Source organism: Drosophila subobscura, chromosome A (genome assembly GCF_008121235.1).
Source record: "Drosophila subobscura isolate 14011-0131.10 chromosome A, UCBerk_Dsub_1.0, whole genome shotgun sequence".
Classification (NCBI taxonomy): domain Eukaryota; kingdom Metazoa; phylum Arthropoda; class Insecta; order Diptera; family Drosophilidae; genus Drosophila; species Drosophila subobscura.
The window spans coordinates 9,202,228-9,449,051 of NC_048530.1; the positions used below are offsets into that span (position 1 = coordinate 9,202,228).

The 246,824-nt window shown below is 43.7% G+C and overlaps 15 protein-coding genes across 29 annotated transcripts; 8 read left to right on the plus strand and 7 right to left on the minus strand.

The window, feature by feature from the left end:
• Positions 1-768: 768 nt before the first annotated feature.
• Positions 769-13,579, plus strand: LOC117893616. 4 transcript variants are annotated; one of them, XM_034800322.1, is made up of 9 exons: positions 769-4,218; positions 6,515-6,884; positions 7,471-7,647; positions 9,291-9,592; positions 9,668-10,068; positions 10,139-10,508; positions 10,581-11,415; positions 11,497-12,104; positions 12,176-13,576. In XM_034800322.1, the coding sequence occupies exons 1-9, from the start codon at positions 949-951 to the stop codon at positions 12,653-12,655; spliced, it is 6,813 nt and encodes a 2,270-aa protein (XP_034656213.1). In that variant the 5' UTR covers positions 769-948; the 3' UTR covers positions 12,656-13,576. The 4 variants fall into 4 exon arrangements, with proteins under 4 accessions (XP_034656213.1, XP_034656196.1, XP_034656187.1 ...); XM_034800305.1 differs by having other exon boundaries at positions 9,141-9,592; positions 9,671-10,068; positions 10,581-11,503; positions 12,569-13,579; XM_034800296.1 differs by having other exon boundaries at positions 9,141-9,592; positions 10,581-11,503; positions 12,569-13,578.
• Positions 13,580-17,860: 4,281 nt separating this feature from the next.
• Positions 17,861-19,960, plus strand: LOC117901615 (tryptophan 2,3-dioxygenase). 2 transcript variants are annotated; one of them, XM_034812448.1, is made up of 7 exons: positions 17,861-17,965; positions 18,028-18,188; positions 18,272-18,405; positions 18,885-19,494; positions 19,565-19,658; positions 19,727-19,842; positions 19,874-19,960. In XM_034812448.1, coding segments are annotated over exons 1-7 (1,143 nt in total). In that variant the 5' UTR covers positions 17,861-17,939; the 3' UTR covers positions 19,876-19,960. The 2 variants fall into 2 exon arrangements, with proteins under 2 accessions (XP_034668339.1, XP_034668330.1); XM_034812439.1 differs by having other exon boundaries at positions 19,727-19,960.
• Positions 19,961-21,092: 1,132 nt separating this feature from the next.
• LOC117903701 (unconventional myosin-XV) lies at positions 21,093-60,190 on the plus strand. 4 transcript variants are annotated; one of them, XM_034816040.1, is made up of 7 exons: positions 21,093-21,127; positions 36,185-36,334; positions 39,321-46,238; positions 56,241-56,782; positions 56,850-57,087; positions 58,273-59,415; positions 59,477-60,190. In XM_034816040.1, the coding sequence occupies exons 2-7, from the start codon at positions 36,209-36,211 to the stop codon at positions 59,642-59,644; spliced, it is 9,135 nt and encodes a 3,044-aa protein (XP_034671931.1). In that variant the 5' UTR covers positions 21,093-21,127; positions 36,185-36,208; the 3' UTR covers positions 59,645-60,190. The 4 variants fall into 4 exon arrangements, with proteins under 4 accessions (XP_034671931.1, XP_034671930.1, XP_034671932.1 ...); XM_034816039.1 differs by lacking the exon at positions 21,093-21,127 and having other exon boundaries at positions 35,965-36,334; XM_034816041.1 differs by lacking the exon at positions 21,093-21,127 and having other exon boundaries at positions 35,965-36,334; positions 39,321-43,526; positions 56,517-56,782; positions 59,477-60,189.
• On the plus strand, positions 22,812-47,407 carry LOC117903702 (poly(U)-specific endoribonuclease homolog). Of its 4 annotated transcripts, none has more exons than XM_034816045.1 (5): positions 22,812-22,969; positions 23,077-24,211; positions 24,269-24,698; positions 24,784-25,018; positions 47,369-47,407. In XM_034816045.1, exons 1-4 carry the CDS (start codon positions 22,903-22,905, stop codon positions 25,015-25,017), a joined length of 1,866 nt encoding a protein of 621 aa, XP_034671936.1. In that variant the 5' UTR covers positions 22,812-22,902; the 3' UTR covers position 25,018; positions 47,369-47,407. The 4 variants fall into 4 exon arrangements, with proteins under 4 accessions (XP_034671936.1, XP_034671938.1, XP_034671935.1 ...); XM_034816047.1 differs by lacking the exon at positions 47,369-47,407 and having other exon boundaries at positions 23,077-23,784; positions 23,821-24,211; positions 24,784-25,110; XM_034816044.1 differs by lacking the exon at positions 47,369-47,407 and having other exon boundaries at positions 24,784-25,110.
• Positions 60,191-60,352: 162 nt separating the features above from the next.
• LOC117903703 (teneurin-1) lies at positions 60,353-62,970 on the minus strand. Its single transcript, XM_034816048.1, has 8 exons — positions 62,895-62,970; positions 62,369-62,517; positions 62,156-62,294; positions 61,933-62,091; positions 61,661-61,852; positions 61,529-61,589; positions 61,326-61,456; positions 60,353-61,259 (listed from the first exon to the last, which is right to left on the minus strand). The coding sequence occupies exons 2-8, from the start codon at positions 62,513-62,515 to the stop codon at positions 60,370-60,372; spliced, it is 1,719 nt and encodes a 572-aa protein (XP_034671939.1). The 5' UTR covers positions 62,516-62,517; positions 62,895-62,970; the 3' UTR covers positions 60,353-60,369.
• Positions 62,971-63,379: 409 nt separating this feature from the next.
• On the minus strand, positions 63,380-144,155 carry LOC117903508. 2 transcript variants are annotated; one of them, XM_034815592.1, is made up of 6 exons: positions 144,077-144,155; positions 140,314-140,622; positions 77,640-77,834; positions 70,640-70,751; positions 64,962-65,038; positions 63,380-64,904 (listed from the first exon to the last, which is right to left on the minus strand). In XM_034815592.1, exons 2-6 carry the CDS (start codon positions 140,564-140,566, stop codon positions 64,384-64,386), a joined length of 1,158 nt encoding a protein of 385 aa, XP_034671483.1. In that variant the 5' UTR covers positions 140,567-140,622; positions 144,077-144,155; the 3' UTR covers positions 63,380-64,383. The 2 variants fall into 2 exon arrangements, with proteins under 2 accessions (XP_034671483.1, XP_034671482.1); XM_034815591.1 differs by lacking the exon at positions 144,077-144,155 and having other exon boundaries at positions 140,314-140,876.
• On the minus strand, positions 114,604-115,376 carry LOC117903509. The gene is made up of 2 exons (XM_034815593.1): positions 115,156-115,376; positions 114,604-115,096 (listed from the first exon to the last, which is right to left on the minus strand). The coding sequence occupies exons 1-2, from the start codon at positions 115,307-115,309 to the stop codon at positions 114,714-114,716; spliced, it is 537 nt and encodes a 178-aa protein (XP_034671484.1). The 5' UTR covers positions 115,310-115,376; the 3' UTR covers positions 114,604-114,713.
• Positions 144,156-148,619: 4,464 nt separating the features above from the next.
• On the plus strand, positions 148,620-153,940 carry LOC117900879 (SET domain-containing protein SmydA-8). Of its 2 annotated transcripts, none has more exons than XM_034811410.1 (5): positions 148,620-148,979; positions 152,124-153,187; positions 153,249-153,371; positions 153,432-153,625; positions 153,682-153,940. In XM_034811410.1, the coding sequence occupies exons 1-5, from the start codon at positions 148,962-148,964 to the stop codon at positions 153,897-153,899; spliced, it is 1,617 nt and encodes a 538-aa protein (XP_034667301.1). In that variant the 5' UTR covers positions 148,620-148,961; the 3' UTR covers positions 153,900-153,940. The 2 variants fall into 2 exon arrangements, with proteins under 2 accessions (XP_034667301.1, XP_034667309.1); XM_034811418.1 differs by having other exon boundaries at positions 152,127-153,187.
• A 1,677-nt stretch (positions 153,941-155,617) lies between these two features.
• LOC117894919 (polycystic kidney disease 2-like 2 protein) lies at positions 155,618-158,778 on the plus strand. Its single transcript, XM_034802222.1, has 8 exons — positions 155,618-156,026; positions 156,475-157,270; positions 157,336-157,567; positions 157,626-157,853; positions 157,916-158,158; positions 158,210-158,442; positions 158,509-158,562; positions 158,638-158,778. The coding sequence occupies exons 1-8, from the start codon at positions 155,618-155,620 to the stop codon at positions 158,768-158,770; spliced, it is 2,328 nt and encodes a 775-aa protein (XP_034658113.1). The 3' UTR covers positions 158,771-158,778.
• Positions 158,779-160,399: 1,621 nt separating this feature from the next.
• Positions 160,400-161,366, minus strand: LOC117890902 (uncharacterized protein CG1552). 2 transcript variants are annotated; one of them, XM_034796001.1, is made up of 3 exons: positions 161,148-161,366; positions 160,890-161,043; positions 160,400-160,719 (listed from the first exon to the last, which is right to left on the minus strand). In XM_034796001.1, exons 1-3 carry the CDS (start codon positions 161,293-161,295, stop codon positions 160,476-160,478), a joined length of 546 nt encoding a protein of 181 aa, XP_034651892.1. In that variant the 5' UTR covers positions 161,296-161,366; the 3' UTR covers positions 160,400-160,475. The 2 variants fall into 2 exon arrangements, with proteins under 2 accessions (XP_034651892.1, XP_034651901.1); XM_034796010.1 differs by having other exon boundaries at positions 160,929-161,043; positions 161,148-161,362.
• A 3,296-nt stretch (positions 161,367-164,662) lies between these two features.
• LOC117890395 lies at positions 164,663-166,628 on the minus strand. Its single transcript, XM_034795203.1, has 3 exons — positions 166,287-166,628; positions 165,599-165,719; positions 164,663-164,886 (listed from the first exon to the last, which is right to left on the minus strand). Exons 1-3 carry the CDS (start codon positions 166,474-166,476, stop codon positions 164,754-164,756), a joined length of 444 nt encoding a protein of 147 aa, XP_034651094.1. The 5' UTR covers positions 166,477-166,628; the 3' UTR covers positions 164,663-164,753.
• Positions 166,629-171,734: 5,106 nt separating this feature from the next.
• Positions 171,735-173,468, minus strand: LOC117900259. 2 transcript variants are annotated; one of them, XM_034810577.1, is made up of 5 exons: positions 173,328-173,468; positions 172,852-173,220; positions 172,371-172,788; positions 172,171-172,303; positions 171,735-172,097 (listed from the first exon to the last, which is right to left on the minus strand). In XM_034810577.1, the coding sequence occupies exons 3-5, from the start codon at positions 172,528-172,530 to the stop codon at positions 171,989-171,991; spliced, it is 402 nt and encodes a 133-aa protein (XP_034666468.1). In that variant the 5' UTR covers positions 172,531-172,788; positions 172,852-173,220; positions 173,328-173,468; the 3' UTR covers positions 171,735-171,988. The 2 variants fall into 2 exon arrangements, with proteins under 2 accessions (XP_034666468.1, XP_034666459.1); XM_034810568.1 differs by lacking the exon at positions 173,328-173,468 and having other exon boundaries at positions 172,371-172,769; positions 172,852-173,257.
• Positions 173,469-180,513: 7,045 nt separating this feature from the next.
• Positions 180,514-183,223, plus strand: LOC117903078. Its single transcript, XM_034814875.1, has 3 exons — positions 180,514-180,670; positions 180,748-180,862; positions 182,983-183,223. Exons 1-3 carry the CDS (start codon positions 180,565-180,567, stop codon positions 183,143-183,145), a joined length of 384 nt encoding a protein of 127 aa, XP_034670766.1. The 5' UTR covers positions 180,514-180,564; the 3' UTR covers positions 183,146-183,223.
• Positions 183,224-183,727: 504 nt separating this feature from the next.
• Positions 183,728-185,305, minus strand: LOC117895785 (sphingomyelin synthase-related 1-like). Its single transcript, XM_034803689.1, has one exon. The coding sequence runs from the start codon at positions 185,279-185,281 to the stop codon at positions 183,938-183,940; it is 1,344 nt and encodes a 447-aa protein (XP_034659580.1). The 5' UTR covers positions 185,282-185,305; the 3' UTR covers positions 183,728-183,937.
• Positions 185,306-191,202: 5,897 nt separating this feature from the next.
• LOC117902576 lies at positions 191,203-246,119 on the plus strand. Its single transcript, XM_034814047.1, has 8 exons — positions 191,203-191,612; positions 193,907-194,390; positions 224,834-225,031; positions 225,475-225,595; positions 228,017-228,164; positions 231,947-232,350; positions 232,432-232,671; positions 243,925-246,119. The coding sequence occupies exons 2-8, from the start codon at positions 194,011-194,013 to the stop codon at positions 244,987-244,989; spliced, it is 2,556 nt and encodes an 851-aa protein (XP_034669938.1). The 5' UTR covers positions 191,203-191,612; positions 193,907-194,010; the 3' UTR covers positions 244,990-246,119.
• The last annotated feature ends 705 nt before the right edge of the window (positions 246,120-246,824 follow it).

Genomic DNA, 246,824 nt, shown 5'->3' on the forward strand with positions numbered 1-246,824 from the left:
ATGCAGAACCTCTTCACCCGCACTTATTATTAGCATAGATAGTTGACTACCTTGTATAATTCCATCATACCCCGGTCTCTGCCCCATGCGAGTACTACCGAACATGCGAGCTGGCCCCCTGTGTCATTGAAACGTCTCTTTGCCTCTGCTGTTGCGCATGCGGCCACGGCAGAGACCGTGGAAGAGCACGAACACGAGATCGCGACGAAGACCGAGCAGAAGACGGTTGCGCTGTGGCGGCCCAACTTCGATTCGCGGCTGCGTCTACTTTCGCTCAGTCGACTTCCGTCACGAAAAGCGCTCGGACGTGCGCAGTGGTAACAGCAGAGAACGAAACACCGCTAGATTAAGAAGTTGAGAAAGAGGAAGCCAGCACATACATAGCTCGAACATTTTTATGTTTCAAAATTTTTTTGTTTTTGTTTTGTGTCCCTTCATTCGGTGGTGTGTCGTTTGCTCTTTTAGTGTACGCAGTGGCGCGTAACGGTTAGCCCCGAGCAGAGTGGCGGCAGCGCTTGTCCTGTACCTCTTCCCAGGATGCGCTTCACTGCCCTGTCGCACCTGTTTCCTCCACTCTCCACTCAAGACCGGTCTTGCAGCAAGTGACAACAACGATAAGTGATACCAGCAACGAATATTCCCTCCAAAGGGTGGGTACGTGCTTGTGTGAGCTGTGAACCCTGGAAACGGAAAATGTTTTAATTTATGCAAAATTAAGTGAAGAAAATCTCATTATATAAAAAAACAACGCAACTGGTGTAGATAACCTGTTGTGGGAACTGCCAATAAGGAAAATTCACACACGCCAGAGGCCAGCGACTCCAAGTCGATCCCATCAGTGGTGTTAGCCACTGATTAGCCCGGCTCCTGGCTTGGGCCTCTTCTCTCTCCCCAATGTTTGCACTTTGATTGAATGGCCCACATTGTGATGGTTCGGCAGTACTCAGCATGCTGATTGTGGACATGCTGACGCTGGCACTGGCGACTGGCTTGGAGCGGGACAGAGAGCGGGAGGTGGATAATGGCATTGCCTCAATTTGTGGCAAAATGACACTTAATGTGGCCAAAAAAGCGTCCAGTCAGAGCAAGCAGCACACTGAAAGTGAATATTGTAAGAGGGGCAACAATAACAGTAGAAGTGGCACTGGAAATGATAGCAGCTGTGGCAGGGAAACAGGAGCAGTCGTGCCGCCCAACATGGCTACTGGTGGACTAGGCCCGAGCGAGGGTCATTTAGTAGGCAAGGCACGCAGCGTCCGAGACAATGCCGCTGACGGCGAACCATGCGAGGCGCTTCAGCGGCCATGGATACAGCTGAGCGGCCAGTTGGTGGGGCAGGGACTGGGACTGGAGCAGCGGCTGGGGGCGTGCCAGTCAGCGACAGTGGGAGCGGATGACGTACTGAGTGACATATTGACGCACGCGCGTGCGCGTGCTGTGTACAGTTGCAACAACAACAACAACAACAACAACAAAAACAACACAACAGCAACAGAAACAGCAGCGGAAGTGGCCACGAAATGTGAGTACGCGCAAGTCGAGCGTGAGAGCCACATCCAGAGTTACAACCAGAGCCAGAGAGTGAGCGCAGACGCTGGCCAACAACCACCCAGCAGTGGCAGTGCCAGAAGCAAAAGCAGTGGCAGTGACAGAATCACAAAGAGTGGCAACGGGTGCAGCGCCTGCTCAATACCTACAATTGGCAGTGAGCTTTCCAGAGCCAACCTTGTAGTAGCAACCCCAGGGGCAGTCGTCGCAGCTGAGCATCAGAAGCAGCACCAGCAGCAGCAGCCCCAGAAGCGTTTTATCACATCCTCAAATTTGTGCAAACTGTCCGATTCTGGTGAAAATTGTGTGGAAATCAATCAGGTTACTCCGCGTGCTGGACCCTGCTCTGGACAGACGGAAACGGAAAAGCACCATTGCTCTGCTCACGACGTGGAACCCGACCCAGACCACGAGCCCGACCTCGACACCAGCTCCGACTCCAACTCCAAATGCGACGACGGCGCGCGACGTACACACAAATTTGTGGAAAAAGTCGGGCAAAACGCATGGTCTGCCTGCCTGGTAGGTGATTTTTTTTCTATTTGTGAAAATGTGCAAAGTGCCAGAGAAGAAGAAGCTGGAGCAGCAGTAGGAGCAGCATTCGTGAGCTGCCACAGCGACCACAAGTCGAAGAAGAACCAGGAGCAGCAGAAGAAGCAGCCAGAGGAGGGGCAGGCGCCATTGTCATTGCCACATTCGAAGCCAGACCCCCCCAATTTATCCTTGGCTGGCAGTGTCGATAATGTTGCTGGTGTTGCCGTTTTCCGCCCACCACAAAGTGTCCCCTTTGTTTTTGCTTGTAGTTACGTGGATTACGTGAAAAGCGTTACAAACAACAAGGCCGCCCCAGACCAGCCACCGAAGCAGCCCCCCGCAGCAGCAGTAGCTGACAGAAGGAGCCAAACCCGCGAAGACTCACAGGAAAGCGGCGCGACAGAGCAGAAAGAATCGCTGGAATTGGAATTGAAATCGGAGCTCGGGGATTCGTCTACAGTTGCAGCAGTTGACAAAAATGAGAAGCTCGTAGACTGTGAATCATTGGAGCCGCTTGTGTCTGCCATATATTTTGGACTTGGCTCGAGGGAGAACTGCATCAGAGGTAAAGCAACAGAATCCGCAACTACAACAGCAACAGCAACAGCAACAAGCTGCAGCGAGCACGACGATCTCATTGATTTTGAGAACGATTTGGGCGAGGATTTTGTAGCCAGTCAGCGGCTGAAACGTTTGCAATACATTTTTCAGGGACGCGTGAGCAGCAACAGCAACATTGATTGTGTAAAGGCATCCTTGAGGCCCGAACAACAACTACAGCAACAGCAGACAACAACAGGCATAACAAAGAAACTACCCTCAGAGACAGGAGTAGATCCCAACCCCAACAACAGCCCCAGCCCCAGCCCCAGCCCCAGCCAGAGTCCGACAGCCACGACACGCCAGTGCCCCCCGAAATATCAGCCCGCTGAAGACAATAAAATAGTTAAGGAAACTGCCGCCGATGAAGTTGCAACCGTGGCAAACTCAATTGCATTTCAATTAAATCCAAACTGTATTCGAGTCGAGCCACCGTCAAGCCAGAGCGAGAAAACCTCAGTGCTTGGACAAACAGCTGAACGGCTGAAGCAACATTCGCTGAATCCGCGTCCCGAGTCGCCACTGCGTCGGCGCGGAGAGAGTCAGAGTGCGGGCCAGTTTGAGGAGCTCACATTGGCAGCTGCCAGCGACCAAGTGGTGATTGAAATCGAAACGGATACGGACACGGACAGCGACGAGCAGACGGTGACGGACATAGCCACTAGGAGCGCATTTGTGCCGACCCAAGCCTGTGACGGCGGCCGCTTTGGTTTTAGCCAGGAAAAGTCCGCCACTGGCCTCACCTTTGCTACACCACTCAGCGAGTTCGATGTGCAGCGGTTCAGCGAGTACCTAACGGCAGCCCGTCAACTGCAGTTGGTCGATATTGCCATTATACAGCAACAGGACGAAAACCAGAACCAGAACCAGAACCAGAACCAGAGCCTGAATCAGAATCAGAATCGGATTCCGAGTCTGAATAACACACCTATCCATCATCGGAGGCAGACTTCCCAGGTGCATAGTCAGGTTGAAAAGAAGGCTGGAAACTTTCAGTGCTACGACGAATTGCTGGCAGAGTTCGTGAGCGAGCAACAGGAGTACGACATCGAAATCGATAGCGATAACGATAGCGATAACGAAAACGACAAAGACAGCACATGCCAGTGCCATGAGTGCCTAGCCAGCTTGGAGGACAGCCAGCAGAAGACGGCCAGAGGGATATCACAGAGCAATATCACCACTTCCACAATAACAACCAGGAACGCATCCAGTCCGTCCGTCTTTGTTTCGGAAGCAGCATCCGAAGACGGCCTGAATATGCGCGAGGTCAACGGTCAGCTGCGTGGCCTTCTGAAGAAACCAAATCGACCACCGCCGGCCCGCAAGAACCGTGTGGTATTCGATGAGACGCGCAACGAGTTTTTCGAGGCGGACTACATTATTTTGATCCGTGAGGACTGTGCCTACGATGAGGAAGACGAGGAGCCCTGCACCTGCGGCGAGCACGAGCTGGTTCGGCTCTGTTGCGAGGAGGGATGCCAGTGCAACTACGCGGTCAATGCCGCCGAAGCTGGCGATGGACGATCTCCACAGGTGAGTGCATGAGTGCACGATGCACTAGGGCATATAGCTTAAGCGGGGGGAGAACGGGAACAGATTGGATTTCCCACTCGAACAGCAAAAGAAAAAGCAACAGCAACTATAAGCGCATTAGTCGTTACTCGGGGTCTCGCTCCAGCTTGCCACCAGAGCCACAGGGCCCAAACCACGTACACACTGCTGCAATAGCCAACAAAGTTATTTACGCCGCTCCCTGCTGGCTCGTCCGGCTTTTGTATTTTCTGCACAAGATGTCGACGTACTCCTTTTTATGAAGAGAATATTTCCATGACTAGTCGCAGGCAGTGCGAACATCATTCGTTTTTATTTATTACATAATTACCATTAATTAGGACTCAATTAGGGTTTTACAGATGCTCGGTCCAGCTTCTGATTGTAGTTTTTGTAGCCTGACCAACACTGATTCAGTCGAAAGGAAGCTTTTCACACTTCACTTTTCTTGTTTATGAGGTGTTTCCCCATATTGAATGGTCTGGAAAACTCGGAATACCTTGAACTAGACTTATTAATATGTATGTACGTGCAATAGCCTTTCGGGATCAAGTTCACATGATTTTTGCACAAGTTCGCATACATTGTTTGCTTGTCCTCCTTTTCCTTTCATTGATAGACACCAGAAGAAAATATTTGAACATAACCGTGTAACTGGGACCAATTCTGAAAGGCTTTTGTTCCTTCCAGTAGCAGCTGTAACACTGTGACACATTTCATGTCGATTACTAATGTGTGAAAAATTGTGCCCCATTTTCGGAACTGTCCTGCTTTCTTCTATTCCAAGCTCCGCTTCAGAGCGGAAGTCAAGCCGCAAGACTCGCAATGCAACCCATCCCCCTTGTGCATGTGCATATGTGCATCTGTATAAGTTCTTCCCTTCTCCTCCGTGCGAGGCAAGTGTGCATAAATCACTTAAAAACTTTTGTTCAAAATGCATTCTTGTGGCAGTAAGTGTAACTCAAAACTGCAGCGGCAATATCATTGTTGCCGTTGTCGAACTCTATCTTTCTCTCTCTCGCTGCACATCTATCCATGTAAGTACATACACATGTACATATGTATGTACATATGAGTGCATTGTTTTGTGAATTAGTCCGTGAGTGTGTGTGTGCGTGCTTTCATGATGGGCGCATTTATGTTTTAAGGACATTGGGAAAGCAAAGTTGAAGTCGGAGATTTTGCTACTCTCTTGATTCGGAGATTCCTATCTTGTTCCTTCGTTAATTTCATCCTCTCCCAACTACACGCATGCACACACACACACCTACATGAACACTTTCAAATATACAGACACACACACATGCGTATGTGCATATGTACATATGTACATATGTACGAATGTATCGATCCTGAGCGCCCCTTGAGTTGCGTTTAATTTTCAATTTGCTGCCACATAAGCGACACTTAAGTGCACCGCTTTTTTGCTTATCATCGCTGTCGGGGTCGGGTCGGGTCGAACCGGTGGGGCCTACCTTGTCTGCCTCGCCTAACTCTTCTATCTGAGAGTGAGAGGACGAGCCGCAATTTCAGTCGCCCAAGGCTCTTCACTTGGGGCTTCTCAAGCATGTTCTCCCTCATTTATCCGGCCAAGTCTGGCCATGTTCGTCCTGCACCGTCCTGCCCTGGCCTTTTTCCCATCTCTGAGTTTGTTCTCTCTGAAGAGTTTAATATGCATTTAGTGGATTTAAAAAGTTTACAGAAGGCGTTGCATAACACTCAGCTACCCCAGAAAAAAACGAGGAGGAATGTGTGAGACGCTTCTTACGCGTCACAACTTTTATACCCGGTACTCAGGTATCTGATTTCTACGGAATTGCCCTTTTAATTTTCTCTCATCTTTAAAATTGTGCATATAGGAGATTTTCTAAGTTTGTGGGGACGGAAGAGGAGAAGGACGGACAAAAAGACATAGCCATGTATATCGACTCGGCTTTTGATACTGATCAAGAATATACATATATACTTTAAAGGGTCAGAAACGTTTCACTCTGCCTGATCCATTTTTTGGCCACAAATGCTATAAACCCGGTGGGATTCAATATTCGAGTAGCGGGTATAAATATCATTGCACATAACCTTGTCCCTCCGCTATGTATGGTTGTATGGCTCTTTAATGGCCATATTTACTTTTCGGTAGACTTTGGTGAATCCGAATGGGACTGGCGATTGATGGATTGATGTATCAAATAATCACACAAAATCACTTGAAGTATGCGCAAACTAACATGAGTTCCTCCTTTTCCTTCTTTTTGTTCTTCACCTTTATTTCACACAGAGTCCCAAATATCAGCCGCCAATTGAGTTTGTGGACGACGCTGCGCTGAGCCCGCCCGACGGCTACAAGGACAGCAGTCTGAAGAACACACTCGGCGGCGCGCTGAGTGGCCACATCTTCGGAGCACAGCATCTGCAACAGCTGCAAGTGATCCAGCGCCTGCAGCAGCAGCGCGCAGCGATGCTGGCCGCTCGTAACAGTACCAGTCAGATACCGCCGCCACCGCCGCCCGTGGGCAGTGCCCAGCAGCAACCACAGCAGCCGCAGCAGCCACAGCAACCGAAGCCACAGTCGGAGGAGGAGCTGCAGGGCGTCTGCACGGAGTGTGCCGAGTGCGCTGAGTGCGCCGCCAAGCAACTACAGGAAGCAGGTAAGCAGCCAGGGAGGGATATCGGAGGCATCTCATTCACGTGAGTTATGGTGAGGGCAGATACAAGTCCAGCCAGACGCACTGCCGATCCACCTCAATTCATTTTGTGGCAAGCGAATATTGCGATGGAATCGGGCAATTCTCAAGGAAATGTATGGGTTGATGTAATGTCAAGTCTTGGCTTAACCCCTAGAAGGATACTTTTCGAGGGAGAATTTGGGTGCTCATTTGCATTAATGTCGCTTGTTGCGCTTCATTGACTGTCAACCAGAAAATTAATGGTTCGGATCTCTGCGAACGCGAACGCGGAGGAAAGCGGGACAGTCAGTCAGTCAGTCCGTTGGCTTGTCTGAGCAGAGTTTGTCATTAATTGTTGCGCCTAACGAACCGCGAATGCAACAAGCCCAAACACATACATTTGTATGTATCTACCCATAGCTATATACCGATCCTTCAAGCGCACTTCCGCTGCACACAGCACCGGAAAGGGGTCCATACGAGTATACAAATCTTTGCATTCGATCCATAATTTGATAAGTTGTTTTAATCAACTTCGGCTGTGCGGCTTCGCCTCAACTTTTTCCAGAATGCAGCTCCCCGCAGTGCCAAGAGGAGATGACACCACTGGGGGTGCCGGCAGTGGCCCTGCTGCCCCTGCACACCAGTTCACCGGAGCGTCGCATCACCCAGAAGGAGATCATTGCCGGCGAAGAGCGGCCCAAGTATGTGCTGCAGTCCCAGCACAAGGCATCGCCCACTGCAGGTACAGTACCGCCAATGCACCCCACAGCCCACCCTCCCCCAGTACCCCTATCCCACAATCTCAATCCGGATGGGATCCATTCCCTTTCTTCATTAGCTCTATCGCCCATATGCACAGTCAGCCAGCTCCATCGCCACGCCACCATCCGCTCCTTGCATCTGTTATGCACGTTGCAGGTTTTTCCTTTGAGCGACCCCATCCATGCAATCACGGTGATCCAGAGTGGCACAGTCTCGGGCGTTGTGGCATTGAGAAAATCACATCCAGTCGAGGTCAGCGACAGCGTCAGAACGTTCAATGGGTGCCCTTGTCGAAATTTCGCATCTGAGCATTGGATATAGATTTTTTCTTATTTTGCTGCCACAAAATGGAAAGCAGACCCCAAATGTAGTTCTAAAGTACGAGTATCTAATACGAGGAATGTCACTGCTTTGTCTTTCGCAGTCCCTGAGTCTTATGCTGAGTTTGAGTAGTTTTATATATGTACATACATATGTAGTATGTATGTACTATGTATTATTGTACATATTAATGCACACACGGATTTGTGGTACATATGTATCTTGTATATGTACATACATATGTACATGGAGTCCTTGTCAGCTTTTAAAGTCGCCAAACACTTGTTACATAACAATATAAATAAATACATGGTATGTACATATGTACATAGTATGTACATTCATATGCACAACAGGCTAAGCCAGAACAGGACCAACATTTCTATTTTTTTAAATTGTTAATTTTTAATGGTTAAACAGAATGAAATTTGTTTTCAAACTTTGTGGATTGCTACCACAGAAAGAAAATTCAATTCTTCCATATATGTATGTACATATGTAAATGTGCATAAAAACAAGTAATTGTCCGTTTTTATTCAAACATGGTATTATTTGTAGTTTTTAATTTTGTTAACTGTTAATGAAGCAATGAAGTAGAACCTGGACGTCCAGTTAAGGTGAATATTTTCAGTTAATGTCCAAAGTTGAAGATAGCTATCATACATAAATATGTATGTATGTATGTATGTATTTAAGGAAATATGTATGTACAAATGTATGTATGTATGTATTTATGTACATTATATCAATTTTATCCGTGGCAGATGTTCATACATATTTACATATGTACATACATATGTATGAATGTGTTCATATTGTTTTATAGCCAGACTTGCAGCCTTATTGAACATTGGTTATCGCATTGTTATGGATTTGAATTCTACGTTGTCATCGGGTTCGTCTGCACGATTGTTTGTGCGATGCATTACATGTACATAAATACATACATACATAAAAGCATGCATAAATAAGTACATAACGACCTCGCATTGCCGACATCGATCCAACATCCACGAGCGCCCCTCAATCCCGCCCTCTGCCACTTTCTCTCACCTACTCAATGCCAATGCAACGGTCTCTTTTGCCCCGCGAATGCCGCTCGTCGCCGGTTTCTTGTTGTGTGCGTGTCCATGTGGTGTGTCCTTTAAGCAGGGAAAGCTAGAAAGGATTCGGGCGTTGGCAAGTCCAGCTCCCCCGCGGGCCAAAGCTATGGCTCATCACCACCGGCACCAGTCCCGGGAGTCAGTAGCTTGTCCAAGAGTAAACGATTTGTTGTTGAAACTATTACCACTATGACCACAGTGACCGAGCGGCGCATCATTCGGGAGGCACACGAGGATGTGGCAAGTGTGGCTCCCTCTGCCATTCCCGCGGCTGCTGCCCCAGGTGCGGACTTGCAGCCACCCGCTTTGCCAGCCAAGACGAATGTCACGATAGCAGCGGCAGCCAGTGCTGCCGCTGTCACCGCAGCATCTACCGCACCAGAGCAACAGCCATTCGAGGAGGAGATGCCACCGCCCATTCCGCCTAAGGAGATGTCGCCCACCCAGATTAGCGGCATACTGAAGGGGGGCAAGCTCTGGAAGCAGGATTCGATCTCCCAGGTGAATAGTCCACTGTCCAGCACAATCAATCTGTCCAATCAAATCTATTAACCGCCGAATACTTTGGTCGAGCAGCAGTCGGATGACCAGAACAACACTTCGGAGGAGGAGAGCGGCGCCATGAAGCGCTCGGTGCGCTTTGTGACGGAGGACCAGGCGAATGCCGGTGCCGACAGCGACGCCCAGTCGCTAGCTGAGGACTTTGATGACAGCGAAAACCAGATCAACGAGCTAATCCCAATCAAGAAGCACTCGACACTTTTCAACAACGCTCTGCGCCCCAACTCGGCGGTGCGCCAGCTGTTCCCCAGCGTGTCCGCTCACCAGGCCCCCGTCCTCACTTCGGAGGCCCTGCGAGCCTTCGACGAGTCGAAGCGGGCCGGTTGCCTCGTGACCCACTTGCCCGGCAGCTGCGGTGACTCGGACACCCTGCGCCGCAGCATGGAGCGCAACATCCTTCGCCGCTCGCTGATCAAGTGAGTAGTCAGCCCCCCACTCGCCAGTTTCGCCGATAAAACTAGCCATATCATGCCATCCCACGTGCAGAAAAAAGGCAGTCAAGTCGGACATATCGCTGGAGGACCGCATCAAGCAGCTCACCTGCGGTATCGATGAGGACCTGGCCGAAGAGCTGTCCCGGGACGTCGATGAGGACCCAGACCCCAGCGAGCGCGGCTCGGACGATCTGACCCAGCGCGACAGTCCCGCAGGCGAGGAGAATCCCAACCCGGCGCCCAGCAGCACCGCGGGACAGAAGTTCATGAACGGGGAGAAGAGTTTCTCGCCCAGCAGCTCGGTGTCCAGCTCCTCGAGTGGATCGTCGGCCTACAAAAAGATCGCGGACATATTTAACCGCGACAAGAAGCAGGAGAAGATCATGGAGCTGGAGGAGAACCCCATTGTCATCATACCACAGGTGGGTGGCGTATTTCCCTCCCATGTTCCAGCTGATCGCAAACCGAATCTCTCTGCTTGCTCCATTCCACAGGAGTGTCGCTGTCCGGCTGCGCCCGACCTGGGCATGGGCATCCAGGTGCCCGTGGTCCACACCCAGATCCACCGCACCCCGCCCCGCCAGACCGAGCCAAAGCGCCAGTTCCTCTCCTCCACCCTAGCTCCGCTTACCGCCTGCGTGGCTGGTAACAAGGACGACCTGTCCTCCTACTACACCCTGGCCGCCGGCGCCCACGCCCACAACCACGGCCATAGCCACGCCCATGCCGCCACCTACGCAGTCGCCGCCACTGCCGACTTCAACATGGGCCAGCTCCTGGGCGCGGCCACAGCCGCAGCAGTCTCCGGGGACCCGGTGGCGCAGCACGCCGCGGCCATGGCAGCACAAAGTCTGGGCAGCATGGCTGCCGGGGCTATATCAGGTGCGGTTGGCCCTGGGGCTGGGGCTGGGGCTGGGGCTGGTGGAGGTGCAGGCTCAGGCGAAGCTTCAGAGGAGGTGCGGAAGGTGGCGCCGGATGTCATCGCCGGTACACCCGGCCAGGAGGCCGTCAGCAGGCCCGAGCAGGACGAACTGGTCGTCTTCGCCCAAGCGGAGGCCAAGCGCACCGAACAGCTGAAGAAGCGCTACACGGGAGGGGCGGACCAATCGCAAGGCAGCAGCGACGACGACGAGCAGAACGACTACGGCTTCAACAAGCGTCCCTCGGTGCGCGGCATCAAGCCGAAGTTCAGCTCCACCAACGAGATCCTCGCCCAGATGCAGGAGCAGCTGAGCGCCTCCATCCCCACAGTGGTCAACAGCCAGCCGGTGCCGCAGGCGGTAAAGGGCTACGCTATGCCCAACACTGCCAAGCAAAATCCCTCGTCCCATCAGCAGCAGCAGCAGCAGCATCAGCAGCAGCATCAGCAGCAGCAGCATCAGCAGCAGCAGCATCAGCAGCAGCAGCAACAACAGCAGCAGCAACAACAGCAACAGCAGCAACAGCAGCAACAGCAACAGCAGCAACAGCAACAGGCACAACAGCAACATCAACATCAACATCAGCATCAGCAGCTGCAACAGCAGATGGCAGCGGCGATACAGGCGAACACGATTGCCCAGCAAAAGACAGAACAGCGCACTTGGAGCTTCTACAGCGAGACCGGGGAGCAGCAGCGCTTTCCCATCGACGCTTCCGCCGTTCATCAGACCTATTACCAGACGCTGCCCGCCGGCACGATGTTCCGCCAGACGATGATCCAGCAGGGAGCGGCCGGCGATGACGCCTCGCTCCTCTATGCAGCGGCTTCCGCCCAGAACTGTCAGAGCGTCACGGCCACGGCGACGGCCACTGCCACTGCCACGGCCATCGAGCAGAGCAAGCACAGCAGCTACAGTAGCCACTTCGCACGCAGCCCCACCCGGCGGCCGGAGTCACCGCCGCCGCTGAGAAACTACCACCAAACCATGGTGCTGATACCGTACAACGCGGAGACATACTCGCAGTTTGCCACCAGCAGTAGCGGGGACCCCAAGCTAGCCCACATTCAGCGCCAGAACATCCTGGAGTACCAGCAGGTGAGTGCAAGCGAGTGCTCCAACCTATTTCCATCAACTTTCTGTCCCTCGTCGTCTCTGTCCGCTCCCAGGTCACTCAGCAAACAATACGGGTGCCCATCGGGTATGCCCTTCCAGGTATGCAGCTGCATGTGGTTAGTGGTCGCGGCCATGCCGCACACTACGGCCAGCATCAGCAGCAGCAGCATCAGCAGCAGCAACAGCAGCAGCAACAACACCAGCAACAGCAGCAACAGCAGCTTCAGCATCAGCAGCAGCAGCAACAGCAGCATCAGCATCAGCAGCAGCAACAGCAACAGCGACTGATGTCACAGCACTATCAGTTCGGGACGGAGGGTAGCATTCCGGGCTTCAGCGAACGTGGTGTACCCGAGGGAGCCGCCACTGTTTCCCACAGTGACTGCGGTACCATGGTCTCCCCAACAGCAGCGGCACAGCAACAACAGCAACAGCAGCAGCAACAGCAGCAACAGCAGCAGGTGGGAATCGGAGTAGGGGGTCAGGCCCAGCCACATGCACAGGGATCAGTGTACTACGCGATGAACGTATGACCCGCGCTCGAATAGTCGCTGCCAGCGGCGATCATCGTCGAGCGCCGCCAGTGTCAACGCGTCGAGTTGTCAGCGACTTCAGTGCATTTGGGTACCGGCGGAAGCGTCGGCGGCAGCGTCAGCGGCAGATGAGCGCCTGCCCGCCACCACCTGGCGAGTCCCAGTTAGTCCCAATCGCTGATTTAAGTTGCCCTTGAGTTGATCCCAGCGAGCGTCATTTAGTCATTTATTCCTCTGTTGTGCAGCCTGAACAATGCTTTGTAACCGTATTCTCTCACCAGTTTCTGCGTGAGTCTTCATGTCTGAATGTATCTACCATACAAAAATATGTCTGTATATGTGTGACTGTGTCTGGGTCTGTGTCTGTGTCGATGGCTGTGTGTGTGTGTGTGTGTACTTGTGCGTTTGAGTAAGTCTGTCCATGCCCCTTAGCATTTTGTTTGCATAGAACTACACTGGGGATTCTTTGGCAAGACTAAAAACTAACCTTTTTAGGAATACTCGTATTAAAATCAGGTATACATATGTATGTATATACCTATGTATGTATACATAATAAATAAATACACGGGAAATTAATTAAGCTAATAATATATTTGAAAATACATCCCAAAAATGAACTTTAAGCTATTGTTCTAGAGTATAGACTCTAGAGTGACAAATGGAGGAGGTACTTACATATGTACATATGTATGTACATAAGTACGTGTAGAACAAAAAAGGCGGGGAAAATGTAAACCAAAACACAACCAAATCATATGAATTTATTTCGAGCATGTACATGCTGGGTGCTAGTAATGCAACAACAACCACAAGAACAAAAACAAAGAACATTTATTTATTATTATTAACTATAAGCTATTCAAATTACATTTAGCAAAGTAAAACGTAAAAAGGATTAACCATATATACATATATATATATATACATACATAAACATATATACATATTTACATACATAAATACATATACATATGTACATACATAAATATACATAGATATGTATGTATGTACATACATTAATGCATCAACATACCTCACACATTTTTTTTACCATTTTTTTGTTTTGTTTTGACTAATATACGAATTTTGCTCAAGGAAAAGTGAATTTGGTTATAACTAAATCTACCCAAACTTAACTTTATGTATGTACATATGTATGTATGTTTATACATATGTACATATGTATGTATGTCTGCATGTAGGTACATGTGTACGTATGTACAAACTATGTATGAATGTACATTTGATAATAAATTGGCATATATGTATGTATTTATGTATGTACATATGTATGTACATACATATTACATGATATTCAATGTAGTGCAATATTTTGATACAAAATCATAATTGTATTTAATTCTTATGCATCATTATTATTTATACGATAGATTAAAATACTTTTATTTAAGAATGCTTTTTTTTATTATTATAATAAAATGCAATGTGGCCCATACACAGTAATATGTACATACATATGTATGTATGTACGTGCATGTACTGTATGTGCATATGTACATTTGTATGTTAAGTGTGCACTCCGTGTGCTTTAGTTGGTTTGTTCTTAATTTGTAGATCTGCCATCACGACGTGCACCCATCATCAACACCATTCCCACCCATTGCATCTCCTCCACTGAGAGTAACAGTGCCAAAAACTTGCCAGCTGTCCAGAATGGCCCAGAAGATACATCCTCATCCTCATAGATACATATGTAAGAAACATAAATATGTGCTTATGTATACATACATATGTACATACGTTGTAACCACATGCACATTATTCATAAGCAACTGTTAGAGGACACTCCACACAAAAAAGAGCAAACTGTCAATAAAAAAATGTACAGACATGTAAATATGTTTGAATGTATGTACATATGTATGTATACATATGCAGCATGTACGTAAACATATGTATGTAAATACAACTATGTATACATAAAAATGGACATACCGTACATATTCTTTATCGTATGTATGTAAGTATGTGCGAGTATTGTACACAAATATGGAAAATATTATATTTAGTTATTGTGTTAACGTCTATATATAGTGCATACATAGGTACATATATATAAGTATATCTATATACATACATATACATACCTACATACCTAGGACAGAACAAACAATTTATTGAAATTATTGGAAGCAAACACAAACGATAATCGATAACAATAACACTAGTGCAACAAATTGATGGGAATTACCGATGATGTACTTAGCCGGAAACGGAAACGAAAACGAAAACGAACTGTAACACGAACAAAGACAACGCAATGAAGTGAGATGTAGTCGTTGGCATATGTAGATATGTATGTATATATGTATACATATGTATATGTACATACATATATGCACGTACAAACATACGGCTACAACGATAGAAACACACAAACCATATATAAGGAACGATTAGCTTCTAACGATAAATGATAGATGTTAACTAAAGTGCATTTTGGGCAGTCCAACTTTTGTTATTTGTTTATCCACGGAGGATCCCATTACGAGAATTGACTAGGAAGAGCATCGCGATTTCCATACATGTTTGTACATGTGTATGTATGTATGTACATATAAATATGTATTTATACATACTTACATATATTAATATGAATTAACACATTATTAATAGAGCGAAACGAAAACGGAAAAGGAATTAGAGCGTAGTACATATACATATGTATGTATGTACATACGTATGTACACACTTATGTAAGCTTATGGACATGAGCATGTATGGAAATATAAAAAAATACATAAATGCATATGTACATGGATGCAAAGAAAGTCTAAGAGAATTTCCCTAATCCCAAGTCCTCGAAATCCAATCGAAATTGCGTTAATATGTACGTATGTATGTATATATGTCTACAAATGTATGTACATTGTACATCTGGCACATGCCACCCCTCCTCAAGACGACTATATTGTGTTTCAATGTACGCAAAATACCCTAGTCTACCTAAATTTTTTTACGCAAGTGTAGTGGAATTCACATGCATGCATATGTATGTATAAATGCAAAAGAATACAAAAACTATATAAGCTCGATTTCGAGTACTACGAAACATACAACATTACAATGTTGTTACAACTACGAAAATTATTTTAAGCATGCAAAAATAAAAAATTGAACATACAATTGGACACACAAAGAGCAAAGAAAGAAAAGCTGTAAGGGGAATATTGTTATAGTTAAGATATAAGGTATGTATGTATGTATATACATATGTACATAAGTATGTGCATGCATGCATATACATATGTATGTAGGTACATATGTATGTATACAGAATGTATAATGAATACATGTATGTATGTTACATGTGTAGGTTGCATGGAAAATATTGTAAGAACACGAGCGGGAAACGAGAACGGCATGGAGCTGGAACATCGATACATGGTAAAAAATGGATGCGAGTGACCCTAGCATGAGTACATACATACATAAATATATAAAGCAAATTTCAACCAATAGATGACTGGGTCAATGACTCAAAATACATTTTAAACACAAAACAAAACCAGAAATATATGAAAAATACAGAAATGGTAAACAAATAAGCGTCTCACTTTGGTTTATTATTTATTGGAGTCCTTCTATGGATATCTTGTTATCCCGTAAATTGGTTGGAGTCATTTATTACATTTATTAAGTTCACCGATCGATTTGTATGACACCAATTAACCTGGCAACAACTGCTCCATCTTAGGGTATAAGTCGGTAAGGTATATACCCGAAGAGTAAATAAAAATTTGTGCACAAAGTGGATGTTTTTTAACGCACAGAAGGAAACGTTTCCGACCCCATAAAGTATATATATTCTTGATCAGCATCAATAGCAGAGTCTATATAGCCATGTCTGTCTGTCCGTCTGTCCTTCCTATTGAGCGCCTAGTACTCGAGACCATAAGAGCTAGAGCCACCAAATTTTGCCTCAAGACTGCTGTATGCTCACCCTGAAATCAGTGTATTTAAAAATTAAGCGCGGCCCCATTCCGCCACCACAAGGGCGAAAATCTCCCACAGCCACAATTTTGCAGATAAAAGAAAACTAAAAACGCCATTCTGTAGGGAAAAACTTTATCTATCAGATCATCAATTGGGATCCGATTGGATCATTCATATAGCCAGAATGAAGAAGTTAATTTGCAGTGGCTAAACCCACCCCGTCCAGCAGTTTTTTTTAATATTTTGCACATTCTCTCTCTTTCTGCTTCCTGTAGTGTGCGGCTCTGTAGATCAAACTACAGTGCTAGATCCATATTCACTAAAAATACTAAATCTAAGGAACTGTTTCAACACAGAAGTGATTTTGTGCAGTTGGTGTACAAAACTGCCACAGAGGCAGCTGACCACGTTTCGCCTGCTAACTCCCGCGTAGTTAGCGTTAAAAGCAATTTAACAGTAGCTGATGTTAGGGAATTTTAATAGTTCAATAGAGATTTTTGTCCAAACACTTTTATCAAGAATCATTTTTCACACAGGAGATAATACTAGAGGAAAGCATGATCCCAAAAAGAGTGAACATTTGAGAATATTAATATGTTTTCGCATCAAAGGTAATGAAATTATTTGTCAATTGTTTAATTCGCCTGTCTTCCAAAAGTACATACATATGTACATACATACATATGTACCCATGTATGTTTCCATATATGTATGTATGTACATATGTAAACCGTTTTTACTGACTTTTTTGTCATGGGACTTTGTAAGGTTTGTACGTAATTACGGGAAAGATTTTTAAATCTTTTTTTGGTTTGTTTTTTAGGCTTCGAACTTATGTTCTAAACATAAATACTTACATACATATGTACATATGTATGTATGTATGAATTCATGTAGAACATGTACTTTTTATGTTTTTAAACAACTTGTTGTGTCGTTTGTAGTAAATCAATAGATCGGAACAAGAATTGAAGCAACAAGCTACGGGCATCAAAATATTTTTGTGAACCAAAGTGATGGCCGCACTTTCACCTCCAGCACCTGATAATCAACTCAATTGCCGGACGGGTCTGTACTCTTGGCAAAGCGCTGATCTGCTATTCAACTGGTCGACAGATCAGCGACTGTGCAATCAGATGGAACTAGGCGACAGCTTCCGCTGCCGCTGCCGCTGCTGCTGCTGCTGGTACTGCTGCTGCCGTGGCTGCTGCTCTTTTCTTGCTCTTGTTATCGCCCCGCCTGGGTTCGGGTCTGGGACTGGGCTTGGTTTAGTCTGTCAGCGTACGTCACTCGACTTGCTACAAACTGCGGTACTGTAATTACAATGAGCTGTCCCTATGCAGGAAACGGGTAGGCTATTCCATCTCCATGGCTCGAGACCACGTGCAGACTTTTCGCTGACTTTCTTACAGAAACGACCATGACGATGCTGCGGTGCCGCTGTCCACGGAGGTGGGCAAGATATACGGGGAGTACTTGATGCTTGACAAGCTGCTGGATGCCCAGTGCATGCTCTCCACGGAGGACAAGCGACCGGTCCACGACGAGCATCTGTTTATCATCACGCACCAGGGTAAATCATCACCTTAAATCCAATTCAAACCATTCAGATTCTCTAACCACGCTTACAATTATTTCTCTCTTTCTGTTGGTCAGCATACGAACTGTGGTTCAAGCAGATTATCTTCGAGTTCGACTCCATTCGCGACATGCTCGACGCGGAGGTCATCGACGAGACCAAAACTCTGGAGATCGTCAAGCGACTGAATCGGGTTGTCCTCATCCTGAAAGTAAGAAACTGGCGCAGGAGCCATACATGGTAGATGGAATAGGGTCTACATATACATATTATGTAAATGCTACAAGATATTTTAGTTGATTGTTAAGACACATCATTTATTCAGTCTTCTCCACAAGGTCTCTTTAAAGCAGGGCTCGGCACCCATACAATGAACGAACCGTTTTTGCGTTTGTGTGTGAAGACTCACGCAAAACGGAACATTTCAATGTGTTGGTATTGGTGCGAACCACTGTAATACGCGTGTACGTGAGCGGCAGCGCCTTGTCCTATGCACAATAGATAGAGCTGTGCAGAGTCCTGCTTTAAAGTATTTGCCATGAACATACCTACTTATGACTTGAAAGTAGCCTTTCTGTGCAGTTTTTCATGTATTAGCTTCAAAGTGATACCCTTTAAGCTGCTATAGAGAGGCTACAGCTCATCCCAGGTGTTAATCATTACTAACATTATCGAATTTATATTGAGAAGCTGCTGGTGGACCAGGTGCCCATATTGGAGACCATGACGCCACTGGACTTTATGGACTTTCGAAAGTACCTGGCGCCGGCCTCGGGCTTTCAGTCGCTGCAGTTTCGGCTGATCGAGAACAAGTTGGGCGTACTGACCGAGCAGCGTGTGAGGTACAACCAGAAGTACTCGGACGTCTTCGGGACCGACGAGCAGGCTCTGAACGCCATCAGGAGCTCCGAGCACCAGCCCTCGCTGCTAGAACTTGTGCAGCGATGGCTGGAGCGGACGCCCGGCCTGGAGGAGAGCGGTTTCGATTTCTGGAAGAAATTCCAGCAGAGCGTCGACCAGTTCCTGGCCGCCCAGGTGCAGAGCGCCATGGAGGAGCCGGTGGAGCGGGCCAAGAACTACCGCCTGATGGACATTGAGAAGAGGCGCGAGGTCTACCACTCCATCTTCGACCCGGCCGTGCACGAGGCTCTCGTGAAGCGCGGCGATCGCCGCTTCAGCCACCGCGCCCTCCAGGGAGCCATCATGATCACCTTTTACCGTGACGAGCCGCGCTTCAGTCAGCCCCACCAGCTGCTCACCCTGCTCATGGACATCGATTCGCTGATCACCAAGTGGCGCTGTACGTTTTTTCGCTGTTGCATCGATATCGATAACTTCTGCTACTATGCTGTTTTTCCCACTCTCTGCAGACAACCACGTAATAATGGTTCAACGCATGATTGGATCCCAGCAGCTGGGCACCGGCGGCTCATCCGGGTATCAATATCTTCGCTCCACTCTCAGGTAATGCCCCTATCGGCGCTAACAACGCCCACTGAACTCCATTGATATGTTTGTGTGCGCGCTTCTAGTGATCGGTACAAAGTATTCCTGGATCTGTTCAACCTGTCGACGTTCCTGATACCTCGCGATGCGATTCCCCCTCTGGATGAGTCCATACGCAGCAAGCTCGTCCACAAGAGTGTCTAACGAGGGAAACCGTTCCAATGCAGACCCTAAAACAAATTAAGCTTTAGGCGCAGTTCTATGCCATATCTGACTTCTATGAGTGTTTTTACAAAATAAATGTTTCTTATCGATCGTTATGCTATTGATCTTGAATGGTTTTGACTGCCTGAAAGTATGTTATCCATGTCTTTGCGCTTAGCGATCAGTTGGTGACTGAGGTTGCGCTTAAAGTGAAACAAAATGCTCAGTAGGGCTTCATCGAAACTATACTTTTCATCATGTTACGAGATACAATCGGAGTACAACTTGCTCTTGGAATTTCCTGCAACAGATGCCTTACATCTGTATGAACATACGGTGTGCCTTGATGTTATGTTATGTTATCTTGATCTCCAAATTATTTGATAGGTCGCTTTAACATTAGGAATGTCTTGCTCAGAGAGTGTCAAATTACTAGTCTTATGTTGCTCACATTAGAAGTACACATGTATGTATGTACAGGGGGTACATGTATTTTTGTATGTACATACATACATATGTACATATGTATGTACACACAGGCATGAAGAAACTATAAAGGAGGACTCGTCGGCTTTTTAGAGGGAAACGTAACAGTGCTGTCACTAAGTGCGAGTGAAAGGGAGAGCCACTTTACAATAATAAGAGCACAAGCTGCTCATACTTGCGTCCCACCACAGTCATGGCACTGAGCTGTAAGTGCGACTGAAACGACCATGGACAAACAAATTTGTACGCGCACAAGCGGACAAGCACTGAGCCTAGGGGGAAATTAACCGAAGAACGCTGCCCACGACGAGTCCTCCTTTCTAGTTGCTTCATGCACACAGGCAGATCTGTTTACCCACATCCCTGATTTGGGGCTCATCTGGAGGCGCATACAAATCTGACCTTTGACGGTGGCCTTTCTAAGGCAGATAAGCAGGCTGCTGCTTCTTGTCTCTACTCACGGTGCTCAAAGAGTACGAGTGTAGAAGTATTTTAGATCCCTGCATTTGGATGGTACTTTGATGGTTTGAAGAAAAAAACTAAGGCTGTACATACATATGCACATGTGTATGTACTCGCACATGTACACACACACATACATTTATTTGAAGTGTTGCGGCACTGGTTCCGACTCGAGTTTTCAGTTTCATTCGCATTTATTAGAGGGGGTCGAGGAGAGACCGGGCTGGGCGAGTGCAATTAATTATTTTTGTGTTTGTATAAGTAGTGGATTCGGGTAGACTTGCGATAAGGCGGTAAATAGAGAGAGAGAGAGAGAGAGAGAGAGAGAGAGAGAGAGAGAGAGAGAGAGAGAGAGAGAGAAAGAATCAAAGTTCCCAGCCATTATGTAAGCGATATTTAATTGGAACGCCTTTGTGCGCCAGATTTTTGCAAATCAAATTAAATTTCCTCTACCATCCCACCATCCCTCCGCCATACCTTTCGGTGATAGTTAATTTTTGACTATTTATGGCTTATTTATGGAGGCTGCCTGATAATTAAATTGTTCCCTACATTGTCCCCTACTCCCACCACAGATCACCCGCAGCCCACGGCCCACAGCCCGAGGCCACAGCTCAACTGCAGTCACGGGCAGTCCGGTAGCACCGCAATCCGATTGAGCTACGATTCGTAAAATCACAACGTGAAATAAAAAAGCAGCAATGTAGTACGTACATACATACATACATATGTAATGAACTTGGTCATTCTTTAAAGCTTATGAATGTATCTATAAAGTGTACCCAAACTTACCGTTTAAAAAATATTCATCTTTGAAATGCAACACTGTTGATTTTTGTGAGGTATTTTTTGCGACATTTTGACTTTAAAAACTCGGGAAAAGTCGAAAAAAAATATAAGGCATCCAATCTTTGGATTCGAGGGAAGTTTCCACAGATTTGAACAAAACTTTAAAATACACGGATCTTAATTGAGCTTAAATATTTCGTTCAAAATTAAGTAACGGGAAACGTATGTACAAACGGGTTATAAACGGATAAAAGTGACTTTTCCTTCAACTTCACGGTATTCCCGCTTCCGATATGACCCATTCGAGGCAGGTAGAGTGCTTTGCGCTAAATTGTGCCGGGGCAGACTGTCGACCATGAAGCGATTATATAAGGAGGTCTCGTCGGCTGCCTTCGTTCGTCTTGCTCCCCTTAGAGTTCAGTGCGTGTTTGCTTGTCGACGCTGAAGGTTCCCCCTTCCCTACGCACAATATGATATTTCATTTTTTACAGCAAGAAAGTTGCAATTTATTATAGAATTAAGAGCTTAAGAAACGAAATATGCGTATATTAATAAACAAAAAAACCGACTACTGTCAAGTAGTAAATAATTAAAAATCAAAATATAAAAGAAAACTTCTACTCCTTTTCCTTAAACACCATGCCATCAAAGGGTTAATCAGCATACATCCGCGCAGAGCCCTTCCACTCGCACTTATTGACAGCATTGTTAGGGGAGCAATTCTGCCGACGAGATCTCCTTATATAATTTCTTCATGGTCGCGGCAATCGCGACTTTTGCTCATTAATTAAACCAACAACAACGAAAACGTTCGTAAATATGAAGCCGTAGCCGTAGCCGTATCCGATACCGAGCCAATAACCATGAAGCAACTATAAAGGAGGACTCGTCGTGGGCAGCGTTCCTCGGTTAATTTCCCCCTAGGCTCAGTGCTTGTCCGCTTGTGCGCGAACAAATTTGTTTGTCCATGGTCGTTTCAGTCGCACTTACAGCTCAGTGCCATGACTGTGGTGGGACGCAAGTGTGAGCAGCTTGTGCTCTTATTATTGTAAAGTTGCTCTCTCTCTCTGCACGCCCTTTCACTCGCACTGATTGACAGCATTGTTACGTTTCCCTCTAAAAAGCCGACGAGACCTCCTTTATAGTTGCTTCATGCCAATAACGTGGCCGATTTCGAGTGCGAGTCCGAGTCTGTGTGTCGCTGAGTCTCAGTTGCGCACTGAATTCGTCACTGGTCGGTCGCGTTGTGTCTGTGTCCGGTTCTAAAATTCCAACCGAAGAAGTTCCAAGGCGAACTGTTAATACTCAAATCAGGTGCGAAATGCGTTACTTGACGTTGAGTACACTCATCGTGTTCCTGGCCCTTGCCGGGCACTGCCAAATCGCAGGTAAGACAAACACTGACTGACATATATTTACAAATGTATAGCCTTTATGTACATAAATATATACATGTATGTATGTATATATGTACATACATATATATGTATATCAGCAGGCTACAAGAGCGAGATCGAGATCACGCCAGACCCGCTGGATGTGATTGAGGCTACGACAAAGAAGTCCAGCTGGTTCGGCGGCTTCAAGAAGTTCTTTGGCAGCAGCGGCGATCCAACCAGCACGGAGGCAACTACCACCTCGAAATCGACCTCGACATTGACCTCGCAATCGACAACCACAGCCAGGCCGAGTTCCGCATCAGGAACTCCCTCCCAGGCCGCCCAGAAGCCTCCGCCACTGGTGATCTCCCATGCTCCTTTGATGCCGTTGGGCCCACGGCCCGATACGCCCAACTCCTCCCCTTTTGGAGCTTCTGGCGGTCCCCAGTGGCCTACTGACGGAGTGGGTGTCAGTCATTTCACTACCAGCACGAAGTCGCCACTCCAGCCGCCCCCTCACCGGCCACAGGAAGCTGGCGGAGCACCCAATTTGCCACCAGGATTCGCCCCCTACCGCCCCCAGAAGCCCCAACCGAACAGCTTCGAGTTAAGCTACGGCGGTGGCGGTGCGGGACGTCCGGGAGTGGATCCGCTGGACAACAGCAGGGGCACAACTACCACCCAGCGACCCAAGACGCCCAATGTTCAGCCTGGATCAATTGATGTCCGATTCGGAACATCAACAACAACCGCCAAGCCGCAACCACATCCACCGAAGGAGGAATTCCCGGCTCTGCCTGCTCCCCGTCGCCCATCCGTAAAAGAAGACTACCCGCCTTTGCCCACGGTCCGATCCCCATCGGCACCTTCCTCTCCCACTGCTCTTCCCACTCCCACTCCCACTCCGTCTCCAACTCCTTCTGCCTCCTCTGCCTGGGCATCGCCTCTGCCCACGCCCGTGCACCCAGCAGCCCCCGTTCACCCGGCGCAGCCCCCAACCACTCCGAGGACTGCCAATGGAGTGTCCTTTCTGCCGCACACGGGGGGGACGGGAGGACACAGCGAAGCTGCCACAACTACAGTTCGGCCTGGCTTCCAGTCGTCTGGCAGTTCGGTGGCCAGCGACGATGAGATCCGCCAGCTGACGGAGCAGCTATACACCAAGGAGAGCAACAGCCAGATCAGCCTCGTGCAGGTGAACCTGCAGGGGCGAACGCGCTCCATCGACAGCTCCGACGAGGCCCCCAACCCGTAAGTTCGTCCGAGTTCCTCAGGCAGGTAATAATAGCAGAGATATTCCATTTGCAGACTCCTCCAGGTAGACCCAAAGGCCTTCGAGGCACCGACCATTGCCAAGATGAAGCTGCTCTTCAATAACTACGAGCATGACACGCTGGTCAACGAGCACGTGACGGCCAACGAGCGGAAGGAGGAGAACGAGTTCCTGGACGCGGTGATGGCCACGCCGGTGATGCGGCATGCTATGCAGTTCCTGCAGCAGAAGGGCCTGGTCACGCCCGATCCCAAGACGCACCGTGACCTGGTCAAGGAGCTGTGGTTCACCCAGTACTCGCGCGGGCAGGGCAAGATCGGAAGCTCCGGCTTCGAGCACGTGTTCGTTTACGAGGTAAAGAACGGAACCATCATTGGATTCCACAACTGGGTGCACATCAGCGAGGAGGAGCAGGCGGGCCGCTTCGACTACAAGGGCTATATGAAGGAGCAGGACATTGGCACGGTAAGAAACACTACTAACCAGGCTCTGTCTTAGGCTCTTATCCATAGCATTCCAAAAATATGTATGTATGTATGTACACTTTCAGAAAGGGAAGGTGCTGAAGATCCGCTTCACGCACCAGGGACAGAACAAGCCCGTGAACACGCTCTTCGTGGGCACCTCGCCGGAGCTGGAGCTGGCCCTGTACACGGTCTGCTTCCAGCTGCGCCCGGACCGCACCTGCCCCGTCTCCCTGGGCAGCAGCAATATCGGCATCGTCACCTACTCTTGGCGCTACCGAGGGAAGAACCTGATTGGCAGTGCTTACCCAGAGATTTGAAAACTTTCCTATTCCTGTAGCAGTCCTTAATACTCGTAGACTAATTTTTCTTTTGTTTTCTGACGCTCTAATAAATAGTGAATGAAAAGTGAAGAAAGCAGCAAATACATATGTGAATTATTAAGTTTCTCTAAGGTAAGTACCGTGGCTTGCTTAATCAGCATTCTTACAAAGTAAGAACATTGCCGATACCCTGCCGTTGGTGAGGAGTGTTAACTTGTACATATGTATGTATGTACCCATGTATGTATGTACATACATATGTACATGCATGTATGTATATAATGTAATAATCCGATTTGTATCAATATTTCAACAAGGTATTCAATGATCATTGATGTCCCACAACATTTTTGCATTCCGATTTGTATTGCTTCGCAGCTATTTACATAGCTGTAATTATACAATATATAATAATATATAGTAATATAGCAACATATTACTTCATGGATCAAACCAAACTCTCAACCAAACTTTCCTCTTGGTGCGTAACATAATTTGGGTTTGCCGACGGCGTCAACGACGTACATACATATGTACATATGTATGTATTTACATACTTACATACATATGTACATATGTAATGACAATTGTGCAGTAAAGAGCGAGTCGCTGTTTTTGGGTAAAATATTCATGAACATACGTACATACATAATAATTTATCAGGTAAGTTCAGTGTTTCATTTAAATAATTGTATCAAATTGTATCTGAATTATTTACGTTTTACACTCAATTTCAATTTGCAAACGGTCCATCAACAAAACCCGTAAAAACAACCCTAAAGTCGAGAAGGTACATTTTTTGACGGGTTTTTTGTCTTTTTTTTTTGTATTACTAGATCAACAAATTATGGAATATTTTGGAGACGGGAACATCCTGGAAGGACTTTAGAAGTAAGTTTCAACAAAAAAGCAACAAAAAAAACGAGAAGGGACGTGTGAGACGCATCTTTTATACCCGGCACTCAGTCAGTGTAGGGTTTTTATGCAGGGCTTTTATGGTATCTGAGATCCAGGCGCTCAGCAAGACGGACGGACAGACAGACAGACATGGCTCAATCGACGCGGCTATTGATGCTGATCAAGAATATATACACTTTATGGGGTCGGAAACGTGTCCTTCTGTGCGTTACATACAACCGTTATTCGCACAAATACAATATACCCTATTAACTCTTCGAGTACCGGATATAAATATATACATATGTATGTACATATGTACATACATATGTACATACATTAATTAACTCATTTCATTTCAGAGGTGATTCAGGTAAAGAGCACGCAAAAAAACTATTCGGCCTTACCGAAATACTAACAGCACATTAACTAAAAGGTTCTGTGAAAAAACACAGATCGAAACTGAATGTAAACCTCAAATTAAATTAATAAATGAATACAACATTTTTATACTCAATTTGGTTAGACAGGTCTGGTAGAGTGAAGAATAAGAGAGCGATAGAGATTTAGTGCGGTCGGACAGTGCAGCATGAATACATATAGAATATTTGTCTTTAAGTTGAATACAGTTAGAGGGAGTGCGAGAATTAACATTCGATCATTCCCAAGCTGTGTCTTTTCTCTTGAAAAGTTCAAGAAAAATATATGGAGATGCGCGGTCTGCGTTGTACATGTCCTTCCCAATAACCGACAAATCAATCTCCAAAAAGAGGGAGAGAGAGAGCATACGGCACTCATCAGATCCGATACCACGAATGTATAAAATATATTCTATGAGATGACTGCCTTGGCAATGACAGCAAAGTTAGGTCAAATTTTTCCAGTTGTGACTGCAATATATCTTACCGAGTCGATAAACAGATTTCATTTTGGTTTCTTCGTGATCGTGTTTCGAGGTTAGCAGTTCAAATAAGCGGTTGCGCGCACTTTCAACACATTTTTGGCCAACCTATCGATAGCTGTTCAGCGATACTTTCGGCCATTGGAAAATAAACCCGCCCTGTTTCAATTTGTGAGCTGGTAAACCTGTTTCAGCTCCGCTCTCAGCGACGTCGCAGCAGCCTCTCTTTGGATCGGATCAACAGGTGAGACGATCGACGAGTGTAAAGCCGCTGTTTCAGTTTTCAGTTGCTGCCTGACTGCCGGAGGAGTTTGTAGTGATTTTTTTTTTGGTTCGCGGCGTGCCACGACTTACCACTACGAGCACAAGAGATACACACACTCTCATACACAGCCACCAGTCACAACAAGATCTGTTTTTTGTTTTGCTACTCGATCCGCAAGTTCCGTTCAGTTATAATTTTTTAATGTACAACAACGTCAACTCGACAATCTTCAATAATAAAAAGAAAAAAAAAGAGCCACAGTCACAGCCCCAGCTACGACTGCAGAGAGCGGAATCGGAAAGAAGCAAAATCAGACTCAGTAATGAAATTTAGCAGAGCTCGTTCATCATCTTTTGTGCATACATACATATATTCACATACACACTATGTTATGTTCTGTGGGGTGACGAAGTGACGTTAAAAGCAACCAAGAAGCGGCAGTCAAGAAGGAGAGAAGAGAAAAAATCGACGAAACGAGCACACAACATATTAAAAACACAAACACAAACGCACACCAGCAAACGCAAAACGAACACCAACAACAGCAGCAGCAGAAGAAGAACGGTTAACTGAAACGCAGAGCAACAACAAAGCAAGTGAGTAATGGAAAGAGATAGTGATAGAGAGACGAACACACATATGCAAAACTAATGTATATGTAACCATTTGCCATACCCAACACTGCGCGCTCTCTTGTAACTCAAATCCGAATTCCACAAATAGGCGTGTTAAAGAGATTTGAGTAATATAAAGAGATCGAATCAGAACGAATTAAACTTTTTGATATGGTGTCTCATGGCTGTAGGGTGAAAGACGTGGAATGCCTAGTCGAAGTATCCACAAATAAATGTTATGCCGTTGCCAAAAAACAGAGCTTTCTTATCACACCCAAACAGAACCCTAGCCGCTTCAAATCATACATACATACATACATACAACATGCATACATATGTGCATATTTGCAGTTCTGGATGTGATGCAATCAATGGAATGGATATTCTGCCCCATTATGTTGTGTTCACATGTGCTTGAGTCTTCGGTGGAACTACCAACATACATATTTATGTATGTATGTATAAATGCACATATGTATGTATGTAAGTACATATGCAAGTATGTATGTACATATGGACATATGTACATAGGTACGAATGCGATATTTTTTGTTTTTTTTTTTTACTTGTTATTGGAAGGGATTGTTCCAATCAAATTCCAGGCGTGTTCGTCTTGAATCGGCTTGGCTGCGATTCGATTGTCTCCGCAAATGGACAGCGACGGCTACGGCGACGATTTGGCAAGAATACTAAGAATGATTGCAACGGTAAAGCACGGAAAACAGTTAGACGCGCAAAGAGGAAAAAAATCGACGAAAACCAGGCGAAAACCTATGTACATACAATAACAAATTGGTAGTGGAAACATAAGAAAACTGGTTCCGGCCATAGGGGAATGCCACAACGGCCCCTTGCTTGAACATTTCTCCGTTTCTGTGTGTACGTGTGTGTGTGTGAATTTGTGTCTGCGATAGTGTGTGCGGACCACTTCCGTACATCAACGACCCAGTGCTTCTTCTTGCTTGCACTGGCTCTTCGTCCCACCACCTCTCTCGCTCATGGCTTCCAGTTTTCATCCGTCTGTGTTCCTGATTCGTGTTCTTTGCCTAAGTCTTTTGTTTTCCTCATTCTTTCCCTTCCCATCGTTGGCCCACCGAATCGCTCATTAGCCTTATCGCCTTTTCGGTTTGAAACTAGCACTGCAAGAACTTGTGACTCTTCAATGTAAAAAAATCAGTTAAAATAATGACATGTGTAAATATGGATGTCCATATGTACAGATGTATGCTCGATGTCTGCATGAATGGCAAAAAACCGGCATTCGAATAAAATAGAATTGAGTGAATTGTAATGAAGCTGATAGAATTTGAGTTAATGCATTCGCTTGCGATAGACTCATTAGAGGTTATTTTCGAATTAATTTGTGTATCAGTTTATGTACAAGTGAAGTATATACATACTACTACATCTTTCAATTGTTTTTGTTTTCAGGCTTTAAGCCTTAATAGCTTCATATGTACATACATAAAATGTACATACATATGTACATACATACATCATTAGTTCACATTCGTATGTACACATATACATATGTACATATGTATATTTTTAGCCATAATAAACCTAGAGCCAACAATAATGCAATGTTCATTCAATATCTACTTAATGTATCTACTAAAATCTGTCGCGGAGTTAAGGTTTAGTCCGCTTTAATTGTCTCTCCTGGATAAACACTTAATATTTCGAGTGATTGACTTCGTCCCCTTTTGAACCCCCTATCGAGGACAGCCCAACTTAATCTGCTCCAACGTTGCTGCATGAACATATTATGTACTTTGCTTTGGACCCGAAGTAATTCGTCCCACAGTCTTACGCCCCAAGACTCAGGTGTTTTCGTTTCACGTATTGTGGGCGCTGATGTCTGCGGGTGCGGCAACGCATAAAATTATTGCAAAAACCTAATCAAGTGACACACCTCCGGATTTGAATTTTAGAATATTTTATGCATTTGCTCCGGGTGACATCAAGGTAAATTCAGAAACAGCAGAGGGGAAAAAAAACGTTTGAAAATTTCCCTTTTCTGTTTTTGCACGCGCATACTCGTAAAGCTATCTGGCAGAGTATTTACATATGTGTGTACATATGTATGTATGTACTTATGTACATATATATGTGCAGCGGACTTCACTGTATCTGTGATCACACTTTGTGTCTTTTACTGGCAACATGGCGCGCTTTTTTTATATTTATTTCTGCAAAGGTTTATTGGCCTTTTGACTTACTCTGGCCATTTCTCTACATGAGTGTTTATCGCCATTTTACCTCGGACTTGGCTTATAGTATTTGCCTCTGGCTCTGGGTCTGTCTATGGCCCTTCATGATGTCTCTAAATTTCCAACTCGAAAAAGAAAAAAACTTGGTCCAGCCCAAGAGCAGCGGCAGGTAAGCCGCTTAGTGCAACAACACCAACAGCAGCAGCAATGCATGACTAGTCACTACCTAGACAAGCCCAGAAAACCCCAGGCAAACCCAGACAAGCCTAGACAAGGCAGACAAGACCACGCGATTGCCTCTTGACTCTGTTGACTGTTTTTGGCCCAAAGCTTTTAGCCAATGAGTCAAACTGTCAGTCAGAAACACACACACAGTACACCGTTGACGTTGCCGTTGAGCCTAATTGAAAAAGAGTAATTAAGGGAAAAATTTGACTGCACAAGCAAGTACTGCACATTACGCCTGGTCGAAAGCGGAGCTTAAGAAACGAAGATCTGATTGTTTAACTTGTACATAGATTTATTCAGATCTGATGCAGCATGATAGGATGCGCACCTCCAAGTTATCCTACGTTTCATATAATTGCCAAAGTATTGTTGGTTTATTGATGGTAGACACATATGTACATTTGTATGTACATACATATGTATGAATGTATGTATACATGCGTACAGTGCACTGTATTCTAGTTTTGGTTTTAATTGTGAAAAGTGTTTGAAAATATTGTTTAAAAATTAATGAAGTTGGTTGTGTTGAAGAGTTAGACGGTTCAGAAGTTATACGACTTTTAAGTTTGAACAATGGTTTGGTTCATTTAAGGTGAGAGCCATGTATCTGACATTCAGAACTTTCAGCTGATAGGCTGAACTGGTCCTTGATTGGCTTTAGATTCAAGTGCACTTGCACTTGCACCGGTGCAGTGCTTTTGTTGTCTTGGGAGTTTTTAGAGAAGATTTCGGCTTCGCTCGCCGCTGTGGTGTGCATTGGTGTCCATCTCTGCGCACGCATTCGAGATGAAAGCCAGATCACATATCGAATAATCATGTGTGCTAGCTCGAGGCTGGCAGAGGCTCGATAATGCAGAAAAAACGCAAGCTGAAAGTAAATCGAAGCGATCCGAAATTAATTGTTGCTCGAATTGCAAATGCAGCTCGTCAAACCGACTTGATTGGAAATCGCAGTACGAGTATGTACCGACGCCATGCTATACTCGTACTCGTAGAGTGTGCAAGATAAAAAGAGATCGAAACCGAAAAGCGAAAACCAAAAACTAAAAACCAAAATTAGGAAAAAGCCAGCTAATTAAAGATAGCATTTGGGCGTGCGTGTGGAAGCAGGTGGATGACTGGGGTTTTGGGATCGAGTTTTGGCTAGATACGAAATACTTTGTATCTATCGAGTTTCACTTCGTGGCAGTCGCCTCACACCGCCGCGCCCTTCATGCTGCGCCCTGTCCCCTTGTCATTGCTATCTAGACTCTCAGCAATGCCAAGAATGTGTCAAGACAGTCAACACACGAACCTGGCTAGCAAGAGCCATTCAACCAACAAGCCAGACACACACACAAACACACACGAAACTCTCGCTTATGCATAGCTTAACATTTAAGCATTTTAAGCACCTAACAGGTGCGGTGCGGTTCGCGTCACCCCGTCTCGGTCTGAGTTTGTGTGTATCTGTGTGTTGATACTGTAATCACTTTAGAAATCGAACAAAGGGCACCTATTTCATTCAGTCTTGGGAACATGGAACTAGAATTTACATACAAAAAAAAACATTTTCCATTTCTGCTGCAGTCTCTAAGGAGAGTCAGTCGATTCATTTCTCATGAATATTGTTTGGCGCTCTGAATAAAGACTCTTATACGAAGTTGACGATGACTTAGGCAACAAACGTCTACAATCATGTTCTTTCTTCTGTTAAACTACCCGACACGGTTTTTCGTTAAGGAACGAAATCCACTTCTTATGAAAGCTACAGGTCTTAGAAATGGTCTTTTTTTTCTATGGCGGAACTTTTTTTTTTATCTGCAGTTTTTGTAAGCTAAATAGCTAAGCTAAATAAATAGAGAACCCAATATATAATATTTTTTTCGACTTCTCCCGAGTTTTTTAAGTCAAAATGTCGTAAAAAATAACGCACAAAAATCAACATTTTTGCATTTTAAAGATTAATATTTCCCAGGCGATAAGCTAAAACCACAAAGTGTTTGGGTTCACTTTTTAGCTGCATCAATCAGCTTTTCAGATAAGCAAAGTTCTTTACAACCAGATGTTAAACGCAGTAGCGTTTGTAACTTTTTTCTTTTTAAAAACTCTATTCGTCTGATTGGGAGTGTATATATATACATATGTATATGTACATATATGTGTATGTACATGTACCTATCACATACATATGTACATACATGACATATTTCCAATACGTTAATATACACTTTGCTATATCAACTTAAATGAAAATAAAGGTGTCTAAACATGTCCCCTAGGATTGCACTGCAAAAAGAGAATCTGAGAGAACTTGGGAGTATCGCATCTCTGTACACATTCTGGCGGACTGGTACAATGACTTCTGGGAAGGCAGAACTGACTGTTATCGTTCGATTCAGAGTGGCAGAAGTAGTTTTTCAATGCAATTGCAAAAAATGTAAATAGATACTGAGAAATTATCCGCAACCGCATTTCCGATCCATGGCACAAATCAGTTCGAGCCACAGAAATGTTTTTTTACTTTACCAATGATCTAACAATTAAAAGCAAATGTAATTCTTTTGATTGCCATTCCACATCATCGGATATTTGCTCATTGATCGTACTGTTGTGGCTGTTGCTGTTGCTGTTGCTGTTGCTGTGGTTGTGGCTGTGGCTGTGGCTGCAGGCAGCGACGCGTCGCGACGTCTTAGCATTGGAATGCGGTCGAACTCGTAGCTGAGCCAAGATTTTTGTGAGCCAATGTTGGTGTAGCCCAAAAAGCAGCTCGGCAGAGAGAGCGTTAGAAGGAAAGAGAAAGAGTGGTGGAGACGGAGATACATGGCGAGAACGAGAGGGCGAATGCGTGTGTGTGAATGATGAAGCGGCAAGGCAGCAGCAGCAGCGGCCTCAGCAGCCGTAGCGCTACCTGAAGTGCTCTTGCCACGCCGCTCCTCGGAAACGGGTTCCCCCATGGACGCAGCCAATTCGTAAGCACTTGTCAGTCCAATTGGCAACAAGCCTCGTTACTGTGCCAGGCACAGCGCCGATTCCGTTTTTGATTCCGATTCAAGCTCGAAATCTACTTAGTTACAGCCACAAATCCAAATCCGATACAGCCACCTGCGCCAAAACGCTTGAAAACTTTGGTGGTGAAAATCTGTGTAATTCACAATCTTGCAGAAATATTTCAAAAATAAAAATCAAAGGAAACGAGGAAGAGCGTTTTCAGACTATTCGTACTCGTCACAACTTTTATCCCTGTACTCCTCAGTTTATATGTATGTACATACATACATATTTATGTACAGACAAAGTAAAGACAAAGATAAAGTAGACATACTGTAGCGCTAGGAATAATTTGATCAAATAAATACTAATCTACAACTGCATCAGTTCTCACACCAGCACGCCCGTTTAGCTCGCCAACCTCCCCCAGAGCCGCACAATGCGATCGAGATAGAATGAGAAACTAATATACAGAGCCGTTGGAAGGGTTGGGGGGTAGGCACTGGAAATCAATTTCTTCATTCTGGTTATAATAATTATCTGATCTGATCCGAATTCGGGGATCAATCTGATAGATATGGCCATTCCCTTCTCCTCTTTCCAAAATTGTGGATGTAGAAGATTTTCGCAGACAGGGCTATATCGACTCTGCTATTGATACTGATCAAGAATATATATTTACTTTCTAGGATCGGAAACGTTTCCATCTTTCTGTTACATTTTTTGACCACAAATACAATATACCCCTTAACTGTTCAGACTGCTTCAGATCGTTTCTTATTATAGATAAAGAAATCAATATTCCTCTATCAATCTCTCTTATGCTCTCTCTTCCTTGTACAAGTTTCTGTGCAGATATAACGGCTGAGGTTGGTATGAGGAGCGTATGTATGCGCCTGTCGCGCCTCACAACGCAACCGGTGTCTTGTTTTCCAGTAGTTTTGGACATAAAGATTTATGCTAAAGGTATTTGCCCTAAAACAGGTGAAAGTTTCGCCCGAGAAGAGGCCACACAGCAAAGAGAAACAACAACAAACAGAGTTTTTTTGGCCTCGGCTCTTTTCTGTCTTTCAGCATCTGCTTAATATTCTTTTGGACAACCTAAAATAATTATAACGAGGGGGGACGTGTGAGACGCTTCTTACGCGTCACAACTTTTATACCCGGTACTCAGTAGGAGTAGGAATCTGTACTTTAGTGGTTTTTTAACCTTTAAATTTTAAATTTTTTCTACATATGTATGTCCTCTACATCACTTCTCACGCCAACAAGCTCTTTCAGCTCGCCCCCTTCCCCTAAAGCCACACACTGCACGAAGCGGAATGAGAGAATGTGAAAAAAAGCTTCTGGGGGTAGCCACTGAAAATTAATTTCTTCATTTGGCTATAATAATAATCCAATCTAATTCCAATTCGTTGATCTGTTAGACTTGGTCATTCTCTACGGAATCGCTTTTTTAGATTCCTCCTATCTTCAATATTTCTAACAGCTAGTTTTCAGCTAACACAGCTCATTTTCGCCCTATGTGGGGCTTTTTCTAGTACTGAAGCCAAAAACACAGTTGGGCGTACTTTTTTTGAATTATTTCACTTATTAATTTTTTTACGGTTGGCTAACTAATTTTAGCTCACGCGTCTGTCTGGACGTTGTCTGTTCGTTGATATGCAATGACTGCACCATCAAGTGGCCCATGCGACACCAAGCCAAAGCCTGTTACGCGCGTCTCTTCATAGATTTTGATGAGCAATACCTTAAACGACGCCCAATGAACGCGCCTATACACAAAACACTTTTTCAATTCCTGAGTTTTTAAAGTCGCCACATTGTTCAAAACTCCTCACAAAAATACACATTTTTGAATTTTTAAGCTTAATTTTTGAAACACACTTGTAACAGTGTGAGCATACAGAAGTCTGGATGCAAAATTTGGTGGCTCTAGCTCTTATAGAGAATTTTATACAGCATTTTTTACATAACTGTACATAACTTCATATATATATGTATGAACATACATACAGTATGTTGGTCTCGGCGGACCTTGGCATGGAAAAGGTGTGTTGTCCGGTGTGTTCTGGGCTCTACAGATCAAACATATACATATGTATGTGCACAGATCTCAGTGAGAGGGAAGAACCACTGTGCTAGGGATACTCATATTTCCATACACTTTTCATATAACATAAAGCTCGTGCACTGTATAGGATGATCGCGCATTCCTCTTTTGCAATAATGCGAGCAACTACCAGACGTTGCACGGTAGACACGCTGTTGTCATTGTTTCTTTTGGTCGTTCGCCTCCGTTGTTGCATTTCATTGCACTTCGTTGTCGGTACGAGTCCCAGTCACATTCCCGAAGAGACAAAAAATAGATATATACATGTGTATGCACGAGTATGTAAAGATACATGTGTATATATGTATATGTACGTGTACATGTATGCAAAAAATAAATCAAAATGTCTGCACCTTCATTCGTTGAGTGACCTTCGCGTCAGTGGCCCCGAGCCATCACTGCGAAGCGTTCACAATTGCAACGATCACGACGATCACACAATACCAACTGGCAAAGGTAAAGGAAAAGTGGAGGGTTGGTGAGGTTTTAGGAGTGGAGAGGAGGAGAGGAGAGGAGACCTGTGCCTGATAAGCCGCACGCTGCATGGTGCATTGGTAGACATTTTTCAATGTTGAAAATGTTTGAGGCGCTTCATAGAAAGGCGACTCATAACTACGTGAATTTTTTCTGGAATACTTGAATGCATTATTTAAAATACTTAAATGTTGCTTGGGTTTTTTCCCTTGAGATAATTGATATTCACTAAGCAAATGATTTACTGTGTCTTTTTCTTTCTCTTGTAGGAATGTATCAAGCTGCCTGAGGACCAGCCCAAATACAATACAATCCAATCCAATCTACAGATTTTGAGATATAGACATTGTCATTGTCATCCCACGGGAGGAAAGGCCAAGGAGATCCAAATTGGAGAGCTCTGACCTGAGGGAAGGACCGGAGTTGAAACCAGAACCAGAACCACATCGGACGATAGAGAGATTGTGTGTGAGAGAGAGAGAGAGGTGCAGAGGAGCAGAGACCAGTTGAGCCATGGACTGGGGCGAAGGGGATCTGGTCTGGTTTGACCCGGGCATGGGCCATCCCATACCCGGCGAGATCCAGGAGGTGCATCGAGCTGCTCAAGTGATCGTTGTCCAGGCGCTGATAAAAGGAAAGGTGTGTACACATTGTAGACAGTCACTGTATACACTATGATAACTTTACTTATGGTACACATTGTACTCACTATGCTGGGGGTGACTACCAGCACCCGTAAGACTTCGCACCTTCGTGGTGCGTGGCCCCACTGTTTGCATTTCAAATTGGGATTCGGTTTCGGTTTCGCCATTGCTAGCCATGAAAGATTTTCACTATTTTCACTCAGAGTCAACAGCGAGCGGCAGGCTTGATAACAAGCTTCAATTTATACATACATATATACTCGTATTTCGGTTTTTATGCGCCTCCCTTCTCTGCCCTGCCCCGCCTTGTTTGTTGAGGGCTCGTGGAATTTGTGGAATGCCATTGGCTCTCGGCTCTTGGCTCTTGACTGTTGTCAAATTTGGCGTTTGAACGAATGCTTCCAGCACAATAGAACCAAAATATTAACTGGGGAGGCCACCGGTTGATAAGATTTCTTTTTTATACCCGGTACTCGAAGAGTAAATGGGGTTTATTGTATTTGTGGGGAAAAATGGATGTACATATGTATGTAACCCAGAGAAGGAAACGTTTCCGACCACACAAAGTATATATATTTTTGATTAGCATCAATAGCCGAGTCGATTGAGCCATGTCCGTCCGTCCATCTTGTTGAGCGCCTGGATCTCAGAGACTATAAATGCTAGAGCCACCTCTGCCTCTGCCGCGAGTCTGCAGTGTGTGGTTCTAGGTAAGGGGGGCGAGCTAAAGGAGCGTGTTGTGAGAAGCGCTGTAGATGTAGGTGACAGATGAAGAAAAAATGTAAAATTTGACAAAACACCGCAAAGGTGCAGATGTAGTACTGAGTAATAACAGATGCATAACAAATGGCAAGCTAATGGCTCTGAAAAGGTCAACGTTGAGGCTCGCTCTGAGGTTTCTTTGGGATGATTGCTGGATGACAGTCCAGAGTTGCACCAGGCAGAGGCCTAAGGTACAATGCGTACGAAGAGTGTCACGGAAACGATCATAAACTGGTTGGAGGCGTCTCGCGGGAAGACGCGCGGGAAGACTCGATTGGAGAAAGTCCCACACACTCACACGGACACTCACACGGACACTCACTCTCGCACTCTCTGCTGCAGAAGTGGCAGAGGCGGCAGTTAATTGAATGGAAAAGTCGGAGGGAGATCAGAGCGATTGACGAGCAATCCCATCCCATATTTTGGATCAGGTTTACCGCTGCATTCTCTAACGCTTCTCTTTCGATTTGGAGAGTGCGTTCTGGTGGACACCCGGTTCAATGCCGTCTTAGTGTAAGGGGTACAAGGAGAAGGAGGTGTGTGTGTGTGTGTGTGTGTGTGTGTATGTGTAGTGTCATCTGGCCGAGTCCGGTATGGTTGAATCTGGTCCGTCCACGCCTTCCGCCTCGCCGACGTTCTTTGCTTTGGGAGAACGTGTTTTGGATCGAGCAAAGACCGTTTTAGAAACGTTTGGGAAATTGTGGCATAGCAGACTCTGGATCTGGCACTGGCACTGGCACTGGTGATGGTGCTGGTGCCGACGCTGACGCTGCGGTTCTGCGAGACTCCTTTCAGTAGCAATCGACGTGACGGCGACCACAGACGGCGGGTCTCTGCCAGATTAAGTCGCTTTTCGGAATCGTTTTTTTGCGGTTACGGGGTTACGATTTGTTCCGTTAGATGCGCATTGTACGGTTCCACCTGGAGCCATGGCAGCGTGGCAGCAGCGGGTTGTGTGGTGGGGGTGGCTCGGTGACGCCCAGCCCCGCCCAGTCGCCTTCGCTGGCGCTGCTATCGCCGCACGTACTGCGGCGGCAGCGGCCGGCCAGCCTGGAGGAGTCGGAGGACCTGCCCCTGCTGCCCCAACACCAGCAGAGTCGCCACCGGCGCCGCAAGTGCCGCTACCCGCAGGTGGTCAAGCGGCTCTCGACCCTCTGCAGCGATGTGATAGCTCGCCATGTGAGACTCCATCCATTCATCCATCTATCCCACCAGATATCCCAACTGAGGACAATCTGCACTCTACCCGCTGGCACTCACAAAAGATGCTCCTTGGCAGTCCTTGACACTCCATGGCACTCCTTTTGGGCGCCGTCCATCAATGGCACAGAGATCTGATCAAATCTGATTAGGTTTGATCAGATATGGGAATTACAATTTAATAATTGGTTGAGTTTTTTTTATACCCGGTACTCGAAGAGTAAATAGGGTATATTGTATTTGTGCACATAACGGTTGTATGTAACGCACAGAAGGAAACGTTTCCGACCCCATAAAGTATATATATTCTTGATCAGCATCAATAGCCGAGTCTCTGTCTGTCTGTCTGTCTGTCCGTCTGTCCGTCTGTCCGTCCTGATGAGCGCCTAGTACTCAGAGACTATAAGAGCTAGAGCCACAAAATTTTGCATCCAGACTTCTGTATGCTCACACTGTTACAAGTGTATTTCAAAAATGAGCCACGCCCCCTTCCGCCTCCGCAAAAGGGCGAAAACCTCCCAAATCTACAATTTTGAAGATAGCAGAAAACTAAAAACGCCATTCCGTAGGGAATGACCATATCTATCAGATCACCAAATTGGGATACGATTGGATCATTATTATAGCCACAATGAAGAAATTAATTTGCAGTAGCCAAACCCACCCCGTCCCGCAGCATTCACACTCTGCTTCGCGCTGTTTATGGCCTGGCCCCTGACACGTCACTGCCTCTGCCGCTGCCGCTGCCTCTGCCGCTTCCTCTGCCGCTGACTCTGCCGCGACTCTGCAGTGTGTGTCTATAGGGGAGGGTGGCGAGCTAAAGGAGCGTGTTGACGTGAGTAGTGTTGTTGATGTAGATGACAGATGAAGAAAAAATGTAAAATTGGACAAATAACCGCTAAAGTGCAGATGTAGTACTGAGTGCCGGGTATAAAAGTTGTGACGCGTAAGAAGCGTCTCACACGTCCCTTCTCGTTTGTTTTGGTTTTGATAATTTTGTTTTTTGTTTCTTCTCACAGCCTCAAACGTTCGCGCTGCAGCCGGGCGAGGGCAGCTTGCGGGCTCGCCAGGATTTGGGCAGCAGTGGCATGGACGACATGACCATGCTGGACGACCTGCACGAGGCTTCGCTGCTGTGGAACCTGCGACTGCGCTACGACAAGGGCCTCATTTACACGTTCGCCGGCAGCATTCTGATCGCCGTCAACCCCTACAAGATGTTCCCGGACGCCTACGGGCTGGAGGTGGCCAAGCAGTACGCGGGCAGACCGCTGGGAGTCCTGCCGCCGCATCTGTTCGCCATTGGGGCGGCGGCGCACGCGGCCCTGCCTTCGCCACAGGTGGTGGTCATTTCGGGCGAGTCCGGGTCCGGGAAAACGGAGTCCACCAAGCTGGTGATGCAGTATCTGGCCGCCGTGGTGCCCGGCGGGGGCTCCGCCTCGGCGGTCATCACCGAGCAGATCCTGGAGGCCGCCCCGCTCCTGGAGGCGTTCGGCAACGCTCGCACGGCGCGCAACGACAACAGCTCCCGTTTCGGCAAGTACCTGGAGGTGTACTTCAAGAGCGGCGCCATCGTGGGCGCCAAGATCACCCAGTATCTGCTGGAGAAGTCGAGGATCGTGACGCAGGCGCCGGGGGAGCGTAACTACCACGTCTTCTACGAGATGCTCGGCGGGCTGAGCGAGGCGGAGCGGAGCAAGTACGGACTCCTGGAGGCGGACAAGTACTTCTACCTGAACCAGGGCGCCACCGACTGCGCCAGCGGGCGCGTGGACTGGGCCTCACTGCAGAGCGCCATGCAGGTGCTGGGCGTGTCCGAGGGCGAGCGGGAGGGCATCGTGAGGGTGCTGGCCGCCGTGCTGCACCTGGGCAACGTGTACTTCCATCGGCGCCAGCTGCGACACGGCCAGGAAGGGGTCGAGGTCGGCTCCGACGCGGAGATCAAGTGGGCCGCCCACCTGCTGCACATCAGCGACGAGGGGCTGCACCGGGCCGTCACCAGCCGCACCACGGAGGCTCGGGCTGAGCGCCTGCACACGCCGCTGGGCATCGACCAGGCCCTGGACGCTAGAGACGCCTTCGCCAAGGCCCTCTACGCGGGCCTCTTCAACTGGCTGGTGTCGCGCATCAACTCGATCGTGCAGAAGGGCGGCACCCACGACGCCCACCGCATCAGCATTCTAGACATATTCGGCTTCGAAGATCTGGCCGAGAACAGCTTCGAGCAGCTGTGCATCAACTACGCCAACGAGAACCTGCAGCTCTACTTCAACAAGCACGTCTTCAAGCTGGAGCAGGCGGAGTACGCTCGCGAGCGGCTCGAGTGGACGCCGCTGGCGTGGGACGACAACCTGCCCGTGATCCACCTGCTGGCCAAAAAGCCTGTGGGCATTTGCCACCTGCTCGACGACGAGTCAAACTTCCCCCGGGCCACGGACCTTAGCTTCCTCGAGAAGTGCCACTACAACCACGCCCTCAGCGAACTGTACGCCAGGCCACGCATCGGGGCCCAGGAGTTTGGGGTCACCCACTACGCCGGCCAGGTGTGGTACTGCGTGGATGGGTTCCTCGACAAGAACCGCGACGCGCTGCGCGGGGACGTGCTCGAGCTGCTCGCCTCAAGCCGCCTCACCCTAGTCACCGAGCTGACCAAGCAGCTGCGGGCCCAGCGGGACGCCGGCAAGACCCTGCCAAAGGGCAGCAACGGGCGCTTCGTCACCATGAAGCCCCGCACCCCGACGGTGGCCGCGCGCTTCGCGGACTCCCTCCAGCAGCTGCTGCAGTCCATGGGCCGCTGCCATCCTTGGTTCGTGCGCTGCATCAAGCCCAACCAGGAGAAGCACGCTCTGCGCATGGACATGCCCTGCGTGCTTCAGCAGCTGCGCTACCTCGGCATGCTGGACACGATCCAGATCAGGCAGCGCGGTTACCCGGTGCGCCTCCGCTTCCAGCACTTTGTGGAGCGCTACCGCCACCTGCTGACCGCGCCGCTGGCCCGCGGCACGCCCTACCGCGAGCTCTGCCGCGCCCTGCTTGAGGCCATGCCGCGCACCGGCGTCGAGGGACCAGACTACCAGTTGGGCGCCACCCGCGTCTTCCTCCGTGAGGCTCTTCATCGCGCCCTCGAGAGCGGCCGCACCGAACGCCTGCGCCACGCCGCCGTCAGCATCCAACGCCATGTTCGCGGCATGCTTGTGAGGCGCCATCTGACCCGGCGCAAGGCGGCCGCGACACGACTCCAGGCCCGGTGGCGTGGCCAGCGACAGCAGCAGTACTTTGAGCGCATGCGACGCGCCGCACTCACCGCCCAGCGGCTGTGGAGGGGCCAGCAGGCCAGGCGGCGCGTCCAGCAGATGCGCTCCGACCACCGGCGTCGACAGGAGGCCCGGGAGGCGGCACAGCGGTCGCGCGAGGCCCGTGAGGCCAAGCAGGCGGTGCTGGAGAGGAGCCAGCTGAGCTACCTGGACATCCCGGCCGAGCTAGCCTTCATCTACTCCAAGCTGCAGGGTTGGTCGCCGCCGCACAGCGACAGGCACCTCGTGAAGGTGCTGGGCACGGTGCCCGGCCCCCCCGCCGCTTCCGTCCAGCTGCCCGAGGATCTGGCCCAGTTCTCGTTTGGAAAGTTCAGCAGCGTCTACTGCAACGGCCTGCGCCTGCAGCCGCGCCGCGAGCCCATCTCCGCCCCGCTCCTCACGCGAGCGGCGTCGCGGGACCAGGACTTCCAGGACGCCCTGGCCGTGTTCAAGCTGATTCTGCGATGGAGCAACGACAAGGCCCTGGAGGGCCCCAAGGAGAAGCTCCTCTCCGACTACATTGTGCACAAGGCGCTCAGCTCGCGCGGCCTGCGGGATGAGATCGTGGTGCAGATCTGCAACCAGGTGCACGGCCTGGGCTCCGCCTCGGGCGAGGCTACACGCCTGTGGCAGCTGCTCGGCCAATGCCTGTGCTGCTTCCAGCCCAGTCCCGCCTTCAGCAAGTATCTGATGAAGTTCGTCGACGACGAGGCGCCCGCGCCCATGCGCAACCTCCTACTGCACCAGCTGCTGCGCCAGCAGAGCAGTGGATCGGGCGGAGTGGCGTGCCGCAGCTTCGTGCCCGCCTGGCTGGAGTGGCGCTCGTGGGCGCGCAGCTGCGACATGGCCCTGCCGCTCACGTTACCCGACGACGCCAGTCAAACGGTGGCCATCGACTCGTGGACTTCCTGCGAGGAGGCAGCGGCTCTGGCGGTCTCCACGCTGGGCGTGGCCAGTCGCGGATGGACCATAGTGCTCGACGATGGTCAGCAGCTGACGGACAGCTGTGGCCTGGACTACGTCATGGATTTGATTGCCGAGAAGGAGCTGTGCCCTGCCTTCCCCGCTCCCAGGAGCGACCTTCTCCGCTCCGGTGCCAAGTTCACTCGCACCTCCCTACCTGAGGCCGTGAAGCGGCCAGGTGTCCCTCCCCCTGCGCCACCTACCCCCACCGCAAAGGCAGATCCGCCCCAGCAGCAACAGCAGAAGCGAAGAAGCAGCCGAGATCTGCTGTCCCGTAGCTCAGCCCTGAACGAACGGTACTTCGAGCGCGAACCGAGCTCGCCCAGTCCGAGCCCGGGACAGGCCAAGTCGCGCTCGAAGTCGCTGGACGATCTGCTGGCCGGCGACATAGCGCCGGGTCAGTCGCTGCCATTACCCGACTGCGAGTCCCAGGAGCCACTGCACACGCTGGGCCTCTCCGAAAGCCGCCTCAACGACCGCTACCATTCGGCAGAGCGCCTGGCGCCCATGGGCAAGGAGACGACGCCCCGCTACCAGAAGTCGCAGAACGCCGCTCGGCGCTCCCACGTCGCCCCGCACGGCTCCCACTCCAGCAAGTACGTGGACAAGTCGGAGTATGCCACCCGCTCCTCGGCCATGTCCGACACCAGTGAGGCCCCCTCTCTGGCCTCGCACGTGCGCCGTGTGCGTGTACCCTCGCAGGCCTCCGACGTCGACCAGTTCCTGGACGACTTGTTCAGCCCGGTGCTCGATGGCTCCCTGGACGAGCTCTCCGACGCCAGGTCCCTAGCAGCAAGCATCAGAGGAGGAGGCCAAAGGCAAACCACAGAAGACTCGCTGGATGCGGAGTTGCAGTGGGAAGAGCTGGAGCTGGACAGCCTGGATGACTACATCAACACGCTGTTCGACACCATCGACATAGCAGACGAACTGGACAAGCTGGCGGGGAAGCAGCAGCAGCAGCAGCAGTCGCTGGTGGACTGCATTAAGGGGGGTGGCAGCACGGACCACGTGTCTACGGCCGCGGGGGGCAGCAACGGAGGCGATCCGCTGAGGCATCAGATGATCCAGATGCCGGGGGAGACAGACTCGGGCCCGGCCCTCTACCAGCAGCAGGTGCAGCGCGCCTTCCTCCAGTCGGCGATGGCCCAAAACCTGCAGATCCAGCAGCAGCTGCTGGCCCAGAACCAAGCGCTCCAGACGTTGCTCAGCCAACAGGCAGCGGCAGCAGCGGCCGCCACCTCCGCCTCCCCACCACCGGCGCCACTTGCAATGGGCAGCCGCAGCCTATCCAGCATGTCTCCACCGCCACCGCAGTCGCCGCTGCGGATAAAGGCGACGCGCAGCAGCATGGTGCTGATGGATGCTGCGAATCCGCCGGCGCCACCACCTCCGCCGCCGATGCCGCCGCCGCTGGAGTGCAAGGATCCTTCCGAGACGCGGCACTTCCTGGACCCGTACGGCCGCGCCAAGACCGTCAGGATCGGCAAGTGGCGCTGGCCGCCGCCGCAGGGCGAGCCCCAGTTCCAGACCGAGGAGGACTTTTTCGCTTTCAAGATGCGGCAGCAACAGCGGAAAACGACGCCGCAGGCGCAGCACCAGCTGTCCGCCAACGGAGGAGCTGCCACGGCCATCGAGTGGGAAGAGTTCGAAATCGAGAGCCAGACGCCGCCGGCGCCGTCGCAAACGCCGGTTATGATGATGGGCAGCAGCCTGACCACTCAGCTTATGCGGAGCAGCATCCGCATGGAGACCACCACCACGACCACATCCGCGACTACGACCGCTTCCAGAGATGTGCAGGATGCAGCACAGGGACAGGCACAGGGACAGGCACAGGGACAGGCGCAGGCACAACAGACCATGGTGACCAGCACCAAGCTGGCGAAAAAGAGCTTCGAGATCGGGGCCGACCGCCCACCCCCCGGCAGCGTGGGAAAGCTGAAGCTCAGTTCCGAGATGCGCCAGAGGCTGGAGCAGGTCACTGCCGGCCACTCGGTTCGCTCCACGGTGTCCAACAAGTCCGAGCAACGTGCCCCGTCTAAGCTGGAGGACACCCGCAAGCTGATGCTCCAGCAGCAGCTGGGCGGACTCTTTGCCAGTGTCAGCGGTGGCGGTGCAGGCCACGGCCACGGACACGGCGACTCTCTGGCCACGGTGCGGACGCAGATAGAGCGAATGGAGGGCAAGCTGTCTCCGCCGCCGACCCCACCTACAAGCGCCTGGCCGGGAGTGCTTCTGCCGCCGGCACCCAGCGTGCCCGCACCACCGCCGCCCATTCGGCCGCCGAACATGGCGCCGCCAGCTCCACCCCCGGCTCCACAAACGGCCAACGAGCGGATCCACACAACCGAGCCGGAGCCGGACTACCGCAAAGAGAACGTGCCCGCGTTCATCCAGCGCCAGGAGCGGGACACCTTTGGCGCCGTGCGCCAGAGCGTCCACCAGCATCACCAACACCAGCCGCTGCTCCAGCACCAGCACCAGAACCAGCTGCAGCACCACCACGTGAGCGATGAGCACTCGGCGTCCTCCGTCGCCGCCTGGGAGCAGGCTGAGCGGGAAAGGTCGCGCAGCCGGAGCAGATCGCGGGACCGCGAGGACTACTCCGAGTCCGTGTGGGACCGGGCCGAAGTGGAGGGCCCGGCCTCCGGCAGCGGCAGCGAGAAGGAGCGCGAGAAGCGGGAGCGCGAGCGTCTCTACGAGCTCCGCCAGGTGGAGCGCGAGAAGGAGAGCCACAAGGTGTACCAGCCGGCGCCGCCACGCGTCATCCAGGCCAGCCTGGACACCATGTCCATGCCCATGGGCAAGTCAGGCACTCCGGCCACTTTTCGCACCCACATGGCCCAGAAGTATGAGCACGAGCGGAAGCGAAAGAGCTCCGCCAGCTCCGGGATGCGCGACGAGCTGGAGCCGATTGCCACGCCCCCGCCAGTCCTGGTTCCGGCCCCCGTGCCCCCACCACCAGCATCGGCCTCATCCTCGTCCAGCGGAATGAGTCCCGGGCTGGCAGTGGCCGGTACAGCCACTGGATCCGGATCGGGACTAGGAGGCACGGCTGTGCCAGAGACCGCGACCGGGTCCGTGGCAATGTCTGGCCTTGGGGCCAGCTCCTGCCTGACATACAACCGTGTGCCATGGAAGCTGCGGGTGCGCAAGGAGGTGTTCCAGCCAAACGAGCCTATTGGGCCGCCAGTGGCCCTCGACCTGCTCTTCGCCCAGGTGCTGAGCGACGTGTTCGGGGTGACGCCATGCCTGCGCATCACGCCGCAGGAGAAGAGCTCCGCGCTGAACATGCTCCACGGGCACGGGGTCAGCGTGGACACACTGTCTGCCAGGGGCCAGCAGGTGCGTGCGCTCGTGAAGCGCCACCTGGTGGACATGGCCCGCGACTGGCCGCTCTACTTCGCTCGCCTGTTCGCAGTGCAGGGCGCCCCACTCTACCCGGACGTCAGCGTCATGGGCGTCTCGCACAGCGGCCTCTACCTGGCCCGCCGCGACACCGAATACCTGATCGTGGTGCAGGCCATTGCGTTCGCGGAGATCCAGAACGCCGTCACCCTGCCGCGGCCCGCCGCCCTCCAGCTGAACATGCGCAACGGGAAGCACCTGGCTCTGCATGCCTCCAGGGCCGCAGCCATCCAGTCGATGATCACCACCTTCGTGCAGGAGTTCCGGAAGGTTAGTCTGCGTTCATTTAAATTACCCAATACTCAACATCTAATCCAAATCTCTCATAAACTGAGATTTTAACCCGTTTATGGCTTTGCCGACTCCGAGCTTTTGTTTAGTGTGCTTTCGGCGAGCTTTCGCATAAAGCGCTGCTTTTAGCTATATGTCTATGAATGTACATTGTATTCGAAATCTGCAATGGTACAATGGTACGAATTGGGTTTACTGCATTTCATTGTGCCAACCGAAGCACAGACGTTGGCGCACATTTTGGACGTCCACTTGTAGTGGCAGATAGGAGATTAAAATGACAAGACATTCTAGAAGGCAGAGACAACCCCATGGCTCAGGATGTTTCAATTTTGAAGGAACAACTTGGAGGGAGTCTATGGTGTTGTTCCACCACAATACGGACGATTAAGATGGATTAACCACAACACTTCAGAGATAAAAAATGCAATTATTCGATCAATTTAATGAGAATTTGAAAAAGAAACGCCAGTTGGACAGTTGAAATGTATTTTGGTATCTTATAAGTAGTATGACGATATTACAACTGCCGATGCCGCCTCTCAAAGTGGCAAAGTACTTACATACATATGTACAAACATGTGTGGATTGATTGCTAAAAGTGGAACCAAGTTGATTGAATGATAAAAACCGAGACCGTAGAATACAAGTTATGGGCATGATTTGGCAAACAAATGCTAAACTTTTAAACAGGAATTTGTGATTTTGAGCAGCTGATACAAAGAGTCGTTAGTCATCACCCTTTTTAGTCCCAGAGAGGAGTAATCGATAAACTAGCCACATCATGGGCCACGTTTCTCGACTCTACTGGCTTTGAATGACCCAAGTGGCGTTCCGTCGGTTTTTGCCCCACTGTACATGTGTATGTATGTCACTCCGCTTGGATGATACTGAAATAAACAAATGTACAGTACTCGTATTTAGTTTGGCAAACTCGTCTCACTTTTCTTTTCTCTTTTTTCACATCCACTCTGTGTGTATGGGAGGGGGGTGGTTGTGGTTGTGGTTGTGGTTGGGGAATATCAGCACTTGAGGGATCACAGATCCCTCCCTAAGTTGGACTCAACCTGTGAAATAATCTTTTTTCGTCTTTTCTTTCGTCAAGTGTCCCATTCCCCATTCCCCATTCCCTATTCCTCTTATTTTGTTTAAGTTTTTAAATTAATTTTATGATTGAATGAATGTGCGGGGAGGGGGAGAATGGAGCCCAGACCTCGTACGAAACAGTTATGCCCCACACGGTCGCGCTGCTCAGAGGGGAATGGGAACGGGAATTGGAATTGGAATGGAGAAAGACTTTCCAGCTCTGTCTCTATCTCTTCTTCGTTCGCTCTTTGTCTCTGGTTTTACGCTCGGCTTGTCCAAAGCAGTTTGGTGTGCACTCACTCGGTGTGTTTTCACTCAATCTGCTCTGAAGCAAACTCCGCCAAACCCCTCTCCAGTCCGCTCCGCTCCACTCTACTACTAGCCCGCTAAAACCCGCTTAGCACAAAACCCGCTCTCGGCAGGCTGTTCTGCTCCACTGGGAGCGAAATGGTCAGTCAAATCGCTTCTGTTCGTCTTGACCAGTCTTCCCTGTTTTCAGTTGTTACAAATGTGCGGTAACGGCATCACGCAGAGCACCAGCTCCAGCTCCAGCTCCAGCGCCAGCTCCGCCTTTGACTCTGAATTCGTGTAACTTGCTGTATTGCATTCGTCGTAGTCGTAGTCATAGTCGTTGTCGTTGTCGCATTCGCAATAGCAGCCGCCTTCGTCTTACACTTCTTAATGCTGACCAAGTTTTTTTTTCCGTGCTTTCGTGCTTCTGTGCTCCGGTATGCCGAGCTCCGCAGTGCTGTGCTGTGAATGAAATGTTTTTCTTTGGCTAACTTCAAACAAAGCCAAGTGTGCCCAATAAAGGCTAATGCCAAGAGCGGGGATCGATTGACCCACAAAATGTAAAAAATATGTGACAAATCGAACCGATTGCCGCAAAACGGACTGGAGTGGGGAGTTTCTGTCATAGCAGTTCAATCTTAAATAGTTTGGGGGAAAATCACTTTCTATATGTTCCTAAATCAAAGTAAATAACGGGCATTCCGTATATCCATTTCAAGGCAGACAAATATCACAGCTCATAAATGAAAGATTATGTCACAGTTTATTAGCCTGAATATATTAGATTCCCATTAGGTGTGCCTATTTGTTCGATCAGTGTGGGTGCCATCTCATAACTCAACATTGATTTGAATCGAATTATATGGCCATATTTCGAACTGCTTCCTGCGAAGACAGAGTGAGACGGAACGTGACGGAGGCCACCACGTTTGCGACCGTCCATCGAGTGGAAAGACAAACTGCACACAGAAATGGCAAATTAAAATAAATTGAAGCAAAAAGCGTAAAAAACATGCACACAAATAAATGGCTCTGAAAACGCGGCGTGATAGGCAATAAGACAGCGAAACATACAAACATATGCAGCACGCATTTAACTGCATTGCCAATTTCCACACATCGACAGCCAGCCAGCGAAAACCCACAGAAAGTCACACACACAGAACGTGGCACATGCCCGCCCGTACCCGTACCCGTACTTGTACCCGGACGGGTATGAATCCACTCCAATCCATTCGACTCCACTCCACTCCCGTCCAGTCTGTTGTTGCTCGCTTTTCGCTTTTTGGTTTTTGCTTTTTTTCTTTCGGTTTTTCATTTTTCATTTATCGTTTTGCGTTTTTCGTTTCGTTTCGTTTCGTTTTTCCTCGAATTGTTGGCTTCGACGGTATGTTCAAACAATATTTAAACATTCATTATGGTCGTGTAGTTTGGTCAGTTTGCTTGGACTGCTGCCACTGCCGCTGCCGCTGAAACTGAAGCTGCAACTGAAGCTGCAACTGAAGCTGCCACTGAAGCCGCAACCAAGGCAAAAGCTAAAGCTGAGGCAGTTCATTAAAATGCAATAACAACTTTCACTGGCACGCGCTCCGAAGGAACTTGGGCCGGGCATGGATTAAGCGACTGGGTGACTTCCACCCAGACCCAGATCTAGACCCACATCGAGACATAGCCATCGGTATAACGGTTACGGCAGTCCAGAGAGTGCGGCATGTCGCAGAGCGGGAGCAGCACCAGAAAGTCCTGTGGGGACAAAGCGACGGTCCAGCTGCCGTCCGGTGGCAGTGTTCCGCACAAGTTCAGCAGCATCGTTAACAAAGTGGAGTCACTGATCAGCAAGATGCACCACGACAAGGTGAATAGCTTCAAACTGCTGCAGCAAGGATGCCAGGATGCCACGAAGGAGACGGTGCAGGGACAGGAACAGAGAAAGAGACAAAATCAGGAGAAGGATTTGGAAATGGATGTGGATTTGCATCAGAAACAAAATCAGAACCAAGATCAGGAACAGAAATGCAAATGCGCCTCCCTCGACTCGCTAAACAACCTCACGGACGGGGAGAGCTGCGAGGAGCACGAAATACTCTACACCGACTCAGACGATGCGGAAATAGCCCACATAACGGGCATCACCTCCGCCCAGGTGCACCACCAGCTTCAGCATCAGAATCCACAGCAGCAGTTGCAACGCCGCAGCGATCTTGGCCAGCTGACAAACGAGAGCATCCGACATTTGAACGAGCAGTGCTGCGCCTCAATGCGCCTCGATATGTGCGGCAACGGATCCGGCTCCGAGCTGGGCATGGATAACGACAACGCCTGGAGCGTCGAGGAGGACATCGTGTACAAATGCTGCGCAAGCGCCACCTCCGCAGCAACTGCCACCGCCACTGCCACCCTAACCTCCAGCTCCACCTGCGCCTCTGTCTCGAATGCCGCCGCCGCTGGCCTGTGCGAGCAGTGCTGCTTCGAAGAGCAGCTCAGCTATAAGCTGCAGCCTCACCAAAGAGACGACAACAACAACGAGGAGCAGGACATGCAGATGCAGATGCAGATGGGGTTGGGGTTGGGGCTGGGAGGAAATGCGAATGTGGATGACATGTGCCTGCCCATGGCTCTTGCACTGGGAAACTCTTCCAATAGCTCCACTGGTGTTGCTCTCGGTGGTCCCGCTTCCCAGCCAGCTTGTGGCGCGGCTCCAGGAACGTCCTCGAGCTCGTCCGTGATAGGCAGCAAAACGAGGCGGGTGAGCAATGCGAGCAATGGATCGGTGAGCCGCATGGAAACCATTCTCGAGGAGCCCTCGGAATCAAAGATATCCGTCAAGGAGATCCTTGCCCGGTTCGAGACGATGAACTCCAATGAGGTAAACAACCATCTATGACGACTTCACACTCTCTTTCTCATTCCCATCAGGAGATAATTATTTCTAGGAACTCCATTCGATTGCTCTTCTCTGTTTAGGGATTACACTCAAGCTTCAGTTTCTTAGATCCTTTTCTCGCAACACGTACAGAAGATGACAAAGAGCTCGCAGAGAGAGCACGGTGCCAAATGGCGTTGAGTCGACACATAATTACATTACAAACGAGGATTTTACATTTTACATTTTTTCTAATCAACATCTACATCACTTCTCACGCCAATACACTCTTTTAATTCGACCCCCTAGCGAATTTTTTGAATTTCAGTATTTTTTTCAGTATTTTGCGAGTGCTGAAATCAGAAATATTCTGGCAGTTGGTTAACCTATTTTAGCTCAGGCGTCTCTCCATAGATTAATGAGGTTATTAATTTAAGGTATTAAACGACACCGAATGAATGCAGCTATACATAAAAAATAGAGAACACAATACACAATTTTTATAAGACTTTTCCCGAGTTTTTAAAGCCCACATTTTGTTAGAAATACGTACGTCACAAAAATCAACATATTTGCATTTGGAAATATTTCCCAGACGGTACGCTAAAACCACAAAGTGTGTGGGTTGACTTTTTAGCTGCATCAATCAGCTTTTCAGATAAACAAAGTTCTTTACAACCACATGTAAGATACTGAAGTTATGTGAAAAAACAAACCGCGACCTCTGAATAATACCAGACTTTAAAAACTCTTCAAAACAAGTTCTGCCATAGGAAAAAACCACAATTCATTAAATAAAAAGTTGAGTGCCCGATATCTAACAGGAAAATTCGGTTTGGTTCCTTGAGGAAGCAAAAACTTCGATTTTGTCGAGCATTATTTTTACAACAAAAACAAATGAAGAAAATGGGTGGCACAGCACACAGAAACAGTTTTTAAAGTACAAATTTCGAAAAAACTACCTCACAAAAATCCAAACTTTTGCATTTGAAAGCTTAATATTTTTCAAACGGTAAGCTAATACCACAAAGTTCTTGGGTTCTCGGGATTTAACCATACATTGTCTGCATTTTCTGAGTCTCTTAATGCACCGTTTTCCCCATTATTTGCCCAAAATATAATTTAGATTTAGCGCAAAAGAGATTTCTTTTTATATTTATTATATTTATTCATTAAATGGTTGAGGGACGACTGGTGTGCTCTAGTCAATTACACTGGGGACAATACAATAATAGTTTAAGCTGAATTCTTTGGTGAACTCTCCCATTCGATAGGAGAAGATGGCATCGCATGGTGGGTTCGATGACCGACCGACCACCTGGCAATTGTGTTCGCTCCACTGCATTGGCCTGGCTCTGCGATCTACGATCTACGATCTTCAATCTGCGTTTCTCGGACAAAATCTATAAAAAAACGAGAAGGGACGTATGAGACGCTTCTTACGCGTCACAACTTTTATACCCGGCACTCAGTAATACATCTGCACCTTAGCGGTGTTTTGTCAAATTTTACATTTTTTCTTCATCTGTCATCTACATCTACAGCGCTTCTCACACCAACACGCTCCTTTAGCTCGCCCCCCTTCCCTAGAACCCGCGGACCCGCGGCAGAGGCAGAGGCCGAAGCAGAGTGTGAATGACAGAATGAGAAAAAAAACAACAAAAGCTGCGGGACAGGGTGGGTTTAGCCACTGCAAATAAATTTCTTCGTTGTGGCTATAATAATGATCCAATCGGATCCCAATTTGGTAATCTGATAGATATGGTCATTCCCTACGGAATGGCGTTTTAGTTTTTTTTTATCTTCAAAATTGTAGATTTGGGAGGTTTTCGCCTTTTTGCGGGAGCGAAAGGGGGCGGGGCTCATTTTTGAAATACACATGTAACAGTGTGAGCATACAGAAGTATGGATGCAAAATTTGGTGGCTCTAGCTCTAATAGTCTCTGAGTACTAGGCGCACATCAGGACGGACAGACGGACAGACAGACATGGCTCTATCGACTCGGCTATGGATGCTGATCAAGAATATATATACTTTATGGGGTCGGAAACGTTTCCTTCTGTGCGTTACATACAACCGTTATTCGCACAAATACAATATACCCTATTTACTCTTCGAGTACCGGGTATAAAGAGCGAACATGGATCGTCCAAAGACGAAAGACGATAAGTTCTGATGGCTGCTGATATAATTGGAAATGGGGATGGTGGGGATGGGGATGTTAACCCACAAAGATGCAAACAAGAGAGAACACTGAGAACTTCGTCGAGAGATGAGCTCTAAAAGTGTAACTGTAATTTGATTTCAATAATTTAATTACACAACTTGCGAGTGTGCTTTTGCTTGTTGCTTGGTGTTTGTGTTTTGAGTTAGTATTTTTCTTTTTTTTTGCCGGCCTCTGCTTTGGCCTCTTGGCCCATGATAAATTACTTTAATTTCTTTTGGCTCTCACTGCGGCCGTGGCTGCATTGGTGTCTAACAGTCCAACAGATGGCCATGGCCAGTGAGCTGCATGGATGGATGGTTGGATGGTTGGATGGTTGGATGTATGGATGGATGGATGGATGGATGGATGGATGGATGGATGGATGGATGGATGGTGGCCATGTTAGCCAGAGCGCATTTATTTCGAATTTTAATTAGCTCGAGAGAAAAATTCATACGAAATAACACAAAGCCGAAAAGAAAGTTTTAGCGGTCACTTAGAAATGATACTCCAAATTCAACTCTTGATGCTATCATGTATGTACGTATGTATGTACAGACATGTATGTAAATGTGTGTATGAATTTACGTTGTCTATATTCGTGATCAATGCTCATTGCCCAAGTACTAACTCCAGCTGAAACTGGATCGTCTGGACTCTCGAGTCTTGAGTCTAAAGTCCGATGGAGGCCATCTGACCTAGTTGCGTCCCCCCGGTTCGAAAAGCCATGCCCCATATAGCATTTTTGTACTAGCCATCAGATTTGGCTCACGACAACTCGCTCGGACTTGCGCTAGTTTGTTGTACTGGACTGTGCTGTGTGCCTGTGGCTGCCTATTGCTGTGCCTGAGCCCACCCGCCAGTTGGCATATCTAATCTGAAACCGCCATGCCCTGGGATACTTGTCTGAGGCACTCACATTCAATTGTTTAGAATGGTTGTTGGAATATTGACCATGACTATCATTATCCGTTTGCCATTTTTCCATTTGGTTGTGCCTAAAATTGTCTAACTAGAATGAAAACCGAATACTTCTAATTGCGGTGACTGGTTCGTTCAGTCCGTTTTGTGACAGCGAAGTTAAGACGCTGATTCGAGCCTGACCCACCGAATCGGCGAGGGAGTCATTTCTCTACTGATTCATTGAACTTTGCATTGGAAACTGCACATGTCTGCACCCTTGAACTGACCTGGTGGAAAATAGCTGGCCTGATACTCGGAATTGATTGTTTTACCCTTTTGAAATTAGTCATTTGCATAATTCCGCCTATCCTAAAAGAGGCACTCCGCTGTTTTCCTTGATCTGGTGCCTCTGGCTTATCTCTGATGTGTGGTGGTTGCTCAACTTTTATTGTGGATGAGCAACACCGTTCACTCGCAACAGCCATCTTGCGGAAATCTTATTCATACCCAAGTAATAATTCACAATTGAAACAACTTTACAATGTGGTGGCTGCCAATGTCTCCTTCCTGCTATCAATGACTGTAAAACACAGGGACCGTAAATAATTATTATTATTCTTTTTTTTTTTTTTTTGAAAAAATCATCCTTTTAAAGTAGCCGCACAGAAGAATTAAATGGAGCAATAGACTGCTCTAAGGATAAACTATGATTATGCTAAAACTTAAACCAAATTATCATTGAATGATTTTTAAAATATAGCTTATAATGATTACGGTCCCTGGCAAAACATAAACAAAATGCCGGAGCTTCTTCAAATTTGGACGAAAATCCGCCAATAAATGTTTTTTGACAGCAGCACTATTACCCTATCAATTCAGAGGCTGGAAATTCAAAATGTCACGGACGTATTGAACAGCCCTCGTTCATCCTATTGGCAAATATTTCAATTTAGATACATGTCAATCAGGACCGGCTAATACTGTTTGCTATTATTTGAGTAGAAACAATGATTGAATAGTGACTGAAGAGTGGCAGCAGCAGCTGCAGACAGTGGGCACTTCTCTTTTATTTATTTTTGCTACTGCCACGAGTGCGACTTTAGTCATTACACGTTCACACAATACAAATAATAATAATATTAGTTGAACAATAAATATACGACTATGTGCATGTGCGTATACTTATGAGATATTTCTTCACTGCACTATGGGTAAAACGCCCGTTTTTTTGGCATTAATACAAAAAAAAAAGCTAGAGCTCTACAAATTGGCACGAATGTTTTTTAGACTAAAGTAGAATTTCGGAAAAAAATGTAGTCATTTGGAACCCGCCTACCTCTCGTCGCCATTCGAACTGGACCCATTTACGTCGTATTAATTATAAAAAAGGTATTCAAAAGATTAATTATGATAAAAGATCCTTTGAAACATTTAAGAACTTTAAAAAAATATATTTGATTGACTAATTGAATGATTGTTTGGTTAAAAGTTATTTGATTGGAATCTCTCCAACGTACAATTGCATTTCGCTTAGTACTTGTTTAACTAAGCAAAAAATTTGATAATTTTCGTTTGAATTTTAATAGTTTCATCTTTAGTTAGTCTGTTTTTGTCAATACTCTTTAAATTTCAACATATTATTGCGTCTGACTTTGTGACCCGCACTTTCTCACAAGTGAACGCATCTCAAAATCAGCCGACTTTGAAAGCTCGCAGAAAATGTATGGTACTCCGTAAAAATCTTCTAAGCCCAGTTTTATTCTATCTTGATATTCAGGAATCAGAAAATTTAAGTCGCACTCAAATATTTTACCAATAACAAATTACATTAATGCCAAAAATTCGGGCTTTTTACCCATAGTGCACTGTGGGATTTTGTGCATATGAAACTTAAGAAACAGGATAGGTGGCAGGTGGAAGCTGACAGTTACAGCATTAATGTACGTGTACATGTACATGTACTTACATACATACATATGTGCATACTTTTCATTAAAACTGTGTGTTTGCTGTGCTGTGGTCTGACTTCAGCTCGAGTGCCCGAAGGGGGTGGCCCCCGCCGGATCCTGATTGACTTCGCACGATCACCGCCGGAGCTGAAACCAGCCTGACAATGGCATATGGCTCTCTCGCATGTGCCAGGCTGTGGGTGCAAATATTGAAGACGTGCAAGAAAAGAAAGCAATTGCAGCAAATAAATAAAATCAAGAAACGGTGAAAAAGCGCAAAAACTTTCGTTGCCCAAAACTCGGTGTCGAAACGTTGGTGGTGCCAGAGACAGAGCCAGCGGCAGCGCCAGCGCCAAAACTCCGCCCTCGGCAGTTGTTGGTCTGGTATCTGCAACATATGGGAGCATAAATCATCGGGCACGTCTCCCCGTCAACTCCCCACTCTCCACTGTTCGGTGGCCAATGGCAACCGGTCTGGCGGGGCGACTGGTTGCGCGGAGCTGCCCAAAAAGTGGCCAACAACTTTCACATGGCATTGACATGGCTGGCGCTGCATTCGCATTCGCTGCAAGTCAATTAGTGAATTGCGAACGATGCGCTCTCTCGACTTCTTGGGGCATTTGGAGGGTAGGTCTGTTTGGACAGAAACTAACCGTAGCTATCCGCTCTGCTCTACTTGCAGTCACAGTCTAAGGCATCGACGCTTTCGTCGGGAGCTCGAGCCGCCGCCCAGATCCTCAATGTTCCGCTGGAGCGCATGGAAACTCGCCAGGCGCATGCACAGCGCAACGAGCACGGCAACTTGAATGGGAACGAGGGGGAGAAGCAGCAGCAGCACCAGCAGCACCAGCAACACCAGCAATCGGAGCTGCAGCACCACCTGCAGCAGCAGCATTTGGAGGATGCCTTCGAGGAGCAGCAACTGGCGGCTGAGCAGCATCATCAAGGACAGCAACAACAGCAGCAGCAGCGGTTTATGAAGCAGCAAAGCTACCTGCACTCGACCCGCAAGCCGAATGCAGGCCAACAGTCCTCCTCCCTCACCAATGGCCAGTCCCACCAGTCACCCGATCAGCTTCTACAGCAGCAGCAGCAGCAGCAGCAGTCGATGACACACCACGACCTGGAAGCCAACTACTTGACGGAGGATACCAACGGCGGCACCCCGCTCTCGGTCACAAAATACTCGCTGCTCCAATTCGCCATGCAGCACTTCCGCAACGAGTAAGCTCGAGGGCTGCACAGTTCCAGGTTCCATGTAATTTTATAATGCCTATTTTTCTTTTTCCAGCCAACTGCGGGATGCCGATCGACACCTGGAACGACACCAGTCCCAGGCGGCAGCCAACCGCTCGTATGCTGAGCTGGTCAAGTGGCAGGGCCATGCCATCCGCCTGCCGCTCCTCCGACTGCCCAACGACCTGGCCCCCCTCGCCCTGGAATGCTTCGACTGCGTCCTCCGCTACTGCGGCGACATTCCACTAGATCCCGAGCTCACCGAGGTCAAGTGTGTCTACACGGTGCTAATGGTAAGCTCATCAAATGTTTCCTGTTATTGTTATATTTGATTAACCCTCGAACTTAGCATTTCATCAATTTCCAAAAAAGTATTCATTATTTATGCGTATGCTGAGACCATTTTGAAGGGCCATCAATGCACGTGCATGTCAAAATCAGTTAGTCACAAGTTTGGGATTGAAGCTGGAGACTTGAACTTGGCCACAGTTGATTATGATCATTTCCAAACATATCTATGTACATACATATGTAAATATGTACAGGCCCGCTCGCTAATATTTACGAAATTAGATGTGTAACAGTTTATTGTATCTTTGTAACTCTAGAGGTAAAGTTAAGGGCCCATTTTTGTTGCATCCAGACCTCTGTGATGTCCCACTAATACAAGTGTTTTACTACATTTTACCCCGCCCCCTTCCGCTTCAACAAATGGCGAAAATCTCTCAAATCCACAATTTTGAAGAAAAGAGAAAACTAAAAACGCCATTCTGTAGGGAATGACCACATCTATCAGATCACCAAATTGTTCAGTGAAACGTTACTAATGTTCAGCACAACACTTCACCAAGGTTCAAGTTACAAATTATCTACCAATCAATATACCAATAACAATCGCGACGCAGACACAATAATATGTTGTACTTTGTAAAGGATTGCACTATTGAAATTTTAAATAAAATATCCAATTTATTGCTTAGGTAAACAAGTACTAAATGCAATCGCACGTTGGAGCGTTGGATTACAACCAATCAATCAATCAATTAAATTTATTAAACTAGTTCGCATGGCGGGCGTCAGGAAGGCGTGGTCTAAAAGACTTAATTTTACTTCTACTTCAGTCTAACAAGCATTCGTGCGAATTTGTAGAAGTTTAGTTTTGTGTTTAGGATTAATGACAATTTGGGCTTTTTGGGCTCTTGGGCTGTGGATTTAAGCAAAAAGGTATACAAAGATGTATTGAGATGAGGACTCGGCACCCGAATGGAGCATTTCAATGTAATAGTATGGGTAGGAACCAGTCAAGTCGTAGATAAATGGGGAATATATAGGAAAGGATATATATTCCGCATGATACCTTCTTCAGGTTATTTGAGTCCTATTTACCCCATGTACTAACCAAGTCTAACTGTCTTTCCGGCTTTTTATTGCATTTAAAATGAAATTTTTCATTGAGTCTCCCTGCCTTTCCCTTGCAGCATTGTCACAAATACCTGGCCCTGAGAGACGAGGTGTACTGTCAGTTGATGAAGCAGACCACGGCCAACCGATCACCTTGCCCGGACAGCTCGCAGCGCGCTTGGCGCCTGCTGAGCATTCTGGCCGCCTACTTTGGCTGCTCAGATGCCTTGCGGCCGTACCTGATGGAGCACCTGACGTCGGCCGCCTCGGACCGCCGTCGTTCCTGCCACGGCACGGCGGCCGTCTGCCTCACCAACCTGCGGAAGACGGCGCGCTGCGGCGGCCGCAAGAACGTGCCAAGCGTGGAGGAGGTGACGGCCGTGTCTGCCGGGCGCTCGGCCAGGCGACAGATCTACAGGTTGCCGGGGGGCGCTGAGCGGGTGGTGAACACGCGCTGCTCCACGGTGGTAGCTGATGTCATAGCCGAGCTGTGCTCCCTGCTGGGCGTCGAGTCGGAGGCCGAGCAGCAGGAGTTCTCGTTGTACTGCATCGTGCAGGGCGACGCGTTCACCATGCCCTTGGCCGCCGACGAGTACATACTGGACGTGACGACGGAGCTGCTCAAGTCCGGTCAGCCCTTCTACCTAATCTTCTGCCGCTCCGTGTGGCACTTTGCCCTCAAGCGCGAGCCGGCGCCCATGCCGCTGTATGTGGAGGTTCTCTTCAACCAGGTGGCCCCCGACTACTTGGAGGGCCTGCTGCTGGAGCTGCCCGGCAACGGGGTGCCCATGCCAGAGATGGTGCGTGACATGGCCAGGATCGCGGCGCTGCTGCACCGCGCCGCCGACCTCAGTCATGTGCCGGCCATGAAGGAGATCAAGTTTCTCCTGCCCAAGCCGGCGCTTGGCATACGCGAGATACGGCCCGCGCAGTGGGTCGGCCTGGTGCAGTCCGCCTGGCCGCAGGTGGCCGGCCTGAGTCCGAGCCAGGTGAAGGCCCAGTTCCTCAATGTGCTGGCCGCCTGGCCGCTCTTCGGCAGCAGCTTCTTTGCGGTGAAGCGCATCTGGGCCGAGGAAGGGCCGCACGTGGAAGACAACCACAGCCCCATGTGGCGCGACCTAATCCTCGCCCTCAATCGGCGTGGAGTGCTCTTCCTCGACCCCAACACGCACGAGACTCTGCAGCACTGGAGCTTCATGGAGGTGATATCCACGCGCAAGGTGAGCCCCACCCCGCACTTCTAAAAACGCAGTTGATTATCAATTCTCTACTTTCGACCAGGTGCGCTCGGAGGATGGAGCCCTCTTCTTGGACATGAAGGTCGGCAATCTCATGCAGCAGCGCGTGATTCGCGTCCAGACGGAGCAGGCGCATGAGATATCGCGCCTGGTGCGCCAGTACATCACCATGGCCCAGATCAGTCAGCGGGACAAACGGGAGCTCAATTAGGGAGGGCCAATCGAGAAGCGAGAACTATTGTTTAACAATTTTTCTACCATTTTGGATACAGAATTTTTACAGAATTAATCGCCTCTCTATTGGATGTTTTCCGCATAAATTACAATATTTTTTTTTTCGTTTTGTAAGTTTTATAAAATATATTTATATGCATACACAAGCCCATATACAAGATATGTACATACATACATGCAAGATACATATGTATATACATATGTACATACTTGCATATATACATAAACGCATTTAAATTTGTTCACGTGCGAGTGTGTATATGCTTATGTATTGCTGGTCCTTTAGTTTTCTTTGCTTTCCAACTCCCCACAACTTGGTGGCTCTTGAATGGCCATATACATATGTATGTAACCATCACCACCCCCACCCCCACAACCTTTTCCCCCATCCCAGGCTTTAGGCAAGCCAAGTGCAATGCGTGGGCAGCATTCGAATGCTCTGACACACAGATTTGTATATTTTTCAAATTTGCAAAATAATAATTTTATATTTTATTTTTTTTAATTGGCTAGGGCGAAAGCTTAAGTAAATTAAATTATCAAAAGTAAAAATATGTTCGTAAGTCTACCATATACATACATACGTATCTATGTACATATGTGTGTGTACATAAACATACATACGTAAAAGTTATCTTCCACACCAACAATCATAAATAAATAAATAGGAAAAAGGAGGAATTAATTATTATTGGAAATGAATTAGATTATATTTGGTAGGAATTGATCGCTGTCGTCCTCTTCGTCTTCGTCTTCGTCTTTCTCGTCCTCGTTTTCCTCATCATCATCCTCCTCGTACTCGGCATCCTCCTCGTCATCGTCATCATCATCGTCGTCATCCTCGCCGGGCGCTGGCCCATCCTTGCTGCTAATAGAGGTGGTGGTCACGCCTTTTGGTGTCGCTGGTACAGCTGGCGCCGGCGTTTTCTTTTTCTGCTCATGGCCAGCGAAGTCTGTGGGAGATTCTGTGGGGCCAGGCACAAGAGAGGGAACTGCCCCACTTGTTGCATTACTCTTCGCTCCAGCCATTGCTTTTGCTGCTGTCGCTGTTGTTGTCGTGGCGGCATGCCCCATTGCTGTTGCCCCATCAGGGAGCGAAGCAGCAACGCTTAATGCTTCATAAGTCGTATTGTGATTGCCAGGGACAGAGCCAGCACCAGCTTCAGCAAACGTGGCCATCGTTGACGTTGTGGCCGTCGTGGACGTCGTGAGTGTCGTCTCCGTCGTCCTTGTCGTGGCGATGCTCGGCGGTGCGGTGCCTGGTGTCAGCGTTGTTGGTGCGGGCACAGCCTTTAGCAACTTTTTCACCTGCACACCTTCATCAGGCACTCCTGCGTCCACGCAGTCCACGCCCACGTCCACGTCAGTATCCACACAGCGCACATCGTCCAGCTCCAGCCCAAGCTCTAGGGGCGGTGGTGTAATGAGCTGTGGCGCCAAAGAGGTTAGCAAAAAGTCATCGCGTGTCTCGCAGTTCCTTCCGGAGTACCCCTGCCGACACAGACACCGAAAGCCGCCGTCCTCGCGGCTCACCGACACGCATTTGCCCTCGTTCTCGCACGTCCCCGGGTTCTCCGTGCAGTAGCTCAGCTCTGTGGGGAATGGAACGTTTGGTTATTACTGTAGGACCAGCCTCGCCTCGGGTTGCAGGCACTCACTTTCATCGCACAGCATGCCGCCCCAGCCGGGGTGGCAGTTGCACTCCCAGGGCGCCTCGCAGTCCCCGTTCGCGCACCCTGGGTAGGGGAAGCACTTGTCGCACTGGCTGCCCGTCCAGCCCACCTTGCAGCTGAATGAAGAGTGATGAATGTGAATGTGAATGTGTATGCAGAGGGACAGGCTGCCTCGAGCTCTTACTTACCGACACTCGCCAGGCTTGCGGCAGTAGCCGTGCTGCGTGCTGCAGTCAGAGGCGCACAGAGCTGCAGAGAGGGGATACGGGAGAGGAGAGTCAACAGGTATCGCAGGGCACGGACGCGCTCGAGGAACTTACGCGTCTGGCAGAGCAGGCCCGTATAGCCGGGCAGGCAGAGGCATTCCAGCGGCTTGTTGCAGGTCCCGTGCTGACAGCCTGGCATGGTGGCGCACTCGGTGCAAGTGCGTCCCGCGTACCCGATGCGGCAGCGGCACTCTCCGGGTGCCTCGCAATACCCGCGGGTGCTGTGACACCCACTCCGACAGCTGGCTGCAGGACGCAGAAGGAATGTGAGAGAGCGAGAGATAACTTCTGATTCCGAGAGCTCTCAGAGATGCGATTCTACTTACGTTCTGTGCAGAAGAGTCCAGCCCATCCGGGCTTGCAGATGCACTCGAAGGGCTTGGTGCAGTCACCGTGCTGGCACCCGGGCAGCGGAATGCACGTTTCGCACATCTCCCCACTGTATCCGATGCGGCACCGGCACTCGCCTGGCCGTTGGCAGTACCCTGCAATGGTGGGATCCATATGTATGTACGTATACATATTGGTATGTTGGTAATAGTTTCTTACCATTCATTGGATCACAGCCCCGCCGGCACATGGGCACCTGGCAGAGGTCGCCCTGCCATCCGGGCAGACACGTGAAGTCTCCTTCCTCGTCGCACACGTAGTGGGCGTTGGCTTTAAGCTTATGAGGCTTCTCGCACGCCTGCCGCAAGAATCAATTGCTGCGGATTAGTCGCTTCACTCCCGAATAGTGAGTGGGGGGACAATTACACTTACGCGTTGTTTCCATAGCGGAATTTTGGAGCCGCTGCTCTGGCGAACCTCGAAGTTTCGCCGGAGTGCCCCTCCGTCTTCTATGCTGAGTGTGGCTATTATTGTTGTCAGCAGAAGCGTCGCCTGCCCCCCTAAATTGCATGGCAACATGCCTGGTCGGTGGAAAATAACTTTTAGCTCATCATTTACATATGACACTAATGTGTTGTATTTTTTTTTTTATCGGAGACAGACTTTTTAGTCGAATAATGCTCATCTCTTTCAATTTTCTTTGCACTTTTCAGGTGAGAACACACAACGGTTGTGGGGGAAATATAGAGAGAGTAAGAGCTGGTTATGTTACAATGTTCCAATACGCCAAATAGAGAGAGAGAGAGAGAGCGAGAGAGAGAGAGAGACAGAGAGAGGGGTCATCAGCCCAAGACGCTTCAAAAAGTGATGGGTTGATGACGGAGCAGAGCACATAATATTGTTAACTGAGCAAATCTTCTGTAAGATCAATCGAGAAATAATGTAGAATTGTCTTTACTTTGGAACTGCGGAACGGTTGAGCTGGATCTACTCAGACAGGTGCGTGCTTGTACTTGCACTCGGTCAAACTTGGTCTGCGCTTGCTTAGAGACTAATCAACGACTGCGCTGTGTTCCCTCTTCTGGCCTTCACCGAGAACTCGAGGCCGTCTCTGAGTATTTCAAATGGAGAAATTTAAAAACCGGCCTGCGACGTCACTCACGCCTGTCTCATACTCGTAGATAATTGGGTCAAGCGGTAATACCGAATCAGCTGGTCCGCCCAGTTCCGTCCCGTCCCGTCCCGTCCCGTCGCGTACCGTCGCGAATGCGCACTGCGTCAGTAAAGGTAAACAGCCGCCAAACAAGTTGTGCCAAGTTGGGAACTTTCTTGCCCAATACCAGCAGAAAGAGAGAGAGAGAGAGAAAGACAATGAGATATATGTACATGTGGATATGGAAAGAGACAAAAGAGCGATGAGTTCTGTTAAAATTAATTATACTCGTTCTTTATTAAATGATTTCAGTATTAATTTAATTATAAGTAATTCTATGAAATATTTTCGACATCCGTATGCACCTAAAATCCATTTTACCGCTAAGGTCCAAAGTTTAATTCCGACTTCAGAATGTTTTCAAAGGGTAGTGGGCGGGGGAGGCACCCTCACCGCCTCTCTTGGCCATTATACATATTTATGTATGTCTGTGTCAGTGTCAGTGTCTGTGCCCGTTGTTGTGTGTACGAATGTATTGCATGATGCACGTGTGTACTTGATATGGATCGAATGCGGGTGCCACTATTCGCGTATGTCTGTTGGTATGTATGTATGTACATATGTATGTACGACTATGTATGCTCGTAGAAGATTGAATCAAAGTTCTAGACACTTCTAGCATTCCATTCCAAAGATCATTTCGTTTCTCCCATTTTACTTGTTATATAGTTTGTGATGAATTACGTCTACTATCTACCAATTTCCCAGCCAATACAAGATAGAGCATCGTGTCGTATCTCTACAAACTACTACAATATGAATGTATATTTCCACAATTCGAGTACGCTGATTCGGTCCTTTAAAATGATCAACTGAGAGCTGATACAATGCCGTTAAAATAACGCGTGATTTGACTTTCCACGATCTCAACTTGGTGTGGGCACAAAAAAAAAAGATTCTACTCGCTACTAATACCTCGCTACATGTATATTCCTCTTAATGAACTGACTTAGGGTTTAAAGTTAAAAGTTGTACATACATGAAAATGCTGTGATAGTGAGAGTGGTGAAATTAATTGGGATCGGCTAAGGCATCTAGACGTTTGCGACTGGTGGGGACTGTGGACTGGGGACTGTGTGTCCCTTGGCGCCTGTTTAGCGGCAGGTTTTGCCTTTGCTTTTGCTTTTTCTTTTGGGTTTCCTTTTCCGAAGCACCGTAACACACCATAACCTACATACACGTTCTCCATATTGACGTTGTGATTGAGACTACAATTTATATTAGAGGGGAGCGATTAGACGAAGATGAACTGCGCGTGGCTGCACTTCTTGGGGGGTCCGACGGTGAGGCGGAGCCACTTTCCGCGACACGACGGCGCCGGCAATGCGCTCCAGCGCATCGTGCGGCCAGCGAGACCCTCGCCGCGGCAGTGAAAGCTCGGCGTGGGCGCCGGTGGCAGCGTGGCCGGTCTGGCGCTCTTTTTTGGACTGCCCCACGCACGGTCGCGGTACGATAGGATATTTGCCTGGCGGGGGTGCCCCCTCTCGTAGTTCTCATTGCTACCTGGATCGATCAAATTCTGGGCATTTTCCACCTCCATTTCCCCCTCCTCGTGGTTGTTTTTGTCGTCGTCGTAATTACTGTTGCTGCTGTTATCCTCGCTCTCCCCCCCACTGGAGCCGTCCTCCTCATTGTAGGGCCCAGTGGTCGTGGATGCAGCAGTGGGGATCGCAGACCTGGCTGCAGTAGTGCTGGAGCCGCCTGCGCCATCCTGGATGAGGGCCTCGAGATCGCAGTGCACAGTTATTCGCTCACCTGGAGGATTGATAGAACTTCTGAGTTTTTGCTTCCCCCAAATGGTCACCCACTTACCCTCCAGCATCAGGTTGTAGGGCGGCAACTTGTGGCAAGCCTTCGACGCCTTGATAACCTCGAACTCCACGCAGTACCTGGAAGTGAACAGATTAAGATACATATGTATTTTTGGGCATGCCATCAATAGGAAGTTGTGGCCATCGATCTTGGCTGGAGCTAAGTACAAGTAGATGTACTTCAGTCACCCTTCTTGAAGACAAGGAGGATATTTGTATGCCAATGTAAGCTTATTCTAGCGACTATCCGATAGTAGAAGGCAACTAGTTCCACGATGTCGCACCGCAAATATGAAGCGCCGAGCTAATTCAGCAGAACGAGGTTAAAGAACTTGGGCACGCCCTTTATTACTGATATTTCAGAAATATCTACAATCTATCCCAGAAAGATATCAGGCTTCATATACGCAACATGAGGGATAACTGTTGACTTCATGTCTCACATTGTGGGAAGGGAAGATTCTTCTGCGGTATCACAACGGGCCGAAGCCGCCCTACGTGTGTCAGACTCATGTTGAGCGTGACGGCCGCTGTAATCTAACTTAAGTACATGTAATGTACCTTTCCATCCCTTTCTCTGGATGCACAATTCCCATTTCTGTGCATTCATCGCTCATTCCCCGCTCCACGTCCGCTTAATTATGCATGCCCTTCGGGTCCTTCGACTCATTAGAGGAAATCTTTGGTCTGCATTGAGATGCAAAATATTTTAATTACTGCATTTGTGCTTTCCGAACGACAGAGCTTGGGCGGTTGGCTTCGGACTTCAAGGGAACGAGTACTGTCAGTGGGCGGGAAAAGCGGATTGTCTGTTGAGCCTAACAAGTTTCGTTTCCGCTGCGCAGAGACCAGAAAAAAGTGTACAACCAAAAAAAACGTGGATGAACTTTGTGAGGAGCGCTGGAAGGCGACACTACTCATACACCCGGTACTCAGTCAGAATGTTTTCATTAATTTTACAGTTATATGTAAAAATGGATGTAGATGACATTGTAATTTTTTCGAGTTTTACAATTGTCATTTAACATTTTTTCTGCATATGTCATCTATATCTACATCATTTTGGTCAATCTAAATCTTCAGACAAGAATATGATCATACCCTAAACGTTTCCTTCTGTGTGCTACATTTTTCGACCACAAATGCAATATACCCCTTTAACTCGTCGTGTACCGGCTATAAAAATCCAGCAGAAACTGAAGTCTGCCCATTCATACACAAGTGCCAAGCTGCGTGACTTTACTTTTGTGTGTGTGGTTATGGTACGTGCATGTGTACGTGTACGTGCACGTGTGTGCTTTTGACAGCTGTCTAGGTGTTGATAACGGAAATTGCGTCGGAAATTTCAAAAGTGCCTGACATTTTTGATTTTAGCCTTCCTCTGCGTCCATCCTTACCGGAAAACCCTGACCACTTAGCCAGACAGAAAGTGATCCTGAGTGGGGAGTGACTCTAAGCTGAGGGTTCCCCTCTACGGCCTCTAAGGCCGGGCGTGATTGAATCAAATTAGCCAGACGACTGCCGAATGCACGGAAAATGAGAGTCGGCGTCGAACTCAAACCACAGGCTGCCAGGCATTTTCTCTCTTTCAGCGACGAATTACCATCCGGATATTACTCACACATTGAATTAATTATACCCGATACTCGAAGAGTAAATAGGGTATATTGTATTTGTCCACAAAATGAATATGTGTAACGCACAGAAGGAAGAGTTTCCGACACATCAATAGCCGAGTCGATTGAGCCATGTCTGTCTGTCCGTCCGTCCGTCTGTCCGTCTGTCCGTCTGTCCGTCTTGTTTGTCGGCTAGTTCTCAGAGACTATAAGAGCTAGAGCCACCAAATTTTGGCTCCAGACTGCTGTATGCTCACACTGAAACCAGTGTATTTCAAAAATGAGCCACGCCCCCTTTCCGCCTCCGCAAAAGGTCGGAAACCTCCCAAATCGACAATTTTGAAGATAAAAGAAAACTGAAAACGCCATTCCGTAGGGAATGACCATATCTATCAGATCACAATTGGGATCCGATTGGACCATTATTATAGCCAGAATGATTAATTTGCAGTAGCTAAACCCAGCAGCGCATCTTCTTCATCACCCCCCTTTTTACTGACAATTCCAGAGACCGATAATCAAAGTGCTAGACACAATAAATGTACATCCGATTTGCAAGTAGGAGAGCGAGTCATAATCCACCAACACCAAGAATCCAATTGTCTTTCCTATTCACTCATATAAGGAAAGAAGAACGAGAGAGCTCAGTCTTGTGTTGTTTTACAGTTACTTTGCTATCTCACTCTCACACGAAAACCAGAGAAAAGCAAAAAAGAAGAAACGGCGCATTATGATGGTTTCTGTATAACAAATCTTAAATGTAACTCCCTTTACAATTTCCGAGTCAAAAGTAGGAGAGCGAGCCAAAAGCCACCAACACCAAGAATCCAATTGTCTTTCCTATTCACTCATACAAGGCAAGAAGAACGCCAGAGTTCAGTCTCGCATTGTTTCGCCGTTACTATGCTCTCTCGCTCTCACACGAAAACCAGAAATAACCAAAAAGAAGAAACGGCGCATTATGATGGCTTCTGTATAACAAATCTTAAATGTAACTCTATTCACAATTTCCACATTTTTCTAAGCATTTTCCGAACGAGATCACGTGAAAGAAATCTTTTCCGGGACGATTTATTTCATTTTGATTCAAGCCTGCACTCCAGCAGCGCATCTTCTTCTTCTCTCCCCTTTTTACTGACAATTAGTCAAAAGCAAAGAGAGTTTCGGCTTGCACCAAATTCCAGAAACGGAAGGTCAAACTGCTCTATACAATAAATGTGCATTCGATTTGCAAGTAGGAGAGCCAGTCAAAAGCCACCAACAACAAGAATCCAATTGTCTTTCCCATTCACACACACAAAAAAAGAAGAACGAGAGAGCCCAGTCTTGTGTTGTTTTTACAGTTACTTTGCTATCTCACTCTCACACGAAAACCAGAGAAAACCAAAAAGAAGAAACGGCGCATTATGATGGTTTCTGTATAACAAATCTTAAATGTAACTCCCTTTACAATTTTCGAGTCAAAAGTAGGAGAGCGAGCCAAAAGCCACCAACACCAAGAATCCAATTGTCTTTCCTATTCACTCATACAAAGCAAAAAGAACGACAGAGCTCAGTCTCGCAATCTTTCGCCGTTACTTTGCTCTCTCGCTCTCAATGTTTTCTTATTCTTTCTCCTCTTCACTTCCTCATTAGTTAAATGTAAAGAGAGCGCAAATCCCATGCAAAAACGTAGATTCACCCTACACTGATCTGGTCTGGTCGGCTAGCTCAAAATCCCAGAGAGCAGTAGGCCCAAGTGCACGTCACAGTGTATGTGCATTAGATTTCAGAGTAGGGGAGCGCGGCCCAAGCCACCAACACCTACGCAGTTTACTTCTTTTGCAGCTTCCTCATCCCCACTCAGTAGTTAAAAATTTGTCAGCGCGTTCGGTCCGGTACGGATTCGGTCCGCGAAAAATCGAAAAAATCGGGCAAAATCGGGAAAATAAGGGAAAATTCGGGAAACTAAACGGGAAAAAGTATCGTGCAGTATGTGCAGTGTACAACAACAAGTGTGTGTTAGTGAAATCAATAAAAAATCAAGATCATTTGCGGAGGAGCACAGCAGCGAGGCTAGAAGCAGATCGTCGATGGAAATATGCGGCAATATGTGAAAGTGAAGTGTGTGTTAGTGAAGTGAAATAAAATGTGGTGCAATGGTTGAACACTTTGTGGACAAAAAATGCGAGATCATATGCGAAATATACGACAATATGTGAAAGTGAAGTGTGTGTTAGTGAAGTGCAGTGAAATATGGTGAAATGGTTGAACATTTTGTTGACAAAAAATGCGAGATCAATTGTGAAATATGTGAAAGTGAGTGTGTGTTAGTGAAATATGGTGAAATGGTTGAGCGTTTAATGGGCAAAAAATGCGAGATCAATTGCGGAGGAGCACAACAAGGCTAAAAGCAGATCGGCGTTGGAAATATGCGGCAATATGTGAAAGTGAAGTGTTAAATGTGTTTTTTTTTCGTACAAATGTATGTACATATGTACGTACATAGAGCTAAAATGTTCTAAATTTGCACCAAGGGCTTGCAATGTGTGTGTGTGAAAATGTGCCAAAAAAGGCGTGAAGTTGTCCCCTCCCTTTACCGTGCAGTCATATAAAAGCGCAAGAAAAAAGAAGAGGCGCAAAAAGCAAAGAGAAGAGCGAGTGTCAGCGCTCTCATTTCAAGTGTCCCCTAATAGGGTGAGGCAACCCAATTCGTGCAAGTCTGACTCTCTCTCGTTGAGTGTGTGCGTACGAACTTTCGTCCCAATGCCTCACCTTAAATTCATGTGCCCATCTGTGCTCTTATTAGAATCTCTCGCTCGATCCCGTTACATTTATTTCGTTTCGTTCGTTTCGTCGTATCGTCGCGCGGGTTACGTATGCATGTGTGTAAAGAGGACAATAAGTGCTTCACGGCACATGCGAAAAGAAGAAGCGCAATGAGGAAAAGAAGAATGTAAAAGGCATGTGAAAATTGATGTTTTATGTTTGCTTTACAGTTTATACTTTGTTTTCGCAAATGCTCGTATATTTTTCTCAGTGACGATCATTTTTTTCCTTTAGTTATTTTTGTTTTGTTTATTGCCGTACAATTCTCCTTACACTTGCACCTCTCGATAAGTGAGTGTGGGTGCACGCAAAGGCAGTTTTTCTCTCCTTGCATAATTTGTATACCCGGTACTCGAAGAGTGAATAGGGTACTTTGTATTTGTGCACAAAGTGGATAATACATATGTAACGAAGGACACGTTTCCGATCCCATAAAGTATATATATTCTTGATCAGCATCAATAGCCGCGTCGATTGAACCATGTCTGTCTGTCCGTCCGTCCGTATTGTTGAGCGCCTTGATCTCAGAGACCATAAAAGCTAGAGCCACTAAATGTTGCATCCAGCCTTCTGTATGCTCACACTGTTATAAGTGTATTTCAAAAATGAGCCCCGCCTCCTTAACAAAAAAAGCCATTCCGTAGGGAATGACCATATCTATCAGATCACCAAAATGGGATCCGATTGGATCATTATTATAGCCACAATGGAGAAATTAATTTTCAGTGGCCAAACCCACCCCGTCCCGCAGCATTCACACTCTGCTTCGCGCTGTTTATGGCCTCTGCCCCTGACACATCTCTGCCGCTGCCTCTGCCTCTGCCGCTGCCTCTGCCTCTGCCGCTGCCTCTGCCGCAACTCTGCAGTGTGTGTCTATAGGGGAGGGTGGCGAGCTAAAGGAGCGTGTTGGCGTGAGTAGTGTTGTTGATGTAGATGACAGATGAAGAAAAAATGTAAAATTTGACAAATAACCGCTAAAGTGCAGATGTAGTACTGAGTGCCGGGTATAAAAGTTGTGACGCGTAAGAAGCGTCTCACACGTCCCTTCTCGTTGGGTTTAGTTTTTAGCTGCATCAATGAGCTTTTCAGAATAGCAATATTCTTTACAACCAGATCTGAGATACTTAAGTTTTGTGAAAAAACAAACCGTTACCTCTGGAAAAGCATTTAACAAAACAAAACCGTTTTTAAAAATTCTTATCTTGGTAAATCGTGCAACGAGTGTCATTATATTGCGTTAGATATGGATACTCACTCATGGTCCCAATTCTGACGGTAGGTGCCCCGGTAGCCTGTTCGCAGATTGCGCCGGATGGAGCTGCTGTTGACATTGTGCGAGAGAGCATCGGGCAGGAGCAAGGCCATTTCTGGAAAGAGGCAGGAAAGAACTCTGCGTGAGTGAATGGAGCTGAATGCAGAGTGCAGGCTATTACTTAAACGACATTTCCCCATAGTAATCCAGTAGAAATCATTTTGCTTGCAGCCATACAAATGTATTTCCCCTACCCACACGAAGTATGCTCACACTCGCACACAAAGATTGAAACACAGCTAGTGGCTCGGGGGTATGGGAGACGTTCCAACTTAGTTTTCCTGTTTGTTTTGTTGGCTATCTTCCTCCTGGTTCCTTCGAGCCAAAACATACCATTAGCAAACGAATGTATATACAACGAAAAGCTTCCGACGCGTCACAACTTTAAACCCGGTACTCAGTCAGTATATCTGTACCTTATTGTTATACCCGGTACTCGAAGAGTAAATAGGGTATATTGTATTTGTGGGGAATAACGGTTGTATGTAACGCACAAAAGGAAACGTTTCCGACCCTATAAAATATATATATTCTTGATTAGCATCAATAGCCGAGTCGATTGAGCCATGTCTGTCTGTCCGTCCTTATGAGCGCCTGGATCTCCAACTCCAACAAGCTCTTTTAGCTCGCATGGCTCCCCTAGAGCCGCACATTGCACGAAGCAGTGTGTGGAATGAGAGAATGTGCAAAAACAAACAAAACGAGAAGGGACGTGTGAGACGCGTCTAACGCGTCACAACTTTTATACCCGGCACTCAGTACTACATCTGCACCTTAGCGGTTATTTGTCAAATTTTACATTTTTTCTTCATCTGTCATCTACATCAACAACACCACTCACGCCAATACGCTCCTTTAGCTCGCCACCCTCCCCTAAAGCAACACACTGCAGAGTCACGGCAGAGACGCGGCAGAGGCAGAGGCAGAGACGTGTCAGAGGCAGAGACCGTTATTCGCACAAATACAATATACCATATTTACTCTTCGAGTACAGGGTATAAAAAGCTGGACGGGGTGGGCGTAGCCACTGCAAATTAATTCCTTCATTCGGGCTATAATACAGAACCAATATAATCTCAACTCGGAGATCTGATAGATATGGCCCTTCCTTACGGAATGACGTTTTTAGTTTTCTTTTATCTACAGAATTGTGCTGTGGGAGAAACACTTGTAACAGTTTGAGCATACAGCCATCAGAAGGCAAAATTTGGTGGATCTAGCTTTTATGCTTGGGTTTATAAAGAGGTGGTCAAAGGAATTTGATGACCCCTATATAACGAAGACTCTCTATATTTCGCTTGTTCGTCCGATTTTAGAATACGGCTCATGTGTATGGTGCCCTCAGTACAAAATACATCAAGACCGTATTGAATCAGTGCAGAAAAACTTTTTGCCCTGCGTGGCCTCAACTGGGATGCAACTGTGAGACTGCCATCCTACCGTGGTAGACTCCTTCTAATAAGCCTTCTATCCTTAGTTAATCGTAGAAAAATGCTTGGTGTAATTTTTATGTAGACAGCCCTGACTTGCTGAACCGCATAAACTTTACGATTCCCATTAAACCCACTAGAAACTTTATTCCTTTGTTCCTTCCACTATGTAGATCGAATTATGCCTCACACGAACCCTTTAGGGTTTTATGCTCGGATTATAATTCCCTATACCACATTATATCCTCAACTAACTCCCTTCCTCTTCTTAAATCTCTTATACTAACCTACCTCTCCCGTAGTTAGTTTCATTTTAGCTTTGTCTTGTTTCTGACTTTGGTAATTTTGCTTGCTTAGCTACAGTTGCTCTAGTTTAGTTGTGTTTAGCTCTAATTTTCCTCGAATATTAGCCTAACATCTATCTTTCCTGCATGCTCGCGACCGGTTCGGTTAATCGCGCCGCGCTTCATGCGGCAGCGCCCCTTCTTCTGTGTTCCGCGCGTAACAGGCTTTGGCTTGGTGTCGCATTGGCCACTGTCATTTCAACGTCCAGACAAAAGGAGCGTAAGAAGCGTCTCACTCGTCCCTTCTTTTTATACCCGGTACTCGAAGATGTAAATAGGGAATATTGTATTTGTGCACAAAGTGATTGTATGTAACGCACAGAAGGAGACGTTTCCGACCCCATCAAGTATACAGTTGCGAAAAAAATAATAGCACCACTACAACACATTTTGTTCTTGGACAAAAAAAAAGCAATTACTGTTGCGATTTTTTTAAATTTTTAGTTTTTTCATATAGTTAAGTATTCACCATTAACAAACAAAGTGTTGCCTTTCTTCAAAATTCTGTCTTTATATTTTTTTTTTGAACTTTACGAAAAAATACCACGAATATGGCGAAAAAAATAATAGCACCGTTGGCACTATTTTAAGTGAATATCCGTAATTTCGCAGAATTGACTTTGTATAAACCACGTATTTATTAGTTTTAACTAATATTTCATTGTTTCTATCATAAAAGCTAATAATAATCATTACAATAATACGTGGAAAGCTCTGAAATGCGAAAAAGCGCGACCCTTGCAAAAAATTTATGTTTGACGTAAAAACTTGCAGAGAATTTGGTCAATTGGTAGGCAGTTTCAATAAAATGATTAAAAACGCCTTAAACTATGAAGAAAAGTGTAAAACACGTGGATGAAAACGATCTATGACCCCTTTTAGGGTCAAAAGGCTGATTCGCGAGAGCAAGAAGGTTCCCTTCAAGACTGCCATCGAGCTTAAAAAAAAAGCTTAAAATAAAAGCGACGGGCTAGAAAGTTTGGAAATATCTTAGACAACATAGCCTAAAAGCCTGATGCCCAAAAAAAATCGCACTTTTAAACGCCAGACAAATTACTAAGCTCATGATGTTTGCAAGGGAGCATGCAAATTGGACACCCCTATAATGGAGCATAAATTTTAATGTCAGATGAGTAAAAAGTGTTTTATTTACTGAAAAGGGATCTCGATCATACTTAAGACGTTCAAGGAACACCAGTACACCAAAGAAAACCATTAAAAATAAAAGGTTGAATTTCATGGTATGGGCCTGCTTCTCTTACCATGAGGTAGGGCCAATACATTGACTATAAACCATCATGGATCAGCACGTGTCCTTGAATTTCATGGAGACAGTAATGCTACCCTTTGCAGAATACGAAATTCCACTCGTATGGGTCTTTCAAACGGAAAATAGCCCCAGCATGAAAGCAAAGGAATGGTTCGGGGCCAACACTGAACGTGTTAAAGTGGCCTGCACAGTCGCCTGACATAAAACCGATCGAAAATCTGTGGTCCGACGTCCAGAAGGCAGTTGCTGATTCCAAACCAACCACTGTCGGATCACTTTGAGAACAAATTTAAGAGTCCTGGTCCAAAGCTCCCCAAAAGCTATGCCTGGACTTAGTGGATTTAATAGCAAGACGCTGCGCAGCTGACGTTGCCAAAATAGGACACTGAACTAAATCTTGAATGATAAATATTGATTTAGAATTAATAGTTCAAAAGTGTTAACTAAGAAATTCATTACTTGTTGGTCATTTTTTAAATTTTAAATCCATTTTTCAAAAGTGGTGCTATTATTTTTTTCGCCTAATTTTACGAGTTTCTCTAAAGTTCCTTAAATAACTTAAAAGCCTTACAAAAAAGGTGATTTTTTTTTGTTGTTCCCAGATTTGTAAGAGTCTCCCCTTTCTAAAAAGGTGCTTAAAGTTTCCTTAAAGTTAAAAATGTGAGTTGGGCAACTATTTGAAAATTGCTTGTGGTGGTGGTGCTATTATTTTTTTCACAGCTGTACATATTCTTGATCAGCATCAATAGCCGAGTCGATAGAGCCATATCTGTCCGTCCGTCTGTCCGACATACATAGTATGTATAGTCAGTATGTCTGTATATACATACATATGTACATATGTACTTATGGTGTACTTACCATAACTGAAAAACAATATCTAGAAATTTTAAAGATTATTGTGTAGCATACTGAAAACAGTATGTACATATGTACATACATATATGGTACAACAGGTGCACTATTTAATAAATTCATGAAATCTGCTTCGGTTATTATGAGAAATGTCTTAACTTAATTTAAAAAAAATATCTAACATAAAATCTGTAAGCAAATTGTTGATTTGAAAATTTAGAAATATAAAATAAGTGCAAATAACGAAAAGTGAAAAATTGCTATTTAAAAGCTACACATTTATATTTGCTGGTATTGTCTATTTGTTAAGTATAAACTAATTGATATCTACAAGAAAATTGGTTAAGTTTGCATTATGCGTTTTAAAGTTATGGGCGACGAAAGTCAGTTATTGTGAACATGTACTCATCATTGCTCCCCACTGTACATGTGAATAAGCATCTTTGTTGGCACCTGGTGGTAAGACTGACAGGAGCAGCTCAGGCAGTTAATCTTGGACAATTAGCAACTTAGCCAAGCAGGCGAGATGTCATTTAAACGATGCACCATGGGTAACTGGCACTATTTTTTGGCATTAATCCAAAATATAAAGACCTTGACCTCTAGAAATTAGCACGAATGTTCCTAAGAAGGATTCACCAAAGAAGAATTTCGGAAAAAAAATTAAACTAAAAAAAAATCGAGCAAATATTAAAGCTGCAAGTTGTTCAATGTTTCCAGCACTTTTTCACAAGTCAAAGAACCTCTGAATCAGCTGACTTTGAAAGCTCTCAAAAACATTATGATTCTCCGTAAAAATCTTCTAAAGCAAGTTTTATTCTATCTAGGAATCAGAAAATTTAAGTCGGATTTAATTATTTTTACACAAATAAAAATTACATTAATGCCAAAAATACCCGCTTTTTACCCATAGTGCACTGGAACACATGCATATGTACATATGTATATATGTATGTACGTATGAGTGCCCCACACTTGTAAGTACGTTAATTGGAATTTAGCACATGGAAGCCCCATGTGTGTGTTGGTGCGGGGGTGCGCGGAAAGCAATTTTTTTTTTAACGTTAATGAGCACAAGGCTTTATTGCGGCTGAGGCAGTTGCGGAAAGGAGAGTCTGTGCCAGATGTGTGCGCACGAGTTGGAAATGTCGCAAGCCGAAGCGCCGCAAATTGTGTGAAAATATACCAAATTCCACGGAGCTTAAACCGCACATCTGAAATTTTTATATGGAACTTATCACCGAGCAGTCTATGGGGCCCGCCGGTAATCAAAAATGAATGGGTTTCTCCTGCCATACTTGCTCTTTAACCTTTGTTTTTGTCTCAGAGACACCGCTTTTTCCTCCGCATACCTCCTTCGCTGCCACTCCACGGCTGGGGCTTAATTAATTATTTTTCGTGTAATTATGACACTATGTTCGTTTTAATGGTATAAGCTCAGATTTTAGAGAAATGGTTTTCAAATTATACCATACCAAATTATGCCATTGAGGTTTTAGGGCAGGTGGTACTATCTATCGGGAACAAAATGCAAGAACATTGATTTGCTTAGACCCTACTGATGAGGAGGAGAATTTGAGAGGAGGAGATTTTACGCTTTATAACACTGAAGCACTAGGCAGGTGCTTTAAGATTAGAGCATAAAGCAGACAGAAGACAAGGATTGAATTGCGAGGGACCACTGCTGGTGCTGGAGAAGAAACTCATTGCGTGAGGCAGTTGACGCACGACGATGTCTATGGCAAATCACATAAAGAACAAATTTCGACAATGTGTTCGTGAAGAGTGCATGGGAAAATAAATAAAGAAGGTAAGATATGTACAAGTGTGTTTACTTTATTGTAGTACCAAAACAAGCGCCTATACATTTAAGCCATGTCTGTCACCAAATTTTGCATCCAGATGCCTGTATGCTCTCACTGCTACAAGCGTATTTCAAAATTTCGCCCCGCCCTCTTACGCCCCCTCAAATCGCACAGTTTTGAAGACAAAAGAAATCTTAAACTCCGTAGGGAATGACCATATCTGTCAGATCACCAAATTGGGATTCGATTGGATCATTATTGCAGTGGCTAAACCCACCCCGTCCCGCAGCTTATATTTGTTTTTTGCACATTCTCTCATTTACACTCTGCTCTGCGCAGTGTGCGGCTTCTGCCCCTGCCGTTCCTCTGCCTCTGCCTCAGCCACTGCTAAACCCACCCCGTCCCGCAGCTTATATTTGTTTTTTTCACATTCTCTCATTCACACTCTGCTTCTGCAGTTTGCGGCTCTAGGGAAGGAGGTCGAGCTAAAGGAGCGTGTTGGCGTGAGGAGTTATGTAGATGTAGAATACAGGTGTAGCAAAAATGTCAAATGTAAAATTCGAAAAAAAAAAAAAAACAATACGGTACAGGTACACTGACTGAGTACCGGGTATAAAAGTTGTGACGCGTAAGATGCGTATCTAATTTGATAAACGCAATGAGTTTGAAAATGAATATATTTGTGTACATATGTATGTACATACATATGTTCTTTTTGAGTTCTTTAAGAAAGCTCTTTTAAGCATTCCAAGGATGTGCTATGGAATGAATCCATTGAACAGTTCCGGAACGGTTCTTAATAGGTTCCTGTGGCACGATATTATATGCATACATTCCCATGGAACGCATCTAGATGCACGCCAAAGATGTGTTCTGTAATGCCTCTTACGGAAACTACACTGGAAGGGAAACCCGAGCGATTCACGAAGTTGAAATTACAACAGCCACCACTTCTACATGCCTTCCAAAAGTCGCGTTCCTACACAGAACAAAAAGGTCTGATTTCCGCGTGTTTCATCGCCTGTAATTTTGAAGCGAAAACGTCCCGCATAATGTACTCTTGCTTAGTGGAAAAGGGAGCGATACAGAATTACTGTTTGGAAGCGACTAAGTCCGACTGGGTATATGAAAATATCATTGAACTGAAATTTCAGGTCACAGACCTTACAATTATGTAGTTATGAGTTTAGTTCAGTATCCCGTGTATTGACATGGAGAAGGAATATAAAAGATACTCACCACGTAGTATCTTCTTCTCGCGGTGTCCGTGACAGCGGAAGCCCTGGCATGAGCGCGTCTGGAAAAGCGTTGGGCAGTGCTTTCCCCCGTTTTGGGCCACTTGCAGAACCTGGCGGCTGCGGGTCATCAGTCCGCTGCCGCAGCTCTTGTTGCACTCGCTCCAGGAGCTCCAATCACTGGCTTGGCAGTCCAAAACTTGAATATACATAGGATAGGATACATAGGATGTATTAAATAAGATGCAATTTCAACAGCAGTCAGAGTATAGTCCCAGATCAACGTGGCTTAAGTCTAACCAAAAAGTGGAGAAAAACCTCCACCACCACCGCCACCCTTGGTAGATGCACCAAGTGCATCTTTAACGCAGCTCTAAATGGGTGAGATGGCCACAATGGCTCAAGTTTTTATACCCGGTACTCGAAGAGTAAATAGGGTATATTGTATTTGTGCGAATTACGGTTGTATGTAACGCACAGAAGGAAACGTTTCCGACCCCATAAAGTATATATATTCTTGATCAGCATCAATAGCCGAGTCTATGTCTGTCTGTCTGTCTGTCCGTCCGTCTTGTTGAGCGCCTGGATCTCAGAGACTATAGAAGCTAGAGCCACCAAAATTTGCATCCAGACTTCTGTATGCTCACACTGTTACAAGTGTATTTCAAAAATGAGCCCCGCCCCCTTCCGCCGCCGAAAAAGGGCGAAAACCTCAGAAAGCTACAATTTTTAAGATAAAAGAAAACTAAAAACGCCATTCCGTAGGGAAGAACCATATCTATCAGATCATAAAATTGGGATTCGATTGGACTATTATTATAGCCAGAATGAATACATTAATTTGCAGTAGCTAAAACCCACCCCGTCCCGCAGCCTATATTTGTTTTTGCACATTCTCTCATTTACACTCTGCTTCGCTCAGTGTGCGTCTTCTGCTTCTGCCGTGAGTCTGCAATGTGTGGGTCTAGGGAAGGGGGGCGAGCTAAAGGAGCGTGTTGGTGTGAGAAGTGTTGTAGATGTAGATGACAGATGAAGAAAAAATGTAAAATTTGACAAAAAACCGCTAAGGTAGCGATGTAGTACTGAGTGCCGGGTATAAAAGTTGTGACGCGTTAGAAGCGTCTCAAACGTCCCTTCTCGTTGAATTAAAAATTCTGCAGCATGGAATGGAAATTAATTAAATGATTGTATTTCGCTGTACCGACACAGAGCTTTGCTGTGGGCTTTGCGTGCTGCATCTGCCGCTACTTCCGCCCGGTCGCCTGAGGCATCTCCTGCTTTGACCCGTGTTTGTCTAGTGTTTATCAAACCCAATCCAGGTTCAGTCCGCGACCGACCGCCTCGTCACTGCGGCGCTAATGAAGCCCCCCAAATGCACTCCACAGCGATTGAAAATTCGCGACGTCTGCCTCTCATTTGGCGACAAGTTTCTTCTTTTTGGGCGATGATCTAAACGGATTATACTCTTATTAGTCATGGGGCAAGGTTAAAAGTTTCAACAGGATGATCAGATGAATATGCCCGGATATATCCAGTTCCAGTTTAGGGTACCTGTCTGCCATACAAATAATTTAAAAATTTTCATTTTCACATTGCCTGCGCTACAAGATGTAGCCCCCTCCATGCCACTAGCTTTTTATTGTGGTCGCGCGATATTAACAAAAAGCTGGAGGAGCGCAGACCAAGGATAGAAGCGCGAACAAAAGCCAACAAGAAGCGGCGCCAAACGGGTGCGGAGCGGAAATAATAGAAATATAATATTATTGCACTGGCAGCAGATACAGCTCCTGCTCCTGCTGCTGGCCCAGGCACAGAGCATATTGTGCAGAGGCCATGAATGCGAATTCGCTGTATCTTTGGACTAGGATCGACTGGGCCAGATTGCCAGATGGCTCGCTGGTTATTCTGGGTGTAACTGGAGGAGGAAAGTTTACAAGGAAATTAATGACTTTTGGCTGTAAACTTCTGCAAGAAAAATTTGAAAAAAACAAAAAGCATCCTAAACTGGAGCAATAAATGAACTGAAGAAGGCACCCGTACCCGTATGATTCGATTTTCGTTTGCATCTATTTAAATATTTCTAGTTTTAGCGCTCATCTCAGTATTTAGTTGCTGAAAGGTCGAACTTAAAATTAGGTTAGATGACCAAACACAAAGGGCTTATAAAAGGCTTGCATAGGAAGGAACGAAAAGAGGAGGGAGTGAGGCAAAAGCAATTAACTTTTTTTCCTAATTAAAAAACGAGAAGGGACGTGTGAGACGCTTCTTACGCGTCACAACTTTTATACCCGGCACTCAGTAAGTACTACATCTGCACTTCAGCGGTTATTTGTCAAATTTTACATTTTTTCTTCATCTGTCATCTACATCAACAACACTGCTCACGCCAACACGCTCCTTTAGCTCGCCACCCTCCCCTATAGACACACACTGCAGAGTCGCGGCAGAGGCAGAGGCATGGGCAGAGACGTGTCAGGGGCAGCGGCCATTAACAGCGCGAAGCAGAGTGTGAATGCTGCGGGAAGGTTTGGCCACTGCAAATTAATTTCTTCATTGTGGCTATAATAAAGATCCAATCGTATTCCAATTTGGTGATCTGATAGATATGGTCATTCCCTACGGAATGGCGTTTTTATGGCGGGGCTCATTTTTTAAATACACTTGTAACAGTGTGAGCATGGATGCAAAATTTGGTGGCTCTAGCTCTTATAGTCTCTGAGTACTAGGCGCTCATCAGGACGGACATACGGACGGACGGACAGACGGACAGACAGACATGGCTCTATCGACTCGGCTATTGATGCTGATCAAGAATATATATACTTTATGGGGTCGGAAACGTTTCCGTATTCCCCACAAATACAACCCTATGTACTCTATTTACTCTTCGAGTACCAGGTATAAAAATACTCTTTAAGATCATCCATGAGCCCAGACCAGCCCGCATTTAGTTGTAGCAACGATGACAACGGATTAGCCTGCCAGAAGGCTGCCATTCCCGAGGCTTAAACGCAGCTGCTTCTGCATCCTTCTGGCACGCATGTTTGTTGCGGTGGGCGCAGTGGGCCTGTCGCCGGGTCGCCCCTCGCCGTCACGATGGACTGGTTAGAGGCCTTCTGCAAGAGGATATTATAACTTTGTCGTGCCGGAAGCCAAAGTAAAATACTATAGCAATGAAATGTCCAGAAAACAAAGTTGTGCCACAGCGGCTGGGGGCCGTGGGGTGCGGACTATATCAAAGAGTTTTATTTGAGTTGCTTGCCATATATTTAATTAAGTGCCACTTTGCCACAACTATTAAGTGTGAGTGGAATTCAGGGAAAAAATATGTGAAATTTCATTTCATAAGGCTAAAGAACTTGAGGCTTTATCCTTATGCATGACATTTTTGTTGTTAACGACAGCCAAAACACATTTTTCAAAAGTCCAGAACAATAATAACACTACTCGACAACATTTCATTTTTTATTTACGCTTCGAACCAAAACGACCTTTTCTGATAGATTTGGAGCATTCAAATTTTGTTAATGAATTAGGACTTTTTTTCAATGAAAGAACTTATTTTAAAAAATTTGTAAAATCTGTTTGCTTTTTACGTTTTTTAGAGGTAGCGCTAAGTTAAGTATCTTACATCTGGTTGTACTGAACTTAGCCAATCCACTATGGGTAAAAAGCCCAGGCATTAATCCAAAAAATAGAGCTAGAGCTCTACAAATTGCCATGAATGTTCGTTAGACGAAAGTTGCATTTCGGAAGAAAAAAAATGAAGTCATTTGGACCCCGCCTACCTGCCGCCCCCCTACGAACTGGAACCCATTTACGTCGTATTTATTATAAAACAATGTGTTCAAAAGATTAATTATGATAAAAGATACTTTAACACATTTTAGAACTTTAAGAAAATATATTTTATTGAATGATTGTTTGGTTAAAATAATTTGATTGGAATCGCTCCAACGTGCGATTGCATTTCGCTTAGTACTTGTTAACTAAGCAATAAGTTGGTTAATTATACGCGGTACTCGAAGAGTAAATAGGGTATATTGTATTTGTGCGAATAACGGTTGTATGTAACGCACAGAAGGAAACGTTTCCGACCCCATAAAGTATATATGTACATATATTCTTGATCAGCATCAAAATCCGAGTCGATTGAGCCATGTCTGTCTGTCCGTCCTGAGCCACCAAATTTTGCATCCAGACTTCTGTATGCTCACACTGTTACATGTGTATTTCAAAAATGAGCCCCGCCCCCTTCCGCCCACGCAAAAGGGTGAAAACCTCCCAAATCTACAATTTTGAAGATAAAAAAAAATTAAAAACGCCATTCTGTGGGGAATGACCATATTCATATAAAACACCAAATTGGGATCCAATTGGATCATTATTATAGCCGCAATGAAGAAATTAATTTGCAGTGGTAAACCCACCCCGCCCCGCAGCTTATATTTGTTCTTTTCACATTCTCTCATTCACACTCTGCTTCGCGCAGTGTTTGCGGCCGCTGCCTCTGACACGTCTCTGCCTCTGTCTCTGCCGCGTCTCTGCCCTGACTCTGCAGTGTGTTGCTCTAGCGGAGGGTGGCGAGCTAAAGGAGCGTGTTGGCGTGAGCAGTGTTGTTGATGTAGATGACAGATGAAAAAAAAATGTTAAATTTGACAATTAACCGCTAAAGTGCAGATGTAGTACTGAGTGCCGGGTATAAAAGTTGTGACGCGTAAGAAGCGTCTCACACGTCACACGTTGGTCAGTTTTCGTCACAACTTTTTAAAGTACAGCATTTTATTGCATCTGCTTCACGATTGTTGTTGGTCCGGACCTCCAGCAGCGCTGCATGAGTAAACTCATAGGCACCTTCAAAATTAAGAATTTTACGAAAAGGGGCAAAAACGGGCAAAAGCATTAACACCACATGATTCTATAATAATTGGTTAATAACATGTAACTTGAACGTCTGTGCAGGAGCGTGCTGTGCAAAAGTAATATTCCACAGAACTCACATGCAGTTGTTAGTACCAAGCTTACAAAACATTGGACAATTAAAAAACTACACACAACTATAAAAACACATGTATTGGCAATTAATTGAAATACCTCGACCTATTATTTCCATATTTTCACTTTCATTCGCATTTCGTTCTTTCTCTTTTGTAGTGACCAGACGTGTTTTTGTTTTGCGCTCCGTACTTTCTTTTCTATTTTGGATAAACGACCGGTGTTTATTTCAAAATTAATTTCTAAATTTGCATACTGAATGCCCTATAACTTTAACCTGTCCTGATACGCGAGTGCATGCCTGTTATTTGTGTAAAAATATAGAGTTAATCTCTTTATTTTGTGCGTCGTTTAGTCGTGTGTTTGTGCTTTTTCTTTTTGTAAGTATGCCCTCACTATTAGCAGCTCTCTCTTGTAGTTGCGTAGTTCTCGCTCGAGTTAACTGTTCTTCCTCTCTCGCTCTCTAAAGTTTCTGTGCAGTAGCGCACGCTCTCTGCTTAGCTGTCGCTGCCCATGTCACGACATGATTTTATTGACGGCTTATTAGACCTGTCCCTGTCTCAAGTCAACCATTTAAAAAACTCCTTGGGTCAATTGCTTGATCTGTGCTTTGTCTCGGATCCGAACGTAGCGTTGTTAACACGAGCACTTCCGCTCACTCTACCTGAAGACTGCAATCATCCTACTTTCGAAGTGTCGGTAGATATTGGACCTACTGTATCGGATCGTGCAGGTAGGCTTTCTGAACGCGTCCGTTGCTTTCATAAATCCGAGTTTACGAAGCTCAATAACTTAATTAGGGATTTTGATTGGTCCGCTCTGTGCTCGTGCGCTGACGTTACTGAAGGCACAAACATTTTCTACAATGTACTTGACACAATTGTTGACTCGTGTGTCCCACTCTCATGTCCGACTAGATCTGCGAAGCCTCCTTGGTTCACCAAAGAGTTATCCAGTCTAAAAAATCAAGACCTCCTTCGAGGTACCCCAAACAGTTTTACAGATTTGTAAACAGTTAGCGTAGAACGTCCGCACATCCATCCTCGCTATCATTTTTGAATATTCCGGCAAACAATGATCAGGCAATCGCCGATCTTTTTGCAACATTTTTTCAAACAACCTATTCCCAGGAAAGCTACCCAGGTCATGTGTTTCCATATAGTTTACCAAGGTCGAATGGCATTTTCTGCCCTTTGTTGAATGGACGCTCCTTACTTCATGAACTCCAACTAGTTAAGCCGGTATTTTCACCGGGCCCTGACGGAGTTCCCGGCTGTGTACTCAGGTACTGTGCCGAGTCTCTGTGCGGACCTTTGCTTAAATTATTCAATCTATCCATCCATTCTTCTAGCTTTCCCCCCATCTGGAAGGAATCCTTTATAATTCCTCTCCATAAGAAAGGTAGCAAGTCTGACGCTAAAAACTACAAAGGTATATCCAAGTTATCCGCTATTCCTAAAATGTTCGAAAAAATTTTAAACTCTGCACTTGCAACATCTCTGCAAATCACTTATATCTCCAGCTCAGCACGGATTTATACGGCGACGATCAATAACCACTAATCTTTTGGAGTTCACCTCCTTTGTCATTAAACTTTGTAACTTGCAGACGTATGTTATTTACTCTGAGTTCAGCATTCGATTCTGTAAACCATTCTCTTCTTGCAAAAAAGCTTGACCTTCTAGGGTTTACGCCCAATCTTTTGAGATGGATTTCTAGCTACCTGTGTTCTAGGTCTCAAAGAGTCCTCTTCAAAAACTCCACAGGATAGCCATTTAGGCCCCTTACTTTTCACACGCTTTATTAATGACCTGACTTCTGTATTGACAAATTCTCGAGTACTTATGTATGCGGATGATGTTAAGCTCTGCGTCCAGTGTAAGGACATTTCATCTCACTCTCGCTTGCAATCAGATCTCAATAGCTTTCAGTCATGGTGTGGTGCAAATATGTTACACCTTAATGCCTCGAAGTGCAATGTAATGACTTTTTATCGCTCCAGCTCCTTCCTGGCTCCTTACACCCTCTGCGGTAGTTCTCTTGAGAGAATTACATTGGTTGATGATCTAAGTGTTAAACTAGACCCCAAGTTAAAGTTTTCTGAACACATTTCTACCATGGTGAATAAAGCCATGGGTGTGCTCGGGTTTATAAAGAGGAATTTGATGACCCCTATATAACGAAGACTCTCTATATTTCGCTTGTTCGTCCGATTTTAGAATACGGCTCATGTGTATGGTGCCCTCAGTACAACATACATCAGGACCGTATTGAATCAGTGCAGAAAAACTTTTAATTTTTTGCCCTGCGTGGCCTCAACTGGGATGCAACTGTGAGACTGCCATCCTACCGTAGTAGACTCCTTTTAATAAACCTTCCATTCTTAGTTAATCGTAGAAAAATGCTTGGTTATGCTTAATAAAAGCTGTGTGGAGCATGGCAACTCTTTGACCTTCCTTAATACGGTGAGCTTTTAGCGGAGATCTGACCACATTTTGATTAACTGGCTGACTTTCATTGTCGACAAAAGAAGGAGTTATGCCACCTCCAACACACCTCACTTCACCACACTTAAACCAAACGTAACCGAGAACGTTATAGAATGTCAAACACTCCGGCCAGGGAGCTCATTTCCGCATTCGAAATGTAACCTTACTCCGCCGCCATCGGGCGACGAGTGCAGTTCACTGTACAATCCTAAGAGGAGCTTCCATAAAAATGTTTAATTTGTTGCAGACGATTGACTTTTATGCGTATTGGTCGAGGCGTTGGGTGCTGTTGATGCGGCTGCGACAGCTGATATCTGGTGGCCCTACCACTGGCGCTGGTCATCAAATAGAGCAGTAAAATCGACAAAAGCTGAAAGGGTTTTGCAAATTATTATAGCTACGAGTATCATTACTTATATTAAAAGATGGTTGGTCCAGTCCTCCACAGTTTCTACTCCTCCTGCTCGACTCCATCTAGTTCTATGTCTGGCAATGAAAATCCTTCTCTATAAATCACTTTGTAGCAGATTACACACTCTCAGCCCATGCATAAATTTCTAATACTTTTATCTTTTTAGTTGTTTGATGGCGCGGGCCCTTTCGTTGCAGGCATATGTACATATGTACATGTACCCAATAGTATCTACATATGTATGCACATCTGTACATATGTACATATGTACATACATACATATGCTCCTATTGGCTATTAAACCAAATATTTTCGCTCAGCGGCGACAAGAAAAAACGCGAAATATTGACCGTTATACCTTAGTACATATGTACATACATATGTACATATGTGCGAGTAAAGTGGCTCGATAGTATGCAAATGAATTTTTTCTGATTTCCATCGTCCGGTTTATGCAGCAGCATGCGCCGTTCTTGGATTCCCATTCCACCAGACGCTTCATATTTTCCATTCCCGGCAAGCAGAAAATGTTCTTAAATTTCCCCTGTACTGGGCACACTTTATTTGCCTTGGTACGGTTACGGAAAATTGATTTTTATGCGCAATACATTAAGCTTTTCCCAGCCAGCAAGCACCATTGGCTGCAGAATCCGGACAGTTTTAGAACACTCCTTGTGCCAGTCGAAAGGAATCATATCCAGAATACTTATTCTGAATCAATTGACTGTAAAATGATTCAAAAATAATGAGAAGGGGCACAGTTGGAATTTCCTAGGGAATAAGATACTGCCAGAAAAGTCTAAAGGGCACAGTCAAGAGTCCACGGATCTGCAGGAATCAATCTGCTATTGATACACAGGAAAAATATCGTATGGCCTATTTATTTATTAACTGGAGGTTTATTTTCCACCCAGGACGGGGTGGGTTGTGCCACTGCAAATTAATTTCTTCATTCTGGCTTTAATAATGATCCAATCGGATCCCAATTTGGTGATCTGATAGATATGATCATTCCCTACAGAATGGCGTTTTTAGTACGAACGGTACGAACCGTTTTGCAGAAACTCCTACTCGTTTTCCTTTAAAGTCTTAACACTAACACACTGACTACTCCGATACGACTATTCATACATATGCCCTGAAAAGCCCGTTGATCTAGCATTGCTTGAAAGGCCGTAGAAAAAGCCAATTGATCCATTGGGTTATGGCCATGAAGACATTCCCACCGAGATGGAAATGTGGCGGTGCAGTTGACCGCACAAACGGCTCCTCGTAGTATTCGCCCGATCCAGTCCATCCCGGTCCGGCAGGTGTCGGCAGGGGCGGCACCTTGTTGATGGGCGTCGATGCATGCATAAATAAAAATGGGGCATGTTGGGCCAGAAATAGATTGCCGTTCTTCTGGGCGCCGGGTCGAGCAAAATGACAGCAGATACAGTGGTCCGCAAGCACTCAGTGAGCGAAAGGGGAAAAAAATCACGAGGAAGTGTGGAAATTTGAGCGAATGCTAATAACCGGATCTCTGTGCAAAAATTCAATGGAGCGGGGTCATTCATGTTAGCTAATCGAATCATGATTAAATGACGCCAGATTGGCCTTTTTCCCCACTGTGCAGCGGCGGCATAGAATGAAAATGTTCCGCAAAGGTTTGGCCAGGCCCGCAGGTTGTCAAGGGGAGAGCAGGGTTCGGGGCTATGCCTGGGGGTAGCTGTAAGCCCAGTGAGCTATAAAAATCAATAAAGTAATCTCTGTCACACTTATCCCGCTTTTTGGTCACCTCACTAAATCAACAATGGCCAGGTGCGTCTCACTGTCTCGTTATGCCCCTTTCAAATAAGAAAATTTAAGTTGGACAAAAATGTCCAGCCAACAAGCTACAAATTTGCCGCTTCAATCCAGACCAACTTTTTATGAAAGATTTGGGGCTTATAAATGGTTTTATGATAATTTTTATACCCGGTACTCGACCGAGTAAATGGGGTATACTGTATTTTTGCGAATAACGTATGTAACGCACTTTTTGTATTATTCTGCATTGTCCCTTCCAGTTAAAATAATAAATTCATAAGCGGTGGTGGGAGAAGGGATTGCGAGAAGGTAAGGGGAAGTGGCATGACGTGGGTGGGGATGTAGGGTGTGGGGTGTGTTGCGGTGGCAAGCATTTTACTACATTTTTCTCGTACTACGAGTACTGCTGGGTAGTGGCATTTTTGGCCATTACAATCGTAAATTATTTTATTTGCTGCTAATTGCAGTCCACTAATGGTAACAGGACAGCAGCCAGCTAACCCACGGAAGCGGCAGTCCAACGACAGCAGCAGGATGGGTTGAACAGCAGCTGTGGCTTTAATTGTAGCTCATAAAGCGATTATTACAAAAGCGCAGCCTCCTCACGCAGCAGAGGGGCAGTACAGGCTACAGCCAGACAGCTGCTGAAATACATACAGGAACTAACCAACGAAACAAATATTATTTGCGACATACACGCATGTATAGTCGTGGTTGGAGACTTTGAGTGGATTAGCGGCCATGTACGAGTATTGCCACCAATCCCCTGCTCTCTGACGGATGTGCGTGAGTGCAGGGACCATCAGCCCTGGCCATGGAACTAAAACGAGAATAATCCAATGGAAACCAGTAAGCAGGACTTGCTCCAAATATGTCAACATATTTCGCCTAGAGTCCTTGAGTTTGACCTCAAAATCGTAAGTTACATACATATACACTCCCAATCAGACGAATAGACTCACGAGTTTTCGAAGTGAAAAAAGGTTTCTAAAAATCCAACCGCGAATGATAGTGGAGCAAATTTATTTTTTCATTAATCAAGATTCTTTTCCTTGTTTGAAACATAAAGAATTCGACTTCTAAGTGAAAAGAGTTTTTTTTTATGAATTATTTTGTGTAAACACCCCAAAAAAAAGGCCCGTTTTAGCGATCACCGAATAGACTCAATAATGAATATTAGGCAAAATCTTTCAAAAGCTTTGTAATAAATATTTTTTTTATGATGTTTGGAACTTAACTAATAATGTTTGTGGAAAACTTTTTTGGAATTGCTTTGTAATGTCCTTCAGGACATTAAAATTAAGGGGATTTCAAAGGGTTCAATTAAAGCTCGCTGCAGGCCTGTCTGATGCAATTATGTAATGGTTTAACTTCTTAAAATTGTTGACAGGACTCATATCCTTTACGTAAAAGCTATCCCCATGCGATTCCTGCAAAATTCTGATCAGGAGAGAAAAAAAACTTCCAAATTAGGTGAAAATTTGAGTCTTTCATCCACTTCTTTATCAATTTACCGTTATATTTCGTGCGAGTATCCTGGTGAAACTAGCCTTTCTATGTGACAAAAATGTTGCAGAATCTCACCAAAGGACTTTAAGAGTAGCTTTCCTACTGATTCACTCAACATCCACGAAACAAATCGGGTGTCAAGTGCGCCATAAAAACAAATGGAACCCAACACCAGTATGGTCCTCTAAGGACTATTGTAACGAGTCCAAAAATTTTCTTTTTTTCTTAGATCATGAAAGAATAATTAAATCGACCTATTCTTTTCAAATTAAAACTTTTTTATAAAAAAAAAAAACGGATACAAAAAATTCGGTTTCCGGTGTCATGACACGCGCGACAACAATGCAAGAATCCTTGCGAGACGCAGTAAGAGGATAACTTTTGTCTAATTTCAATAATACCACAATGCTAATAACATTTTTGTCACACGGTCGTGCTACTTTCACCAGGATACTCGCACGAAATATAACGGTAAATTGATAAAGAAGTGGATGAAAGACTCAAATTTTCACCTAATTTGGAAGTTTTTTTTCTCTCCTGATCAGAATTTTGCAGGAATCGCATGGGGATAGCTTTTACGTAAAGGATATGAGTCCTGTCAACAATTTTAAGAAGTTAAACCATTACATAATTGCATCAGACAGGCCTGCAGCGAGCTTTAATTGAACCCTTTGAAATCCCCTTAATTTTAATGTCCTGAAGGACATTACAAAGCAATTCCAAAAAAGTTTTCCACAAACATTATTAGTTAAGTTCCAAACATCATAAAAAAAATATTTATTACAAAGCTTTTGAAAGATTTTGCCTAATATTCATTATTGAGTCTATTCGGTGATCGCTAAAACGGGCCTTTTTTTTGGGGTGTTTACACAAAATAATTCATAAAAAAAAACTCTTTTCACTTAGAAGTCGAATTCTTTATGTTTCAAACAAGGAAAAGAATCTTGATTAATGAAAAAATAAATTTGCTCCACTATCATTCGCGGTTGGATTTTTAGAAACCTTTTTTCACTTCGAAAACTCGTGAGTCTATTCGTCTGATTGGGAGTGTATATATTTCATTACTTTATTAGACATTCTCCAGCTAAAATCGGCTTTTAATGAGCTTGACATTTCAACAATAAGTAAAACATTCAAGCGTATATTTATGTACATATACATATTTACATATATGTGTATACAAATTTTCAGATGTTTTAATCTGAATGTTATTTTCATATGAATGAATATGTATATATGTATGTAGGTATGTATATACATACATCTGTATGTACATCAGGGCTCGGCACCCATACAGTGAAGTGCGCTTGTGTGTTTAGCTAAAACTTTGAAGCAACTGAAGTCAATTTTCGTTCTGTATTTGTCATGAAAGCGAGACAACAACAGCCGAAGTCGCAGTGCCGAAGCCACACAAAGTTGTGCTGCTTTTTTATACTGTCGGTGTACCGGCAGTGCAGCAGCAGCGCCTTGTTCTGTCCATGGGATAGGGACGTGCCTGATGTACATATGTACATATGTACGAATTTCTCGCTTTCAATGTTCATTATATTCATTAGCGCTGCAGAGAGACCCTATTAAGGTTCCAATTCGAATTTCGAACAATGACTGAAATCACTTTCATTTCCATTTATGTTTTAATTGCTTTTGAAATTGAGTTTTCGGCCAATTTTCGTATCGTTTTCCGGCAGCTACAATTTTTGAGGCTATTATTTTATTGGCTTTTGCAGCGGTTTTGCGGGTTCATTATAGATACCCATTACTCGCGCTTAGGAATATCTTTTGTATTGATTAACGTTTCGAATGAACCGTTTCCAAAACAGAGAAGTGTAGATGAATTTGGAACAGTTTCAATACCCGAATTATAGCTACGTGGGCGGTTCGATAAGTTTCTGGCCTGACAACGAAGAGGACCTTCTACGTTATCCAAACTTTGCAATTGTGATAAAGCCCAGTACTCAGACATGCAAAATATTCTTGCGACATAATCAGGGATGATTTTCCTATACAACCCTGTTTTTTGTTCGACAGAAAATTTTGTCTCAAGAATTTTGCAGTCGAGTACTCAGATCAGCAGAAAGTATACCAGAAAACCAGCCGATTAAAGTCTAGAAAACCCGTAGCAAAAGAAAGAATAAATCTATCTTATGTCGACAGAATCAAGAAACGAGGAAACAATCAAAACAAGCGCAAGATGGCTAGAAAATAGCATTAAATGAAGACGATTTAAAACCTTTCAATGCAGTCGAACGAAAACGTATTATATGGATTTTATAAATTGCTAATCTTATTCTCTGTACTCATTTTATCAATTCATAAAGAGTTAAAACACATGTTTATAGCATTTCTGACCCGCAGGGACGCACTTATCCAATAATGCGGTGCTCTTTTCTTGCATTGTCGTCCTCCAAGCTCCATTTCGACTCTGAAATAACATACTCCTCCTGATTTCATACAAAATTTGAATTCTTGACGGGTTTCATTTTGTAAACAAACACAAAACAGTGTACCCAGAGAGCATGCACTTTGGTCTACTTTGCTCATACTGGGCACAGAGCGAAATATATAGCAATATCTGTCGCAAGAATATTTTGCGTGTCTGAGGGGGCTTAAGGCCTTTTTTAATATGTTCTAACATATGTTTAGCCACCTTCATACGATACTTATTGAATAACAATCGTTCAGCTGAGTCAATGGGGTCAAAGAGATATAGGGCTTAGAAATTGTTTGATGATCATTTTTTTTTTCTTTGGCAAAACATTTTTTTTAAGAATTTTTAAAGTTTGGTATATGTTTGTAACGGTTTCTTTTAGTGGTAGCGCTTCTTTTTTCACATAGCTTAAGTATCAAAAACTGATCTTAGTGAATTAAGCCATTATATAAAGCTGATAATGCATATAATGAGAAATATGAAGCTTTGAAATGCAAATAAGTATGTTAATTATTTGTTATAAAAATGTTATTATGTTATAAAAACGAGAACTGACGTGTGAGACGCTTCTTACGCTTCTCAACTTGTATACCCGGTACTTAGTCCATACATACATCGCTTCTCACACCAACACGCCCTTTTAGCTCGCAGGCGCTCATCAAGACGGATGGACGAAGACATGGCCATATCGACTCGGCTATTGATGCTGATCAAGAATATACATATACACTTTAGATAGATATGCCCGAAGCTTCGATGCCAATAGCGAGATAAGCTATCGCGATAGTATGTTAAAATAGGCGTTTAATAGAATTCGAAAACATGATTGATGCAATCGCTGATCGCTTATTAAGTTGTCCTGCTTTTCGCCGAAGTTTCATATTTTTCGAGTTTTTCCCAAAGGACACATTTTGATACACATGTGATATATGTATATACACATGTACATACATATGTACGTTCCTCTGTGTCCATTCCCAACTGGCCCAAGCTGGTGACAAATACTTCCAGCTTACACTTGGACCCGCAAGCACGTTCTATCAATGGAAATACCAATTTTTAGACAGAAATCAACCCTAAATAACGCTTCAGAACTCTGCATCCTTGCAATCGCCCGCATTTGGGCAGCGTTTCGCTCAATATTTATTTTCATCTAATTAGCGGTTTTATCCTAATTTGCGGCTCCTGCCACTGCCACTCCATACCATAGGCCCATAGCCAGGAGGGGGTTCACAGTACACTATACACGAGTGTGTAAGCATTTTTGCTGCAGAGAGAAGCTTTTCATGGCTTATCAACGTATCAAAAGACACACTTGCACACCCATGCGTGCCGTTTCCAGGTGAGGCATGTTGCTAATTAGTTACGAATTTGTGCGACAAACTCATAAAATAATGCACCACACCACCCCCCTCTCACACTCACAAATGGCTTTACCCAGCCCAGTGGACCACAAGACGATAGTAAAGCCGACCTTAAACAGTCTTAGAAATTATAAAAAAAAGAAATGATATCTTAGTGATAAAATATATACAAATAAATCAAACAAATTAGCTCTTCCCCTGCAAAGGGCGAAAATCTCCCACAGCCACAATTTTGAAGACAAAAGAAAACTAAAAACGCCATTCCGTAGGGAAGGACCATATCTATCAAATCACCGTATTGAGATCTGATTGGATCATTATTATAGCCAGAATAAAGAAAACTCTGCTTGGTGTAGTGTGCTGCTCTAGGCGAGGGGAGCGAGCTAAAAGAGCTTGTTGGCGTGAGCAGTTATGTAGATGTAGATGTTGATGAAAGATGTTGATCAAATGTTAAAACCATTAATGTACAGATGTTCTCCTGAGCACCGGGTATAAAAATTGTGACGCGCATGCAGCGTCTCACACGTCCCTTCTCGTTAGTTTTATTTTAGCTTCAAAATTGTAAACGCAGCAGATTTTCGCACTTTGCGGAGGCGGAACGAAATTTTGAAATACACTTGTAAAAGTGTGTGCATACAGCCATCTGGATGCAAAATTTTTATAGACTTTTATTTTATACTCTCTGAGCTCATCAAATAAATTTAACAGACGGACGCACAGACGAACGGACAGACAGACATGGCTATATCAACTCGACTATTGATGCTGATCAAGAATATATATGTATACTTTGTGGCGTCGGAAACGCTTCCTTCTATGTGTCACACATTTTTCGCACAAATACAAAATACTCTATTTACTCTTCGAGTACCGGGTGCAAAATGCCATTCCGAAGGGAATCAAGAAATTAATTTTCTGTGGCTACCCCCACTCCGACCAGCAGCTTTGCTGATGCTTTTTAACTTCTTTCTCCCTCGCCCACCCTGCCTCATGCAGTGAGCGTCACTGGTGGAGGGTGGAGAGCAAAAAGAGCATGTTGGAGGGATAAGTTGTGTATATCTACAAAATATCTACAACTCAAAGACAAGAAGCTGGTTGCAGTATACAAGGAAGTCTATGTAAAAATACTACTATCTTTTAGATTTCCATTTTAAAAAAATCCAGGCATGCGTGTTTTGTATATTGTAGCATTGCATTCCATTGGAAACGTTTCCCTCTGTGCTGGCCTGGTAGGCCACCTTGGATAGCCTGGGAGTAACTAAGCGGTACTAACGACAACGTAGTTATTCTACTCTGCCGATCGGTCTGCTATATATACCTACCTCCGCATCAATCTTCTCCACGGAGTGTGCTTAACCTTCATATCTTTTCCTTGGAGCGTGGCCACCACCTCCGCTCCGCTCAGAGCGGACCCGGACCACCGCATCCACGGAGCAGCCGTCCACGGCAAACCCAGCTCCCAGCCACGTGCGGCCGAGCATCCGACCGAAGGAAGACATCCGCCCGGCCCCACATCCAAAACTTTGTAAATTTAAGACCAATAAAGAACGATTCTTCTTTCACCGCCTCTCTTTCAGCTACCACATCCAGAAACCTACAAATTTCTGTGAACCCGGTTGGCGAGCACCCGGACGAACCGACGTCACAATACATACATCCACTTTTGTGCACATATACAATATACCCTATTTAGTCTTCTAGTACCGGGTTTGAAAAAATAATTGTGGTTTTACACTGAAGAAAATCCGTTGCCACGCCCATTTTTTCAAAATTATAAATTTTTTGTTTACAAAAAGTCAAACTCCCCATAGTGAAGTGTGCGCGTCAGCCCCACCCATGGCTACTCCCCCTGTGATGGTCGCATAATACTGGAAAACTTCCCTCCAGGACCTATTTGCTTTCAATCACATGAGTTATAATGCGAAATTAAAAAATAATCAAATTCCATATCCACAAAATGACAAAAGGTCTACATTGTGGTTTTTGTTGTTGACCCCACTGGTTACCGTTGCTGTTACCGCTACCGGTCCTTTGTCAATAATTTTGTTTTAATAGGATGTCTATAGGCAGGATATGCACGAGAGTAAGTTTGATCCCGAAATTCTCCACTCTCCTCTAAAAATACAGCGATTTAATGTGTGGGCGGGTCCGCTGTACGCATGATGGATGTCTTAATCCACTTAATCTTCAGCATCATTCTCGGACCTCAGGAAGTGCACTCAACTGTGGCATAAAGTAATTGGCCCTCGACAGGAGAACACTGCAAATGTACATAGATGGAATCTGTGCTAATATTGATTACGAGAGTCAATCGTTGCAGTCGTTGCATATCAACGTCCAGACAAGAAAAAACAATAATATTCGAGATACAAGAAAAGCCAAAAGAATCGTAGGCAATGATAATATTTCCCAGATTGCAGAATGGTAGATCGGATCAGTTCGGATCAGAGCAGATCATTATTATAGCCAGAATATAGAAGCACCTGTGCAGTGTCATCCCTCAACCCCTCCAGAACGACATCACTGACTCGAGCCGTGTTCGCCCTAGTTTTGAATGACAGATAATGCAAGACCTGTAAGCAGATCAAATGTTTAAAATTCGACAAAAATCAAAAGGTCACATTTGTACATACATACATATGTACATACATACATACATACATACATATGTACATACAGACATACATATGTACATACGAATATGTGTGTATGGATGTAAATACTGACTGAGTACCCGCTATAAAAGTAGTTTTTTAGTTGCTTTCCACAAAGCATATATGAAACTATAGACATAATAGAAAGTATAATGAAAAAGTATTCCTTGCTTACAGACGGTACCTGTTTTGTACAATAAAAACTTCAAGTATGCGTTACCTGAAAAATGTGCGCGCTCCCAATCAAATCATCTTGAGTAAATAAGTTGAAAGTCCTCAACGAGAAGAACTCATATGCTGGACACTCAGAGACATTCTGCGCTGCTAATTTGTTGCCCACTCTTAATCACGAGAATCTCGATGGATTAAGACATCTCAACAGAACATTTACACACCCATAGACACCACTGCTTTTGTAATTAACTAAGCTTTATGATGAAATGTATGCCATTTGCTAGAGTCGTCAGACAGTTGTACAGACAGGACCAGTGCGGCAGGAGCTGAGACTGGTATGGGTAGCGGTCAGTTTCAGCTGAGATGAGACAGGTGGCCGACAGCTTGGCGCAAGGGCATACACTTAAGGGATACTTCATGCTTGTTGGCCCCTTTTCTAGCCGACGCTTCTGCCCACAAGAATTTAAATGTATATTTCCTCTGTCTGTGACTGGCCAAGTGCTGCCACCAAGTTTTTAGCGAGCGGATTTATGAAACTATTTGCTATTTCACTAAGTTAGCGCTTCACCCTTTACCATTCCCCTCATATTGCAATACAGTGTGTCTTCCCGGTTTCATTTTAACAAAGTGCAAAAAACTTGCGAGGTGCCTCTGAGTGTAGATTAAATATGCGGGCCGCACTTCTCAGCTCCTTTACGATTATAATCGCAGCTACGCCGAAGACTCCGCCCACGATGTCAAGTACTACGAGGACTCTCCGCACCCGATAAAGACGACTATGATGGGCTTCCACTGACGGAGTCCTTCCCTCCCGGTGCACAACACAACATTTGCGATGGGAGAAGCTGTTTTGAGCTGGGGGCCTAACTTTTCAGCAGCTAAAACTAGATAGTGCTTTTTATTAAATTAATCAACTTCCTGGCTGTGTGGCTGCCAACTTTTTGCAGAACTTGCCAGCATTCTCTTTGTCCCCAACTTTGCCAGTTTTGTGGGATCCCAGTAATGTTCTTACCTGCAATCGAGGTAGAAAGAGATAAATCAAATGGATTAATTACACTACTCGACAAAATCGAACTTTTTTTTCGCTTTATTATCTACTTATTATTATGGTTTTTTTTTCTATGGCAGATCTTATTATTGAAGAATTTTTAAAGTCTGGTTATTTTTGTAACGACTTTTTAGAGGTAGCGCTTCTTTTTTTCACAAAACTTAAATATCTTGCATCTGGTCGTACTGAACTGAGCTATTCTATAAAGCTGACAAATGCATCTATAATGTATACCCAAGAACTTTGTGGTTACCGTTTAACAAATATTATATTGAAATATTTTGAATTTAAAAACTTCTTGTTCTCGAGATATTGATCTCGAGACCTCTGTTGGGAAGCTTAACGCTTATCTTCTTAAGCTTTCGGCTTCGGCTGATATTTCGTCTTCGGAATTGAGTGATGATGGCTTCGGCTGAAAGAGACGAAGCTTCTGTTGCGAGAGGCGTTGCTTTGGTGAGAGCGGCTGATAAGCGATGCGTTGGCCTATGTGTGGGAGGCTTGGGAGATGCGTTTGGCTTGGATGAAACCGGCAGCCGCAGCTGGTGACTGGTGTCAGCTTTCATCTGGAGAACTCACTTGTTTACAAGAGTTCTCCCTTCTATTGGAGTGTGGGACTGATTCTGAATTAGTCATAGTGTGGAGTGTGGGAACGAGCTGATAACGTATTGGTCAGAGACGTTCTATTGCATTCCAGAGTTTTGGGTTGCATGGGACTTCCTGTTGATTTCGGTATGGACGAACCATGCGTTGTTTATTCAGGTGTTGGGGTATCTTCTTATATGTTTTATAGATGCGTGGGTGGTACACATGGGTGTAAGGGTGAGTGCTGGGCATATGCATAACGTGTATAGGTGTGGGTGTGGTTATGAATATGTCGAGTGCTTAACGTATACTTAATGCGTATGTGGGTGTAGGGCATTATGGATATGTTACTATACATATGTATGTCATGTGCAAATATGTATGTGTGCACATACGTATGTATGTACATAGTACGTACGTTCGCATTTGAAAACCGAAACCACTTTCTGAGCTCTTATAATGAAGACGTCGCGATCTGTTGCACTTTGCCAAATGAATCTCTGCCTGTTTTGTGGGAGGTTGAATCTGACACTGGTCCTCGCACAGAGGCAGTGTGACTCGTAAAGTTACTTTTTGAGCAGGTAATGCAGGCACAGCAAGGTCTTTCACTGAGCCATCACCGTGCCATCACCGCCATCTCCACTGTTCTTAATATCCTCGTAGACGACGAGCTGCGGTTTGCTTGGTTTGATGAGTTTTTGTGGTTTACTTGTTGCACGCTGAAAGCGTTGGCACTGCGACCCTGTCGCCATCGACTCTGACTCAGATTCTGATAAGTGGGCATGGGTATGGGGATGTGGATGGGGCACCGTTTCGATTTCCATGCCAGAATGCGGCTTCCTTTGTCAATACTGGATTGCTTTTGGAGTGCTGGCATTGCTCTGGGGGCTTCCTGTGACAAAATGTCAGCGTGTCTGACAATGATGGATGCAAAAATCAATCTGGCAAACATAAAAATGTCACAGCAGGGATACAATACATATAAAATGCCATTTCACATCAAATGCAGAAAATCAACTGCCAGTCAGGATCTCACATAGGCAACCAGCCAGTCTTACACCAGCAAAAAGTGCCAACTTTATTTGCAGACCTCGGACTGTCAGTTGGAAGTCGCGCGTATCTAGGCAGGCAAATCAATGCCTAGGTCAAACATGTGCAGATCGCCCTAATCAACTTTTTTCTTTTATTCCCTTAAATTGCCGTTACTCATTATTAATTTAAAATGTACATACAGACAGCGTAGTACCACTAAGCAAGCAACACATACGCAGAGGCGTTATATCGACTAAAAACTGGCTGCATAAAGTCTAGGGGATTGGAACCCGGGTCTTTCGGCTCTTCTTTCCGATGCTTTCGGCTAAGAGAGTTTGGCGTTTGGCTCTCTTAAGCATTGAAAGGAGTTTCGATGTGTGTGAAACTCGTTTCCCTGTCAGCTGTGGCTAAAACAAATTTTTGTTTTTTCTTTTCATTTTCATGTTTGCAGTGACACATATGTACATACATACATACATACATATGTACATACATACATACATATGTACATACATACAAACATATTTAAATACATGATATAAATGTTTAGCCGAGTCAATAGCTGAGTCGATATAGCCATGTCTGTCTGTGCGTCCGTCTGTCCGTCCGTCCGTCTGTGCGTCCGTCTGTCCGTCCGTCCGTCTGTCCGTCCGTCCGTCTGTCCATCCGTCCGTCCGTCTTGTTGAGCGCCTGGATCTCAGAGACTAATACAAATTATGGGAGCCACCAAATTTTGCATTTATTTCTGTATGCTCAAAAAATGTTTTGAAGTGTATTTCAAAAATGAGCCCCATTAGCTTCCGACCCCAAAAAGGGCTGAAACCTCCCTTTTATTAAGAACTTCTTGATTAGGTCAGTTGTTACTATTATTATCTGGTTTAACAATATTTATAGCTGGATTAGGGGCTAATTTTGAATTTGATTTAAAGAAAATTATTGCTTTATCAACTTTGAGACAATTAGGGTTAATAATAAGAATTTTATCCATAGGATTTTATAAGTTAGCTATATTTCATTTGTTAACTCATGCTTTATTTAAGGCTTTATTATTTATATGTGCTGGAGCAATTATTCATAATATAAATAATTCTCAAGATATTCGTTTAATGGGTGGTTTAAGAATTCATATGCCTTTGACTTCTGCTTGTTTTAATGTCTCTAATTTAGCTTTATGTGGTATACCTTTTTTAGCTGGATTTTATTCAAAAGATATAATTTTAGAAATTGTTATAATTAGAAATATTAATTTTTTTTCTTTCTTTTTATATTTTTTTTCTACTGGTTTGACAGTTAGATATTCTTTTCGATTAGTTTATTATTCAATAACTGGAGATTTAAATTGTGGAAGTTTAAATATACTAAATGATGAAAGATGAATTATACTTCGTGGTATATTAGGTTTATTATTTATAAGAATTATTGGGGGTAGAATATTAAATTGATTAATTTTTCCTTACCCATATATAATTTGTTTACCTTTGTATATAAAATTATTAACTTTATTTGTTTGTATTTTTGGGGGTTTATTTGGTTATTTGATTTCTGTAACAAAATTATATAATTTAAATAAATCCTTTTTATATTATAATTTATCAACTTTTTTAGGTTCTATATGATTTATGCCTTATATTAGAACTTATGGGATAATTTTTTATCCTTTAAGTTATGGACAAGTTGTTGTAAAAAGATTTGACCAAGGATGATCAGAATATTTTGGTGGTCAACATTTGTACCAAAAATTGGTTAATTATTCACAAACTTTATTTTTAATACATAATAATAGTTTAAAAATTTATTTAATATTATTTGTATTTTGAATTTTAATTTTGTTAAATTTTTTATTATTTATTTATTCAAATAGCTTATAGTTAGAGTATGACATTGAAGATGTTATGGAGATTAAATAATCTTTGAATATAGTGATGCAATGCAAAAATCTTCATATTCTTAAGGTAGATTGAATATTCAATACTTTTTGAATGCAAATCAAATGTTATAATTAACTACGACCCTAATTAATTTGATCAGTTTAATATACCTTGATTTCATTCATGATATAAACCAATTAATAAAATTAAAATAAAAATAATTGAAGTAGTTGTTCAAATTATAATATTTGAAAATTTTATAATAATAATTATTGGTAAAATTAAAGCAATTTCTACATCAAAAATTAAAAAAATAATAGTAATTAAAAAAAATCGTAAAGAAAATGGTAGTCGTGAGGATGATTTTGGGTCAAATCCACATTCAAATGGTGATCTTTTTTCTCGGTCAATTAAAGCTTTTTTTGATAAAATTGAAGCTAAAAATATTACAATAGTTACAATTGTTAAAATTAAAGAAGCAATTAAAATAATTGATAAAATTATCTATACTGTTATTAACAGACTTTATGATTGGAAGTTTTATACGCTTTATAACCATATAGATATTAACATTCAAATATAAAAATAATTGATTAACCTCCTCATCAATAAATTGTAATATACAAAAATAATCAAACTACATCAACAAAGTGTCAGTATCAAGCTGCAGCTTCAAAACCAAAATGATGATTTTTTGAAAAGTGATTATTTAAATGACGTAATAAACATACTAATAAAAAAGTTGTTCCAATTAATACATGAACTCCATGAAATCCTGTTGCTATATAAAATGTTGAACCATAAACTGAATCTGCAATTGTAAAAGGAGCTTCAATATATTCATATGCTTGTAAAATAGTAAAATAAACACCTAATAAAACAGTAAAAAATAATCCTTGGGTAGTTTGTGAATGGTTTCTTTCTATTAGTCTGTGATGGGCTCAAGTTACTGTAATTCCTGAAGCTAATAAAATTGCTGTATTTAATAAAGGAATTTGAAACGGATTAAATGAAATAATTCCTATAGGAGGTCATGAAGCTCCAATTTCAAATGCTCAAAAAAATAAGAAATGCAGTTGGATAAACTAAACTATGAAAAAAAAGCTCAAAAAAGTTTCTTCAATAATACTTCTGATAAAATAAATAAAATTATTCCTCATCGTAATCCAATAGTTACTGCGTAAGTATGAAGTCCTTGATAAGTTCCTTCACGTGAAACATCTCGTCATCACTGGTATACAGTTAAAATAGTAATTACATTTCCTAAAAAAAATAATGAAATATCATATTGATGAAATCATTTTACTATCCCTGAAACAGTTGTTATTGCACCAATTGCTCCTGTTAGGGGTCATGGACTATAATCAACTAAATGAAATGGGTGATTTGAATGTGTAGACATTAATTAATTAATTTACTTCACTAGAGTATAATGTTCTTAAAACAGCAAATACATAAGATTGAATTATAGCTACAGCTGATTCAAGAACTAATAAAGCAATTTGAGCTACTAATAAAAATGTTACTAATATATTTAAGATATAATTTCCTGTACATTACCTGAAATAATGTAAATAAAATGTTCTGGGCAATAAATGTTGATAAATGTTTCGAAGCAATTATATTAGCAGTTAATCGTACAGCTAATGTTCCTGGTCGAATAATATTTCTAATAGTTTCAATACATACTATAAATGGTATTAAAACAGCTGGAGTTCCTTGTGGTACTAAATGAGCAAATATATGTTGTGTATGATTAATTCATCCAAATAATATAAAACATAATCATAAGGGTAAAGACTAAAGAAAGTGTTAATGTTAAATGACTTGTTCTAGTAAAAATATATGGAAATAATCCTATAAAATTATTAAATAAAATCAAAGAAAATAATGAAATAAAAATAAATGTAGATCCATTATGACCTGAAGGACCTAATAAAGTTTTAAATTCTTTATGTAAAGTTAATAAGATTGAATTTCAAAAAATATTAAATCGAGAGGGCATTAATCAATAAATTGATGGAATTATTAAAAGTCCTAAAAATGTTCTTAATCAATTTAATGAAAGTCCGAAAATTGCAGATGGGTCAAATACAGAAAATAAATTAGTTATCATTTTCAATTTATTGAATTTAAATTAATATTTTTTAATTCATTAGATTTAGGTGAAGTTGGTATATAAGAGTAATAATTAATTGAACAAAATAAAATAAATGTGATAGAAAATACAATAAATAAAAGTAATCATCTAATAGGGGCTATTTGTGGAATCAAAAAATATTAAAATTTTAATAATTTTAGTTTGACATACTAATGTTATATATTTAACTAATTTTTTCATTAGAAGTAATTGCTAATTTACTATAGAGTGGTTTAAGAGACCAATACTTGCTTTCAGTCATCTAATGAAGAATTTACTTTATCAGAAATTCATTTAATAAAATAATTTACCGGAACACTTTCAATTACAATAGGTATAAAACTATGATTTGCCCCACAAATTTCTGAACATTGTCCATAAAATAAACCAGGTCGGTTAATAAAAAAATTAGTTTGATTTAATCGCTGCCCGCTGACAAATTCACTGAACAACTTGCCATGCCCTTGATGTTTGTCGGTTAATAAAAAAATTAGTTTGATTTAATCGACCAGGAGTACCATCGACTTTTACACCTAAAGCAGGAATTGTTCATGAATGAATAACATCTGCTGCTGTTACTAAAATTCGAATTTGAGAATTTATTGGTAAAACAATACGGTTATCAACGTCTAGTAAACGGAATCCATCATTTGATAATTCATTTGTTGGAATTATATATGAATCAAATTCAATATCATTAAAATCTGAATATTCATAACTTCAGTATCATTGATGACCAATTCTTTTCAGTGTAATTGATGGTTCATTAATTTCATCTAATAAATATAAAAGTCGTAAAGAAGGTATAGCAATAAATAAAAGAATAATAGCTGGTAAAATTGTTCAAATTATTTCAATTAATTGACCGTGCAATAGAAATCGATTTATTCTATTAATGAAAAAATTTTAAACTTCGAATATCTTTCTTTTAAACATCTAATTATTTTAAGAAAAGATTAATGCATTTATCGTGGAAAAAATTAATTGTTCTTTCAAAAATAACGATGCTAAAAAAAATCAATAAACCTAAGTTAGCTCATGTAGACATTAATTTTCTAATGAAAGTAAAATACTTTATATATGGAGCTTAAATCCATTGCACTAATCTGCCACATTAGAAATTAATTAGTTAAAAGAGGTAATTCAGAATAACTATGTTCAGAAGGTGGTGTATTTTGGTATCATTCAATAGATGAACATAATTGAATTGGGTAAATTACTGTTGTCGTTGTGAAACTAAACTTTCTCAAATAATATAAAAAAAGAATAAAATTCCTAAAAGGGAGATAGAAGATCCAATTGTTGAAACTACATTTCATGTAGTATAAGCATCTGGGTAATCTGAATAACGTCGAGGTATACCTGCTAATCCTAGAAAATGTTGAGGGAAAAAAAATGTTAAATTTATCCTGTAAAATAATAACAAATTGTTTTTTTAATAATTTACGATTTATTGTTAATTTTGTGTGAAAACTCATGGAAATCACATGAATTTTGTTTCAAATTGTAAATAAACAGCAATGCATATCCTGCCCCCTCCGCCCATAAAATGAAAACAGATGAATTAGCTAAAACTACACCTGTTAATCCTCCAACTGTAAATAAAAATACAAATCCTAAAGCTCATAAAATAGCAGGTGAATAAGATAGTTGAGGCCCAAAAAGGGATGTAATAAACTGAAATTTTTAATTCCAATTTAACATGAAAATGAATAGTAGCTGAAAAAACCTCGTAATCCTCATCTATACCTACTGTAAATATATGATGAGCTCATACAATGAATCCAAGTAAACCAATAGCTAATATAGCATAAATTATTCCTAAAGACCCAAATTTTCAACTTAAACCTTTTAATTCTTGACTAAAATTATAGAATATTGTATTTGTGCAACCAGTGTATGTACATTTAAACGCACTGGAAACGTTACCGACCCCATAAAATGAATATAAGTGTATTCCAATAGCATCAATAGCCGATCCCCACCTCCATGTCTGTCTCAAAAATGAAGACCCAAAATTTTTGTGGTTTAATAATTCCGGCTTGGGTAAAATTAAAATAATACTGGTGAAATGCAAAAATACTGATTTTTTGAGAGGTTTTATTTATCAAATTAAAAAATAAAAATGATTTATTGTAAAATAATACCAGAAGATCGTATATTAATTACTGTAATGAAATTTACAGCCAGTTAATTGAATGTTTGTAACGCTAAATGGAAATGATAATCCGAAATAGCTAAAGCTATAATTATTCTTCCATGAGCAATTCCAGAAGATAATGGAGGGTAAACTGTCCATCCGTACCAGCTCCATTTTCAACTTTGTCTTGAAATTCTCAGAGAAAAAATTGAAGAAATTCCTGCTAAATTTTATTTATTCGAAGAAAAGCTAAATCTACTGGCAACTCCATGTGTATTTCAAAAGATAACTAGTCAATTTCCAAATCCTCCAATTATAATAGGTATAACTATAAAAAAAAATAAAAAATGCCATTCCGTAGGGAAATTACGTTATAAATTTGATCATCTCCAAATTAAAAAGCGATTCTGGGGACCATTATTAAAATTTCCAAATTCTCAATGATTAATTTCCAGTAGCTCAACCCAGCAGCGCATCTTCTTCATCAAATATAATGTTCCAATATCTTTATGATTTGTAGAAAATAATCATTGTCGCGATTAAGTTGTAAGTTTAGGCGATAGATTGTAAATTTATTTATAAGAGTTATTCTTCTTAATCAAGTCTTATAGTCAATAATGACATCAAACTGCAATTTTGAAGGAGTAAAAAATTACTAAGGCTTAAAGGAATTTCTTTATTTACAGCTTTGAAGGCTATTAGTTTATTTAACTTAAAGCCTTAAAGTATAAAAAAAAATAAAGAAATTATAAATAGTCCAAAAATTGAAAAAAATGTTAAAATTAAATATAATCTTATATTATAATTTCTAAATTTTATACCAATTATTCAATTATTTTCATAATAATTTAGTATAAATGCTGAGTAACAAATTCGTAAATAAAAAAATAAAGTAATCAATGTTGATATTATTATAATTGTTAAAGTAAAATATTGATTACAAAAATTGCCAAAAGTTCAAAATTAATATAATCATTTTTATAATTTCTAAATTTTATAAAAAATGGTTTTCATAATCCACCTAAAGATTCGTAAAAAAAAATTAAGAAACGGCGCATTATGATGGCTTCTAAAGTATAACAAATCTTAAATGTAACTCTATTCAAAATTTCCAAATTTTTCTAAAAATTTTTAAACGAGAATCACGTTTAAAATGAAAAATAACTGATTTAAATGAAATAATTTAAAAATATTAAATATAAAAGTTAAAATAAATGATAAAAAAGAATAAAATAAAAAGTAAATTAATCAAATTGATTCACTAATTATTAAACTTATTAACATTCATCCTAAATGATTAATTGAAGAAAATGCTATTAATTTTCGTAAAGAAGTTTGATTTAAACCTCCAATTGCACCAATAATAACTGATAAAATTACTCTAATTAACAATAAATTTTTTACATTTAAATAAGAAATTAATATTAATGGGGCAATTTTTTGTCAAGTTATTAATATTAATGCGTTTATTCAAGTTAATCCTTCTATTATATTAGGAAATCAAAAAGAAAAACGGCGCATTAATGATGGTTTCTAGTAAATAACAAATATTCATTAAATGTAACTCCCTTTACAATTTTCGAGTCAAAAAATGTAATTAGAGCGAAAGCCAAAAGCCAAAAACACCAAAAGAAATGATCAATTGTTTTATATTCATGTTATTATTATCTCTTAACAAAGGAAAAAGAAAAGAAAGTTAATTTCAAAGTCCTATTAAAAAAAGCCTTTAAAGAAGAATTTGAGTTATTGTAATTAATGTTTTCCTAATTATAAAAGTTAACAAAAAATTTTTCAAGAAAATTATTAAAATGTAAAAAGAAAGGATTATGATGTTACTGTAATTAGATTCCAATAGATATAATCGATCTGGTCTGGTTTGCTATTATCAAAAAATTTTTTGATTAAAAATATTTAAGTCTATTAGATAAATGTGTATGTTAACCCAGTTTTAATGATTAGGGGAAACTTTTTTATTTTGGTGTATGATGCACAAAAACGCAGTTTACTTCTTTTTATAGTTTAATCCCCTATTAGATAAAAAGTTGTTTTTTTCGGTCCGGTAAAAAAAAAAATCAAAAAAATTAAAATCGGGAAAATAAGGGAAAATTCATTCGGGAACTAAAAATTTTTTTTTGTAAGTAATCCTTTTTATCAGGCAATTCATTAATAATGAGATTCTCTCTATTTTTTTTTTTTTTTTTTTTTTTTTTTTTTATTATTTTTTTTTAAAATTGTTAACATTTTAAAAATAATTAATTTCGTTAATGGAAATATATCAATTTATAAATTTTTTATTTTATAAATTATTTTATTAATTAAATAATTTTATTTTTCTATATATATATATATGTTATATAAATTATCAACTATATATAAATATATAAATATATAATAATTTAATAAATATTTATATATTTATATAAATGAATAGATGTTATATAAATTATTAACTAATAACTTATTTATATATTATGTCACCATTTTTGGATTGCGAAATTTTTTATTTAAATTGTTAACTATATAAAGATATATTAAACATTTATATATATATATATTATCTATTAATCTAGAACTAGTATATAAAAAAAAAAAAAAAAAATAATTTTTTAATATATATTAAATTATAAGTTTATTAAATTTTTTTTTTTTTTTTTATGTATAAATTTTATATATATATAAATATAAATTATTATTTTGATATTATTATTAATATTATTTTTAATTAATTTTAATAATAAATAAATATATATATATTTGTTAAAATTAATTACTAAATTTTATTATTTATTAAAAAATTATTATTTATTAAAAATTATTATTTTTAAAAAATTATAAGTTATAAATAATAAAAAAGTTTTTTAAAATCTTTTTCTTTATAATAAAATAAAGAATTTTTATAAATAAAAATTTATATTCAGGGGGATTATAAATATTTATTTATAAAATTAATAATTTATAATTTATTTATTATTTAATTTTTATCAGATTTAGTAATTAAATAAAATTATTATTTTGTATATTTAATTATAAATTTTTAAAATTAATTTTTAATTATTTTATTATAATATATTTATTTTATATTAATATATTGTGTAAAGATTACAATAAATTTTCATTTTTTTTAAAAGAAGAAGCGCAATGAGGAAAAGAAGAATTAAAAGGCAAATTAAAAAATTGATTTTTTATGTTTGATTTATAGTTTATAAATTGTTTTCGTGAATTTATATTTTTTTAGTAACGATAAAATTTTTATGTAATTTATTTAATCGCAGTAATTAATTTTATTAATTAAAGAAATTTAGAAATAGCAATATTAAAAAGTATTGACCAAATTGGTGCCAGCAGTCGCGGTTATACTAATAATACAAATAAATTTTTTTAGTATTAGTTAAATTTTTATATTAAAATAAAATTAAATTTATTAAGTGAAATTTTATATTTAAAATATTTTTATTAAGAATAATTGAAACTAAAAAATTTTTGTAAAAAACTAGGATTAGATACCCTATTATTTAAATTGTAATTAATTGTACTAAAGTAGTAATAGTTATGTTCTTGAAACTTAAAAAATTTGGCGGTATTTTAGTCTATCCAGAGGAACCTGTTTTGTAATCGATAATCCACGATGGACCTTACTTAAGTTTGTTATCAGTTTATATACCGTCGTTATCAGAATATTTTATAAGAATAATAATATTCAAAAATTTTAATAATAATTTATATCAGATCAAGGTGTAGCTTATATTTAAGTAATAATGGGTTACAATAAAATTATTTATACGGATAAAATTATGAAAAAATTTTTGAAGGTGGATTTGGTAGTAAAATTATAAAGATTAATAATTTGATTTTAGCTCTAAAATATGTACACATCGCCCGTCGCTCTTATTATTAAGGTAAGATAAGTCGTAACATAGTAGATGTACTGGAAAGTGTATCTAGAATGACAATTTAAAGCTTATTTAGTAAAGCATTTCATTTACATTGAAAAGATTTTTGTGCAAATCAATATAGATTGATTAGTTTTTATTTATTAATTATTTTTATTTATAATTTAATTATTAGAAATAACTTTAAAATTCAATGTTTTAGTATTGTTTAAAGAAAAAATAAATTTAATAATAGTTTAATAGTATTGTAAAAGAAAATTGAAATAATTTGAAAAAATTTTATTATAAACAAAATGCAATAATTGGTCGTTTTTAAAGTTATTGATTATCAAAATTATTTTTTTAATATATTTTTTGACGGTTGAGCTAAAATGCTAAATCAAAAAATTTTTCTCGATTTTAAAAGAGTTAATATAATATATAAGTTAATGTAATAAAATTATTTAAAATATTATATTAGAAATGAAATGTTATTCGTTTTTAATGGTATCTAGTTTTCTAAGAAATAAATTAAATTTAGAAATTATAAAATTATTATTTTTTTTGTATAAATTAATAATTTATAATTTTAATATTTTATGGGATAAGCTATAAAATAAATTTTTAAAAATAATAAATAAGTTTAATAAATATATGCTTAGAATTAGCAAATATTAAAAAATGTGTTATAATTTATTTTATAAATTAAATTATTTATTAAATTTTAATTATTTATTAGAATATTAATTTTAATTTTTAAAATTAAGAAATAATGATAGAATTAGTATAATTATAATGTTAAAATTAATTTTTATGAAAAGTTTAAGTAAAGAATTCGGCAAAAATAATGTTCGCCTGTTTAACAAAAACATGTCTTTTGAAGGGCACCCAAGCAGATCGATTGTTAATCAATATCTAATCCTGCCCAACTGAAATTTTAAATGGCCGCAGTATTTTGACTGTGCAAAGGTAGCATAATCATTAGTCTTTTAATTGAAGGCTGGAATGAATGGTTGGACGAAATATTAACTGTTTCATTTAAAATTTTTATAGAATTTTCAGTGTAATGTAATTTCAATGTTTTATTTTGCCCATAAAAAATGTATGCACAAGTAAGTACACTTAAACGGGTATGCTTTAGAATCTAAAGTTTAGATCTATTGTACGTTTGTTTTTGTTTCTTACAAACTAGATACACACATATGTATATTGAAGAATAACACAATACAAATGAAATGAATTACATATAGTTGCGTTCTTAATTGAAGTCTGGAGCAAATGATTTTGGTGTTATTTATTTTAGCTGCTTCAAAGATAATTACCGACTCTCTTACGTCAAATATGGGGTGAATATATTTTACTTTCTGTAAGAAAAAAACCTCTTGAGCATCACTATAGATGGGCGAAATTGAGGTATTCATTCGCTTAATACGTAACTCAATTTTCCGGGCGCCAATCGTACCTATCTACATAAGTATTTACATACATACATATATGTACATAAAGAAACACTTGGCGTGTTAATAGGTTGAAAATAGTAGGATTGGGGCATGGCCATGGGGATTGGAATGAGCACTTGAGACTGGCGGTGCGGCGAGGACTCAGCTGCATGTTGACTTGGTCGCGCAGGGCATAATATGAAAAGAGTAAACATTCAACCAGGACGCAGTCAAATATCGCAATGAGGGCGTTTCGCGTGCGAAAATTCCTACAGTGCTCCCATTATTAATTCATAATCTTTTGCCCCAGTCCCAACTCCAGTCCCAGTGACAGGCCAGGCCGTGCCCATGTCAATGTACCAGCTGCAATTTCGTACAGCGTGCGGCCTCTGGGGTTTCAGTGTTTCCCCCATTCCCTTTTTGCTGTCTATTGGATCTGCCTCTGTCTCCACCACTCTGTTGGGCCACGTTGTCCCAGATTTCATGAATGGCGCTTTAATTGAATGTCCTTCTCCAGCAACTCGGTCTCGTCCAGGCGAAACTTACATATTTGCACAGCTTTGATTTTGAATTCATCCTCGCACTCGCCCGGCTGCATTTGCACACTGCCAAAGGGAAGCATCGAACTAAGACTTCTACCCCCCACCCACCAAAGGAGGTGTTTTTATACCCGGTACTCGAAGAGTAAATAGGGTATATTGTATTTGTGCGGATAACGGTTGTATGTAACGCACAGAAGGAAACTTTTCCGACCCCATAAAGTATATATATTCTTGATCAGCATCAATAGCCGAGTCGATTGAGCCATGTCTGTCTGTCCGTCTTGTTTGTCGGCTAGTTCTCAGAGACTCTAAAGCTAGAGCCACCAAATTTTGGCACCAGACTGCTGTATGCTCACACTGAAACCAGTGTATTTCAAAAATGAGCCACGCCCCCTTCCGCCTCCGCAAAAGGGCGAAAACCTCCCAAATCTACAATTTTTAAGATAACAGAAAACTAAAAACGCCATTCCGTAGGGAATGACCATATCTATCATATGGTCATACCATATCACCAAATTGGGATCCGATTGGATCATTATTATAGCCACAATGAAGAAATTAATTTTCAGTGGCCAAACCGACCCGGTCCCGCAGCTTATAGCAGCACACTCTGCTTCGGCAGTTTATGGCCTCTCCCCCTGACACGCCTCTGCCACGACTCTGCCCTGACTCTGCAGTGTGTCTCTAGGGGAGGGTGGCGAGCTAAAGGAGCGTGTTGGCGTGAGTAGTGTTGTTGATGTAGATGACAGATGAAGAAAAAATGTAAAATTTGACAAATAACCGCTAAGTTGCAGATGTAGTACTGAGTGCCGGGTATAAAAGTTGTGACGCGTAAGAAGCGTCTCACACGTCCCTTCTCGTTATGTTTCGTTCCTTGTCGTTGACTGCCACATTTTAAGGAAAGTGTCGGGCTGTTGGTTGCTGGGTCGCTAGCCCGTATTCAATAATTCAGTTAACTAACGCAATTAGCCATTGCCTCGCGGATGAGACACTGTTGCAGTCCGTATTAAAGTTCGTGTGTGCAGTCGATGTTCGTGGAGCAGTAGTTAATTGCCATTAAGGCATTACTAGGATTTACGGCTAGGGCTCAGATTCGCATAAACAACAATTTCAAAACGAATCTCGTTGTCGAAATGCCACGGCACACTGGACGTGTGCGTAATATGAGAAAATTAACTAGCAGAAGCAGCAGGAGCATTAAACGTAATACGAATGCACTTTTCCCCCACTCACACATTTACACCCCACTCCCACTTCCATGACCAGGTCGGCCACACCTCTACCTATACCTACTTATACATCTATCTCTCTCACCCAGCTCTCCCTTGTCACACAATGAACACGAATTTACGTTGCAGGAAGCCCAATTACACTTATGACATTTGCAGTGTCAGAGCCTCGTGAGTTTGTGATCCTTTCCGGTTCGCATGGAAAGCTCCTCTGTTCGATAGAAGAGGGTATTTAAATTTTCAGTTGACCAAACAAAATTTCATAAATGTATCGGACAGCAGTTGATGTGGTCAAAGACCAAACTAAGGGAACAGGCAATGCCGAGGACCGACAACTAAGAAGTGAAAAATCGTAGGCACACAAACACAGATAACTAATTCGATTTTCCAGAGTTTTGAATGCACGGATATGCAGAGTGCAGACACTCTCATCCACATTGGAATGTAACTGGGCCTTAACCTCACTGATACTCTCAGGAGTTCAGGACCTTCAATCAGAGAACGTGCACAGGAACTGCACTCGAAGAGCAAACAGGGTATATTGTATTTGTGCACAAAAATAGATGTACATATGTAACGCATAGAAGGAAAAGTTGCCGACCCTATAAAGTATATATATTCATGATCAGCATCAATAGCCGAGTCAATATCTGTCTGTCTGTCCTTCCGTCTGTCCGTCCGTTTTGTTGAGCGCCAGGACCTTAGAAACTGTAAAAGCTAGAGCCACCAAATTTTGCTAAAGACTTCTGTGAAATCACACTGATATAAGTGTATTTCAGATAGATCTAAAAACGCGATTCCGTTGGCAATGACCATATCTATCTAATCACCGAATTGGGATGAGATTCGATTATTACTATAGCCAGAATGAAGAAAATAATTTGCAACCTCACTCCGTCTACCTGTTTTTTTTTTTTTTTTTTTTTTTTGCACAATTTCTCATTCCACACTCGGCCTCGTGCAGTGTGTGGCTCTAGGCTAGGGAAGCGAGCTAAAAGAGTGTAATGGCGTGAGAAGTGATGTAGATGTACATGACAGATGCAGAAAAAATTTTAAATTTCAACTGTGATTTCAGAAAAAAACCACTAAGGTACATGTTTCCGCAACTCCTCGCAACCAGTTCGCAATGAAAATCTCGAAGTAAAAAGCCAATTTTTAATCTTTCATTAATTTTTTAATTACTATCGACTTGCAACATACATATACGAGGTGCAGCTATTTTGTCCTCACCAAGCTATATACTACACACAGTCCGATTACAGAGCCGACACTGCAGCTTCCAATACGCTAGCTTCTTTACATATGGATATATGTACATATATAAATAAAATCCGGAGATGAATGAAAAAGTTTTGGGGAAACAATTCATATGATATATTTTTTCATATCTGCTTTACATTTTCGCCCACCTCAGATTCGTTTCTTCTCCTGATATCCTCTAACGTGTCCAAAGTTCGGATGCGGGGGAAAGGTAAATAACTATTTGTGGACAGAACTTGTTTTTAATTTACACTCGCCGGGACGTCAGGCCGTCTTCCTTCAATACCACTAACCCAAATCGGGCAAGCAAATTTCGATGTATGTATGTACATATGTATGTATGTTCGTAGCTACAGAGTCTAGAGTCTCCTCTCGCTACAAGTTTTCGTGTTTTATTTGCTATCGATTACACAATACATGCACTTTACCAGGTGAGTGGTGAATAGCTGTATGTGTGTGTGTGGCCAACTCGTTACCTAACAAAATTTATGCTGAAATCGGAAAAAAGGACATAAATGGAGGCGATAAATTGAGGTTAACGCGCCAAAATCACGTTAGCCCCGGCGGAACACAGAAAGGCCACACGAAAGTCGAATGCGTGCTACAGGCCCACCGCTGCAGCGCACTGTCCACCAACACCGGCTGGCCCCCCGTCAGTCTTCCCGCATTGCCACCTTCCACCACTACCGAGATCGTACTCGTGTGAGTGAGTGTGCTCGAGATCAAAAAGGCTTTGTTACAAATAAAAGAAAGAAAACTGTAAACATGTATAAATTGTCATTGTGCATATCCATGTTTTTGGCCATGGTGCTTCAATCCCTTGTATGTCATCTGAAAAATAGAACGAGAAGGGACGTGTGAGACGCTTCTTACGCGTCACAACTTTTATACCCGGCACTCAGTACTACATCTGTACCTTAGCGGTTATTTGTCAAGTTTTAAATATTTTAGCTCGCCCTCCTTCCTTGGAGCCGCACAGTACACAAAGCAGAGTGTGGATGAGAGAATGTGGAAAAAAAAAATATATATACATATACTTTATGGGGTCGAAAACGTTTCCTTCTATGCGTTGCATACATCCGTTATTCCGCAAAAAAACAATATACCCTTTTTACTCTTCGAGAACCGTGTATAAAAAGGTGGTCTGGATCGAAGCAGCAAAATCGCGTCGAGTAGTGTAACTGTTGGATTTGTCCATTTTGTGTTTGAGAATAATTTTTGTTGAGTCCGTCCCCTGGATATCGGGATGGAAACACCCCCGGTAGCCACGAGATCTGGAAAGAAACAGCAAGAGGAGTTGGCCCTTTTGCTCTGCATACTCCAACCCATTCCGCGCTTAATATGATGCTAAAAGGTCAACCTTGTTTTTCTTAGCCTTTAAATTATCCCAAACATGCGAGGGCACCAATCCACAGCGCCGCAGAGCTGTGGCAAACTTTGCCAAATCTATCACAGACAGCTGATCTTGCCATGGATCTTGATATGATGATGAATGCCCTTCCAGGAAGCGTGGTGATGAGAGTTTTCCGGAAGAGTGGAAATCTGGTGGGGAATGTCCATTAAGACCATTGCAAAGTCGTATCAAATAAAAAATGCACAGAGCACTTTGCATATTAGGAACAGGAAGTTGGAGATGCACAGCGTTGTGCGTTGATAATTTGTTAAAGTTTTTCCTACACTCTATTTTTTGCTCGTGTGTGTATTTTCCTCTCTCATTCTCAGAGGTTCATTGAGGTCGTTTGTTCGGATATGCAGGATGGAGTTGTCCTTTCATAATTGGTCGCCAAATTTAGTTCAACATTTAAATTGGATAACTGTGTGATTGAATTAGTCTGCAAGAAGATGACAAATTGAGCAAGCGATAGTTTCAGTGACATTTTTATTCATATCTAGATCTCAATGACATTGCAGAATTTGATGTTCGCCCTATTGGGCGCCCAAATAAACAGCTCTCGATGCAGAAGCCTTCCACGCTGTGGAACTCTTCATGGGTGGTGCCTGGGGCGCTGGAACACTGCAGCTCTCAGTTGAGGAGCTACAGCATACGCCTGAGAAGCAGCAGCATTCGCCTGAGCAACCGCAGCACTCGCATGAGAAGTATGACGCGACATTCCCTTCAAAGTGGCCGTTGGACCCCGCTTGTACTGGCGGTGCCCATTGGCATGTCCGGCTTCTGGTTCGCAATGATGTCGCTCCTCACTTTCTTCAGTGGTGACGCAGTAACCTGTAGACGCGACATTCCCTCCAAGATGACCGTGGGACCCAACATGCAGTGCGACAGCGGCGGCAGCATCAGCCCGGAGCACGGGCCCGTGGTAGTGGCCGTTGGCATGGCTTTGTCCTGGCTCGCAATGATGTCGTTCTTCTCCTTGATGCTCAGCAGCTTGCTCTTTTTCGGCAGCAACCTTTGCACCTTCTTCCAGTCCGCGAGGGTAATGTCCTGTCGCTGCTCATCTTCCGCATATTTCTGAGCCTTTAACATGAGTCGCTTGGCCCTGCCTGCCATTTGGGGATGTGGACTTAGAGGGGATCTTGAGGGAAAGGGGACATTCACTTACCGTAGATAGACTCCAAGAGCTGCTTGCATGCCTGCGGCTCCACGGTGAGACCAGAGACTATTGATTTATCAATTGCATCGTTGAGAAACTCCACGTCATTGTCCAAGTCAGCTTTCAGATAATTTTGCTCAGTTTTTGTAAAAGACATATTCATATTTTCGACTTGTCTGTTTTGCTGAGTGATTTTGTATTAAATGTTTTCAGCAATCAAGCCAAATGACTTGCACGAAACTCAAGGGTTGCCTACTGCGAGCCAGCATCTATCGGTTGCATTTCGATTAATGGTGTAGCAGGGCAACCCTAATTTAAAACGTTAGCGCTTAAAGTTTTTCTACTTTTAATATTTAAATTAACGACTAAATCATGCGCAGGCTGGCTCATGAAAATTACTCTTTCAAATGCTGGGGCCACGCCCTCTGGCCACTGCCATTGTTTTCTATCATTTAAATGGCATAATAATAATATTTTCACCTCCCCTTCCCCTCTATGGCTTTCCATGGGCTAATACCATATTCATGGCACATTAAATTTGCGTTAATTTGTTTTCGCGTATTATTGGAAATACATACACACATGCTCCCAAACACACGTACGCTTTGGGGGGTTTTCGTATTCGTATTTAGTGGACGAGCCAGTGAACATGTATTTCTTCATTCTGGTTTCATTATGCTCCGATCCAAAGCAGATTCTGCAATCTATTAGGCATGTTCTTTCTCTTTGATTCTGCCCTTGCTCTTATAGGTGCTGAGATCTAAGCTTTAATCGAGACGGCGTGACAGACGGACGGGTAAACAGTCATGGCTAAATCGAATACATGGGGTTATGGGGTTCTGTGCGCATCACACATCCACTTCAACAAAAAGAATGCGTTTGTACATAAGTCCCCAAGCTATTAGAGTTCTAGATATAAAAGAAACAGGCTTGCCTGTGAAATATGAGTAGTTTCCTTTGCCATGGATTATTATGATACATGGACATTATATGAGACTTTTGCCTCTTAGATGGGCTACAAGATGGGGTCACCACGCCCTGTGTGCGATTGGGGTGGATATGTGACGACTAACTCACAAGGGTAGACAATTAATTGAAAACCAAATGCGTTGGCCTGGTTCTCGTTTTCGTGGATGGTAATAAGGATACTGCTCAGTCTCGGATTTGGCTGGTTTCACTTATACTTCTCCGCTTCTGTAACCCACCCACTCCAGCGGCCCCAGCGGAACGAAAAAACTTGTATCATTAGCGTGGAAAATCAGCCTTGTGGGTTTTATTAGGAGTTGAGCAGAGGGCAGAGACCAGAGGGGGGGATTTAGATCAGCAACAATAAATGTCAAAAGGTATTCCCTGTAAGTGTGACACGAAACTTTGGCATACTTTGTCTTCGGCCCCTGACGTGGAATACAATCCCGAGAATAAACGGAAAATGAAATAAAACAAAAGTCCCAAGCTAAGAAAATTGATTAGAAATACACACACACACGCAAAATGTTCTCAGTCGGAAAGTGGTGGTACCATCCATGGGTGGCTTTGAAGGGAAAACATTTTCTCTGGCCATGAACCCAATAGCAGCAGCAGCAGAAGCAGCCCCTCACCGTCCCCCAGTCCTCAACTACGCATATAACGGGGGCCGCGCTTTCGCTCAATATGGGAAATTTAACCACTTTTTGTGAAAAAAATTAATAACTTCCAAATCAAAGAATATTTTATGACAGCATTTTAGTTTTGAAAGCATATTACACCACTGGACACGATTTTGCCGCTTCGTGGATTGATGATACCTTTTTTTTTCCTTCCAGAACTTTTTTTTAAAGAATTTAAAAAATATGGTAGCCAGATCTAAGATGCTTAAGTGATGTGAAAAAACAAACACCTAGCTCAAAAATAACTTAAAAACGAGAAGGGACGTGTGAGACGCTTCTTACGCGTCACAACTTTTATACCCGGCACTCAGTTCTACATCTGCACCAAAGCGGTTATTCGTCAAATTTTTTCTTCATCTGTCATCAACACTGCTCACGCCAACACGCTCCTTTGGCTCGCCACCCTCCCCTAGAGCCACACACAGCAGAGGCAGGGCAGAGACGCGGCAGAGGCAGAGGCAGAGACGTGTCAGAGGCAGAAGCAGAGTGTGAATGAGAGAATGTGCAAAAAACAAATATAAGCTGCGGGGTCGGTTTAGCCACTGCAAATTAGGTTCTTCATTGTGGCCATAATAATGATCAATCGGACTTTGGTGATCTGATAGATATGGTCATTCTTTACGGAATGGCGTTTTTAGTTTTCTTTTATCTTCAAAATTGTAGGTTTGGAAGGTTTTCGCCCTTTTGCGGGGACGGAAGGGGGCGGGGCTCACCTATGGTACCAACTTTCAGCGTATATCTGGCTTCAGACTAGAAAAATAGTAAAAACTAATACTAAAATTCAAAAAAATCCTAAGCTTTGTCGGTATTATACGGAAAAATACGGGTTTTTAGGGTTGCTTGAAAAATGTTAGCCAGCCGTAGGTTTTGATGACCAATATCTTAAACGGAGCCCAAACAATGCACCTGTATATAAAAATATATAGAATCGTGTCGAGTAGTGTAATATAACTTGGAGGCAAATACTAAATATTAAACTACAAACTTAAAAATGGGTTTCCACATGCAAAAAAAACAAAAAATAAAATAAATACAATTTTGGTTAAATCTTAGCGCAGCCTAATGGACATGTGCATGCACATGTGTGTGAATGGTTGGATGCATGTAGGAGGTTACAAATTCGGTGACCCAGCGAATTTTCAGTATTTTAAAACTTTTAGGACAAGCGTATACCGGCTCTCAAAAGAACGGGTCTCTACATATGTACATATGTATTTATGTATGCATGCATGGGTTTATTGTGTGTTTACACCACGCACAGCAACAAAAAACCGGTGCAGATTTTTACCCAATCCACACACCCGCACCCACTCGCACCACCCGCACTCAGTCTCTTAGGCTCCCTGCGCTCACTTCTCATTTTCCCACTTTTTCAGTTTCCCACTTTGGCACTTTCATTTTTGCACTGCAACAGCACTTTATGCAAAACAACTGTTTTCTGTCAGCGGCACAGCAGGCACCGTCAGCACGCTGGGGCAGTTGAACGAAGTTGGCCAACATTTTCAACAAAAGATAATTTATCCATCCAGATGAGCTTTAAAGAGATCAGCTTTAAAAAGAAAATTTCCGTGAACATAAATACATATTATCGCGCACCTGGTTGTAGATTTGCATGCAATATTTGCGATTGTGGTAAAATGCTCCTACAAAGATTACAGATTTCTAGGGCAGAATTTTTTTTTTGAAGAATTAATGCACCTATACATACTTATAAAAATAGAGGACGCTATATATAATTTTTTTTCGACTTTTCCCGAGTTTTTAAAGCCGACATTTTGTTAAAAATACGTCACAAACATCAACATTTTTGCATTTCAAAGCTTAAAATTTCCCAGACGAAACGCTAAAACCAAAAAGTGTTTGGTTTGACTTTTTAGCACAAAGTTTAGTTCTTTGCAACCAGATGTAAGATACTTAAGTTATCTGAAAAAACCATAATTCATTAAAAAATTTGAATGCCCGATATCTATCAGAAAAAAAAGGTTTGGTTCTTTGAGGAAAAAAAACCTTGGATTTTGTAGAGTAGTGCTATTAAATACTGGTCCTCGAAGAACCATGCGAAATAAACCTTTGAACTCATCGAGTTTCACCAGCTTACTCTGATCCTACAAAATATTTGGACTGCCGTGAATCTGAAAAAGTCGGTGTCACTCTTTAAATAAACGTTCTTAAGTAATGGGTGTAAGTACAAACAAAACGAAATCCCATTCCTTTTCAATGGAATGTGTTTGAGAATAGGATCAATTCTCAACTTATACATCATAACTGCAAATATTTTACTATAAAACTTTCATTCATTTACTTTCAGTCTGAAATGTGTTGTAGATGATAGAATAAATATTAAATTTGTGTGTGGGTTTGTGAAAAGACATCATAATCAAGCAGATGAGTCACGCATTAAGCACTAACGTAATTAAGTTCCCAATGTTGGCCTTTAGCTTTAAATTTAGTGTGTGCTAGGATATTTCCCTCCGTCCTTCTGTCTGTCTGTTGGGCCGTTCTTCAAATACAAATATTATCACAAGGAGCATTTAAGGACATTGGCACAGTGCACAATGCAAAGTTTAGTCACGGCAGACATTTCATGACTCGAATGACTCTTGCCTGTTAGCACGACTTCGTGGTGTCAGGCACTTGCCACTCGAGGCCTCCATCAATGAGAAATACCGGTGCCCGCAACGACAGCAGATGAACCAGCTCTCATCAATGTACACAAGTGCTCTATATTCATACATATGTATTCTTCTTAATTTAGGGATATACCCTTATTATAGAGTTGTTTTCGCTAGTTCAATATGCGAGAAGGACTTTACGGAAAAAAATTGTTTCATGAGATATATGAGAAGATAATAATGAAGGAAAACTGGGTATTAAAATAGCGAAACAAATTCAAATTGGCGTATTCTAATAGGTCTTTTATATTAAGTCAATATTAATGGAACTACATGGCAATTGGTTACAGTCTTTTAGTTTTAATAAACCCAGAAAATAATATGGGAACATAACCAAGAATATTTTTTTTATACTCGGTACTCGAAGAGTAAATAGGGTATATTGTTTTTGTGGGGAATAACGGTTGTATGTAACGCACAGAAGGAAATATACCCCATAAAGTATATATATTCTTGATCAGCATCAATAGACGAGTCGATAGAGCCATGTCTGTCTGTCCGTCTGTCCGTCCGTCCGTCCGTCCGTCCGTCCGTCCGTCCGTCCGTCCGTCTTGTTGACAGCCTGGATCTCAGAGACCATTAAAGCTAGAGCCACCAAATTTTGCATCCAGACTTCTGAATGCTCACACTGTTACAAGTGTGTTTCAAAAATGAGCACCGCGCCCTTCCGCCCCGCAAAAGGGGTGGTCACATCATCAAATTGGAATCCGATTGGATCATTATTACGGTCACAATGAAGAAATTAATTTGCAGTGGCAAAACCCAACCCGTCCCGCAGCTTATATTTGTTTTTTACACATTCTCTATGTATGTATGTACATTGGTTTTGTTTCCGATTTTGGTAATTTTGCGTGCTTATCTCTTTTAGTTGTTTTTAGCTGTAATTTTCTCGAATATTAGCCTAACATCTATCTTTCCTGCCGGTTCGGTGAATCGCGCCGTTCGTCATGTGGCAGCGCCCCTAGGTCGGTTGGGCGGGAGGAGGGCTGCGTTTCTGCTGCTGAAGGTCGGGCGCGGATACATTTTTTCGCAAATTCTTATTAGCCCTTCAATATGATATCTAATTTTTTGCAGCAGGAAAGTTGCAATTTTTGCTGCAGCGTAGCCTGCTTACTATTGTCATCGCTCTCTCCTCCGATGCTCTACTTTCCCGGCACACATAGACGTACATAGTCACATTCCCACTGTGTTCCGATTCTTTTGTTTAGCCCATTTCCTGAAAAAGTCATTAGTCAAAGCATATGTACATATGTACCTATGTACCTATGTACATGGCGTCTGCAGCGCCGAGCGAAACAAGGTCGTCCGAGATGACCATATAATTACATACATATGTATGTGTATGTATTTACATATGTACATACATGCCATGATTCTACATCAAGCCAACATGCACTTCCTTTGCATCGCGCGATTGTCGCCGATTCAATTAATTTGACTTAATTTATTGTGGCAAGGAAGGAGAGGGCACAGAAAGGGAAGCTGCTGATGAGCTAGTGAAGTTACAAATTTAACCTTGGGGCTGCTGTGGGGTGAAGGGGTGAGAATAGTGCACCATATACTATTGTAAAAGCAAATCCAAAAGCCACATCCAATACCCTAACTGCTTTTTATTAAACACATCCCCTCGAATTTAAGCTATCACAGGGGGTGCCTTGGGTTCTAACCGATCACAGACTACTTATTTGATTGTGTTAAACGTTTTAACAATCTACTAACGGTTCGAAAGCAATATGCGAATTGGATGTATATGTATTACATATGTATGTCGTTTCATATATACTTTATACCGGGTATAAAAATTGTGACGCGTACGAAGCGTTTAACGTTTCTACTTGTTAAAACTAAGTTTGTCCAGGCAGAGCAAGGAGCAAAAAATGACCCGGATGAAGTCCGGCGAGCCCTCGCCGCTGACACGTCACCAGATTGACCTTTTTGCAGAATGAATCGGTGGCTCGTGACAGGAAAAGGTCGATAAATTAAAAATGGTGATGGCAAATAGAGAAGACAAAGTATTTGGTTGTTGAAGGAACCAGGCAAGACGACTGTATAGGTTTTTTAACCGTGTCGAATGCCAAAAAAAATTGTAGCAATAAAAATATGGTTGGGTGGACCAGTGCAGGAAGTTCAATCCTGATTGAGGAAAACCAACCTTCAAAAGACGGATTGCACTTTATTCCCACAAAGTCTTGCTGTAGTTATAATACCTTCTGAGTGCCAAAAGATCTGCGAAAACAGATGAAAACGTTCCAATATGGGTAGTCTCATGCCTGGACAATACATTTATTGAAAAAATCACGAAAACAAAACATTTTTACGCTATGCTATGAAGGGAACTTTGAGAAATAATTTATGTTTGCTTTAAAAGCCTAAAATTGTGGCGCGTTATTAAGCCTGCCGATGCTCCAAGCCTTGTAGGATCGCTGGACTGTCTCGAAGCCATCCTGGGCCAGATCGTCGGCCACGTTGCAATGGTAATTGAAACATTGATGCAACAAGCCAGTGAAATGGATCGAAAACTGTTTTCAATGCTGTTTATAGTACCGCTGAGAAGACTTGCAGGTTTCTTCCAGGATGATGGTCTCCGCTCTCCGCTGCTGGGCCTCCAGTTCCCCGGCTAGTTGCAATAACTCAGGAACGTGGTGCACCTCAAACTGGCTGTTCAAGACTCCCTGCAAGTGTTGCTCCAGGTTTTCCTCCATGGTATCAAGGAACTCGAGAAGACTGGCTGTCGGCATCAGTTGGAGACCGCGATTGTCCATAGCTGTGGACATTGTTTGGAAAATGCGCCCCGGTAGCTTCACTTTCCGCAGGGACTCGTCCCGAATCATCTTTCTTATCTTGGAGGTGACCAAGTCACAGGGGGTGGATGCTCCATGCTGACCGTTCAAAGCCGTGTCCCCAAAATTCTCCGTCCATCTTGTTTCATCATGCGTCGGTTCCTTGTTCCTCATAGCCAGCCGGAACAGTTTGACCACTTTTGCAGCCCTGAGCATCATCGTCTCTCCGACATGTCTTTGTCGGGTCCTTACCCTAGCTTCGGTCAGCTTGCTCTCCATCATCGTGTTCTCGAGCTGCAGTCGGCGACACAGCGACTCTGGACTTTCATTAGTTGTTCCCTCTCTGGACAGTATCGGACGCAGAAAGTGACGCCCTCGGTGCTGGGGTAGACCCTTCCTACGATTGAGCTTATAGCTGGTTAGCTCTGAGCGAAAGCGCTTCCTTCCGGTTCGGGTGCAGTAGCTCTCTGGAGGCACAGGAGAGCCCATCTGAATATTTGTCTTCAATTGTGGCTCGACTCTCCCTGACTCCTGATCGAGATTCGTTATAGCCGAAGGAGAGAGCGACCTCAAACAGGACTGCTGCTTTATTACGTAAGTGCCCTCCGGTGGAAAACTGAACTTTTTTCCGCTGCTAGAAGAGTTTGTGGACTTGGACTTGCCGCTGATCTTTCCAGCTTCAGGACGTTCCTGAGAGTCGGTTCTAACTGCGGCATCGCTAAAACTAGTTCCCAAGAATTTTTCAACAAGTCTTTGGGATCGTGGAAGGATCTGGTTGAGCTCAAGCAGTATCTGATGATCACTCACTCGATCTTGGATATCATAGATACGGCTCTCCTTCAGCCAATCTTGGTCTGCTTCTGTCTGAGATCTGTCCTCATGGGGTTGCTCTGTCTGCGCCGTTGCCATGCCCTGCTGATTGGTTCCCTTTTCCTCTGCTTTGAGCTCTTGAAATTTTTCTTTTGCTGGAGCAATGAAAATTTGTTCCTTCAGATTTAAGAATTTCCTTGTTACAAGCTCCAGTTGCGTTTGTGTCCTTTCCCTATTTTCGGCTTCATCTGCTACATTTTCCCAGTCAACGTTCTCAGGTTCATCCTTTTCTGCGTTTTTCCCATGCTCATTCTCGAGCTGTTTCCGTTCGAGCTCATCGCCTCCAGCTCTCGCATCGAACTCGTCCCCATTCTTCGTCATCTTTCGAAGATATTGTGGGTCCTTCCAATCAAAATAATTGATTTTTTCGGGCTTATTCCTCTTCTGATCTTCAGGTTCTCTTTCCCTTCGCTCCCGCTCACGAACTCTGACTTCCTTCTTGGACCTTTTTTGCTCTAGTTCCATGACTTTCTGTTTTAGCTCCACTTCTATAGCTCTGATCTCGAGGCTTTCCATGACGCTCCTCTCGAGTTGTTCTTCTTCCATACTTTTCTTCTCTCCAGCCTCTATGTCTGTTCCATGTCTTCGCGCAAACACACCAACCATTACTTTACCGTCGAGATCTTCTTTTTTTTCCTTATCTTTACGCCACTTGCATTCGCTCTCATATTTTTCTCTCTCCTGCCGCTGCTCTTGCAGTGCATGCTCCTTCTCTCTCTGGTAACGCTCGTGTCTGAGCGCGAATTCGAGTTCGTTTTTCTTACCCATAATTTTAAGCTCCACTCTTTCTTGAGTCTCTTTCTCCTTCTTCCGCTTCAGATCTTCTATTTCTGTACCCTTCTCTTTCTTATGCACTTCATTTCGCAATCCATCGCCTTTCAGCTGCTGTTCCCGCTGCAACTTCTTTTCCGTGGTTCCTTTGGGCATCTGGTCTTCCATTTTATTAAAATTGGTATTTTGATTCATTGCAGGCTCTTCGTTTTCTTTCATATTACGGTCCTTTTTTATTCCGAGTGCAAGTTCTTTTTTCTTGGCTCTCTTTGCTAGCTTCTCCTTTGTCTTGATCTCAGTCTCCTTCCATTCGAGCTGTTTCCTTTCTCTATTCTTATGCGCTTCCTGTGTTATACGATCCAATTCTAGGCGTATCCATTCAAGCGGGTTTTCCGTAGTTTTCCTATTAGGTTCGTCTTCTTGGGCTTTCTTTTCCGCACTTTCACCATCATTTTCTTTCATTATCTGACTCTCCAACAGCAACTTTCGCTTCTCCATCCCCTTCTTTTCGAACTTTTCTCTTTCTCTTGCTCTTCTCTCACGCTCTTTCCGGGCTTCGTCCCCATGTGCATTCAATGGTTCAGTCCCTTCTGTTTTTCGTATCTCCACCACCTCACGAGTCCTGAGTTCCGTATCATACTTGGAGCTCCTTTCAAGCTTTTCTTTTCCTTTAAAATAATTTATGTCCTCCGACTCCTGGCTTTGATGTCGTCTCTTAATTTTTTCCGTCTCCCACAACTTCAGAAGCATATCCCATTGATTTTCCCTTTTTCTGTCCAATTGCTCTTCCGTCTCCCTGTCTTGTTCCAGTGGTCTGCTCTCGGTTGAGGTACTACCTTCGCCTATATATCTCTTCTGAGCGCCCTCCTTGACTACCCACTCCACTACACACTCCATTTTCTCCCGCTGCTTGAGCACCTCCCCCATTTCACTCTCTTTTGTTTCGTCTATGATTCCTCGTTTGATCGCTTCGCTTTCTCTCCTTTCCCTCTCGAGCTGCTTCTTCCGCTCCTCCCCTCCTTCCTTGTCAATACCTTCAAGAAATGTTCTTGAGTTTATCTCGCGAACATTCGTCGCTCTTTGTTGTCGCAGCTGCTTCTCTTTTGTTTCACATTTTTTGAGATTCATTATGGACCGATGCTCATCTACGCATGCCCTTCCCCATGCGCTGCTCTCTTCGCCTGAGCTCCTGTGAAGTGGTCGCTTCCTTAGCCACTCCGTTTTAATCTCATCCATCTGCTGACTCTCACGATTACGTTCACGATCTCCCCTTCTCCCCTTGATCAGCTTCTTGTTGTTGGCCGCCGGCAGCTTCTGCTGCTGTGCCTCGAAACTGCCACTTCTGACCACATCTGTGTCGGGAAGCAGCTGCTTCTGGCACCCATTGCACAGATCCAGATATATACGCACGTCCAGACTCTCGTCAACATCCACAGTGATCTCCTTGCGGAGCCAGCACGACTTCCGAAGAGGCTGGTGGAGTGGAGCCTGCAGCTGCCCCTCGCCTTGCCGGTTCCGGTCGCCCTGCTCACAGGGCTGTCGCTGCTGCTCCTTCCTGCTCTCAAACAGTTGGCGCTCGTGATGGCGTTTCTCCTGCACTGCGCGGCACCGTTCGCGGTACTCTCTCTGGCGAGAAACCGATTTATTGATCATGAGCTCCTTCTCCCTCTGCTGCCGTTTGGCCCTCAGGGCCCGCTGCTCCACTCGCTCGAGCTGATTGCGCTCCCTGCAGTCGCTGCACAACAGCTCCTTTTGAACCACTGTTAAGACCATGGGTGGCTTTGGATTCACATCCCTTTCCCTCCGCCGCAGCTTCAAGTTCCCCAGCTGACGGCTCTCTTTGGACTTGGCTGCTTGACTAGGGCCCCTTAAATCCTTCTCCTCGTTTCTGTTCGCCGCCTCGATGTCGTCCACTTGATGCATTTTCTGACTCCAGAATGGGTTCATGGGTTTCTGACGTGCAAACGAACTGGGGTGCTGACCCTTGCGGGGGAGTAGGCTCGCGCGGGAGGGCTTGGGCGCCCGCATCTCCGTTGTGCTCTGCCGTGGCAGGAGCCCAAGCCGCCGCAGCTGCTGCCGGCCCACCTCCCGCAGCACCGAGTTCAGCTCTCGGCTGTAGCTTTCTAGTTGCGTGAAGGGCGACGAGAGGCGACTGGACTCCCTCAACTGGTGGTGGGTCAGCTCCAGCAAATAGTCTCGGGGCAGCGTCTCGTCCTTGTTGGTGCAGCCCAAGATAGCCAGCCACTTGGAGACTAGGCACACATCGCTGGGGCTCGAGCACTCCCGGGACAGCCTCCGCATGGCCCCCATCTTCTGCTTGGCACTGATGCTCGTCTGTTTCCAATGCGGATGTTTTCTGGGGGGGCCCTTCCCATCCGGCCCGCATGATTTCTTGTCATATTTCATCTCCATTTCAGCTTCAGTTTTAAACATTATCGAACTCTGTCACAAGTCTACTATGGCATTTCACCTACTTGGATCCATCCAACAGCTTTATATGATATATGTACAATTTCATAATAAAAATTCTAAAACTCTCCATTTTCGGTGATTGGCCTCCAACGCCGCACCCTGAGTTAACTGCTATCAATATTTAATAAACAAAAAAATGGGCTTTAGCAAGGGCAGATCTAAAGAGATCTAAACTTGATTTGCAGCCCATCATCTAATTTCTTGTGTAGTTTTTAACTTTAACTTCAACATTTGAACGGGCGTGTTTAAACTCGATCTCCTCCGCTAAAGTACTCGTACGTGGGTTGACTCTGTGCCCCTTAGTTTAAGCAGAGGAACATCTAAATCGCGCGAGAGTAAATCGAGAGTAAAAAGGCAGTTGTTACTTATATTTTCGAGCATCATCGTGTGCATACCCATTGGTGTACTATGCAAAAGGGAATATATGGAAATTACTCTTTAAGAAGGACAATTTGGCCTACTGCACTCGCACTTACTTTAGCTAGAGTGCGCTAGCATTGTTTTTCGGTTACTGAATGAATATTGCTGGCCATGCGATCATTTTACGCGCTTAAGATGGGAGTGAGTGAGTCACATCTGAGATTTACAATCCGGAACATTAGGGTCTGCTGTCTCTAGCCTATTGAAGTAAATATTTACACCTAACTACAAGGTCGAATATGCTGCTGTGGCGATGATGTCCTCTATGTTCCTTCCCCTTTGAAACAGCACTAATGAATTATGTTTTAAGCTAAAACCTCACTCGAAGAGATGAACACAAGTTTACTTTGCAATGCATTGAACCTATACAACATTAAGAGGCCCATATGACACCAAGTCGAGCCTGTTACGCGCGGATACCGGAAGCAAATCGGGAGACCCACGCCAACCACTTGTCGTAATATTCCAGGTTTTGCTGTGTTGGTGTGCAACTGCTTCGATCGCGGGTTTAACGTAATTTTTCTAAAAAAAATCGGGATACACGTAGTTCATTCCATGGAGGGTATTTACGTATGTAAGTGCGTGTGTTGGATACACTCTTCTTCTCCTCCAGAAACATTTATAGCAAATGGCTGCGCCAATTACGCATGAAATTCGAAATAAAGGGTAGGATAAAGAGGCATGCGGAAAAAATGGTTGACCCCGACCATATAGGGCAGGCTGCCTGTTGTCGACCTGATTCGTGTGCATTATAGGAGTTTGACGAGTACCTTGGGCGGGGCCCAAATACGGGTCCGTTCGACCGTTTCGTTGACCCTTTGATTTACTCGGGCCACTTCTTCCTCGCTCTTCCGGAGAAATGCATGGGCCTTGGGCCCAGTATTCTGCTCAGTTCCAATAATTTATGCCTTCGCAAAGTCGACTTGAATGATTGAGGCGCCAGAATCATGTTCATACAGTGGCGGAAAAAATAATAGAAACGACATTTTTTTTCGATCTTTTCAAAATTTTGTTCAGGGAACATTTTTTTTTTTTAAGTTTCATAATTTTTATTGATAGCCTGCCTAACAATGTTTCAAAATGTAACAAAAAAATAATTTAAAAAAAACTCGATATACCAGAAATTAATTTTCATAGTTTTTAGGCCCGGAAAAAATAATAGAAACGAAGTCTAATCTTTTCATAACTTTTCTTAAAACGGGTTTAAGCGAATTATATTGGTAACAATTCATAAACTAACGGCAAAAGAAGATATAAAATAACTTTTCTCGTTGATCCGGTTGTGTTTGTTGTTGTTAGAGTCTCAGAATGGGGTGCGGAGGACATTGTACGGATTTTGAAAGAACAAATATCCTTACACCAGGATATGAAGGTCACACAACGTCAGATAGTGTTACTATTCTAAAATGGGTTTAATAGAAGCTTTTTCGACGATTAAGGACAAAAAATAACGAAACACACGCGGAAGAATGCACGCAACATCGGCTTGGTGCGACACACCACCTTGTTCAAAAATCAAAAGAAAATTCTTTCTCTCTTCGGAAAATTTGAAAAACGATCTCAATGCATCGGTTAGTAGTCGTACTATATGAAATAAGTTGATTTAGGTCGATAAAAAATTACACGTAGATGAAATGGACAAACCTAATCACGAATATGAGATTCAGAAAGGTACTCAATGACTCAAGGTGCTATTATTTCGTATAGTCAAAAAAAATGTGCTGTAGGCAAATAAAACTAAAGTCAATTTGCTCAGATTTGTTAGGAAATCTCATATTAGGCACCTTATAACAACTTCCCACGACCAAATGTACCCAGGACGAAATAAATGCACCTTGGGGCATTGGGTACCTATCTGAATCTCATTTTCGTAAGTATATACATCTACTTTAGCTTTGTGTAATTTTTTATCGACCTAAATCAACTTATTTCATATAGTACGACTACTAACCGATGCATTGAGATCGTTTTTCAAATTTTCCGAAGAGAGAAAGAATTTTCTTTTGATTTTTGAACAAGGTGGTGTGTCGCACCAAGCCGATGTTGCGTGCATTCTTCCGCGTGTGTTTCGTTATTTTTTGTCCTTAATCGTCGAAAAAGCTTCTATTAAACCCATTTTAGAATAGTAACACTATCTGACGTTGTGTGACCTTCATATCCTAGTGTAAGGATATTTGTTCTTTCAAAATCCGTACAATGTCCTCCGCACCCCATTCTGAGACTCTAACAACAACAAACACAACCGGATCAACGGGAAAAGTTATTTTATATCTTCTTTTGCCGTTAGTTTATGAATTGTTACCAATATAATTCGCTTAAAGCCGTTTTAAAAAAAGTTACGAAAAAATTAGACTGCGTTTCTATTATTTTTTCCAAGACAAAAGCGTGGTCTTCATACAAATCAGGCTACACTGCTTAAAAGACTTACGAAAGGAGCACTAGAGAGGGTCCTATATAAAGCCCTAATATCCTGCAACAAATCACACTTGCTTTGATGTAAACAACTTTCACCAAAAACAAAATATTTGGATTCAAGTGTGAATCGTCTGTCGTTTCTATTATTTTTTCCGCCACTGTATGTATGTATGTACATACATATGTACATGTACATATATGCACCAAAGTGTGTATGTGTGTTAACTTGTATGTATCAAGTATGCGGATTTTTGGTGGCACCTTACACTAGTAAACAAAATTGTACTTTCTTTAAAAGGGAATAACGCCGACTTGCTCTGACAGTCTTCGCTATTCAAAGATGCTTGATAAAAAATGTTTAATTGTATAATCTGGGTTTTTTGTTTGAAACAGTGTCTTGTGTCGTTATTTTTATATTTTCTTTTTTTGCCGTTGGCGTGTGTTATGCAAAGAAAACTGGAATCATCATTCTCCAGCTATAGAATGCGTGGCCCCCATCTGCCTTATCCGCTATACCGCTGCTCCTTGTCCCCAGCAGAGCTATGACCTCGTCTTCCATTCGAGCATAATTTTACGACCCATCCGGGCCCTGCTGTTGGCTATCGTTTTTCTTTTTAAATTGACAGCTTTCGCTTCATACGCACTTATTTTACTTGCCCCTCCTTTGCACAGTGGGGGTTCAGCCGAAAGTAGTGGCTAATATACATATGTTGAGCGTTTTAGATACTAAAATTAAAAAAGCATACTACAGATGTATATGTATGTACATATATATGTACATACATACATACATACACATGTATTTTCATATGTCCATGAGTATAGTGAGATAAAAATTTCATGGTAATAGAAGCACACTCATACTCTAATTTATTTTAATGTGTGGCTTATAAATTCAAACAGAAAGACAACAAATTGAATTCCCTTCAAATTCACTATTCAACAATTTTTTCTTAAATAAATATAACATACATCTTTAATTTTTGGCTTAATATTTTTTAGGGCTATTATTCAGGACAGCAGCTGTTTTATCATAACAACCGTAGCACTCAAACTTATTCGTATTCGATTTTGGATAAATATAGGTGTCAACGAGAAGGGACGTGTGAGACGCTTCTTACGCGTCACAACTTTTATACCCGGCACTCAGTACTACATCTGTACATTAGCGATTATTTGTCAAATTTTTAATTTTTTCTTCATCTGTCAGCTACATCTACAACACTTCTCACACCAACACGCTCCTTTAGCTCGCCCCCCTTCCCTAGACCCAGCCGCAGAGCCAGCGGCCGGCGGCCAGTGCACTATGGTCCAGATGACCACTTTTCTTGGCCAAATTGAACAACTCGCGAACGGAACAAGATTTTTTGATTTAGTCTGTTGATATAAGTTAAGAATAGGAAGAGGAAGGTTTTTTGAAAAAATGGGCGTGGCAGCTCCTTTTTTTAAGGGAAAATCGGTTTTTAATTTTTTTTCTCAAAATGTTAGAAGCAAAAAAAGGATGGGAATATGTTTAGCATATCAAGATTCTATAAAAAAAGTCGTAGCACGAATTAAAACAACTTAAAAATCTAAGATAATCGTATTTTTTCTGCCACAGAGCATGCTCTTCAGCAGATTCCTTTCAAAAACAATATTACACTGGCTACACTCTAGCCCTCCAAAATAGCTAGTGATTAGTACTGTGGCTTAAATGCAATGCAAAATGGTACCCTACTTCACAATTTTCTTCTTCATTGTGTTCCAAACGGCAAAAAACATTGAACATTTTCATTTGAGGTTATGATCTATAAATGCAAATTGTTAGAGTTGTGGTCAAATGTGGCATTTGTGACTATATACATTTTAACAATCATTTATTGGTCTACGACACACAATAGGTTTCAAGGTGGGACTAGGTGGCACTCTATTAAAAAACTTTCTCAAAAATTAGTTTTTACCACTAACTGACACGTATTGAAGGCCTCACTTTGACATACAATTACGAAGACATCGCCAACCACTAGATACCGTTCACATAACAAAACACGTAGCAAAACACTACTAAATAAAATGCATCAAAAAAATTGGATCAGTTAATCCTATCATTCAATTTATGAGACATTTAAAACAGCAATAAAATTGGTACTTCTTCACTGATCAATAAGGACAGCTGGGTTTCACAGCTAATTTTGCGAAGGTGGCGCCATCTTTGCAAATAACTGGTACGCTACTTTGATGGTCACTCTTTTTCTAATGCAGAGCCCCAAAAACCACGTCTTGGTTTTAACTTTTAAAAATTCGCTTTTGGTCATCTGGACCATAATGCGTGGCCCCAGCATTTGAAAGTAAAATTTTCATGAGCCAGCCTGCGCATGATTTAGTCGTTAATTTAAATATTAAAAGTAGAAAAACTTTAAGCGCTAACGTTTTAAATTAGGGTTGCCCTGCTACACCATTAATCGAAATGCAACCGATAGATGCTGGCTCGCAGTAGGCAACCCTTGAGTTTCGTGCAAGTCATTTGGCTTGATTGCTTGGCTTGATTTAATACAAAATCACTCAGCAAAACAGACAAGTCGAAAATATGAATATGTCTTTTACAAAAACTGAGCAAAATTATCTGAAAGCTGACTTGGACAATGACGTGGAGTTTCTCAACGATGCAATTGATAAATCAATAGTCTCTGGTCTCACCGTGGAGCCGCAGGCATGCAAGCAGCTCTTGGAGTCTATCTACGGTAAGTGAATGTCCCCTTCCCCACAAGATCCCCTCTAAGTCCACATCCCCAAATGGCAGGCAGGGCCAAGCGACTCATGTTAAAGGCTCAGAAACATGCGGAAGATGAGCAGCGACAGGACATTACCCTCGCGGACTGGAAGAAGGTGCAAAGGTTGCTGCCGAAAAAGAGCAAGCTGCTGAGCATCAAGGAGAAGAACGACATCATTGCGAGCCAGGACAAAGCCATGCCAACGGCCACTACCACGGGCCCGTGCTCCGGGCTGATGCTGCCGCCGCTGTCGCACTGCATGTTGGGTCCCACGGTCATCTTGGAGGGAATGTCGCGTCTACAGGTTACTGCGTCACCACTGAAGAAAGTGAGGAGCGACATCATTGCGAACCAGAAGCCGGACATGCCAATGGGCACCGCCAGTACAAGCGGGGTCCAACGGCCACTTTGAAGGAATGTCGCGTCATACTTCTCATGCGAGTGCTGCGGTTGCTCAGGCGAATGCTGCTGCTTCTCAGGCGTATGCTGTAGCTCCTCAACTGAGAGCTGCAGTGTTCCAGAGCCCCAGGCACCACCCATGAAGAGTTCCACAGCGTGGAAGGCTTCTGCATCGAGAGCTGTTTATTTGGGCGCCCAATAGGGCGAACATCAAATTCTGCAATGTCATTGAGATCTAGATATGAATAAAAATGTCACTGAAACTATCGCTTGCTCAATTTTTCATCTTCTTGCAGACTAATTCAATCACACAGTTATCCAATTTAAATGTTGAACTAAATTTGGCGACCAATTATGAAAGGACAACTCCATCCTGCATATCCGAACAAACGACCTCAATGAACCTCTGAGAATGAGAGAGGAAAATACACACACGAGCAAAAAATAGAGTGTAGGAAAAACTTTAACAAATTATCAACGCACAACGCTGTGCATCTCCAACTTCCTGTTCCTAATATGCAAAGTGCTCTGTGCATTTTATTTGATACGACTTTGCAATGGTCTTAATGGACATTCCCCACCAGATTTCCACTCTTCCGGAAAACTCTCATCACCACGCTTCCTGGAGGGGCATTCATCATCATATCAAGATCCATGGCAAGATCAGCTGTCTGTGATAGATTTGGCAAAGTTTGCCACAGCTCTGCGGCGCTGTGGATTGGTGCCCTCGCATGTTTGGGATAATTTAAAGGCTAAGAAAAACAAGGTTGACCTTTTAACATCATATTAAGCGCGGAATGGGTTGGAGTATGCAGAGCAAAAGGGCCAACTCCTCTTGCTGTTTCTTTCCAGATCTCGTGGCTACCGGGGGTGTTTCCATCCCGATATCCAGGGGACGGACTCAACAAAAATTATTCTCAAACACAAAATGGACAAATCCAACAGTTACACTACTCGACGCGATTTTGCTGCTTCGATTCAGACCAACTTTTTATACACGGTTCTCGAAGAGTAAAAAGGGTATATTGTTTTTTTGCGGAATAACGGATGTATGCAACGCATAGAAGGAAACGTTTTCGACCCCATAAAGTATAAGTATATATTTTTTTTTCACATTCTCTCATCCACACTCTGCTTCGTGTACTGTGCGGCTCCAAGGAAGGAGGGCGAGCTAAAATATTTAAAACTTGACAAATAACCGCTAAGGTACAGATGTAGTACTGAGTGCCGGGTATAAAAGTTGTGACGCGTAAGAAGCGTCTCACACGTCCCTTCTCGTTCTATTTTTCAGATGACATACAAGGGATGGAAGCACCATGGCCAAAAAGATGGATATGCACAATGACAATTTATACATGCTTACAGTTTTCTTTCTTTTATTTGTAACAAAGCCTTTTTGATCTCGAGCACACTCACTCACACGAGTACGATCTCGGTAGTGGTGGAAGGTGGCAATGCGGGAAGACTGACGGGGGGCCAGCCGGTGTTGGTGGACAGTGCGCTGCAGCGGTGGGCATGTAGCACGCATTCGACTTTCGTGTGGCCTTTCTGTGTTCCGCCGGGGCTAACGTGATTTTGGCGCGTTAACCTCAATTTATCGCCTCCATTTATGTCCTTTTTTCCGATTTCAGCATAAATTTTGTTAGGTAACGAGTTGGCCACACACACACATACAGCTATTCACCACTCACCTGGTAAAGTGCATGTATTGTGTAATCGATAGCAAATAAAACACGAAAACTTGTAGCGAGAGGAGACTCTAGACTCTGTAGCTACGAACATACATACATATGTATGTATTTACATACATATGTACATACATACATCGAAATTTGCTTGCCCGATTTGGGTTAGTGGTATTGAAGGAAGACGGCCTGACGTCCCGGCGAGTGTAAATTAAAAACAAGTTCTGTCCACAAATAGTTATTTAACTTTCCCCCGCATCAGAACTTTGGACACGTTAGAGGATATCAGGAGAAGAAACGAATCTGAGGTGGGCGAAAATGTAAAGCAGATATGAAACGAGAAGAGACGTGTGAGACGCTTCTTACGCGTCACAACTTTTATACCCGGCACTCAGTACTAAATCTGCACCTTAGCGGTTATTTGTCTAATTTTAAGTTTTTCTTCATCTGTCATCTACATCTACAACACTACTCTCGCCAACGCCTCTTTAGCTCGCCCCCCTCCCCTAAAGCAACACACTGCAGACTCACGGCAGAAGCCACTGTGCGAAGCAGAGTGTGAATGAGAGAATGTATAAAAAACAAATATAAGCTGCGGGACGGGGTGGGTTTTGCCACTGCAAATTAATTTCCTCACTCTGGCTATAATATTGGTCCAATCGGATCCCAATTTAGTGATCTGATAGATATGGTCATTCCCTGCGGAATGGCGTTTTTAGTTTTATGCTATCTTCAAAATTTGGGAGGTTTTTGCCCTTTTGCGGAGGCGGAAGATATGGATGCAAAATTTGGTGGCTCTAGCTTTTATGGTCTCTGAGATCCAGGCGCTCAACAAGACGGACGGACGGACGGACAGACAGACATGGCTCAATCGACTCGGCTATTGATGCTGATCAAGAATATATATACTTTATGGGGTGGGAGACGTTTCCTTCTGTGCGTTACATACATTCACTTTGTGCACAAATACAATATACCCTATTTACTCTTCGAGTACCGGGTATAAAAAGAGAAGGAGAGCGCATTCGGTATTCCAATGCCGCTTTTGCCCGAAACACGGCGGCACTAAGGATATCCTGAAAAACCACAAAAAAGATACGCTAGTGGTCATCGTGAAGGCCAGATGCGTGGAATCACAAAATCTATTCAAATTCTATTTCGCTCTGATAACACCACTCGAAACGACAAACTCTTTCTGAAAGATTTGAGGCTTAGAAATGGTTTGATGATCATTTGCTTTTTTCTATGGCAGACCTTTTTTGTAGAGTTTTTAAAGCCTGGTATTTTTTTAACGCTTTTTTTTTAACCAAGCGCATTTTTTCTTCTTGGGTTATAGATTCATTATAGATGCATTCATCAGCTTTATAGAATTGCTAAGTTCATTACAAACAGATGTAAGTATCTTAGTTATCTAAGTTATGTACACAAAAAAAAGCGCTACCTCTAAAAAAACAAAAGTTCTGCAAAAGAAAAAAAAAACAAATCTCTTTGAAAAAAATGTAACGCCGTCATTCTATCAGAAGTCGGTTTGGTTCAATTTGGTTCAAGTTAGATTTTGTCGAGTAGTGTAATCTTCGCCCTGATGACTTTGTTCATACTCGTGTTGCTATGCTTTCCCTAAGCGATTTGAAGCATCACGATATCTTTGAATGGAAAATGTTCACCCACTTTAATAACAGCCACTTCGTCGATTGTGAGCACTAAGCTGACCACCAAACTAATGCAGAATTAAACTTGTAAAAATTGCTGATCAGGTCGAGCCGTTCAAGAGTTCTATTCCGACTAAAGTCCACGAAAGATTTTAGTAAGGCATTTAGAGATAAATTTACAAAACGTTCAATTGTTTATTTTATTTACCCCTATTGAGCTGACAGTTGCAGGAGGAGCGACTCCTCCTCGTAGAGTGGTGTGTAATTTCGAAATAAATGAAATGTTATGCAAAATTAAATAAACTTCTGCCGATGCCTTATGGTGCTCTTCAGGCACAGCTACTGATCCTGCCTGTGTACGTACTTCTGGTTCCTTGCCACCGCCGCGGTGTGTCCTTTTCATTTTTTGTTTTGTTTTGTACTTTTATTACTTTTTGTATGGGTTCGTTTTTTATATGTTGTCATCTTTCGGCTTGTAGCCGCAGCTGGCACGAAAAATGCCAACATAGGCCAAGGTCACTATCTGCGGCAGTGCATCCTTCCGCTCCACCCCTATTGCTCACTCTCCCCGCACCCCACCGGTCCGGACCGCTTGCACTATGGTCCCAATGAACACTTTTCTTTTCCAAAAGCTAATTTTTAAAAGTTAAAACCAAGACGCGGTTCTTGGCGCTCTATATTAGAAAAAGAGTGACCATCAAAGTTGCGTACCAGTTATTTGCAAAGATGGCGCCACCTTCGCAAAATTAGCTGTGAAACCCAGCTGTCCTTATTGATCAGTGAAGAAGTACCAATTTTATTGCTGTTTTAAATGTCTCATAAATTGAAAGATACGATTAACTGATCCAATTTTTTTGATGCATTTTATTTAGTAGTGTTTTGCTACGTGTTTTGTAATGTGAACGGTATATAGTAGTTGGCGATGTCTTCGTAAATGTATGTTAAAGTGAGGCCTTCAATATGTATCAGTTCGTGGTAAAATCTAATTTTTGAAAAAGTTTTCTTAATGGAGTGCCACCTAGTCACCCCCTTGAAACCTATTGTGTGTCGTAGAGCAATAAATGATTGCTAAAATGTATATAGTCAGAAATGCCACATTTGACCACAACTCTTACAATTTGCATATTTAGATCATAACCTCACATGAGAAATTTCAATGTTTTTGCCGTTTGGAACACATCGAAGAAGAAAATTGTAAAGTAGGGTACAATTTTGCATTGCATTAAAGCCACAGTATTAGTCACTAGCTATTTTGGGTGGCTAGAGTGTAGCCAGATTAATATTGTTATACCCGGTACTCGAAGAGTAAATAGGGTATATTGTATTTGTGCGGATAACGGTTGTATGTAACGCACAGAAGGAAACGTTTCCGACCCCATAAAGTATATTTATTCTTGATCAGCATCAATAGCCGAGTCGATTGAGCCATGTCTGTCTGTCCGTCTGTCCGTCCGTCAGTCTGTCCGTCCGTCAGACTAAAAACGCCATTCCGTAGGGAATGACCATATCTATCATATGGTCATACCATATCACCAAATTGGGATCCGATTGGATCATTATTATAGCCACAATGAAGAAATTAATTTTCAGTGGCCAAACCCACCCCGTCCCAGCAGCACACTCTGCTTCGCGCAGTTTATGGCCTCTGCCCCTGACACATCTCTGCCGCTGCCTCTGCCTCTGCCGCGACTCTGCAGTGTGTGTCTATAGGGGAGGGTGTCGAGCTAAAGGAGCGTGTTGGCGTGAGTAGTGTTGTTGATGTAGATGACAGATGAAGAAAAAATGTAAAATTTGACAAATAACCGCTAAGTTGCAGATGTAGTACTGAGTGCCGGGTATAAAAGTTGTGACGCGTAAGAAGCGTCTCACACGTCCCTTCTCGTTTTATAATGGAAACTGCTGAAGGGTATGCTTTGTGGGAGAAAAAGTTCGATTATCTTAGATTTTAAAGTGGTTTTAATTCGTGTTGCGACTTTTTTTATAAAATCTTGATCTGCTAAACATATTCCCATCCTTTCTTTGCCTCTAACATTTTGAGAAAAAAAATTAAAAACCGATTTTCCCTTAAAAAAAGGAGCTGCCACGCCCATTTTTTTTTTATCCTTCCTCTTGCTATTCTTAGCTAATATCAAAAGACTAAATCCAAATATCTTGATTCGTTCACGAGTTATTAATTAAGGACAAGAAAAGGTCATGGGGACCATAGTGGCTTGCTTCCTCGCCTCCTGTTCATGTCCTCGCATCTTTCTCCGGGTGTCTCGCATGTCTGCGTCTTATTTAATATGGAAGGCCGGCGTATGTTCGTTAACTTTATTTGTTGTATGTAATAAAATTAAAGCCCTTTAGACATTGTATCCCCCTAACCTCAGGCGGCACTCGGTGACTAAACATCGAAATACTCAGTACGGCACTACATGCGGTACTCAACATACATATGTACAGATGTAACATATGTACATAACTATAGTTGCTTCATGCTTATACAGTTGCTTTATGGTCTGGAGCCCCATCAATGCCTTATGTCGAGGCTTCCGCGTTCACTTTGGCTCTCCAAAGGTTTCTATGGTTTCTATGAGGAAATTCTATTAAAAATTAAACTTTAAAATGCTTTTAAGATAAAACTAACAATTTATTAACAATAACTTAAAGCATTATTAAAATTATAAAAGCAGAAAAGCTTGCAGTTTCTATCCTTAAAAATATGTAGTAGAATAAATGTCAAAGAGCGCCCACAGCGCCTTAGTGGCTCTGCACATTTGGTGGGCTGTACGTAATCTAAGTAGCTGCACAACAATGGGACTCGGGTGGGACGTCGAGAAAATCACAAAAAGCGGATTACTGCACAGCCGTAGGATAAGACAATTCCACCCATTCAGAACCCTGGAATAAAATACCACACAAAAACTTGCAAAAAAGGACAACTGATTACTTCCTCTGTGGGGCGGAAGTCGTAATTTTTTGCCTTTTGTTTGCGATTTTTAATATTTTCAGGAGCGTAAACAGCAGTTTATTTTTTCCAGTTTCAAAAATTAAATTAAGTGACCCAAAACAGTAATGAAGGCGGAAGGGGGCGGGATACCTGTAAAAATGTGAGCATACAGCCATCTGGATGCAAAATTTGGTGGCTCCAGCTTTTATAGTCTCTGAGATATACTTAACATATACTGAGTGTCTTGAGTAATCAAATCCAGTTCTACGCCTAAGTACATAAATATATGCACATGTATGTAAATATATGTACATAATATTTGCTTTGATAGCTGAATTCCATCCCCCAAGAACTCCTGCAATAACCCACCAGCAAGACCAACTAGCACCCACCAGCAAGACCAACTAGCACTAGTTGTGTCGCTTCCAAAGTAAAGATTCAAGATCCAGGTAGATCTGATAGACATTGCTTTATCGACTCGGCTATTAATGCTGATCAGGAATATATATACTTTATGGGGTCGGAAACTTTTCCTTCTGTGCGTTACATCCAGACATTCACCGCTCAACTGGCAAAAGTCCAACGAACGGGCACTCCTTGCATCAGTGGCCCTCTCCGCACAACACCAAATGATGCACTAAATGCCATCCTATGCCTGCAGGGCATATACCTTGCAGGGAAGGAACAGGCAGCACGGGCAGCAATACGTCTGCGAGACTCGGACGGAAGTCTCGACAACCGCCTCAACCTAAACTAACCTATCCTAACCTACATACATATATCCACTTTATGCACAAATATTTACTCTTCGAGTACTGGGTATAAAAATAGATTTTAAAATCGACTGTAGCCAGAACATTGGCATATGTTTTTAGCTCCCACTGTGTGCTCTTCTCCGAAATGGCCAATAGTACGTACATATTTCATATACTGACATTAGACATTAGTGACATATGTAAGTGACACTCTCGATCCACTCGTTAATTTTCCTCACCCTAATACGCTAAATGTGATCTGAATTTCCACTGGAGAATATATCATGTAAATGACCAAATTCCTGAAGCAAGCTAACATTCCCCCCATACAGCTTGAAAGCTTGAAACTATTGTTGTTACTAACTCACATAACAAAGAGGCGGGGGTTAGGTTATCCGGCTCGGACGACCAAATTGCCACTCGCAGGACCATGTTGATCCTAATTTATGGACCATACTGTCGACCAGCGTCCAAATTATTTGTCGTCCAAAATACTTCAGAAAAAACACTAATTTATTTATTTTGTAACTTTTATTTTCTCACGCACACGCTTCATCTCTTGTCCACTTATTTTTGTTCTCCCCTCGGAGTCTACTTTCGAACTGCCAACTCCGGTCAAATCAAAAATACATATTTCTCACATGGTTAAACTTAAAAAGATCACCGTTAATATTAAAAAAAAAAAGACTTTTTAAAATTACAAATTTGGTTTCGTAACAACTATTATTATACTTTTATATTTATCCCATCTAATCTATTCTAACGGACTGTTTTAGTTAAAAATATTAACGATATTCAGCAGCAACTCTACTTATATGGAGCCATTTTGATGGCAGTGTATTGCAAACGATGCCTTGTCCCATCATTTGTTATCATAAGTTGAAGAATTATGTTTATGCTGCAAATTGTAATCGCAGAAACATAGGGTACATAAATTTTATGCCTTGTACTCACCCCCACAGTGGTCCTTGAAGTCGTCGCAGCAGTCGCCCAGTTTCAAGCAGGCGTGATCGCAGTAGCAAGGCTTATCACTTAAATCCTCGATGATGGCGTTGACGGGGTCCTTCTGCACTACGCAGGAAGAGTCGCGCCCTTTGCAGCAGAGCTGAGCTTCGCGGCAGGACCCACCCGTGGCTCGTGGCAGCGGCATAGTCGCGGCCAGCAGCAGCATCAGCCATGGATACGTGGTATGTGGTATCGCCTTCATCGAAATTCTTGAGCAGCACTGATCTGACCGAATCGAGTGGGCCGAGTTAGTAGTCGCTATAGGTCGAACATGTACATATGCACACACACATATGATTGGGATGATTTGAGCCCGTAGCACACACACGCACACACACACACACTAACACACACAAGCAGAAAATTATGGAAATGTGTCTGTAATGGAAATTAAATTTACGTCCAAGACCGGAAATTAAAACAAAAATGGAATTATGGGATTTGTGTGATAACAGGCCGTGATGGCCTCCTGGCTCCATTTGGAGTGGCAATCTCGATTACACTACCCGACACGTTTTCCCTCAAGGAACCCAATCAGCTTAGAGATGGTCTGATGATATATTTTTATACCCGGTTCTCGAAGAGTAAATAGGGAATATTGTATTTAAATTTTTTTCTTCATCTGTCATCTACATCTACAACACTTCTCACACCAACACGCTCCTTTAGCTTGCTCCCCTTCCCTAGAACCACACACTGCAGACCCGCGGCAGAGGCCGAGGCCGAAGCAGAGTGTGAATGAGAGAATGTGAAAAAAAACAACAAAAGCTGCGGGACAGGGTGGGTTTAGCCGTTGCAAATTTATTTCTTTATTCTGGCTATAATAATGATCCAATTGGATCCCAATTTGGTGATCTGATAGATACTTATGGTCATTCCCTACGGAATGGCGTTTTTAGTTTTTTTTATCTTCGAAATTGTAGCTTTTCGCCCCTTTGCCTGGGCGGAAGGGGGCGAGGCTCATTTTTGAAATACACTTGTAACAGTGTGAGCATACAGAAGTCTGGATGCAAAATTTGGTGGCTCTAGCTTTTATGGTCTCTGAGATCCAGGCGCTCAACAAGACGGACGGACGGACGGACGGCCAGACGGACAGACATACAGACGGACAGACGGACGGACAGACTTGGCCATTGATGCTGATCAAGAATATATATACTTTATGGGGTCGGAGACGTTTCCTTCTGTGCGTTACATACATTCACTTTGTGCACAAATACAATATACCCTATTTACTCTTTGAGTACCGGGTATAAAAAAGCACTAACGGTTCCATGGTTCCTTAGGGAAAAAAAAAGTTCGAGTTTGTCGAGTAGTGTTATTGCTGGATGTGAACAGGGAACTTGGGAGGCCATCCTAGGTACATCGAAGCAACGAAATCCAAGCAAAAATCGAGGACTGTGGGAGGGGCTCAATGCTAAGGAGGAGGCACTACGGGGAAAAAAAATCGACGGTGCACAAATATGAACTCTAAGCACGGCAAACGAAATCAAAGTAGGTCGAGCACCTCAGTCGAGGGGGAATCTGCTACCTTTTAACTTTAAATTAAAGCCACCAAGTGAGGAGCTGGAAAACGGGGTGCAACCTATTGTGAAACGGTCTTGGGTCAGTCTACTGTACATATTGTTCAAATGGCAACGATGGATAACCCATCTCCATTGCCATTGCCATTGCCATCCTAGACACTCCGTGTCCGTGGCCGTGTCCGAGTTCCCTTCCAGGCCATGTCGGGGATATTGAAACAAGAAATCAATTTTCATAAATCGTTGTTCTCCACGTGACCAGGATGATTCAATAGAATCGTAAAGTGCTGCCATGGTGAAAAAATTACATTCCCGCAATACCCCTTGTCATGGCTTATTTAAGTACTCACATTTCAACGAAACTAAACGAAGCGGAGTCGGTGCAGACTTTGCCACAGTTGATTTACATATGTACTCGTATTTATGTAGTACATATGTTGTACATGCAGATCAAGATATATATGTACATATACCTTGTGGTGTCGGAAACGCTCCCTTCTATGTGTTACATTTTTTTACCACAAATACTATAAACCCTATTTACTCTTCGAGTACCGGGTCTAAATAGCAACAAACTTAAATTATATTTTCATTAGCAAGGTACCCATGGGTCAAAGTTCCATTTTTCCGGTATAACTCCCCAAAGTATACACATACATACATATGTACATATCTAGTATATTTTAGCACAAAATCCATATTTTGTTACCCATCGTAGTATCTCTGGAATTCTGAATCAATATTGTCGCCTACGTTTACCGATTCTTTTATCTATACATGTATCTGAGCGAAGCCTTCTCTGCATTCTCTGAACTGTCCTTGTTACTCACTTTATTAACTTGTTTTGCTACTTGGCAAATATATTAACTTATTATTAGTTTTAAATATTAATTGAGTTGAGATGAGTCTACTATCTTTACTCCAGATAAATTCTGAACTGGTTCTTTGATGATGAACTCCGCTCCTGTCAAGCAATTAGAAAATTGCACAAAACTCTCAATAGAAAATGAAAGTTCCAAAATGGACTGGAGCTAAATAAGGAGTTGACTCAATTGCGGCTCATTAAACTAAACCAGGGCTCGGCACCCATACAATTAACGAGCCGTTTTTGCGTTTGTGTGTGAAGACGCACGCAAAACGGAACATTTCACTATATTGGTATTGGTACGAATCACTGTAATACGAGTGTACCTGAGGGCAGCGCAGCAGCAGCGCCTAGTCCCGCACCCATGGGATAGGGCCGTGCCGAGCCCTGAACTAAACTAACTCAACCGGCTAAAAAACGTTCTTCAAGACAATAAAAAAAAATGGTATACTCGTAGATGTCTTTACCAATGTTTGTTTTTCTCCCAGAATTTGGTTGACTTTGCTTGCCCAGAGTAGATCGAAGTTTTTCAGGTGCACCCACGATCGAAATCGAGTTTTCCACTCTTTTTGACCTAACGAAAATTTTTGAAATACACTTTTATCAGTGTGAGCATACAGCCATCTGGATGCAATATTTGGTAGCTCTAGCTTTTATAAAATCTGACGGACGGACGGACGGACAGACAGACATTGCTATATCGACTCGGCTATTGATGCTGATCAAGAATATATACACTTTATGGGGTCGGAAACGTTTCCTTTTGTGCGTTACATACATACATATGTATGTACATCCACTTATGTGCACACATACAATCTACCCTATTTACTCTTGCAAAATCATTTTTCCTAATAAACTTGCGGTTCAACATTTGTGCAAAAAGAGATTGGATCCATGGAAAAAGCTTTCGTTAGCCGCAGAGCGAAAATGAGTGGGTGTGGGGGGTTGTGGGCAGGGGGTTGACGTAAAATACACAACAAAAACGGTCTTCAGATAAGAGAAGGCCCCGGAGATGCAAAAGTTAAGCAAGCTAAACTGTGGGCGAGTATGTAGCATTTATCCTCTGTGATTGTGTGTGTTTTTGCGTGTCACAGCCCGACATAAATGTCTTTTAATGATTAATAACTTTTTCACTCCTTTTCGCGCGCACACAGATACACAGCCAAAATAGAGCGGTGCGACAAAGGGTGCGGATGCGACACAAAAACGGTTAAGTTTCACTTATCAAAAAAATTCAAAACAAAAACAGTTACCAGCAACAAATGGCACACTAACGATCCTTTCCACAGAAAAAGACACCTCGACTCGAACGATTCCTTACGTTATTTTTCTGCACGCGTTGCCGGCGCTCCGTTGGGTCGCGTTACGTTCCGCTCCGTTACAAGTGCGCACGATGGGATAGCCGGCCAACGACTGTGCCAGCTGCTGGCCAAGTGGTGAGTTGTATGGCTTGCTTGGCGCCTTCGGCTGCCCCGTGCGACTCGTGCGACAGGTTCGGCTGGGTCCATCGTCCATTCCATCCACCACGTGCTGGGCCGCCCGTGCATTGGATATACTTTGCAGTCGTTGTCGTCGCCGCTGCGCTGTAGGATTTTCGCTTTGCTCAGGACCACCGAAGCCGATGGTGAACGTTCACGATGGGGAACGATGGTGGAACGAAGCTCGTTCCATGGTGAATTTGTGGCTGTTTTTATACCCGGTCCTCGAAGAGTAAATGGGGTATATTGTATTTGTGCACAAAGTGAATGTACATATGTAACGCACAGAAAGAAACGCTTCCGACCCCATAAGGTATATGTATATATTCTTGATCAGCATCAATAGCCGAGTCGATTGAGCCATGTCTGTCTGTCCGTACGACTGTCCGTCCGTATTGTTATATACTTCTGTGTGCTCACACTGTTACAAGTGTATTTCAAAAATTAGCCACGCCCCCTTCCGCCTCCCCAAAAGGGCGAAAACCTCCCAAATCTACAATTTTGAAGATAGCACAAAACTAAAAACGCCATTCCGTAGGGAATGACCATATCTATCAGATTACCAGATGACAGATGACAAAAAATGTAAAATTTGACAAAAAACGGCTAAGGTACAGATGTAATACTGAGTAACAGGTATAAAAGTTGTGACGCGTAAGAAGCGTCTCATACGTCCATTCGCGTTTTTTTTTTTTGCTCTGTCTGCCGGAGCTGCAGGCAATCGCCACATTGCCGTTTAAAGATAATCTGGCGACAAACTGCACAAAACCAAGCGATAAAAGGGCAGGCGATAATTTTTCATAAAGCACTCCTCTCCAGTCCAAGTTGTTGTTTGTTCTGTGTTCTTACTCAAACTATGCAACATAAAGACACTGTACAGAGTATCTAATAAAATGAACAAAAAAAAAAATGTTTAAAGCCAAATAGGCAACGTTCAGCTATTCATATTCCAGTTCGATCAGATTGCATCCTTATTACACCCGGCACTCGAAGAGTTAAAAAGGTATAATGCATTTGTGCACAAAAGTGTAAAAGTGCCGACCCCATAAAGTATGTATGTATGTATGTACATACATATATTCTTGATCAGCATCAATAGCCGAGTCTATATTTGTCTGTCTGTCCGTCTGCCCGGATGTCCGTCTTGTTAAGCGCCTGGATCTCAGAGACTATAAAAGCTAAAGCCACCCTATCACACTGTTACAAGTGTATTTAAAAAATTAGCCCGTCCGCCCTCGCAAAGGGCGAAAGTTTGCTGTATCCACAATTTTCAAGATTTTCCCAATTTTCATTGGGATTAGGGAATGACCATATCTATCAGATCACCGAATTGGGATCAGATTTTTTCAATATTATAGCCATGAATGAAGAAATTAATTTTCAGTGGATATCCCAACCCCTTCCAGCAACTTTTTTTTGTTTTTTGTACATTCTATCATTCCACACTCTGCTTAGTGTAGTGGGGCGAGCTAAAAGAGCGTGTTGGCGTGAGAAGTGAAGTAGATGTAGATCTAGATGACATATGTAGAAAAAATGTTTAAAAAAACCACTAAGGTACAGATGTAGTACTAAGTACCGGGTATAAAAGTTGTGACGCGTAAGAAGCTTCGCACACGTCCCTTCTCCTTTTTATTTCACTGTAATGAAGAAAACGCTCACTCTCTCTCTCTCATTCTTCTCCGTTTCCCGTAGAACGGGTTGTACTTTGTTGGTGGGGTGGTGATGCTTCATGAAAGCAGAAAGATGTTCCAAGCTCTAATCAAAAAGGGCATTGAGTAGAAAAAACTTGAACGTAGTGCAAGAATTAACCTTAATCTACTGCTTAAAATTAAAACTGATCAAAAATTAGTGTTTTTTATACGCTTTCCATTGCTTTTTCTGTACCTTTAGCCTCTGGCTCTTAAGTGGTCTCAAGCTTAATATTCTAGACTTTGCATTGTAAAAAAATAGCAGCGGTCAGCACTGGAGTCTGGGAGGCCATTCAACCTCACCTCTCGCGACACTTACAAAACGATTAATTTGATTGACGTGACAATTTTATTAGGCGCTAACAAACTTATTACCAGACCCGTCGTGCCTTCATTTGGTATTTTCAATTGACTGCGAGCACTTAAGCAGTTAACTTTGTATTTTCTGAACAAAATGCTGAGAACCGTCTACAGTTCATTCGCACAAGTTCCTTTCCACCCCCTCTTGCTTAGCCTGCGTTCTTTCTTCATGTGCGAGGGTATTTATATTTGTTCTGAATGGAATCATAGGTGGAACTGTTCAATTATAGTTCATGTTGCCGCTTTTGCTGATGATTTAATTGTTTCTTATGTACTTTGATGCGGACAGCAGCAACGAGAACAGCGCCAGCGGGTGTGTGTGTAGAAGGTAAAACGCAGTTCCGTAGAGAACGGCCATATCTATCAGATATCTAAATTAAGATCGGCTCAGATCATTATAATAGATAGAATGACGAAATTAATTTGAAGTGCTTATGCTTGCTTATTGTTTTCATTCTTTTTCGCTTGCACACAGCCAACTGTTTATGAAATATCTCGAATATATAACTAACTAAGGTCAGCCACTTCTGGCTCAGCCGACACTTCATAGATTTTAATGAGCAATACCCGAAACGACGCCGAATTTATTCACCTGTATTTAAAAAATAGACGACATAAATAATTGTTCGACATTTCCTGAGTTTTGAAGTCAAATTTCCCCAAACATACTGCACAAATGAGAAGGGACTTGTGAGACGCTTCTTACGCGTCACAAGTTTTATACCCGGCACTCAGTACTACATCTGCACCTTAGCGCTTATTTGTCAAATTTTACATTTTTTCTTCGTCTGTCATCAACATCAACAACACTACTCACGCCAACACGCTCCTTTAGCTCGCCACCCTCCCCTAGAGCACCACACTGCAGAGTCAGGGCAGAGACGCGGCAGAGGCAGTAGCAGAGACGTGTCAGAGGCAGAGGCCGCACACTGCGCGAGGCAGAGTGTGAATGAGAGAATGTGCAAAAAACAAATATAAGCTGCGGGACGGGGTGGGTTTGGCCACTGCAAATTAATTTCTTCATTGTGCCTATAATAATGATCCAATCGGATTGGTGATCTGAAAGATATGGTCCTTCCCTACGGAATGGCGTTTTAAGTTTTCATCTTCAAAATTGTAGATTCGGGAGGTTTTCGCCCTTTTGCGGGGGCGGGGCTCAGTTTTGAAATACACGTGTAACAGTGTGAGCATACAGAAGTCTGGATGCAAAATTTGGTGGCTCTAGCTTTTATAGTCTCTGAGTTCCAGACGCTCAACAAGACGGACGGACAGACGGACATGGCTCAATCGACTCGGCTATTGATGCTGATCAAGAATAAATATACTTTATGGGGTCGGAGACGTTTCCTTCTGTGCGTTACATACATTCACTTTGTGCACAAACTCAAAATACCCTATTGACTCTTTGAGTACCGGGTTTAATAAATGTTCTTCTTTGAAAATATGACTTTTCATATTGAAATGCGCATACAGATTTAGAGAGATATATATATGGATACATACATACATATGTACATATGTACATACATACATACGTACCAAATAAATACGTTTTGACTCCAGTTCAAAGCAGTGATATTTTGATTCCAAAGTACTTGATAGTTTTGAAAAATTATGCATGGAATCCATAGTCTTTCTCCTTAAGCAAATCATCTGCGAAAGCCACAGAATTCGCGACACGTTGCATATTCTAGCACCCATAAGATATTTGTGGTCTGATATACATATGTATGTATGTATGTACATATGTATGAATGCACATACTTACATATGTATGTACATACGTTCGTCATATGTGGGAGAGTACTTATATTAATTGGTCTCACACGAGTCCTGTCAGTTTATATGATCCCCTGTTATGCCCTGTACTTTATGAGTACTATTGGTATCCGCCAAAAACGACCATTTATACATATGCACATACATATGTATATGTACATACATCTGTATGTATGTACATACATATGTACCTACTTTACATGGAACAGGGGCTGGTCGTGGGGCGCTTTCTTGGATCTTGTTGGAAAGTGATCAGAGTAATGTATGTATGTATGTGTGTGCATATGGATGCACATAGTGCGCACACAACGCCCTTATGGCCACTTCCTCCAGCTGCCGGTAGTGGCATCAAGAGAAAGATTGAGAGAGGGGTTCTCCCAGAATATACTGATTTTGAAACTCATAAATGTGTATAAATATTCAGACGGGGGTACTCGGGTGTCCATCACGCCATGGCAGTGCCTCGACCGTGCCGTGGTAGTGGTGCGCGCCGCTGTGCGAGTCCCCGCCTTTGGCAGTGACTGTTGAATCAGTGCCAACAACTTGACACAGCGCCGTCTCCCAGAGCTCGACGACATCTCGACAGTTGCAATTTGGGCGTTGCGGTTGGAACAACGCGTTGCCAGAACTGGCAGAACATTTGTTTTCCTCATTCCGTATTTCCCACTCGCTGTCATATCGGCATACGGCATTCTTACATTCTTACGTGCTTGCATATGTACTTTGTGCGGCTAACAGGCGTAATTAATTGACAAGTTGCTGGACATATGTACATGCATATATATCAAGTGCGGGCCGGCCTCTGAGTTCTCCGTGTTCGCAGCTCAAAAATTATCACTTAAAATCAATTAGGAGCCGGAGTGAACACACAACCAAATCAAATTTAATCACAAATAAAGCGATGCCAGGAAGGAAAAAAGTAAACAACGCAGGTGGTAGTGGACGGACGGATGGTCGTGAGAGTGGTGGTGAAAGTGGAGGGGCCTTGCGCGGTTAAATTAAAAATTAATTTGCCGCACAGGCAAAAGCAAACACGAGTATTGCAAGTAAAGCGTAAACACTTTCCAATACACATATGTATGTACATATGTATGTACTGCATACACATTAACATATGCATACATATCTATATATGTATGCACATGCGTATATTGGGATTTACATACATATGTATTAATGTATGCGTGTATGTATGCATGTACAGGCATGACATTTAATGACTAGCAAATAAAGTACACGGGTAAAATAATTCCCGATATGTCGCTCCGCCATTTGCCCATTCCGACCCAATAAATACCCAAACCCAATCATGTAGTTCCTTGAATAAAAGTAATATACATACATACATACATACATATGTATAAGTAATCAAGACATAAATATATATACATACATGCATATGTATATATGTATGTCTCTATGTATGTACATATGTACATATGCACAAATTCTTCACCGGACACCAGCCAGAAAAAAAAAAAAAAATCTATTTTGGATGTTTTGTTTTCTCTTATGATTTTATTGTTGTTGTTGATTTTTTTTTGGTACCCAGTACCCGGCACACAGTCCAGGAGTATTCTGCGAGGGTAGGACTGTTTGGTAATGGTTTCTTTGATACTTCTGACAGATGACTTTTGTATTAATAATACCTCAAATAAGTACTGCAAGAAACGAGTAGGAACGTGTGAGACGCTTCTTACGCGTCACAGCTTTTATACCCGGTACTCAGTACCACATCTGTACCTTAGCGGTTTTTTTCGAATTGTAAATTTTTTCTTCATCTGTTATCTACATCTACAACACTTTTCACGCCAACACGCTATTTTCGCCCGCCCCCCTTTCCTAGAGCCACACACTGCAGAGGAACGGCAGAGGCAGAGGCAGGGGAACTGCAGAGGCAGAGGCCGCACACTGCAGAAGCAGAGTGTGAATGAGAGAATTTGAAAAAAAAAACAACAAAAGCTGCTGGACTTTATTTCTTCATTCTGGCTATAATAATGATCCATCTGACTCCAATTCGGTGATCTGATAGATATGGTCATTCCCTACGGATTGGAGTTTTTATACCCGGTACTCGAAGAGTATTCTTGATCAGCATAAATAGCCGAGTCGATAGAGCCATGTCTGTGGAAACGTATAAAAAGCCATGAAAAATGAATAATATATGTATGAATAATGTGCGCTGTGACCACCTTCTAATTTGAAATCTAGCAAAGCTAATAGTGAGATCTCAGATCAGAGGCCCTTACCGTAGAACGGTGACAGTTGTACCCATACACATGTGCTCGTTCAGTCTGTGAATCATTATTTTAGTATGTGGCAAACGGCAAAAGTGGAATCAGCCCGATCGCATAATAATAACGAGAAGGGACGTGTGAGACGCTTCTTACGCGTCACAACTTTTATACCCGGCACTCAGAACTACATCTGTACATTAGCGGTTATTTGTCAAATTTTAAATTTTTTCTTCATCTGTCATCTACATCTACAACACTTCTCACACCAACACGCTCCTTTAGCTCGCCCCCCTTCCCTAGACGCACACACTGCAGACTCACGACAGAGGCAGAGCCAGCGGCAGACGGCCAGTGTGCTGCTATAAGCTGCGGGACGGGGTGGGTTTGGCCACTGAAAATTAATTTCTTCATTGTGGCTATAATAATGATCCAATTGGATCCCAATTTGGTGATCTGATAGATATGGTCATTTTAGTTTAGTTTTCTGCTATCTTCAAAATTGTAGATTTGGGAGGTTTTCGCCCTTTTGCGGAGGCGGAAGGGGGCGTGGCTCTTTTGAAATACACTTGTAACAGTGTGAGCACACAGAAGTATGGATGCAAAATTTGGTGGCTCTAGCTTTTATGGTCTCTGAGATCCAGGCGCTCAACAAGACGGACGGACAGACGGACGGACAGACAGACATGGCTCAATCGACTCGGCTATTGATGCTGATCAAGAATATATATTCTTTATGGGGTCGGAGACGTTTCCTTCTGTGCGTTACATACATTCACTTTGTGCAAAAATACAATATACCCTATTTAGCCTTCGAGTACCGGGTATAATCATTAACCAATTTTCGATCATCCTCTCATTATAAGACTAATGTCGTGCAGTTTAATTGTACTTCTCCATGTTTTTTTTGGTAGTTTTCTCTTAAGCTAAGAACAAAAGATTCCTTAGGTATCCCTTGGTCTATCTACACGTAAAGCCAATATGTACCGTGGGACTACGGTGTGTGCCGTTCCCTTTTTGTAATGGAATGGTTTGGGAAAGGAGAGGCGGTATGATGCCCCAGCTATGCCGTACCACTAGGCACGGGGCCGCATTTTCTTGCTTTGTTTTATTTAGAACAGAACGCAATGTGTAAAGGCCGAGATATAAATAAATCGGATATGAATGAATACGACACCGAATTCGAGTCGGTGTCCGTGTCCGAATCCGATATGTAGACGATGCGTTGAGCTGGTTGGAACTATTCAAATTATTTTTCTACTTTTTAGCTAGTAAATTTGGCCCCCAAAACGTGTCACGAGTTTGATGAGGCGATTCCTTAACCGACGACTAACTGACCATATGAATTACAAACTAACGAATACTATAGGAGTTTCCCCCAAGAGTATCTGGGATTATGCACAAGCCTAAGCCATACCCATGTACTTTATTTGTCCATTCAATGTCATGCCTGTACATACATATGTACATACATACACACATACCTACATATGTATGTACATATGTATGTATTTTCATGGGCATGTATGTTTAGGTGCATACATATGTATAGTTCAGTGGGTAAACCTTGATAGTTTCACTCATATGGAACACTTACCAGCATTGGCGACAGGATGATTGCCATTTAATTGTCAGCTGTTGACAGAAATCATGGAAGACGGAGCTTCAGTTCGACCACCAACGAGCAGTCCAGGGGCTAGGTGAAAGACGACAGACGAAAGGGGACCGAGTGATTTATGAGCGTGGGCAGGGGATGGCAATTAGAATACAATTAGCAGAGGATGGCCGCCAATTCAATCGTCACTAATGAGCACTTTTGTTTTCTGCAGCAGCTCCACCACAAAAGCAACAAAGCCAGGCACCAGCCTCACCAGAGAGCGGAGAGGAACGGCAACGGACAGCAGAGCCAGTCGGAGAAGGAGTCTGAGAATGGCCCCACCGCAGAGCCTGTCCCCGGCCCCTTCCGCATTGCACAGTCCGAGGTGTATGGCCGCTATCTGGTGGCTAACCGGCAGCTTGAGGCGGGCGAGCTGCTTATCACGGAGGAGCCACTGGTCATCGGTCCGTGCGTGAGTGGGGACGCCGTGTGCCTGGGTTGCTACCAGCCGGTGGGGCTCGGGAGGGACCAGTACCGGTGCCCTGGGTGCGGGTGGCCGCTGTGTGAGGCCAGTTGCCCGGGCCTGGGCCGACGCGTCGGCCACACCACCGAGGAGTGCGCTCTGTACGGGGAGCGGAGACCGGCCGTCGCGGAGTTGCTCAGCGATCGCACGAGCCCGTCGAGTGTGAGGGACCTGTACGAGTTGGTAATGATCGTGCGGATACTGCTGATGCGCACACATGCTCCGGAGCAGTTCGCTCTGATTGCCCGCATGGAGTCGCACACGGAGGAGCGGCGCAAGAACGCTGCGCTCTGGTCACACTACGAGCAGAAGGTGGTAGGACGTCTGCGCGACGAGTGGAAGCTAGGGGATCTGGCGTTGGAGGAGGGGGCTCGGACGGTGCACGAGATCTGCGGCATCCTCGACGTCAACTGCTTCGAGATCGGCCAGAAGGGGGCCAAGGCGCGGACACTATATCCTAGCGCCTTCCTGCTCGCGCACGACTGCAGCCCGAACACCGCACACACGGACGACCCCCGGTCCTTCGCCATCCTGTTGCGCACCTCTCGGCGCGTTAGCGAGCATGAGGCCTTGACGCTCAGCTATGCGTACACGCTGCAGGGAACCCTCAAGCGGCGCTCGTTTATGTACGAGGGCAAGCTGTTCTGGTGCCGCTGCCGACGCTGCGCCGACCCGCAGGAACTTGGAAGTGACTGCAGTGCGATCGTTTGCCCCGCCTGCCAGCAGGGCACGGTCCGGGCGGTCGCGCCCCTGGAGCAGACTGCCGACTGGGCGTGAGTAAAGGGGCTCTGCGTGGGTTAAACTCCGGGGCTAACAAACCTAATATCCGGGCAGCTGCGATCGCTGCGACCACCAAACGAAGGTCCTCGACCTGGAGCGTCAAATGGACCACATCAACAACGATCTGGAGGCCATCGACGTTCACGACATACCCGGACTGGAGAACTTCCTCGTACGGTGCGTATCAGATCTTATCAGATTCCATCATGGAAACCTTCATCAATAATTTCTGAGCAGCTACCGGAAAACTCTGCGCCCCAACCACTACCTTCTGCTTTCGGCCAAGTACTCTCTGTGCCAGATCTACGGTCGCATTAAGGGCTACCTTCTGTCCGAAATGTCGCCCCAGGACATAGCCCGCAAGGAGCGCTACTGCCGGGAGTTCCTGGCCATAATCGACTTGCTGGAGCCAGGCCTGACCCGCCTTAGAGGTGAGTTTCTGCAAGCCCTCTGTTCCCTTTTGAAATCCTTACTCTGGTTGATTCAGGACTCATCATGTACGAGCTACACGCCCCGGTAATGGTATTGGCGCAGATGGGCCTGCAGAGTGGCGAGATCTCGCGGCAGGACTTCCAACGCCGGGTCAAGGAGGTAGCCAAGCTGCTGCAGAACAGCCGCGACATCCTGCTATTGGAACCGGAGGGGTCCAGCGAGCACGAAATGGGCATGGCTGCTGCCGATGCAGTCACCAAAATGGGCCTCTAAACAACTATTCTAAGCAGTAATAAACGTTGTATAAACCCTCTAAATTTAATATGGCTAATTAAACTGCTCGTTTTCTCAAGGAACGAATACGGCTTTTTCTGTTAGATTTTGGGCACTACTTCCTCATCTGCTCCAACCATGTTTTCCCACTTCAATTCCTCTCACTCAAAAAACGGACTTCCTTCATAGTCTGACTTGGTGAGCTTAGCACACTTTTTATGGATAGCTTTACATCTTGGTCCCACATTATTCTTTTACCGATACCTGGTTAAAGCCGGACTTTCTCAGTTCGAAAGTTTTGGCAGATCGGTACACAATTTGTAGGAGTGATCTTTCGTCTCGACGTGGAGGAGGGGTTCTGATTACAGTGGACTCTTACTTCACGTCGGAGCTTTTCACAGTCCAGGTTTCACAAGACCTGGAACTCCTTTGTGTCAGACTGATTCTTCCCGGCCATTCTATTTATGTCACTTGCTCGTATATTCCACCGACTTCGGATGTCTTAATATACGAGCAGCAATTGTCCGCCTTAAAAACTGTTTCTTCCTCGCTATCTGATAAAGACAATATAATAGTTATTGGGGATTTCAACCTGCCATGTACTGTTTGGTCTTCGGTTAACGAGTCTAATAACTTTGTACCCATGACACGACACGACGTTATTGATGGTCTATTGGTCTATTGCTTAGACCTGTCCCTGTCTCAGTTCAACCATGTGAAAAATTCCTTGGGTGGATAGCTTGATCTGTGCTTTTTCTCTGATCCAACCATTGCACTGCATTGCGTTGCTAACCCGAACACTTCCGCCCACTATACCTGAAGACTCCTATCATCCTACTTTCGAAGTGCCGGTGGATATTGGACCTACCGTATCGGATCGGGGACTAGACTATTTGAACGCGTCCGCTGCCTTCGCAAGGCCGAGTTTACGAATTTCTATAATTACACTACTCGAAAAAATCCTACTTTTTTTCCGCTTCAAACCAAACCGACTTTTTCTTATAGACTAAAAGCTATACAATTTTTTAAAGAAGTATGGTTTTTTTCCATAGCAGAACTTTTATTTAAAGAATTTTTAAAGTCTGCTACTTTTTTGTAACGGTTTTTTTAGAGGTAGCGCTATTTTTTTTTACATACCTTGAGTGGCCGATGCGTCCGATGGTCGCTGGCAACAGATTTTTGTATGATTACAAGTAAACGGGGATCAACAACACTTCTCACACCAACACGCTCCTTTAGCTCGCCACCCTCCCCTAGAGCAACACACTGCAGAGTCAGGGCAGAGACGCGGCAGAGGCAAAGACGTGTCAGAGGCAGAGGCCTCTGCCACTGCGCGAAGCAGAGTGTGAATGAGAGAATATGCAAAAAACAAAATTAAGCTGCGAACATGCTCGCGACCGGTTCGGTTAATCGCACCGCGCGTCAAGCTTTGGCTTGGTGTCGCATGGGCCACTTGATGATGCAGTCATTGCATATCAACGTCCAGACAAAAAAAAAAAAAAATATTAGTCAAACAATAGAGCCACCACTAAGGAATAATTGAAAGATTAATTTTGCCTATAAAGAACACCCTACTGTGATCTGAATACCTGAACAGAACATCTAGGTGAAATCTATCAATATCTTAGCTCTGCCGTATGTGGCTGTAGTCCGAATTATTCCAGATTTCTGTGCGTGGCTGTCGGAAAGGAAGCTTGCAGAAATTCTTTTGACCAAATATGGCCCAACAGGATCAGGATGACAGGCCGAAAGTACCGGGTCAGCGTCCCAGCCCCCCTACAAGACCATCGCGTGGAGTGTCTCCGCCGTCTTACCAGCGATCCTTGGGACGTCTCGAATTCCAAGAGAGACCAACGACGAGCCTGATCCAATCGCAGGCTCAGGCCGTTGTCCAAGCAGATCTGCCCCTCTCTATAAGACAAGCACAGGACACACAGAGAGAAACAAAATTTGGCTTATTTGGACAGAAGGGGATCGCAACCGATTTAGGACTTAGACGCAAGTCTAGAGCACCCTACAGGATGAAGCAGAAGAAATCGCATATTCTCTACACAACCGACGAGGAGGTTGTCGATGGCCTCACTGAGTTTGGGGTGTTTTTCATATTTCTTGTCGTTACATCGCTGGGTAAGTGGCCCACTTAGCACCACTGCTATGTTATTACCATATATGTACATAGAGATGTATATATCGATTAGTTTATGATTGAATTTTTAGTTTATGTTTCATAGCAGACATATTGACAGGGATAAGGTAAAATTTTTAGAGTATCTATTTGTGCTACCCGATGTGTGTACATATGTACATATGCATGACGGATGAGGCTTCCCCACTGGTAAAAGGAGGTCTCAATCGGAATTTAAAGGGATATCTCACAGGGGGAGTGGGACCAAAATCCATATTATAATGCTTTAGATACTCTTATTGTATGGGAGGTACTTAGAGGTTCAAAGACTTTATCTGCATTGCCTCATTCAAATGGGAGAGGCAGTGCCCCTTCAAGTCATAAAAACTATCAAAATCACCTGAGCATTTGATTAGTCATTGATCGTAAACTATTAATTGTATATTCTAGTTACTGTGTCTGTGCGTCACCCGCATTCTTTTCACTTCAATGATAAGATGGCAAAACTGTTTAGATTTCGCGAAATGTTCCTGGCTCCATCGGTGACGACCTCCTTCAGCAAGATGCTTACCATCCAGGACTGGTGGGACTACTTGGAGTACAACTTCGTTATCACGCTACGCGGAGGCATGACCGCTGGCACATTTGTGTGTCCAACTCCTAATGTCTCAACTCAATTAGCTAATAATGACGACCGCCGTAGAAGGGGCGGACAGGGCGGGGCAGGCGAACAATCTGAAGGCAGGGTCGAGAATGCCAACTCCGATGGCATCGACCTGAATTGGAGTCCGATGGATGTCGGCAGGAAGCAGGCTTGCGGCGCTGAAGACATAAACATCAGCGAGCCCGGACCGCACCGTGTGCTGCTGCACGAGAACCTCATGCTCGGGCCACCGCGCCTCCGCCAGATACGCGTCCGCAAGGGAACCTGCCACATGAACAAGGCCTTTGTCCAATTCTTCAGCTCCTGCTACTCCGAGTTTACGAACGCGGTGGCGGACAATAGCAGACAGCACAAGGGCACGCCTTACCGAACTATGCGTGAACTGGACGCCACACCGATCTGGACTCTTCTGAACGTGTATGCTTGCGGTGGATACTCCATAGATCTCACCTACGACAAGAATGAGAATCTAAAAGCGCTCAATGAACTGAAGCATGTCCATTGGCTCGATCGAGGCTCGAGGCTGTGTTTGGTGGAGTTCAATCTGCACAACGAGAATATGGGTGTATTCCAGAGCGTCAAGTAAGATTCCTGACCAAACACTCGTCTGACTGGGATCTCAGCTTAGCTATTCTCAAATCTTCTAGAATCATAGCTGAGCTCCTTCCGACTGGCGGGGCCATGCCGCGCGCACACTTTCAAACGGTTAAGAAATATTCCTTCTTCTCCGACCACAGTATGACCATGATTGTTGTCCACATTTTCTGGTACATTATGGTCTTCTACTACACCTTCGTTTTCATCACACACTTGGGCCAGTCCACCTGCAAAGTCTACTTCAAGTCCGTGCTGCACATTATCGACGCCAGTGTCTTATTGGTGAGTATTGTCCATTTTTACACTGTCCCCTCTCCCATTTTAGCCCAAACTTTTCCAGATATGCTACTTGGCTGTCATATACAACGTGTGGCACACTTTCGAGGTGAAGTCTATAATATCCATGGCCCAGGTGAGCCAAGGTTATCTAAGTCTCGATGTTCTCTGTCTGTGCAACACCATCTACGGCAAGATGATGGCTGTTCTGGACTGCCTCGTTTGGATCAAGATATTTAAGTTCATCACATTTAATAAGTCACTGTTTCAGTTCACAGCCACAGTACAGAGGGTATTTAGCACCTGCACAGTAGATCATTGAGTTTTATTTGAGAAATATTTGTACATATGTAGAGCTCAAGGGACTTGCCTGGCTTCAGTCTAATATTTGGCATTGTGTGCATGACGTATGCCCAAGTGGGTCTTCTGCTTTTTGGGACTGAGCACCCAGACTTCCGAAATCATCTCACATCCTTCTTCACCATGATACGTATGATACTGGGCGATTTTCAGTACAAGCTCATGGGACAAGCCAACCGGATACTGGGTCCCATCTTCTTCGTATCCTACATTGTCATTGTGGTTTTCATATTATTGGTTGGATTGAGCCTTTAAGGAAAGTACTCTGCTAATGTTTTATTTTACTAGAACATGGTAATTGCTATGCTCATCGGAACCTATAAGACGGTGAAAAGCGATGATGTTGCGAGAGAACGTAGCATTTTGGGATCGTATGTCTATAAGAAACTGTCTTTAGCTCTTTACTGGATCACCCACTGTGGGCAGAAGCGTCAACGTCAGCCCGATAATGCTGCAGATAAGGATTCGACGGCCGCAGAAGGAGTGGCTGAGGTTTGGGGAGACAGCACTGCAGTAACAGAGTAAGCTTACTTATGAGAGGTATTCTTGTGGGAAGTCCTTCCTCGCTGATCAATATTCGTTTTCAGGGCACGCTTAATTAAGGAGCATCATCCCGGAGTAGCAGATAAGGATTTGGATCGGTAGGAGCTCGCAAATATTTTTTGGATCCAGCACGTATAATGTATTTTTCCCTTCGCACTTGCTTTTTCCATTAGTCTGAACATTCGCTTGGATCAACTAGAGAAAGTTTTAAAACAAATTCTCATCAACATGGAAGACATATTGAAACGTATCGAGGTATACCGCCTCAGAAGAACGAACCAAAATAATAGGGAATCTTCGCCATAAACACCTCTATATAATGCACCCCTTATATTAGTATAATTAACCAAGTTTGAAGTTATTGCTAGACCTCTTGGACCTTTAAGTGGGACTCGAAGTTTTGTTAAAGAAAAATAGTTATTTTTAAACAAAAAAAAGTTAAGGAATATAGAACTCACTTTGATTTAAATATTAATGTTTGAATGCATGAATTTATTTACACATGTACATATGCATATATAAAAAACTTTAAAATAAATATATTTTTACTCTGTGCTTTAACATGTTTCATATTTTTATTGAATGTTGCTATGAATTCTGTATGTTCACACTGTTACAAGTGTATTTCGAAATTTCTACCCGCCCCCTTCCGCCGACACAATAGGCGAAAATCTGCGGTATCCTAAATTTTGAAGATAAGAGAAATCTAAAAACGCAATTCCGTAGATGATTGTAGATGACACACAAAAGTAAAAACGAGAAGGGACGTGTGAGACGCATCCTACGCCTCACAACCTGAGCCTACGCCAACATACTGAAGTCTGGATGCAAAATTTGGCGTCTCTAGCTTTTATGGTCTCTGAGTAATAGGCGCTCATCAGGACGGACAGACGGACAGACAGACAGACATGGCTCAATCGACTCGGCTATTGATACTGATCAAGAATTTATACATATACCTTATGGGGTCGGAAACGTTTCCTTCTGTGCTTTACAAATATCCGTTATTCCCCACAATTACAATATACCCTATTTACTCTTCGAGTACCGGGTATAAAAATTATAAACCGATTTTCAATCAAAACAAGAAGGGACGTATGAGACGCTTCTTACGCGTCACAACTTTTATACCCGGCACTCAGTACTACATCTACACCGTAGCCGTGTTTTGTCAAATTTTACATTTTTTCTTCATCTGTCATCTACATCTACAACACTTCTCACACCAACACGCTCCTTTAGCTCGCCCCCCTTCCCTAGACTCGGACACTGCAGACTCGCGGCAGGGGCAGAGGCCGCACACAGCAGAAGCAGAGTGTGAATGAGAGAATGTGCAAATAACAAATATAAGCTGCGGGACGGGGTGGGTTTAGCCACTGTAAATAAATTTTTGCATTGTGGCTATAATAAAGATTCAACCGGATCCCAATTTGATAATCTGATAGATATGGTCATTCCCAGTAGACCACAAGGTCCGCTTTCAGTCTGTTTTGGGCGAATGATTCCATGAAATGAGATACGCCCGTAGCCCTATTTGCACAATACCAATTGTAAGCAAATGTGAGCAGAGATGCAGAGTATTATCCATACGAAGATGGCCAGTAATCTAAAAGGTTTTTGTCCTAGAAGGGCTATAGTGGCTTACTAAGTTGAATGCCTTACTGTGATCGGTGCAAATAATATCCGTCGGCATTTCCTTAATAATAAATCCGTGAGCTGGAGACATATGTATGTACATATGTGGGTAATTTGTCGGTAAACAGATGAACGGAAACAGAAAGCTGCGGGGGACTTGTATATGGGTGTCCCGAGACTGGAGAAAAGAAAAACTGAGCAAAAGCAGTGAGTCAATTGAGTATTTTGTGACTTGAAACCATTTGGAGACCTTTCGAAGGCTTGTCTAGACGGACTGCAAAATGAATGGAGTCAGAGGGCGGGCCTTTAAGACAAAATGCCTATAATTCAAAGATCTAAGTATACAGTTTCATAAATCGCAGAGTAACTCGATGATCTAATAGTTGTTGTAGACAAACTCGCTGAGGAGGGAGTTGACGGGGCCGTCGCCTCCCGAGCCGCCTCCGCTAATGGATCCTTCCTGCATGTTGCGTAGCACGCGGTGGCGAAGGTGCATGGTGCGAAGACGCTGCATTCGCCGCTTCAGATTGCAGTACACGGGACAGCAGTCGGGGAAGGGCTTGTACATGAGCTCCTCCTCATTGCCCTGCTCACACTGGTCGGGCAAAATGTCCAGGCAGCTGGAGGAAACGTTGGGCAGGGGACAGGTTATTAGTTTGCATTCGCTTGCTTTCGAATGGTTAATGGGTGTGGAGCGTTCATGCAGGATAAGGATGCACGTGCAGATCTGTGTGGGTGCATGCACACATACATATATACATATTTATGTATCATTAAATTGGTCAACTACTCATTCGGTCTAGACATTTTTTCCACTACGAAAATAGACCTGGAGCGGGGAATTATGTGGTTGTTTTCGCAAAAAAGATTGGAGCACAGGCTGAGCAGGACCAGACGACGGGGCAGGAACTTTGATTGCTCCCACATGCAGCGGCGGAAGGTTCCTGAGCAAAAACAACAAACATACAAAGTCAGCTTTCAATTTTCGGTTTGAGTTTGGTTCTGGTCTGGGCAGGACAGGGCAGGACACCCCTAACTGAGCACTCACGCAGCACGCTGTTGTCGTTCTCCCCGGAGTCCTCCTGGGCGTTGTAGTTGCGCTGCATCTGGTAGTGCTTCATGTGGAACTGGCCAAAGCCCTGGCAGCCAACAAGGGCCAGACACATAAGGACCCAGAGCTTCTGCAACTTGTACATCTCGGTGATTCGGCGGGCGTGTACAAACTACGCGCTAAGCTCACACCACACGGACCCTTAGAGAACAAAGCAGAGCAGAATATAACAAAAAAGAATAGAACAGAGCAAAACAACACAGAACAGAAAATCAGTAAAGCGAGCGGAGCGTCGCAGAGCTATTATTTAGTCGGCATTATGTACATATACGCAACGGTTAGCGGGACAGTATTTTCTCTGTAATCGTGTTTTGTGTGTGTGTTAATTTTTTTAAATTGTCGTTTGTGCCACGGCTCTTGATTAAATCAAGAACAAAATTGCAACGCAAATTTTTGCGTTTTACCCATGCCTCCGAATGCTCAATGTCCAATGCTCCAGCCCGACAAGCTGTTGCCCGTGATTAATGCCCCCAATCCAATCCAGGTCCAACTGCGATTTGATGCCATGTCATGTCGCATGAGAGACAAACCCCAGAGATTGCACTGAAACAGTTTGTCATAATAATCGTATATTTCCCAACAAGCACAATAATGTCAAGTGCAAGTTGACTGAGGTGTGTCATTCGAACTGGGCCATAAAAGGAACGAGAAGGGACGTGTGAGACGCTTCTTACGCGTCACAACTTTTATACCCGGTACTCAGTAGTACATCTCTCACCAAGAGCCGAAGGCACTGGGAGCCAATCCACTATACTGATTAGGCAGCCAGTTTTTACTTGATTTGCTTTGTGTGTTGTTTGCTTAGTGCCGGTACTCAGTACTACATCTGTACCTTAGCGGTTTTTTGTCAAATTTTACATTTTTTCTTCATCTGTCATTTACATCTACAACACTTCTCACGCCAACATGCTCCTTTAGCTCGCCCCCGCACACTGCAGAGTCAGGGCAGAGACGCGGCAGAGGCAGAGGCAGAGACGCGGCAGAGGCAGAGGCCGCACACTGCGCGAAGCAGAGTGTGAATGAGAGAATGTGCAAAAAGCAAATATAAGCTGCGGGACGGGTTGGGTTAAGCCACTGCAAATTAATTTCTTCATTCCTATATATCCTATATATCCAGCAGTGCAGATCCACGGTAAAGGCAGAGACGCGGCAGAGGCTGAGGCCGCACACTGCAGAAGCAGAGTGTGAATGAGAGAATGTGAAAAAAAACAACAAAAGCTGCGGGACGGGTTGGGTTTAGCCACTGCAAATTAAAGCTTATAATTAAGCTGATAAACGCACCAGCTTTATAGAATAGCCTAGTTAACTATGACCAGATGTAAGATACTTAAGTTATGTGAAAAATAGCGCTACCTATAACAAAAAAAACGTTACAAAAAATACCAGACTTTAAAAATTCTTAAACCATAATTCTTTAAAAAAAATTAAAACGGAATGGAAATAAATTGCATCCTAGAGAAGCATGTACTCGTACTTGTGTTTCTGGGAATCATTATATATTATAGTTATAGTCATGGATGACTACACACATTTCGAATGTCTTTAAGAGGCAAGGCTCCGAAAATTCTCAACACACTGTCGTACTTCCCATTCAAAGGACTCGAAAACCCTGCAGTGAAATATTCATACATACATATATTTAGAGCAGCGATCAATTAAGCTTGTAAAAGTGAAAACTTTCTAGCGACAACATTGTCTGCTTCGACCTTTTGTTTTCACATGGCTATTGTCACCCCAAAAGCGGCTTCCACTCCACGCCCTCCGCTTGGGGGTAAGCAGATAGCTGTACTCGTGTGTACGTGTTGTTGCGAAAAACGTAAACTGAAACTAGGCAAACAGTTACCCCGAGCGACTGGCGTCCATTAGTAGAGAGAGCGAGAGGAGACTCCGAGAATTTTTTTAGGGTGTCACAAAATTTTGAGAGAGGCAAGATGGGGAGAGAGATAGAGAATAGGCCCCAGGCCGAGTAAATTATCCTTTTTTTTTTGGTTCGAGTCAACGCGAATACTTATTTGTATGCAAATATTAGTGAAATAAATAAAGAACGGTTTTTCTCCTCTGCACTATGGGTAAAAAGACAAATTTTAGCATTAATGTAACATGTTTGTGCTAAATATTTGAATGCGACTTTAATTTTCTGATTCCTGAATATCAAGATAGAATACAAATAGTTTTAGTAGATTTTTACGGAGTACCCTTATTTTTGTGCGCCCTTTCAAAGCCTGCTATTTACAAGTCATTGTATAAAGTTTAATTGTTAATAAGTCTTTTTCGATAGTTAGGTGTTGCTATTGACATATCCAATGTTTTGTTCGGGTGAACTCTTTGCTTTATAGTAAGAAAAGTACGTGTGTTCAGTGGAACATTACTTGTGTTCAGCAAACCCCTGCACCAAGTTTCAAGTTACATATTTTTAACCAATTACCCATTTTACCCATAGTACTTGCTGGTGCGTGTGCGTGTGTAGCCAAATCTGTGCCTTAGCTCTGTTTATTTGTCCCTTCAATGGTCCTTCATTATAATGATAATTATCGACGCCCCGTTGTCAGCAATTCACCGAAGATCCAGCCGCGAAGAGAAGTGGAGGATATTACCATTATGATGGACTGAAGTAGAGGTTGTCACTGGTCATGGTCTTTGAATTTGGAAGAAAAACAGCAGCAGCAACAAAAACTCTGCTGCATCATGCACACACAATATACATATGTACATACATACATACATGTAAGAAGGCTAGCTCAGCGTACAAGCGCGGACCCACCCCAAGAGAGCAGAGAGAACAGAGCATAGGTCAAAGAGGAGATCGCGAGAGCGAGAGAGCGTAGAAGCGTCAGAGCACAGAGAGAGAGAGCGGTCGGCAATGAGTTGTCAGTCGTCAAGTTGTGCAGTCGTGTTTGTCGTAGTTGAAGAAGCCGTTGAAATATGTTCAAGAGTTACCTAATAATAAATAAATAAATAACCTAATAAACTATTGTTTTAATAAACTTATCCTACATACATATGTATGGTTTTTTGTCAAATGATACATATGTATGTATGTACATATGTATGTAAGAATTTATGTACATATGTACATACATATGTGCATTTGCATTGCTTCGACTGCAATACGAAACGAAAGTAAGTCTTCGTCGATTTATTTTTGTCGTTGGTGACAAAACTTAATCGCTCCAGCTATTGATCGTATTACAGTGCGCTGATCCGAATCTTTTATTCTAAAGATTGCTACCCGCTGCCGCTTCCTTCCGTCACCTTCCATTTCATATTTGAATGCTTTATTGCTGACTGCCTGCTCGTTCGACTTATGATTAGACTTACGGAGGCATAATTTGTGGCATAATTATGTCTTCCAACAAGCACAGCCTAACCTTCTTTACTGAAACCAAATAGCTGCTTTTTTAACGCAGTTAACCATTTAACCATATTTATTGAATCAGACAGCATGTAGTCACGGAAAAACATAAAAAAGCATGGAATAATCAGCACTAGAGGAAGCAGGAAAAAATTTACACATGGAGCAGCAGAAGCGCTGTGCAGGAGGTATCAATGTCCGAAGTTCGGCTGCTCGTGACCGAAGAACGTGAACGTCTCGTTGCAGCGTATTTCGTAGCAGTCCGGGAAAGACGTGAAGTGCCTCGATAAGCGCAGATCGAAAATGAACTCGCAGTACGGGTATCTGCAATCAAAGAGCAAACACTGAAAACAGAGAGACTTCCGGATGCTGGTAATTGTGTGTGGATGGATGGTGTGGATGGAGCACCAAAAGCGTAAAAAGGATAAAAAGCTGATGAAACATTTATTCCAAATGGCGTTGGCAATGGCGATAGCGATGGCGATGTCGATGACAGTAGCTCCTCTGCCCGCTACAGAAATAACGATAGAAAACGATCCAAAACGGCTCCCAGCAATTTTAATTGCTGTGCAATTCGAATACCGTGCTTGGATGTACACCTGTACAGTACACATTTCCATGGCAGGCTTTCGGCGGATAAAAGAACTGAGGTGTTCACAGAGTACATGTGTACATGTGTATGTAAATAAGTTCATATGTACATATACATATGTACAGTTTATGTTCATATGTGTGCGTGTGCGTGCATGTGTAAATGTATTCTTATCCCAATGCCCAAGGTCCAAAAAGAAAACCCAAAGAAAAAGCCAAATAAGCTTACTTTAAAATGCAATTCACACCACAAAGTAACAGAAGCATGCATAAATTGTATGTTGTGTGTTAGTATAAATGTACATACACATATACATACATACATTAATACATACAACATACATACATTTGTACATATGTACGAGTGGGTGATTGGGTGAATTTTTCAATGGCAATGCGAATGTGCTTTAGCGAGTGTGAGTGAGTGAGTGATTGTATAACTTACATTGGCGGAAACCACAGGAAGCAGCGATATGTGCAGAGTATACCAAACGGTCGCTTAAATTCACCATCTGCTGTTTGAATCGAGCCGGAATTGTGCTTCCTCCAGCATTGTGATGCCCAGCCTGTGGATGGTACTCAAATGTGGTCACACACCCGTAAACACACACGACTCAATGTGAAAAAGTGCCAAGCATCTAATCTGTTTGCCAGCACCAGATCTTCCCTAAGCACTTCGACAGCCAATTAAATTGAGTATTTCTTACCTACATAATTGCCCGGCTGCACTCTCGTGTTTCTCTTAGGCTGGCAAACAGCTTAGATTCGACTATTGATAAGATAAAATATTCCATAAAGAGAAAAGGTCCCCTTTTTATTGAACTTTCCACCATGCTGTGCTTCCCGTTATACGGTCCTGACTCAGTTCACAAGATCTTTATGGTATTTTCTGTTTAATCGTTCATTCCCATGAGGGGAGAGCTACGTGCAATTTCAAGTATTTTCAGCAATCAATCACCCAATTTACATGTACATATATACATATGTAACAAATTAAAACACATCATACGCACAGTGACCGAGTTGTAGTCTAATTTCGGCCTTAAACACTTGAACAAAAAATAAAAAAAAACGAGAGCGAAAACAAAAACAAATACTAGTCGGAAAGCAGGAAGGTGGCTGGGTTTACGTACTTCCATAGTTGTGGTCGCAGAGACAGCATAGGACCAGCAGCAGCACGAATGTGGCTGTGGTGGTGCCTCTGCGTGTGCGGATGGCAGTGGTTGTGGCTCCCTTGGTGTGTCGCGCGGGTGCCACCGATTTGGCCATGGCGCAACAATCGAAAGTACAAACGCCGTCTGAGGCGAGGTCCGTTTGTGCCATGGAGCGGCTCTGAGGGCCTGCGTGTCTGCGTGCTTTGAGTGCTCTGCGTGAATGTGAATGTGAGTGTCTCGGCGCGCTGCTTAACTGCAGCCTGCGATGGGTGTCGCGAATGTGCCGAAAGTCGCGAATGAACAGGGGACGCAGCCGGAGCGACAACACCACAAAAATCAAAATGGGAAAGAAAGAAATTCCGGAGGCTTGGGGTTGTGTTTCGCTTACATACGAGTACGAGTATGTGTGCCTAAATTGAAGCCAATTGATAAATTATTGTATGCGCTCATATGGGATGCCTTGTCCGCCTCTTTGCCGTCCTTTCGTCTGCCACTCTCTGCCATGACTGCCGTGAGCCCGGAGTGAGATGGAGACACTCCGTCACCTTCGCTCTCGCACTCTTATGCCATCTATTCTACCGGCTTCTGACTCAGGCTCGACTGGGACACAGCTGTTGCCGCCGACACCTTTGGGGTTTCGCTTTCAAATTCGTAGCTACTTGTACATACATATGTATGTACATAAAGATATGTGTGTGCACACAAAAATATGTATGTATGTACATATGTATGTAGGTCAGATCATTAAATGCAAATCTATAAATACATATTTGTGGCACCGCGTTTTCGCCAAAAATTAGTTTATAATTGAGTCTGAAATGTTCAATCCCAGCATGTACGATTTGGTTATGAATAAACGCAAGAATTATAAGTTCCCCATAGATCACTATCCATCGTGGGAACTTGGTTGTGATTTTTTGAGGATAGCCACTTACCTGTTACACACATATTGTACACATATCGAACAGCTACCAAAAAATTAGATTTGGCTCGACTTTTACCTGTCACACAACGTGAAAGTAAGTCCTTCGATGGACTTTGACGACAAAAAATAAGATAGAGAGAGAGAGAGATGTATTTTTAATAAGCTTGAGAGATAAGACGGATAGCAGCAATATTTTGCATAAAATATATATGTACATATGTACATGTGAAAAAAATAAAAGCACCACCACCACAAGCAATTTTCAAATAGTTGCCCAACTCACATTTTTAACTTTAAGGAAACTTTAAGCATATTTTTAGGAAGGGAAGACCCCTACTAATCTGGGGACGGCAAATGCATATTTTTTTGTAAGGCTTTTATGTTATTTAAGGAGCTTTAGTGAACAAATTTAAAATTAGTCGACAAAAACTTTTGAGAAATGGATTTAAAATTAAAAAAATGACCAGTAAGTAAGAAATTTCTTAGCTAACACTTTTGAACTATTAATTCTAAATCTATTTTTATCATTTAGTATTTAGTTCAGTGTCCTATTTTGGCAATAACAGCTGCGCAGCGTCTTGGCATGGAATCCACTAAGTCCAGGCATAGCTTTTGGGAGCTTTGGTCCAGGACTCTTAAATTTGTTCTCAATGTGATCCTACTGTGGTTGGTTTGGAAGCAGCAAGTGCCTTTTGGATGGCGGACCAGAAATTTGCGATGGGTTTCATGTCAGGCGACTGTGCTGGCCAATCTAACACGTTCAGTGTTGGCCCCGAACAGTTCCTTTGCTTTCATGCTTGGGTTACGTGCCGGTTGAAAGACCCATTCTAGTGGCATTTCATATTCTGCAAACGGTAGCATTACAGTCTCCATGATATCCACGCACACGTGCTGATCCTTGATGGTTTTTATTCATTATATTGAACCTACTCCATGGTAAGAGAAGCAGGCCCATACCATTAAATTAAACCTTTTATTCTTAGTGGTTTTTATACCCGGTACTCGAAGAGTAAATAGTTATACCCGGTACTCGAAGAGTAAATAGGGTAAATTGTATTTGTGCACAAAGTGAATGTATGTAACGCACAGAAGGAAACGTTTCCGACCCCATAAAGTATATATATTCTTGATCAGCATCAATAGCCGAGTCGATTGAGCCATGTCTGTCTTTCCGTCCGTTGTCCGTCCGTCCGTCTGCAATTGGGATCCGATTGGATCATTTTTATAGCCAGAATGAAGAAATTAATTTGCAGTGGCTAAACCCACCCCGTCCCGCAGCTTATATTTGTTATTTGCACATTCTCTCATTCACACTCTGCTTCTGCAGTGTGCAGCCTCTGCCTCTGACGTGGATCTGTAGTGTGTGGCTCGAGGGGAGTGGGGCGAGCTGTTGATGTTGTTGTTGATGTAGATGACAGAGGAAGAATAAATGTAAAATTTGACAAATAACCGCTAAGGTGCAGATGTAGTACTGAGTGCCTGGTATAAAAGTTGTGACGCCTAAGAAGCGTCTCACACGTCCCTTCTCGTTTTTTGGTGTACTGGTGTTCCTTGGACGTCTTAAGTATGATCGAGATCCCTTTTCAGTAAATAAAACACTTTTTACTCATCTGATAGTAAAATTTTACTCCATTATAGGGATGTCCAATTGGCATGCTTCCTTGCAAACATCATGTGCTTAGTAATATGTCTGGCGTTTAAAAGTGCCATTTATTTTTGGAGAGCAGACTTTTAGGCTATGTTGGCTAAGATATATCAGAACTTTCTAGCCCGTCGCTTTTATTTTAAGCTTTTTTTTTAAGCTAGATAGCAGGCTGGAAGGGAACCTTCTTTCTCTCACGAATCAGTCTTTTGACCCTAAAAGGGGTCATAGATCGGTTTCATCCACGTGTTTCACACTTTTCTTCATGGGTTAAGGCTTTTTTAATCATTTTATTGAAACTTCCTACCAATTGACCAAATGCTCTACAAGTTTTTCTGTCCAATATCAATTTTTTGCTAAGGTCGCGCTTCTTCGCATTTCAGAGCTTTCCACGTCTTATTGTAATGATTATTATTAGCTTTTATGATAGAAACAACGAAATATTAGTCAAAACTAATAAATACGTAAAGACGGAATTTGAAAAGACTTTTTTTATTAATGAGGAATACTAAACTATATGAAAAAATTAAAAATTAAAAAAAAACGCAACAGTAATTGCTTTTTTTTTTTTGGTCAAGAACAAAATGTGTTGTAGTGGTGCTATTATTTTTTTTCGCAGCTGTAGATAAAAATAATGTTAAAATGGCCATTTCCATGGAAAAGTCCAAGGAGACCAACCAAATAAACAGTCCTCGGATCTCTCTGAACTCATCGTAAAAAAAATGCTGGTTATTTTCACTTTTTCTAGTGCGACATCGTTGTGGAAATACCCCCTGATAAAGCTGTAGAGTACTATATAGTGTCCCAACATCAGTGTTGGTTTTGAATATTCTATTATGGGAAGGTTTCCCCGTAAGCTCCATTCACATTTTATTGAGAAGTACATACATATGTATGTACACACTTTCGTGCGTACTGAGAAAAGTCTTCTTGTCTCTTACTTATAGCATTAACATTAACATTACCATTAAAAAAAAGTTAATCTGTCATGGGCATTCACACATTATGTTGAAGGGATACACACACACATACTTATGTATGTACATATGTACTTATGTACATACATAAGTGAGGGTTTGGGAGACTACATGACAGCATTGCAGTTACTCTAGCACTTACATGAACTTTCTGGGCAGTGTCCGCAAGATTCTTCAAGAAGAGTGCTCGAAACGACAGCGTCGAAATGCCCCACCAGATGGTGACACAACTTTTGCATTGTGTTAATTAATTTGTTTATAACAACTTCTAAGTAATCTAATTCCCAGTCCCCAGAAATTGCCGTAATTTGCCAATCAACATGAAAATATGTAGAAGCCAGCGACAGTCCACGCACCCAAGCAAGCTGGCATGGTAGCATGGGAGCATGTGGGCATGGGAGCAGATGAGCGAATTACGCACTAATTCCAAACCAAGCGATAGCGCTGCGTTCCATTCCGATCCACAGTCCATCCATCCCCATTACGTTCCCCCTATCAACGCACAAAGCACAACGACCACGACCCCAATCCCAGTGACGAATACACGGACAGAGCCGAGATCCACTCGATCCGAGTCGAGATCACTTGATCTTCTGCTGCGGGGTCCACTGGCCTTCAGCGATCAATGTCATTTCGTTTGATTCCATTAGGCTCTGGTCCATCTGGACCAAGCCGCATTTGAGGCGTGTGTATTCGTTGATCTGTGCACACCCCCCTCTCGTACTCCCCAGACGTACGCTTAACAGCTCCATTAAGTGCAGCCACAAAATGTATCTTATTTTGAGCCCAGTCCTTTTCCCAATCCCACCACCACCACCACTGGCCGAGCTGAGCTCCCGACTGTCCCAGCCCAGTCGGTAAACTTTAGTTGGCTCCCCATCACAATACCTTCACAAACTTGAGCGGAAATTTCGCTTTTAACAAAGCAGCGTCCGACAAAGGAAATACACAGAAATAAAATATAAACGAGAAGAGACGTGTGAGACGCTTCTTACGCGTCACAACTTTTATACCCGGCACTCAGTACTACATCTGCACTTTAGCGGTTATTTGTCAAATATTACATATTTTCTTCATCTGTCATCTACATCAACAACACTGCTCACGCCAACACGCTCCTTTAGCTCGCCACCCTCCCCTATAGACACACACTGCAGAGTCGTGGCAGAGGCAGAGGCAGAGACGTGTCAGGGGCAGAGGCCATAAACAGCGCGAAGCAGAGTGTGATTGAGAGAATGTGAAAAAAACAAATATAAGCTGCGGGACGGGGTGGGTTAGGCCACTGCAAATTAATTTTTTCATTGTGGCTATAATAATGATCCAATCGTATCCCAATTTGGTGATCTGACAGATATGGTCATTCCCTACGGAATTTGGGAGGTTTTCGCTCTTTTGCGGAGGCGGAAGGGGGCTCATTTTTGAAATACACTTGTAACAGTGTGAGCATTCAGAAGTCTGGTTGCAAAATTTGGTGGCTCTAGCTCTTATAGTCTCTGAGTACTAGGCGCTCATCAGGACGGACAGACGTACAGACAGTCAGACAGACATAGACTCGGCTATTGATGCTGATCGGGGTCGGAAACGTTTCCTTCTGTGCGTTACATACAACCGTTATTGGCACAAATACAATATACCCTATTTACTCTTCGAGTACCGGCTATAAAAACGACGTAAAAGGTAACTAAGTGCTTCAAATTTGTTTACCACAAAAATTGGATTGCTTTTTGGCCAGCTGTACGCACGGGTGTACGGTGTACGGCGGGGCTCTCGCTCTCCAGAGCAAAGGACGATGCTCGATGCGGAGCCGCAGGAAGAGTTGGCTCCACTGATAGCATATGTAGCATTTAAAATTGCTCAACAAATGCAGCGAAAATGGCGTCGCTTATGCACACTCGGAGTAGCTTCGATTGATTTCAAATTCAAAGAGATGATTCAAAGTGTTTCTGTCCCTCTTTATGCACCGCTTAAACGTTTTCCATTTCCATATAAAATCTAGTAGTAATCAGACTTATGCTATGAAAATAAAATCTTAGACTGCTACTGAAATATAAATAAATACAATAAAATAGCTATCAATATGTATACGGATATGGCCTGCAAAGCAGTGGGGAGCGGGGCTGGGCTAGCAGCTGGGGCTCTAGCTAAAATAATTTAAGAGCGTACACTTGACGGTGGTACAGTCGGGCAGTGAGGTGAACAGCACGCAGGATAGCTTATAGTCATAGATAAACTCGCAAGTGGGGAAGCTGCAATGAGAGAGCGATAGTGGAGCGTGTGAGTGAGGGTGGTCAATGGGGAGCACAGACCCTCTCAGCTCACCTTGTTGTGAAAAACCAAGTGCACTTGAAATTGCACAATATGCCGTAGGGCTTCTTCAGCTGCTCCTTCTTGTTGACAATGGTGTTCTGCAGGTTGTAGCCATCGTAGCGCCGCCAGCAGTGATTGATGTTACCTGAGGAATGCAACCGTAGAGACGTGACCGTGGATGGCTCATTAAAGTCGCAATGAAAGCTACTTACGGCGTATGTGGTGGCTCCCGCCGTGGTGGTGGAAGTCGCGTCCCTCCAGCTGGCTGCCGTGCCCGTTGGTGGCCTCCACGCCTCTGCTGCCATCGAATAACAGCAGATACCACAGCACCACGGAGCTGACGATAAAGATATAAGTCACTAATTTGGCCATGTTCTCTTTCAACGATGTGGCTTCTTTTCTTGCTGCGGTTTGCTCAAGGTTAGGGTTTGGTTTAGGGTTTGCTCAGCTCTAATATGAGCGACGCAGCAACAGCAGTAGCAGCAGCACGAGCCCGTTCCTGAATTGGAAGCCTATTCTTCTGCTGACTCCCCCGCAAGAAACTGCAACGGCAGATTCTCCTCCTCTCAATTGTCGCTGCTTTCCGACGTGCTCAGTGCTGCAAGTCAAGTCTGCAAAGTTCGCAAATATCTGTATACGGTATATGTGAGTGGTTATGGCGATTGGCTTTTGGCGTTGGCGTTTAGCTTATACCTGTTGCTCTCGCTGTTGCTGTTGCTGTCGCTGTCGCTGTCGTTTTCGTTGTCGCTGCGAATGTCGCCCCTGCACTAAATACATTTTTTGAAAAAGTGAATTTGCTGTGCCCAGAGCTCTGCTGGTGGGGCTATGGGCTCCTCCGGCTGTGCAGCGCTGCGTCGTAATACTCGTCACTCAGTTCAACGGGCTCGGGCTCCCGGAGCAGTACTGGACAGCACAATGGTCCACAGTGGTCCAGCCCGCCTGGGCACTTTGATGCCGTTTATTTTTGGATCTTCTCGGACACCAGCTGCAGCAACTATTCAATTTGAGAGCGTGTTTTCGGTTCCCTCCGGCCCACTTCGGTCCGGTCTGTCACTCATTTCGCTAATTTAAATAATCAAACGCGAATTAGCTGCGACGCCGTGACGCTGTGATGTGATGTTGTGTGTGTGTGCCTGATGCCAACAACACGCTCCGATAGGGCTACTAACCTGGCCTCTGAGTTTCTCATTTTAAGATCTTTCCAGCGAATGCAGCTGTGATTCTCACGCAAGTTCAGCAGACTAACAGGCTCTATCCATACCAGGGATGGTAATCATTATAAGCGGTATTAACAAAATTATACGATAATGATTAGCTGTCAAGTTATATCGAAATTCACAATATAATGAATAATTCTGAGTAATATTTTACTAATCGATCAATAATGATTATTTTTTGCTCAAAAATAAAACTCAACTTTAAATTGTGACTCCTTCTTACGTAGGAAATGGAAAAGTTATATTAATTCTTCATCAGTGAGACAAGACCAACCATAATAAAAAAAACGAGAAGGGACGTGTGAGACGCTTCTTACGCGTCACAACTTTTATACCCGGCCCTCAGAACTACAGCCTCAAAGTTTCCGCAAGTGAATGATTTTTTTATTTAAAAAATAACATATAATCATTATTTGCAGTCCCTGGTCCAGACTGCTCCTACCATAGAGCGCAGTCGATTTATTTTGTATTTTGGGTCTCGCGTTTGCATCGCGTTTTAGTGTCAGAATTTAATCTTAGGGTGCAGCAGGAAGGGCCAGCCGGCGACTAGATTTTTCGAAAATATATCTATGGATAACATATTCAAATGTTTCCAAATTCTAATCCGCGAATTCGTGAATCTAGTTTTATTTCGCAGCTTGGAACTTACGATCTCGAATTTCTTCAGCAAATACAAAAAGCTGTCAAGGTCTAAATATTGTGAGGAAAGTGATCCTCACACACATGAGGCATAGAGGGTTAACAATGGTCAGTTATCCGGCGACGCAGAGGAACTCATCGCCAGCCTGGTCATACCGGTGGCGAGCCGATCCCCCAGTCGAAGACGAGCGGAGAGTAGGGAGAGGACAGAAAGGCCGGCCTACGCAGACCCAAGGGAGCCGCGCAGCTCACACCAGAGGGGGGAGGAATATACGATAAGGCAGCCCCGCCTAAATTACGCCCACGTAGCCAAGCAGGTGAGGGAATGGTCTTTCCGTGTTGATGGAACGGCAAACCCACTGGAGTTCCTAGAGCAGGTCGAATGGTCAGCAGACATGTATGGTCTAGACCTGGATTTGATTCCGAGAGCTTTGCCAGAGCTGCTGAAGGATGTTGGCGTTGATGTGGTTCGTAGCGAACAACAAGCAGTGGCCGTCGTGAGAGCATTCTCGCGCAGTTTCCAGGCCCACTTCCTACCGAGAGGATATTTTGAAAAATTGCTGCAAGAGGTGAGGATCCGGAAGCAAAACCATTTCAGAGGAGAGAACCATTTCAAATGTATATGGTAGAAATGCAGACGCTCATGCGACCACTTAAGTGCACGCCCGACGAGCAGTTGAAGATGATCAGGGACAATAGCATGCCAGATCTGAGGATGTTTATCCGACCCTACAACTGCAAGGATCTGGAGAATCTGATGACATTGGCGGACGAGTTTGAGGCACTGGAGAGGGATCGGATGTAGTTCCGGCGAGAGGAACCCCCGAGCCGGGCGAAGGCAAATAATCCGTTCAATCGGACGCCCGTGGCGGAGGTGTTCCTCCGGTGCAAGGACGAGCCAGGGACCGCACTAGCCAAGCGCCTGACAGGCCGGCCCCATCAATGCACGCCGATCTGGCGAATGCCAACGTGCAGGGGGGATTCGTCAAGAATCCGGCGCAGGCGCGTCGGCGCTGTGGGAGCGACAGCCATTGGGCCCAAGCGTGCACCGGACGCACTTTAACATACTGCTGAAGGTGCGGCAATGTAGGCGTGCTGACCTGGCAGTGCTGTAAGCGAGCGGGAAACGCACCGCGACCCACGCCTCGGAGGGCAGTGCCGGGGTCGCAAGAGGAGGCCCCTAGAACCTAGTCGGCGGAGTAAAGAGGAGGAGGTGCAACTCACAGCCAGGGTGATGATCGCAGGGAGCGAGTGGAAGGCGACGGTAGATACGGGGGCCACAAGAAGCTTCATCAGTTGCGAACTGGCGGATAAGCTGTGGGGAGTTGGCCGCGAGGAGGTGACGCGGAAACGAGTACGACTAGCGAACGGCCACAGCCAGGAGGTCAAAACGCAGCTGGAGGTGGAGATGGCCTTCGGAGACAAGGTGGTGCTGATGGCGCTGCTCGTTCTGCCGGGCGTGATCGACTCACTGGTTCTCGGATGGGATTTCCTTGCCGCGGTCGGAGCAGAGGTGACCTGTGCGGAGCAGAGGTGATATGTGGAGGAAAGGAAGAGGAGAAACTGTCCGTAGCAGAAGTGGAGAGAGCTCAGACAGACGAGAAGAGGCTGGAAGAGACACCAATGGAGGAAGGGAACAAAGAAGTGTGGCGGGACAACGAAGTAGAAGCGTTTCTGGCTCAGGAATTGGCCGAATTCGCAAACATGGAGGGGACTTTAAATGTGGCTGTGCACACGATTACGATGAGAGACGCACACCCAATCAGGCAGAGGTACTACATAAAGAACCCAAAAATGCAGGCCGAAATCGACAAGAAAGTGGACGAACTGCTCAAGCTAGGATGCAATGATTCCTCCCGGAGCCCTGTGTGTTGACTTTAGACAGATCAACGCAAGGTCTATCAAGGATGCCTACCCTATGCCACGCATTGACTACATTTTGGACCAGCTGCGGGAGGCACGTTTTATCAGCAGCCTGGATTTGAAGGACGGATATTGGCAGATACCGTTGGACAAGGCCAGCAGGCAGTTCACGGCATTCACCATGCCCGGGAAGGGTCTGTTTCAATGGAAAATAATGCCATTCGGATTACATTCCGCGTCAGCAACTTTCCAGCGGGCTTTGCACCAGGTGATAGGACCCGAAATGATGCCACACGCGTTTGCCTATCAGGATGACAAAATCGTCATCGGAAAGACAAAAGAGGAGCATGAACGCAACCTGGCAGCGGTGTTCCGACGGTTGAAGAGGGCAAATTTGAGACTCAACATCGATAAGTGCCAATTCTTCCAACATGAATTGCGGTATTTGGGGCATCTGGTGACTCTGGAAACTCACGTTCTTCCGCTCCAACAGCAGCTCTTGCCGGAAGCAGCAGCCCAACAGCAGCAGCCGCTGCCAACTTTAATTCACCGTGAGCAGATTGCTTTTGAGCAGCAGCGTCTACTAAATGAGGCCCGAGCCAAGGAGGCATCTGACCAGCGAGAACGCCTTGAACAAGAGCGTCGCATAGCCCTCGGAATTCCACAGGAGAGACCGTCCATATGCGGGGTCAATCACAATGCTCGGATGCTGAGAAATGGAGAATCAACTCGGTTAGAAATGGCAGAAAGAATCCGTTTTGAACCAGAATACATACAGAGGCTAATACTGACTCCGCTCGAGCCACATGAACTCCCTCCGCCTACTCCTGAGCAGCTGCTAGAGGAGGGAATGAACACCCTGCAACAGCGACTGGAAAGGGAACTGGATGACGCGATGGACGCCGCATTTACTGCTGAAGAGAACCGAGCCCGCACTGATCAACAAGAAGAGGCTCCAGCTGGAAGTTTGGCGGTTGTGCAGTCGGAGGCCAGAATCTGCAGAGTTCCTAAAAAAGACGAATGAAAATTAATAATGCCGATCAGGGTGGCAAAAACTCTGTTTTCTCTATTCCACAGCATCTGGTGCCATCCTGGAGCGTACAGAACGAGGTCGACTCACTCACTGCCAAATTCAGGCAAATCCTCTGGCATGGGGCATGGAGCGGCCAAATACATCCACTTCTATGCGGACTGGACCAGATCCAATCCCCAATGGTACGAGAGGGCCACTACAACGCCTACAGTGGCCGGCTGGAGGCCTGCTGCTCACTGGCTTTTTGCTGTCCCCATGGCAGCTGCAGCAGCCAGACATCAGCACGAGACATTTAATACCGACATCTCCAAGCGAACCGAGGATCCAAAGGCGTCGACCAGGGCATCTGTGGTGGAAGGCAACGCACCGAAAAACACGCCCCCTATTAACAGACAGTCTAAAATTTAATTCAACAGATATTTAATATCTTTTAATACTTACAATCAGAATTTCACAGCCGTTCTCATAATGTAAACAAACAATTTTTTTTTTTATATTTAATCGCTACAGCGAAATTGGTTGGTCGCAGAGATGAGTCCGCATTGACCAGATACTTCAGTTTTGTGTTGAATATTATAAAAACTTACTGAAAATTTTGAACTCAAAAAAGAGTTGTTTGCCGAACGAACACTAGAATTAGAATATAAACAAACAATTGTAGCTTTCTGTTAGCATCTTCTTCTTTTTTGTACACATGTGCCAGAAAATACTAGTCCCCCCCAAAAAAATACTGAATAATCGTTATCGAGTCTAATAAGAAATAATTGTTAAAAAAAAAATACTAAAATATCACAGTTTAAGACTAGATATTATGTTATGTTATGTTATGTTCCTGCTTGTAAATATCACGGCTTATTTTAAGAATATTTGTACATGCGTCTAAGTGTATGCGAAGACAAATAAATATAGCTGACGACCACCTATGGTGGCCTAACAGTCCTATTGTGATCGCGCCGACGACACACTCATCCAAAAAGATTTCAGTGCAGAATTTTTGCCAGCTTTTTTCGCTCTCCGGGTTTCTTTTTCATATAGGGCAAGGCTGATCTTGTAGTCTACCCACAGTTGACCTCTCGCTGTTGCTGGTTATCTTGGGTACGAGGTCGCTGGGAGGGTCGCTTTGTTCGTGAGTCATGTAGGACGACATTACTCTGAGGTGTGTTCCTTCAAGATCTAGGCTGGTTGCTGTGTTGTCGCCATCGCTAAGTTGTGCGAATTTTACCTTCTTTCGGCGCTACAATCAGCTTGTAGTCCTTCGTCGCTAAACCTTGTCTCCTACCACCCAAGGCTCCTGGATTAGGACTACGTCGCCTCCGCTCGCTTCCAAGCGGAGTATGAGGACAGCAGTTGCTGCTTTTCAGTGGTGGAGATTTATCTGAAGAAGCCTCAGAGGGATCCTTGTACATCTAGACCAGTTTATTGTCGGCGTCCGACTCGCCGGAGCTGTCATTTCGGCACATGGCCTCAAATTCGAGCATCAGCTCCGTGGAGTTACCTTCTTGGGCCAACTCCAGCTCATTGTCGGGTGCTTCGATCTCCGAGGCCACACCCTGCTCGACTGGTTGTCGACAGGACGCGCCCCGGCCGCTGCATCCGACTTGTACACCTTTCTGGTGCCTGAGCTGAACCCGAAGTTGAGTTCTATCTTAGCTGCCTCTATCGGGACTAGCGACTCCTTATTGATAACGACCACGGCTCGGTTTGTGGGGCCCTTCGTCGCTTCAACTTTGACAACCTTCCAATCTGCCGTTGGAAGGTTCGGGTTGCAGCGCTGCAACATTTTGTTTTGGCTCTTTCAAAGAGGTCGGCACCCAAATTTTTGCCCTTGGTCTACTGAGAGCCTCACTCCAGTCTACTGCGACCAGCTTCGCCCCTGGGTAGACTTCTCCGACCTGCGGTACCGCTGCTATGTATAGCTGCACGGAGTGTTCCAGGTGGGTGTAGTTCCACAAGAGCCGAAAATCTGTATCCATCATTTTGAAGATAAGATACCACTTAAGATACATTTTTTCGAACATTTTAGGAATAGCGGATAACTTGGATATACCTTTATAGTTTATAGCGTCAGACTTGTTACCTTTCTTATGGAGAGGAATTATAAAGGATTCCTTCCAGATGGGGGGAAAGCTAGAAGAATGGATGGATAGAGTGAATAGTTTAAGCAAAGGTCCGCACAGAGACTCGGCACAGTACCGGAGTACACAGCCGGGAACTCCGTCAGGGCCCGCTGGAAATACAGGCTTAACTAATTGAAGTTCATGAAGTAAGGAGCTTCCATTAAACAAAGGGCAGAAAATGCCATCGACCTTGGTAAACTATATGGATACACATGACCTGGGTAGCTTTCCTGGGAATAGGTGGTTTGAAAAAATTGTGCAAAAAGATCTGCGAAACAATGATCAGGCAATTGTTTGCCGGAATATTCAAAAATGATAGCGAGGATGGATGATTACTGCTTACAAAGCTGTAGAACTGTTAAGGATCATGTGAAAAACGTATCCTGCATCGAAGTAGGTAGTTCCTATAGCATTGTATATTAAGTACAGTGAAATTTGACATCGGTAACTGAAACTCGGCTTTACGAAAGCAGCGGACGCGTTCAAAAAGCCCACCCGCACGATCCGATACAGTAGGTCCAATATCTACCGACGTATAGTGGTGTGGAAAACTAAAGACGCCATTCCTTAGGGAATGACCACATCTATCAGACCTCAGAAATTGGGATCCGATTGGATCATTATTATAGCCACAATGAAGAAAATAATTTGCAGTGGCTAAACCCACCCCGTCCCGCAGCTTATATTTGTTTTTTGCACATTCTCTCATTTACACTCTGCTTCGCGCAGTGTGCGGCCTCTGCCTCTACCCCTGCCGCGAGTCTGCAGTGTGCGGGTCTAAGCAAGGGGGGCGAGCTCAAGGTGTGAGAAGTGTTGTAGATGTACATAGATGACAGATGAAAAAAAAAATTGACAAACAACCGCTAAGGTACAGATGTAGTACTGAGTGCCGGGTATAAAAGTTGTGACGCGTAAGAAGCGTCTCACACGTCCCTTCTCGTTTTGATTGTACGATTGGGCTTGTCAATGACCCAGAATATATTTTTTAGTTTTATTGGAACTTGAAGATACATATGTACATATGTATGTATGTGTTGTATGTAAATTAATCAAATAAATTTCGACTCTTTTCTTTTGAGTGCTTGTTTGTATGTACATATGTGTGTATGTATGTATATATATAAATATGTACATATGTATGTATGTATCATATGTTTATATTTAACTATAATTTTATTTGATTAATTTACTTTTTAACTTTTCCAACAACTTGATGCTGATCAAGAATATATAAACTTTATGGGGTCGGACACGTTTCCTTCTGTGTGTCATCATCAAGCATAAGCGCTTTCAAAAATATAGCTTTGGTATAATACAAGTTGTGACTTTTATTAGGTTGTATTGACAGTTTTGCCCAGTGTGCAGCGGTAAGACACGAAGGTGCGAGACGGCGCGACGATTCAGCGATCTCCATGGGCGAGCAAGAGAGTGCGTAGTGGATCGCGCTGACAAAAGCGGATCGGATCAGATCTAATCGCATGGGAGTCTGAATCGAGTTGGATTCAGTGCACTTTCGATCACGAGCGCGGCAACACCCATGTCCCAAGATCGGTCCACACACTTTCTGGCCTGGCTGGCTATCGGCAGTGCCCTGGCGATGGCGCAGGTCAGCGCCTACTCGGGCCTGATACCGCCGGATCCATGTAAGCGGATGTGCCATTCAGTCACTGTATGCCACTGGGAGAGTCCCAACTTTATTATCCGCGATTGTCTTTTGCAGCAAATCCCGGCAGATGCACTTATCGGGGCGACGCCTTAGAGTCGGGTGTCAACAGCGGTATCTCCCCCTGCCAGCGCCTCACATGCAACGCGGACGGCTCCATACTTATCGAGGGGTGAGTGTAGAGTACTCTAATTAGCCATGCTCACAGCACGCCACTGATAAGCCATAGATACATACACACACACTAACACATTCAATTGTACGCACGTACACACACACACACACACACACTGACTCGATCACAGCCACTGCACTATGGGGAATTTGACCACTTTTTCTGGACGAATCTCAATTTTCAAAAGTCAATAAAACAATATTTTTTTAACCGATATGCATTAGAATAACACCACTCTTTAATGTTACTTACCCAAAAAAGTAACAGTGCGCACCACTGAAAATATAACAGCTGTAAAAGTCAGCTGTTTGCTATGAACAAGCGAGAACGAGAAGGGACGTGTGAGACGCTTCTTACGCGTCACAACTTTTATACCCGGCACTCAGTACTACATCTGCACCTTAGCGGTTATTTGTCAAATTTTACCTTTTTTCTTCATCTGTCATCTACATCTACAAGACTTCTCACACCAACACGCTCCTTTAGCTCGCCCCCTTCCCTATACCCACACACTGCAGACTCTCGAAATTTTTTTAATCAAGTTAAAATTGCAATTGAATTGAATTTTTGAAATGTCTCGATTCAGACAGGTATTTAAAATGTACTTATGAGTTTGAAATTAAGAAATATTGGTCATAATTGGTTAAATGGCTAGTTTTTTAACATGTCTATATTCGTGACGAAAATTTGTAGTTGAAGAGGCTTACAAAGTGTCTGGTAGTTCCCGGAAGCATTAAACTTAACGAATATTGTAGACTCTACAATGTAGAGTATTCAGTCCTTGATCAAATGTTTGTCTGCGCTTTTCTGCGTCTTCGCAGATATTAACATTTTCGTAATATAACCTACGGTTTGAAAATTCTGAAACGCTTGCAAGGTGGAACTCAGTGACCAAGTAAATTACAAAAGAGGATGCCAATTTGCATTGCATTTAAGCGGTATGAACTGTCGCTAGTTTTGAGAGCGATAAGGGCTATTTTTAGACCCTTTTAAGAACTTTTTTAACAGTTTCTCGATTCATGTGAACAATTTCACGGAAAACTTGAAATAAATCGAAAAAAACTGTGCAGATTGGCTAAATTCGTGTTCAATCGTACAATTATAATAATGCTGAGACTTTTCCAGTATCTCTGCACTAACGGGCAGTGCTATTGTGTCCAACATTTCTTCATCTCAAGGGAAAGAAGCTGCTTGCAGTATACAAGAAATCAATGTAAAAGTCCGTTTATCGTCTACTTTTTAATTTTTAAAAATACTGGCAATGTTTTTTTTTAGTAAAATATGGCATTGCCAAATACACTCCCATCATATTTTGTTTGATTTAATTCAAAAATAAAATACACATTCGATTTTACACTGAACAAAAGGCGTTGCCACGTCCATTTCTTCAACATAACTACCTCTCGCTAATAAGAACTAATATAAAAAAATTTAATTACAAAATATTGTTTCGTTTGGAAGTTATAAATTCTTTCCACAAAAAGTGGTAAAATTCCCCATAGTGCACTGTCGACTGCCTCGCCGCATCTTAATTTCGTTAAGAAGAGCTAAAAATGAGTATAAATTGTAGGTCAGGCGAGAAAGGATGGATGACATAACAAATGTACATATGTACATATGTATATATGTATGTAAATTCTGTATGTATACATTAAGTTTACACATGTCGAGTTGTCAGACAATTTAGTTTAGCCAATAAGAAATTCTACAAGGAATTGAGACACACTAAAATGTTTACCCTGAACTAAAATGAGATTTGAACAGACAGATTGAAGTTGATTTTCCAATTCGGTTCTAACTCGAATGACTGCCAGAAAACAGAAAATACCAACAAGGACTGATTTGAAAACAAAGTTAGGTTCTGATATGAAAGTAAATTAGAATTATTTAGTTAGTTAGTTAATTACTTGTATTCGGCCATGGAAACCCTCCTATGAACTTGATTGCTGAGATCCGTGTCGTATCTGATAGGAAGCATCACTGTAGCTAGAACAGTTCGGAGTATGTATGTACCGATGGATGTGGCAAGATTTTGTACGAATTTTAAGTCATTAAACTTCAAGCACCAACCAATTCGAAGAAATCCAAATGGAAAAGAATCACTTTTCGTTTTTCAGCTGCGGCAAGCTGCGAATCGAGAACTGCAATCGAGGCGAGCGCATCAACCATGCCAAACCCTTCCCGGAGTGCTGTAAGCTGAAGTACAAGTGCAAGCACATCGGGGCGGCTCCCTTCTACATTGAGCGGGATACGGCGGAGCCACTGTTGCAGCAGCAGTAGCAGCAGCCCGTGATTAAGATCATGAAAGCCGAGGATGCCATAGCCTTTTATGCTCAGTAAATGTTTTAATTTTTGTAGTTTTCTACTCCTGATACGTACATACATATGTACATATGTATGTATGTAAATACGGTATAACAGTCTTGCATTTTATCAGTTAGGTATTCAACACATAGAAAATGTTGCATTTGTATGTACATCGAAACAAACAAACAAAATCTAAATATTGTATGTGAGCAATATGCATGCTTTATCATTTAAACAAAGATGTACATACATTGTTACATATGTATGTATGTATGTAAATATTCCATTCACTATTTAATCAAATATAATTAAATATGATTTGAATATTTATATTTGTACTAAAAATTTGTTTAAAAACGAACCACATTTAATTGATACCTGAAGCACATAATATGGCATATTTATTAATAATAATATATTATATTAAAAATTATTTTTAAATTAAATTAGTCGCAAATATATTAAATATGTACATTTATATAATTTAGCGTTTTATTGGTATTTGAAATTTAAAAACAAAAAAATCCATATCATACTGCACGTCCCCCTGCTTAACGAAGAATGGATTTGAGGCTGTGAATTAGATCATTTTTTCTATCGCAGCTGCGGGAGAGAAGTGCTGGAGAGGTTCTGGGATTGGGAAGTCTGACGTGAAGACCGGCTGGTTCTGGATAAGTGGTCAAGGGTGGCTCCGACAGATCCGCACAGGCTCGGGACTTCTGGTTCCATGTCACTCGTGCTGCCCGTCTGCTTTGCCTGCCTACTCTAAGAAATGATCTGTGGTGCGGTGGCAGGGCTGGACGTCGATGACTTGACGTGGAAATGTCTGTCCAGCCAGAAGCGATGTAAGCCCATAATGATCTGGTGCTTGGCCGTCGCCAAGTGTCCTTTCAGGCGTTCGAACAGGATGCGTGGCGAGTCGAATTCGTTGGGCACCCTGCCCTCGGCGGAGCTCTCGAAGTAGCTGAAGAGGGGGAACCAAATGCGCGTCCGCGCTACATCGATCTGCATGAGAGATTTGTTGTTCGCCAGAGTGTGGTAGTAGAGGAACAGCCGCGACGTGATGTAGAAGGCGACGAACACATCGATCGAGTAGTGCTCGTGGGCGGCCAGTATGAAGAAGATCCCAAATATGTTTAGCAGCCAGGTGAAGGTGTGCAGATGGTACAGCGTGCGTGGCGTATACTCGGTGATGAAGAAGTTCAGCATGGTGAGGGCCACCGTGTGGCCGCTGAACATGTAGTCGCCGCACGTGCGCACACCCTGTATCGACATGCCCAGTCCACTCCAGATGCGATAGGCGCGGTTCACTCGCATCACCATGGCATCCGTTGCATCCGCGCTGTCCCTATCGACGGCATGGTCTTTGTTGCTGCACTTCAGATGGGCGCCCGGCACACTCAGCGACGTGAGCAGCATCGTCACGCAGCGCAGCAGAAAGACTGTGCCGGCCAGCGCACAGAAGCGCCGCAGCATTACCATTCGGTGCTTGTGGAAGATCAGGACGAGCGTCCACAGGGTGAACAGCAGCGAGGCCGTGATCTCGCACATGTCGAAGGCCCTCGGAATGTGCGGCACATTGTCGAGAAAGAAGTCAGGCAGTGGCGGGTAGCGCTCCACATCTGGCACCCGCTCGTGCACAATCACCATCACGAACGACGTTATCCAAGTCACCACAAACGAGTAGCCAAAGCTCAGGGCGGCTTTTAAGTACTCTGGTTGTATGTGGGCTTCTGCCTCATGGCTGGCACAGGGACATAAACCGGGCATCATCAATATGTCCGCGGGCTGGCTGTTGTGCCTCGCCAGCAGCTGAACTTTGCAGACCGCCTGCCAGAACTTTTTGAGTTCGCCAAAGGGCAGCTTGTAGTGCAGCCTATAACGCAGATCCCTGACATCCGATTCGTTGAGAGACAGCAGCACGAATCCGTCAATGGATTCCGTGCGCAAACAGTCGATCAGAGCCCCGGAGAAGTGCTCTGCATTGGCCCAATTCAGCACATCGTCCAGAGTCCATTGAGCCACCTGGCAGGGATCCACGGCGGTCGCATTGGTGCAGTCGTTGCTCAGCATGTCCTCACAGCATTTACCTTTTTTTCTTTGTTCCATATCTGCTTGTGTAAATAACGCTACAGTTGTGAAATATCGAGAGTAGTTTGAGTAAATATCTTACTGCCATATCATCCACACTCTATGATGACAGACATTAACTATGTACAAAATATAACAAAAATTGGACTACTATTTCAGTCAACACATTTGAGTTGTGTTTTAGCTTTGTTTGTATGGTATTTTGTGCTTGATTTTCGACTCCTAATTCGGCTCCAGACGAAGACGAATTGTTCTGTATTGCCCAAATTGAATATATTTATCTCTATCTCACTGTACATGTGTCTTAATCTTTCCATCATAACCACACATGTACGAGTTAGTCGTCCCTGGAAATGATTTGGCAGCAGGCATCGAGAAGCGAAGAAGGGGCTGGGAAGCACAGTGAAATAAACGAGTTTGAACTGTCCCCTGCTGCTGGTTTCAATCCTAGTTCTGATGCTGGTCCTGCTGCTGGTTCTGGTCCTGGCTCTGGTCATACTTATGTATCTATCTCTCCAGTGAGTTATGCCACACTCTCTCCCTGGGATTTGGCATAAATAAAGTAAACTCCTGCATAAACAAGAGCAACAGTTGGAAAAAACAAAACAAGCAAAATAGAAGGCTATACGGACAATGGGATTCCAATTACTTAACAATTGAATCGCCAAATTTAAAGCGCATAATAGATGCCCAATTTTGAGCGCCAATTTCAGGAAATGTGTGAGATATTATGGAACCAAGAAGCATTAGGGGATATTATATTCCTTGTTGCACTACGTATGTATGTATGTACGTTTTAGATAGGTACACACATGCATACATACATATGTACATATGTACATTTACTCATTTCACCATTTTTTACCATTTTTCAATAATTATGCACTGATTCGTGCTCTTTCCTGTTGTCCATATTTCGTTTGCCCAATTTGAGTGGAAATATTTAAGCGACTGGAATAGTTCCGATTGTACAATTATTGTGATTGTGCTGAATTTTAGATGCAAAAGCTCTCCACTGTTTTCCAGCTTAACATGCCCTCCTACGCCCCTTTACTAGCAAAGTGGCACAAACAGTTTTGACAACAGTTCACGGGCACTTTGGACCCGTGCGATAGTCATGCACAAAAAAAAAACACATTGTAACGGAATAGCGTGCAGCGGCAGGCAGGGAGGCATGGTGGCAAACACTTAACAACTGTCATTGACTCAATTAAAGATCTATAAATAACTACCTCGATGGATGACCATCAGCAGCCTCTCTCCCCAAGACATGACAAGGAATGGATTGACGCACCACCATCCCACACTCTGGCAATTCAGTGGCCACTCCACTCCACCACCCCACTCATTTTTATACCTGGTACTCAAGGAGTAAAAAGGGTATATTGTACTTGTGCTCGAAAGTGGATTTATGTAACGAACAGAAGGAGTCGTTGCATTCTTGATCAGTCTCAATAGCTGAGTCGAAATAGCCATGTCTGTCTGTTCGTCTTGTTTGTCGTCTAGTACTCAGAGACTAAAAAAGCTAGAGCCTCCAAATTAGGCACCCAGACTGCTGCTGCAAGGCTGCATATTTCTAAATTTCGCCCCGGCCCCCGATCATAATCTATCAGAATTAAGATTGGCTCAGATCATTATTATAGCCAGAATGAAGAAATTCATTTGCAGTGACTACCCCGACTCCGTCCAGCTTTTGGTGGACATATTGTTGTCATTCTTACTAGCTCGCTCACTCTGCCTCATGCAGTGTGGGGCTCCGGTGGAGGGTGGCGTGCTAAAAGGGCGTGTTGGTATGAGAAGTGATGTAGATGTAGATGAGAGATGTAAAAAATATGTAAAATTTAAAAAAGTCTTAAGTTTACATAAATAATACATATGTACATACTATATGTATGTATGTACATGCATACATACATAAATATATTGTGCCTACATACATATGTACATATACATTTATTGATTAAGTACCTGGTATATAACTTGTGACGCGTTCCAGCGCGTCATACGTTCCTCCTCGTTTTTATTCCATTTGCCGCAGCTTTGACCAATTAATGCAGACGGCAACAACTGTATTTATGCCAATGCTGCTACTGCTCCTGCTGCTGGCTTTGAATAGAGCTGTAAATCACCAAAGAGAGAGAAGCAAGAGAGAGACAGTCCAAGAGTAAAACACAGCAGCGACAAATTGAAAGGGAACAGCCATCACGTACAAGTGCATGAACTGAGCAGGGGATAGGGGCAGGGGCAGTTCCCGATAATGGAAGTTGAGATGCCGTTACATCAAGGCCCTATAGACTCTGGTTCTGGCTCTCCCACGCTTCCTTCACACTCCCGATGCTTTTTCACTCTCCCACTCGGACACTCTCTTTCTCGCTGTTGTTACATTTCGTGTTTCTACCGACGCATAAAAAAAAATAAAAAATTGACGGCAATGCCACCTCAGCGCATCAGCATTCAATTCCAATCGATTTCAGGATCCTCTATTGCTCTGCAGACAAACTACAGTGGTCCCACAGTCAGTGCTCAGTTGTCGGAGCCACTTGTCCAGTGATTAAGTAGAATGAATATAAAAATAAACCAGCATTCAATTGCTAATCAAATAGAGAAAATACTTTGTCCTTCCAAAAACTAGCCAAATACTTCCCTGAATATCCTCGTATAATGTCAGTTTAAATTCCAAAACCTGCCAAAGGATTAATAGATCGGCATTGGGAAAAGCGAGCTAGCCATCAGGAGCCTTAATTATGTCCACGCGTGTCCCTGGCCTGCTAGGCCGCTGGAGACATGACAGAAAAACATTACTTGAGAAACAGACAAACAAGGTGTGGGCGTTTGTGCATCGCAACGTGGGTGGTTCTGGGTATGGGTGTGCGTTGGGGTACTTACGCAGGAGCACGGACGATGGCAAAAGCATCGCAAAAAGAGATCCGATCTAGTGCTGGTCTGAAAGGTAAGCCATAGAAATTCCCTTGAGAGCATTCGCTAATAGAGAAAACTGTGCGAAGAAGAGTTCAGCGGCAATGGTATGTCCCAGTGCTTGTACCGTGTTTGCCATGCAGAGAACTGTAATTAGAAATGCTGTACGATAGAGGCAGGAGAATACACAAATTTGATGCGCTGCCATGCATTGGCTATTGCTTAGATGGTAGTTATGGCAAACACTGGACGACAAATCGTTGCCCAAGGGCTTTAAGAACAAAAAGAGAACCCGAGAGGGCAAAAACTCTCAGGATATAGAATGATTCCAAAAACAAAAGCAACTCCATGCCACTCCATCAACAATTACACAGCTTTTATCAAAACTCTAATAACATTTTTTCACCAAAGTGAGGGTGATGTTTTTGCTGTGCAGTGTATTGACACTTTATCATTACACAAATGCTGCTAATTATTTTTGGTTTTTGAAAGAAAAAATTCCGTCTTACAAGCTGAGCGCAGAGGTTCTGACTTTGTTGCGATGTGCTATCATGACGGTCCTTATTGCAGTAATAGACCCCACTCCCTTCAACACTTAGAGGCACGAGAGAGAAGTCCACAAATGCATGGACACTCTCACGAATAGGTACGGGCTTGAGATGAGTTCGCATTAGTGTGGGAAAGAGTGTAGGAAGGAGTGTTAGAAGGAACAGGAACTACATAAACTCGTGACAAAGAAAGGAAACAAAGTAACGTACGAGCTTAACGACTGCGACCATAACCCGTAGCAGCAGCAGCAGGAGGAGAAGCAGAAGGAGCAGGAGTAGCAGCAGCAGAAGGGGAGGAAGAGATGTTCAAGTGCCGGACACGGACCCGGACACGGTAGATGGTTCTATTTTAGGTAGGAATCAGCGCTTTGAGCGTCAGAGAGAAAAATGAGATTAGCTTCAGGGTGCGCGGCTTTGCATACACTTGCAGATCCATCATCTAGCGTTTATCAATCGCTGCATTATCAATTGAAAATATCCAATTCAGACAGGAAAAAAAGAAGACGCTCTTCCCTTGCGTAGATGGAAATGTCTGTTCAAACTTGAAGTACCTTTTGTGAGAGTATAAAACGGGCAAGAATAATGGAAGGCATCAAAGTTTATGTGTTTTCACATTTAACGCCGCTTGGCCGGAGCTCCAGAAGAAGGTGGAGAAGAAGAAGGAGGACGAGTGAGTTGACGGAACAGAAGGCGTAGCAGCCGTAGCAGCGGTCCGTTGTCAATGTTGATGATTTATTGCCAGCCAAAATATTTATGGTACTACAGCTCGGATGCTCGAAAGGTGGAATTATCAAACATACGCAGCGCTGGTCACCATGACAGCCAGATCCCGGGCAAAGCTAGTGCCAGGGAGCCATAGAGCCAGAGCCATGACCAAAGCGAGAGCCACAACCAACTAGAAATTTCCAGCTGCACTCAAATGCTTGGCTGTCTCTGCCTCCCCCCTAGCGCAACTGCTGCTCCTTTTGTGCTTCTTTTGTGTTGCACTTGGTTGGAACTAGCAGTGCCAGGGCAGATCCGATTGAAATGGCTTCCTTGGCAACGGCCGGGGCATGCAAATCCCGTTTGTTTGTCAGCCACCCAGGCTGCAGCCCCCCAGGCTGCATGCACCTCATTCTGGTTTCTGCTGCGTATTTCAGGTGATTCCACATAGTGGCCTCGGGCGCCACTTTAAAGCCCTCGCTTTGACAGATTCTCCAAGGCTTTCCATTTAAAGTCGTGGCCCGTGCACAGGTGGTTTATCGCCAGGGGACACCAGCGAAAAGGAGCTGAAAGAAGAGCACTGAGGACCGTGGCCCGTGGGCTCTGTAATTACTTTCCCCGTCTGGCATGCCACTGTTTGCCCTGCATTGTCCTTTTTGTTTTTATGTTTTTTTGGTTGCGATTTTTTGGGTCCTCGATGCTCCACTTGTTGGTCTTGTGACGCTTCAGAGGAGACCGATAGTTTCTCAGCAAGAAGACATTGACGGAGGGCTAGCTACTAGGCTGATGGGCTGTCGAATCAAGGAAACAATTTGTCGCCCAGTGGGTCAAGTTAAAGGTTGTATTAAGCGGGAAGTTCACCTTTTCTTGGAATATCTCAATCGAAGAAAATGCAAGTGACTTTAATTTATTTGAAAACACAAACATGAATTGATCATGAATTTTTGGCAATAAAATTATGTTGTTCCACACGCAAAACAGATTTTCTTGGTATTTTTCACATTATGCAAATACGTCAAGTGCAATGGGAAAGAACATTATTAAGGTTAATTTGTGAGTAGGAGCCATAGGACTATGCCAGAAAATATACTTTCTTATTGCACTTGCGATGGGTAAACAATCTTTATGCTGGGATCGCATTGAGAGACTTCACTGTACATATCTACGAATCTGTATACTTACGCCATGAAAGGTAGTTTTATTCCATGGAAATATAATAATTTCTGGGTGAATAAATGTTAGTCCCAATTGTACGAATAAATACTAAGTACTTATACTTCCCTACGAAATGTTTTCTTTTTCCAAGTAAGACTATGAACCAAATATGACCGAATAAACACAATATTGTTATATGTTGACAGGGAATATTGCTGGAATATGATTATGTACATATGTATGTATGTACATATATTAAATGTTGTTCTTTTAAGTAATTATTTTCCATATTTATTTGAAATAACATTGTGTTCGAGCACAGCGCACACAAAAGGGATGTTGTGAGATTTAGGGATTAGGTGCACATCACATTCCCCTTCCACATTCACAAAAGCATTGAGAATGAAGCTCAAGGCCCATCAGCGTGAGCGTCACTAACAGAGAGGCGTAACAGCGTAACAGCATGCTGTCGCCGTTAGCAGAGCTTTCTCCGAAAAGCTTTCGGAGCAACGACAGCAGTGCGTGCGTGCGCCAACAACAAGAACAGCAGCAGCGGACAGGCAGCAGCAGCAGCAGCTAACAGTTCGGAGAGGCGATTCAACAGCTGGCAGGCGACGCGACAGGCGGGGAAGCAACAGTCGGTAGGTAGAGACCAAAGCCGTGGCTGACTTAAAATAGCGTGTCCTCTAGCCCAGAGACTTCAGTTCCTGTTCAGCACTTGTCGGTTACGTTTGCAGTAAACCGAACAGCACCCAGCGAGGAAACAATATCATCAGCAACCAAGCAAGCCATCAGGGTTCCAAGTTCAGAACCAGAGTCCCAACAACCAGCGACAACAACAACAACAGCAACAGCAAAAGCAACACCAACAAAAGCAACATTCAACAAAACAACAGCCAACAACCAAAAATCAACAATATCAGAGATCCAACCACGAACGGAGCAATCGCGACGAACGACGAACGACGATCCAAGATCGAAGATCGAAGATAATTGACAAGTGCCCAAACATATCCACCGTATTAAAGGTTTGGAATCATGTTCTCTACAACAATATCAATATTTTTGTGGCATATTTTTTTATTGTTTAAATGTGCGTGCCGTGCTGAGAAAACTTTATGGGTTTTGATGCAACAACAACAACAAAAAACACAACAAAATACAAGACGAAAAAAGAGAGAAACAAAAAAATAACAATCAAACTTTAAGAACGTGGAATGGGAATGGAACGGGGACTGGGACTGAGACTGAGACTGAAACTGGGGAGCAGCACAGGGTCTAGCCAGAGGTCAGGTATCTCTTGGTGGCTTTTGGGGCTCCAGCACCAATCCGTCGAGTCGTCGTCCCCTTCCCTATATACATACGTATCTATTATAAAGCCATTCTCTGTGTTTTTTTTGTGCTTTCAAAGCGATTCCCGCTTATGTCGACCTAAGCAGAAAATTTCATTTCATTTCGGCTCGGTTTCAGTTCAGATTCGGGTTCAGTTCTCGCTGTCTTGGTCCTCCTTATTCACTCGTTTCTGTTTCTGTTTCTGTTTTCGTTATCGTTTTTTTCTGGTTTTCCTTCTTTTATTTCGAGTTAATTTTCGTTGCCTTTTCATATTTGATGTGCATGTGTTGTGTCGGGTTGGGGGTGGGTGGTAGTTTAGGGACGGTACTGTGGTTATGGCGACAATGTTTTTGGTGGGGGTCACCTAGCATTTCCACAAAGCGGTTAAAGAGTGCCATGGCTGCTCCTGCTGCTGGTGCTGCTCGTTTCTGTTCTCTTTCTGTTTCCCCCTTTGTTTTGGCAGCTTCCTTGCCATGGCCATAGCACCTTTTTTGGCACCACAGGAAGGAGAATGGACTCGGTTCATTCTTTATTTATTATAGGGCAACGCAACGCAACGCCACAGTCCCATTCCCACCAACCCGCGCAAAACCCTTTGTTATGCATGGCCCGTGTGAATCATTCATATGCAAATGCTGTGAAAATTTTCATTTATATTTTGTGGACCCCCGTCGGATGGCCACCATGCCACCACATCCATACATACATAGTACATATACATACATATATATGTCAGTGTCTGTGGTCAGGGGACCACTCTGGGGGTGTGGGTAGACAGTCGGCCAAAATTTCCATCAAGTGTTGCCTATTTATCGGCTAACGGCTGGCTGGCTGGCTGGCTGGCTGACTGGCATTGTTTTGGGCAATTACGCCCAAAAAGTAGTTCATTTGCGACCATGACTAAATGCTTTCCACACTCTAATCTAATCGCTGCCAGTGTCAGCCTGTCAGCCTGTTGGCCCATCAGCCTGTTCTGGTCCTGGCTCCCCGCCTCTTGGCACAGAAACGTGAATGATTTGCGATTCCGAGTTCGTCCGTCGCGACGGACTGGCCATTAAAATTCTATTATTTTTTAATTACTTGCATTTGGAGTTGACGGCGCTAATCTCCTGCAATTGATCAATTGTCGGTGATGTTACGTTCTGATGATGATGGGGAGACTTTAAGCCTCGCCCTCGACAGCAGCTTAGCACTTGGCAATGGCTGGCATCCTGGCCAATAGGTGTAACATTTATGGTTGGCTATCTGCACATTAATTGCAGCCGCTAGCTGCGCATTTCATAATGTATTTTATTGGCCAGGCAAAGTACAAACTGATTTGTTTCGATAAATCCAGTAAAAAAATACAATTGAAGCTTAATTACATTTAATGGAAAACTGGCCAAACTGTTGACTTTGATGGAGATGTTGCAGTTCGAACAACGTTTTGTACTCTGATTCCATTAAAAAGCTGACACTGCTGCACAATTGTGTATTTCACACTCTGATTTCACACCCAATTAGAGAGTAACTCCAGTGAGAATAAATGTGCGTATGTAAATACTTACTGTATGAATGAGTTCCAACTTGTTAAAGCCGCCAAAACAAAAACGAAAATCGAGCTGGTTTTTTCCACATGCGATACTTGGGGAGAGCCCTGAAAGGGTCCTTTACCTCCTCTGCCACCTGTGATGGCCGCCCAAATATTGCGGCTAACTGAGAGGAGAGCCGAGCCTGGATGGGGCAGGCACTAAGCCGCTTGCCACCAGTAAATTAATTTACATTAAATTTGAGCTTGTTTTTGCTTTCCTTTCGTTTTCCTTTCGCTTCGCTTCGTTTTGTCATTCTGTTGTTGTTTTTTCCCTCGTTTTCTTTTTGGTTCGCAAGAAATGGCTGTGTTGAATGTACATTAAAAAACAATTACCACAAATATTTTGGGAACTGTTCTCGACTGTTCTCATCTCAACTCAACTCATCTCATGCCCTGTCCATCTATATATGTCCTGGGCAGGCAGGAACTCACCCGCAAAAGCGAATTGCCAACTGCGAATTGCGAATTAGCCAAGGAACTCTTCAGGACAAGCCGAAAGCAAGTATTTGGATTTGAGTAGAAGGATGTCGGACAAGCAACAGGAGAAGAAGATCGTTACTTCTGTGGCCCTGACCCTACACAGGGATGCACAGGGGGCCAGCTGCAGCTACAGCGTCGGTGATGGGGCCGCTGGAGCCGCCGGAGGAGCCGAAGGAGGCCCAGACGCCTATGAGGCCGCAGGAGCCTATGGCGGTGCAGCCGCAGCAGCCGACGGAGGAGTCGCAGGCGGCCTTAATGGAGCCGCAGGTGCCGACGGAGGAGCCGCAGGAGCCCATGGAGGAGCCGCAGGTGCCGAGGGAGGAGCCACGGGTACCGAGGTAGGAGTGGCTGTTGCAGCTCCATCCGTGGTGGTGGTGCCAGGTGGTGATGTGGAGGATCGCGACAGGGAATCGCAAGGCGACAGGTGAGTCAGTCGACCCATGTGGGTATCAGCAACCTTACAGCCCCCGCCCCCTTTCCCGCTATGTGTCCCCTCCACCGCCCGCTATGTGTGTTCCCGTGAGTTCCCGTGTGTTCCCGTGTGTTCCCGTGTGTTCCGTATGTCCTTGTCAATATCCATTAGCTAATTGGGCATGCGATGTCAAAGAACAAGAGAGAAAGCCAAGAGAGCCAGGAGAGCCCCTGCCGAAGGTGGCTGGCGTGGCCTAGTCTGACCCGACCTGGCCCAAAATTAAATCAGCCTAATTACCATTACCATAGCATGTATATATGTGTGTGTGTGTGTGTGTGTGTGTTTGGAACAGAACCGATGTCAATCCAACCAGTCTTCAATCTTCCCCCGAGCCGCCACCAGGCACCCAGGCAGCCATGCAGCCACCCTTGACGCAGCTACGCACTGGGTTCCTGGTGTAACTCATCTCTAAGATACTACTATCTATATACTCGTACATGTGTTTGTACCCCTTCTTCCCGCCAACACTCCCCTTACGTACATATCTTTTGCAATCATAAATGTACTCATTTTCCTTTCCTTCTTGGCGGAACTTGTATATTTAAGACTCAATGACGCTTGCGTATTTCGCATTGAGAAGTATATTGATTTATTGATGTGCTATGGAACTACTCGTACTCGTACTCGTACTCGTATTTTCGATGCTCCCATTTCCCTATAGTATGTACATATACTCTATGTATCTACCTATCCTTCTATCTGTGTATTCTCCTCTGAAATCTACTAAAAATAAAAATCTACTCTCGTAGTCGTGTTCTAACTACTGATCCTCTTATCTTCTGATAGCTTGTATACCCCCAAACCTCGCATCGGTGTTGTAATATTCGATAAGAAACTACACAATTACTTTTACCTATATGCTTAAATAATATTATACTATAAATATATCCACAAATATATAGCCATAAATGTATCTATAATTGTCATATACATACATATATAAATATATATTTTTATATTTAATCTCTTTAATCAATATTCATAATTGAACCTTCATGTGCGATTTCACAAGGTGTCAAATTTTATGTTTCATTCATTAATTTTACATATGCAAGATTTTATATTTGATATATTGAATTTAATTAGCAATTATTATTATGTCTGAAGATGGAATTTTAGTTGGGAATATCAAAAGATATTTGTATGCCATTATTTCTGCACATTTATTCCACATATGCATCAGGCCAAAAATTCAATGAGTGGGAAAAGTCTTAATGCAGATCAAAACTAAAAAAAAGGATTTACCCATCTGAGAGGGTGGAATTTAAGTTGAAAATCTCAGAAGATATTCTAATTCTATATTTCATTCCATGACTCCAAGGGGCGGTTGCTCCGCCCTCTTGAGATTTTAATTCATTGCCAACCGATGAAACCTTTTGAACCCAAAGTGTCTTTGCCGCAAACATATTGTGTTATTGAAGTGGATCTCCTCCTACCCCTTCTGCTTGTGAGACCTATTTATAGATGCGATTAACAAATATTTTACCAACGGCAGAACAGAAGACACTGACAGCACGCACTTGCCACTTGGCACTTGGTTTTAAGCCCAGCTAATTATGCTACCCAGCAATTATGGAGAAGAGGCAGTGAAGGCAAAGTGAAAATTCAGGCGAAAGGCTTTCTGCGGCATCGACTTTTCTCGGCTTTTGAGCCACTCTCTCACACCCACACACCCAGAGAGAAGGAGAGACAGAGAAAGTTACGACACTCATAGATATTCAGGAAAATTCGCGACAAGTCGGGTTTGTCTACCTTTGGAGGCGGCATCTTATGCGGCAACATTGACAACGTTGACAGCGAAACGCTTCCCACTTTGTAGCTAATTATGACCCAATTAGTCAACCAACACCACTGACTCCCTCAGTCCCTGCACCATCCACCCCTTTCCCCTCTGTCGCACTTTTCATTCATTTTGGCTTAAATAAGTGGCTTAGCTGTGGGTTACAGCCCCACAGAGGCTCCCCCAGATACTCGTACATCCAGATTGTTGTTGGGGCTGAAAGGGTTCAACTTTGTGCACCATCTTCGTGGGAGTTTTAATGCGATTTACTTAATATTTATGAGGCATTTTTTAGTGCCCAATTATTGCCCAGATCTCTGATGAGGTTCTGTCCTTTTTTCTCTTTTGCAATTTGCAATTTGCAATTTTTGATTTACGACTTTGTGGCTGCTGACTGCTGCCTGCTCCAACGAGCATATCTGAAAGTTATCTTGAAAGTTGGGCCATGATTGAAAGTCTCCACTCAATCATTGGCCACAGCCACAGCAATTGAATGCTGCAGTTGACATTTGTGGTTGGATTGTTTTGGTTTCGATTAAATGCCTAATTGAAGCTCAAAATAAGCTTGCGGCTACAAGTGCCACGCTAGCAAAGTGGAGCAGATGTGCGGGGAGCAGATGTGCGGGGGAGTAGGAGCACCAGCAGGAGCAGAGCTTGGACTGGGACTAGTGCTGAAGTTCCTTCCTTGAGTTTGTCGGTGATGCTTGCGTTGATAAACACACCAGCTGCTGCTTGCTGCTGCTCCAAGATTGCAGCTGTCCTCCAGACCCCACCCCAAATGATTGTGCTAACAAATGGTTGAACAATGACAAGCTGTTCCAAAGGGTTAGTGAAGGACCATGGACCATAGACCAGTTACTAGGGATGGAGTAGCAGCTTTGGGCATCACTTGGTAACCGGCGGGGTGGGGGCAGGGGGCAGGGGCAGGGGCAGGGGCAAATGTCCCCTATCTAGTTCTTGTTGACTTTTTGAGCATCAATTTTTCAAGGAACAACCGGCTGCCGGGAGGGCAAGCGATTTGCTTATAAAAGGGATACCGGAAAGGGAATGTATTCAAGAGTATATCCTGACTTTCCAAGAGATTTGACAGCATAATTAACAGCCCATTCTCATGGCTTCCCTTACATTCGTTGCCCTATTCAGGAGGAGCATTCCAAGGTCGCTTCTGCATTAACAATATCATTAACTGGGCCTCAACTGGGTTCGGTTTGGTTTGGTTCGTTACGGATTGGGTTGGGTTGGATTGGGTTTCCTTTCGTTTCCGTTCTTTATTTTTTGTTCCTTCTTCTCGTCGTTGCCAGAATGGACAATGAACGAAGCATGAGGGAAGCGGCACGTGATCTGGCTGCCAGATGAGACCCAGATGAGATTCCATACGCAGCTGCCAGCTCCCATTGCCTTTTGCCTTTTGCCCTGCTCCATTCTCATTACCTGATACTGGGGCTGGGGCTCTTTGCCAAATTGTTAAGCCAAATTATTAGTTATAAGCTATTTTGCATATTTTGATTCATTTAGGTGGAAATTCCCAAGCAAATCTTCTCCATTATGGCGTGGAATTAACCGAATGAGAGCTACAAATGAAGTGCCAATCAATAGATAAAGACTGCAGAGAATTTTGCTAATCAAAACGGAATGTGGAGAACACACATCAAGCTTTCCAGAAGAGCAGGAAATTGGATTAGTTGATGGGGTTTCTGGCACTGTATCTGGTACTCGCAATTTAAAACTGAATCGAGACACAAAAAGATAAGCAGAGAACTTGGTTACTGGTTAGCTTGTGCCAGACACTGAATATTCAAGTTGAATCCATTGAATCAGTGATAAAATTTGTACAAAGTCGAATGGCAGTCGACTTCCGTTGACGTCTCAGCAGCTCGACTCGTTCGTTCTTTCGTTCATTCGTTCAATGTCTTGATTTGATGTCGCCTGCCTCCGAAAGTTGTTGAATGTCACACACACAGAGAACCGAGAACTCACACCCCCACAACCATCAAGTACGAGTAGAGAGCAGACAGCATATTCTCTCTTTTTCCCTTTCTTTGAAGCTTTCCCAGGCTGCCATCTCTCCTTCTGCTTCCCCTGGCGCTCTGCTCTCTTCCCCTGACTGCCTTCTCTGGCTTCTTAGTTATGCAAATCTCAGATTTTGGCAAAGTTTGCCGCGTAGCCTTCGTTGCCTTCTTGGTACTTGGTACCTTTGTATCTGTGTCTCAGCACTCACTCGTCTGCTTTGGATGCCTGCTCGCGTGTCTGTGTGAGTGTCTTTCTTTGGGTGTTTGTTGCAAATTGTAAAGTTGCTTTTTTGCAAAGATTTTTTGATGCTGTTGTGTTCTCATTTTGTAAACTTTCTCATGCTCGTATACGTACTTTGCTCCACGACAAAATATGACCGCAAAACACGCATTAAAGACGAGCAGATACGCGCACATCCCAGGAACCCAAACCATGCTTACCAAAATCCTACCCATATCCTGAGAAACTCAGGGATACACGAGACGCTTGTACAATCTGCTGGCAATCAACTGTTCACAAAATCGAATCCGCATCCGCATCTGCATTCATTTCCGAATCGGATTCAATTGATCAAACGGGCAGCTAATGCGAATGAGATTTCTAATCAACTGTGAGGCTCCGGCTGCGTCTCGGACTCTGTATTTTTGACTCCGAGTATAAGCCTGCTGACAGCATAGCGAGTGAGAGAGAGCAACAGCCAGAAGGGAGTAGACTCTGACTTGAGCAGAAATCAAAGCAGATTCCACTGCTATGTCTCTCTCTCTCATAGTCAAAGTACCCTTGCCAGAGTGTAGTGTAATGCGTTAGTGTACTTGGACTGTGGCAACGGTTCAGTTCAGACTCCAGTTCAGTGATTTACTGTCGCTAATTCCAGCCAGGCCGCAGCTGCCAGAGCATGCTGACCAGTGACCAGTGGACAGTGGACAGTGGACAACGGACAACGTACTATGGACTGCCTGCATTGGCATTCACTGGATTCAGTGGGCAATGGCTAGGCTAGTGTGTCCTTGAAAACGCGGTCGTGCCGCACCAGCTAACAGGCTCAGGCACATCCAAAGACATGGTCAGAGGTAACCCAAACCCCAAACCAGTTTCAATAAAATTAACTGAAGCTGTAACTATAGCTATAGCTATGGCTGTGACTCTGGCTGTTGCCGTGTGTGTGGAGAATGTGTGAGTCACATTCAATGGAAGCCACACAGCGTGCCCAGGGTGCAGAGAGAATAGAGATGGCAGCAGCAGCGACAGCTCAACGGAGGCGGAAGGTGCAATTGGCCGAAATGGTATTTGAAGTAAAACCCAGAAACGTGACGGGATTGCCAAACGGAGGCCGCACGCATGCCACATGGAATACCACAGTGCACAGGACACACGCCAACTCTCACACACACCCAAGCAAATCCTCGTACATGCGGTGTGTGTGTGCCGCTGAGGATGGCTTAAGGACGTTGGCAAAAGGCGACAAAAAGCAGCGTTAAGGCCAAGGTGAACAAGAGGGGGGGACTGGTATGGGGCAAAGCAAAGGCCCCAAAAAAGAAAAATTGAAATTAAATCAGCGTTTTTTGTCATGCAGTTTAAGTCCGGAACACTGGGCAATGCCTTCTGACAGCCATTCTTGAATTTGGGAGAACTTTCAATGGAAGTTAAAAATGTACAAAAACTTCTTTCAGTCGGGCCATCCGTAGAGAGAGTGGAGTGAATGTTTCTTGGATCGTTAAACGTTGCAGATATTTGTTTATGGTATCCTTTAGTAATTTTAGTTCTATTGCTGAACCCAAACGAAACATTCAATATATCTCAGCAGCAAGCTCCTCCAAGACTCTCTCCTTTTAGCCACCTTTTGGTGGCTTGGTGTTCCCCACTTCTTGTAGTCCCTCCATACTATTATTCCGTTTAGCGCTTGTCTAAGAACAATTCTTAGCATACCAACAGTTTTTTGGGGCCCAAACTCTAAATTCGTGGTGCGATTTGAGCAAATAATTACATGACGGGACAATGCCCCATGCCCCATGCCCAAGCCCTAACTTCTGTCTGTGTGTGTGTGCGTGTCATGCCAGTCATTGTCAGCTGGCACGCCCATTGGAAGAGTTGCCTTTTTGTCCATCTCCACTCTGTGGCACTGTCAACGGGTAACAGCAGCCCCAGGAACATCATCATTAGACAGGCCGAGAGCTGATTTGGAATTCAATTTGAGTTTGTTCTTTGCCTAGAAACCTTATCGAGGCAAAAATGTGCAGTGCAAAAGGAAAACCTCTTTTCTTTTGCCTGATGGAGAGAGAGAGACAGAGTATATGTATATCTATCTATGCGTTTGTCCAGTAGGCGTCTATCTATCTATCTATCTCTCCATCTCTCTATGTATCTATCTATCCGCCACATACTTGTTGGGCCATTCTGTTATAGGCCTTTATTTTGGTCGCCGCATCATCGATTTTTGCCGCTTCACTCGGGCACGCACACGCACACACACAAACACTCACACAGGCACACGTAGATATGGTAACGGTAATAAATCGCCATTGAAATTTTTGTCGCTGAGCTTTCTCTTTTTTCGTTTCACGCTTTTCGCTTTCGCTTTCATTTTTCGTTTACGATACCCCGGAGTCCACGGGTTAGATTCGATCTAGGAACTCGTAGATGGCAGCTCAACCCTCGATAGCTGAATTCTGGCATACACATAAAGTCCAGTAAATATATTTGACTCACTTGCATTGCACTTCTTGGCCATTGGTGCTCGTAATTAGCGGGTATCAGCCAGTCGTTTGCCTTGTGGCTGTGTACTTGTCTCTCACTTCTCCATTTTTCCATTTAACATTGATTGCTTTGATAGAGCTCCCCCCTCACCTAGCTGCCACTCCCAGTTGTTGCTGTTGTTGTGGACAGGTGGCAGTCCCAAATCAAAAATGATTTGTCCAGTGGCCAGAGGCACGAAGAAAGACAGAGATAGAGAGAGAGAGAGAGAGAGAGAGAGAGAGAGTGTCTTCCCCCTTTTGTTTTTGGGGCACAACTATTTTTTTTGTAGCTTAAGTCGTGGGATTGGGATTCACTTTTAATGTGATTTTTCGAGTGATTGAAATGTGATGTGGTGGAGGGATTCAATGACTATTTGATTGACTTCGACTTGGACCACGACTTCGGCATCCACTCTGTGGGACACTCTGGGGATTTACTCTCTGTGCATGTTTTTGGGGGTAAGGTTTCCCCCTTTGAAGTGCGCAAAAGTTCTTTTTATTTCGGTGTCACACAACATTTATTGATTGCTATCGATTAGGCGTCAGCACTAGGGGAAACTGTGGAAGGGGAAGGGTGTGGTGTGGAGTGGAGTGGAGTGGAGTGCGTGAAGCGTGTCCATGCTACCAGATGCGTGAGCGAAGCCAGCCAGAGAGCTGGACAAAAGGCAGTAGCAAAGGCAAGTGGCAAGTGGCAAGTAGCAGCAGTGGCGGTGGCGAGTTCAGGGATTGGCATTTCAAAAGCACACGCGCCTCAAAGTCCAAAGTCCCTCCCCCCCACAGCGATAACTGGCAATGGGGAGCCGGGACCTGGACCCGAGCAGGACCCCAAGGAGCCAGAGAGCAAAGCGCAACAAATGTTTTCCTTCCTGCTCGCATTCAAGAATTTTCCGCCACTGATTCCCCAACAGCTGCTGTTGGTGCTGCCGCTGCTGCTGTTTTCCACTCATCTCAGCAACTGTTGTTTTCCTTTCATTTATGACCTCGATGGCAAATTAATATTTTTCCCCAGATGCTGCTACCACGGCATCTCCCTCCCTTCCTTCTTCCGCGGGGCACTCGTAGAGTGCGTGGATTGTGGGTCCATTTATTTCCATTCTCTACTCATAGATTGGAATTGGAATTGGAATTGGAATACAACGAAAGTTGTGCCATTGAGTGATTCAGTCTTTAATTTGGAAAGACTCCATGCCAGGACATGGCAGGACATGGCTGTTGGAGAGTGTATCATAAATCTATTATAAGGAATGAAAATTATGAGTAAACATTAATTATGTGAAGGGTATTTGCAGCTTCGTGGCCGGAAGAACGGCATCCTTGGCTCTGCTTGTTCTAGCTGGATGTTTTTCTGAGTGCTTTGACGATTTCCGTTTCCGTTTTCCGCTTTTCGCTTCCGCTACAGTCACATCCATCCATCCACTTGTTGTTGACGCTGCGCGTGGCCCTCGGTGTGCTTAGCGTTTGTTTGTCCCTTTCTATCAGTGTGTATCAGTGTGTGTGGTTGTGTGTGCATCTGACCTCACCCACTCAGTGGTGCCTGCTCACCTGTTCATCTGTCAGTTGCTTTGACCCAGCTGCCTCTCTGCCTCTCTGCCTCACCTGTCCCTTCCCACAACAGTATTATCATCTTCGGAGGTCAGTGCTGGTTGTTTCCCATTTCAATAAACCTCGCCATATTTACGTTTGTTTGTTTGTCTCACTTGTAAGTTGTCTTCAAGGTGGATCTGGCAGTGGCAGTGGCAGTGGCAGTGCCCAACGACTTGGCAGGTGACTTATGCTAGACCACACTTTCCTTTTGATGCTAAGAATATTCAAGAACATCCGAACTGCAACTGCAGCATCTAAGATGCAGCCTGAGACCAAAGCCTCCTTTGCGACATGCTGCATGGACAAGGACAAGCCATTGCAGCTCCTGTTTGATTAAGCGATGAATGTCCATTCCATTCCATGTGATTCCTTTTCCACATTTGTGACAGAACTGCCAGTCTCTGTGCTCCTCCCGCCTCAGTTGTCAGCTGCAGGACTGCAGGACGACTCCCCATATGACTTGGCTCCTCTGTTCAATGATCAATGATGCGCTGAAAGTTGATTAATTTGCCAGCCCGTCCCTTAAGACAGCACGGAAGCTGCCTTGGACCACCCACGCAACGGTCTCTGACTCTGCCGCAGTTCCGCGGAAATTAATTACCGGATTATGAGACAATTTCATTGGCTAAACGGATGTTGGTCCCGCGCACATGGGCGTTGCCCGATTCCCCAGCACACACACACACACACACACACACACACACACACACACACACACACACACACACACACACACACACAGAAAGACGTGGCCTCGAATCCCATTTTTTCTCTTTTTTTTTAATTTTCACATCTCTGACATTGCAGAACCTTTTGCTTTGCTTTGCTACTGTCTGGGATTAACATTTAATGGCCAAAGGTCACGCACATAGTGCGATGGTTGCGATGGGCGGTAAGGTGTGGTCAAACTCTGGCAATCCCCACAGACCCCCGCCAAAGGAAAAACAATATCGTGAGTGGCACAGACAGTGGCAGTGGCAGTGGCATTCCAGTGGCATCTTTGCTAAATTAAGTGCCCAACTTAAATAACTCGAATTAAACATTAATAGCGTACTTAAAAGTTTCCCTTCTCGTTTTCATTTTCGTGTTCGTTTTTGCCTTTAGATTTCGCTTTTTCCTACCGTATTCCTCTGGGTTTCCTCTGCTTTTTCCTGCAGTTTGCTTTTATTAACCGATTGCTGATAAGTTTTCTTAATGGTGGGAGGGGGCAAAGGTGGTGGGAAACCTTTGGTTGTTTAGACAGCAAACAGGATTTTGGCAAGTAATCGAATTGATTTGGTTTTCAACTCTCTAGGTTCTGGCTACTTAAGAAGGCATTTAAAGTTTAATTGTTTTCTCGAATTTCCCATTGATTACACAATCAATTCAAAAGAGAGAGAGAGAGAGAGAGAAATATTTGCCAGTAGCCCCTGGACTGGCTGTACTTTCTGTGCTGCAGATAATTGGCCTCTGAGGTGGAATGTTGCCTGGAATTGATGACCAAAATGGCAGCACAATTTCCATGGCATCACGGCAGAAATGATTAGAGCCAGCTACAGAGTTCTACTCTTTCTACTTTCAGCACAGCTTCCCCCCTCTGGTTACCCCATTCCAGCACAGGTTTTATGTCAGCTCAAATACCTGCACAACTCTATCTCTCTGTCTGTCTCTACCCCTGTTCATCCCATGCAGGAGTATCATCCTTCGTTCGGGATATCACTTGGTTGGCCATCAAGTTTAGGTTTCTTTTGTGTACGCAGCAGAGCAGCGAGCAGCAGAGCTTGCCTAATTCCAATTAAGTAAAGTCCCAGTATAGTACAGTCCCTCAGTACAGTCTATCCATGCGATTTGCAGTTCGCTTTTCCGATTGTTTTCCCCCTCACCACCCATCGTCGTTCAATCAAAAATTCCGGTTTAAGGACTTTGCCGCCCCCTGAGAATGTTGAGTGGTGAATGGAGAGCGCACAGCGGAGTCTAATTCAATAAGACAAATTTCGCACGTCATTTCTGTTAGAGCGCGAGGCTCCGTTAGAGCAGACAGCGTGTCGTGGTGTGTTCTGGGCTGGTCTGTTCTGAGATTGGGCTAAAGGAGGAAAGAAAAGAAAACGCAATTCCAATGCGCGCTTGAATAAATTTCAGCAATTCCACGGCTCCGTGCCACGCTGCACTACGTATCTTCAATGGACATGTGTCTCTGTCACTCTTCGCTCGTTCCTTCCGTTCGTTCGTCCTTCCTTCCGTCCATGCAGCCGCTCTTCATGTTTCATCTGCTCGAGATGTTGTCAGCTTAAGTGCCGCATTTGAGGCGCCATGAAATATGCAACAGCCTGCTCAAGTGCGCTTCAAGTGAGTAGAATGAACATGCAATGCAGACGCCCATCCGCCAGGACCTTCGAGTGTCTCTCTCCCTCTCTCTCCCTGCTTCACGCTTGCTCCATAGACTGGGCGCTCATGTTCATCCATCTTCCAGGCCAACAGCCTGGAATAGGCCATTGTTTTTGGTTACTGATTGATATGTTTAGACACACTTTTGGCCCCTTGGTCTTGACTTGGCCAGACTCGCGCCACTCCATGTCTCAGCCTTTGCCTGTCCACATTGCAACTCCTCCTCCCAGCTGCAGCATATTGGTGAAGCGAACGAGGATGAAGGATGATTTGAAGGAACTCATTTGGTGCTCGGGTGACATTTAAATATAAATTATAAAGTTACGCACACGGCAAGGGGCACAAGCGCGAAAGGGGGCTGGCGCTGCTCAGTTGTTGTAGCTGTGGCTGTTTAGGGGTAGAAATAGGGGTAGAATAATTTGGAGAAATAGAGACACGAATGTCAAGTCTTGTCTTCACTCCTTCTCGAGCAGTATAAGGATAAGCGAGGAGCAGGAGGCACACATACATTTGCATGTACATATGTTAGGAAGATGAACGGCGCGCCGTCTTTCCCGCGGAGGGGTGTGTGTTTGTGTGTGTGCGTGGGGGGAGGGCAGCAATTTAGCGCGACAACAATGGCGCCCAAGTGGCGCCATCATTTCTTTCTCTTCCTTAATTTTCTCTCACAAACGTTTTTATTTTTTGCTGTTGCTGTTGTCGTTTTTATTTTGGGGTAGGCACACAAATGTCTGAGTTTGTGTGTGTTTGTGTCTTGGCCTACGCCAAGTGTGTGCCTTGTGTGTGTGTGTGTGTGTGTATGTATTGTGGCTCTGTTTTATGTCGCTTGGTGTAATTAAAAACTTAAAGTAAAGGGAAAACAAACAGAGTCGAATAAAATATTGTGAATGGGAGGACCAAATGGGAGACCAAAAAATGGTTTTGCTGCCATAAATGCTTTAAGTAATGATGTTTTAAGCAGAAAATATCCGCAGAGGATCCTTAACTATTCGAAATATTCTTCTTGTGAGATAAAATATTACAACAGGAAAAGGATTTTTCGAAGCAAGCTTTCAAAAATGTTACACAAATACTGAAACCATACTAAACTAGCCGGGGTCCCAGCGTCACTTTTTTCTAGCATTCAAGCTGAGACCGCTCGCCCGCCGTATGGACCTTGAGAGCGAGCGTGAGCCCTAACAGCCCTTTAGAAGGGTGCGCTAACAGCCTGTTAACAGTGCTGTCGCTGGGTGTTAGCGGCAAGCGAACACAGACGCTGTGCTGTTAACTGTGATGCCACCTTGCCAGCGCTGCAGCGCTGCTAGTCTGAACAACAGCTAATGTAAACAGATTTTTTCTCTCTCTCCCAAAGAGTTTAGCTTAGCATTAGATATGTGCACATGGAGCATAATATATTCACATAAAGGCATACATTTGTATGAACACATGTTTTTGTAGCTGCTTTGTGGCATTACTTGACTTTAATTGAATATTTATGGGTATATTTTGATTGGCTAGTTGATTGTTATGCATCAATGAACCAATTAACATAGTAAAACTTTGCACTGTACATTTTCTTTGGACTCGAAGCTGTGATAAAACACGTAGAAAATGTTCTCAATCATCAGGTTTGCTATTAATTAATCTAAAATGGCTCAAAATACAAGGTCTGCGAATCGAAAATGTAAAAATTAATATACAAATTTGCAACTTTTTTGTTTTTACATAAATATTTTGGATTTTGCGAAAAGTGAATAATGAATTGCTCATTTGATTAGGGCCAATTAGCGTAACAATACGCCCATAAATATTCAATTAAAACAAAACTGAATACATTCAGTTTTGAGTTTTTATGTGCATACAAAACTACCATTTTTGTTATACCCGGTACTCGAAGAGTAAATAGGGTATATTGTATTTGTGCGGATAACGGTTGTATGTAACGCACAGAAGGAAACGTTTCCGACCCCATAAAGTATATATATTCTTGATCAGCATCAATGGCCGAGTCTATATCTGACTGTCTGTCCGTCTGTCCGTCCGTCTTGTTGAGCGCCTGGATCTCAGAGACTATAAGAGCTAGAGCCACCAAATTTTGCATCCATACTTCTAACATGCTCACACTGTTACAAGTGTATTTCAACAATTAGCCCCGCCTCCTTCCGCTCCCTCAAAAGGTCGAAAACCTCCCAAATCTACAATTTTGAAGATACATGAAGATGACCATGTCTATCAGTTCACCAAATTGGGATACGATTGGATCATTATTATAGCCAGAATGAAGAAATTAATTTGCAGTGGCTAAACCCACCCCGTCCCGCAGCTTATATTTGTTTTTTTCACATTCTCTCATTCACACTCTGCTTCTGCAGTGTGCGGCCTCTGCCTCTGCCGCGTCTCTGCCTCTGCCATGACTCTGCAGTGTGTGGCTCTAGGAAAGGTGACGAGCTAACGGAGCGTGTTGGCGTGAGAAGTGTTGTAGATGTAGATGACAGATGAAGAAAAATGTAAAATTTGACAAATAACCGCTAAAGTGCAGATGTAGTACTGAGTGTGATGCGTAAGAAGCGTCTCACACGTCCCTTCTCTTTGTTTTTTTTTTTGCCGTGTGGAATTCGTTTAATCAAATATTTGCACTTGTGGCTACCAAAGCAAATAATTAAATACTCAGTCATGAGCATGCTGTTGATAATTCCACTTTACTTAAATAGCCAGAGTCACCCAGGACACAGAACAGAGCAAAAAACAGACAACAGACAGCACAGAGAAATATTCCGAGATAGAGATAGACCACAAAAGCAATCTCATCATCGACACTTTTTGCTATTTATTTTCATTATCTTTCCACGACCTAATCAAATGACAGAGAGAAAAACAAACAGGCAAAAGGCAACAGGCAACAGACTACATCAGCAGCGACAATTAGTTGGGGAAGCTGCGGAACATAATCAAGAACCGCAAAGTTGAAATTGAAATCAAATTGCCATGGAGAGGACTGGGCAAGGGTACGGGGACGGCTCTAGCACTCTCTCCTCTCTCTCTGCTTGTCTCTTAGTAAGTAGAGTAGTCACGAGGGAGCCAAGCTCGAAACCATAGCAGCAGCAGCAATAGTCGCAATAATTAAAAGAAAGTTGCCATGCCGAGCCCGAAGATACCCTGGTACATATGGACATATGTATTTGTATGTACAAAAATATGTACATTATGTACTCGTTGTAGCAGCTAAAATGAAAAGTGCAACTTTGTTCATAAAAGTAGTGCTCGGATATAGACATCAATGGTGTCGCAATTATTCAAAAAACAAAACTTAAGACTGAGGGGCATCGCTGCAGTTGTTTTATCATGGAATTACCTTCATATAACACTTACTCCCACACATGTACACACTTTATATACTTTACTTTACTTTACTTTACTCTTTTATATACTTTATAGAGTCGTAAATACTCTCGCGGGAATCAAAGTATTTTCTGTGTATGAAAAATGCCAACAACAGGATCGGCATCATTAAAATGCAATGCATCAACGAGCCTTTGTCTCTTTGTGTGTATCTCTGTGTGTGTGTCTTTGTGTGCTTCTGGGTGTATCGTAGGGTGCGTGCATCTGTGCGTATCTGTTATTATTATTTGCCATCATATACCAGGGGCTCTGACACGGCGCACTCATAATTAAACGCATCTTGTATTTAATTATAAGACGGACGAACACAGTCGAGTCGAGCCATCACAGGCTCGCCCTTTGAGCTTCTACATCCTTCATATGGCTGGACTCTGCCGTATCCTTCATCGGGACCCTGGACCCTAGCACAGTTGCTACTATTACGAAGTCCTCACACACACACACGCCCATAAATTTTTGCATAATCATCTTTGGATTGTAGCAAAGCCCCTCAAAAGCGATTAGTTGGCCAGCAGAGTGCCTCAGAGTGGTGGAAGAGGGTCGAAAGCTGAGAGCGAAGAACAGTCCAGTCTGAGAAAAAGCTCAGGCTGTCAGCCAGGCAATGAATTCGTCCTTGTCTAACAATTAAAGACGCTGTTAAGAATGCCATGAAAAAGTTATATCACTCGCTTTCTCGCTCACCCGAAGGTCCCTCTCCCTCTCTCTCTCTCTCTGTATTCGTTGTCTTTGTCCTTGCTTTGAATCTGTATACGAATATTACATATTTTATTTGCTTCAGAAAGAAACTCTTGCCACACGCAGTACAAAGCCGCCCAACATTTATGGCACACTCTGTTGTTCCCTGCGTTCTTCTCTTTGGCTTTCAGTAATTTGGGCATTTTTATCACACATGCCTGGACCATGCCAAGGCCATGTGTATACCCCTTGCCGCATGAGGCATGCTGTTTTCAAACATTAAACTTGTTGCAACACCAACAAGTGGCATGTAAGCTTGTGGCCCTCCATCAGTTTTTCTTGTCTGTGGTGCTGATTGAAAGCAGAATCATAGTCAGAAGACGCAACTGCCAGTGGGAAGTGCTTTCAGGGCATTCATATTTTCGGTACCAAAATTGATTACTTTTCCTTCACCTTCTCCGGTTTTAATGCGTAGTCAGACCTCTCTGGTTATTATTGTTTGTGCATGGGGATGCTTTTGTGTGGTTAATTTTATTACCGTCATACATACACACACACAGAGTAGTTCCATTGTTAACAGTGTATACTGTATCGCATCACACTGTTACACACTTGCCGCTTTTATTATATGATGTAGGTAGGTTTATATCCATTTTTCCATTCCCGCATCCATTACGCATTCCCTCGAACAGTGAGTGCAAGAGTTGTTGCTGTTCCTGTTGCTGTTTTTTTACCTATCACAGGTATTTTGCCCGGAATTCTTAATCTGCACAAAAGTTGCAGGTAATCCGCTTCCATCCATTACTCTTGTTACCACTTTTACTTATCAAAAAGCTGCTGAAAAAGCTCCCGAAAATGATCCTGTAAATGCTCCTGAATATGCTGCTTAAATCATAGACCGAACGAGTCTTTTTTTGTCAGCTTTGTTAAATTTTCTTGCTCTTTAAATGTTACTTTTTATGTGCTGTAATCGTTGCCTTCCGAGGGTATACATGAATGCCTTCAATGGGCTTTATTTTTGATATGTGTGCTGGAGCTGTAGTCGGATCGTGGTCGCTTGTGGCCTTCCTTTCTGGTTTCCTTTTGTCCGACCTACCCACCGCATTTGTTTGCTTATCCATCCCGTAATACTGTTATTTTTGCTGACCCTTTAATTATCTTCGTTTGCAACCGGACCGCATGCATCCATCCAAACTTAATTTCCGGATTTGCGGCTGTCTGTGTGTGTGTATATCATACGTGCGGCCCTTACTCTGTGCATTCATCATACGCCCTGTGGGGCCCGACTAGAGCAGAACAGAGCAAATAATGCAGAGAACCCAAGTGCGGTGAGCGTTAACTGGAATTTAAATGAAAAGATAAACTAATTTGGCACCCAACTAGCCTACTTACCTGTCGCTCCTCCCCCCCCAACCCCCACCCCCACAATTGTCGCTGAAATTGAGGCACAATTTAAGGCGCGTAAATTATGCATGCCACAAGAAAGGCGGGCATCAACTAGCGTTGGCAGAGCCGAGTTTTTAGTTAAAGGTGTAAATGTAGATGTGCCTCGAGTTGGAGCTTACATCGGGCGCTTCATATGTGTGTGTGTGTGTGTGGGATTTGGGTCATAGAAACAAAATCAATAACGCGGGCTGCTTGCAGGGGACGAAACGTCTAAGCCGAAGCCTAGGCAAATTGCTTTGGCCACTCAGGTGAACTCTGGCAGGCATGGGGCTTTTCATTTTCATTTATAAACAGCTTAAGCTATTTTTCAAATCAATTTTCAATTTCTATGCACGAGAAATGAGACAACAGACAGGAGACTGAAGCTTAATGGAATTGCTACTTCTCTGTGTCTGTCTGTCTGTCTTTCTGTTACAAGCGGGAATTGGCCGGCTGCACTTTAAAGTTTAAACTCAATTTAGGCCCTGCCCTGCCCTATCTTGCCCGCATTTGAGCGATATGCTGGCCACATCTTTCGCAAATCCCTTGGTCCAAGTCTGTGCCTTGGGCATAAGTTAATTCGTTTGGCAGCAGCGACCCTCGGACCGACTCTCGGACCGACCCTCGGACCACCAGAGGCCAAAAAAGAAGTAGCCAAGGAAAGCACAAAATACAAACACGAAATTAAATCAACAAGAAGGCTCAAAAGAGAGAGAGGGGGAGAGCGAGCTCCTCGTTGTGGATTTTGCCACACTCTGAGGCAGAAATACTCTCTCTCTCTCTCTCTAGCCACTTGCAGCTGGGAAAAAGTGTCCTCCAATGTTGTAGGGTATTCAACACTGCGTATTGCCTGCTACAGCCACCGATGTTGGCTGTTGCTTTTAACCGTTTTTGGTTTAACGCAAACAAAACAAAACGCAAAGCAAACACACACGCACACACCGCGCTCCCCGCACCACTGCCATGAGTATGTGGCAAGGCACAGGCACAGGCACAGTCAAAGCAACGCGGGGGCCACGGGCTGTGGGGCAGGCACACGCATTTGTATGGAAATATAAAAAAGTTCAAAGCACATGCACTTAACGTGCTCAAACACGCACTACTACATACTCGCACAAACACACAGAGAGAGGAGAGGGGAGGAGAGAGAGAGAGAGAGCTGAGAGTGAGATGGTGGATGGATTGGCTCACATGGCGCCTACTTGAGGTTGCTTCTTGTGCCACAGATTTTGTTACGCTTTCCCTCCGCCACCACACGCCTGCTCAACTTTGGCTAAGCGTTTGCTAAGCTGCTGCCGCGGGGGGTGCGCGGTGAAGACAGCGGGATGGGGCATGTGGCACGTGTCGCTGCATTCGAAGCGTGACCATCTGAAGTGCAAATTGGGTTTCCATCGATGCTTCTCTCTCTTCCCTTTTTTTGGCGAATCATTTCATATAGTGCCACTGCCCTGCTTCCGGTACTCCCCCCCATTCCTCATCTCTTCCCATTCATCTTCCTATTCATGTTCTTTTTTACCGACTACTTGTTTGTGTATACTTTGCGGTACTTTTTAAGTCTATGCCTAGCGCCAGACTAGCAGTTTACCCATTGAATTGTTACTGTTTTTTGTTTTCTTTTTTTTGCTGTTTGCCAAAGTTTTTTAGCTTTCAATATTTCGAAGCCATTTCTCCGTATTTTATGGGAGCTTTTTGCCTACTCGTAGCATTTTGTTGCAGTGTTTTTTCATTGAACATATTGCTGCAGGAATATATCGGAATATTGGAGGAATATATGTACATACATATGTATCTAAATATCTGAGTATCCGATGCCATCGAATTCGTGTTTTGTTATGTATATTTTTTGTGGGCTCTTTCCGAGTTAAAACTTTGATTTGTATGCTCTTTTTGCACCACTTTTAGGTGATTTTCTTCTATGCGTTTTCGCAATAATATTTTCAGTATTTCTGTGTGTGTGTGTGTGTGTGTGGGTTACCCCGAGTATTCGTATTTGTTTGGTATTTAGTGGGCACTTCCGGTGGGCACATTTGAACCCAGTTGAGTACGTCTAATTGTAAATCACAACAGAAGATAGTCAGGCAACGATGTCGGTGTCGGCTCAAAGCTGTTGCTAAGTTGCTGCCACAGTCACTTCTGCTTACACTCCCCCATCTGCCATCTGACATCTGCCGTCTGCCCCTGAAACTCCTCCTTGCCACATGGCCGCAAAACACTCACTCCCCTGCCCTGTGCCAACAGCGACAGGACCAAGTTCCAAGTAAAATGCCCCAAGTCAGCCAAACAGAAACAGAATGCCACTGCCACTGCTACTGGCACTGCCACTGTGACATCCTCCGCCCAGACACGGACACCAAGACAGACATAGATACGAAGGCGGAGACGAAGACGAAGACGGGGACACATATTCGCACACATTCCGAGGACCTGTGTACACAGCTGCGGCTCATTTGATCGCTGGGCTTGGCCAATTGGCGGTGGAGAGGACTTTGTGGCCAAATATTTGCCATAATGTTTGCTAATTTGACTCGAGCCCCGAGCTCCGCTCTCTTGCCTGCCCAGCCTGCCCATCCCTGTCCGTCTGTCTGTGTGTGTCCCTGGCTAAAAGTTGCCAGGACGTGAAGCAAAGTTGGGCAAAGAAACCCAAGTCATGACTTTCCTCTGCATCGACATAATTAAAACCGGAAGGAAGGTCGTGTGGCGGAAGAAGCAGCTTGAGTTGGGCACGAAAATGTTGCCTACTTATGCGTGGATTGCCCGCTTCGAAAAGTTGCACAGATCTGAAATGCGATTGCCACAAAAATGGCCCACAAGGCAGGCAGAAGAAAAATGTAATCAAATTATTTGTTTGGCTTTGCCAGCAAAGAAATCTCTTTAGTAATTGCTTCAAACGTTTCCATAAATTGCAGCCGACAAATATCATATAATCACATAATTATTTCTCAGCTAATTTTGACCGTTTCTGTGCCAAAAAATGATATCTCAGCAGCACACAACAGGTTCATTTTCTGCGAAAAACAATTCCATTGCTAAAAATCCGGCATCTGGCTTGAGGATGGAGAGAGCATTTTTGGGGGCGGATTCATCGTAAAACTTAATTGAGAAATTCTTTTCAATTCTCTGTGTGGAATATACTATTTTTCTCATACATACAAATCAATCATGGCCTTGACGCTGTAGCAATTTAATTGTATTTTAATTGAATGATGCTTTGGCTTTTGCTGGAAACACAGGTCATTCGACATTTACTGAGAGCTCCTCAAGAAGCGATGATCAGCACCCCCAAATATGCCCAAAGTGCTGGACAACTTTTGGCCAGGCTCCAGACTACATTATGGGCACTTCGAACGGGGGGGAACTTTGTCTGTATCAATAAGCCATATAAAATACTGGACCTGGAGTTGGGTTCAACTGCGAGTTTGGCTGTGGGTTTTGGGTTCAAGTTCAGGTATAAAAAAGTTTCGCCTTTATGTTTGGGCAGGCAGCCTTAGCTCTTTTGGTTATATTTTGGCCATGCTAACAGGCAGCTAACAGTCTTTAAATATGTTTATGCATGCGAGTATGTATTTATGTATATACATATGTACATGGGAACTGTGAGTGCGAATGCCTCGACTGCATAAATTGCCATTTAATGAGGGTGGCTGTGTTTCATGCGTATTCGTGCGTGTGTGTGGACTCCATTACCATGAAAATTTCGCTTGTCAGCCCCGAAGACTTTGAGCCTGGCTAACAAGTTTGTTCCATTTTCCAAGGCGGCTGACATTTTGAGTTATTAATAAACAAAGTGTCACACGCACACTAATGCCACAGCACACACATACACAGACATATGTACGTGTGTCCACATATCCATATTTACTTTGGTAATTGATAACTTATTGATTTGCATGGAGAGAGAAATTGAATTTTTGTCGTCTTTCTACACACATTCTCGCTTTCTCTATGGCCATTTTCCTCTCCATTTTTCGCCCCTTAATTTAAGTTAAGCCCACACGCACGTCGCTAATCAAAACTCGCTAACGGGTACACCAAAACCCATCGGAGATGCCTGAGAAATAGTAATAACCTTTTCCCCATGCTGTCTAGAGATTCTTTCTAGCAAATAGTTGGCCTAGGCACACGAAAAAATTCACTCTAAGAAGCTCAGAACAGCTGCAGCAAATCGACGGCAAGGCACACATTTTGTTGGAGTTTTGTAGCACTTGTTGGAAGCATTTCAAAGTTAGGATGCCCCATTTACCCATCCGTCTGCCTCAGCGATTGAAGTGCTCTGTTCTATCACAAAATTCTAGAAATACAACAGATGGAGACAGAAAGGCTTGGGCACAGTTCACTTCGCAATTGTTTTGTCTTAGTGCAGGTCGCTATCGTTGATGATGATGATGGTGGCTGGCAGCTCACCCTGCCAGTTGCGGTATGAGTAATCCCCAAGCAACACTCTCCTCTTCTTCGTATCTGTATTTGGCTGTGGCCCGAGGCGCAAAACTCATTAAATTACAATAAAAGGAATATGACAAAAAAACACAGAAAAAAATACACGAACAAGCGCGAGTGTGTCCACACCGGAAAAGTACATAAGAACGAGGGACCAGGGTATCGCCCCAAGAGCTCAAAAGATGCGGACACATAAATAAAATGAAAAATTGAAAACTTAACAGACAACAAAGGCTGCGGGGCTGGCAGAGACACACACAATACGAGTCAGTACTCGTATTACTTATTCTGTGTGCAAATATATCCTTTGTATATGTACATAACAATGATATGAATATATTAATTAAATGTTTGCAAATTGGTGGCTTTCGATGCCCTTCGCAGAGGTCTAAGTATCTCTTCGATTCAATTTGGTTGGTCATTTTCGTTCTGCAATGAGAACCTTTGATGAATCGGCTTCTAGGGTATCAGAAACTTCGACCTTTCCCTTTTCCGGACTCTTTTCAGGACTCTGAGCATTTGTTTGTCTTATTTTTTATTGCTTGAATTCTTTTGTGGCGCCCATATCGTGTTTTTTAAGTTTTCAAAGAAAAATAACTATAAAAGGTGTGGGGGCGACGGTGAAGGACTTTCGGCGGGGTACACATGAAGCTCAATTCAATCTTTAATTTATTCCGTACAACTGCTTGACTTATTTGAGATACAAAAGCAAACTGCACAAATATTTTTTTCGGTATTCAATCAAAGGGCCAATATAAATTTAATAAATCAACGAACAACTTTTTTTGTTCCTCTGACATCTTCGACAATAAAAATATGACCTGAGAAAGTCAATTTGAATATGGTTGAATAACTTAATTTATTGGGAAAACGAATGGTCAAAGCGGAAGCAAATCTACTGTGACTTTTTCATAATTTAACTTTATTAAAATTAAATTTAAGCCATAAATTAAAATGCGCAAACGCTGACAGAAAATTGTGTGTTTTCTGTGTTAAATCCACACAATTTCCATGAGGGGTTAGCGGGATAGCATCAAGTCTTAAATTCATATTGTTTTTAGGGTTAAAGTAAAGATTTAAACCAACGAAATGAGATCTTTGGTGCTTGACACTTGAGGCTGCGATCTACATACGTTTTATTTCGAAGTTATTATTTCTATCAAATGCGACAATTGTGGGTGTGTTCTCCGCTACTTTTTTCATGAAAATGGGCTCTGTTAAATATATCTTATGCCTCGAAACGCACTGTTTATTTGCTGTATATTTTTTATGTAAAAATAACATTTAAATATTCGTAAATCTCTACTTAAAAGTGACAATTGGCAGTGGGTAAAATATCCAACTGAAACAAGCCTGATGAAATCTCAAAGGGCACATCACATCGCATCCCCATGCCTCCTGGATGCCGCGTAAAGAGAAAGAATTAACACACACAACACAAAGGAGTGTTTTCCGCCTGTCCATCTGTGTCAATATTCGTGTGTGTGTAAAAAGCACGCAAAAATCTTCATTTAACATTTGTATACACAGCGACACGAGAACAAAAGCTGTGCTGAAAAAAACTTTCATTTTACGAGGCATTAAAAAGGGACATAAAAAAAAGACAACCGCCCATGGGGTCAGGAGGCGTAGAAAACTGCATCCTACAAAAATTGCTGCCCTGAAACAAAATATACACAGAAACGCTGGTCCCGAAATAAAACAAATGCTCTAAAATGAGCAGCAAACAAAGGGGCGAAAAGGAGCAAAATTCAGCGGCATATGTAGATAATCAGCTACATATACATATGTACATACATATGTGTGTAACTACGTAGACATGTAAGTGTGTACATATGTGCCTACCGATTGCCATTAAATCAATATATATGTACATATGTATGTATGTACATGTAAGCGACATATTAACAGAAAATCCTGCCTGTAAATATAAAGGAAAATCAGTCATAATTAATATGAAGTGAATGCGCTCTTGGTTGGTTTTAAATCTCATGCTGATTGACAATCAAATCATTAGATATTTCCGTTTCAATAGTTTGCGTATTAGCGACATTTTAATAGGTACATATTTAATAGGTATTTCTCAGGTTGTTAAAAGATTTCCAAATTGGTGTTCAATTGATTTATCCATTGACACTTGAAACAAAACCGAGTTCAGGTGTGCCATCAGTCGCATTTATGCATAATTTCTTTTGCAAGTATATATTTAGTTGCTTAGATTAAGACACAAGAACATCAATACAACAAAAACAAAAACGGAATGTTTAAGTATCTATCTATCTATCTATCTATCTATCTATCTAAGTATCATAAATGTGTCCCAAAATTGGAATGAAAAAGTCTCTGGTGAACACTGGAGCCCCATTGGTAATTGCAATTACAAAAATTTCAAATATTTTGTGTGTGTACCCCCCATTGAAAATATATCTATTTGTATGTTTTAAATGTGTGCGATTCGGATCAAAAATTGTGTATAAAGAAAAAGTCTCCGGTGCACTCTGGAGCCCCATTGGCCAATCCAAAAACTAGTTTTCTATGGCTATCAATTTTGTTTTGCTTTCGTTTGAATCGGTTTCAGCAACTAACATATAAGCCTGCTAACTTGGTCGTGTGCAAGTATATTTAGTTCTTTAGACTAATGCAAATATAAATAAATATTGGATAAATATTAACTGTATTTAATGTGCTCAAATTTGTAACGGAAAACAAATCAAAAATCTCTGTTAAAAATTCTGGAGCACAATTGGTATTGGTTTTCGGTTTTGATTTTTTTATGTTGCGAGAATGTTCTGGAATCAGTTTTTGTTGTTTCATCTTTGAAATGCCTTTCAAATATGCCCCCGAATTCGTGTGCAATGCGCTCTGTGTGCACGGAGATGGCGGAGATAGCACTCATTGGATAACGAGCTTATTGTTTTTCCGCAATTACCCCGCCACTCTGCTTACTTCTCTGTGGCTCCTGCTTCTGCTGTGGCCGTTGATGGTGTTGCAACGCCCCGGATTATGCGACATTCAACCCCCATTAATGGTGGTCTGAATGGCGGCGTTGGCGTCGGTGGCGGCAGCAGGAGGAGCACCAATTGTAACAACAAAACTAGATTGCGACGATTCACAGACTGCATCGAACTTTTACCCATCGGCGCAAGTCTTAACTGTAGAAATCCATCAGCGTGCAAACCATCAGCGGCATCCATGGCGGCAGGAGCGGGAGGTGGAGGTGCAGGAGGAGGAGGAGGAGGCCAAGGAGGAGAACGCGACCGAGGAGGAGTATGTGGAAGAGGACAAAGACGAAGACGTGGATGTGGAGGTGGAGGTGGACGTGGAGGAGATGAAGAAGATAACGGAGAATACGAAACACCAACAACATCGAGCCCTGGCTCAGCGGCAGGACAACGGCAGCTTGAACCATTAATGCTGGGCGCACCAATGTGGACCATCGCCCAGATTGAGGGCGCCGCAGCGATGGACAGTCTCTATCGCTCCACAAGCTTTCACAGTGAGGAATGTCTGCTGGACATGGAGACGGGGGAGGAGATGGACATAGAAACGTATCGGCAGCAGCAGCAGCAGAAGGAGGAGGATGAACTGCAGAGGGCAAGGGAACTGGGACAGGAGTACAGGTAGTTTGGTCCAATTAAATACGAAAAACACAAAGAATCAAACACACACAAACACACAGAGACAGCTGCAAATGTTGCTTGGGCCTTCTGCTAGGCTGTTCCGACAACTCGTCAAGCACTGCGACAGGGCGTATACTTAATGTACGGTTTAACAGCGAGGATGAACAACAGCAGCCACAAAAACAAACACACACACACACAAAACAGCATGGGATGCTGCGGGAGATTAGCGAAGCGATTAAGCGATAGTTTGAAGAACCCCAACGAAGCCTGCGGATTGCATACCCTTACCTTAGTTTTCCGATTATCTAAACAGCCATTTCCAATGCGTGTGGCTGTCATTGACTTTACCCAAAGCAGCTCGTTGCTATGATGAAATAAATGAACCAAAAGGAAATGTCATAGAACCAAGGAGATTGATCAGAGTTTTATCATCAGCTTATCATAAGTTTAGGCACTAAACAGAGGATTGCTGCTGCTGCTGCTGCTGGTACTGATCAAGAACATACCGACACGTACACCCATTTACATATACATTTAAGTGCCACAAGCATACATTAATATACATATACACATTCGCTGCTCTGTAAGAGTCTATTTAATAGTAACAATTATGCCCACTAAGAGTCACAAACTATGCCATTTCGATTGATTAATTTTGAGTGTTTTATGCAACGCTTTTATCCACATATACATTTACATATATCCATTGTATACGTGTACACATTATGTATTCGCCCACTTAAATCTTCATCTGCTCTATCTACATCGCTGGAGAGTAGCTTGTCCAGCTGAAGGGCATCTCTCCAGCGACTCTCAAACATTTTTGGCCCTCGGAAAAATCCGCTCACATAAATCAAAGGCGCACAGCCAGCCCGCGGCGTGTGCCAGAGGGGTGTTTGGTCTCATTAGCTGGCCACTTGTTGCAGAAAGAAAAAACAACAATACGCACTTAATATCAACAAGACAATGTGTCAAGCTAAAAGTCAAAGTTTACCCCATGGGCAGAGTGGGATACGGGATACAACTTGAGCACGCGATTTACCTTCTGGATCATTGTCTGCCCACACACACAAATTTAGGCAGCGATGCCGAACGTTCGACTTGGCGGAGACTCTCTCGAATGAGCGAATGAGTGGATTAGGTAAACACAAGTGGTGCGAAGACACCAGCCGGAGACCCGACCCACTCCGACCCGCCCTGAGCCGCCTCTTTCCTGCGTGTGGTGTGGCTCCTCAGCCAAGTTGCAACTCTATTCGTCCGAAAATTATGCTGTAACTATCTACTGTAAAGCGTTCAACTAGGCAATTGTCTGCGTGTGTGTGTGGGGTTCAAAATTAAAATTTAATTGATTTAATTGCCGTTTTGTTGAATTTGAAATGTGAATACTGCGATTGCAAGTGCCACAAATGCGCTGACTTTACATTGCATGTGGCATTCCTCACACAGACAGGCAGGTTCATTAGTAGTTAATTAAAATCTTAACTTTGTTATGGCAAAGGCAGAAAGTGGCCTGCATTTGGACTCACGGCCTCTCGGACTCATCTACGGCTGCTACAGCAGGTGGAGGTGGAGGTCATATCCTGCATGACAAGCTGTCAGCCCCTGCCTGCCTACTAAGTGGTAGCACAAGTTGGATTCATTTAATCCAGTTCCCACACTCCACCCCTTGACAGCTTTAATGGCAGCAAAAAGCAAGTGGGTGGGGTTGGGGGCTTAAAGCATTTGATTTTAGCGAAAGTGTGTGAACAATTTTGAAAGTTTAACGAGCAATAATCCAGTCGGTAGGAAGCAGGAGCAGGATGGATGCCTGCGGCTTGTCCAAATATTCTCATAATAGACACTTACAAGACTGAGACTGAGTACTCGTATGTGGCATGCAGCTGGTTGTGCCACAGCTATTTGATGGTTGGGTTTTCCGCCCATTAATCACTGGGCCAATGCCATCGAAATTAATTAATTGAGACGGAGCTGCCACAGCTGGCTGATTTCAGTTGAATAATTATTATGTATGTGGTAGATATACATATTTAAAGCACACAATCGAGTTGCCCCATCCAAGCTGATTGACAAGCGAATCAATCAAATTATTCAACTGCAGCTCCACATCCTTGTCCATCTCCCTGTCCCATGTATCCCATGTTCATGTCCATCAAAGTATACAGACCACCGCACAGACCGGACAGACCGGGCCACCGCAATGCAATTAAATTGCAAAGAAAAGTGTAGCTTGAGATGGTGTGTGGCGCGGTCAGATGACTGTCAACACTGGCCTCTCCGCTGGCAGGCAGACAATTACCTGAAGGACACAGCAGCCAGCAGGACATCAAAATGAGACTGTACGACGCCCTCCACATCTATGGCCTTGGCTTTTGTTGACATTGTTTTCATTTGATTTGCCCCCACATTAATTTCCGCATTATCCTTGATGCACACAACAGAACGCAGCATCTGGCCTGGACTGGACTGGCCACAGTCCTTGAGCTGTTAATTGGCTTACAATCACACCATGAACGCAGCAGGCGGGCGGGCAGGCTGGCAGGACCACAGGTGGACATCAAATGCCATTGCGGGGCTAAAAGGTTTCCGCGCTTTTCCACGTTTTGCCATTTTGCTTCGATCAAGTTCAGCCTCCAGCCTGTCTGGGTTAATCGATTGAAGCGACCTTGATCGCCCATCAGACACGGGCCACGGACACGGGCCACGGACACGGCCATCATGCTTGACCCGTATGCGTTGATGCCATTTTATTTCAATGCATTTACAACCCTACTGCCCCATACAAATGGTCGCCATCGGGGAGACCAATGCACCAATGCTCATTTCTAAATGTAAGGCCAGCTCGGGTTAATTAATGACAATTAAGTCAAGCTTAAGTGCTCTCACTTAAGCACTGCTCCAGGCCCTTCTTTGGCCACTGGGGTTGTTTTTTGTTGCATCTCTAATCTCTGATCTGCCAATTATTACGCCTGTTTGCCACTTCCGCCCCCAAGGTGCCACAAAATTCAATTGACATTTGAATCAGTTAGAAAAATACGAGAACGAGTGGAAAGTCCTGCAATGGCAATGGTCCGGCTCCTCTGTGGCATTAATTAGTAGAAGTTTTCAAAGGCCTGACCTTAGGTAAGAGATCTGAAATTTGTTCAACTGAAAGGAAACAAATAAAAGCTTAAGAAGTTTGACTGTGACATGTCGAAGCAGAGGTCAAAGATTTCGTTTGTTACTTTTGTTTTTTCCGTTTCCATTGAAGCGAGAGCAGCGCCAATTCATGCGAGGCAACACTTTGTGGGCTGCCTTGTCCTTGTCGCTCTATGAGAGCGTCGAGTAACACACAAAAAACAAAGTAGAAAGTAGAAAGGACAAAGTCGAGGCCTAGGCAAGTGCGAAATGTATTGCAAAACAAGAAGCAAATTTTTAGATATAATTAAAAGTTGCAATTTACATCCATGCCAAGGATTTGTCTGTGCGGCAATGGTTTCTCATTTGTGCATCTATTTGTGTTTCGTTACAAAGGAAATGCAAAATAAACAGAAAGAGAAACAGAGGCAGGAACAGGTAGTCTACTTTCATATCAAATTTCAGCGTTTTAACAGGCCACCAGGTACCCGTGATTCGTGTTTCCTTTCGATCAAATTGTCCTTGATTGGGCTGCCGAATCGTGACTATATGAGAATGAGAATAAATAAACAGCGACCATAGAAAGGCCATAACCGACACTGTAATGTTTTCCAGTGGCTAACCAGAGTAAATTATGCTCGGAAATTGCGATTTAATTATTCGCTTAGAAATAAGCAAAAGCAAGCAACCAGGAATGCGGGGGCCAGGGAAGTACTTCTTGGCTCTTTTAAGTTATCTCTTATAGATGTTGCTGTAGTCGCCACAAAAGTACACTCTTTCCTTTTGTGTTTGGCCGCCAGTCTCTGCGCGGCAAAGTAAGCAAAAGTTTTTCCTTACAAAAAGCAAAAAGGAGCAGCTGCACAGGCAAAAGCCGGAGCATAAGCGCAAACGCAGTGGGTGATTGGTAACTGTCCCACATAAATTTAAAATCGTTTTGCAAAAGTTTGATAAATATTAAATGGAAATGATAGAATAGGTCGGGCCGAAAAGGACGGGTAAAGGACCGGCAAGGACTGCCAGCCAATTAATTATTTGCAATTGACAATTTTGCGGCAAGAGCGAGACAAATGACCAACTGGGTGGCAAAAACTTTTCCATATATCTACGGATTCGGTGGCGGTTTGGCGGTGTGGCAACATACATATGTTCGCTGCGGCACAAAAAGTTGTGCCCCGAATCGTTATACATATGTACATACGAGTATCTACATACATCCATGGCATAGTTTCTCAACACACGTGTCGCCTGCACCCTAGCACGAAGGATTTTTCGAAAGAAAATAGTAAAGCACAATCTGCCACAATCACTGCGGGTTGGGGAAATAATTGCATTCCATTTTCCATGCTCCACACTTTGTATTAAAATTGAAATGAAAACTAATGCAATACAAATACCCAAAAGAAAGTCGTTCCATGATGGGATCACATGGACAGACATCACATTCCCAGCTCACCATTAAGCACAGAATAATAATAATAATAATAATAATTATCAATGATTATGGTGTAGAAATGCTTATGCTAATCAAAACTTAATCAACCAACTCAAATTACTCGTAGCACAGTCCTGTAGCACAGTTTCACTTAGTTGCACGCGCGCAGGATCTGTGACAGCACAATTCCATCATTAGAGAAAGTCTTTAGGACTGAGTAACTTATCATTAAACAATTTCAGTCCAATAGTTCAATATTCACCTTATTTTAAACTAATTTTGCCACACATTCATTCTAGCTTTATTCTATAATTGTAAACTTAGAGAACAGTTTTGCATTTCATTCCACATTCAATAGCAATTTCATTAGAAGAAACCAATATGCGAATAACTGGATATGTGTTATTTTTAGTTTGTTATCTTTAGACTATCCATAGAGAATTAGTGCACCTGTAGTGCGAGTAAGTTCGGCATGCCCTTTTTTCGGCGCAGTGACTGACTCTGTCAGGCATTCCCTTTTGGAGAAGGAAACATTTCCATTTCTATTTATATTTCTATTTATATTTCTATTTATATTTCTATTTGAACTGAGTTGAAATTTAATTTCTGCCGTTTCGATGGCAAATCAATGCCCAAATTAAACTAATTAAAACACTTAAGCCAAAGAGCTTGGAATCTAATTGGGTGCCCTCTGGCTACCTCCTGCATTTATCACGAACTCACACTGTCACGGAGTCCCCCCCGCCCCACCCCTTCTTCAGGTATCTACTGTAGCTATTGGCAGGCATTTTAATTGCATATTTCTTGGGGCTAGCTAGCATTTACGAGTAATTGCACAGACCGCAAGACTCGTAAGTGGCAACGAAGGACGCACAAACGCATGAGTCCGTCTCCGCCTGTTGCCAAAAGCTGGGACAGGCCATGGCAGGGCACCACCACGATACGAGTAACCCTTACAACCACACAATTGTCTGTTTTCTGTTCTATTCTCGCACTAATGGGGCCACACTTTATGCAATTTTTTTAAGAATGCTAAGTGTCCCCTGGTAAAATAAAAGTTATCCAAAGGAAGTAGTCCCCCCATTTTCCTTTAATATCATTTGGGAATGAATCAGGGACCACGACTCGCTGACAATTTCAAATATCTTTACTGACAATTGACAATTCATTGTCGGAAATCTTTCCTTGTCTCCCTGCCCGCCTGTCCATGGCAGAAATCAATGAATGGCCGCACTGCAATGAGTGTGTGGTGCGGACATGTGTGCAAAAACCGCAGCAAAACGACCAACGCCATGCCACAACACAACACAACACACACCAAACCAAACCACACCACATCACACCAACCCACAACCATTTGCAGACGAGACGGCCATAATTTGACACAAATTGACTGCATTTTAATATTTTGCCATAGGCCCTGATGCCCTGCTTAATTCTGAGAAGTCAGGAATTGTGTGCGGGTCCCATGTGTGAGCCCCTAAAAGCGAGTGAATTGCCTGAGGAGCCAGCTGCGGATTTTAATTGCACATGTCAATAATGAATGTGGATTGAGTTGTGCAATTTCTCTCAAATGAGGCACTTAAAGTTTTAACAATTCAAAACTCAAATTCAAAGTGATTGTCATGGCAGCGTGTGCGAGCGTTCCCAGTGATTACAGCGGGAGGTACCCCAATTAAATATTTTAGTTAATTCGAAAGACCAAAGACCAAACTATTTTGCTGCGATCTAGTCTAAGCGCTCTACTAGAAGTGACACTCTGGGTGCTGCCATTTGATAACGATTTCCTCTTTGTTGCACCCATCTAATATGTGTCTGTGTTCTGCTTTTGACATTCCACACAGGTCGGCTACACGGGATGAGTTTGGAACGCAACGCGTCTACAAGAAGACCTCACCGAATTGTGTGCTAACTTTGTATTTGCCGACGAGAGAGATGACGCTCACCGGGGACAAGGCGGCGGTGCTGCGTGGCATTCTCTATGTGGACCCGAAGGCCATCCAGGGATATCGTGTGTATGCCCAGCTAACGCTGACCTTTCGGTAAGGCTAAGGCCATGGGCCCCCTTGGCAAACAACGGACGTACATTGAAGTAGCAGCAACGGCAACAGCAGAGACAGCAAACAGCAGCAACAGCAAAAGACAGAGACAGCAAACAGAAACCAGCGATAATCGTGGAAGAGTAACGGACTGACGAATATTCATTTTGAAATTTTAATTTTAATTTTAATTTGGCAGCCAGCTCGGCCCGCTGACCACGGCAGCCAGAGGCAGTCGGGCTAACTGACTGGAGGAGTGTCGGACAGCCCGGACTACTGACTTTTCACTACCTTTGACTACTGTGCCTGGTTGTCATGGTCTTAGTGGCAGAGTAATTGTTGGCTTTGCTGCTGCTGCTGCTGGTGCTCCTGTTGCTGCTCCTGTTGCTGCTACTCCTGCCAATGGGTCCAACTGAGTGTCCTTCTATCCTTCGTGGTTCCTGCAGCTATGGCCGCGAGGATGAGGAGGTTATGGGCCTGCGTTTCTGCAACGAGGCCATCATGTCGCTGCATCAGATTTGGCCACGCCTCCAGGAGCCAGCACCGGACTCGCTTAGCCCCTTGCAGGTAATCATCGTAATTGAAACAATGCTTCTCTCTGCCCATACCGCCTCCTCCTCTAGCCACAGCTACTGCCCGCTGCACTCTCCTCCTGTACATCAGGCATCTGGCGACGGCCAACGGACAAAAGCCATTGCAAGTCCTTGCCCAGCTGTAGAGTGCAGTGCGGCAGATTAACGGGAAACTTTTTACGGCGCGCGCCAACTTTGGCAGCAGGATTCTAAATTGCCGACGGCAATGTTTAATGGATGGATTGGATGCCAAGCCATGCCATGCCCCAAGGTCTTGCCACTCTCTGTTCAACTGCCTTCCGCCATCAATTCTCACTCTGACTCTGACGCCTCACTGCACAAGCCCAATTAATAATTGGACAATTATTGGAGTGCCTGGCACCTTGGCACTCGCTCGTCCAAGTGCAGAACGAAAAAGTATCGCTGGGACGTCAGAGCCAATGCTGAAATCCACCTGCTTAATGGACCATTTCAGTCTTTATATGAAGCTTGCCTTACACTTCCCTTCCGGGGGACATTCTTAGCTGTCAGCTATGACCATTTCCCACTCAGAGTATTTGCAACTTCGACTTGTCTGGTGCGCTGGTGCCGCAGTTCTCGAGACACTTGAATGTTGTACAATTTTATGACCAAGCCAACTTGGACGCTCCACTCTCAGTGCTCAGCCGCTGCCTGGGAACGTCAGGTGAGCGAGTCAGACGAGTGCATCGCCATGGATTAGGTCTGGGTCCAGGTCCGTTTCCATGCATATATTCATTCTGCGATGGAGGAAACCCTATGGATGCACTTACCCAATTGAAAATCAATTCCATTTAACTACTAGCCAAACAAATGTTTGCCATTGCCTCTGCGCATATTCTTTTTTTTTTTACATTATTTTCGGACTACCTCCGAGGGAGGACACTGAAGCGAAAAACTTTCAAATTCAGCTTTCGATTTTTTGTGTGTTTTTATTAATTTTGACATTCACATTTCTGACAGCCACCCCAGCCCGCAGTCCACATCCGCAGCCCGCAGCCCGCACCCACAAGGCGAACCAATTCGGTTAGCCGAATGGACACGGGCTGCTCGGACTGGAGACTACACACACACACACACACACAGGCAGATACACACACATTCAAAAGCACGCATAATTAAATAAATTTGATTTTAATAACTTAAGGAATAGAAGACGACGATGGGGTCCATACCAAAATAGGCCTCAGCCAAAAAACAGGAACGTTGACAGGGGGCAGCAAAAACTTGTTGAGGGAGCAAAGGCCCAGCAGGCTGTGGGCATTGATAGATTGAGTGAAGTGTGCCAGTAAAAAAAGAGATTCCCAAATGATAGATTATCAAATTTGATGGCAGGTGGGGGAGGAGAATGTGGCCCCAGAAGCCAAGCAACTGGCCCAAGCAAGTGCCTGAGAAGAGCAGAAGCAGCCAGCGAAAGTGTAAGAGCTGGATCTGAAGGTTGCCACACAGAAGGCTATCATGTTTGATAGTTCATGAACTTTATGATTTGATTTTGTTGCCTCCCTGGAGTCTTGGTAGAGAACTTTTACGAGTCTGTTGTTGGGGGGGAGGCACCACCGACTTTAAACGTCTTTGTGGCAAACCTTGTGGCTGCCACTGCCTGTTGCCTTGGGCAACCGGGGATATAAGTACACGCGCCAGCGATTAGTTGTGGTTAGAATATGTACAATGTACATATGTACATAAATACTTACATACATATGTACATACTCGTATGTACTTCTTCGTTTATGCACATGGGCATTAAAGAAATTAGGATTTATGTTCCGAATGAACCGTTTTGCCATAAAAAAAGATAAATGTATGCAGAGCTCTGCTGGCATTATATGTATGCACATACATATATTACATATTTCTAAATTAAATGTATAATCAAATGCAAACGAGAGAATACACGAAATGCTGGGGTCGAGCAAATAATACACAGAAACAAACAAACAAAAACTTGGACAAAGACAGTCACAGGAGACACAGCCCACAAGGTTATCATATTTCGTTCTTCGTGTTGTGTTGTTGTTTTTAGGCATTTGTGATAGCAAGACTTTTGGTCGAAATGCATAATTAAAATGAGAAATAAACGAATATCTAAATACATTTATATTTGTCCCAAGCACAGCCGCCTTCTCCACACAGCTCTCGATAAGTACAATGTACACATAGCCATCAATGAACACTCGTACATACATTTTATACATATACACGCATTGTGTGTGTGTGTGTGTATGTACAAGATGTTTATCAAAGTAACTAACTGGGCAAACAATTATGCTGACTGCGGTATCGGTTTTCGCTCTGCCCTGCGCCATTGGAAACCAATCAAGATGCTAAATCTCATCTCAGCGCCATAATATTATTGGAACTCGCCCCGCTTAACTTTATACCATCTCTCTCTCAACAGGAGGCCCTTATGAAGCGTCTCGGAGGTGGCGCCCACGCCTTCACTTTAGTGCTTAACGCTCACTCACCACCGAGCGTTCAGTTGGTTCCGGCCAAGCGCTATTATGGGGCTCCAATCGGCACCAGCTACGATGTGCGTTGCTTCATTGGTAAGTGATTCGCGGGCACAGCGGGAACCACGGGCAACCACGGGCAACCAGAACGGGCGGGGTGGGGAAGAAGCGCACAGGGGGAGTAAGGTGTAGAGACAGGAGCAACGACAACGACGGGAAAACAAAGACCACTTAGGAGCCTTCCTTACGATTGGCTGTAGACTAGATATTTGCACAGATATATTTAAACAGAATAAAATAAAAACCAAATAAATAAAAACTGTTAATTAAATGTAACTCATAATTCGATTGAAACAATCAGAAAAAAACAAATAACACAATTATGAATTCATTCGAAAAGAGAGAATGACTAATGTGGCCATGAATAAATAATGCAATGCCCAAACCGCATTTGGGCACTGATTAAATAAAATCTGTAAAATGAATTACTGCTAATTAAATTTGTTCTTTGTAAATAGCGTTAAATGTACGCAGAGTAGGACGGGGGCCTGGTCATGCAGAGTAGACCCAAATGGTGGGACGTTCGACTAGTTGAAGGAGGGGAGGTGACTTTTGACCGTATACTGACCGTTGACGGAAGAATAGATTTGCATTTATGTATGTGGGGCTTCCCTTTTCGGACTAGTTTCGATTGATGGGCATTTTTGGAGGGTTTTGGAGCTGGGACTGAAACTGGAACTGCGACAGCGACAGGGACTGGTGGTAGGAAGACAAAGGACAGTTATATGGAGATACACACAGCGCCACAATTCGGACTGTCTACATTTGGCTTGCAGCACTTATTTGCACTGTTGGAAATCCCCGTTTGTACTCACCTCAATCGACCCTCACTCATGTGCCATCACACAGCCAAGATCGACAAAAATGCAGCGGGAGAAGGTCCACCAACCTCGTCACCTCGTAAACGCGATGCCGCCAACCTGAACCTGAACTTGAACTTGAACACTCGCCAAATGTATTATACATAAATATATCGCATATATCGTACTCGTACTCGTACTCGTACTTGCTGGCACTCTGTCCCGATATTCGGGGCATTCGAGTGCATTAAATGTTTTGTGATTGATTTTCGTGACGTTCTATTCATCTCGTTTTACTTTCTGTTTTCGTTTGCTTTTGGGGCTGTTTGTGGATCAACAACAAAAAATACAAATATATATATTAAATCAATATTAAATGCTTACCCAAGAACGGCTGCAATTCAGCCTTCAGCCTTCTGCTTCAGCTTCAGCTCCAACTCCGGCCTCAACTCCGTATTCAGATGAACGTATTCCGTTCATGTTTACTTTTTCTTTTACGCCACGTTGCCGAAATGTATACTTTCCTTCGCTTTTGGGGATATCCTGCAATATCCTGGCCGCCAGGGCCAAGACATTATTCCATCTGTGGACTCTCTGTGTGTGGCTTTGACTGTGGGTTAAAGCTGCTTAGCCCCGCCCAACATTCCAGCCTGCCTGCCTGCTTGCCCGCTGCTTCCGGGCGACCACTGATTCAATTGTGTCAACCTGCTGAACGGCTAGCTCCAGCATACAGCCTACAGGCAGGCACCTTTCATTGGGGTTGCCCAGGGCAACTTCCAAACACGTTCGCACAACCGCACCGCATCCGAGAGCAAGTCCTGTTCAGCAAGGATGCAGGCTGCAGGCTTACTGCAGGCATGTGGGGTGCACAGATTTCGTTGCAGGCTCCTCCTTGCAGCACTCCCGCAATTATGTGCATGGCATCTGTCAGGTGCCTGCGTGGGCAGGTGCATTACCGTAGGCCGGGAGGACGGAGCTGAACGCGCAGGCGGAGGTGGAGGCGGAAGCGGAGGAGACGAGATGTCCGATGCGGTGGCCAATCTTGTCCAGGCAGGACAATTGGACATTGGTTTGTACAGTGCGTTTCAGAACTCAAAGGCAGTTCGATGTTAGAGGTATTCATTCCGATTTCCGATATTCATTTGATTCGGCGATTAAATGTCTTTCGCTTTTTAAATCTTTTTATCCAATTCCAGAAGTTGTGCGCAATTTATTAAGTAGATATCTTCCGTGATTCAATCAATTTCAAGCACCTTTTGCCCAATCAAAATGATTGGCAGTCGAATTGGCAGTCGAAAAAGAACGCACTCAAATCACTTGATCGCACTGTTATCCGTCAGCCTTCTATGTGTATTGTGAAACGCACTGTACTATCTGCTTTGTTTCGTTTCTTGAATTTGAACCAGCTCTTGATCGTTCCCCCTCTCCATCCAACCCGTATCCGCAACCTATAGATGTCTTTGTCTACGAAGAAATGATACGAATGGAGGCCGCCCCCAAGAAAAGGCAGAGTCGTTTCTCTCGCCTTTGCGAATGCTGTTTTGCCTGTATGTGCACAGCATCCGACGAAGGTAATTAATTACCTTCCGATGATCGTCAAGGGCGGATGTGGAGATCGGCTCTGATCGGGCAACGTTTCGATCAGATCGGCTCCGATTGGTGTCGTGATCGTGATTGTACCGTTTACGTTCGTTTCATTCCTTTTTGGTGTTGTTCTTTTTTGCCTTGCTCTCCCACTCTCTGTCACTCCCCCTCTATCTCTCTCTTTCTCTATCTGTCTGTCTGTCTGTCTGTCTGTCTGTCTCTTGCATTAATGTCACTGTTTTACTCTTTGGTTGTACTGTGTACCCTTGCAGAGTCCCCTCCTTAACTAGTTCCTTTCATAAGTAATTAAAGAAGTCCATCCGTCGTTGAGGCTGTACAGGTTTTAGCATCCGAGCTCGAGTTTATTCTGGCTCATGCTGGAATTATGCCAGTACAGGCTATTACTCCTACTATTATTAGTACGTTTTACTTGGTCTAAACGAAACTCCATTTGCAGTTCAATTGAAGCTCTGAGTACTCTGCAAGGGTATTTGGAAGCTTCGGCTATCGAGGCTAGCTTTGTTTCCCACTTCCCAGTGGACCAAAACTTCGTAAGCGATATTACAAACGATACAAAATTCGCACACGTTGTGTTTATGACAGTGAACTTTCCATTCAGCTAATTAATTCGCTAATTACTCGATTTTGAGCCCACGGTCAAGCATTAAGCGAGACTTCAGTAATCGCTCCCTGATTTGTACCGTTTCCAAGTCCGTTTACGAACCTTTTGCGATAGTTTTGCTTTTCCATCGTCTTTTGGTCCACTGTGAATTGATCTGAGCATTGCAAAAGTGCGAGTGTGTGCGTGCTTGGATCTACTATTACTTGCATATTTTTGGTTTTTTTTTACTAGATATTGACACTATCTCACCTCCTCACGACACATACCTATCTTTTTCTCTTGATCTACATATCTCCATGTTTATCTCTACAATTTCTGTCTGTGTGTTTGTGTGCCATTTCCATTTGTTCCATGTTCCATGTGCCATGTGTTTTTTTTTGTGTGTGTTTTTTTTTGTGCACTCCGTTCTAGTGGCCGCTCGCCAGCACCCAATACCAATACCAATACGAATAACCATATCAAAGTTACAAAATATTTAATTATCATTTTCTGGCTGATTTGCACAATCGACGGACAGTAAACGAACGGAAAGCCCCCTCTGAACCTCTGTCACCCGGACACGAAATGAAATGAAAATTTTTATCATACAAAAACAAACAAAAGACAACAAAAACAACAACAATATTTGGAAAAACATTTTTTTTGTTCCTCAAAATTGTTGGGGCAACGGCGGCGGCAACGACAGCGGCAGCTTACAGCAAACCTTCCACCCAGAATCACAACAAACTAAAGTCTGTTCCCGTTTTGTTTTTGTTTTCCTTTTTCTCTGTCTGTTCTTTATGTGGCGTGGCTCTTGCTTGACAACCCCGAAGCTGATAAGACCGACGAGAAGTTCCATCGGCGGGCCTCGGTTAAGATGGGGGTTCGAGTCATCTACCGCACGGACGTATTTCAGCATTCGGGCGTCGAACATTTTGCCACCTGCTCGGGCTGCCATCAACAGGGCAGCGGGTCGAAGACGTCGCCACCGGCCGCACCATCCAGTGCCACGCTCCCGGTCAATACGGAGACTAGCGAGCAGCACACCCAAACACCCACCCACTCCCTGGGTTCCGGCACAAAGGCGAAGGGCAAGTCGGAGAGGGGTGACTCGTTCCCAAAGTTGCGCCTCTCACCGAAGGCATTCCGGTTCAGCGGGCGCTTTGGTCGCAGCAAGAGCGAGATCGAGAAGTGCCCACCGGACTCGTTCCACAACTACAGCAAGTCCTTCCAGGAGGTGAGTGCCGAAGTGCCGAAGGAATGTATTCAATGCCATGGCCCATGGTCCTAACTTGTGTGTCAATCTGCATCTTAATAGCATCACTGCGACTGCATGTTGGCGCCATTTAGCGGTGCTGGGGTGTCCGGGGGCATTGGCAGCATCACTCTCGGACCCGACGGCGGACCCCAGGGCACCGTGGACAAGCCCTTCCTGCTGCACGATGGCCGTGTGGGACTCAAGGCCAGCCTGGACAAGGGCTGGTACACCCATGGCGAGGAAGTCAATGTGACCATTGAGATACGCAACGACAGCCGCAAGACGGTGCGAAAAGTGAGGGTGAGTGCTGGCTTTCTTTACGTCCTTTTCCTAGTCATTGCCATGCCTCCAAACAATGCTGCATTTATGGCCCAGTGTGTGTGTGTGTGTGGGATGTGGGGCCGCAGGTGCACCGTTGCAGAACTGTTGCTTGAAAATTGCAAGAAGAAAGAGCTGAGGGGCGGTAGCTGTGAACTAACACACATGCCCAATGGCTGCTTCAGTTGGTGCTTATGTGCTTCCCCATCGACTGAATTATGTGCATCCTCGTCATGGCATTGGCCTTGGCATTGGCACTGGGACTAGTACTCTGATTGCGATTGTGGAGCGTGGGCGCCACACAAACCTGAATGAAAGAGGAAACAAATTACTGACGTAGCAAGGAACATGAAAGTCCCGTGCATACCACAGGGAAACGATCCAGAAGCACTGATTTGAGGATTGAGTTCGAGTGAAAGGAGCACCAGGAACAATACAAATCTCAGTGTATGTGCCCGTGCCTGCATCGACCAGGGACGTCTGCTTTGACAGTGAATCAACAGTCGCCTTGAGGAACAATGGCAGTGCCAAGGAGTTGAGGCTCCCTTTTCAGCTGCCGGACAATGTTACGTCCCGTAGCTGTTCACGATATAATGGCTATCAATGCAAATCGTATAACATTGTTGTCGGATGTATGTGCATGCACCTTAGCCAGTTATTGTTTTCCAACGCCAACGCCAACCCAGTGGCAGTGGCAGCAGCAGCTCAAGGATTGCTCTCAGTCAATTATCAGGATAATTTCCACATTATTGCACGTAAAGCCAAACAATGGTATGGGCCAGCAGGCAATGCTTGTAGCTCGTATCATCATTGTAATGCCCGTACATAAGACAAAACACAAAACAACAACACAACAACAACAGCAAGCTGCAGCTCAGTTCTTGACAATGGCTTCGTTTTGGAAATGGATATCTCTGATTGAGTTTACTGGACGAGCGGACGGTCGGACATGCGACGTGTGAGTGGTGGCAAACATTAATTAATACCATTTTAGACAGACAAAATTTAATTATGGGCATTAATTAAAATTCAACTTTAAGCCATGAAATTGGTTGAGCAAGAAACGAGTATGCAGGTAAAATCAAGACACTTGATGAAGGCAAACGCCTGAGCCAACGTCCCATTCTATGTTTAAGCTGCTGCTTATTTAAAGCCGCTTATGCAGTTTCATTTTTATCAATTTGGCTATCAAATGTTACACAAATGTTACAAATGTCCTTGTACATCAAATAACATTCTGCTTCGGCTGCTTATTAGTTGGCCAAGAAAGAGACTTTTGTGTGAGGGCCATGCACATGGACATGGCAGCCATATCAGGCAGAAATATAATCCAAATAACAGCTTCAATTTTGTCCTAAAATAAAGCAAAGGCAATGATAACGAGAAGGGACGTGTGAGACGCTTCTTACGCGTCACAACTTTTATACCCGGCACTCAGTACTACATCTGCACTTTAGCGGTTATTTGTCAAATTTTACATTTTTTCTTCATCTGTCATCTACATCAACAACACTACTCACGCCAACACGCTCCTTTAGCTCGCCACCCTCCCCTATAGACACGCACTGCAGAGTTGCGGCAGAGGCAGCGGCAGAGGCAGAGGCAGCGGCAGAGATGTGTCAGGGGCAGAGGCCATAAACAGCGTGAAGCAGAGTGTGAATGCTGCGGGACGGGGTGGGTTTGGCCACTGAAAATTAATTTCTCCATTGTGGCTATAATAATGATCCAATCGGATCCCATTTTGGTGATCTGATAGATATGGTCATTCCCTACGGAATGGCGTTTTTTGTTAAGGAGGCGGGGCTCATTTTTGAAATACACTTATAACAGTGTGAGCATACAGAAGGCTGGATGCAACATTTAGTGGCTCTAGCTTTTATGGTCTCTGAGATCAAGGCGCTCAACAATACGGACGGACGGACAGACAGACATGGTTCAATCGACGCGGCTATTGATGCTGATCAAGAATATATATACTTTATGGGATCGGAAACGTGTCCTTCGTTACATATGTATATCCACTTTGTGCACAAATACAAAATACCCTATTCACTCTTCGAGTACCGGGTATAAAAATTATGCAAGGAGAGAAAAACTGCCTTTGCGTGCACCCACACTCACTTATCGAGAGGTGCAAGTGTAAGGAGAATTGTTTTTGGTTAATTTCGAGAGCGTAAAGCCATAGGGTACGGCAATAAACAAAACAAAAATAACTAAAGGAAAAAAATGATCGTCACTGAGAAAAATATACGAGCATTTGCGAAAACAAAGTATAAACTGTAAAGCAAACATAAAACATCAATTTTCACTTGCCTTTTACATTCTTCTTTTCCTCATTGCGCTTCTTCTTTTCGCATGTGCCGTGAAGCACTTATTGTCCTCTTTACACACATGCATACGTAACCCGCGCGACGATACGACGAAACGAACGAAACGAAATAAATGTAACGGGATCGAGCGAGAGATTCTAATAAGAGCACAGACTTAGGGCACATTAATTTAGGGTGAGGCATTGGGACGGATGTTCGTACGCACACACTCAACGAGAGAGAGTCAGACTTGCACGAATTGGGTTGCCTCACCCTATTAGGGGACACTTGAAATGAGAGCGCTGACACTCGCTCTTCTCTTTGCTTTTGCGCCTCTTCTTTTTTTTGCGCTTTTTTATGACTGCACGGTAAAGGGAGGGGACAACTTCACGCCTTTTTGGTACATTTTCACACACACACATTGCAAGCCCTTGGTGCAAATTTAGAACATTTTAGCTCTATGTACGTACATATGTACATACATTTGTACGAAAAAAAAACACATTTAACACTTCACTTTCACATATTGCCGCATATTTCCAACGCCGATCTGCTTTTAGCCTTGTTGTGCTCCTCCGCAATTGATCTCGCATTTTTTGCCCATTAAACGCTCAACCATTTCACCATATTTCACTAACACACACTCACTTTCACATATTTCACAATTGATCTCGCATTTTTTGTCAACAAAATGTTCAACCATTTCACCATATTTCACTGCACTTCACTAACACACACTTCACTTTCACATATTGTCGTATATTTCGCATATGATCTCGCATTTTTTGTCCACAAAATGTTCAACCATTGCACCACATTTTATTTCACTTCACTAACACACACTTCACTTTCACATATTGCCGCATATTTCCATCGACGATCTGCTTCTAGCCTCGCTGCTGTGCTCCTCCGCAAATGATCTTGATTTTTTATTGATTTCACTAACACACACTTGTTGTTGTACACTGCACATACTGCACGATACTTTTTCCCGTTTAGTTTCCCGAATTTTCCCTTATTTTCCCGATTTTGCCCGATTTTTCGATTTTTCGCGGACCGAATCCGTACCGGACCGAACGCGCTGACAAATTTTAACTACTGAGTGGGGATGAGGAAGCTGCAAAAGAAGTAAGCTGCGTAGGTGTTGGTGGCTTGGGCCGCGCTCCCCTACTCTGAAATCTAATGCACATACACTGTGACGTGCACTTGGGCCTACTGCTCTCTGGGATTTTGAGCTAGCCGACCAGACCAGATCAGTGTAGGGTGAATCTACGTTTTTGCATGGGATTTGCGCTCTCTTTACATTTAACTAATGAGGAAGTGAAGAGGAGAAAGAATAAGAAAACATTGAGAGCGAGAGAGCAAAGTAACGGCGAAAGATTGCGAGACTGAGCTCTGTCGTTCTTTTTGCTTTGTATGAGTGAATAGGAAAGACAATTGGTCTTTCTTGGTGTTGGTGGCTTTTGGCTCGCTCTCCTACTTTTGACTCGAAAATTGTAAAGGGAGTTACATTTAAGATTTGTTATACAGAAACCATCATAATGCGCCGTTTCTTCTTTTTGGGTTTCTCTGGTTTTCGTGTGAGAGTGAGATAGCAAAGTAACTGTAAAAACAACACAAGACTGGGCTCTCTCGTTCTTCTTTTTTTTTGTGTGTGAATGGGAAAGACAATTGGATTCTTGTTGTTGGTGGCTTTTTACTGGCTCTCCTACTTGCAAATCGAATGCACATTTATTGTATAGAGCAGTTTGACCTTCCGTTTCTGGAATTTGGTGCAAGCCGAAACTCTCTTTGCTTTTGACTAATTGTCAGTAAAAAGGGGAGAGAAGAAGAAGATGCGCTGCTGGAGTGCAGGCTTGAATCAAAATGAAATAAATCGTCCCGGAAAAGATTTCTTTCACGTGATCTCGTTCGGAAAATGAAAAATTATGCAAGGAGAGAAAAACTGCCTTTGCGTGCACCCACACTCACTTATCGAGAGGTGCAAGTGTAAGGAGAATTGTTTTGGTTAATTTCGAGAGCGTAAAGCCATAGGGTACGGCAATAAACAAAACAAAAATAACTAAAGGAAAAAAAAAATGATCGTCACTGAGAAAAAATATATACGAGCATTTGCGAAAACAAAGTATAAACTGTAAAGCAAACATAAAACATCAATTTTCACTTGCCTTTTTACATTCTTCTTTTTCCTCATTGCGCTTCTTCTTTTCGCATGTGCCGTGAAGCACTTATTGTCCTCTTTACACACATGCATACGTAACCCGCGCGACGATACGACGAAACGAACGAAACGAAATAAATGTAACGGGATCGAGCGAGAGATTCTAATAAGAGCACAGACTTAGGGCACATTAATTTAGGGTGAGGCATTGGGACGGATGTTCGTACGCACACACTCAACGAGAGAGAGTCAGACTTGCACGAATTGGGTTGCCTCACCCTATTAGGGGACACTTGAAATGAGAGCGCTGACACTCGCTCTTCTCTTTGCTTTTTGCGCCTCTTCTTTTTTCTTGCGCTTTTATATGACTGCACGGTAAAGGGAGGGGACAACTTCACGCCTTTTTGGTACATTTTCACACACACACATTGCAAAGCCCTTGGTGCAAATTTAGAACATTTTAGCTCTATGTACGTACATATGTACATACATTTGTACGAAAAAAAAACACATTTAACACTTCACTTTCACATATTGCCGCATATTTCCAACGCCGATCTGCTTTTAGCCTTGTTGTGCTCCTCCGCAATTGATCTCGCATTTTTTGCCCATTAAACGCTCAACCATTTCACCATATTTCACTAACACACACTCACTTTCACATATTTCACAATTGATCTCGCATTTTTTGTCAACAAAATGTTCAACCATTTCACCATATTTCACTGCACTTCACTAACACACACTTCACTTTCACATATTGTCGTATATTTCGCATATGATCTCGCATTTTTTGTCCACAAAATGTTCAACCATTGCACCACATTTTATTTCACTTCACTAACACACACTTCACTTTCACATATTGCCGCATATTTCCATCGACGATCTGCTTCTAGCCTCGCTGCTGTGCTCCTCCGCAAATGATCTTGATTTTTATTGATTTCACTAACACACACTTGTTGTTGTACACTGCACATACTGCACGATACTTTTCCCGTTTAGTTTCCCGAATTTTCCCTTATTTTCCCGATTTTGCCCGATTTTTCGATTTTTCGCGGACCGAATCCGTACCGGACCGAACGCGCTGACAAATTTTAACTACTGAGTGGGGATGAGGAAGCTGCAAAAGAAGTAAGCTGCGTAGGTGTTGGTGGTTTGGGCCGCGCTCCCCTACTCTGAAATCTAATGCACATACACTGTGACGTGCACTTGGGCCTACTGCTCTCTGGGCTTTTGAGCTAGCCGACCAGACCAGATCAGTGTAGGGTGAATCTACGTTTTGCATGGGATTTGCGCTCTCTTTACATTTAACTAATGAGGAAGTGAAGAGGAGAAAGAATAAGAAAACATTGAGAGCGAGAGAGCAAAGTAACGGCGAAAGATTGCGAGACTGAGCTCTGTCGTTCTTTTTGCTTTGTATGAGTGAATAGGAAAGACAATTGGTCTTTCTTGGTGTTGGTGGCTTTTGGCTCGCTCTCCCTACTTTTGACTCGAAAATTGTAAAGGGAGTTACATTTAAGATTTGTTATACAGAAACCATCATAATGCGCCGTTTCTTCTTTTGGGTTTCTCTGGTTTTCGTGTGAGAGTGAGATAGCAAAGTAACTGTAAAACAACACAAGACTGGGCTCTCTCGTTCTTCTTTTTTTTTGTGTGTGAATGGGAAAGACAATTGGATTCTTGTTGTTGGTGGCTTTTTACTGGCTCTCCTACTTGCAAATCGAATGCACATTTATTGTATAGAGCAGTTTGACCTTCCGTTTCTGGAATTTGGTGCAAGCCGAAACTCTCTTTGCTTTTGACTAATTGTCAGTAAAAGGGGAGAGAAGAAGAAGATGCGCTGCTGGAGTGCAGGCTTGAATCAAAATGAAATAAATCGTCCCGGAAAAGATTTCTTTCACGTGATCTCGTTCGGAAAATGCTTAGAAAAATGTGGAAATTTTGAATAGAGTTACATTTAAGATTTGTTATACAGAAGCCATCATAATGCGCCGTTTCTTCTTTTGGTTGATTCTGGTTTTCGTGTGAGAGCGAGAGAGCATAGTAACGGCGAAACAATGCGAGACTGAACTCTGGCGTTCTTCTTGCCTTGTATGAGTGAATAGGAAAGACAATTGGATTCTTGGTGTTGGTGGCTTTTGGCTCGCTCTCCTACTTTTGACTCGGAAATTGTAAAGGGAGTTACATTTAAGATTTGTTATACAGAAACCATCATAATGCGCCGTTTCTTCTTTTTGCTTTTCTCTGGTTTTCGTGTGAGAGTGAGATAGCAAAGTAACTGTAAAAACAACACAAGACTGAGCTCTCTCGTTCTTCTTTCCTTATATGAGTGAATAGGAAAGACAATTGGATTCTTGGTGTTGGTGGATTATGACTCGCTCTCCTACTTGCAAATCGGATGTACATTTATTGTGTCTAGCACTTTGATTATCGGTCTCTGGAATTGTCAGTAAAAAGGGGGGTGATGAAGAAGATGCGCTGCTGGGTTTAGCTACTGCAAATTAATCATTCTGGCTATAATAATGGTCCAATCGCATCCCAATTTGTGATCTGATAGATATGGTCATTCCCTACGGAATGGCGTTTTCAGTTTTCTTTTATCTTCAAAATTGTCGATTTGGGAGGTTTCCGCCCTTTTGCGGAGGCGGAAGGGGGCGTGGCTCATTTTTGAAATACACTGGTTTCAGTGTGAGCATACAGCAGTCTGGAGCCAAAATTTGGTGGCTCTAGCTCTTATAGTCTCTGAGAACTAGCCGACAAACAAGACGGGCAGACGGACAGACGGACGGACGGACAGACAGACATGGCTCAATCGACTCGGCTATTGATGCTGATCAAGAATATATATATACTTTATGGGGTCGGAAACGTTTCCTTCTGTGCGTTACATACATTCACTTTGTGCACAAATACAATATACCCTATTTACTCTTCGAGTACCGGGTATAAAAAGTCTCAGAGCTATTGACATGTATGCGTCAGTTATGACAGAAAAAAGTTAAAGCCAAAAAGGTGAAAGGCGCTTCGTTTATGTAATTAGAAGACAGTTCAGCAAAGGAAATTCAAAAATAATTTCATAGATTACTCGTACTCTTGTTGTGCAACACATTTTAATACCTTGCGGTGTTTCCTTTATTTTATTTTTGTAAATAAGCGACAGACATACATATGAAAGGATTCCACATATTCACTGACAAACAAATCTCACTGGAGGTCAGTCAGTCAGTCAGTCACACGAATTCAAGCCGTTTATCCGCATGAAATGGCAGGGCGGCTGAATCTCCAGGACAGGAAAAGCGAAAGTTGAAAAGAAAATTGTGTTTACACACTCTATGGGATTTTTTTTCACACATATGAAAAATAAATACAACGCAGATGAATTCTCTGCCTCGAAGGGCTTTGCGTTCTAGGTGGCACTACTTTTTGGGCAGCCCTTCAGTTCTCGTTCTACCCCCCCTAGAGAATCGCTTTGACTAGCCCTTTTGAGGAAGCTCTTACCTCTGCCCTCTGTTTGCCACTTAACGATGGGTTGGCGACGCCCAAGACATGTTGAATTTCGCTACTTTCACACATCAGTCATGCAGCATCATCATCCAGGGTACAGTTGCGGGACTCCAACAGTACAGTTTCCTTCGCTGCTGCTCGTTTGCAGGCGGTTTCTGACTCTTTCTTTGCCTCCAGCTCCCCTGTGTGCCAATTCCGTGGATAATCGGCTGGACGGTAGGCTTTGGGGCTGACTCTCCGCAAATTGATTTGCAAGAAGTGGAAAATCCGGCTGCCCAACTGCTAGGCCGTAGCTTGGTCATGCCTTTTAATTAAGCACCGGATATTAAGCATGCAAAGAGCGAAGGAGACACTGCAGTGCACTGGAGACTGAGACTGCGACAAAGAGACACAAAGCAGCGGCCACAATTGAATGAGAAAGGGTTGGAAAATGTAACTGTAGGCTAATGTAAAATGCATAATGCAAGAACAGGACTCAAGACTGACTGAAGAAATGGCAGGAGGAAAGCATAGGCAAGGTGAAAGGGAGGAGGAAGGAGGGAGCAGGGAGTCAGTGAGCAGAGAGAGTCTCAGACAGACTGTGGGCGGGCCTTGAGTGAGCGCAATGGAAAATGTGTTATGGTGCCGGCTGTCAAACGTTATTGTTTATTTTTATTGTTACCGCAGTATTTTCACAGAGCATTGTTCATTGATGTAATTGTTGAATGGCACACAAGTACATATGTGAGTATGTCTATACGTGGACAGGGATAGGGGCACAACCACAGACATAAACATAGAAAAAACTGGGAACTGGGAACTAGACTTCGACATGTCGATAAAGTCATCCGACAGATACAAGTTATGACATTTGCCACATATGGAATTGACTTGCCAGCCAGCCAGCCAGCCAGCCAGTGTAAATAATCCATAAACCATCAATCGTAAAAGGTTTCAGCAAAAAGGAAGCACACACAGAACTGGGAGCTATGGGAAAACATTTGAAATAAACGCAATTTCTTGTTGGCTCGCAGAAAAGTATGGGCTGCATCACTTTTATTATAATTGTAGAACCTATAATTATAGTTAGCTGCAATATGTGCAATTAATGCTCGAATGCTTCAAGGGAAAATGCATATGATTCGGAGGAAACATCTAAAAAAAAGAAATGAAATGTTATTTTCATTTGATGTTAACGGTTCCCAGATGAGACCAAAACCATCTCTTATGCAGTCGCATGATTTGATTTGGAGGAGCGCACCACTTCGTCCTTTCATGCTGCGTCCTCGAAGCAGCAGGAATGTACGCTATGCTTTCTTCGGGGTCTTCCTCCACTTCTTCCGCACTTCCTCGTGCACTTTGCGCTTTATTAAATATGTATATTTATGGCTGGCTGGCAGTAGCGGGGTCGGTAGAGCTCGGTATGCTCATAAATTGCTTTGTACTTTTTCGCCATTAAAAGTGAAAAGTTGGCCAAGACGTGGAGACATTTCCAAAGAAAGAAGCGTCCTATCGGAGGTACATATATCTTAAGCTCTAGCTCGGACATTTGTTATTCAATTTCGAATAATACGTACTCGAACAGTGGGGTGGAAGCAGTGCAGAGGCAGGAAGCAGTGCGGAATGGCAGAGAGGCCACAGCAACAAGTCCTCGGGCAGCCAAAAAGTCAATCGAATACAGAGAATGCTTTTGGACCAGAGCCAATTGAAAGTCCCTCAAGTGTCGCACAAAAGAAACTGCTGGTACTCGTGCTTTGTAGAATATGAGGTGGGGGCAGCTTTTAAATGTTGCATACAAATGAGAATTGTGAATGGAAATAGTCGCTGAAAGCTTGATTTCTCATTTCGATTAAAGAACGCCGCCGAAGCTCTACCCCCGACGAAAAGGGCAGCCAGCCCAATGAAGGAGTTTGTCGAGACCATTCGGAGAGCATATTCTAGATTAGATCTGCGGCCCGCATTCAGCTAAAGAAACTGCCCCAAAACAATGCACCATGGGAGGAATCTTTTTGTGCCTTCTGTCTTTCGTGTGCAATTTTTGAGGACAACTTCCGCGTCTGAAAGCTAAAAGAAGACTAGATAAGAAGACACTCTAATTAGACTGAATTGTATAAGTTATTTCAATACGCACTCTTATGTACTTCCATGTTGAAAAGTACAAAATGTTCATCATTCTCGCTGCCGAAAAGCTCTGTTAAGCATCTGACAACTTAACAGCAGCTAACACTCGCTAGCGCACAGCTCTGTTAAACAGCTCACAACTTAACAGTGGTGCGCTATATTTCAGTTCTCTCAACAGTTTTCCATGTACCTACAGTACCTATGTCGATTAAAAATATATTACCAGTATTTTAACAATGGATTTTGTCCGGAAAAGGAGGTCATTGGTCCCATGGTTCACTGTTTGCTTGTTGTAAATGAAATCAAATGGAATGGAACCAGATCAAATCGAATTGAATACAGTTTTTTGCCTTTGAAGTTTTGTGCAAATATAGCACTTGAATTGTCATCGAGAGAGAGAGAGAGAGTTAGACATCCCTTAGTTATTTATTTCTTAGTCTAAGACTCCTTAAAGATGTCTTAAAGCTAGATTCCTGGACTGTTCCCTTCAAGGTTATTAAATCGATGAAGAAATGTGCACAAATGAGAGCATTTGTTTGGCACAGATTGCCGTAACAGGTCCTAAAAAACAACAAAAAACCCCCACATTGATGGCCGGCCCGTCAATAAGTGAAACCATTTCGGGGTTTAATTTATTTTTCTTTCCTATTTCTTGTTGTTGTTGTTCGTGTTTGGGGCTGTGGCTGTGGCGGTTTTTCCTGCATGGATACTCGTATTATTACATGACCACTTGAATGGACGGTAATTGAGTGCATTATCGTTGATTGGGCGGGAGATTGAGCCAGAGAGCCGCAGAGCCAGCGACATTTTGGGCCGAACCAATAAAATAATGTTTGAGCTTGACATTGTTGGCGCTTATCCAAAGCAAACACGAAGGACATGATGCCCCACTTCAGAATGCCCTTTACGATTGGTTATAAAAAAACACACTTGCAGGATGCTCATTAAGAGATTTCATCATTATATCTAGCCACAAACGTTTGGGCATAATCGCAATCAGCCATTTCCTAGCTTGGTGGCTAATGTGGCTCTGCAGTAAGCATCCTGTCACCCGTCCAGAGCACATCACACACACATCTCCCATCTCTCCATCCATCTCTCATCTACAACTTTCTTTGTTCTATTCTTATTTCCGGGGCTTTGGGGTGGGTTTCACAGGTCTGCGCCATCCAGCATGTGGACGTCTGTATGTTCAACAATGGGAAGTTTAAGAATGTTGTGGCTGACTCGGAGCAAATCTCGCCGCCGGTGGACCGTACCGTAAGTCCGGGTGCCACGGTCAATTCGGTGGTGGTGTTGCGGCCCCAGCGCGGCCAGACAAAGAACTGGATCGCGTTGGAGGACACTCTGCAGCGAAGTACCGAGCCGGACGAGATCACTGGGGAGATCGCCGCCTCGGCAATACGTCCTCCCCACTATGTTGTGCCCAATGTGCAGCAGGCCGGACAGTCCCTGCCTAGTCCGGCCATGGCAATGCCCAGTGCCGATATGCCACCACAGCAGGGAAACGCCACCACCACGTCGACGGAGGATCGGAACATCTTCGCCATCTATGTGTCTTACTATGTCAAGGTCAAGCTTACTCTGAGCAGCATGGGTGGCGAATTGTCGTTAAAGCTCCCCTTCGTACTGGTGCACGTGGATGAGACCAGGCGCCCGGGCTTCGCATCGGCCACCCTCGGCGAGCTACGCATCGAGATGGAAAAGCTGGCGCTCCACGACGCACCCACCGGCCGACGTGCAAACCGCCGGGATGCCCCCCCAACGGGGGCTGAAAGCGGGGATGGGCCCTCCACCAGTGCCGCTGCTGCAGCGGCTGCCCAGTCCACCGCGTCCGGCGAAGGTGGAGGCGGTGGCGCCAGCTTGTCTGGCGGGCACCTCGACCGCATCGAGTCAGCGGACGATGAGTTCCATATACACATCCCCATTCCAGCACCCGCCTCCAGCCTGAAGAACTCCACTCACAAGCGCCGCTTGCTACGCAGCGAGACGCTGGCCAGGGATCTCGATGAGAGCGACGAGCACTTGGCCGGGCCGCACGGCGACCAGCAGGAGCAGCACGTTGTCCAGATTCATCTCTCGCAGGAGCCCATCAAGGTGGAGCGATCCCAACAGACAGATGACGAGCAGGAGCCTGAACAGCAGCAGCTTCAGCCAGAGCAGCAGCGCGCTCGAGCACCCGGCGCCGAGACTGGAGCCGTGCCCAAGTCGACAGATGTCTGATTCTGATTGTTGTCCCAGATGTTTGCCAAGCGCAAGAGAAAGCCATAGAGCTTGGCGGTGGGCACTGGCAGAACGGGCAGGAGTAGGTGGAGTGGCATAGCAAAAATGGCTCATGGTAAGGGTAAAGGTGAAGTTCAAACGTCCAAGTGAGGATTCAAAGGGAATAACAGGAGAAGTATTGAGCAGAGGAAAGGCTGAGAATGATACGATGCAGGGTAGATACTCGCACGGGTGGGAGGTGCAATGCAAATCTAAGAAAATAGTTTTAGTTCTTGAGTAATATTTGGAGGTAAAAAAATAGGAGTTTCAGTTTCGGTTTCAGGAGCCCAGGAATCGGAAGAGTCCCAGGCCAACGCCCAGCTCAAAGGTTGAGAAAAAATCAAGTAAAATATTAAGGAGACAAGCGTACAGACAGACAGATGGTTTCCACGATTGAGAGACGCGATTGAAAGACTAAAACGGAGTAGAATTTAGGTGCAGAAAAAACCACACACAGTGAAATCTTGGCTGCCAGAATGAAAGAATTTGAATGGAATGGAATGGACAGTCGTTAGCACGAGTATTTAGCTAGTTATCGTGGAAAATCCTACAATTTTAGACAATGAAAACCAGGTGAAATTTTTTTGATTCCAACTAGGATTTCAGTCGCAGCTGACGGGAAGCGAAGAAAAGAAGTGGATTCAGGATGCCGAATGTCGGACGCAGAATAAATAATAAAGGATGAAGGTGGAAAGCAAAGTCCAACTTGCAATTAAATAACCATAGAATCTGTGGATTGAGCAGATGGTAGATATATGTACTTAGCCCTAAGTTAGTGTAGAACACCATTTGATGTTTGATATTATTCCCAATGCAATGCAATGAATTTATGATATTGCTGACAATTTTTACCTAATTGATGTTTGAAATCAATGATAAATGGACATACCACATATATGTATCTACACATCCCTAGCATGACACAACAAGCTATCTATAGCAATTGGAAATTTGAAGAGTAATTGGTGGCCAACTATCATAAGCAACCAAAATGAATACACACACAACACACAGTATAGTATTTTAGAGTTTTAAGTGGATGTGAATGTGTAGTTCAATGAAATACAACATCAAACTATATACAACTCTACTCTGATATCTACTAATATACAAATACAATATACAAGACCTACCTACGCACACATACAAGAAATAAGAATTCCATGGATATCTATGTCTAAACTGTACAAAACAAAAAACATACTTACAATGCTAGTACTTACAAATATATTGTATTATCCATATTAATATTTGATGTGTGTATTTACAAAGCAACAAAAGCAAAACAGAAAACAAAACCAAAACAGAGAACAAAAAGAAAACTAATTAACACACATATAACCACATCCCAAAATCAAAGAGTATTTTAGGTACTACTCGTAATAATATACGATAAATGACACACAAATTACCTAAATCTAAATGTGAAAATCTTTTTGCGGTTTCAAACAGAAACATACTAAATATGTACCAGAATGTATGTACATACATACTATACATATGTAAGCAACCCACTGAAACTACATACATACATACAATTTTAGCAACATAAATACATAATTACATCCAAAATGAAACAGTCGCATATCTTTGCGGGTTCAAGGCCTCAGGGCCCAACCAGTATTGAATTGAATCTATGAATCAATTAAATTAAATTAAGAATATGCAAATCAAAGCACAACCCAAAATTTCAAGCGCGTGGAGGTCGATGAGGCAGAGACTGGCCGCCCACATTCACATTCGAGAATCAGATTCGTGCAGATATGTACCTCATGTCTGTGCCAATTCCACAGTGC

Coding starts and splice junctions, on each gene's coding strand:
- LOC117893616 (XM_034800322.1), top strand. CDS start 949: ATGCTGATTGTGGACATGCTGACGCTGGCACTGGCGACTGGCTTGGAG. Junction 7,648..9,290: donor CAAGGCATCGCCCACTGCAG/GTACAGTACCGC, acceptor CTATGACCACAG/TGACCGAGCGGCGCATCATT. Junction 10,069..10,138: donor CTTCGCCGCTCGCTGATCAA/GTGAGTAGTCAG, acceptor TCCCACGTGCAG/AAAAAAGGCAGTCAAGTCGG.
- LOC117901615 (XM_034812439.1), top strand. CDS start 17,940: ATGAGCTGTCCCTATGCAGGAAACGG. Junction 17,966..18,027: donor TGTCCCTATGCAGGAAACGG/GTAGGCTATTCC, acceptor ACTTTCTTACAG/AAACGACCATGACGATGCTG. Junction 18,189..18,271: donor GTTTATCATCACGCACCAGG/GTAAATCATCAC, acceptor TCTGTTGGTCAG/CATACGAACTGTGGTTCAAG.
- LOC117903702 (XM_034816045.1), top strand. CDS start 22,903: ATGCGTTACTTGACGTTGAGTACACTCATCGTGTTCCTGGCCCTTGCC. Junction 24,212..24,268: donor TCCGACGAGGCCCCCAACCC/GTAAGTTCGTCC, acceptor TTCCATTTGCAG/ACTCCTCCAGGTAGACCCAA. Junction 24,699..24,783: donor AGGAGCAGGACATTGGCACG/GTAAGAAACACT, acceptor GTACACTTTCAG/AAAGGGAAGGTGCTGAAGAT.
- LOC117903701 (XM_034816040.1), top strand. CDS start 36,209: ATGGACTGGGGCGAAGGGGATCTGGTCTGGTTTGACCCGGGCATGGGC. Junction 56,783..56,849: donor ATGCAGCACTTCCGCAACGA/GTAAGCTCGAGG, acceptor TTCTTTTTCCAG/CCAACTGCGGGATGCCGATC. Junction 59,416..59,476: donor AGGTGATATCCACGCGCAAG/GTGAGCCCCACC, acceptor ACTTTCGACCAG/GTGCGCTCGGAGGATGGAGC.
- LOC117903703 (XM_034816048.1), bottom strand. CDS start 62,515: ATGTTGCCATGCAATTTAGGGGGGCAGGCGACGCTTCTGCTGACAACA. Junction 61,853..61,932: donor TGGACTCTTCTGCACAGAAC/GTAAGTAGAATC, acceptor TGCGTCCTGCAG/CCAGCTGTCGGAGTGGGTGT. Junction 61,260..61,325: donor CGGCATGCTGTGCGATGAAA/GTGAGTGCCTGC, acceptor CATTCCCCACAG/AGCTGAGCTACTGCACGGAG.
- LOC117903509 (XM_034815593.1), bottom strand. CDS start 115,309: ATGAATATGTCTTTTACAAAAACTGAGCAAAATTATCTGAAAGCTGAC. Junction 115,097..115,155: donor GCTCTTGGAGTCTATCTACG/GTAAGTGAATGT, acceptor CCCAAATGGCAG/GCAGGGCCAAGCGACTCATG.
- LOC117903508 (XM_034815592.1), bottom strand. CDS start 140,566: ATGAAGGCGATACCACATACCACGTATCCATGGCTGATGCTGCTGCTG. Junction 77,835..140,313: donor CTTCAAGGACCACTGTGGGG/GTGAGTACAAGG, acceptor TGTATATTCAAG/TTTTGGACTGCCAAGCCAGT. Junction 64,905..64,961: donor CTACAACCTGATGCTGGAGG/GTAAGTGGGTGA, acceptor TCAATCCTCCAG/GTGAGCGAATAACTGTGCAC.
- LOC117900879 (XM_034811410.1), top strand. Junction 153,188..153,248: donor GAGCAGACTGCCGACTGGGC/GTGAGTAAAGGG, acceptor ATATCCGGGCAG/CTGCGATCGCTGCGACCACC. Junction 153,626..153,681: donor AGGCCTGACCCGCCTTAGAG/GTGAGTTTCTGC, acceptor TGGTTGATTCAG/GACTCATCATGTACGAGCTA.
- LOC117894919 (XM_034802222.1), top strand. CDS start 155,618: ATGGCCCAACAGGATCAGGATGACAGGCCGAAAGTACCGGGTCAGCGT. Junction 157,568..157,625: donor TCGACGCCAGTGTCTTATTG/GTGAGTATTGTC, acceptor AAACTTTTCCAG/ATATGCTACTTGGCTGTCAT. Junction 158,563..158,637: donor GCAGATAAGGATTTGGATCG/GTAGGAGCTCGC, acceptor TTTTTCCATTAG/TCTGAACATTCGCTTGGATC.
- LOC117890902 (XM_034796001.1), bottom strand. CDS start 161,295: ATGTACAAGTTGCAGAAGCTCTGGGTCCTTATGTGTCTGGCCCTTGTT. Junction 161,044..161,147: donor GAACGACAACAGCGTGCTGC/GTGAGTGCTCAG, acceptor GTTTTTGCTCAG/GAACCTTCCGCCGCTGCATG. Junction 160,720..160,889: donor AAAATGTCTAGACCGAATGA/GTAGTTGACCAA, acceptor CGTTTCCTCCAG/CTGCCTGGACATTTTGCCCG.
- LOC117890395 (XM_034795203.1), bottom strand. CDS start 166,476: ATGGCACAAACGGACCTCGCCTCAGACGGCGTTTGTACTTTCGATTGT. Junction 165,720..166,286: donor CTGCGACCACAACTATGGAA/GTACGTAAACCC, acceptor TACCATCCACAG/GCTGGGCATCACAATGCTGG. Junction 164,887..165,598: donor TTCCTGTGGTTTCCGCCAAT/GTAAGTTATACA, acceptor CTTTGATTGCAG/ATACCCGTACTGCGAGTTCA.
- LOC117900259 (XM_034810577.1), bottom strand. CDS start 172,530: ATGGCCAAATTAGTGACTTATATCTTTATCGTCAGCTCCGTGGTGCTG. Junction 172,304..172,370: donor CGGGAGCCACCACATACGCC/GTAAGTAGCTTT, acceptor TGCATTCCTCAG/GTAACATCAATCACTGCTGG. Junction 172,098..172,170: donor ACTTGGTTTTTCACAACAAG/GTGAGCTGAGAG, acceptor CTCTCATTGCAG/CTTCCCCACTTGCGAGTTTA.
- LOC117903078 (XM_034814875.1), top strand. CDS start 180,565: ATGTCCCAAGATCGGTCCACACACTTTCTGGCCTGGCTGGCTATCGGC. Junction 180,671..180,747: donor CCTGATACCGCCGGATCCAT/GTAAGCGGATGT, acceptor TGTCTTTTGCAG/CAAATCCCGGCAGATGCACT. Junction 180,863..182,982: donor GGCTCCATACTTATCGAGGG/GTGAGTGTAGAG, acceptor TTCGTTTTTCAG/CTGCGGCAAGCTGCGAATCG.
- LOC117895785 (XM_034803689.1), bottom strand. CDS start 185,281: ATGGAACAAAGAAAAAAAGGTAAATGCTGTGAGGACATGCTGAGCAAC.
- LOC117902576 (XM_034814047.1), top strand. CDS start 194,011: ATGTCGGACAAGCAACAGGAGAAGAAGATCGTTACTTCTGTGGCCCTG. Junction 225,032..225,474: donor CAGCTAACGCTGACCTTTCG/GTAAGGCTAAGG, acceptor TGGTTCCTGCAG/CTATGGCCGCGAGGATGAGG. Junction 232,672..243,924: donor AGACGGTGCGAAAAGTGAGG/GTGAGTGCTGGC, acceptor TGGGTTTCACAG/GTCTGCGCCATCCAGCATGT.